Source organism: Nymphaea colorata, chromosome 3 (assembly GCF_008831285.2).
Source record: "Nymphaea colorata isolate Beijing-Zhang1983 chromosome 3, ASM883128v2, whole genome shotgun sequence".
NCBI lineage: Eukaryota > Viridiplantae > Streptophyta > Magnoliopsida > Nymphaeales > Nymphaeaceae > Nymphaea > Nymphaea colorata.
The window spans coordinates 17,249,409-17,489,286 of record NC_045140.1 but is presented as its reverse complement, the minus strand read 5'-3'; the positions used below and the strand labels follow the sequence as shown (position 1 = coordinate 17,489,286).

The 239,878-nt window shown below is 38.8% G+C and overlaps 23 protein-coding genes, 1 long non-coding RNA gene and 9 other non-coding genes across 52 annotated transcripts in view; 10 read left to right on the top strand and 23 right to left on the bottom strand.

The window, feature by feature from the left end:
- The first annotated feature begins 4,837 nt into the window (after positions 1 to 4,837).
- On the top strand, positions 4,838 to 10,259 carry LOC116250177 (protein C2-DOMAIN ABA-RELATED 11-like). Its single transcript, XM_031623647.1, has 4 exons — positions 4,838 to 4,984; positions 8,157 to 8,307; positions 8,454 to 8,549; positions 9,794 to 10,259. The coding sequence occupies exons 2-4, from the start codon at positions 8,197 to 8,199 to the stop codon at positions 10,118 to 10,120; spliced, it is 534 nt and encodes a 177-aa protein (XP_031479507.1). The 5' UTR covers positions 4,838 to 4,984; positions 8,157 to 8,196; the 3' UTR covers positions 10,121 to 10,259.
- Positions 10,260 to 11,914: 1,655 nt separating this feature from the next.
- On the top strand, positions 11,915 to 12,916 carry LOC116250176 (photosystem II repair protein PSB27-H1, chloroplastic). The gene has a single exon (XM_031623646.2). The coding sequence runs from the start codon at positions 12,189 to 12,191 to the stop codon at positions 12,732 to 12,734; it is 546 nt and encodes a 181-aa protein (XP_031479506.1). The 5' UTR covers positions 11,915 to 12,188; the 3' UTR covers positions 12,735 to 12,916.
- Positions 12,917 to 16,369: 3,453 nt separating this feature from the next.
- On the top strand, positions 16,370 to 25,007 carry LOC116251142 (poly(A)-specific ribonuclease PARN). 3 transcript variants are annotated; one of them, XM_031625231.2, is made up of 7 exons: positions 16,370 to 16,846; positions 17,293 to 17,423; positions 18,611 to 18,930; positions 23,179 to 23,292; positions 23,391 to 23,517; positions 23,612 to 23,882; positions 24,003 to 25,007. In XM_031625231.2, the coding sequence occupies exons 1-7, from the start codon at positions 16,455 to 16,457 to the stop codon at positions 24,808 to 24,810; spliced, it is 2,163 nt and encodes a 720-aa protein (XP_031481091.1). In that variant the 5' UTR covers positions 16,370 to 16,454; the 3' UTR covers positions 24,811 to 25,007. The 3 variants fall into 3 exon arrangements, with proteins under 3 accessions (XP_031481091.1, XP_031481092.1, XP_031481093.1); XM_031625232.2 differs by lacking the exon at positions 17,293 to 17,423 and having other exon boundaries at positions 16,714 to 16,846; XM_031625233.2 differs by lacking the exons at positions 16,370 to 16,846; positions 17,293 to 17,423 and having other exon boundaries at positions 18,789 to 18,930; positions 23,164 to 23,292.
- A 1,655-nt stretch (positions 25,008 to 26,662) lies between these two features.
- LOC116251555 (uncharacterized) lies at positions 26,663 to 28,971 on the bottom strand. The gene is made up of 2 exons (XR_004171706.1): positions 28,360 to 28,971; positions 26,663 to 26,972 (listed from the first exon to the last, which is right to left on the bottom strand). It is a non-coding gene; the product is annotated as an uncharacterized LOC116251555 (long non-coding RNA).
- On the bottom strand, positions 27,262 to 27,383 carry LOC116251756 (small nucleolar RNA SNORD14). Its single transcript, XR_004171814.1, has one exon. It is a non-coding gene; the product is annotated as a small nucleolar RNA SNORD14 (small nucleolar RNA).
- On the bottom strand, positions 27,577 to 27,698 carry LOC116251762 (small nucleolar RNA SNORD14). The gene has a single exon (XR_004171820.1). It is a non-coding gene; the product is annotated as a small nucleolar RNA SNORD14 (small nucleolar RNA).
- Positions 28,156 to 28,256, bottom strand: LOC116251797 (small nucleolar RNA snoR27). Its single transcript, XR_004171854.1, has one exon. It is a non-coding gene; the product is annotated as a small nucleolar RNA snoR27 (small nucleolar RNA).
- On the bottom strand, positions 28,432 to 28,524 carry LOC116251796 (small nucleolar RNA snoR26). Its single transcript, XR_004171853.1, has one exon. It is a non-coding gene; the product is annotated as a small nucleolar RNA snoR26 (small nucleolar RNA).
- Positions 28,972 to 29,487: 516 nt separating the features above from the next.
- LOC116251294 (early nodulin-like protein 2) lies at positions 29,488 to 31,038 on the bottom strand. The gene is made up of 2 exons (XM_031625464.2): positions 30,708 to 31,038; positions 29,488 to 29,998 (listed from the first exon to the last, which is right to left on the bottom strand). The coding sequence occupies exons 1-2, from the start codon at positions 30,913 to 30,915 to the stop codon at positions 29,625 to 29,627; spliced, it is 582 nt and encodes a 193-aa protein (XP_031481324.1). The 5' UTR covers positions 30,916 to 31,038; the 3' UTR covers positions 29,488 to 29,624.
- A 1,122-nt stretch (positions 31,039 to 32,160) lies between these two features.
- Positions 32,161 to 37,410, bottom strand: LOC116251364 (probable tRNA (guanine(26)-N(2))-dimethyltransferase 2). The gene is made up of 12 exons (XM_031625584.2): positions 36,922 to 37,410; positions 36,006 to 36,308; positions 35,767 to 35,854; positions 35,545 to 35,666; positions 35,225 to 35,364; positions 35,070 to 35,142; positions 34,901 to 34,989; positions 34,623 to 34,728; positions 33,854 to 34,066; positions 33,132 to 33,326; positions 32,918 to 32,995; positions 32,161 to 32,695 (listed from the first exon to the last, which is right to left on the bottom strand). Exons 1-12 carry the CDS (start codon positions 37,054 to 37,056, stop codon positions 32,432 to 32,434), a joined length of 1,806 nt encoding a protein of 601 aa, XP_031481444.1. The 5' UTR covers positions 37,057 to 37,410; the 3' UTR covers positions 32,161 to 32,431.
- Positions 37,411 to 41,039: 3,629 nt separating this feature from the next.
- LOC116250856 (probable acetyl-CoA acetyltransferase, cytosolic 2) lies at positions 41,040 to 50,743 on the top strand. 5 transcript variants are annotated; one of them, XM_031624822.2, is made up of 16 exons: positions 41,040 to 41,077; positions 41,162 to 41,308; positions 42,634 to 42,710; positions 42,808 to 42,906; positions 43,018 to 43,191; positions 43,347 to 43,452; positions 43,872 to 44,010; positions 44,453 to 44,530; positions 44,616 to 44,681; positions 44,870 to 44,952; positions 46,729 to 46,828; positions 46,922 to 47,032; positions 47,104 to 47,145; positions 48,132 to 48,218; positions 48,996 to 49,081; positions 50,314 to 50,743. In XM_031624822.2, exons 3-16 carry the CDS (start codon positions 42,671 to 42,673, stop codon positions 50,345 to 50,347), a joined length of 1,245 nt encoding a protein of 414 aa, XP_031480682.1. In that variant the 5' UTR covers positions 41,040 to 41,077; positions 41,162 to 41,308; positions 42,634 to 42,670; the 3' UTR covers positions 50,348 to 50,743. The 5 variants fall into 5 exon arrangements, with proteins under 5 accessions (XP_031480682.1, XP_031480685.1, XP_031480681.1 ...); XM_031624825.2 differs by lacking the exon at positions 41,040 to 41,077 and adding an exon at positions 42,442 to 42,548 and having other exon boundaries at positions 41,084 to 41,308; XM_031624823.2 differs by lacking the exon at positions 41,040 to 41,077 and adding an exon at positions 41,104 to 41,122 and having other exon boundaries at positions 41,223 to 41,308.
- Positions 50,744 to 54,445: 3,702 nt separating this feature from the next.
- LOC116250937 (E3 ubiquitin-protein ligase UPL1) lies at positions 54,446 to 81,751 on the top strand. Of its 3 annotated transcripts, none has more exons than XM_050076651.1 (16): positions 59,149 to 59,498; positions 62,948 to 63,043; positions 63,128 to 63,334; positions 67,360 to 75,423; positions 75,497 to 75,814; positions 76,240 to 76,420; positions 76,530 to 76,819; positions 77,097 to 77,386; positions 77,546 to 78,677; positions 78,825 to 78,971; positions 79,071 to 79,151; positions 79,692 to 79,917; positions 79,999 to 80,138; positions 80,819 to 80,925; positions 81,103 to 81,267; positions 81,358 to 81,751. In XM_050076651.1, exons 1-15 carry the CDS (start codon positions 59,466 to 59,468, stop codon positions 81,203 to 81,205), a joined length of 11,415 nt encoding a protein of 3,804 aa, XP_049932608.1. In that variant the 5' UTR covers positions 59,149 to 59,465; the 3' UTR covers positions 81,206 to 81,267; positions 81,358 to 81,751. The 3 variants fall into 3 exon arrangements, with proteins under 3 accessions (XP_049932609.1, XP_049932608.1, XP_049932607.1); XM_050076650.1 differs by having other exon boundaries at positions 76,240 to 76,441; XM_050076652.1 differs by lacking the exons at positions 59,149 to 59,498; positions 62,948 to 63,043; positions 63,128 to 63,334 and adding an exon at positions 54,446 to 54,506 and having other exon boundaries at positions 68,028 to 75,423; positions 76,240 to 76,441.
- Positions 81,752 to 84,470: 2,719 nt separating this feature from the next.
- On the top strand, positions 84,471 to 92,612 carry LOC116250589 (protein NOI4-like). The gene is made up of 3 exons (XM_031624330.2): positions 84,471 to 84,647; positions 91,660 to 91,851; positions 92,202 to 92,612. The coding sequence occupies exons 1-3, from the start codon at positions 84,642 to 84,644 to the stop codon at positions 92,244 to 92,246; spliced, it is 243 nt and encodes an 80-aa protein (XP_031480190.1). The 5' UTR covers positions 84,471 to 84,641; the 3' UTR covers positions 92,247 to 92,612.
- A 753-nt stretch (positions 92,613 to 93,365) lies between these two features.
- LOC116250352 (cellulose synthase-like protein E6) lies at positions 93,366 to 97,619 on the bottom strand. Its single transcript, XM_031623979.2, has 8 exons — positions 97,364 to 97,619; positions 96,967 to 97,282; positions 96,719 to 96,862; positions 96,483 to 96,614; positions 95,481 to 95,693; positions 94,636 to 94,860; positions 94,204 to 94,551; positions 93,366 to 93,908 (listed from the first exon to the last, which is right to left on the bottom strand). The coding sequence occupies exons 1-8, from the start codon at positions 97,576 to 97,578 to the stop codon at positions 93,366 to 93,368; spliced, it is 2,136 nt and encodes a 711-aa protein (XP_031479839.2). The 5' UTR covers positions 97,579 to 97,619.
- A 3,699-nt stretch (positions 97,620 to 101,318) lies between these two features.
- On the bottom strand, positions 101,319 to 105,887 carry LOC116249782 (cellulose synthase-like protein E6). Its single transcript, XM_031623046.2, has 8 exons — positions 105,589 to 105,887; positions 105,160 to 105,475; positions 104,893 to 105,036; positions 104,655 to 104,786; positions 103,697 to 103,906; positions 102,645 to 102,869; positions 102,230 to 102,577; positions 101,319 to 102,033 (listed from the first exon to the last, which is right to left on the bottom strand). The coding sequence occupies exons 1-8, from the start codon at positions 105,867 to 105,869 to the stop codon at positions 101,485 to 101,487; spliced, it is 2,205 nt and encodes a 734-aa protein (XP_031478906.1). The 5' UTR covers positions 105,870 to 105,887; the 3' UTR covers positions 101,319 to 101,484.
- A 2,723-nt stretch (positions 105,888 to 108,610) lies between these two features.
- On the bottom strand, positions 108,611 to 113,834 carry LOC116249781 (cellulose synthase-like protein E6). Of its 2 annotated transcripts, none has more exons than XM_031623044.1 (8): positions 113,518 to 113,834; positions 111,208 to 111,523; positions 110,967 to 111,110; positions 110,718 to 110,849; positions 110,306 to 110,608; positions 109,950 to 110,174; positions 109,519 to 109,866; positions 108,611 to 109,277 (listed from the first exon to the last, which is right to left on the bottom strand). In XM_031623044.1, exons 1-8 carry the CDS (start codon positions 113,787 to 113,789, stop codon positions 108,735 to 108,737), a joined length of 2,283 nt encoding a protein of 760 aa, XP_031478904.1. In that variant the 5' UTR covers positions 113,790 to 113,834; the 3' UTR covers positions 108,611 to 108,734. The 2 variants fall into 2 exon arrangements, with proteins under 2 accessions (XP_031478904.1, XP_031478905.1); XM_031623045.1 differs by having other exon boundaries at positions 110,396 to 110,608.
- A 2,573-nt stretch (positions 113,835 to 116,407) lies between these two features.
- Positions 116,408 to 120,361, bottom strand: LOC116249783 (uncharacterized). Of its 2 annotated transcripts, none has more exons than XM_031623047.2 (10): positions 120,221 to 120,361; positions 119,495 to 119,580; positions 119,147 to 119,379; positions 118,595 to 118,712; positions 118,442 to 118,522; positions 118,235 to 118,358; positions 117,534 to 118,141; positions 117,321 to 117,457; positions 117,033 to 117,122; positions 116,408 to 116,694 (listed from the first exon to the last, which is right to left on the bottom strand). In XM_031623047.2, the coding sequence occupies exons 2-10, from the start codon at positions 119,513 to 119,515 to the stop codon at positions 116,577 to 116,579; spliced, it is 1,530 nt and encodes a 509-aa protein (XP_031478907.1). In that variant the 5' UTR covers positions 119,516 to 119,580; positions 120,221 to 120,361; the 3' UTR covers positions 116,408 to 116,576. The 2 variants fall into 2 exon arrangements, with proteins under 2 accessions (XP_031478907.1, XP_031478908.1); XM_031623048.2 differs by having other exon boundaries at positions 119,147 to 119,376.
- Positions 120,362 to 121,429: 1,068 nt separating this feature from the next.
- LOC116250034 (uncharacterized) lies at positions 121,430 to 128,964 on the bottom strand. Of its 3 annotated transcripts, XM_050076692.1 has the most exons (6): positions 127,289 to 128,964; positions 126,775 to 127,129; positions 124,573 to 125,276; positions 122,955 to 123,027; positions 122,355 to 122,612; positions 121,430 to 121,926 (listed from the first exon to the last, which is right to left on the bottom strand). In XM_050076692.1, exons 2-5 carry the CDS (start codon positions 127,066 to 127,068, stop codon positions 122,412 to 122,414), a joined length of 1,272 nt encoding a protein of 423 aa, XP_049932649.1. In that variant the 5' UTR covers positions 127,069 to 127,129; positions 127,289 to 128,964; the 3' UTR covers positions 121,430 to 121,926; positions 122,355 to 122,411. The 3 variants fall into 3 exon arrangements, with proteins under 3 accessions (XP_049932649.1, XP_049932648.1, XP_031479222.1); XM_050076691.1 differs by lacking the exons at positions 126,775 to 127,129; positions 127,289 to 128,964 and adding an exon at positions 125,707 to 126,120; XM_031623362.2 differs by lacking the exons at positions 121,430 to 121,926; positions 122,955 to 123,027; positions 126,775 to 127,129; positions 127,289 to 128,964 and adding an exon at positions 125,707 to 126,120 and having other exon boundaries at positions 122,452 to 122,612.
- Positions 128,965 to 129,174: 210 nt separating this feature from the next.
- LOC116250033 (indole-3-glycerol phosphate synthase, chloroplastic-like) lies at positions 129,175 to 135,366 on the bottom strand. Its single transcript, XM_031623361.2, has 10 exons — positions 134,801 to 135,366; positions 133,856 to 134,110; positions 133,572 to 133,748; positions 132,717 to 132,791; positions 132,585 to 132,629; positions 132,339 to 132,503; positions 131,484 to 131,562; positions 130,331 to 130,413; positions 130,085 to 130,153; positions 129,175 to 129,352 (listed from the first exon to the last, which is right to left on the bottom strand). Exons 1-10 carry the CDS (start codon positions 134,957 to 134,959, stop codon positions 129,269 to 129,271), a joined length of 1,191 nt encoding a protein of 396 aa, XP_031479221.1. The 5' UTR covers positions 134,960 to 135,366; the 3' UTR covers positions 129,175 to 129,268.
- Positions 135,367 to 136,305: 939 nt separating this feature from the next.
- Positions 136,306 to 144,259, bottom strand: LOC116250035 (pseudouridine-5'-phosphate glycosidase). Of its 2 annotated transcripts, none has more exons than XM_031623363.2 (12): positions 143,962 to 144,259; positions 143,129 to 143,240; positions 142,480 to 142,590; positions 141,851 to 141,933; positions 141,269 to 141,328; positions 141,121 to 141,181; positions 140,646 to 140,752; positions 140,053 to 140,130; positions 138,200 to 138,245; positions 137,979 to 138,099; positions 137,071 to 137,156; positions 136,306 to 136,761 (listed from the first exon to the last, which is right to left on the bottom strand). In XM_031623363.2, the coding sequence occupies exons 1-12, from the start codon at positions 144,022 to 144,024 to the stop codon at positions 136,682 to 136,684; spliced, it is 1,008 nt and encodes a 335-aa protein (XP_031479223.1). In that variant the 5' UTR covers positions 144,025 to 144,259; the 3' UTR covers positions 136,306 to 136,681. The 2 variants fall into 2 exon arrangements, with proteins under 2 accessions (XP_031479223.1, XP_031479225.1); XM_031623365.2 differs by having other exon boundaries at positions 143,968 to 144,259.
- Positions 144,260 to 151,106: 6,847 nt separating this feature from the next.
- On the top strand, positions 151,107 to 155,773 carry LOC116250013 (WEB family protein At5g55860-like). 3 transcript variants are annotated; one of them, XM_031623334.1, is made up of 3 exons: positions 151,107 to 151,547; positions 153,318 to 153,521; positions 153,824 to 155,773. In XM_031623334.1, the coding sequence occupies exons 2-3, from the start codon at positions 153,351 to 153,353 to the stop codon at positions 155,624 to 155,626; spliced, it is 1,974 nt and encodes a 657-aa protein (XP_031479194.1). In that variant the 5' UTR covers positions 151,107 to 151,547; positions 153,318 to 153,350; the 3' UTR covers positions 155,627 to 155,773. The 3 variants fall into 3 exon arrangements, with proteins under 3 accessions (XP_031479194.1, XP_031479196.1, XP_031479195.1); XM_031623336.2 differs by lacking the exon at positions 151,107 to 151,547 and adding an exon at positions 152,431 to 152,661; XM_031623335.2 differs by lacking the exon at positions 151,107 to 151,547 and adding an exon at positions 152,691 to 152,970.
- Positions 155,774 to 157,227: 1,454 nt separating this feature from the next.
- Positions 157,228 to 157,349, bottom strand: LOC116251754 (small nucleolar RNA SNORD14). Its single transcript, XR_004171812.1, has one exon. It is a non-coding gene; the product is annotated as a small nucleolar RNA SNORD14 (small nucleolar RNA).
- A 196-nt stretch (positions 157,350 to 157,545) lies between these two features.
- LOC116251755 (small nucleolar RNA SNORD14) lies at positions 157,546 to 157,667 on the bottom strand. Its single transcript, XR_004171813.1, has one exon. It is a non-coding gene; the product is annotated as a small nucleolar RNA SNORD14 (small nucleolar RNA).
- Positions 157,668 to 157,781: 114 nt separating this feature from the next.
- Positions 157,782 to 157,903, bottom strand: LOC116251759 (small nucleolar RNA SNORD14). The gene has a single exon (XR_004171816.1). It is a non-coding gene; the product is annotated as a small nucleolar RNA SNORD14 (small nucleolar RNA).
- A 161-nt stretch (positions 157,904 to 158,064) lies between these two features.
- Positions 158,065 to 158,186, bottom strand: LOC116251761 (small nucleolar RNA SNORD14). Its single transcript, XR_004171818.1, has one exon. It is a non-coding gene; the product is annotated as a small nucleolar RNA SNORD14 (small nucleolar RNA).
- A 163-nt stretch (positions 158,187 to 158,349) lies between these two features.
- Positions 158,350 to 158,471, bottom strand: LOC116251760 (small nucleolar RNA SNORD14). Its single transcript, XR_004171817.1, has one exon. It is a non-coding gene; the product is annotated as a small nucleolar RNA SNORD14 (small nucleolar RNA).
- Positions 158,472 to 171,583: 13,112 nt separating this feature from the next.
- LOC116251485 (phosphatidylinositol/phosphatidylcholine transfer protein SFH11-like) lies at positions 171,584 to 179,608 on the bottom strand. The gene is made up of 11 exons (XM_031625792.2): positions 179,381 to 179,608; positions 179,160 to 179,188; positions 177,093 to 177,176; positions 176,874 to 176,927; positions 176,654 to 176,731; positions 176,018 to 176,071; positions 175,106 to 175,165; positions 174,859 to 174,954; positions 173,793 to 173,894; positions 173,546 to 173,626; positions 171,584 to 172,358 (listed from the first exon to the last, which is right to left on the bottom strand). The coding sequence occupies exons 1-11, from the start codon at positions 179,601 to 179,603 to the stop codon at positions 172,044 to 172,046; spliced, it is 1,176 nt and encodes a 391-aa protein (XP_031481652.1). The 5' UTR covers positions 179,604 to 179,608; the 3' UTR covers positions 171,584 to 172,043.
- A 13,105-nt stretch (positions 179,609 to 192,713) lies between these two features.
- LOC116251028 (U-box domain-containing protein 33-like) lies at positions 192,714 to 194,865 on the top strand. Its single transcript, XM_031625081.2, has 4 exons — positions 192,714 to 193,123; positions 193,652 to 193,770; positions 194,163 to 194,278; positions 194,614 to 194,865. The coding sequence occupies exons 1-4, from the start codon at positions 192,784 to 192,786 to the stop codon at positions 194,708 to 194,710; spliced, it is 672 nt and encodes a 223-aa protein (XP_031480941.1). The 5' UTR covers positions 192,714 to 192,783; the 3' UTR covers positions 194,711 to 194,865.
- A 2,287-nt stretch (positions 194,866 to 197,152) lies between these two features.
- Positions 197,153 to 201,423, top strand: LOC116251280 (U-box domain-containing protein 54-like). Of its 2 annotated transcripts, none has more exons than XM_031625447.2 (4): positions 197,153 to 197,543; positions 198,509 to 198,627; positions 200,338 to 200,453; positions 201,033 to 201,423. In XM_031625447.2, the coding sequence occupies exons 1-4, from the start codon at positions 197,204 to 197,206 to the stop codon at positions 201,286 to 201,288; spliced, it is 831 nt and encodes a 276-aa protein (XP_031481307.1). In that variant the 5' UTR covers positions 197,153 to 197,203; the 3' UTR covers positions 201,289 to 201,423. The 2 variants fall into 2 exon arrangements, with proteins under 2 accessions (XP_031481307.1, XP_031481306.1); XM_031625446.2 differs by having other exon boundaries at positions 201,030 to 201,423.
- Positions 201,424 to 203,929: 2,506 nt separating this feature from the next.
- Positions 203,930 to 208,470, bottom strand: LOC116250005 (serine/threonine-protein kinase D6PKL2-like). Of its 3 annotated transcripts, none has more exons than XM_031623323.2 (3): positions 208,256 to 208,470; positions 206,502 to 207,626; positions 203,930 to 205,165 (listed from the first exon to the last, which is right to left on the bottom strand). In XM_031623323.2, exons 2-3 carry the CDS (start codon positions 207,434 to 207,436, stop codon positions 204,295 to 204,297), a joined length of 1,806 nt encoding a protein of 601 aa, XP_031479183.1. In that variant the 5' UTR covers positions 207,437 to 207,626; positions 208,256 to 208,470; the 3' UTR covers positions 203,930 to 204,294. The 3 variants fall into 3 exon arrangements, with proteins under 3 accessions (XP_031479183.1, XP_031479182.1, XP_031479184.1); XM_031623322.2 differs by having other exon boundaries at positions 208,263 to 208,470; XM_031623324.2 differs by lacking the exon at positions 208,256 to 208,470 and adding an exon at positions 208,039 to 208,205.
- Positions 208,471 to 213,819: 5,349 nt separating this feature from the next.
- Positions 213,820 to 220,943, bottom strand: LOC116250007 (uncharacterized). The gene is made up of 9 exons (XM_031623325.2): positions 220,670 to 220,943; positions 219,932 to 220,117; positions 218,116 to 218,245; positions 217,928 to 218,008; positions 217,613 to 217,800; positions 216,490 to 216,585; positions 216,294 to 216,387; positions 214,518 to 214,724; positions 213,820 to 214,086 (listed from the first exon to the last, which is right to left on the bottom strand). Exons 1-9 carry the CDS (start codon positions 220,790 to 220,792, stop codon positions 213,983 to 213,985), a joined length of 1,209 nt encoding a protein of 402 aa, XP_031479185.1. The 5' UTR covers positions 220,793 to 220,943; the 3' UTR covers positions 213,820 to 213,982.
- A 1,580-nt stretch (positions 220,944 to 222,523) lies between these two features.
- LOC116250626 (GBF-interacting protein 1-like) lies at positions 222,524 to 230,691 on the bottom strand. 2 transcript variants are annotated; one of them, XM_031624393.2, is made up of 10 exons: positions 230,275 to 230,691; positions 228,843 to 228,886; positions 228,270 to 228,375; positions 227,965 to 228,097; positions 226,232 to 226,908; positions 225,536 to 225,923; positions 224,970 to 225,276; positions 224,696 to 224,860; positions 223,524 to 224,024; positions 222,524 to 223,327 (listed from the first exon to the last, which is right to left on the bottom strand). In XM_031624393.2, exons 1-10 carry the CDS (start codon positions 230,444 to 230,446, stop codon positions 223,037 to 223,039), a joined length of 2,784 nt encoding a protein of 927 aa, XP_031480253.1. In that variant the 5' UTR covers positions 230,447 to 230,691; the 3' UTR covers positions 222,524 to 223,036. The 2 variants fall into 2 exon arrangements, with proteins under 2 accessions (XP_031480253.1, XP_031480254.1); XM_031624394.2 differs by having other exon boundaries at positions 225,536 to 225,920.
- Positions 230,692 to 234,793: 4,102 nt separating this feature from the next.
- LOC116251443 (heterogeneous nuclear ribonucleoprotein 1) overlaps positions 234,794 to 239,878 on the top strand; it is a 6,239-nt gene continuing 1,154 nt past the window's right edge. The window contains exons 1-5 of the mRNA XM_031625725.2: positions 234,794 to 235,147; positions 235,962 to 236,002; positions 236,107 to 236,270; positions 239,594 to 239,693; positions 239,779 to 239,878. The exon at positions 239,779 to 239,878 is cut by the window's right edge and continues 70 nt beyond it. Coding sequence (XP_031481585.1) covers positions 235,074 to 235,147; positions 235,962 to 236,002; positions 236,107 to 236,270; positions 239,594 to 239,693; positions 239,779 to 239,878 — 479 coding nt within the window. The 5' untranslated portion in view covers positions 234,794 to 235,073. The remainder of the gene's footprint in view (positions 235,148 to 235,961; positions 236,003 to 236,106; positions 236,271 to 239,593; positions 239,694 to 239,778) is intronic.

Here is a 239,878-nt window from a genome sequence, read left to right as displayed (position 1 = left end):
TTATACGTGTATAATATGCATTTTTTGTGTTTTTGCACGTTTTAGTTTTATACACGTTCTTATCAAATAAAACGCGTATAATATGTATTTTTTGTGTTTTTTAAATGTGTTTTGCACGTTTTATACGACTGACTTGTTTTTCCCTCTAAATTTAATTCTAAAAATAAATTTCTAAAAACTTATTTTCGTTTCAATATTTTCAAGGCATCAACCGGAGAGGGCCTTAACAGTTCGTCACAATCACCTAACAGACCCTTGAGAGCCAAAGCCAGTGCGTTACTAATTCTTGGTTCACAACAACTATGGCTAGCCCCATTTTACCCATGACGACAAAATTGCGGCTTTGATTGTTTATGACTACGAATAGGACCTTTCTAGCTGGTTGGTCTTAGCTGCTGGTCTTATTTATATAAGTCGGTGTTTGAGTGTTGAAGTTCCTCTTCGTTTTTTCAAACACGAGGCTTTGGTTGGTACACAAAACTTGCGACTCTAGAATTCCAAAGCTTTAATGGAGGAAAGAAAATTTGCAGCCAATGAGCGCATAAGCTTGAAAGTGGGACTGCAACCAACCTTGCAAATTATTTGATTGGGACCCGTGGTAGCTAAGAAATTTAATCATGTGAATGAATTTAATCATGTGAAGCGACCAAAATGTAAATAAAAATCAATTATATGGGTCTTTAGGCAACTGCCTATATAAGACCAAAATAGATCTTCATATTGAATATCTGACGATACATTGCGAAAAAAAACTGATCCTTCTTTAACCAACCACATATTATCTAACCAAATCAAATTCTCTTTCGATACGTTCCTCAAAAAATCCGATTATTCTTCCCCAACTAACAAAGAGATCTTTGGTGGAATCGCCACATATGAAATTGAGCACAATTTTGCAAAGGAATATCCCACTTGTTTCTGGAGAAGAGATAGAAAACATGTTCAATTTCATTTGATGGAATAGTTGCCTCAGCTCCTTGTTGTTTGAGGAAACCCTCCACTTCAATTGATCTTTTTTCACGAAAAGCAAACATGAGATAATAATGTAACTCAGCCCATAAAATCCTTGTTGCTCGGTTAACCTTATAAAAGAAATTACAATGCACACTTGAGAGAGAATGCGGCACCAAACAACCCATATAAAAACCACCAAATAACACCTCCCAACCTAACTCCCCATGTTGTAAATGAGTAGCACTCACACGAATAGAATAAGAACATACCTTGTGCCTGATTTGTTAGACTATACCTTTTTTGGTGTGTGTGTGTGTGCGCGTGCGTGCTTGTATAAGAAAATAGAATATTGACGAGTTACCAAGCCGTTTAATTCGCACTGATTGATCCAACATGGTGGGTGGTTAGAAGGAAAATAAGAAGAAAAAAGTGATGGGTATTTTTGTTATCTAATATTTATTTGCACAATTTTTTTCTTGTTTTTCTCTTAACCATTCATATGGTTTTATATGGATGGTATTGGTTAGATGGCTTGGTGACTTTAGATAACCAAAGTATATATATAGACACACAAAATCATGGATCTCCTAATTATTGGATCATGACCATGAAATCATGTTACATTTACATCTACCTGGTCTCAATCCCAAGCGCAGGAAAACAACACAAGCCGCGGGCGAGAGAGAGGGAGAGAGAGTGTGTTTGTGTAATAAAATTTCAAATACAGTCGAAGAAAGCGGAGGTCCGCGAATTGCGGGAACCAATATGATCTTGATGTCACACGGTGACCCATCTCAACTTTCGTCAGGTGATGCTGTCTTGCTTTACATGCTGCCAGTATATTAATGTAAAGTGCATCACTTTAGTTCTGCTCGTCAACATCGACATGCAGACTTAATTGACAATGCACTACTTGTCACCCATCCATGCCCAACGCCACCACCACAAATTTTTTACTTTCTCTTCTCTTTACAGCGCATTGGAGAGCTGAGAAAGCCTAGTAGCCGATCTGCATGAATGTATTTTTTCACCTCTTCTGCTTTTTATGACTTATTTTTGAGGGTAACACTCAAAGACAAAGATCCCAAACAACAAAAATGAGAAAGTTGGGACTTGATATTCGTAGCTTAAAGTTGGGTCTTGGTTCATGGGCAGAGACGTGGGCCGACAGTTCAACCTCTGGATTCAGGTAGGGCCAAATTGAATTCAAATCTAAAAAATACATGGCGCAATTAAAAAAAATTATTTTTTTCAATGTAATATTTTTTTTTCATTGTCCAGGGTATATGGCCTAGGCCCTCCCCTCCCTCCGCCTCTGCTTGAGTTGGAGATTGGTTTATAGTTCTGAGTACTATGATGTCAACCTTTTATGTGGTAAAAATGAATCATTGATGTACTAGTTGAAGTGCACCAAAGAACACGTCCAAACACTAAAAGCAGGTCATATATTTTAGAAAAAAAAAAGTTAGATAAGAATTTCATGCTCTCTAGTTCACTTATTGCCACAAAAAAATATTGCCACATTATTTTAAACATACAAAAAATATAAAAATATGAAAAAATGAAAAAAAAATCAAAACATCACTTTTTTTATCTTTTTTAAATGAAGGTAGCGTGTTGTCCTCAAATTATACGGATAAAGATGCATATGATAACTTCAAATCTAAGCAAAAAGGACCCACATTGACAATCCCACAGAGATGATATCTACATAAAAATTCATGGCTCCATCGTGTGCAATCAGAACTCAATGTCTGAATTCAGGCTCACACCTTTTAGTATCTTATAATAAGAGAAAAGTTGAGTTTGGACACTGTAATCTCATGTCTCAAGGATCCCTTATCATATTAAATTCTCTCCACCGAAATTGAGGTTTATCCAATTAAATGCCTCATGTCAGAGCCAAATTCGGGTTTAGATCTGCATTCTTTTAATTTTCCATCAATAAAGATTCGAAGATAGCGATAATCAATCTATTTTAAAAAAAATGAATTAACATCCAAATAAAAATCTGATCATATTTGATTTAAAAGACGACATCTGATCTGATTTGGGTTCAGTTTTAAATAAATATCTAGTTGGACAACAACCATCAATATGGCCTGCTGTCTATATTCAATATTTATACATTTTGAAAATCCTTGAAGTCTGCTGTGAATTTAAAAGTTAGATTTGAATTAAATTTGGATTTCGAACTAAAAAAAAAATGAGACTTAAATTTTCCAGATTCACATTGGATCTGAATTCAAATCGTGATACATGGACATCTGACAAGGTAAAGAACACGTATTGAAGTCAAATCAGACGAAAAGGTATAATTCACTAATTGAATTTAAGTACCTGTCATGTTCATGCAAAGCTAAATCTCCAGCAGAGGGGCTAGCATGGGCCCTAGCTTCACTTAAAAAAAATTAAAAAAAATTATATATAAATTTTAGAAAATACTTATCCTATATAAAAATTTTGAAAAATGATATTTCGGCTCATGTCAAAATTTATAAGCTTTAATTCAGTCTTCATAACAAAAATTTTTACTCGGCCCTTGAACTCAATTGACATAAACATAATCAATATAGTTTTCGCTGCTAGATAAGTTTGTGTAATCTTTTTAATGTTGTAATTATTTTTTTAAGTATAAACAGAAAAACTCAATTCGCGAAGCATGAAGATTCCGATAGCGACGATACTTGAAGAAACAGGACCAAGCCGATCCGACCAGTCCGTATTCAATTGCAACCACTAAGAACGAAGGGTGTGGACTTCGAAAGATCACGAAACTTTGAAAGTCAAGGATATTCTTGGATTCCTATGACGGATTGACAGTCGATTCTAGCGCGTATGAGTCTCCTTGACTGGCAGTCGTCACGATATACATTGACTTGACTGGTGTAAGGGCAAACGCCCTTTCGAAGTGACTTTCACGAATTGGCAGAATCGGATCTTAAAAGATTCGGTCTCCCAATCGTGATTATCTCGGTTTCCTGCTTGGTCAATTGACTGGTCACGTTTGGAATTGATTACGTTTCTTCAAAAGAATCTCATGTCTTTAATGGTATGACATCGAGGAACATAATGTAGTTGGTTGAGTTGGCCGAAAAATCTATTTTTAGTTTGATTCTAGTGAACACTATAATGAGTGAGTGACGAGTTTGAAAGAAACTCGAACTTGGCTCGAGCTCGATTCGAGTTTGATTTCATTAGCTCGATCTTGGCTTACTTGAGTTCTTAAAACTCGAACTCAGTCCAATTAAGCTTGATTAAGCTCAAGCTGAAGATTGGCTTGAGCTGAGCCAATCATTTCATTAAAATATTAATTTATTTTTTTAGAAAGGGGCAACATATAGACTTAAACATGACACCTCCCATCACTTGTATACTCATTTGAATAATCTGTTTTTTTTTTTTATAATTTTATGAAATTATATTTTATATATTTTTTCTTGAGCTTAATCAAGTCGAGCCCACTTAACTCAAAGACTAGTTTAAGTTGTTGAGATTTCTTAACTCGAACTTGATTAGTTTATTAAAGGAATCAAGTTTATCTAGCGAGTTCGAGTTTAGCTCGAGTTAGCTCGACTCATTGAACAACCCTATGAATGGTATTAATTAACTATAGTGTTGCATCTCGTACCCAAGCAACTTCATGATAGAAAAACAAAAAGATGATCAATCTAGATCTCGACCGAGACACTTGTTGCACTCATTTTGGAAGGTTGGAATTCCGATTCGTCACTGAACGGGGAAACTCCGAATCGCTGGAGGACACATGCGTCATTGTTTCTTTTGTGAGGAGTAATCAGGTAAACCAACAGAACGTGCAAGAGGGGTTATGGTTCACCGTTTCGTGTCCACCGCCACGTGCCTGTTCATTACTGCGGGAAACCGGGAGCAGCCAGTGACCTCTCTCTGCGAGGTGGAAGCTGAACCCGCGCTTACAAAAATCGCGACGGTGGCCTCTCTCCAGCGGCAACTCGACAGCCGACAGGGCTCCGGTGAGGCGGACAGGCACAGCTGCTGACGGTCTCTTTAGGTAAGCGCTTTTACTTCCGTCCTCTCTTTTGTGCGTCGCCGAGGAAGCATGGGGATGATCGGCCGTGTTAGGGTTCTGCTTCCTCTTGGACATAGTCGTGTCGCTTTCGTGGCGTGGGACGGTGAATTACTCTTGGAATCGTAGTTTCCGACAGATCTCGGAGTAGGGATGGCGTATTTTGGTCCTTAAACGTGTCAAAGGCATAGGATTTCTGCTTGTGGAATGTTAAAGTGCTCCATGGCTGCTTGCTGCCTGTCCATGGAATTTCCTATTTTTTAATTCCAAACATCTGTATGTTAGGATGTAAGTACGATTTCTGAGGTTCTAATTGTTGCTTCTTGCTTCTGCAGATTCTTTTTTTTTTTTGTCTACTTTGAGTTTTTCGTTCTTAGCTAGGAGAGCCTAAGCGAGATTTCGTGGTTTTTTTAATTCCTATAAGAGAAAGAAAATTGGCGGTTTCTGTTAAGTTTCTGGCTTATTCACTAAAAGGAAGTAGATCTGGCTCGAGAACTAAGATTTTAGAGCTGCGGACCGCTGCATGTCTCTCTTTGGACTTGAATTTAAGGACTAATGGCGGTTTCCTTGCCTTTTTCTGTTGTTTTAATTTCTGTTTTCATTTGAAACGTATAGGTTGAAGAAGTTAAGTCTATGCAACTTTTCTTCCCTTTGGCTGAGAAAGAATTTGCACTTTCCTTTTTCTGATAATTGAAATTTGAGAATTTATCATCTTTTTCTGGTTTCTATCAAGAATCTTAGACCTGATTCTGGAAAAAAGTAAATTCTTGGTCTTAAGTCGAGAGCCAGCTTTTTGAGTTGCTACTTGTTGATTATTCTGGCGGATGGTGAATTTATTTCATAATTGCTTTTCTCCTTTCCACGTTTGTGTTTCTTCTTCTATTAACAGGAGATAATGACGTTTTCAATCTGCTAAGTGAGGAATTGGTGTCTTCTGTTTCTTTCAGCAGAAAGGCATCGACCCACTGGTGGTGGAAATTAGTTACTGATGTTCATAATTAGTGGCTTTTCCCTTGATATAGAAAGACTATCAGGTAGTTTTCTTGTTTGTTTTTGTCAAATGGAAGAGGCTAAGATGGTTGGTTCTGGTTGGGTTAGGGTTTATCATCAAGATATTCAGGGACTATTTGCAGTTTTCACCTGCATATTTTGTGTTCTTTGTCTGTTATGTGGATGAGAAATGGGTGACTATCACTCTATGTTTGATTGTAGTATCCATGAGTGGATAAGTTTTTTTTTTCCTTTTCCTCCATATTATGTGTGGCTGGGGAAGTATGTGCAGTCTTCTGTGTTTATGTTTTCTTATTTTCGTGTTTTTGTTGCATCTAACTGTAAACTGGAAATTGTGAAGCAAACTTGTTTTTTGAGATGGGAGGTCGTTGTGGTGTAGGTTGCTCTGATTGAATTGATGGTCAGAAGTTTATGTCGACTTATATTGATATATGGCCTCATTGCATGTGCTTCATTAAAATGGAAATCACATACAAGAAGCACATGGGTGTGGGACTGTGAACTCAGAAATGTCTCATCTTTTGAAATTTCTGTCCATTTTTTGTTACGAAGATGGTGCAGGCTGTATGGACCATATTTGGAGTCAGTCCCTCATAGTTATTTACCTCTATGTGCACATTTGTTTCTTCTGCATATTGTGGTTGCACTTATTGGACCAATCATTACACTGTTATGTGCACTCTTAGAGGTAACGTCAAAATGTTAGGGATGTCTGCGCCAAACAAAAATGACTGTAGAAAAGGGTGTTGTAGAAATTTTAGTATCTATAGTGAGCTTGTCATTGTGCCAGATCTAATTGTTTTCCATGCCTTCAGAAAATGCGAAAACGAGTTCATTCCTGATGTTGAGTATTTCACATTCTTCTCCATTCTATACGTGTGCCTAAGTATCATTTTCTTCTAAAGTGTGAGTGCACATGCATATATGTTGTTTTGTGCATATTGATGCTGGTTTTGATCCTAAGGCTGGTCAAGGATGGCTATATTGATGATACTTAGGGCTTGCTTGGGTAGATGCATGCAGTTTATTCATTATTGTCAATCTTTTAAGTACTCGATATGAAGCTTTTAAACCATTTACCTATCTTCCATTGCCAAAAAACTAAGAAATTCTGTTGATAAAACTTGCTATTCTGAGTTTTTGGAAATTTGAGACTTTTTTTCCTTGTAAAAGTTAATTTCTCTCTAGATATCTGATTCACTGCTAACCATGATATATGGATTATTAAAGTTGCATAAGATGTTGGATTAATACTAGGAGGGGCTATTGCCTATCATACATTAGCCGATAAAAAACAAGAACATGGACAAGATCAGGTCATTACTTCTTCTAAGGGCTGTGGCTTTAAATCTTGCTTTGAAGTGTTTTCCATGTTGTGATTTTTAGATTAGCATACCTGCCGCTTGGCACAAAGTTTTCAGCATAACTAAATAAACTTGCACATGTTTTTATATTTTTGAAAAGTATAGTTAAGCTTTGTCATTTGTTAAAAGCTTCAAGACTGCTTTGATGTTTATCAAGACCCCAATATGATAGTGAAAGATTTAGCAATAGATTTCTTCTTTTCCCTTTCAAACTTTATTATTTGTTATCTTTTAGTTGAACAGTTTAATATGCTGCTGGGATGATGACTACCTAAATATTGTCTAAACTTTAAAGTTTAAGAAGTAAAAAAATAACAAATAAATGAAAATTTGAGGGTATATGCAAGTTAATGACCTACTGATAATTCTGCATTCAGATTGACATGTTACCAGGAGTGCATTCAAGTTGTTTGAGGGTAGAATTGCAATGCTATACCTTAACAAAGGACAGCGTAGTTTCCAACCAATTTTGCAGCTTTCTTTTTCTTCTTCTTTTTTTTTTCCCTTTTTCGTTTGGTTATATGCAGTTGGTGTCTTTTGAAGATTTCAGAACGTTGTGTTCAGGTCCTAGTCATGTCAAAGGATTTAATGCCATTTTGAATGCTTTGTCTTTTCATTTGTTTGAACTTCTAGTCAGTTCTTCTCCATCGTACAAGCTCACATATGGACATTAAGGTGTTGATGCCCATTCTATCTTTGTCTACTGCTTAAATACTATGTTTTACAAGGGCATACTTATTTTCAATTTGAAATGTTTGCCTTATGACTTGATCCTAAAACAGGTCTATAGACAGTGACTGAGGAATACCCAGGATCAGCCCCATGGGGGAGACGATTGGCATTCTCAAAGTCATAGTCGTGCAAGGAAAAAGGCTGGTGATCAGAGATTTTACAAGCAGTGATCCTTATGTAATTCTGAAACTGGATAATCAGGTAAACTTTGTCATCTTCATCAGCTACTAAGTTTTTTTGTTCTCCTGAAATCAGTGTCATGATCTAATGCTATTTTTTGGAAGTATGATTTTTATTGGCATCTTATATGTGTTTTTCATTAATTGTGATTTCCGATATTGTTTCAGACTTTCAAGACAAAGGTCATAAACTCTTGCCTTAATCCAGTCTGGAATGAGGAATTCACTTTCTCTGTTACTGATTCCTTTGCAACCCTAAAATTGGTAAATGTTTCTCTCTTGATAGTTAGAGTTTTTGTCATTCTCTTTCTGTATTATCCAAATTGGGAGGTCATTCTTGTACTTCTACTTCTATGATCCTGCCATTAGTTGATGAATTTCAGTTCATATATTCATTGGCATTGTAGGTAAGGTTATTAATCTCACTTTCAGTCCTGAATTGGTTGCATATGGAAACAATTAAATTAATGTGGAAGGTGGTCATTGTCTTATTTATTTGTGAACTTTTAGGTTGCAGGAGGTCAGCGTTTAATACTTGTGTAATCTATTTACTGTCTGCCTAGCTGCTGTTTGACTATCTATAGAAAAAGAAAAGTTCTCTTTTTCTGTAATCTGGGATTTGTAGGCTGTTTAGGACGTTTAGGTTGTCCTTGGTTTTATACTAGTTGAAATTTTCTCTCCATTATTTGGAAGTCCTGTTTATTGTCAGTTGGATACTTAGCTGGTATTATTCTGATTAAACCTTTTCCATTTTCTGCGTATGATTCATTGTGAGCTTCATCCTCTCTCATTTCCTTGTAAATTTTTGTACGCCATCATTCTATTGTTTAAGTTACCCTGTCAGTCATGCTTAATGAGTTTATCCATCCTTGGTCATTCCTACACCAAGTATCTGCAAGGCCTACTCCAATATTTCCAAGCTTCCCTGTGAATCTTCATCCTCTGTCATTTGTGCATAAACTATTGGCACACCGCAATTTCATCACTTTCAAGTTGTTGTGGGCATCATATCTGCTGGTTTGCAGTTGGGAGACGCTGCCACTATTTTCAGTCAAAAACGCTGGATTGTTGCTTTTGTGTTGAAGTGAAAATCACGAAACAACCGATTTCTTGTGGTATTTTTCTATAACAGTCAAAGTCAAGTATTCAACAGTCAAAAAGCTTCTCAATTTGATGACCGGGAATACATACTTTTCCATTAGAAAAACACAATTCAGAGGTTTATTTTTATCAAAATGCCATGTAGTTCATATCTACATGGGCAAGGTTTGATCTGAAGATCAGATTTTTGCAAGATCTCAACTGCAGATGAGCGTCTGTTGTTGTTGCCAACATATGACATAGAATTTCCGTTCTGTTGAATGCATTTGTTTGTTCATTTATAATTAGGAAAGCAGAATTGTCGGATGAAGCACAATGAGCATGGCCTTGGTCCATAGAGGAGCTTAATCCTGTCTTGGTTCTGAGGTTGGTTGACTGTACCCATCATTATTGTGCTTGATGAACAGGAAGTAATGGACAAGGATCGGTTCAAGGCAGATGACAAGATGGGGCATGCGCACCTAGAATTACGTCCTATTATATCTGCGTCAAGGCTGTGTCGCGTCCTTCATAGCTCGGCTGGAGATGGAGAGACCAGGATGCGCAAAGTAGTCCCTGGGAAGGACAACTGTTTGGTGAGGGACAGTTTTGTGTGTTGTGTAGAGGGGGAAATTGTTCAGGATGTTTGGCTGAGGCTGTGTGATGTTGAGTCAGGAGAGCTGGAACTCAAATTGAAGTGGATTGATGTCAGCAGTCCTGCGAACCCATCCTTTCCACAAAGCGTCCAGCAATAGTGTATATTTGATGAAATTGCTTGGATATCTCTCTTCCCCCACTCTCCGTGGATGTGTATTATGTGGTTGTAGGTGGACGCAAGCTCGAAATGTTCTTTATTTTTTGCCTTCTATATGAAGTGGCCACTCTCCATATCAAGTCTGCTTCTTGGCAAGTGTGGGGGACGAGTCCTGATTATGTATCTCACCTCTTTGGTTTTTGTTAGGGATGGCGACAATCAGGTTTCGGAAGCTGGGTATTTTCCCTAAGAAGAAACATCGTTCGGACGCTGAAACTCAGTACTTTGCCATCCATTTTAGTGTGAAGACTCCGTCAATTTTTATCTGCACAAGTCGAAAATCCTTTCAATGCATTCCCTGGTTTTGAAGGTCTCCTATTATCCATTTGGCTGATCCCTGTCCTCCCCGTTTGCAGCCGACTTTTACGGTCATTGAGCTCTAGTGTGTCGGTGAATTTCAGCAAATGAATGATCAAATTTTCCATCGGAGCGTCATAAGGTGAAGAAAAACAGAAAAGAAATCAGCACGAGTGCAAAGCAAGTAACGTCTAGGGAGTAGAGCAATCCAACTTCTGAATTCACAGAGCTTAGGCAGTAAATGGCAGTTACATGTTTGAAGCTCACACTTTACATTTTCCTTCCTCATCGCACACCCCTTTTTTCACCTGGCGAAATTTAACTTGGCTGGAAGTTACAAAACCTCAAGGTATCGTGTTCACTGTTCGTTGCAAGAAATGAGGCAACTAATGGTAGTCTAGAAGGGAGACGACAATGGTATTCCATGACAGAGAAGTCCAATGAACCACATGCGCCATTTGGGAAATTGTGAGTTGTGACTTGTGAAAGTTTAAGCATTTGGTAAAATCTTCCTCGTCCTGCTTTTGCCATGGCTGTTAATGAAAGCAGCAGCCAGAAAAGGAGTTCATACACTTTCAAAAAGAAGCGTGGCCCTCTTTCCCTTTGTTGGCAGTTAGATGTGGTTTTGTGTCGTCATATATATATATATATATATATATATATATATATATATATATATATATATATATATATATATATATATATATATATATATATATATATATATATATATATATATATATATATATATATATATATATATATACATATATATATATATATATTACGAATGATTTTTTTTGAAATTTTTAACAGTTTTTGATAAATTTATCACTGCAAATGGACTCGGCAAGGTTCATTTGCTAGTATAGAGTGTACAGACGTTTTTAGTTAGAACATTTATAAGACTTTTTTGTGATGGTGGTACTCTAATTCTTGCAAGGACATACAAGTGCCATAGTTTGAGCAAACCAAGTGATGGTTCTTACTAAATCAATAATATGGGCACAACGGTAACTTTTTTAGGACATAAATAAAAAGTTAATAAAAGTTAAGGTCATTGTCGTTTTTCCTGAGAGGGCGATCTTGTTAGGTTTCTTTGCGAAATGTTTAATTTGTACCTTTTCTCTAAGCCAAATCCATCTGCCCGAGACATTTTGAGTCCATAGCACCAATATAGCATATGAAATATCATATGCTGGATGTAAAACACATTCCATCTGCAGGAGTTTGGATCTGTTGTTGGTTGGTGCAGCGGCGCTTGACCCAGCTCAGCATTCGGCCTCTCTCCAAGCCCTTCCGCATTGAACCAGGACTTTATAACTGGGCCAAGGGACTCAGCATGATTCTGGTCTGAGTCTGGATCCAGATCAGAAGCCCGTGCAGCGACTAACAAATATCTAAGATGCTGGCCCAAGAGTACCAAGGGAAGTGGATAAGCAGATAAGCCACGTAGAGCGAGAGCTTCATCCCCATTCGTCTTCCTCATCTGCAACCAAATCTCTCTCTCATTCTCACTCTCACTCTCTCTCTCTTTCTCTCTCTCTCTCTCTCTCTCTCTCTCTCTCTCTGTGACTGCCATTTCCGGTAGCCATACAAAGAAAAATCAAGGTGGGCGTCTCTCGTTCTCTTTCTTAAAGCGACACCGTGAGACATTCTCTCTCTGAAGGGATCCTTTCCTCTGCTACTCCCTCTTCCTTTCTGAGAGGACAATGTCGACCACCCAATCCCTCTTCACCCCGACCTCCCACCTGAAGCTCCTCCCACCGACCACAAGCGTCACCACCGCGTCGACCACAAGTGCTTCCCCCAACCACCTTCGCCCGACGCCCGCCTCCTCTTCCCGGTCCACCCGCCGAACCCTCCTGACGACAAGCACGGCGGCGGCAGCGGCGTCACTGCTGCTGGTGCTGCGGGAGCCGCCGCCGGCGCATGCGGCGTCGGACGATGAGTACAAGAAGGAGACGTCGGAGGTGATCGGGAAGCTGAGGACGACACTGGGGCTGGACAGGTCAGATCCGAACGTGGCGTCTGCGGTGGCGGAGCTGCGGGAGGCGTCCACCACGTGGGTGGCCAAGTACAGGAGGGAGAAGGAGCTCCTCGGGAGGTCGTCGTTCAGGGACATGTACTCGGCGCTGAACGCCGTCTCCGGCCACTACATCAGCTTCGGCCCCACTGCGCCCATTCCGGCCAAGCGCAAGGCCCGCATCCTCGAGGAGGTGGACAGCGCCGAGAAGGCCCTCCTCAGGGGCAGGTGATCAGCCGACGCGCCCTCTACGGAGACGATGCGCGGGTGGGTCTCGCCTGACCTGCGGGAAGCCTGCTGTCTCTTGTCCTTCTGTGGCCTTCCATGATCTTGGATTTTGGATCGAGTTGGAGAAAAAATAAATCAACACCTTTGTCTATCATCCCTTTTTAATTAAACAATCTACTTTCCTTACTTCGTGAGTTTGATATATTCTTTCTTTTACTTTTCTTTGGTATTGCAAATTTAGCTTTGACGGCTGCTTGTGGTACATTTTTTTATGTTTTGTTTAGGCGTTTATGAGGTTCAGAAGTTTTTGGATGGATATTATTGTTAGGGCAATTAAAATATGCCGGCTGTCTGATGTTGTCAGATGACCAAAACATGGTTCAGCAATGAATTTTTGGACGTTTTTTCATATTTTTTGAGGTAAACGGTGGATTTCGATTCTCCATGTTGCCATGTTGGTGGAGCATGAACACGGCTCATTTAAATTTTTATATTTAAACTTATACACTCTCGTCCAAAAGAAAAAAGAAAAAAGAAACACCTCAGTCCACTTTAATTATAACTAATCTTAGTTAAGGTACATTGTTTTTCCTTTTAAACACATATTTTCTGTAAGAAAAAAACCTTAAACAAGTTGTGAACATGAAAACATAGTTGTTACCTACCTCAATTATTTGAAAAAAAAAAAATGAAGACTCTGAACGAGTTTCAACCTTGTCATTAGGTCGCATTGTACTCAAGATCATAGAAAAAGCTTGAATTTTGGTTTTCTCTTTTCTTTTATTGAATCCGGCATTGAAACATATATATTTCATTCTCAAATCCAAGTTAACCTCATGAAATCTTGTTTCCAAGTAAATATAATTTGGATTTGTTACCAAGTTTTCTGTTTCCACTGCAAAGTAGGTCAAATAAATGGACCATTGGAAGACATTTGATGGGTAAAACACTATATTTTTAAAACACATGATTCATAAACACTATGTTTGATGATGAAAAAGAAGCCCAAGGCCCTCCCTTTCCCACATTTTGAAGGTTTCGGGTTGTGTTGGCTTCTGTAAGGAGTTAATACCCACAAAAATAGAAACAAATGATTGGCCTTCTGCCAGTCATTGGTCAACCAGCTATGCCAAACCCCTTAAGGCTTTTCATATTTTTAAAAATATGTTGTGATTATGCATCTCGTGATTCAATTCAACAATAAGATTCTAGACGCAATCCCAGTATGTCATGTAGAACAAAAACATGATGTTTTTGGAACGTGTTTGATGATGTATATTCTAACAATGCAACGTTCTTCCTCACCCAAAACTGCAGACCCTCCATACAGCGAAGCAACCAGTTCTTCCATTTCCTATTGTTTGGTCTAATTGGAAGATCAGATAATGGAATGGTTGACAAAATATTATTCAGCAACCATGTTTCACTATATAAGAACTCCTCCTACCCATGAAAACATCAGAATTGCAGTGCCAAACTTTGCTTTTAGTAGCTTTGGTCGATCTTCTCACCCCTTTATTGGATAGCTTGGTTATGAAACAAAGAAAGTTTCCATACTACAATGTTAAACAGAAAGACCAACATCTCTTAAATTCCTTACCCTGCAATTTTCTCCTGTGCCATCTCAAAAACTCTGAACAAGAATCTCTAGAAGGTGTTCTATACCCACCAAACCAGTTAGTAATACATGTCCAGATGTCATCAGAGAAGGAACATGTAAACAGAAGATGCCGTTGACTCTCAAGAGCCTTCCCAGATAAGCCATCTCATTAAGATCAAGCTTCCATTGGAATTCTATTAAAACTCCCAATAAAGGAGAACCCACACTCTGTTGAGATTGAATAAGAGTCCTAGAGCTTATTATACCATCTAGCCATAGTACCTCTGGTCCTCATTTTTTACCACAACTGAATTTGGGGAGACAACAGCCTAGACATTAGATTTCTATCTCAACCTATCCATGCCCTGAGACAGTTGAGATCTGCATTTGTTCTGAATGCCCACTAACTGACATTGAGATGTTGTTTGACAGCAGTAACATTCTGTTACTCTCCCATGAACCTGCTCTAGAAAATGGGTAGATTCATAGAACATTGTTACAAGTGTTCCATGAATCTGCTCCTGATTCATGGGATAGATTCATGGGGCAGTAACAATGTGTTACCAAACCAACCCCTGAAGGCCTAGATTATCTCTGCATTTAACAATGTCTTCACCAACAGATAACCCATGTCTGGTGCAACTAAATGGAGGTCATCCATCTTCTCCAACAACTGCATTAATCAAAGCATTCCTGAACCACGGGCCAACCAAAATCTTGCCAGACGACCATCTTTTACTTGCCAACTTATGTCATTTCAAACTCTGTTTCAACATCTTACAATATCTTTCCATAGAGGAAGCATATTGCTCCCAATTCGCAGTTCTACACTGCCTAGATACTCTTAATTGAAGGAAAATCATGGCAGCCTCAAGAAAATCTCAATTGACCTCTACCATACAACTTTGATCGATCGATCTTAATGCAAAGACTTGCTGCCCTACTCCTGAACATCTTGTAACATTTCACGTGCTACTGAATAACTATCATGATGGCTGCTTTCAGCAAGAAACGCTCCTTTGGTATCCTCATGCTTCTATTTAAGATCTCTTACATTCTGTAAACTATCACATTAGATATAAAACAAGAAATATGCTTTGAATCCCCTTTTTGGGGATGAAAATTTGGTAATTCCTACCAATTTTTTTTCATCATTTTGCCTTTCAAGAAGAAATCTCTGATTTTTTCGCCAACCTCTTCCTTCACCACTTCCCAATGCTGCTGATAAAACACATTGAGATTGAGAAACCCATTCGTGCTGTCAGAGGTAGCTGCCAAAACTGCCCATTAGTAGCAACACTAATGCAAGGCTGTTGTTTCAGTTGCATTGAGTTTAACTAAAATCCATTTCAAGTGCATCTAGATTACTACAGAGTTTACATTCCTATATGCAGCATTGGAAAAATTCCAAATTGCGAAGATTCCACATACTCCCCATTTCATCTTACTAACACCATATTTGAAGTAATAATAACTAAAATTCTCACACTCTTGAGGGCTGCTGTTGGATGTCTTTGTTGCAAGGTATGCCGATAAGTTATCAAGACTCAAATACAAGTTTGTCATCTAGCTTTTATTGAATATGTAATTGGATTTACATTTAAACTCAAATTCAGAGTTTTTATAAATGAATTAAAATCCAACCAACACAGGATTGATATTTATAATTTATGTCTAATTGAATCGCATCTTTATGAGATCCTAATCAGATATCATAATAATCAAATTTTGGATCATAGGCATAGGCTTGGCGAATCTGAATTTGATTCGTAACTAGTTTCATATTTCTTTACCAGATCCGATTAAATCAATTCCGAATCGGATTGTCATGCCTGACCATTAAGGTTTTCATTTTTAACTTATGAATGTTTAACTACACTAAAACAATTAGAAACCTGTTCGAGTTAGTTTACTGAAGAAATGAGGTCTTCATTGACTCGAATCCGCCGATAGATTTGTTGGTAGCGGGTTAGATCCACTATATTGGTACTTAATTGTGTTGGGTGCGTTGTTGGATGAGCAACCCGACCCGTTAGGACGCCGTGTAGCCCTGTAAGAATCCTCGTTCTCAAGTTCCCTCCACGCCGTCAAAAATTTGGCGGAGGGCGGCTCTGGGGAGGAACGATGCTGAGGAAATGGCCGACGGGGGTTAGGGTCTCCCTCCCCAAAGCCCTCACCCGAACCCTAAGCACCACTACGACGACCATCTCCTCCTCCTCCTCTTCCCCGTCGTCTTCTCCCTCACAGCCGGCTTTTGCTATGAAAAACGTTACCAGGAAGAACTTTGCATCAGCGCTCGAGACACTGCGGGCCACCCTGAGGGATGCCGACTTCGTGGCGCTGGACGTCGAGATGACAGGCGTTGTGAGCGCGCCGTGGCGGGAGTCTTTCGAGTTCGACCGCCCCGACGTTCGGTACCTCAAGGTCAAAGACTCCGCGGAGAAGTTCGCGGTGGTTCAGTTCGGAGTTTGTCCTTTTCGATGGGAAGATTCCAGCCAAACTCTCATTGCTTACCCGTAGGTTTTTCTCCTTTGGCAGCTTTTTTTTTTTTTTGCGTTTTGGGAATCCACTCTGCGAGAATTTTAGCTTCTGTGCATATTGGAGCCAAATCGTTGTTTGTCACCTTTCCTAGTTTCGTACCTCCCATATAATGACTGAATGCTACCTGAAGAGACTAACATATAGACATGACGGCCCATGTCTATGGAGAAATGAAATTTTATGTCTTGGACTTGATGGTCAACGACGTCATTCTTTCTTCTTCCCTTTTCACTTGCTCCATGCTTACAATTTTAGGGGCTCCTTGACACATTCACCTTCTTCAATCAAATTTAGATATACTTGTCCCTCCCACAGCATCCATATTCCTTTCAAGGGAGGTCAACAAACATTAGTTCTTATGTTTTTCTTGGACAGGTACTTGTTTGTTTTTAGGCTACACTAATATGTATTTCCTCTTCAGGCACAATTTTTATATATTTCCGCGGAAAGAGCTTTCTTTTGATTTGCCTTCGCACGAGTTCCTTTGCCAGACGACTTCGATAGGTTTCTTGGCAAAGCACCAATTTAATTTCAATACTTGCATACATGAAGGTAATATACAGTAAAAGAACTGTTGCAGTTTGGTATTTATATGTTCGTTTTTTGCCAACTGTAGATAAAATGCTAAACCAGATTAATATCTTCACCATGTTAACCATTGCTTGAGAACTGAACTGGCTATGTGGAAGACCATATTTTTTGAGCATTCGCAATTGTGACATAATATGAATGTTGCTTTCTTTTCATTTCAGTTTTAGGTATCAATTTATATGTGCAACATTTCTCTCTTTACAAGATTTGTATGAGGGTATGCATACATGTATATAACATTGTCTTCTAAGACTCGAGAAGCAGCTTAAGGACTCATATTGCCATCTTTCTAGCAAAAAAATAGGGGGCAGCCTTTTAGTTCCACGGCTAGGAGAGGAAAGAAGATGCGACCATTTCACGCAGTTCGGGGGCACTTGAGTCAGCTGCCAGTGCCCGGCGGCGTTATGTGGTGGTTGGTTTGTATTTGGAAGATTATACTCTAACAGCTTAATGAAAATGCACGAATTGGAGGACTTATCCTATTGAATATTTTTAATTGATAATGGAATCATTCTATAATTGGAAAAATAATATCATGGTTAAATTGATTTCATAGTACCAATCAGATTTTTAATTTTTATTAAATGAACCAGCGGTCAACACCTTTAGAGGTTTAGGCTAGGTATCTTCAACCATGTTTTGTTGAAGTGGTTTGGAACGTAGATTCAACTGTCTTAGTAGTTACTTATGTTGATTATGTTCTTCTGTGGAACGTGTTTTTTGTTAAAAAAAAATAGATCCTTTTGACAATGATCCTGATGCAGGCTATAATTTAATACAGTAATTGTAGCCTTATGGGTCAAGGCATCATCTTGCAACTTGTAAGCTGTCGAGAAAGAAGTATGGTAAACTAGTAGTGGAAAGAAAGTCGTAAACTTCAGGAAGCCCCCTCTTCTCGTCTTTCCTTTCCCTAATAATGACGTGTTCCAGTCACTTTCTGTGAGCCATTTTATAGAGGACTTTTGTTGCCAAAATTTCTATATGCTTGTCTTCATGACCTCAGTGCTGTAGACTGAAATTTGATCTTCAGTTTGAGTTTTGGTTTAGTATAAAATATAGGTGAAGTTTTATCTCTCCCCTGTTGCACAGTCTTCACAGTGTGTTTCACAAAAGTCCTTTTGAAATGGTTTAAATTTTTAACTGAACAGGAATATCATACATATCAAGAGAGCAAGAGATTGAAGTTGTGCAGTATTTTAGATCCAATGATGATCGTCAGTCTGTAGATTATTACAAAGAAGACAAGAATATGTGGCTAACAAGAACTGCAGATCTTCTTTTCACCGAGAGAATGAAGCTTAGATTTAGGGAATGGCGGGATGATTTGCTAGGTTCACAGGTGCAGTTGCACCAGTTTGAAGAAAAATCTGGTGACTGCTCGACACAAGTGCAAACTATTTTTTATAAGATGCGTCCATCACTCTTATTGACTGGCTTTACTTCTCATCAACTGAGGTTGATTCAACAGGTACATCTTCTCAATCTTGCTAATTGTCAGGCTACATGAATATGTTATATTGTGTGATTCCTGTTTAAATGCATTCTGAACATGATTGGTATGTCAAAATTTTTTAAAATATTGTGGAGATATTTCTGATCTAGTAGTTCATAATTTTTTTTATTAATTTTTTTGTGTTTCCATTTGTAAAAATCTCTATGAATTCTCGAGAAAAACCAAAATGGAAAAAAAGGGTCTTTGGTGAACCTTGATGAGAACTATATTGATTTCTCTTCAACTTTCAATGTATATGGTTTTTTTGTTCTTTCTAGTGACTATTGTGTATTCTGTCTTGTACTTAAATCCGAGGAAAACCCTTTTTACCTTCACCCGTGCTGAGTGTTAGCTACTGGGTCTTAGCCTCTTAGATGTCAGGTCAGGTCCATGGGACTGACCCGATAAGAACTATAAAAGAGGGTCAGTCGGTGTATTTGAGGATTATCCTGACAATAGGAAGATAGTTCCTCTGGGAGAACAGGACCTTAATTAGGGATTTGGGTTTGAGTGGGTGAGTTTTGAGGCTTATTGATGTGTTGTCTCTCTTGTACCCAACCTTATTAGCTGGACACTAACAACTAGTATCAAAGCGAGCGTTCACCGATTCCAGCCATAAATCAACAGGATGACACATTTGAAGATCATCTACGGGCCGCTTCATCCATCAAACGAAATTCCTAATGGCTATTTGCTACTGCAACTAGGGACGGGTCTAGGGCGTGCCTAGTGCCTAGTTTTGAATTGTGGATCCCTCATCAGCCTAAGGACTATGATGACTACATCGGCAACCTCACAAGTTTTGGGCTATGGCTTCGGTAGCAGTTCTTCCTCTTCTTGGGCAAAGAACATTATTAGAAAGTGTGCTGCCCAGAGGGAGTTACTGGATGTCCAGCATGGCCTTGAAAGGAGCCCTTATTATTAGAGTTGGCTGAAGAGTTCCACAGGTTGGACCATGGCCATTGGTGGTTCGGTGTAGTGCCAAGGAGCGTCGAAAGCCGACTGCAATTCCCTGGACCTTACTGGCCTAGGCAGGCCTGCTACCACCGCTTGAAAGTGGTAAGATCAGCACAACAACAATTAGATGTCTGAAGTTAGAGAGACCTTACACCTATTTGATGGAGGGAAATATGGGTGTATTAAGAATCGGGAGCAGGAGCGATACCCAAGAGAGGTAGATGCTGATGGGAAAGAAAATTCCTATGCCATCGACAAGGAGCACAACGGCTTCTCCCCTGCTGCCGAGCCGTACCGTGTGGGGACCTACGTTGGGAAGGAACTCACCAATGAAGAGGCGATGATCGCAGAATACCGGTTGATGAGATTGATGCTAGAGGAGTCTCTCGCCAAGAAGATAGCCAATGTTGCTGTTCCCAAAGAGCAGGGACCTCGTAATTCAAGCAAACTATGAATAGTAGAAAATGGGCAAAACCTAGAGATGCACCAGAGTTTGTAGTTGATGTGTATGAAGATGATGAAAATAAAGCCTATAATGAGAAGAATGATGATGGGTGTGAAGATGGTGAAAATAAAGCCTATAATGAGGAGAATGATGTTGAGGAGTTCATAGAAAGGGTTTCATTCCACCACCATTTCTGCCAAGCATGTCATTCCTTGCAAAGCTCAACACCAAGGGTGTGTAACCAACCTATCGCTAGCACATAGTGGTAGAGGGGATGGCACAGATTGGGGCAAGAGGCCATTGAGGCAGCTAGAGAAAACCCCCTTGGAATAAAACCATGGCAGCCCTTACCAAGTTGGATTTTGTGTTGAAGTCCACAAAAGTGGATCAGCTGTAAGCAACATAAGAAAATGAAAAGTATCGTCACTCATGTTGTTCACCATCCCCAACTCAGCAAGCATTATTGACCGTCGATGATGAAAGAGTTGGATAGGGAATCTCATTGAGGAGTTTAGTTCCTTACCAGTATTACCAGATGCTTCAAGGGTTGTGGGTTACTCGAGTAGGAAGACCCCATTTCTAAGGCAGGTCATACAGCCTCGCAGAGAGAGAGTTGCGAAGGATGTCCTATTTTGTGGCCGATGCCTACAGAGTTGAGACATGTCGCACTGACTAAACCTTTTTAGGTGCCTAGTTGCGAAACCAAAACAGAATTGGATGTAAAAGTTTGGGGTGCCTACTGCATTAAAATTGTGGCTAGAGGGTTTACAAACACGTCTAGAACCTGGGGTGCAAATATGACCGACATCTCCAATAATCTTGATGTAGTCGGCAAGCACATATGTTTATGTACAGATATCTTGATTGAATGGGAAGATGCAGTGGAAGGTCGCCAAAATTCTCTTCCTACTCAGTGGTTGTCTCTGCCACTAAGAAGAAGCAGTTGGAAAACATCGTCGCCTCAATCCCTGGAATTCGAGTATCTCCCATGTTCAAGGGTGGATACACCTAAGGAGCCGTACATGCCATTCGGTTCCTACACTTGGAATCATCTTGTGATTTTTTAGAATAATGGAGGCTCCTTAAAGGAGGAGTGTGGGTTTGCTCGTCTCTTTACCAACAATGAGGCTAGTGGCAGAACACTAATAGAGTTATCCTTAGTGAAGATGCTTCCAGAAGACAGCTCAATGACTTAATTAGGGGTCTATGAGTTGGCCAAGTGATGGTTCTGACATGTGCTTTAATTAGCGACATCCTTGACGATTGCCCTCAGTTACCCCAAAACAATTGTTGATTGGTGGAGGCGTCCTGGCCAGTGAATTTGTTTGGATGTGTTGGCAGCTGCTGAAATTGAGACGCACTTACTGGGATGCTGGGAGGAACAACACAAATTACTTGGAGATCATTCAGATGGTTATGTCACCATGGAAAAAGGCAAGCATGTGTTAGAAGTGCCAGAGGAGTTGCAGGGGTAAATTTCTAGAGAATGTCAGCTTCACTCCTCAAGGATGATTGCATGCTTTACTACGTTAGCTACTATCCCTAGGGTAGTACAACCTTGGAGCATCTCCGATGGCAGGATAAAAATCGATAAAAGTAGCAACAAGGTAATTGCCTCTGCAAGTGAATCTTCAAGCATCGATAATCATGGCAGCCGGATTATTGAACACTATGGTGGCACCAAAATCGCTTCTTATGTACAGAGAAGCTTGTTACAGCCACCAACATTAAAGGCAGGCCACACCACCTCCATGACTATAGGATATATTATCTTCCAGGGTAATGGGAAACCATTCCCATATTGACCATTTGTATTGAGAAATAGGCTTGTTCCTTGTCTGCACAAGATCGAGTGATAGACTGCTCAATGCTGATCATGGCAAGGATTTCCTTGGAGGCAGACCGAGGTGCGAAAGAGTATTTCAAGATTTCAGATCGAAGAACTGCACTCAAAGCCTTAAGGTTCTAGATATGGACAGGATGGAAGTCTCACGGTTGAATTGGCAATTCCTTTCCAAACTAGAGGAGGTTAAGGAACATGAGGTCGAAATGGCGGCAGCTCATATTGCAGAACACATTCTTGATTTTGTGGAGGTGTGAAACTACATCAAGACCGAGGCCTGCATTTTACTACGTATGATAATAAGAACAGGCCAGGTGGAGGGTGAGACTGAGAGTTGCAAGGGTCGAGTTGGACTCGCCACACCAGATCAAGCAATCACAACATATATAGTGGGGGAAACTACTTCACCGATGGTTCCTTCCCAAATTCTCACACCTTGAAGACAAGGTGCTTTTTAAGGGGGGAGTATTGTTAGTTACTGGGTCTTAGCCTCTTAGGTGTTGGGTCGGGTCGAGTCCATGGGACTGATCCGATAAGACCAATAAAAGAGGGTCAGTTGGTGTATTTGAGGATATCACGACAATAGGAAGATAGTTCCTCTGGGAGGACGGGACCTTGATCAGGGATTAGGGTTTGAGTGGGTGAGTTTTGGGGCTTATTGGTGTGCTGTCTCTCTTGTACCCAACCTTGTTAGCTGGACGCTTACACTGAACAAACCTGGTTGTGGATTAATAAGCTTAACATCTTTTGGATGGACGATAATGTCACCTTTTCTGGGGGCATTTGTTTTCTTTTATTTCTTAAAGCTTTCATGTTGCTATTCACTCTGTTTGCTGCCAATGCAAATTTTATCTTACATGTTTACCACTATTTGCACATATTTTTTGAAAGTTTAAATGTTCCTTATCAATGTTTTTTTGGGTCAGTAGTATTTACATCTGCAACTGTCATTTATTTCTGACAGATCACTCGAATATAGGTTATAAGAAGCAACTTTAAAGACCTTCTATATGTGCGGTGGAGTGGTAAAAGCTCTGATAGGAAAACCATAGTTATGTATACACATTCTGAGGACGACAAGGCGTTGCTTATGGTATGAAATTGAATGGAAACAGGCGGAAAAACCTGCTCTACTTTTGTTTCTCATGATAGAACTTTATTTATTTTTCATGGTTGACACTTTTCATGCAGGAAGAAATCAGCAAGGATTTGATCAGAGAAAGAGAATCAGAGCTTGAGGCTGCAGTTGGCTTTCGTCATGTTATTGACCTGCTCAGTGCAGAGAAAAAGTTGATTGTTGGCCACAATTGTTTATTAGGTTCTTGCTTGTTTGTTTTATTCACTCATTAGATGTACTATATTCTGTCCACCGTTCTTATAACCTAAAATATGACTTTTTTTATTGCATTTAGACTTTGCACATGTGTACCACAAGTTCATCGGTGCGCTTCCTCCAACAGTAGAAGAATTTGCCTCAGGCATCCATAAGTCCTTCCCCTGCATCATGGATACCAAGCACCTTCTCAGGGCCGAACTTACACTTCAGAGACTATTGAGGAAAAGTAGCACATCGTTATCTTCAGCATTTGCGCGCCTCTGTCCACAAATAGCTTTTGGTTCAAATGACTCACACTTGTCTTCAGATATTGGCATTAAAGTTGAAGTTCAAACGGATGAAACAAGGTCTGCAAGTCTGTTCTCCTGGTAGTGAAGCATCGGTCTTGTCTTCTGTCCTCTAGTCTTGTTTTTGATAGATTACGTTGAATAGTTTTACATGGTGATGAAAGCAAATTGGTTCTGCAGATCAGCTGGCTCGAACTCTGGAGCTAAGCATGAAGCTGGTTATGATGCATTTATGACGGGTTGCATTTTCGCTCAGGCCTGTAAGCATTTGGGCATCAAATTTAAAGCCCAGATGGTGATGGATTTGTTCGAACATCAGACTCTTCAAAAGCATGCCAACCTACTGTATCTGGGCTTGGACCGTCGAATCATGGTACATCTAGGTGATGGGAAAGTTATGAAGTTCTCTCATCCTGCTGTTAATCAGAGATATCCTACAATTATCTTTCCAAACATCATCCTCCTCTGGGGATTTCAGAAAGGTATGAAGCCCAGGGAGCTGAAGGATTCCATGATAAAGATTTTTGGTTCTACTGCCATAACTTCGGTCTTCTTTGTGGACAAATCAGCTGCGCTGATCCAGTTTAGCAATGGACAACTTGTCTCTGACTTCCTCGTCTTAAAAGATTCTCTAGAGAAGAGTGGTGATCTCCTGTCGGTTCTGCATCCATTGGCAAAATTGTTGGAAGGTGGTAAGACACGAGCAGCAAGATATGATGTATACAGAGAGATATGTAGCTCTTCGTCAGCCAGACTGCTGTTTGCAGAGCAGGCAGAGACATTGGGATTCACATGGAAGACGAAGTTAGAGATGGAGGATGCAGTAGGAACAGAAAAGCAGACAAACGGCATTGAGAAAACTGGAGAAGAACTTGAGCTGGTTTCAATTCAAGATAATGTAAAAAAGGATGCTGGCTTGTCCGGTGAGAAAGTTCTGGATGCATTGCTTGCTTCAAGTTCTTCACTCAGGAAGAAACTGAACTTCTGATATGCCGTTGGTTTTTCTTTCTGGGCAGTTATATCCATGATTATTTTTCTTTCCCTATGTAGGTTTAATTTTTCAATGCCCAGCCAATGTTGTAATTCAATATGATCGAGAAAGAAATCAAAGGCTTATGTTAATATTGCTATGTGCGGATCCGATAATTAATTGATTAATCATGAAGACCTTTACTCGGATAAGTATATATATCTACATCTCTCTGGATGCAAGCCCCGGAAGCTGTAAACTGAATTGGCAACGGAACGTGTATATAAATCTGCAAGCCACTGGTGCTTGCTTCTGCAATTTGAACGTTATGAACTGTTTTCAAGTGCTTGCCCAGGTAAATCTTGGAAGCCCGGGCAAGAGAGTTATCTTCATCTTTTATCACCCTTAAATAAACCAAGAGTGGCTGGCACATCAAACATGTCTTGGAAGGCTGGTTGCAGTGGAAAAAGCTGCACAAATTTGCTTAAACCATGTTTGAATCGGCTGATTCAGTTTTCATTCTGATGAGGGTCAGCAAGATCGTCCGTAAATCATCTGCAACAGGTGTTCTAATGAGATGGTCATCTCGGGTTCCATACAGTTTGACAATCCCAACAGTGATTTTAAGGAAACAATCAGGATGGTCTTTTGATAACAGCTGAGGGGAAGCACTCGCTTCTGACTTCTTTTTTCCAGCATGTAGGTGATAGGAACACACAGCTGGTACACGACGAAGGATTTGGAGGACAGTCATGCTCAGTCATCCAGCCGAAAGACGGGTTGGCCGAAAGAACTTTTGTGCCTCCGAACTTCATAAACGTCAGGCAGAAGCTGATGGCTGAAAGACATGAATTTGAGATCAGATTGAGGAAAAGAGGGGAGCGGGTGTCGGGTGTCGGACTTGAAAACTGCTGATTCTGATATCCTCGATAATCAAATGTGTCCTCAAGGTAGTGATAAAATTATGTACTTCTTAAAAATATACTTTCATGTTAATGTTTTGAAAATGTTCATCTTGGCCGTGGTAGAAATTTTGAGAAAAATGAATTAAATGAAAAATTTTCAAAAGTTTCGCTTCTAGCCTGTTTCATATTTTTTTCATAGAAAGTCTTTGCACATAGGTTCCTAAACTGTCTCGTTAAAAAAATTGGGGCTCCAACCCTGATTCCAGTTCTATTTAAATTGGCAAAGTGCTTGGTCCTACTTATTACATCATCACATAATGTCTGTTTGCATATATAAAAGCTAAAAGCGAAGACAAATTAATGAGAATAGCACGCTCAAGTATATTAGCACTTGATGATTTTCAAAAATCTTTAACATAGAATTATTTTAAAATACTCTATTGCATACTTCTGCTGTTATGCCTTCTTCAATAAGCATATTCTTTGGCGTTTGCAGGTTTGAGTGTTGAAGTTGACGATGAGGCATTGAAACAACTCGATTCCAACTAAAGTATTTATTCTGTTGAAAGTTAATCAAACCAATGCGGCCAGCTTCACATACACATACTAAAATGTCACCAAAATAAATACAGTTAAGTTTTCCCTGCAATCAATTAAAAAGTTAATGTTATTTTTTCTTAATTTTACAGAGATTTTCAAGGAAAGCATTATTTTAGCTTACTCATCTGATTGCTGAATTTAAACAGGTTAACAACTGAATAATCTTTTGAACGCCCTTTTGTTCTGGAATAAAAGATTTTGGTGTATTTTTTTCAACATCAGTGGGTCAAGTACAATCTTTAGACATACCTTAGAGAATACCTTATTTCCTTTTTTTATGAAGAGTTGAGGCCACGTTCATCTTCCTATCCTTTTTTACATGTAACTATGAAAGGGCCGGCCAGTTACGATAACCATTGTCAGTGTATTTCAAAAAAAGTAATTTCATTCAAGATATTGGATTTACAAAACAGTTTCCTGGGCGTACAAAAATCCTATAAGGTTCGCTATACATTGTTCAGCAACTTCTGTTTTTTTAGGGTTGATCATCCGATTACCCTAGTCGTGGCCTCATACAAGCAAAGCAAAAATCATACACATTACTTTTCTTTTCTCTCTCTATCTCCCCCTCTCTCTCTTCTTGCTGATGTCGGAGAACATATGCTATTCGATGCACGACAAATCTGGACTCCACTAGGGTTGAAGGGCTCACGCGTGCCATCCGCTGCTGGAAGCCTGGAAACCCAACAAGATAAACAGGGTAATATAGCCAGCCATAAGGGATGGCCTAGCCAACAACCAGGCCAAAATGGTCCAAATTGAAGACTTATGAACCCAGTGAGACAGGCAGACTCGATGTTAGATTTCAAAAAGACTAAAGCAGTGTGGTCAGCGGACTAAACAAAGACGACATGACAAACAAAAACAGACTTCCAAAATCCTCGGCAGATAAAAAAATTAAAACAGATTATCCCTGGCAGCTATAAAATACTAGAGAAGGATTACAGAAGGATGGCATATTGTTTGTCTCAGACATCCAAGGAAGAGTTAACAGCACTAGCTCTCAAGCCCCGCGAAGGCGAAAGCTCTTAGGCGGCCACTGCGAATGTTTTGAGAAACAAGCCTTTGGAGTTGTCATCATAGACATGAATTTCACCTAAAGATGTAACAAAGACTAGTACCAAAGATGATCAACCGTCTGCCGGAGATTTTGAGTGCCGAAAGGATGTTGAAATAGATACATACCAGTACACACAGTCCATGGAAAAGATTGAAGAGTCTCATAATTTTGAAATCGTTAAAACAAAAATAAAAGAATCACAAGTTACGTTTGCAACAAAGTCTCAGACATCCAAGGAAGAATTAGCAGCACTAGCTCTCAAGCCCGGCGAAGGCGAAAGCTCTTAGGCGGCCACTGCGAATGTTTTGAGAAACAAGCCTTTGGAATAGTCATCATAGAGAACAAACAAATACAATACAGTAAGAAAAACTAGCGGTCAGCCCAATTAGAACTTTAGTTTTTAAGCCAAAAATGAGAGCCCAGAACCCCATGGTTCTATTGACCATCTCTCTTTTTTATAAATACAACGACGCCTTAATATGACACGCCCCATCACCAAAACACAAGATCGAAACTTGCACTGAAATTGAAGTAAGAACAAAAAAAATCTACCCGAAGTTTTCCCGCTCGTCTAACGAGGGACAAAGACGGTTCTCCCTTCAACACGTTCGAAAAAAATTACAAAAAACAAACTGAAGTCAAAGGGTAATACTTGGAAAGATGCCAAACATAAATCAGGCCAACATTTTCAGTTTTTCATCCAGAACAAGCAAAATGAAAAAGAGAAAGGAACAAATTTGAAGGAACATAAACCAATTCCATGAGGAATATACAAAAAAACTCAGAAAGGAAGAAATTTCCTGATCTCAGATAGTCAGAGGAAGGCATCAAGCCAGTTTATTAAGGCAATTTCAGAAAGATAACGCAGTTTTTTATCTGAAAGGCATCATCGATCAGGATTCCCGTTTGAAGGATATACTCCAAAGTCCAATAAAAGTCCGCTCCAAAAAAAACAAAAACTGAAAAAAGGAGGTAGGGGCACAGAGAGACAGAGTAACTTACTATTTACTCTCTCTTCTCCACATAACAAGAAGGAGGCCGTAAAAGGACTACAGAAAGCAAAAGAAGCAGCAGAAGCATCTCAGTTTCAATTCTCCCCGTGGATTTTCTTCATGGGAAATCAAAGTGCAAGGATGACGTTTCATACATTCTCATCACCGATACAAGCTGCTGATAGATACGTATTGTTTCACAATCGATGATTAAACAACGATCTCCAGAAAACCCCGAAAAACAGATAAAAGGAAAACCAATGCGCAAGTACCAACCCAGGCAAGAGAAAGGAAACAGAGAAAGCAAAAGCAGAAACGTAGTCAATCAAACAACAGAATAAGTAGAGAACTGAGGGTTTTTATAATCAGCCAAGAAAGTTAATTCGATTCCGGAACAAGGGCATCCGCGATTCTGAGATTGCGACGACATTCAAAAAAAGGACAACCAAAAAACGGAAACCAGTAGCCCTATCTTTTGGCTTCAAAATACAGAATCAAAGCCAGAACACTAGGGGAGAGACGAGATGCCCCTCGTGGTGAACGAACACGAGAGAAACGGTGTCGTCCTTAGGTAGGGTTTCGGGCTTCCAAAGAAAGCTGCTTCAGCCAAAAAAACTAAAGACACAAAGTATTTAGGGTTTGGAAACGAGGCGAAGAGGCGTATATAACGGCAATGGAGGGTGCCATTTTTACCAAAATGGGCCAGATTGAGATTGATAATTACTCAAGTAGGCCCGCACTGTTTTGTAAGAGGAGTCGCTCCAGAGCCTTCCGGAACCCGGACCTCGTGAATGGATCGAGTTGAGACCGGTTCTAGGTAAATTTTATCGAGACCCGTATCTGAAAATATAAGCAGTCGCACCTAGGTTCGAGACGGCTAGTTCAGGGTTCCAAATGGCATCGCCGTCTTAATGAACCTGAGTCACTCCTAAGCTAAAGCATACAATTGATTGGGTGAGTAGTTGGTAGGTTGAAATTTTAATAATATTTTCCATTTACCAAGGTAAAAGCCGAAATAATTTCCTTAAACAAGAAAAATACGCATACAAACTAAGAAAAACGTTAAAGCAATATTCACTAAAATATAAATGCATAGAATGAATTGCAAATTACAAGTAATAAGCAATCTAGGTCCCAAGGACGGTAAGTAAAAGAACAACACAAGTAAAGTCTATGGAAATCTTTGGCATATGAATAATGAATAAGAGCCCAAAGATTTTCTTAATTATGAGGAAAAGGAAGCAAAGAGAAAGACATGGTGCAGCAGGCAGTCCCCTACGGGAGGAGGTGTCCAGGAACGAGGAACATGAAACCCAGCGCGACCACCAGGAGAAGACCGCTAGCGGTTACAGTGGCGGCGGAGTTGGGCTTGTCTTCGGGCGGCGGGTTGTGGGTGGCGGGCTCGTCGTCGCCACCGGGGCCGGTTGGCTCTGGGGCAGGGGCGGCGGGCTGGCCCATGACGCGGATGATGAGGCGCTGGCCGTTGCGGCAGTGGGAGTAGGTGCCGCTGATGAAGTAGAAGTAGCCGAAGCGGTCGAGCGTGAAGCTGGTGTTTCCGTCCTTGAACTTGTGGATGGGGAAGGAGTTGTTGCAGCGACTGTACTCTTGGCCGTTCACTACCAGCACCGAGTCGTTCTCGTACTTGAAATCTTTTCGCAGAGAGGGAGAGTGAGTGAGATAACATAATAAGAAATTGGCGTTTAAGTGACACACATGAAAGTTGCCATTTGTTTGAGAGAGACACAGCGAGAGAGATCCTCCCTGCCCCATCTAGTTCCTCAAAATCTTGAAAACTGACTATGAATCCAATCTGATTCACTTGTAAGACATTAAATCAATAAACGAAGGAATGAATTCAAATAAATAGTGAACTTCTGTACCATTTTCAGGTCTTATCTGTCCTTCACTTCAGCAATCACAATGACGTAAAAATGTCAATTTAAAATCCAAGTAGAACTTCTTATCTAATCTAAAAGACAGATAATCGAGTAAAAAATGGATTTTCTCCCACTAGAAAGAAAAGGATTAGACCCCATGTAAATCCTTCCCCTCAGCCTACTACTTCGATTTCAGAAGACAAAAAACACCACCAACAGCATTTACAAAACTCTGTTCTTTTCGTCAATAATGAACACAAGGTTCAACGGAAGACGTGTGAGGCAAACCACAAATAAGTCCCTCTCTCTTCATAGGTTAAACTCCCGATAGCAAAGGCCTGTTGAATGTTAAGAGCCTTCAAACTAGCCAACATCATGTCTTTCTAAAATTTCACGAGCAGAAGACCACAGAAAAGCAGAAAACAAATCAGAAGAACAGGAAGCAAGAATTGGAATGTGGGATCATAAGAACCGAACTTACAGAGGGAGTCGCCGATATGGAATCGGTTTTCGGAGGCCCATTCGTTGTACTTATCCGTGTCGTTGCCGGTGGGCTCCACCCACCCTCTGGGGCCACCCACCCGGAACTCCAGTCCATTGGCGGAGAGAGTGAGGACGCCCACCATGACGATGACGATGACGATGGAGCGCAGCAGAAGCCCAGCGACGGCCGGTGAAAAGGACGCCATTGTTCTTCCTCGGAGAGAGAGATTGGCTTGAAGAGAACAAACGAGTGCCAGGAAGCGGGAAGAAAGAAGAAGAGTGATGAAGCCAACCGCAGAGAGAAGAGAAGGGTAGAGCGCGACAACAAAGAGAAGGGAGGACGGTTACGATGGGCTTTTAGTTAGCGCACCTCTATTGTAGTTTGTATGAGAACGTGGGCCTCGTGGGGAAATAACTGAAATCTTTTTTATGAGACCAAAATGGACTTGGGTCGAGCCCCTGGAAGGAGGAGTGAACCGCAGAATAGCGCCTTCAACTGGAGGGCATTCTGGAGAAATATGATATGATGCAGACTTGTGCCCCTCGGTTTCCCTCTCTAACGAACCACGTCTTCTAAGCCAAGGGCCTGTTTGGATGTTACTCACAAGTCTGGTTTTTGAATGACCAGTGAAATTATCAAAATCTTCTTAATCGCGCCGGGAGATTTTGATTCTGATCCAATTCCGAATTCATTTTGACCAATATGACAAAGAAACGTAGATGCAATTACTTAGCTACAGATTAGAAATGCATTCAGATTCAAGCAAGGTCGAACATGATTAGATACAGATCGAATATAGCATTCAGATTCAGACAAACATGATTCGGAATATATACAGGTGTCTCTAGTTAGATGCGTGTGACAGCCACGCCTTTGTGTAAAATGGTGGAGAGCGATACCTATGTTGAAAAGAACACTATTGTCATTGCTGGTGCCGATACAATCTAAGACTCCTAAAGCAAAGGGAAGGCAAAGAAAGAGCCTTAATGCCATTTTTTCTAGCAGTGGGTTGTTAATCTCTCATTCATATAAAAAGGTCCAACATTATTATTAAAATAAGTGTCAGTTTTATCTAGATTTAGTTTTAGATATAGAGTTTGAATCTGAATCGAACCGTATGGGAACGATTAAATAGAACTATGGATTCAACCCAAAATATCCCTATTTTGGGTTCAAATGCTGAATATGAGAGAAATTGAGGAAGAGTTGAATTGATGGCGTCCAAGGCTTTAGAACGTAAGTGGAGATTCGGAGAACAATCAAAAAGACTTCCGTTTTTAACCTGAAAAAAATCAGACCCACGTGGTTCAACAAAGAAAAACCGAGATATTGTCGCTGTTGTGTGCTGGACGTGTTTAACTCATCTGGGAATTGGGATCACCTACTGAATAATACATTATAAAGTATCCACTTACGCGCAGAAGGTGTTCACGAATCACGGAAGTGTGTGGGAGAGAGAACGAGGCGGACTGCAAAAATGTATAGCGAACGAAGGCAAAATGTATTTTATACAAAATTCTTTTATAAGAATAAAAATAATGACTTTTTCTGGAAAATCAAAAATTAAGATTGAACTATAGAATAATATTATTACACATACTTGTCTATAGTTTCAAAAAAAGCATCACAATAATGCGATCAAAACTTCTTGGCATCTCCTCCGAAGGAAAAGGCTCTCTTGCGTGGTGCATGGCTGCTTGCAGTTCAGTCATACCAATTTGTCACGATTCTGAATCAGCGGCAGTGTCTAATTTCTGACGCTTTGCCTCAGGTTCATTTGCTTGATCACAAAGTTCATTCGTTTGATTGTCATGCCCATTGAGGCCGTTGACCTTTCCCGGCCCCAGCAGGGAGGCATGCTTGCTTGTTATCTGTCTTCCTGCCCTCGGCTTCGGGCCCCAGTGGTTTTCGGGGTTCGGGAGGAAGCGTGCAATCTTCTTTGCCTGTGCTTTGCTTAGCGAGGATTGTGCGCGAGCAAAGTTCGCCTGCAGCATTGCACAATGACATAGATAAGAATCACAATAAGCCCAACAGCTGCCACCGTTAAAATTATGGACAGTTAATGGAATGCACGATAAGTGATGGACGAGTCATATAATTTGCAGTGAAATGTTACACAAACAGATGTTGCCAACATGCCAGGCAAAGACATCCAAGTAAAAAGTAACGAATTTAACGAAGGTGGAAGATATAGATGGGAAAGACACCTGAATGGTTGGTTCCTTAGACAGAATGACACTCCCCGATTGGTCAGATGGCTGTGCTTTTACCGGGTGAAGCTTTACCTGCAAAAAAGGCAAAAATGAGATGAAGGTTTGCACCCCCACCCCCCACCCCCCCGGTCCCCCAACCCCAACACACACACACAAAAACACCTTTTAGACATACAGACACAAAGCAAATTGCTTATTAATTTATTACCCAACATCGCATGATATCCCAAATGACACTCATCGGTGCATCTGACTTCAGTCCCAATGGGTTAGCATGAGTTCCAGATATGCGGTACCCTGTGTTTATTACAGCAGAACGGAACATAACAGCTGAAGGAGAAGTACACTTGAGGGTGGCACACAGATTGTGTAGACTGACATACAGAGGTACATCAAGCAACTCCTGCAGACCACAACTTCAACAAAATCAACACAAACTAGGGGAAGAGGACAAACATAATTTAAATAAAAAAAAAAAAACAACGTCAGACAGCATTGTTTATGGTGGGATAAGAGAAGCAACGTTTTCCTCTAAAAACTGTCTATACCGTAACAGTATCTTCCATTTATCATTTGCATCCCTAACCAATGTCAACAAGACAACACCGGCCCTTTGCATTCTGAAAATACATCTGGAATTTAATGCACATATGACCTAATTGGGACTGTCAAATTCTGAGGTTCACAATCAGTTCCCCGATGGCCTGAAACCCAATCCACTAGTGTTTCTCAATCTAGTCAACATGGAGAAGTTGTTGTCTTGTCACATAAACATCGCCATATGATTTTGAAAATTGTTAAGACATCACCATGGAATGCCAAGAATTATGAACGAAAAAGAAGCATTTCAAACAAAATAAATCCCGACATGGTATTCAATGGAGCCAATAAAGTGGCAAAGAAAATCCTCCAGTTTGGAAGCATTAGTACCTCAGATACTGTGGTTAAAACAGCAGATATCCTTTCATATGCTGGGTATCGTTCCTTGGATGAAGTGATATTTGTTAAGATAGACGAAATCCATTCTTGCTCATGTATTGGAGCTGACCATATAGGCCCAGCCAAGTTGAACCTTTTCCCACAATCAGTGCACTCTTGAGGTACAACAGGACCATAACCTGGGGCATATTTGACACTGTTGTTCTTGGAAAGGGAAAAGAGGCATCAACAAGGTTACTTAGTCTCAATCCAAACAAAAGTGGGAATAGAAAAAAAATCAACTTTCATATAGATGTACTTTTTGAGCAAAATACACTAGACAAACCAAATCATAATCCAAGAACCATAAGGACTTGGAACTTAGAATTTCTACCAACTCAAGCAAAGCCTGTAAAATTTTCATCAACAAAATCTATTTTATAATTACATGAGCTAGAAATTCCCCAAGTAGCATATACAAAAGGCTGGAACACAAAAATAAAGCATCAATAACATCACAAGAAAAAAATCTTCATAAACAGTTCTAGGTCCTATGAATAAGACTAAGTTATAATAAGAAGATTAAGACTATGATATGTTGAACTTATTCAAAAATGAAACTGCAATAGCTTTAGCTAATGAGAAAGCACAAATATAAGAAAAATAATCAATATCATAGAAAGAGAAATAAACGAAACCAATGGTATGGACATGGTCAAACCCATGAAAACTTAAGCTTAACCCAAGAAATACTATAGGAAAACAAAGGATAGAAGGATACCTTACTAACAGTCCTAGCAAGTGGTTGCAGGTGGAATGAATCACATCCAACACACTGGTAGATGTATGATAGCTTAAGTGGAGTATTTTTCATTGCACTAGCAGAACTGCACAATGTAAACAAAAATGGATGAGCTGTAAGCTTCATGGCTCTAGCCTAAGAAATGGTGTCACTCATGAACAATATGTTGTGTCAAAAAAGGAATTATATAAAAACTAGTCAAACCACCAAACAAAAAACTATTGTCTAAAATGCTGTCAAAGGAATATATTACGCACGTGTATATGCGAACAAAAACCCGTACATAGAAATCCACTGACACTGAAAGAACAGGAACGATGTAACGCTTGTAGCGGTTTGCATGGCTCTGCATGTCAAGAGATGTCAATATGAAAACAATGAAATAAATATTAAAACATAAAATCCTCTCTGAAAACAATAGGCTACCTCTATACAAGCAAGGAGGATTCTCAAAGCCATCTCATGGCAATACTTTCCTCTTGAAGGGTATGAACCATATCTGCAGTATTAATTAGACAGCAAATTAGTTTGTGTGTAATTCGTAAACACATGCCTAAATTAATTAAGGCTGTTTGCTTTACTTGGAATAGCAGACCTCCCCATTGTTCCCACACAAAACTGCCATATCAGTAGCTGTGCACATTAGCATGCCACCATCCACAACTGACTGAACTGCTGAATCCAGGAACACCGAAGGTGACCCATATGGATCTAGATCAACCTAGAACCAGGCAGTAAACACAAAAAATCTTCAGTCCAAGGTTAGAAGGAAAAGCAATACGAAACTATAAAAAGAAAGAAGAGAGAGAGCGCACGCGTATGTGCTTCCAGTTTTTCCTTTTTCAACTGATGCACATTGATACTACAAGAAAATAAATAACAGAACAGCAAAGACAGTTACCACATCAAACTCCTTTTGGTGAGTGAGCATATAGACTCTAGCGTCAGCAAGCTGTGCCTCAACCTTTGAGCAAGCAAGAGAACCATTAAGCTTTATATTTCGCTTGCAAGCTTCAAAAGCCACTGCATCAGAAGAAAATTTAAAACCAGACTTCACTTAAGGTGACATTAATCAAGTAAATAATCAATCAATAATATCTTAGAAAAAGAAGAAGTAGAATACTTTTGTCATTATCAACAGCTATAACAGACCCTATTCCTTCAACTTCACGTGCATAACGCAATGCCCTTAGTCCAGAAGCAGCCAAAGCCTACAGTTCATTGACATGGCAAGGGCATTAATAATGAAAAACGAAGCAAGAAGGCAATATCAGGAGAAAAGCTGAAAAAAGGAGTAGATATGGTGATAAACCTGCCCAGGACAACAAGATTTTTACTAAGAAGACGGAAAATTTTCTTAACCTCGAGAATCTTGGGTGGCTTAACTTCCTTTGGATCTCCGTTAGGACCGTTACTAATAGAATTGGTTGTAACGGAACCATCGCCTGGTTCATCTTTTGATGAATCTGCAGCAACTTCATGTTCCTGGCCATTTGCTTCTTCATTACGATGTGAACCTTCACGCTCGGGCACCGGTTCGGACTTGGCAACTTCAGATACAGTCTGTCTAGCTTCGACCTTTTTGTTCCACTTTGCTGTCTGCTCTTCCTTTCGTTTAGATATGAATGTTCTAAGAACCGCTATTGACAAGTCCCTGTTAACTACCTGGTTATGGATGGTGTTCCCGGTCAATCTGATGAAGAATAAATTGTACCAAGAAGCATGAATATAAGAATGTTTTGATAGTTTTGCATCAGTTTCAATTGAGATCATGCATTCCCGAGCTTCCCAATTAGAATCCCTGATAACCTCAACTGAATCTCAGAGACCACTACTTGGGATTGTTAATGTTTGTTTATGGGAAGATTATACTATAGTTAATACACGGATCAGAGATCGAAGCCACTAAAAACAATAAAGAGGGGAAGAAAACGCATTAATCGATCTAGTAGGTAATCAATCTTTTGTAGGAAAAAGGAGTAATCCTACTTTTTCTAGACAGCACTAAAGCGAATGACATAAACAGAAGGGTTGAATTTTGCAGTGCAGAAAGCAAAAGCTGGGAATTGTTTGCGACCCACTAAGTCGGTACAATAAGCACATTCACAGGAAAGGATCAAACGCTCAATTTCCAACTACAAATCCACTTTTCCTATAAAAAGTGGACCATGCCAAGGGGGGCGTTCAAATGCACCCACAAAAAAATAAAAAAAATGTTCCATTTTTTACAATTTCCCCACTATCAGAATAGACGAAGCCCTTTTTCTCGAAAATTCACCTGTGTTTTGTTGTAGAACACATCGTTCCCGTGCATCAGAATCTCGGCCTCCCCTTCTTTAAGAATCCTATATTCGTTGGGATCGCTCGGGAGCGTCTTCGCGTTCGCGTTCTTCTTGACTCCTTCATCGCCCATCTTGGGCACGGAATCCAGGAAAGGAACCACACAGAAAGTTTAAACAAAAAAACCCTCTTCCCCTCACCTCCCACCACGTATTCCTCTCAAGCTCTCAAAACAACCGAAAAATAAATAAATAAACAAATAAATCCGACGGTTATCGATTCAACCTTCACGCTTCAATCGTTACCAAGCAGGCGATAAATCTCTCGCTCTCTCTCCAGCGAGAGAAAGATATCGGACTAGGGTTTAGGGTTCTTGTCTGGAAAAAGCAAGGAGATGGAGGGCGAAGGAAAGAAGTCAAGGTGCTGAAGGGTTTTTAGGGTTTTTCGTCGCCTGCTTGCTTGGATCCCTCCCTCCTCCCTGCTTTTGCACCAGAAAAATAATGTCCTGAAAGTTTGAAAAAAATAATAATAGAGGACGTTTTCATCTTTCAATCAGCGCCGTCGATCATGGCCGCCTTACTCTCCTTTTGTTTTAGACCGTCGGATCTTTAGAACCTAGCGGTTTTGAATCTCCTTTATGAAGGGAGAACAAGGGACTTTAGTCTGAAATCAGGGTCTCCTCACTCATCTACGTTGGTCGTTGGAGTCATCTTCCCACCTCACTCTCTCTCTCCCTAAAATCTCGCTATTTTTATTTTTTTAATAAGTAATATATTTTTCACCACTTCTTAAAACGACCCGCCATTATCTCTCCCACAACGACCTTCTTCCTGAATTTTATTTTCATGCAAATTATTATTTTAAATCAGAGCTACATTTTTCTAAAATTGAATTAGCTTAAACTTAAAACATGGGCAACAAAATTTTGCACAAACATGCTCGAGTTTTGACAAAATCGCAAAAACTTACTCAAATTCTGATTTTTTAATTGCACATACATATACATATATATATATATATATATATATATACACACACACGTATTAAAAAAATCAAGTTTATATATTTTGTAATAGAATGAAGATGCAACCTTTTATACAGAAGAGACCATTTCATAGTTCATTTACTATATGATGTGTACACACGCTACAGATTAATTATCAAATATTAATGACACCACACATAACTTTATGCAATGTTGTGCTCCCCCGCATTAAGCTTTTGTGGTTCCGTAAGTTTGATAGTGCATTAGATTCTCGGATGCCATAATTTGATGCATAGTTTAAAACCACAAAATCATTGATATTTGATAATTATACTTGAAAAAGGAGAATATTATAGATATATATATTCTTTATTTTTGTGATATTTATTTGTGCTCGTCTTTCACTTCCGAGCTGCTTCCAAGTATCAGCACCTTGACATCGGATCGATTTAAAATCCTGCACGTGTGTACATACAAACATATATATGCTTAATAATGTAGTTAAACTATGTACATTGTACCCCACACTTACATTTAATATTACATAAATAAAGATTAAATCGCAACTTAAAAATAATGAAAAGGAAAAAAATGTGTTTGAGTCAGGTCGGGACTCGTGTGTGTGTGGTTTTTGAGTTTGAAAAGAACCATTAACTTGAAAACTTAAATGGTGTCACTGGATTTTTAGAACCACCCAACCATCTAAACCAGAACCGTGTGATTAACACGGTGATTAAAAGAAAAACAAAAAAAATGATGAACATTTTCATCATCTATTATTATTTTATATTTTTTTTTCTTTCTCTCAACCATTCTGATGTACGACTCTGGTTAGATAGCTAAGTGATTGATAACCAAAGCTCAATCATTCTCATGGCACCTCTTTGTTTATTTATGAAAAGTTAGGCAAACATCTTTGAACCGCCCAAAAGTTCAGCACCTTCTTGTAAAATTTTCAAAATATTAATCACCCTTCAAGATATAACAAATTTGTCATCTTACTTTATTGGATCCTAACCTTGAAATGGATCGGACGGAGTCCGGCATGTGAATAGATCCATTCCCACCAAAGCTGGGTCCCACCAATGCAAGCCTTCAAATGGTAAAGGAAAAAAACTTTGATTGAGGGTCAAAACTTTTATCTAATTTCAACAACCGTATCATATTTGTTAAAATGTCTGTATAGTGCTGCAAGCTCAATGAACTTGTGTATCCTTAACTATCAGTGTTTCATGCCATGATTCGAATCATTCATGGAATTCGTCTTGGAAACATGATTATGGATCAAACCCTACCTCTTTTTTGTCTTTAATGAGTGTCTTTCAATCAATTTTTCACGCATCCTTGCTTGTTATTTATTGTGGCGGTTGTCTTTAAGTTTTGTTTGGATGAATGGAAAGGAAGAGAAATGTCAAAAACAATGTTTTTTTTTATGTGTAAATGAATGAAAAGAATATAATTTATTTTGTTTATGACAATGTCCCCACTACCCTTCATTTTAACTGCTTCCAAGATTTGAGGTGATTATATTGAATGATTATTTATACTTTTGGGCCGTCGTGTTTATTTTTTAGCTGTTCCCCTATTGAATTTATTGCAGCAGTGTTGTGATTTTTTTTTTTTTGTTCACTGAAAAATTTTGAAACCTATCTACTAATGCATACCATATTTAACTTTCACAATGCAAACTATGTCAGTTGCTGGTTTTATAAGGTCTGTAATATTATCATACGGGTCAATCTCATTTTCATCCAAAACTCTCCTTTTTTTTTGGATTGAAAATCCCTACCTTCCCCTCCTTTTCATTTCATTTTTTTCCTTTTTTTCTCCTCATATCTAAACACACATTTGCACGCGCTTTTTTTTTTCATCCCAACCAAACAAACTCATCTTTTTTTATATTAATTTCTTTTGCACCCCATTTCCTTGCATACAAACTGCCCCTTAGGGTGAGGCATCTCATTATTCTCTCTCAAACACATTCTAAAGGCTAGTTTTTCTGATGACTTGTCTTGAATTATCAGTCCAGTACAATCAGCTAACAAGCAAACTTGATCATATTAATGCATGATTTTTGGTGTCAGTATGGTTAATGACTAAAATATAATTAGTTCATATTATTTAAAAAAAATTAAAAATAAATAAAATTATGAAAATATATTTAACAAATTACTAAAATACCCTTCCTCAGTTTCTGCACACGGGCATGTAGAGGAAAACGTTAAGTAATGGTTCATTTTGGCTAGCACATGTACCGATATCAGAATTGTACACGACGACAACTTAAACTAAGCCCCGTAACAATTGTCATTGAATAGTTGGTGCCTTGGTGGTAAAGGCAGAATTTGCTTCCTTGCAGTTCAAAGAAAACATCACTTAGCTTTTCATGTTCCTCATCCATTGATACTTCCATCATCCACTACAAAAAAAAATACAGGTTTTACTAACACATAAAAGTTAAAACATACAGGCTTTACTGAAATCCTTCGGTCGCTTCGCCAGATAAATTGCATAAGGATCTAATATTATCGTGTTTTCTGTATAAAAAGGACTGACGCCCATGAGAATCGAATCAAGGTCTAGGTTTATGCTGGAGTGACGCTCTAGGAAATCGAACGAAAGCCTGGGCTTCTACCAGGTCAGTCTATAATAGTCACTCCCTTAAGACGTTTTTACTCATACCGGATTCGATTGAATCTGAATTTCAATATTTGTTGATCGTGTAGATCTGAATTGCTTGTAAATTTAGTTTTGGTTCTCAAATTTAGCTAAATCCGATTTTTGAATGCAATTTAACTTCTTTAAATCCCATTTTTTTCGTTACTATTATTTTGGAAACGACTTCTTCATATATATATATATATATATATATATATATATATGTTGTTTTCCAGATATTTCATAAAAATGACCTTGCTTTTTTAATTTGGTGTTAGACACAATTAAACTATTTTTCTTGACATTATTGTTAAACGTCATTCTTTTTGCATGTACTCTGAAAACATTTTCTTCCCGACCGCCTTAGTTTAGTTCTAGTAGCACAAAAGTAAGTCGTGTTTTTAAAACAAGGCCTGAAGCAAGACTGTGAATGGAAATTCCGAAAATTTCAGCTTGCTATTTAGCGTGTCTGTCGAAGGCCTGACGTGTTTGTTCCGTCTACGACTCTGCGGTAATGCCATCGCTCTGCTTCCCGCCTCCGCAGCTTATTCTCTCCGTATTTTTCCTCTGTTTCATGCATTTGTTATTTCTTCAGTAGGAGCTTGTTGTGGATCGATTTCCGAATCCGCGGGCGTTAATTCTTTTGATCCCGACAGAAACTCTGGGAATTTTGTGCTGTTTTTCTACTCGCTCCGCGGAGAATTCCGGTGGATTTCTGGTTTATCTGGAAGTGAGCAGCGTGGTAAATAACTTGACTCGTTACTTTGGTGTGTTTTTTTTTCTCATAACTTTTTCTTCTTCGGAGGACCTTTTTTGTTTATTTTCTCTTATTTTTTCATTTTTTGCTGGAATGACTCTTTCCTTTTTAATCCTTTAAAATGAACTCGGTGTATGTATTCCTTTCGCTCTCTTTTCAAATCTCAGCCTAGCATTAGTTACTTGGATTTCCAGTTGTCCTCGAAGTGAACAACGTCTCTGTTGCTTAATTCGTCAGGTTGAATTTAGTATCTATTATTTTCTCTTTCTTTTTTGTTTTCCAAGGAATAAATTTTCTCCGCAATAGAACATGGTGCAAGCAATGTATATATAAATTTTTCCTTAAAATCGCAGCCTCTAGTGTTGAGCTCCTATTCTTGCTATTTTTTGAAAAAAAAAAAAAAAATGTGTACAATGCTTCAAGTTCGTTTTTCTTCTCTCATCATGCAGAATATATGAATCAAATTAACTTAGCAGGACAATGAAAGAAGCATAATAATGCAAAACAATTATTTTTTCTCAGCATGCTAGCGGATAAAAAATCTTCTTACGAAACTATTATCTCTTGATTTGATTACTGCGAGTAACAGGTCTCTTCAGGTTTTTTCTTTTATTTTATTGAGAATTTGGAAAGTAAGTTCACTGAAGTTTTAGATCGTGAACCTGACCTAAACTTGGAGGATCATCAGTTCACAGTGATTGTCAAAACCTTTTTGCGGCATTTTCGATGAAAAAAAGGTGAATCAAGGAATTATTTGATTTGCTTTTGTTATCCAGCTCATACATCTTCAAGCTAGTGTCTGGTTCCACGTATCAAAGCTTACCCTGCTCTAGTTAAGCTAGTGTATTTTGAGTCCAATTAAAACTTGGTCATACGTCGTTCTATTTTAAAATTGTTCGACGTGAATGTCAAACTCAAAATGGTTCACCGAGATGACTCGCCTGCTTTCTATGAATTCTCAGAATTCTTCTGTGTGAGATGTTTTATTGTGCGTCATATATTTGTTTATGAAAGCTTTTCCTTTCATTCATCATTCATGGTCTTTATAATAGTAAATGTCAGAAAAGAAAAACACGCCCTTGTCTGTGATTGATAATCTGCATTTATTTGTTCCTCAGACGAGATCTTACTTCAACTTTCGTGTGGCCAAACGTAGGAAAAATATGCAAAGAATTACTCGATTATGAACTTGACGAAGTTTCTTCTGCATTAATCTCTCTCGCCAGTTTGGCTTCTTCATTTTCCACCTGAACTTCTCTCTCTCTCTATCCCTCTTGGTATTGTTTGATAACAAGTCATATATTTTTCAGATTCGAGGGTTTTTTTGTAGTCCTTGTTGGATTATTTATGGCTGCAGCTACTGCTTCAGAGGGAATAAAGCCTAGAGGTGCTAATTTTCTATTTCCTAAATGGTAGACTACGTCTAGTGAATCTTCGGTTTCTTTTCCCTTTCAGTCTGTTATTTTCCCATTTTTTCCAAACAGATGCATGCATTGTGGGAGCTGTTCGAACGCCAATTGGTGATCTAATGGGTTCTTTGTCATCCCTTTCTGCTACCAAACTTGGATCTATTGCAATCAAGGGTTAGTGGTGTCCAAGTAATCATTTTCGATTCCTCTTGAATTTTTTGCACGTTATTTCATGAAAGGGAAAAAACTAAAAAGACTGCATTGCATTTATGTGGAACTCTGCAGGTGCACTCAAAAGGGCAGGTTTACAGCCGTCAGAAGTGCAAGAGGTCTTCTTTGGCAATGTTTTGTCTGCCAACCTTGGTCAGGCGCCTGCTAGGCAAGCTGCACTCGGTGCAGGAATACCCAATTCTGTTGTTTGTACCACAATCAATAAAGTTTGCTCCTCGGGGTTAAAGGGTCAGTTTACTGATAGTCTTGGTGTAATTTTCGGCTGGAATGAAGAACACCTCTCTCTCTTTCTCTCTGTTGAATTCATTATTTACATCTTCAAATCTCTAGTCAGCGTCTTTTCTTAGTTCTGAAGCATTTACTGGATTATTTATTCCTTGCAGCAACAATTCTGGCAGCACAGAGCATTCAGTTGGGTATCAACGATGTTGTTGTCGCTGGTGGCATGGAAAGCATGTCAAATGCACCACATTATATTCGAGATTCAAGGCTAGTTTGTTGGTCGTTCTTTTTTCAAATAAGACCCAAAAAAGTGGTTGATGAGACGAGGAAATTTTGATTATTGCAGTCAGTTTAGGTTCTGTTATTGCTATTGGCTCCCCATATTTGTGAATCAGCTTCCTGAATATGTGGCCTGAAAATTTTTATCTGTTTTTCTATATTTTGATGGAATTACTTCAAATTGAAAAAGAAATGGTTTAACCATTGTTCAATGTAGATGTCCTGTGTAAGAGAATGAACAATGACAGTGACAAAAACTGCATTCAATGTTTGGATGGCCTTGCAGTTTGCCTTGTAGGTTATATTGTAGTTTTGCTGATATTGGACAGTCTTTTGTAAGATGGGACATGATTTTCTAATGATTGCAAGTGCAGAATAATGGAACTTAGATATCTTTTCTGAAACAGGAGGGGGCTTCGACTGTCACATGGAACAATAATTGATGGTTTACTCAAGGATGGTTTGTGGGATGTTTATAATGATTATGCAATGGGTATGTGTGGAGAGCTTTGTGCGGAGCAACATTCGATAACTAGAGAAGAACAGGTTCGCATTAATCTCTCTATGTGTTAGTTTAAACTTTAAAGGATAGCAGTTAACGAATACTCTGCTGATAACATCTTTGGCATTCCCAGCTCTGATTGGCACTTCACTAATGAAGCTTGAAGTAGTTTGGCATTTTATTATTGCATATTGCATAACATATCCAGATGTAGGTGTGCAGGCAATTCCATGATAAAATAATCCTGAGTTCACTTGATTGCTTGTGCCATGTTAGTCAAACCACCTCATGGACTCATTCAAAGCGTTGAACAGATCTATTTTGTATTGCTTGTTGATGGCTAAATAACATGGGCAGATTATGTATAAATTGCTTCATGAATTGAATCAATAGCATTTTCTTTTTTAGTGGGGTGGTAATCCTTGAAATATCAGCATGCGTTGTGAAGCTTACTGGTATAAGTCCACTCATTTCTTTTCTCTGTAGGATGCATATGCCATTCAAAGTTTTAAGAGGGGAATTGCTGCACAAAATGCTGGTGTACTAGCACTGGAAATAGTGCCCGTAAGGATCAACATCATGTACCAGTGAATGCTCAATATTCCCTGTCAAGTTAGCAGTCATTGTTAACTTAGCAGTTGTAATGCAGGTTGAAATACCTGGTGGACGGGGAAAATCATCAATATTTGTTGATAAAGATGACAGCCTAGGGAAGGTAAAATGAAACTCTCCACCTTAGCACCTACCTGTATGTGTTAATGCATTTCCCTGCAGTCTGTACTTTTTTCAAGTAGCTAATGTTGATAGAAGAGTTTTATACATGACTTGTTCAAATGATTACTGGAAATATTACCGTGTTAATTTTGCAGCTCTTCACTTATATGTTCTCTTTCTCTATGATAGTTTGATCCTGTAAAACTAAGGAAGCTCCGGTCAGCTTTTAAGGATGGAGGTTCTGTTACAGCTGGGAATGCATCAATAATTAGGTTTGCCTGGAAACTTTCAGCGACAATCTGGTTAAATGTGACATCTATTTGGTGTTGTTTCCTTAGGAAAAAAATAACTTAAAATTTACTTGAATGTTGATGCATCTTATTGGAACTGCATTTAATATCCTTCTGCTTATTGGTTGGCCAACAGACATAGCTTCTGTTAGTTCTTTTGCTATATGTCTTCTAGAATTGCTTTGTCATATTTTCATGGGGATCAATTATTTATCAGGCCACCAAGTTCAAATAAATGTTTTGTTATGTATACGTAACATCCTTAATTGATGGACTCTTTGTTCTAACTTTTAGCTGTCACTCTGTGAAGTTATGAATTTCTCCTTCATGATTGTGTGAGTTCACTTGGAATCTAGTGAAACTGTGAAACAGACCATTGTGATCTCATTGGAAGATGACATTAGAATTAATGGGGTCAATAACTTTCCAGCAGTGTGTTTTACCATTCCCACTAGTGGTTTTGCAGTAAGGGTGGTCCAGTTAGCAGCAATGAGCCAAATCTGTAGATTTTCCATCTTCAGATATGAGTTGTGAATTCTTGAACTAATAAAGCTGCTATGAATTTGTTCATCATGTTCTTATGACCAGATATTTCTTTCTAAATAATGAAAAGGTTGTGGCTTGTGACCATGAATCATTTTGTGCAATCAATTCTGGTATCAAAAGAGTACCATATTGCCGGAAAATGCATGTCATACATAAAGTTGACCTTGGGCTACCTTATTTATTACAGTCGCCAATCCAAGAACCTTTTAGTCATGTATAAGCTAAGTTTGTTCTATAGTGACAACCACCCTGTGTGACTGCACGGCATAGCCACAAATATCATGATATTCTTGAAAATGTCTCGTTATTAACAAAAGAAAAAAAGAAAACGATAAAAAACAGGAAAATATCGTGATATTGTGAAAAAACGTTGAAAACATAATTTTATCGTGATTTTAACGCGATTTTATCACGATTTTCCTGATTTTTCATTTAATTTTATTACTTTATCTTTTTCATCATTTTAACTAGATGCTTTGTATGTCTTTTTATTAATTTTTCATTTCTTGTAATTTTACCTAACATTTTGATTTTTTATTTTTTAAAAGAACTCCAAGTTCCAAAATTTCCTTAAAAAAACAACTTTGCCAAAAAACGCCCGATAAAAACCTGTGAAGTGTGAACGATATTTGTGGCTATGCCGCACACTTGCCACCCAGAAAATGTAAGAATAATCTATTAATCTCATTAATATTTTGTTTTTCTGCCAACCCAGCTTTCAATATTTTTATTTTATATGCCATAGATTAATTGTAACAAATATGAACGATTTTTTATAAGAAAAGAATTGCCTGTAAATGCTCCTCTTAGACGCATTAAGCATCTATGCATTGGTAATGCTCATTTTCTACTTGGCAGTTCTAGGTGATTATGCAATGAGATCTGATCCAGAATCTGGGCACTGGTGATGCTTTTAGCGGTCTTTATGTATTGTGCAGGACATCACGTTGAGTTTTACATTCCACAGCTTTATATTCCATCATTTCTCTGCATGATCATTTCCTTTCTTTACATCAAAAGATTATGGCTTTCAAGGAGTATAAATTGCCTACTACATGCATGTAAAACCTGGACTTCTCTCTGTTGAATATTTTTTTAGTTGGTCTGGGAATCATATGATCAACTCCAGCAGTATGCAATATTTTAATTTTGTTTTCGAGATTTTAATTAATGGAACATGTTTCTATATAAGAAGTGTCCTGTGTTATGCAGTGATGGAGCTGCTGCACTTATCATGGTGAGTGGAGAGAAAGCACTAAAACTAGGGGTTCCAATAATTGCAAGGATTAGGGGCTATGGAGAAGCAGCTCAGGTAGTTTATGGACATCATACTGCAATTCATATTGCAATTCCATATACCTTTGATTTATATCGGACAGTATGGAAACTAATATTGACCTCCCAGGCACCAGAATTATTTACAACTGCACCAGCTCTTGCAATACCAAAAGCCCTCTCAAATGCTGGCGTGGAGGCTTCACGTGTTGATTATTATGAAATAAATGAAGCTTTTTCTGTAAGTTATTGCACTTTTCTTTCACATACATGGACATTATTTTGTCGCATTCGTTACTCTCTTCTTTGCAGGTTGTGGCACTCGCAAACCAGAAGCTGCTTGGTCTGAATCCTGTAAGTCTTCCTCCGAGTCCATTGGATGTCATGCACATACACTAATTTTTTCTTTTCTTTTGGCCTTCAACTAGAGTTATTTTATGAACTTTGATTTTCTTTGCATCTTGGAAAAGTTAGGGAAGACTGATGTGTATATGTAGATTCTTTTTCTTCCGGACATGTCAACTGAAAAATGCAAGTCTTTGCATGCTTCATTTCGGTGAGATTTTATATCCCAAAAAAGTATGTTTAAATATGCAGCTTAGCTTTTAGGTGAGAAAAAAGCTATCTCCATGCTGAAACATGAAGTCCAGAAGCTGAATTTGATAACCTCTTAAATTCTCTATTGTGCTTCCAAATTGTTTGACTTTTTGTGTGGTTTTTGTATGTGCTCTATTTGCTGCATCTTTTAAAGTCGTTCAATCGGCTTCTTCGACAGCTTTCAATTTGCGGAAAGAAATTCTATTAAACATTTTAACTGTGGACTGAAAATCTATTTCCCTTCGGATTCTTGAAAGAAATGGGCCATGCTATTCCTTCGGAAGTTATCCAATTATTTATCCATTACAATTTATTGTTCTTCTTGTCTAGTGTTTTCCTTCTCTTCTTGCCTCAATAATGTCTATCCATACCATTTGCATCTGTGCTGGAATTAAAATCTCACCTTTTAGGGCAACAAGGAAACGTTTGAACTCTTCATTCGAGCAGCACAAGTTGTATGTGTGGAAATGTAGACAACTTCGATGTCAACTTTCATGCAGAAGTTCTGTTTCGCCCAGAAAACCTAATTCCTTTTTGCTTACTCAAAGCAAAGCACGTATGCATGCAAGATTGAGCTTGGCATTAGTTTGCATTTCAGTGCAAATGGAATAGTTGATTCACAAAATGCATATCTAACGCATCTTCATTTGGCGTGCACATTCCCCGCCACAAATTAATAATATTGCACCAGTTTTGGTCCAAGTATCTCTTGTTGTTGACAACTGCTATCTTCATCCTTGCAGGAGAAGGTTAATGTGCACGGAGGAGCTGTTTCATGGGGACATCCAATTGGTTGCAGTGGTGCACGTATTCTTGTCACTTTACTTGGAGTAATGTTTCTTATCCACTACAATGCTTCTCTCCCTTTCCAACATGACCAGCAACCCCTCCCCCTCCCTTCTCCCCTTGCAAACACATAGTGCAAAGAGGAATCAAACCAGAGAATGGCCTTTATTGGTCGCTGGTTTGACCAGCTATGCCAAACCCCTTGAGACCGAATGAAATGTAAGATACTAGGTAAAGCTTAGTCACAAAAAACATGTTTTTTTAATGCATAAAAATGTGGGCAATAATACCGTTTAAAATAAATAAAAAAAAACTACTGTTTTCTTGAAAAAAAAAACAAAACCAAAAATATGCCAGACTTTTTTTTTTGTGTTTTTTCCTCTTTTTTCCATTTTAAGCTTTTTTTTCCGTGTTTTTAATGTCAAACTGCTTGTTTTCATTTTCTAAATTTTATTTTTGCTTATTTAATTAATTTTCTATGTTCACGTTATTATTTCTTACTTATTCTATTTTTCTTAATTTTTAGAATTCTTAAATTTTAACAAAACCCTCTTTTCAGTAAATTTCAAGCTAGAAAAATAAGAAAATCTTGCCATTTAAAATGCTAGAACGTTTTTAATGACTATGATGTAAAGCATGTAAATTTCCTTATGGTCCATGTTCTTCCATTGTGATTTACGAACAACATATTTTGCATCAATCTTGCACCCAGAGATCTGGAAGTTGCACCGTAGAACAGACAAATGCCAGTGTGTTCTTTTATTGCTGATACATAGGATTCCTGACTGGGATCTATCGTCTCTTTTGTAATTACTATTTAGGTTCTGAGGCAGAAGGACGCAAAATTTGGAGTAGCGGCAATTTGCAATGGTGGCGGCGGAGCTTCGGCACTAGTTGTAGAGTACATGTAAGTTTGTTTCGCTTGGTAACACTTGCATTCGTGTCCTTCTCTCCTCATCGTGCAGCGATTTCAAAGTATCCGATTCTGTCCGGTTCTCGAATCTTTCCTTCCCTTCTTTTCATGAACTGGAAAATTTTCACTGCGTGAGCATGTTAGCTTGTTTGAAGCATAGCAGTCAATGCAGTTCAAGGTAATAACATTGAAAATTTTGTTTTCTGGAGTGAAATTTTGTTTTAGTCCATTCACAATGGCCTAGTTTTGCCAATTCACTAACAGCTGGTTGAGGTTCCACGTATTATTTTATCGAACATCATGACGTCTGGGTGCAGGCGTGCATCTAGTTTGCTCCAACTCTTCTGAGTGAATTTCTACTGTATGTGAAAAGCAATGATAAAAACTTTGGAAGAATTGTAGGCAACTTACTTGGGAAAAAAGGGATTTTTTTTTTCTTTAACGAGAACGAACGACCTTTCAGCTGGCCCCAATAGTTTTGGCATAGCTGGTTGGGCCAATCTGTAGCAGAAATGCGGCTGCCGATGATTCCCATGGCCGTCAAATTTCTGAGCCAAAGCAGGCATAGGCCCTAGGGTTGAGGTTACTAGCTTAGCTAGGGTCTAACTCTGCGAGACAAGTGATAAAGTCTCTGGACACTACACATTCTTCCATTCGGAAACAAGAATAACCTTTCAACTGAGGGAGCGGATGATTGTCATCTCCTGTTCTATTGTCTTCGCTTGGATGCCCCCGTGTTTGCGATGCCTTGGTCTCTAATCACTGGAAAATTCTCCTGATTCGTTTTGGCTATCTGGTATTCAATGTTTTTTTTAATAAAGTAAACTTGGAGGTTTCGAGCCAACCACCTTGTATGCGTATCCGTTTCTTGCTTGCCTTGAAATAATACAACTTGAACTGCAACTTGTATTACATATTGTGAGGATAATATGATAATAAATTTGTTCTGTAAATTTGGTTTGGTTCCAAAAAATTCTGAAGCTGCTTGACTTTAGTAAAAGTGCTTCTTTCTATTAAAAGGTGGTTTTCGTTCTCTATTCGTTCGTTATGTATTCAGTTTTTCTTATTTTTGCTGATAACGAAGAAAATGTTGAAAATCATGCGAATGAAAAAAATCAAGATGGAAATTGCGTCTTTTAGAAATTTTTCTAAATTGGACAACCGCTTTTGGTTTTTTTCTTTTGGCGTTATCAAGTCATTGTCTAACTGTCTTTGTGGTGTTGCAGGCATGGGGTGGCACTGAAGCGTGCATTGCTTTGATCTGCATCCTTTTCTCTGCATAGCCCAACTTTGTCTTTGTCATGGTGAAGCAATTGTCTGTGAAGTCAACGTTTTCTTTTCTGACGTGATAGCTTAGCGAGGACACCGGCGAAAGTTCCGGCCGCTCAAAAAGGATGTTCTCAAGTCCTTCACGTTGGTGATGGTCATTAGCGTCAAAGTAACTGGCTTGTATACACTTTTATGTATAAGCTCATAATGTTATGACCCAGCCATCCCCGTTCAGAAACATGCAAAATGACCCTTATTAAAAAATCTCCCTTTATTTTAGAAACAAGCTTATGATGTTATAATACCGCATCCCCTTCGGGAACGTGCACGGAGACCCCCCTGATGGAAAATTTAGCAATAATAACTTCCAAGAGATTGTGATAACCTTAAGATATCTTAGCATTGCTTATGAGCATTTTTATTTGTATTCGGATTTGAAATATCAGCGAAGTAATAGGAGAAATGTCAGATTCACGGGGTCATAATTTTTAGTAATTTTCTGATATTATTTTTCCTTATAGAAGCAATATTGCATGGTGAAAATGCAATGAAATTTAAATAAAAATTGAAAGCATCACCAAAAATATGTAAAATCGAAAAAAGAAAAAGTTGGATTGTTTTAGGAATTGAGTCAGTATTTATTAGCATCCTTATCTGTGTTTCTGTTACAAAATATAAAATTAATAATGAAAAGAAAACGTTTACTAATAAAGTATTAGTGAAAATGTGAGGAGCACTGACGCTCTTTTACTCCGAGCCTCTCTCGCTCTCTCTGGTTATAAGGAAGTTGTTGAAGGCAAAAGATTTCACTCATTTCCTTCCAAGGAAAAAAAGGATTCTTCCTCCTCCTTTTTATTGTGTTCGTCCGGGCGAGAGGAAGAACCACCCCCCATCTCTCTCTCTCTCTCATCTTACGATTCGTTCTGGCGAAGGAAAGAACTCTTCTTGACTACGTACTCTCCGTTTCCTTTAGTTTTCGATCGCCCGAGGGATTTCCGATCCGTCATCTGCCCAGAATAGGTTGTTTTTTGAGAGGCTTCTCGTTGTCTGGCCGGAAATCGGTCGGATGCGTAGTTGCGTTCGTGGGCGTGGCCGGTGATCCGAACGGGCCGGTAATTCAATATGAAGCTGAAACGGAGGAGGGTTCTTGAAGTGCTATGCCGAGAATCCCGAAAACCCTAAATTGTTAATGTTGGGTTTACGCATTTTTCTATCTTAGTGATTGACGTTGTTCATTTTCTTTCGCGGGCTTTGGACGTATTGACGATTGAAATTCGGTGCTCCTTCGATTATAATCGGTTGAGTTTTGGTTTATCCAGCTGATTATTGGGCCGGCAATCATCTATTTGGCGGATTGATGCGTTAGCTTATGCTATCACAGTGAAGAACCCCGGTACCACTACCTTTGTTATTGAGTTGCATGGGTCATCGATCATGCAGAAGGTGGTTAATGGTAACAAGTGTTGATCTCTGTGTGGGATTGTAATGATTTGGGCTTCCATGGTGGAGCCCGAAAAGTCCACCGTCGACTGCTCATGAAGGCATAAACTTGCTAAGGGATTATCTTTATGCATGTACAGCTATATTGAGTTGTTGACTATGCATGTATTTGTAGTTTAATATAAAGTTGGCATTATTATACATTTCCCAAGAGCTTTACCACTGCATGAAGCACCAAATCTGTGCCTTCTTGAGGAGTTATGCCCAACAGAACAGTCCAATATTGACTCCCGATCTATGTGCCTGTGTGAGTGACTCACTGAACTGAATTCACTGTTTTTTTTTCCTCAGCATGAGAACTAAACAGCATCAAATTAGATATTAGCCAAAGTGCTTATACTGTTCTTGAACCAGTTCTGCAGTGCCCTAGAAATTTGTTTCAGTACTTAACAAGAACTGCACATAATCAAATTAGATATTAGCCGAAGTGCTCATAGCCTTATACTGTTCTTGAACCAGTTCTCCAGTGCCCCTAGAAATTTGTTTCAGCACTTAACAAGAACTGCACATAAGTAAAAGCTGCAAGTTCTATTGCCTGCAAAAGATTTTGTCAGCTAACTTATTTTGTTCTCCTTCATGTGTACCTGCAGATCGCCAAATTTCTCTTGTTTATGGCAGTAACTCATAAAGCTTACACTGTCTCGAGATCATTGAATTCATTTAAATGCTATATCATTTTTGTATACATTGCTGCAGAATATTTTTGAATTTTTTTTCCATTCTAGCACATGATAAAAGAACCCTTGTACCTAGACCTTATGCTGTTGAAGGCATCATTGATACCCTTGAACTAAAGTGAACATACTGCATTGAATGCTATGAGTGTGTCAATATGATATATGTGGCCCCACCTAACTGCTGGTCTGCCTGTTCAACACTATCTTGGGAAGTCATGGAGAAATTATATCAGGTTGTAGACTAAGGTTATCTAGGTCTGAAATGCCAGAAAACCTTCTTTTGAGATAGTTCCTTTTCTAGTGGGTTATTTTTTTTGTTTCATTTTCTTTCTCTGATTTCATGATTTTTTTTGCTCTACTATTGCAGAGCTTTTGGCAGCTTTTTAGAGGTGCCTGGGGTGACTGTTTTCCTTTACATCAGGTGAATAATAGGCAATCTTATAGAGGTACAAGAGGAATCTTTTTTATGCACTTTTGTGCCATGTCTCAGCTGAATAATGCTTCATGAGATTCCTCAAGGAAATCTTTTATCATAATGCTTGCATCTGTTTTGGATAATACAAAACAAAAGTAGTGCAAATTCATATAGAAAACAAGCAGGGCAGACTGTGTTGTTGTTTACTTCCGAATTTGGAAGCTTGGCTGAATTTTTTGGCCTTATTAAAGGAGAACAAGAAATTATTAAGTGTATTGCGAGTTTGGATGGTGAAGAAATCATTGGTTAGTTATGTTTGCGCAGTTAATCGAAAAGAAACCTACCTTGCTAATTGAAGCTGGTCTTCTTGGTCACTTTGCTGCCAAGATGCTCTGAGTTGAATTGGTGAAGTAAGAACTGCTAGATATGTTGTCGCTGAAACTCTAATTTGTGGTCACACTGAAGTGTGGGTTTTAATGAGTATGAAGTATGAAGTATGGGTTTAAGCAAATGAAAAAATATGATAAATAATCTGAGTAAAAATGATGTTATGAGGTTTTAGATTTTCTCTTGAATAGCATTGAGATTGCAACTTTGGTGATCCCGTGTTTGTAGTGTTAGCAACTGGAAGTAGATATGCATGAACCATTTTCAAGCCAAGAATGTTTGTTTGAGCTTGACTGTAAACAATTTATGCTGGGACTTTTCCTGATCGCAGTGGTACCTGCTATCTTTATGGGGTGATGTAGTTTAATTCCTCATTCGTTTAAAACTAAGGTTATTTGGAGGTGGACAACATCATGTTATCGGCACATCCTCTTTTTTGCTGCTGTTTGGGAATTTACATGTATTGAGCTATCTTCTTATGGTTTCACTGTATCTCAATCGCAGCAACATCTTTCTTCTCTTTTCGCTTGCACGGATGCAGATATTGTGGAAGCCAGCTTGCAGACATTTGCTGCATTTTTAAAGAAAACAATTGGAAAGTGTTCTATCAGAGACCTACCGTGAATTCAAGACTTTTTGCATTCTCACAAGGATGGGGTAGTAAGGAAGAAGGCCTTGGGTTGATTGCATGTGCCACTGAGAATGGATTCGACTCTGTGGCTCACCAGTTAGGCTCTACTCTTCATTTTGAGTTTTATGAATCGAGTGGCTCACTTGATGAGACTGGTGGTAAAGAAGAGAGGAGAGAAGGTCTGCAGGTGATTCACTTGCCAGACATTGGCTCCCACCATGTGAGTGATCTGGATCTTCTAAACAAGCTAGTCATGGAATATAAAGTACCAACACGGTTACGATTTTCACTCTTGACGAGGTTGCGTTTTGCAAGGTCATTTGGTTCATTGGCTTCTCGTCAGCAGTACATCTGCATTCGTCTATATGCGTTTGTGGTGCTTGTTCAAGCTAGCAATGATGCTGATGACCTAACTGCATTCTTTAGCAATGAGCCTGAATTTGTTAATGAACTAGTCACTTTACTGAGTTATGAAGAGCTAGTTCCTGAAAAGATTCGTATTCTGGCTATTTTGTCTTTGGTGGCTCTTTGCTAGGACAGGTCTCTCCAGCCAACAGTTTTAAGTGTTGTGACATCTGGGGGGCATCGAGGAATCTTACCAAGTCTTACGCAAAAGGCTGTTGTTTCCATTACGACTGGGTCTTCAAAATGGTCTATTGTTTTTGCTGAAGCCCTCTTGTCTCGTGTCACTGTTTTGGTATCATCATCCTCAGGTTACTCTGCTCTACGTGAAGCTGGTTTTATGCCCACTCTTCTTCCTCTGCTTGATCAATCCTCAGCATTTACATTTAGTGAGCACAGCAGTTCATATTCTGGAGACATATATGTTCTACAGCAATCCTGCTGCGACACTATTCAGGGACTTAGGGGGCTTGGGTGACACGATTGCATGACTAAAAATAGGTGTCCTATGTGGAGAAGGGTTCAAAGAAAAATGAGGATGACCATGGCAGTAATATAAAATGTAAAGCTGTTGTTGACACTTCTAGTGACCTTGAAGTTCGGCCTCTTTACTCAGAGTCATTGGTGTCCTACCACCGCCGACTGCTCATGAAGGCATTACTTCGTGCAATATCCCTTGGCACTTATGCTCCTGGTAGCACTGCTCGCATTTATGGCTCAGAGGAGAGTTTACTACCAGAATGTTTGTGCATTATTTTCAGAAGAGCGAAAGATTTTGGTGGTGGTGTATTTTCTCTTGCTGCCACTGTCATGAGTGATCTCATTCACAAGGACCCCACCTATTTTTCTGTCCTGGATGCTGCTGATCTGCCTTGTGCTTTTCTGGATGCTATTATGGGTGGTGTACTTTGCTCTGCAGAAGCAATATCTTGCATCCTACAGTGTCTAGATGCCCTATGCCTAAATAACAATGGCCTTCAGGCTGTAAAGGATCGGAATGCTTTGAGATGTTTTGTGAAAATATTTACTTCAAGGATTTATTTGCGTGCCCTTTCTGGTGATACTCCAGGGTCCTTGTCTACAGGGTTGGATGAGTGGATGCGCCATGCATCTTCTCTTCGTGGTTCTGGGATGGATATGTTGATTGAGATATTACGTACAATATCAAAGATAGGATCAGGAAGTGAATCTACATTGCTTTCTTTGGAATCTGTGACCTCACCATCTCCAGTGCCAATGGAAACAGATGTAGAAGAGAGGGCATTGATTGCCTCCAATGATGGTGCACCATCCAAGATAGAAAATTCTGATCAAATAATTGAGGGATCTACTATGGTGCCTTAATTGGGTTCTGCGGATGCTGATGCTTTGAAGGATCTGGGGAAGATTTTCAAGGAAATACTTTGGCAACTTTCTTTGTTGAGTGATTCAAAAATGGATGAGAAGGAGGATGCTGAACAGGAAGGTGGGTCTGCGGATTCGTTGACATCAAATATTTCTGGCAGAGAAAATGATGAGGATCTTGTTTCGTTCGTCAGATATGTCAATCCTGTCTCAATCAGGAGCAGTTCTGCATCACGTTGGGGTGGATCAAGTCAAGTTGATGGCTCAGTGCATGGTGGATTGATGCATCACGTACTGCATGAGCTACTTCCATTGTCTTCTGACAAGACTTCTGGAACTATAGATGAATGGAAGTTCAAGCTCTCAGAAAAAGCTTCATGGTTTTTAGTTGTGCTGTGTGGTCGTTCTAGTGAAGGACGAAGGCGAGTGATAGCTGAACTTGTGAAAGCTTTGTCTGCATGCTCAAACTTGACCGAGTAGACACTCTTCAATTTACTCACATATCTGAATTATACTAAACTTGTATTTGCATTGATTTACCAACATACTGATGTCATCATAATCTTGCACTCTTTACTTTTCACATCAAAATAGTGGAAACATAGTTGTCCTGTCTCTGTGTTGCAGGAGGAACAGTGGAAAACAGGAAGCCTGAAGATGCCATGTTCATAAATGGTCTAGATATCATCATAATCTTGCACTCTTTACTTTTCACATCAAAATAGTGGAAACATAGTTGTCCTGTCTCTGTGTTGCAGGAGGAACAGTGGAAAACGGGAAGCCTGAAGATGCCATGTTCATAGCTGCACTCAAGTTTGTTCCTTATATTGAATAAAATTAGTATCATTATTAATGGTCTAGAGTATAGTGGAATACTTCGTTTTGCAATTTTCCCATTTTTATTCAACAATCAAATGGTGCATGAAAGTTCTATAGATATAACAAAAATAAAATGTTTTGTTAATCGAAAAGTTTTAGAATATTATGGACTTCCCAATGTAAAGCTCCCAAAAAAGTGGGTACGACATGGAATAAAAAATTAATTCAAACATGTTTTATAACTAATAATTAAACTTATCTAATGTTATTTTATATTTAACTCGGATCTCCAATTGGGTGGTCGATTCAGTAGTGCCACATGTCAATTTAACTAATTGTCATTTTTATGAGAGAGAGAGAGATGGGGAGTGGCTCTTCTTCTCGCCCGGACACACACAATAAAAAAGAGGAAGAAGAATCCTTTTTTTCCTTGGAAGGAAATGAGTGAAATCTTTTGCCTTCAACACTTCTTTATAACCAGAGAGAGCGAGAGAGGCTCAGAGTAAAAGAGCGTCAGTGCTCCTCACATATTCTCTAATACTTTATTAGTAAATGTTTTCTTTTCATTATCAAAATTAAATTTTGTAACAGAAACAGAGATAAGGATGCTAACAAATACTGACTCAATTCCTAAAACAATCCAACTTTTTCTTTTTTTAATTTTACATATTTTGGTGTTGCTTTCAAATTTTATTTAAATTTCATTGCATTTTCACCATGCAATATTGCTTCTATAAGGAAAAATAATATCAAAAAATTACTACAAATTATGACACAGTGAATCTGACATTTGTCCTATTACTTCGCTGATATTTCATTTCAATTAACATGTTTTGATTGGAATGATGTTAAGAAAAAATGTCATGTTTTCTTTATTGGAATCTTAGTCGATTGTGGACATTCGAATGTGAAGCTGCCCCCCTATTATTATTTATTACTTCTCCAGCAAGCAAAGCTTCTTCGTTTTTTTGGAAAAATACTGACGTGTATATACACTTAAGTTTTTGAATATTGCAATTCCCTGTTACTTTAATAACTGTTTGCCCAAAATAGCACCTGCACTCAAGTTTGTTCCTTATATTGAATAAAATTAGTATCATTATTAATGGTCAAGAGTACGGTTTGCAATTTTCCCATTTTTATTCAACAATCAAACGGTGCATGAAAGTTCTATAGATATAACAAAAATAAAATGTTTTGTTAATCGAAAAGTTTTAGGATATTATGGACTTCCCAGTGTAAAACTTGGTCCGATCCGATACATGCGTATTAGATCTGAGATACATGTGGTTTGGACCATAATCCATTAGATTAGAAGAGAAGGGAACCAAAGCAGAAAAGGGTTGTTTCAAAAGGGAAACACAAAGTCATTCAATCTATAAAAGGAACCAACCGATGCTAGTTTTTTGGTTCCTTCTTTTTGCTGGTTTTCCTTTCTAATGGCTAAAGTTAGGTCTGAGTCTTGTTACGAAAGTACTTTAGCTATCGATCTTATAGTAAAAGGCCACATTGCTTCCTCTTTAACTTGTGAAGCCACTGGTCACAAGTCTCATAATGGGGTGCTTTTCCTACTCCAGTTCAGGCAATGCATCTTTTAATGGACGAGGGCTGATTTATCAAAAAAAATTCACAATTTCACATTGGTATTTTAATAAATATCAGCTTTTGAGTTCACATTGGTATTTATAGATTGAATGACTTTGTGTTTCCCTTTCTGCTTTGGTTCCCTTCTCTTCTAATCTAATGGATTATGGTCCAAACCACATGTATCTCAGATCTAATACGCATGTATCGGATCGGACCAAGTTTTACACTGGGAAGTCCATAATATCCTAAAACTTTTCGATTAACAAAACATTTTTTTTTTTGTTATATCTATAGAACTTTCATGCACCATTTGATTGTTGAATAAAAATGGGAAAATTGCAAACCGAAGTATTCCACTATACTCTTGACCATTAATAATGATACTAATTTTATTCAATATAAGGAACAAACTTGAGTGCAGGTGCTATTTTGGGCAAACAGTTATTAAAGTAACAGGGAATTGCAATATTCAAAAACTTAAGCGTATATACACGTCAGTATTTTTCCAAAAAAACGAAGAAGCTTTGCTTGCTGGAGAAGTAATAAATAATAATACGGGGGGAGCTTCACATTCGAATGTCCACAATCGACTAAGATTCCAATAAAGAAAACACGACATTTTTATTAACATTATTCCAATCAAAACATGTTAATTGAAATGAAATATCAGCGAACTAATGGGAGAAATGTCAGATTCACTGTGTCATAATTTGTAGTAATTTTTTGATATTATTTTTCCTTATAGAAGCAATATTGCATGGTGAAAATGCAATGAAATTTAAATAAAATTTGAAAGCAACACCAAAATATGTAAAATTAAAAAAAGAAAAAGTTGGATTGTTTTAGGAATTGAGTCAGTATTTGTTAGCATCCTTATCTCTGTTTCTGTTACAAAATTTAATTTTGATAATGAAAAGAAAACATTTACTAATAAAGTATTAGAGAATATGTGAGGAGCACTGACGCTCTTTTACTCTGAGCCTCTCTCGCTCTCTCTGGTTATAAAGAAGTGTTGAAGGCAAAAGATTTCACTCATTTCCTTCCAAGGAAAAAAAGGATTCTTCTTCCTCTTTTTTATTTGTGTGTGTCCGGGCGAGAGGAAGAGCCACTCCCCATCTCTCTCTCTCTCTCTCATCTTACGGTTCGTTCTGGCGAAGGAAAGAACTCTTCTTGACTACGTCCTCTGCGTTTCCTTTAGTTTTCGATCGCCGGAGGGATTTCCGATCCGTCATCCGCCCAGAATAGGTTGTTTTTCGAGAGGCCTCTCGTTGTCTGGCCGGAAATCGGTCGGATGCGTAGTTGCGTTCGTGGGCGTGGCCGGTGATCCGAACGGGCCGGTAATTCAATATGAAGCTGAAACGGAGGAGGGTTCTTGAAGTGGTACGCCGAGAATCCCGAAAACCCTAAATTGTTAATGTTGGGTTTGCGCATTTTTCTATCTTAGCTATTGACGTTGTTCATTTTCTTTCGCGGGGTTTGGACCGATTGACGATTGAAATTCGGTGTTCCTTCGATTATAATCGGTTGAGTTTTGGTTTATCGAGCCGATTATTAGGGCGGCAATCATCTATTTGGCGGATTGATTCGTTTGCTTATGATATCACAGTGAAGAACCCCGGTACCACTACCTTTGTTATTGAGTTGCATGGGTCGTCGATCATGCAGAAGGTGGTTAATGGTAACAAGTGTTGATCTCTGTGTGGGAGTGTAATGATTTGGGCTTCCCTGGTGGAGCCCGAAAAGTCCACCGTCGCTATTCTTTTTGTCAATTACATTTTTCGGGGACGTTGCTCATCCAATCTTTCTGTCGATAACGAGGTGAAATATTAGTCTGTTTATTTCATATGTAAGCTACCATATTGGATCCTTTGGTAGAATATCTAATGGCTTTTATGATTTTTTTCTTTTACTAAAATTTAGTACTGCTCCTAAACCGGTTTGAACAATCGAATTTGCAAGTGGATCAAAGGCGCAGTAGAGCACAGCGCGATCAACTATTGCCTGTTATTATTGATAAAAGTACCAGTTGGGGATTGAGGGGATCATGGTGTTCTTACTTGAAAGTTGAAAACTGATGCTGTGGACGTGCATCGGCTAGCGGGCAATGTCCGTGCATTTTCATTCTTTACACTTGCCTTGGTCATTTGATTTGAAAGAATTATTACATTAAATATGAAAATGCAAATTCTCTGGGTGGAAGTTTATATAGAAATTCAATCCATAACTCGTTCCGAATACAAACTACCCTATTCTTTGTTGTTTTTATACTGCTTAATGAAAGGATAACAACATGGAAGGAGGTTTTGCATATGAAAATGCAAATTCTCTCGGTGGAAGTTTATATAGAAATTCAATCCATAACTCGTTCCGAATACAAACTACCCTATTCTTTGTTGTTTTTATACTGCTTAATGAAAGGATAACAACATGGAAGGAGGTTTTGCCAGGGGTTTGATCTCTTCTTGCTATTTGATGTCTCTCTGGTCTTCTTCTGTATTTGGATGATGTCATTATCTCATTGGTTGATGTAGAAGTAATTATATAAGGAAGGACCAGTTGCATGGTAGTTCCTAGACAATGTTTTCAAGTTTCTTTTGTATTGGACCTTTTGCAAATAGGGTTGTACCTTCACCTGCCAGCTGCAGTTATGTTTTCCTTGCTAGGCTGAAAACTATAGATGATGATGTAAGTAGTAGTTTAGAACTAGTTATCTGTACTATAGTAAAAAATGTCGTTTTCGGGTTTTAAGTGGTGAATTTTTCTCAGGTATAATACACGTAAAATATATGTGAAATTTTTAGAAAATTTAAAAAATCCTAAAATGAGTGAAAAATAAAATAAATGAGAAACCAATTAGACCATATAAAAAAATAAGTAGATAAGGTACAAATAAAAATTAGAAAATGGAAACAAGCAGTCTGACATTACAAAACATGAAAAATGCCTAAAATAAGAAAAAATGAAAAAACATGTGTTTTTGTGTTTTTTTTTGTTTTGTTTTGGTGTTAAAAAAAACAGTGCTTTTTGCCATTTTTTAGCTGACTTAATTTTCACGTTTTTACGCATTTTTTTTTGAAAAAAAGAACGTTTTTTTGTGACTGTGATTTGTACAGTTTAATGAGTTCAATTTTGGTGGTAGTTTCTTTGCTCTCATGCTCGATATTAACATCAGACATGATATGCTTCCTTCAGCTTTTTGCAATTGCACATTTCACTGGAAAAGTTACCATACGTTCCTCATCTTGTTAACCTCACCTTCTTGTCCTTGTGATGATAGCTTACTCTGGTTTATTTTGGCATTAAGATGCCCTTTTCTTGCTCCTTTTCTGTAAATCACAATCTTCTTAGTTGCCATGCTGGTTGCACTGAAACGAAAGGGATATTGTTGTTCTGTTTAGTATGGTAAACAATTTTTGCTATTGAGTTACTGGATTTGTTTGGATTAGCCTATGAGATGCTTGCATGTTGTAATATATTCTGCAATGCTGTTTTGATTTAAAGGATATGAAGGGAAGCTCTTGTTTTGACTAGGTAGTTCTAGCACAGAGATGTCTTGTTGTATGCATATCTATGAGCTTTAATTGCAGCCTCATGAAATTGTTACTCTTTCACTTTTCTGCTTCTTGTGAACAAAAGTTGTATGTAATACACACGCACACACATGTGGTGATATGAAGATAATATATTGCATTTTTCTCTAATATTTGTTAGAGTTTGGCTTGGCACATTCTTAATTGGCTAATCTTATCTCACCTGTTAATTTTGCTTATTGCGCCGGTGTAATTGTACTCAAAGAGGCCTTGAGAATGGCAACCATATTTGAGAAGTTGATGGACTCAGTTTGAGGAACATTTACAAATTGCAAAGAGTTACCACCACGATAATAATGTTATCATTTCTAATTCTGTGTCTCGATTGTGAATCCTGCATGCCCTCGTGATCACTTTTCCAAAAGTATAAATCCTTCAGAAAGTTTTGCTTTTTCCCCCATTAATAAGTTCAAGGAGGATGATGGTTTAACAAATATTGTCTATAACCCGGTCCATACCACCTGTTATTTAAATTTTAAAGTCTTTAGGTTTGATTAGAAACGCACACATGGTTTTTCCCCCCAACCCAATGTGAGCATGTTAAAGCTCATGTTCTCATAACCTGGCATAGGTGAATGACCACTGGCCTTGGTACCCGATTCTGATGATGTCCTGTTGAACAAGCTGCTTCTGACATTCACATTCTTTAGCAAGGCCCACAAAGCAGCTAGCCGACTATTGACTACAATAATTCTATGTTCTCTTCTGTTCTTGTATTTCTAATCCTAACATATGTGATCATCTATCCTATTTTGTCTAACATGTTGGGTCTGAAAGCAACTCTTAAGTCTTAACTGCTAGATGAACTAGTAGCTTGCACTTATCAGTTGTGTTCATTGGAGGAGATGATAGAAGAAGTTTATTTGGTGCTAGGCCTTCGTATTATTTGTAGCATTTATACTTACATGGTACATATTTATGTCCGTACGGTTTCTTTCTGGTTGTATATTTCTTAGAAATGCAACCTTCTTTTGTCCATTTTTGTCATTTAATTTATTGCTTGTTTTGGAAATATCATGTCACTGATGTGCTTTACAATTTTTTGGGGAGATTTCCTAGGAGTACAAACTTTCTAGCCCATTATGTTTTATCTCCCTGTGTTTTCCATTGCTCTAAATTGCTTCAACTTTGCTTGTTTAGAAAATTACATAAATATTTGGCAGAAGAAGATTTTTATATATGTAGATTTTTACTATTTACCAGTTTTGTCTAACATACATATAATTGTTTGCCATTCAGCCGCCTAAAATCAGAGCCTTTATCAATAATGTTATTTCTGTTCCCCTTGAGGATATTGAGCAGCCTTTGAGAGGATTTAATTGGGAGTTCGATAAGGTATGTATTTGGTATGCTACAGTCTTTATTCACATTCTGCTGTAGACTTTGACTTGATTTGTCTTATTTGTTAAAACCCTGCAGGGGGATTTTCACCACTGGGTCGACCTCTTCAATCATTTTGACTCGTTTTTTGAGAAGCATGTAAAAACAAGGAAAGATTTGCAGTTGGAGGATAATTTTATGGGTGAAGATCCTCCTTTTCCTAGGGAGGCAGTGCTTCAAATTCTTCATGTAGTAAGGATTGTATTGGAGAACTGCACGAATAAGCACTTCTACAGTTCTTATGAAGTATGTGAAACCTGGCCTGGTTTATGTTCTCTCTAATAAATAGTGTTTTATGAACTATTTTTTGTTGTTTGGTATGTCTACTGACTTTTAGTCCAGTATAATGCACTTTTAATTTTAACTGCTGTTTTCTGTTTAGTATGTTCTTTAGGTTATTTATTTGTCATTCTGTCATACACATAAAACTACCACATAAAATGTTTGCAATGAATTGAAAACCTTGCCTAAAGACCCTAAACCTTGCAGATTCGTCTGTTGCTTCTGGAGTTACCAGCTTAAGCATATTTGGAGGCTGAATTAAGCCTTAAATTGACACTTTTTTCCCCAGAGATGCCAACGCTCCCTCAGACACAACTCCTAAGGGTGTGGAAGTTATGCAATGGGGTTTCTAAACCTAAATTTAAAAAAGACCCTAAGTTCTAAAAAGAGGGGTTTAGAACTATGCATACCCCTTTTCTTTTCTGCTGGGTTTGTATTATATGATATGATCTGCTGTAATGCATACATTGTATGATACGAGGTTACATCTATTGTACAGTACCATTGATACACTTAAATGACATATTTGTAACTAGTTACAAAGCTTTTTGACCTTTTTCCATATTTATGCTACACACCTTATGATACAGTATGTTACATACAACACTGGTATAAGGAATGGAGCTATATGAAGTGTGAATTAAGATCATAGTGGTGTGATCGTGTGAGAGGATTTTGGTGACAGGGCTAGAATTCATAAAAGGTTTGTCATGTAATTGGGATAAACTTGCTAAGGGATTATCTTTATGCATGTACTATCTTGAGTTGTTGACTATGTATGTATTTGTAGTTTAATATAAAGTTGGCATTATTATACATTTTCCAAGAGCTTTACTACTGCATGAAGCACCAAATCTGTGCCTTCTTGATGAGTTATGCCCACAGAACAGTCCAATATTGACTCCCGATCTATGTGCTTGTGTGAGTGACTCACTGAACTGAATTCACTGTTTTGTTTTGTTTTTTTTTTTCCTCAGCATGAGAACTAAATAGCATCAAATTAGATATTAGCCAAAGTGCTTATTACTGTTATTGAACCAGTTCTCCAGTGCCCTAGAAATTTGTTTCAGTACTTAACAAGAACTGCACATAATCCTCTGTCACACGGGTACCGGTACCGGTGCGGTCAACACAACACCGGGTATGATCAACGTTCCTGGGGCCATTTCTGACCATTTTCGGACTCGGTCAACTTTGACCAAGTTCAAATTTGTCTGTTTTAAATTTTATCGTTTTTAACAATTTTCACGTTAAAATCTTCGAAACCCTATTTTCGTTTTGTGACTTTTGTCGACTACCCTTCTTCCTCTTCACACTTCATGGAAGACCCACGACGCTTCACCGAAGACCGACGAGGGCAGGCGGCGAACGGCAACGGCAGGCGGTGTACTCGAAAGCGAGATTGTGACTTTGTCCTCTTCTCAGCTTCTTCCTTTTTCCATCGCGACTGCATGATTCTCTTCTCAGCAGCGCACCGTCTTCTTCACCCTCTCCTCGGGCATGGAACAAAGACTCTCTCTTTCTCTCTCTCTCTCTCTCTGTGTGTGTGTGTGTGTGTGTGTGTGTGTTGCCTGCGATTATCCTTCTCTCTGTCTTACGCTCTGCCGCTCTTCGACACTTTTTGGAATGCCCAAATGGGTCACCCAAAATGGCACTGATTGGTTTTGCCCTATGTAGTTTCAGGTACCATCGGAACTTTTGGCTATTTTGCATCTGTTGAATCACGTAGCTGAGGAAGAATGGTAGTACTTGATATGGCTTAATGTTTCCGCTCTTTCGTTTGTCCTCTGTTTTCCTTTCTGAGTGAATTATGAAACAATATGAGAATTTGCGACATGCAGCGTAGACCCCGTCTAGCTCTGATTATCAGTCCATCTTACGTGCATTTGTTATTCTCATAAAATCTATACTTCTGTTTAATGCATTCTCAAGAAGTGTGAATAGAGAGGACATCTCCCTCCATTCGGAGTTGCAATTTGACGTCTCTTCATTTTCTCCCGATTCTTTGTTTGACTTCTTTCCCGATTCTTTCTTCACTTTTTTCTTCTTTTGTTTGATTGCTTGGTGATTCTTTTGTGACCCCGTCTAGCTCTGATTATCAGTCCATCTTAAATGCAGTTGTTATTCTCATAAAATCTATACTTCTGTTTAATGCATTCTTAAGAAGTGTGAATAGAGAGGACATCTCCCTCCATTCGGAGTTGCAATTTGACGTCTCTTCATTTTCTCCCGATTCTTTGTTTGACTTCTTTCCTGATTCTTTCTTCATTTTTTTCCTCTTTTGTTTGATTGCTTGGTGATTCTTAGTTCTTAATCCTTGTTCTATCTTCTATGCTGAATATATATGTGTGAATACTGAATGTGTTATTCTGTTTGAAATTTTTTGACATATATATATATATATATATATATATATGTATATATATATGCGTGTGTGTGTACGGCCGTACCCCCACACCCAAGTTTTTTAAAAAAATGGTCCGTACCCGCACCGGCACCCGCACCTGTACCTATGTGACATAGACATAATCAAATTAGATATTAGCCAAAGTGCTTATCCTGTTCTTGAACCAGTTCTCCAGTGCCCCTAGAAATTTGTTTCAGTACTTAACAAGAACTGCACATAATTAAAAGCTGCAAGTTCTATTGCCTGCAAAGATTTTGTCAGCTAACTTATTTGTTCTCTTCATTTTGGCAATTTTTTTCCTTTCTAGCACATGATAAAAGAAGGCTTGTACCTAGACCTTATGCTGTTGAGGGCATCATTGATACCCTTGAACTAAAGTGAACATACTTCGTTGAATGCTATGGCCTATGAGTGTGTCAAAATGATATATGTGGCTCCACCTAACTGCTGGTCTGCCTGTTCAACACTATCTTGGGAAGTCATGGAGAAATTATCTCAGGTTGTAGACTAAGGTTATCTAGGTCTGAAATGCCAGAAAACCTTCTTTTGAGATAGTTCCTTTTCTAGTGGGTTATTTTTTTTGGTTTCATTTTCTTTCTCTGATTTCATGATTTTTTTTTCTCTACTATTGCATAGCTTTTGCAGCTTTTTAGAGGTGCCTGGGGTGACTGTTTTCCTTTACATCAGGTGAATAATAGGCAATCTTCTAGAGGTACACGAGGAACCTTTTCTATGCACTTTTTTGCCATGTTTCAGCTGAATAATGCTTCATGAGATTCCCCAAGGAAATCTTTTATCATAATGCTTGCATCTGTTTAGGATAATACAAAACAAAAGAAAAGTAGTCAAATTCATATAGAAAACAAGCAGGGCTGACTGTGTTGCTAACCTTGTTTACTTCCGAATTTGGAAGCTCAGCTGAAATTTTTGGCCCTATTAAAGGAGAACAAGAAATTATTAAGTGTATTGCGAGTTTGGATGGTGAAGAAATCATTGGTTAGATAAGTTTGGGCAGTTAATGGAAAAGCAACCTACCTTGCTAATTGAAGCTGGTCTTCTTGATCACTTTGCTGCCAAGATGCTCTGAGTTGAATTGGTGAAGTAAGAACTGCTAGATATGTTGTCGCTGAAACTCTAGTTTGTGGTCACACTGAAGTGTGGGTTTTAATGAGTATGAACTATGAAGTATGGGTTTAAGCAAATGAAAAAATATGATAAATAATCTGAGTAAAAATGATGTTATGAGGTTTTAGATTTTCTCTTGAATAGCATTGAGATTGCAACTTTGGTGATCCCGTGTTTGTAGTGTTAGCAACTGGAAGTAGATATGCATGAACCATTTTCAAGCCAAGAATGTTTGTTTGAGCTTGACTGTAAACAATTTATGCTGGGACTTTTCCTGATCGCAGTGGTACCTGCTATCTTTATGGGGTGATGTAGTTTAATTCCTCATTCGTTTAAAACTAAGGTTATTTGGAGGTGGACAACATCATGTTATCGGCACATCCTCTTTTTTGCTGCTGTTTGGGAATTTACATGTATTGAGCTATCTTCTTATGGTTTCACTATATCTCAATCGCAGCAACATCTTTCTTCTCTTCTCGCTTGCACGGATGCAGATATTGTGGAAGCCAGCTTGCAGACATTTGCTGCATTTTTAAAGAAAACAATTGGAAAGTGTTCTATCAGAGACCCTACCTTGAATTCAAGACTTTTTGCATTCTCACAAGGATGGGGTAGTAAGGAAGAAGGCCTTGGGTTGATTGCATGTGCCACTGAGAATGGATTCGACTCTGTGGCTCACCAGTTAGGCTCTACTCTTCATTTTGAGTTTTATGAATCGAGTGGCTCACTTGATGAGACTGGTGGTAAAGAAGAGAGGAGAGAAGGTCTGCAGGTGATTCACTTGCCAGACATTGGCTCCCACCATGTGAGTGATCTGGATCTTCTAAACAAGCTAGTCATGGAATATAAAGTACCACCACGGTTACGATTTTCGCTCTTGACGAGATTGCGTTTTGCAAGGTCATTTGGTTCATTGGCTTCTCGTCAGCAGTACATCTGCATTCGTCTATATGCGTTTGTGGTGCTTGTTCAAGCTAGCAATGATGCTGATGACCTAACTGCATTCTTTAGCAATGAGCCTGAATTTGTTAATGAACTAGTCACTTTACTGAGTTATGAAGACCTAGTTCCTGAAAAAATTCGTATTCTGGCTATTTTGTCTTTGGTGGCTCTTTGCCAGGACAGGTCTCGCCAGCCAACAGTTTTAAGTGTTGTGACATCTGGGGGGCATCGAGGAATCTTACCAAGTCTTATGCAAAAGGCTGTTGATTCCATTACGACTGGGTCTTCAAAATGGTCTGTTGTTTTTGCCGAAGCCCTCTTGTCTCTTGTCACTGTTTTGGTATCATCATCCTCAGGTTGCTCTGCTCTACGTGAAGCTGGTTTTATACCCACTCTTCTTCCATTGCTTAAAGACATCAATCCTCAGCATTTACATTTAGTGAGCACAGCAGTTCATATTCTGGAGGCATTTATGGACTACAGCAATCCTGCTGCGACACTATTCAGGGACTTAGGGGGCTTGGGTGACACGATTGCACGGCTGAAAATAGAAGTGTCCTATGTGGAGAAGGGTTCAAAGAAAAATGAGGATGACCATGGCAGTAATATGAAAGGTAAAGCTGTTGTTGACACTTCTAGTGAGCTTGAAGTTCGGCCTCTTTACTCAGAGTCATTGGTGTCCTACCACCGCCGACTGCTTATGAAGGCATTACTTCGTGCAATATCCCTTGGCACTTATGCTCCTGGTAGCACTGCTCGTATTTATGGCTCAGAGGAGAGTTTACTACCAGAATGTCTGTGCATTATTTTCAGAAGAGCAAAAGATTTTGGTGGTGGTGTATTTTCTCTTGCTGCCACTGTCATGAGTGATCTCATTCACAAGGATCCCACCTATTTTTCTGTCCTAGATTCTGCTGATCTGCCTTGTGCTTTTCTGGATGCTATTATGGGTGGTGTACTTTGCTCTGCAGAAGCAATATCTTGCATCCCACAGTGTCTAGATGCCCTATGCCTAAATAACAATGGCCTTCAGGCTGTAAAGGATCGGAATGCTTTGAGATGTTTTGTGAAAATATTTACTTCAAGGATTTATTTGCGTGCCCTTTCTGGTGATACTCCAGGGTCCTTGTCTACAGGGTTGGATGAGTTGATGCGCCATGCATCTTCTCTTCGTGCGCCTGGGGTGGATATGTTGATTGAGATATTACATTCAATATCAAAGATAGGATCAGGAAGTGAATCTTCATTGCTTTCTGTGGAATCTGTGACCTCACCATCTCCAGTGCCAATGGAAACAGATGTAGAAGAGGGGGCATTGATTACCTCCAATGATGGTGCACCATCCAAGATAGAAAATTCTGATCAAATAGTTGAGGGATCTACTGAAGGTCCACTTGCAAACGTTGAGCCCTTCCTTGTTGAGTGCATAAGCAATGTTGCTCGCCTTCTAGAAAATGTTCTTCAAAATGCTGATACTTGCCGCATATTCATTGAGAAAAAAGGGATTGAAGCAGTTCTGCAATTATTCACGCTGCCATTACTTCCTCCTGGCAGTTTGAGTGGTCAAAGCATATCCGTTGCCTTCAAGAGCTTCTCACCGCAGCATTCTGCTGCACTTGCCCGAGCTGTTTGTGCATTTCTAAAGGAACATCTCAAGCTGATGAATGAATTATTGCTGTCTGTAGCTGGAACCCAACTTGTTGATGTGGAAGTAACAAAGCAAACAAAAGTTTTGAGATGTCTTTCTAGTTTGGAAGGTCTTCTGTCATTCTCCAATTTTTTATTGAAGGGTACAACTACTATGGTGTCTGAATTGGGTTCTGCAGATGCTGATGCTTTGAAGGATCTGGGGAAGATTTTCAAGGAAATACTTTGGCAACTTTCTTTGTTGAGTGATTCAAAAACGGATGAGAAGCAGGATGCTGAACAGGAAGGTGGATCTGCGGATTCTTTGACATCAAATATTTCTGGCAGAGAAAATGATGAGGATCTTGTTTCGTTTATCAGATATGTCAATCCTGTCTCAATCAGGAGCAGTTCTGCATCACGCTGGGGTGGAGAATCAGATTTCCTTTCTGTAATTCATCATGGGGAAGGTGTAAGCAGACATGGTAGAAGGCATCATGGAAATGAAGTTCTGAGCAGAGCCCGTGGGGGGAGAAATAGTCGTCATGCTGATGCTTCACACATTGATTCAGAAGGCTCTTCGAATGCACCAGAGACGTCTCACAATCCTGAAAGTAAAAGAAAAAGTCCTGATGCCTTGATTTCAGAAGTCCTAAATAAACTAGCTACTGCCATTCGCTCTTTTCATGCAACTTTGGTTAAGGGTTTCTCTGCTCCCAGTCGACGGAGAGCTGACCCTGGATCACTTAGTTCTGCTGCTAAGAATCTTGCAACTGCTCTTGCTAAAACCTTTCACGACAGTCTCAGCTACTCTGGATATCCTGGTTTAAGTGGTCTGGAAATGTCCCTGTCGGTGAAATGTAGATATCTTGGAAAGGTTGTGGATGACATGGCCGCTCTGACTTTTGATGGCAGGCGCCGATTATGTAATACGGCATTGATTAATAATTTTTATGTACATGGAACATTTAAGGAACTTCTGACCACTTTTGAAGCTACAAGTCAGTTGCTATGGACGTTGCCTTTCAGCATCCCTGGCCCCAGTGCTGTGCAAGAAAATGTTGTAGAGGGGAACAAACTCTCTCACAATTCTTGGTTGTTAGATACCTTGCAAAGTTATTGTCGTATGCTTGAATATTTTGTCAATTCTTCCTTACTATTGTCACCAGCATCTGCGTCTCAGTTGCTTGTTCAGCCTGTTGCTTCTGGGCTGTCAATTGGTCTCTTTGCTGTTCCTAGGGATCCAGAAGTTTTTGTCCGGATGTTGCAGTCTCAGGTTCTTGATGTGATTCTTCCTGTCTGGAATCATCCCATGTTTGCTCGTTGCAGTCCAAGTTTTATCACCTCTATTGTTTCTATAGTTACTCATGTATACTGTGGTGTGGGAGATATAAAGAAGGGCAGGAATGGTGTTACAGCAAGTGCAGGTCATCGTTTAATGGCCCCCCCTCCTGATGACTCGGCTATTGCTACAATAGTGGAGATGGGCTTCAGTCGGGCCAGGGCAGAAGAAGCATTAAGACGTGTTGAGACAAATAGTGTTGAGATGGCTATGGAATGGTTATTTAGCCATGCAGAGGAGCCATTGCAGGAGGATGATGAACTAGCGCGGGCTCTTGCATTGTCATTGGGCAACACATCAGATGTATCTAAGGAGGATAATGGCGATGTCATGAGAGATGTTCCAGCAGAAGAGAGAGGGGCTGAGCTTCCTCCTATTGATGATATTCTGTCTGCATCCATGAAAGTGTTTGAAAGCAGTGATTCTGTTGCCTTTCCATTGACCGACTTGCTTGTAACCCTTTGTAACCGGAATAAATGTGAAGATCGTCCAAGAGTGGTGTCATATCTGATTCGGAGTTTGAAGCTTTGTCCTATGGACTTCTCCAAGGAAACTGGTGCATTATCTGCAATTTCTCATATTTTAGCTCTACTTCTTAGCGAAGATAGTACTACTCGAGGAATTGCAGCAGAGAATGGTCTTATTCCAGTTGTGTTGGATATTTTGACGAACTTCAAGCATTGCAATGATTCAAGAGGAGATATTTTAATCCCGAAGTGTATAACTACCTTATTGCTTATCTTAGATAACATGTTGCAGTCGAAGCAAAAGGTTTCTTCAGAAAACCCTGGAAGATCTCAGTCAGGGTCAGTAGGTGATGGTTTTGGAGATGATGCTACTTTGTCACTTTCTACGTCCAGTAAGGAAGGGAAACCAGCCTGTGATGGTCAGGAGAAAGAAACAGCTGATGTTTTTGAAAAGATAATGGGAAAGTCTACTGGGTATCTTACTGCTGAGGAGAGTCAGAGACTACTTGTGATTATCTGTGAGTTCATAAAACAGCATGTGCCTGCTACTGTCATGCAGGCTGTTTTGCAACTATGTGCGCGTTTAACAAAATCACATGCAGTAGCAATGCAATTTCTTGAAAATGGAGGCTTAGGTGCTCTTTTCAGTCTTCCCAGGAGTTGTTTCTTTCCAGGGTATGACAGCATAGCATCTGCTATTATAAGGCATCTGCTGGAGGACCCCCAAACCCTTCAAACTGCTATGGAGATGGAAATACGGCAAACTTTGACAAGCATTAGCAGTCGGCATGGTGGTCGTGTTTCCACCAGGACATTTTTGACGTCCATGGCACCTGTTATTTCCAGAGATCCTGCTGTGTTTATGAGGGCTACTGCTGCAGTTTGTCAATTGGAATCTTCAGGAGCAAGAACATATGTTGTCCTGTTGAAGGAGAAAGACAAGGAGAAGAAGGAGGAGAAGGAGAAGAAGGAGGAAAAAGACCGGGTAAAGGCTGGTGGTGTTGAGAATGGAACTGGCAGTTCTTCAAATGAGGGTATACGAATGCCTGAATCCTACAGCAAGCTCCATGATGGGTCTGGGAAATTGTCAAAGGGGCACAAAAGGGTTCCTCATAGTCTTGCACAGGTTATTGATCAGCTTTTGGAAATTATAATGTGCTACCCCTTGCCAAGAAAACATGAGCACTGTTTGGGCTCCGAGGTGTCTATGGAGATTGATCCACCTGCAACTAAGGAAAAGGGTAAATCAAAGATTGATGATGTAAAGCTGGAGGGTGATCGTTCCTCTGAAAGATCTGCTGGCTTGGCAAAAGTGACTTTTGTCTTGAAGTTGATGAGTGAGATTCTTCTAATGTATGTTCACGTTGTGGGGGTTGTTTTGCGGAGGGATTCAGAAATTTGTCAACTGCGTGGATCAAGTCAAGTTGATGGTTCAGTGCATGGTGGATTGCTGCATCACGTACTGCATGAGCTACTTCCATTGTCTTCTGACAAGAATTCTGGAACTATAGATGAATGGAAGGACAAGCTCTCAGAAAAAGCTTCATGGTTTTTAGTTGTGCTGTGTGGTCGTTCTAGTGAAGGACGAAGGCGAGTGATAGCTGAACTTGTGAAAGCTTTGTCTGCATACTCAAACTTGGAAAGCAATTCTACAAAAAATGTATTGCTACCTAACAGAAAGCTCTTAGCTTTTGCTGATTTGGTGAATTCCATTTTGTCAAAGAACTCATCATCCAGTACTCTGCCCGGTCCTGGATGTTCACCAGATGTAGCAAAAACTATGATTGACTGTGGGATGGTACAATCATTAACTGGTATTCTTCAGGTACTTGACCTTGATCATCCTGATGCGGCAAAAGTAGTGAACCTGATTTTAAAAGCATTGGAAAATTTGACTAGGGCTGCAAATGCTAGTGACCAGCTGTTCAAAACTGATGGAATCAATAAGAAAAAGTCTTCAAGTACAGCTGAAAGGACTGAAGATCCAGCAGTTGTGCTTTCTAATGGTGAACCCATGGAGAACAATCAAACTGCAAATCCTCAGGAACAAGAGACAGATGTAGTTCAAGCTGAAGAGCCGCCTCGAGAAACCTCCACCAATTCAAGAGATCAAGCTGAAAATCAAAATCAACCTATGGAACAGGAGATGAGGATAGAAGTGGAGGTGACTGTGCATGCTCATCCTTCTTCAGATCGTGGTGTAGAGTTCATCAGGGGTGACATGGAAGATGGGCACCACACAGAAGATGTTGGAATGACTTTCCATGTGGAGCACAGGGCAGTTGACGACATGGGTGACGAGGATGATGAAGACATGGGTGATGATGGGGATGATGATGAGGAAGATGAGGATGAAGATGAAGATGAGGATGAAGATATAGCTGAGGAGGGTGGTGCTCGGATGTCTTTAGCTGATACTGATGTAGAAGATCGTGATGATAACGGTCTAGGGGATGACTATAATGATGATATCATGGATGAAGAAGAAGATGATTACCATGAGAATCGTGTCATAGAAGTTAGATGGCGAGAAGGTCTAGATGGGTTAGACCATTTACAGGTTTTGGGGCGCCCTGGCGCTTCAAGTGGTCTAATTGATGTTGCAGGTGAACCTTTTGAAAGGTTGAATGTGGATGATATCTTTGGTCTTCGTCGGTCTAGTGGTCTTGATCGAAGACGACAAGCTGGATCCAGACCTTTCCTTGAGAGGTCTGGTTTGGATCACATTAATGCTTTTCAACATCCTCTGCTTGTAAGGTCATCTCTTTCTGGTGATACAAATGTTTCAGTGTGGCCATCTTCTGGAGGTGCAAGGGACGTAGGGTCGGTTTCAGTTGGAAATATTGATGTTGCTCACTTTTATATGTTTGATGCTCCAGTTCTTCCAACTGAACATGCAGCAGCAAACTTTTTTGGTGACCGTTACATGGGAACTGGACCTTCATTATTTGACTTAGGTGTGGACCCTTTGCCATTTGTGGGAAGAAGAGGTCCAGGTGATGGTCGGTGGACAGATGATGGTCAGCCTCAAGCTGGCGGACAAGCTGCTGCTCTTGCTCAAGCAATTGAGGAGCAATTCATTTCTCAGCTTCGCAGCTTGGCACCAGCTGAAAGTCTTAACGTGGTAAAATCATCTGAGAATTCTGAATTGCAGGGTAAGCCAACTCCGGAGTTGCCTCCATTGAATCCTGTAAATCGTCCAGAAAATGAAGATGTTTCTGCAAATGAACAAGGTGGCGGTGGTCTGCATCAAGAAGTAGCAATTCCATCATTCAATCATGAGAGTTCGGCTGCTGCAGAGGATGCGTCTCTTGCACATTTATCCCATGGGACTTTGAATTCTGATATTGCTGCAAGTGAGCCACAAGAAAATTTGCCAGCCCAGGAACTGAATCTAATGCATCCTGATGTACCTGTTTCTAGTGCTACCGAAAGTGTGCAGATTATGACTGGAGATAGTGATTCTGGCAGTTTACCTGATCTAGTTCCTGATCTTTCACCAACTAATCTACCAACAGAAGTTCCTGCAGTCCAGGTCGAGGCAGGAGCTGAACCTAATGATCTAGTCTTTCACTTTGAAGGCAGCAATGAGCCTTCTAGTGTCGAAACAAATTCTAGTACTTATGCTTTGCTGGATTCTGGCTTAGAAGTTGGCGGTGGCAGTCTTGGTCAAGCTGTGTCTTTCCATGTTAGTGCTGATGTTGAGATGGATGGTGCAGACAACGTAGATAATCAAGCTCCTGGGCCTGCTTCTAGTAATGGAGTAGATGAACCATCATCTAGACAGAATGTGGAAGTAGCCACGCTGGATGGTAATCAAGTTGAACAAGGTAATACTAACAATGACACCTCAAGTACCAATACAATAGATCCAACCTTTTTGGAGGCTCTACCTGAGGATCTTCGAGCAGAGGTGCTGGCATCAAGGCAAGCTCAGTCTGTTCCCTCTGCAGCATATGTACCTCCACCGACAGAGGATATTGATCCTGAGTTTTTGGCCGCTCTTCCTCCTGATATCCAAGCAGAAGTTTTAGCACAGCAAAGAGCTCAAAGAGCTTTGCAGTCTCAGCAAGCAGAAGGACGAGCTGTAGACATGGATAATGCATCAATAATAGCTACGTTTCCTGCAGATTTGCGTGAAGAGGTCTGTAACCTTAACTATATTTGTTGCTCGTTTGTATAGCTATTTGGTTTTCTAATTTCTTTGCGCGGTTTAGGTACTATTGACTTCTTCAGATGCAGTTCTATCAGGACTTCCGTCTCCCTTGCTTGCTGAAGCTCAGATGCTAAGGGACAGAGCCATGAGCCATTATCAGGCACGTAGCCTTTTTGGCGGTAGTCATAGGCTTGGTGGGAGGAGGAACAGTATAGTGATTGACAGACATGCAGCAATGGATAGAGGTGTTGGCGTTACAATAGGTAGAAGGGCAGTTTCTGCTATTGCAAATAGCCTGAAGGTTAAAGAGGTTGAGGGGGCACCCCTTCTGGATGTTAGTGCATTAAGAGCATTAGTTCGCTTATTGAGGCTTGCTCAGGTAAGTTTTTTGTCAACTATATAAATTTTCAGAGCTTCTAAGGTGTCACTATTCCATGTTTGACGTTTTCCTATGCAAAAAGGTAGTTTGTTGATTAATTACTTTTCAAAGAGATTTTTTGCCTCAAATTTATTAGCTGAAAATTTGAGCAATGTAATCTCCTCCTTGCTGATGCTTGTCTAGTCGGTAGAATTGTTGGTTCAAAGTTAACAGGTAAATTGACTTTTCTATTATCATGATTTTCATATCAGTTGTTAAGTTGCACTCCTTGCCTTGTTAGTCTAATATTCTAAAATAATCTTTTCTTTTTTTGGTGCTCAGTTTCTGTACTATATATTCCACATAAATCGGGGCAAGGGATCTCATTTTTGTTTTTGCTTTTGCAATGGTTGGTTAACATGAGCTTTTTGGTTTTGCATGATCAGCCTTTGGGCAAAGGTCTTCTCCAGAGACTCTTGCTGAACCTATGTGCACATAGTGTTACACGTGCTGCTCTTGTTTGCCTCTTGATTGATATGATCAAACCTGAAGCACATGATGTTGCTGGAACATCAAACACAATGACTTCCCAGAGGCTGTATGGTTGTCAGTGGAATGTGGTTTATGGTAGGCCACAATTATCAGATGGTACTCTTCTTTACTTGGAGATTAGTTGTCTATATTTTGGAGTTTATGTGCAGTGTGTGCATAACCATCTCCATTTATTGTGTCGCAGGCCTTCCACCTCTTGTATCACGCAGAATTCTTGAAATACTTACATATTTGGCAACAAACCATTTGGCTGTCGCAAATATTCTTTTATACCTGGATCAGCCTTTGAAGCTGGTGTTGTTGTCTCATAGCCTAGTCGATTCTAGGAAGGAGAAAGGAAAGGGCAAACTTTCAGAGGGGTCAACATTTAATGGACTTTCAGAAGCTTCTCAGAAAGGCGAAATTCCACTCATATTGTTTTTGAAGTTACTGAGACAACAATTATTCTTGCGTAGTAATGCTCATTTGGAACAGGTACAGGAACCTTTTTTCCTTCTTGCTGGAGAAATTCTGTTCTTTCTTGTTAGTCATAACCTGTTATTATGGGCTAATATTCCAATCGTAGTTGCACCTATAAGGATTCAAGTTGGCTATGTGATTAGGCTGATAGCCAAATCCACCAGAACTTCTTGATCTTGGCATTGGCATTTGTGGAATCTTTTTCTGCCAGGACCAAGATTTACATGTAGTCCTCAAGAAATGGTTGATACGGATGCTTCTACTGTTAACTGAGGTGCTTATTTTTCTGTAGGTTATGAGTCTTCTACATGTGGTGGTCAACAATGCTGCCTTGAAAATTGATTCTGAGCTTCCTTGCAATCAAGCTGCAACATCCAGCTCACAGGTTTTAGATAATGAGACATCTGATATTCAGAAAGAAGCTTCCACATCTGAACAAAACACTAATCATGAATCTAGTAAAAAGCCGGAAGCTGAAGTCTCAACTTCTGCTACCAAGCAAGCTGTTAATCCACGTGAAATTCTCCTGCAGCTTCCTGAAACAGAATTGCGCAATTTGTGCAGTCTTCTTGCCCATGAGGGGTAAGTTTTGCAAGTCAGGGTGTTCTATTGCTTGTTCTGGCAGCTCAAGGGTTTCAGCAGATGAGATGCTTCAAATGAATGGGTTGTTTAACTTTTGTTTAATTTATTAATTTTGTTTCTTCTTGTTTAATGATGAGTTAAACTCAATGATGTCATTAGGTTATCAGATAAAGTTTATTCACTCGCTGCTGAGGTCCTGAAGAAATTGGCATCTGTAGCTGGTCCTCACCGCAAGTTTTTTATTTCAGAGCTAGCAAGTTTGGCTCATGGTCTGAGTAGCTCTGCTGTCAGTGAGCTCTTAACTCTCCAGAGCACTCACATGCTGGGCTTGAGTGCAGGCTCTATGGCTGGGGCAGCTATTCTGCGGGTTTTGCAAGCACTTAGCACATTGACATTAGTCAGTTCTGATGGGAAAAATGGTGAAGAGAATGAAGGAGAGCAGGATGACCAGACTACCCTGTTAGAGTTAAATCAGGCACTTCAGCAGTTGTGGCAAGAGTTGAGTGTGTGCATTAGCAAGACCGAATCAAAATTAGGACAGAGCTCTTCATTGTCTCCTCTCTCAAGTACTGATGCTGGAGACCATGTTGGAGGGGCATCTGCTCTATCACCACCTCTTCCACCTGGGACCCAGAGGCTGCTACCATTTATAGAAGCTTTCTTTGTTTTGTGTGAGAAGCTACAGTCTAATAGCGCCATCATACAGCAAGATGTCAACAATGTGACTGCCAGGGAAGTAAAAGAGTCTGCAGGTTCATCAGTAGCACCTCCAACGAAATGTGGTGGAGCTACTCAGAAGCGGCATGATGGAACTATAACATTTGCAAGATTTGCTGACAAGCATCGGAGGCTTCTAAATGCATTTATAAGACAAAACCCAGGATTGCTGGAGAAGTCGCTGTCTTTGATACTTAAGGCACCAAAACTTATTGATTTTGATAATAAAAGAGCATATTTCCGGTCAAGAATTAGACAGCAGCATGAGCAGCACCCTTCTGCTCCTTTGAGGATAAGTGTTCGGAGGGCATATGTACTGGAAGACTCCTATAACCAGTTGCGATTACGGCCTAGTCAAGACCTCAAAGGTCGGCTGACTGTTCAGTTTCAAGGGGAAGAAGGAATTGATGCTGGTGGTCTGACAAGAGAATGGTATCAGTTACTTTCCAGGGTTATATTTGACAAGGGAGCATTGCTGTTTACTACTGTTGGAAATAATGCTACATTTCAACCTAATCCAAATTCTGTTTATCAACCTGAGCATCTATCGTATTTCAAATTTGTGGGCCGTGTGGTAATTTCTACTTCTCTTTGGTGTGATTTGAATTCTCTCTCTCCCCCTCTCCACTCCAACCCCCTGCCCCCCAAAAAAAAAAGGTTTTCTATTAGTTCTTTTATCCTTTACATTTGAATTCCTTCTTTCTCCTTTGAATGTATACAGGTTGCAAAAGCATTATTTGATGGTCAACTTCTTGATGTTTACTTCACTCGGTCCTTCTACAAGCATATTCTCGGGGTCAAAGTGACTTACCATGACATAGAGGCTGTTGACCCTGATTATTACAAGAATCTGAAGTGGATGTTGGAGGTCAATAACATGTTTTTCGCATTCTTATGCCTTTATTGTTAAGTTGTAGCCTCATTCTTAGTTTTTTTTTCCTGACCTTTTGTTTTATACATTGAACAGAATGATGTGAGTGACATCCCAGACCTGACATTTAGTATTGATGCTGATGAGGAGAAGCATATACTGTATGAGAAAACTGAGGTACTAGTGTGACTTCTGAATATATACCTCTGCGTTACATCCTTCAGTGACTATGTCATTAGGATCTCCAAGCTTGAATTCTTTTGTTATCCTGTTTTCCTTTAACCATTTGATCAGTACTCATTGTTTCATCACATAAGTACTGATTATATAATTTTAGAATCACATAGATTATCTCCCAAGGATGTTTCCCTATATATCATAAAAAGCTCAAAAGAAAATTAGAACCTAGAAATGATTTTGTTATGCTTAAAATTGTTTGTTGTTTCTGTAATAGTCTATTGCACATCTATTGGTCTATTTTAAAATTTAAAATTGTCAAGACTCAAGAGTACTCTTAAATTGTTTATAACCTTCTTTTGTTGTGAATCTGACACTAGCTATGTGATTTTTTTTTTCTGTTGCCTGTTTCTCCGTTGACCTGTATTTTGTGGTAAATGTTACTTTTTAGATGAATAATCAATTTTACTTCCTGGTATTTTTCGGACAGTATGAAGTTTTTTGAGCATGCATTAATTATGGCCATTTTTTCCCCTCCAGGTTACTGATCACGAGCTTATACCTGGTGGGAGAAATATACGAGTCACAGAAGAAACAAAGCATGAATATGTAGATCTTGTGGCAGAACATCACTTGAATACTGCCATCCGCCCACAGATAAATTCTTTCCTTGAAGGTTTCAATGAGTTGGTTCCAAGAGATCTTATTTCAATATTTAACGACAAAGAGCTTGAGCTTCTGATTAGTGGCCTTCCTGAAATTGACCGTAAGTTTTTGGAGCATAATCCACTGAATTTACATGTAAAGTCCGTTAACTCTCTCTCTGTCTCTGTCTCTCTCTCTCCAGTTGACGATCTGAAGGCAAATACTGAGTACACTGGCTACACTGCTGCCTCTAGTGTCATCCAATGGTTTTGGGAGGTAGTGAAAACATTTAGCAAGGAAGATATGGCTAGGTTACTTCAGTTTGTCACTGGCACTTCTAAGGTAATCTCTTTTGTAAACCTTACACTCTAGTTTCTCTTCTGAATTTATTCTGAAGAGAAAAATAGTAGATTAGTTTATGGAAGTGAAAGGAAAAAATTGAAAAAATCGAAAAGTAATGGGCACCTAGGTTGTTTGGAGATAGGTTTGTGGTAATGATTATAATGACATGTTTCCTTTATTAGGTCAAATCTCTTGGAAATTCTTGGACGAAGCCTGGCTTGATTGCTTGATTTTGCAAAGTCTTAGTCTCTTTTTCTACAGAGTAAATTGTATTCAGAAACTTTGTTAAACGATTCTGCTTGTGCAGACTACTCGGTAGTTTGAATAAACCAACCTGGGTATTGGATAACAGGTGTAAAAATGTGGAATTTTGACTCGCAGCAACATGCTGATGAAAAATAGAAAATGTGCGGAAATGGTTTAACATGGGGGATGTGGAGTACCCTAGAACACGTGTGGAATAGGCTGTTAAATGTGAAACAGATGCCCTATATATATTTAGCTATGGACAACATTAGGGTCCATACCTAACCTTTTTGTCAGGTTCTTGTTTCAGAGTGGGCTGAATTTTAAATTTAAATTTTTCTTTTTTAAATTTTGTGGGTTTACGGATTCAAGGGATTATGCATTTGAATCATACCTCTATCTGTGAAAGTCTCACTGTTTGCTTCAATTTTTAGGTTCCTTTGGAGGGTTTTAGAGCCCTGCAAGGCATATCTGGCCCTCAACGTTTTCAGATCCACAAGGCATATGGTGCACCAGAAAGATTGCCTTCCGCTCATACGTGGTTAGTATCATGGCCTGTATATTCCTACTATAAGTTAATGATAAAAGGTAGTATAGCTGCAATTATGGTTTTGTCAAAGTTGCTGGATGCTTGAGATTCAGTTAATCCCTTTGTGATGATGGTCTGCTTTCGTCTTACAGTGGATTTGTTTTTATTTATTGTGGTCCAACTCTGTAGTTTCAACCAGTTAGACCTGCCGGAATATTCGTCAAAGGAGCAGCTCCAAGATCGATTGCTGCTTGCTATCCACGAAGCTAGTGAAGGGTTTGGCTTTGGTTGAACACAGGCTGAAGGTGATCGACCCACACTGAATTCAACCCTGTTCCAGTTGCTTAAAGTGAGGTGGGTAGTCAGCATCTCAGGCTTCTTGGCTCTTCATCGTTCTGGTCTCCTTTGCTGGTTTGATTTGAGCAGTTGAACCTTGTGGTGCAGTTGCTAAGGCAAACGTGTCGGTGATTTTGTCATGAGGTAGGCTTGTGCGAACAACATTGAACACGATGGCAGAACGTGCTGGGCGCAAACTGATCTCTCTGGACTTGGCTTTCATTTCGGGATGTAGAGCTCTTCATATCTTGCAAATTTTGGTCATCAAGATCCGGAGATTATATCAGTTCCCATTTTTGCAATTGGGCATGTATATATTAAAATGTCTAAAATGCCGTGTTCCTGTTTTTTTTTTTTTTTCGTTAAATTGTTTTTGCTTTTTTGGTTTTCATTTCCTCCCCTTCTCCTGGCCTGAAAGATAGACTGCCTGGTCCTTGTCAGGGTGTGAATTTGTGAGTATTGGAACTGGTGAATAAATAAGTGGGTTAGTCTCTCTTCTGTATCTTTTCTGTGTATACTCGTGTATGTCTGCAGTGTTAGGCGTGTGCACACTGTTTCTTGGCATCTAAGCGATGATCAAGTTCTTATTTCCGGAGGCCATGGATTCGCATCTGACTACCTGTAAATGTCCGTGGTATACGTATACTGGCTGCCGAAATAAGCATTTTATGCCTACTGTTTTGGGCATATATGGTTAAATTTGTTGAAAAACAATTGATTTTATATAATATATGAAGTTTAAACCGACGGGGTTCATGCTGACTTGGTATCTAGAGTGAAGTGGTACGCATGCGCCTGTTGAATCGATGCTACCATTATTTTGGACAACTCATATTAACGACCACGAAATCAGGGGATTCCCGAAAACCAGTGACGCGAGAGGTGCACGAATGTTACGAACTTGGTCGCGGTGCCAATCGCGGATTTTGGATTGGGGCATTGAGGTAATATTGGGTATGGGCCAAGGGTGTTCGTTTGGTGGAGACATGCGGGACATTCCCCCTTGACTGCTCGGCTGTCATAATGACGTGTCCCTTTCTTTTTGGAAGTGCGGGTGGTCCCACAACGGCACTGCAGCCGAGCCGAGCCGAGCCGAGCCGAGCCGAAATCTCTTGGCGCCTGCACGGGATTTTCGTCTGAGCCCCCTCTTTTCCTTGTGATTTCAAAACGGCGGGCTCCGTTCATGGAGACTCAGTTGAATTACGTCACGTCAAACACGAGAAACTTTGTCTTTTTTGCTTTCTTTCAACGGAAAAGATATTTAATAATCGTAATTCATATTTTAACTCTTCGTTAGAAGGCAGACACGGCCAAAGGTGGTCTTTTAATTCTTTCTCGAGGCGCTCCTCAAGTCTTCAGACAGAAAGAAAATAAAAGTTTCCAGTTTTCCTAATTTTTAAACTATTTTAATCATGAAATGCAGTTAATTTTTTAGAAGTTTTTGAATAAACTGTAGTTTGTGTTCTGAAACTCCCCACAAAGATTTTCAGTTGGTAAGTCAAGCATGGGTCATGTGGGTGGCGGTGCTGGTGGTCAACGCAAACAAACAAAATTAGATAAGTTTAAAAAAGAGGCTGTCGAATATCTGTGTAACGTCGGTAGTTTTTGTTTTTGTTTTTTGAATTTTATTTTAAAAAGTTAAGGTAGAAGACATCTGCCCAACGCTACCGTTTGCAGAATAACTAAATACTAAACCACATAAAGTCAAAAAATAATAAAAATTAGGAAACGGGTCCTCTTCCTCCAATGGAACCCCTCCTGCTTGTTTTTTATGAAAAAATGTGCATCGTCTACATTTCTTACCTTCTCATTTTACTTGGGAAACCACTTTGAGATACTTGGAACATAAAACCTTCAACTCCATTATCTTGCCTCTAACATGATTGGTGCTTAATATAAAATAATAGAAGTGAGTGCCAGCCACGGGTTAGTGTTGGCGAGAACCCCACTTTAATTGTCTGTAGCTACGGACGAATTGGTGTTGGCGAGAGCTCAACTTTAAATAACTCTCCTCTTGATGATATCGAAACAACTATTTTATAATAAAAATTAAATATATCCCTTTAGATATCTCATAGAAATTAATGTTTACGCTTAGTATTTTTCCTTTATTCCTTTTACATTGGGCTTCTTCTGTATAAGTTGAACCCTGGGAAGACAGCTCCTAATACTAAATTACACGACTGTACTCGCGCGTACGAGTGATTGTACTGCAAGATTTTTAACGTTAAATAAAGGAAAAACGAAATACAAAATTTAAAGGACGCTATGAAATAAAATAAATACAAGTCATACATATATGCACATACATATTAAATATAAAATAAATGGCAAATAATGCAACTCAAAATGTACCAAACATATTAAATATAAAATAAATGGCAAATAAGGCGAGAAAAAATGTACGTTTGGTGGAGTTTAGTACATATCACAAATGGCCCTAAGGAAATCGTTTATGAACAATCAGGGCCTCATTTTTCTAAAACTTCATGCCGACGCCCTCAATTCGATCAACGGACGGGTTTTCTTTGGAAATTACCACCAGCTAACTTTAGGGAAATTCTTACTTAGAACAAAGGTTTTGCTCCTAATCCTGAAAAAGGCTTACCCTTAAATAGATAGATTGTCATATTGGAACATGCCAGGCGTCTTGTATGATGACGACAAACTTGGGAATGTGTTTGAAGAAATTAATTCAGTTAATGAAATAATATTTCGCAGGTCTCCAACTTTTTTCAATCAAATTACTGTAAGTTAATAGAAAGCTATTTTTCATAAGTCAAACTATAAGATCAGTGTCCCTCATGTATTATCTCGCAAAAGGTAGATTTGCTTGTCAAATCGGCCTCATGCGTTATTGGCTACCTGAATAATTGTGCCATAGCTTTGAGGAAGAATTAAATTATTCTTGAGAAATTAAAGAAAATAACTGCTTGTTTTAAACCCAAAAAAGAAAAAAAATAAAAAGGACTTCCATTTCCCTTGTTCAACCAAAGTCTGAAGGAGGTTCCAAGACTAAGCCGTAGTTCAGCACTTACCGAAAATCTGATACTCCATTTAGAATTTTATTAGAATGTAGGTTCCATTTGTAATTAACTAAAGAACAGACCCTCGTGAAACGAAATGGTCCCCTCTTATTTTTAGCCACTTCGGGTTAGTGCTGGCTGAGTCACCCGCCAAGACGAGGAGTATATAAATACTCCCCCATCTTTTTCTCCATTCTGTTTCTCTCTCTCTGTCTGTCTGTCTCTCTCATTCTCTCTCCCTCTCTCTTTCTCTCTCTGTGGTCCGTTCCGTTCGTTTCGTCGGGTGAGAAGAAGAGGCGGCCGTTCCGATCATCCTCTCCCTCCCTCTCTCTCTCTCTCTTTCTCTCTGTCTCTCTCAGGGGATTCATGACGGTAAGTATTGTTTCTAGTTTTTCGGCAAACAATTTCAATCATATTTTATGGTTTGGATTTTCTTTTTTCATGGATGGAGTCTGCCATCCATGAGAACAGGCGGAATCGGTCGAAACCTCGGTGGATTTTTGCCCTTTGTTGGCTTTATTTTTTCTTTAGGTCGTAGTTCTGCTCTTATACGATCTTTTTAATTTAGTGAAAGAGAGTGGTATCGTGTGGTTGCTATTTGCCTTTGACGCTTATTGTAGTTTTGAGATGCAATGATTTCGATCCATATATTTCTCCTGATCGCTATTGAATAATATGGAAAGGGAAATTTTATTATTGGCGTTCTCTGTCTTCCGGTTTTGTTGGGGCGATAAGCTTCTTAGTTATCTTCTTGTATTCTTGGTAAGTTTGAAAGCAAGGGGTTGCAGTTCAGTTCTCACTTTTTGTTCCGGGAAATGCTATTTGTTATTGTTTGTTTTTCCATCTGATCCTAAATCCTCAGTTTGGGCTTCTCTAAGTCAGTTTTTTCCCTTTTATGAATACTAGTTCCGTTTGGACGAATTCTTTATTTCCTTTTCTAAGTTGTCCCACCTTATAGACATAAACACGCAATCTGTAGTTTTTGCAAAATCATTGATAGCTTAGAGTAATAGCTTTGTAGCAGTTATTGTCCTTCTTGTTTTTAGTTTTTGATGTTTCCCTCATCTGAATGCAGTGTTATTGCTTTTTTTTTTTTGCTGAAAATTTTAGCTGTGCCGCATTTGATCCTTTAATGTGTTGGGACCCTTTTCTGAGAAACATCAATTCTACTGGAATTGTATCTGGTTGCGTAACTGTACATGTCACGTAATCCATACATACTTGTGTTGACACTTGACAATTCATATTACGAATTCTTCACTCTCTTAAATGATCAGTAGGCCGGTGGACAACTTTATTAGGTCCCGACCATTTCGGCTAGGAAGGGCAAGTAGAAAAAAAACGTGTTAGATAAATTTTCTTGTCTTCTTCTTCTTCTACTTTTACTTCTCCTTATCCGTTCCTTTTTCTTTTTTTGCTCTTCTTTTTCTTTTCCTTCCTGCTTTGTCTTCTTCCTCTTCATTTTTTTTTCCTTTCATTTACTGTTGTCGCCCCATGTAGCCCCCCTTAGATGCTGCCCAGGCCTTTTTGACTGCTAAGCAGACAGATTATTAGGCCTCTTATCCTAGGAGTTGCATTTTGTCTTCTTCTATCAAGTTCTAGCCATACTTGTGAAATGCTAATGAACATGATCAATCCATTCTTCCCTCTGTTTGTGGTTTGGTGCATTTTGTTTCTTGGAAATCTCACATTAAAAAAGAAACAATATTCTTCGGTTCTAGCGATACTTGTGACATGCTAGTGGACATAGTCATCCATTCTCTCTTTTATTTGCACTTTATTTCATTTTATTTCTTGGAAATCTCACGTTGCTAGAACTCTTGCTACACTATTGCCAATGGTCAGGGATTCACAGACATGGAGAATTAAGTTTGTTTGTGTTAATTGGTTGTTGCCACTTTTACATCATCCGACTGCCTGCCTTTTCGCTTTTCTATATTTATAACTAAAGTATGTATTTTCTCTTCTGCAAATAATGATTCCCCTTTCAGGTGCTACTTATGCAATATTCACAGATCTGGTGCTCCTGATCTGGTTTCCAGCCATGCCCTTGGTCACTATGGTCAATAGTCCTAATTTGTGCTTGTTTCAAATCGATCGATATCGAATATCCTGCAGGGTCACAATAACTTTTGCTATATGACTCACTTCGAATTGGGTGTCAAGCAACTCCATTCAAAAGCATAATGAATTAATGATCTGTCTAATCCTATTTCAGGGTGGTCATGTGGTCTCTTTATTGTCATGAACCTGGAATCTTAAGGTGGAGAAATTATGTCCAACATGTTTTAGTTTCAATGGTTATCTGTTCATTTGGTTGATATTGTTTTTCTAGACACTTCAAATGTGTTGAATATCTATTTCTTTTCATCCACAACTTTGGAAAGTATTGTACTTTTCAATAGTTAAGCTGGGATTAGGCAGACCACAGATGCCTACCCTTATATCAAAGTGATTGAATTTTATGGCTTACAAAAATCCATGGTGATGTCTCCAACCCGAAGGCTTATCTCTCCAGCACAAATAAATGGACATTTTGGCTAGTTTAGCAAGGTTAACTGCTGTGCAATTATATTTATGCTGTATGTACATACCTGACCTGGAAGCATCTCAGCCTGAAACCTTGGAGTTGATTCAATGGAATTTGTCTAATACTAGCTCCCATCCAGCTCCTTTTTTAGCAGATTCAATTTACTATCATCAGGGATCATGTTTCTAACTTCCGAACCTTTGCATTCACCCTCTTTAATGGAACCTTCCTCAGATAAATACCGTGCTGTAAGGTACCAACCCAGATGGTCCCTGACAGTGAATCCCTGACCTCCACCTCTGCACATGCAACTGCCTAGACTGATCTTTAACCATCCCCTCTCAGGGGGCTGCCATAAGTCTGGTTATTTTGAGGCAAATGCTAACGGGTTCCATACATTTCTGATGCATTTGACATTAATCTCTCTAACAGAGGTCAAGGTACATTTTGCTTTGATATACGGGAGTATTGTACATTATTGTGACAGATTCCAGTGCAAATTTCCAAGTGCTCTACACCACAGATTGGAAAGGACAACCACCCATTATACAAGCATCAGAAGAGAATCTATGGCTCCCCTATTTCATGAGCTGTTCTCTTAGCCTTCAAGTTGAAATGCTTTCCTGATGAAACCTAATCCTCCTACAGATCAAGCTTACTTGGAAATCTTACATGATGCAAAGAGACATTAAGAATTTTCCTTTTCATTGTTGCCTAAGTCGATTGATTAGCCAGGGCACATCCCCGGTTCTTCATTCTGTCCTGAGTGAGCAGTTTATGCTCTATATGAAAAAGTAGCAACACCATCTCTCTTCATGAAATTTGTTCCAAATCCATTTATAACCTTTCCATCTATTGCTTTCCTCTCTGATCAGATTCCAACCTGATTTGGTGCTCAAATGAGAATTAGAAATCATATCTTGTGATGTTAATGGGTTTGATCCCAAGGGTGCCTTTTTGATAATTGAGATGTTTTTTCAGGTGTTCTTAATTACTCTGTATCCATTTGCAAGAGGGGAATTGATCTGGAATCAGCACTTCCTTCACCGGAATAAACCTAAGGCTCTCTCGTACATGATAAACTTTTTGGTATTTTAAGGGAGGAAGGAAAATCAGGGCCTATCTAACTGCAAATGTCAAACCAGGCCTATACTTTGGTACCATGTCCCAGCTTCCATCTATTGCCTGTAGCAACCACCTTAGACCCATCTTGACTGCTTTTCATCTATAAGAATCTCTTAGACGAGGCTCCAATAACACAAGGAAACCTTCTTAAGAATCTAAGTCACATAGGTACTTCAATAAGGTCCACGTACCCTTATCGTTGTTCCCGTACCCAAAGTGGGTACTTGGCACAGTTGGGTTCTTTTTGGCTTGAATTTGATCCAAACTACTGAATTTTACTTGATTTATTTTTTTTAATCTAGCTTTCATTCTGTTTTTAGGGTTATTGTTCATTAATATGTAATGTTTTATTTATATCACTTGTTTATGTAAATGTTGCTTTTATTTTGATTTTTTTTTGTGTTATTTTGCATATATGCATATATGTATGTTACAATAACCCCGTACCCACATTTTTTAAAATTGCAGTGTCCATACCCGTATCTCGTGCCTGAGCAGTACCCATAGCCATGTGACTTAGCTTAAGATATTTATGTCTCAATATGTCATGAGTTCCAGCTGTTCACTCTTTCGTTCTGATATCAATGGCCAAACATCTTGCAAAAGAACTTCTATTCATAGCCCTGAAATGCCTCAAACTTGTCCATTTTCTGAGATGGCTTTGTAAACTGACTCTCAGTTCGGAGAATGCTTCTTTGATCGGGAAAATGATGTTAGAACATTCTCCAAAATCAAAGTTATTTTCCAAGGAAGATAGAAGCAGGTCATCCGATAAATAGGAAATGAGCTGAGCACTGTGTTAAGTAAAGTCAGCCAACCAGCCATCAATAACAAATTATTAGTCAAACTATTTTATCTTTTGAGTTTATCAATGAATTGAATCCAGTGCTTAGCTTGGAGATGTCTGGTGAAGAGGGGTAGTCCCAAGCAGTTACTTGGTAGATGACTTTTCTTCCACCCCATCTTCCTACACATTATTCTAATTCTATCGCTAGGCAAATTAGTAGCAACAAAATGGGATTTGGTATTGTTGTTGTTTAATCCTAATTCGTGAAGAAAGTGATTAAAAATATCGAAAATCATCTATTGAATACCCTCTGTCATGTAGAAAAAGAATATCATCATCAATAAAAAAGCATGACTCCATTTAAACCCATGAGCAATTGCTATCATCTTGTTCTCAGGATTATACTCCTTGCTTTATGTGACCAGAATGAAGAGATAAGGAGATAAGAGGGTTTTGCTGTCTTAGTACTTGAAGTCTTGACCAGAAGTAAACGTTGAAGGTAAACTGTTAATAATTGCAAAACAGAAGGCAGATGAAACTCATCTGATCACCAAATTAAGCCATCTAGGGGCATCATCAAAATTGAGAAGAATGCCTTTTTAAAAAAAATTCAATCCACGTTGGTCTGAGATTCTTTTTAATGTAAATCGTAAGCATATAATTGTTGTCATCTTGACACTTCTACAGAGTCAAAGGTGTGTCTACTTTTGGACACCTAAACTGACACCAGCATGAAATGGAACCATAATTATTGGAAACATGTTTCTTTTGAACATAATGTTGTCATCCCTTGCCAGACTTCAAATGGTTTGCCAGTAATGGGAGTTGCTGGACGTGGACCTTGGAAGCATGACTTTGATGAGATCTCTCTCTCTCTTGTTGAACGGTTGTTTCCTGATTCTGTTTCTTTTAACTTGAGGACTCTCCTGTAGCAACTAAATGATGCACCATAATGGTTGATGTATGCCACATCTTAGATTCTCCCTAAGCAGATAATAATGTCTAATTTAACAGTTTACTAACTCATGGGTCTAATTATAAAGTCGACACAAGTTGGTAGTGGAATTTGTGTTCGGTTCATCAGTAATGGTATTTCCTAATACATAGTGCTTCAGTTGGGGTAAACTGCACCAGTTTTATAAGAATATATTTGTGTGTATTTGCACATATGCCTCTAGCATATGTGTTTGTATGAATGGGTAGCCTTATATTTTAGCTTATAGTTCTTATTTTCATACTTATGTGCAACTACAGGTTATAATCTTATCATTCGTACAGGTGCCATATAAGCTCTCTTTCAAGTTTAGATATATAACTCTACAGGCTGCGGATATTTTATATCTGGGTTTAGGAGAAGTCTAGTTAGAAGACTGTTCAATAATCAGGCATTTTACCTCAATTTTTGGAAAATGTTTTCGCATGGAACTTAAATTTTTTGAAATATGTTAAATCCTACGAAAAACAATCTATAAATGGCTCGAAACTGATTTTTTTAACCCAAATTTTGTGAACTTTTTTAAATAAATACATGGACAAAATTTTGAATCGGTACCATTCCCTCTTCATGCTCGAGTGACTATCCTCAGTGATATGCCCCCATGTTTAGACTTTACATGAAATGTATGCTAAAAATAAAAAAGATGTGGGGAAAAAGGAACAATATGACCTGATAACCTACAGAAGCTCCTCAGAAGTCTCCATGCGCCTCTGCACCACACCATACATGCTCAGATGCGTAGTTTGTTGCTGATGACTGCATTGTTAATTGCAACACAAAAGTACACTACTATCTGCTCATTTGGCTTGTAGAAGTCTTTCAACTTCTCAATGTCCTACACTTACAACTTTCATGTTTTTGCACAAAAAGACTAAAACTCATGACTGTTGAATAACAACAATGAAATGTGAAAAACGAAATTAGAAAGAGTTTCTAGTCCTAACCTACTATCGTATAATAATGATATAATATTCAGCTCTATTCCACTTTTGGGAACTCGAAGAAGCATGATGCAAGCCCTTAGGATTCCTTACAGCCACAGGTTGGCTTGGCAGATTATCCTCAGGTCCCCTAGCTATCCTGCTAACTAACCCACTTAGGATTCTTGATTGTTGTGTTGCACTTTGCCAAAACATTAAAAATTGACAGTCATAGTTTCTCTAGTACTTGGAAAGGCTTCTCCTCCATGGATGAAGATGATGATGGCTCATGAGGGGCAACAGGTGGATAGGCAGGTACATCCTGTTGAAAATTTTGCACGATAAACTCCTTCTTGGGTATGCAAGCAAGTTTAGGAGCATTCTTCCTGTTTGGACTAGGCTTTTCATGGAATTATGAGATACAAAAGTAGAAATTTTTTTCTGCTATTTAGATGTGAACTGAAGGTTGGAAGCGAAATGAAATAAGAACTTTGTAACTTCACCAAAAAAATGAATATGAAAGTTTCTAAGAACCTCTCACAGTGGTGCTACATGAGGGGCACAAACTTTACAGATCAATCATTTCTTGGTAACATGCTGATAAAACAGAGCATTCTAGCCTTCAATAAACAAAAGGGATTCTAGTGACTAAGAGAGGTACTTGTGGCACTGCTGTACCAATTGCCATCACTGCATGCATATCCCTTTCTAGATGATCCCTCAACTTGCTTCTCGCTCATGCCATCTTAGACACAGTTAGATGATGTGGTTCGTTTCCTATGCTTTTTACTTTTCATATTTACCTGATCTGGTACCCACGCCGGTGAACTATTATAAGTAAACGTAAATGTCATTATATCTCTTTTATTTAGCAACAATTATATGGTGGCACATTCATATTAGTGATGCACACACACACACACACACACACGGAGGGGGAGAGGGAGGTGCTCGTCTACCATCTGTTTTCTTTCCTTAAAACTGTTATTATATTTCCTGAAAAGGTTCTGCTGCTTATCAATCAGGACAAAGGCAGACCATTGCCCAAATTTGGGGAATGGGACGTGAATGACCCTGCATCAGCTGAGGGGTTTACTGTTATCTTCAACAAGGCGAGAGATGAGAAGAAGACAGGAGGAAATGCACGTCCAAACAACTCTCCCATGAAGGATGATGTTGCCTTCAAACCAGGGACTTATACTAGCAAGCCCAACTCGGTAGGTTTTAAGTGAACCCTTAACATGTGATAATCGTGTTCATGAATGTGAACTCTCTCTCTCTCTCTCTCTCTTTCTCACATCCCCCCTATATATGTTGTCTTGGTCATATGCTCACGAACATTTAATTTGGGAGCATGCATGACCAAACCTATTAGAGATAACCTGTAGATTATGATATGTGGATGATTTATTATTCGTACACTACTATTTGTTGGTTGTTGACATGGTATAGGAGCCTGTCAGAAGTGGACTGTTATTTCAGGTCAAATTTGCCTGATATTCCAATGATTTTATAGCCAAACGTAGTTATTCTACATGTGATTAAAATTTTCTTGTTGTCCATGCAGAAAAAATGGTTTTGCTGCATGCAGCCCACATCTGGTGAGTCCTGAAAGGTGTAGACTTGAATGTAAAGCAGTCAAGGGCTCTGGCGTGTAGATGGATTGTGAACTTCTGTGTCAAGTATGAAGGGGAAAAAATGAAGCCTTGTCCAATGCTATGTCTTATGAATGCTTTAGTGTGATGGATTCTCTCTCTCTCCTTTTTTTTTTTTTTTTAACGAGGGAGTTTGGGGAAGATGAATGGATAAAAGATTTCTATTTTTGGTATATATATATATAAATATAAATATATGTGAAGAGAATATACTCTAGGATGAACAGGCCCAACATATTTTCCTTCACTTCCTCAGGCCCCTCGTTTTTGTGGTTCATGTCTATATGACCTCTGGTGATTGAAATAGCGTCTTTTTTTCCCCATTGTATTGATTTCCGGAGACTCTGTCTCTCTCTCTCTTCGTTACCATGTTTCGAGGAGTCTGCAGAACATATTTTGATCTCTCCTTCGAAGTACTTTCCGGTTAACACTGAATAGCCGATCATTGGTAATGCTGGCGCACCCGTTTGTGCAAATAAAAAGACGTTGCGGATCTTAAATGATTTGTGACTAGTAATCGCTTTGGATTGATTCCGCGCACTTACTGTTTTACCTCGTCGTCACCAGCATCATTGCAGGCTGTCACTTAAGAATGGCTAGATGGGAGCTGTTTGAATCTTGCTTTTCCGAGTCAACTTCATAGATAAGCGAAGAAGCTACTATTGAGATTCGAGGCTCAGCTGCGCTGATCTATTTGCTATCCCTACAATTACCCGCTGATCTATTTGCTATCCCTACAATTACCCTCTCAACACTGCAAAATTCTGAGGTAAAAACCCTTAAAAATTCTATCAGAACAAGCATGGCGGGGCTTTGGCTGCAGAACAGAATGTGGTTTAAACCTATGACCGTCACTACTGAACTTGCCTTCTTGCGCTAATGCCTTGAGCTTCATGTGAATGGTCGTTTTTCGTTTGCCATATTGCTCAACAAAAAATTATAAACCAGTGGAAATACATGAAAATTTCTTATTAAACTTTCCTCATGCAAGAGGGGAGTTCTGCCAAGCATTTGAATTTTTATCTTGTCTTTGATCTGAAGAGAGAATCTGAAATGACTTCTGCGTAACTTCACTCCTAGCGGAGCGCTAAGAACGATATAGCCAATGTTAACGCGACTGAGATAAAGGCAACTGATGTTGGTAACCTCCCTTTGTCCGTACGGAGGAATGCTGCTTCGTAGATGGGGAGGCTGAGGAGCACTATGAATCCACACAAAGTTGCTTGGAAAAACAAGGCATCCAGAACTTTGATTCCGTTCACAACCACTTTAAAAACTAGGGCTGTCAAACACACTAGATTGTGGACTGCAACTGTCGTCATCACTATGAACATGGGAGACGCAATTCCAAACTCCATGATTTCGTTCTCATATCGAGCAGTTGCATCCGCATCAACAACCTTTGATGTTACTGTGAATTTCATCTCTCCCATGCCTACAAGCTTCAACATCGAGTCAAGGAATGCAAAGAAGTAGGAAGTTACTCTTCTGATCATCCACATCCGTTGTCCGTTCCACCATATCTTAAATGTGCCTCCCAAAAGCAGAACCTCCACCAGATTGTACACATAAGTACTTATGCTTACATACAGAAAAGGTATGGACCAGGGAGCAGATATCTGGGTCGACAAATTTTTAAGCATTAGTATATGTCGTGTTCTCGAGGATATGGACATAGATGTCAACTCTAAATATATATCCAAAAGTGCACACATATTTCCAGAACAGTGGTGAGAAAGAGCGACTGTACATGAGTCCGTGTGGCCTTTTAATATTACACTTCATGTTATATATAAAAAACCACATCAATGGAATGTCTATTAAGAATCTCCTGCAACTGTGAATTCTTTGAAAGGAGAGTCCATATAAGCCGATACTTAATTTAAGAGAGAGAGAGAGAGAGAGGTTTTTTACCTTAGGAAACAAGGAAATGTCATGTAGGAGGCAGAGTGAGGGTGCAAACGCATAATATAGCGCTGGCAAGGAATTGGGAGCCCAGAGGGCGTAGATGCTATAGCACATCTGAAGGCCAAGGCTTATCTTCCCCTTCCCATATACAAAAGGGCAGTATCTGGAGAGGAAAATTTGAAAGGTTCCTTCACACCACCTTTTTCTTTGAATTAAGGTGTCATTCAAGGTAGCCGGGGCGACCCCTATGAAAGCAGCCCTTTTTGGATTGAAATTAACAGATCTCCACCCCCTGCACTGTATTGCAAGCCCAGTGATCACATCCTCTACAGGAGACCCATATATCAATCCCATCTGCACAAAACCCAAGTTTTGTTATCTATATATATATATATATATATATATATATAGGCGAGAGAGAGAGAGAGAGAGAGAGACCTCTGTTCCCCACATAGTGTTCTCTTCACTGGCACAACTAGCAACAAATTTTCCTCTTTCTTCCAATATGTCAAGATTTTCCAAAGGCTTCCTCCATATTCTCCCGTTCAGATCTCCTTTGAAATCATCACTATATTTTCTTCCCATGAGAATCTCTCTCCTGTGGAAGCATCCACTTCCAACATATGCTGTTCCCTCAAATCGATCAAATCCATGTGCATTTACCTGCAAAATCCACATGTCGCTGCATTATCGAAACTATTCCATGTGCCAACATGATCTCTACCCTGCTTGTTATTGGTTCTGCGCAGCACCTTCAAATTGAAGAAGGTTAGACTTCGATACCTACAAGCGTTCTTGGCAAAATCGGAGTCTGTCTACCCTCAGCTCAACAATTACTAGAAATATGACAAGAAAATGGTCAAGGCGCTTGTCCTGGTATGTTACTCGAAAGTGCCACAGTTGATTTATAGAAGTTTCAGTGATATTTAGGATTCAGTTGAGCGTTTATAAATATTTTCATCGATCGATGTATTCGAAGAAGTTCTTTTCGAAAGTCGAACAACTTAAAATAGGAATGTTTTGTAAAAAAGATAAAACAAAGAACGAATAATTAAAAAGTATTATGACGAATACGTTCATGTCCGGATCATGTGCACAGCTAACGCAACGGACAAAATGCAGGACGAAAGATCATTATAAAAAAAATGGGGGGGAAAAGCAGAAAATTAACTCGAAATATCAACAAAAGAAGAGATTAGGTGCCATTTGATCTTGATGCCACCCACGCCTCTACTACCAAGATATGCAATAGAGCGTTCACAAGAAGTTAAATAGTTTCTTACCCCATTGTAGATTAGTATGGAAGTATCATAAATATCATTCTTGGTGACATTGTTGAAGCGCTGAGGGAATTGAACAAATGCTACTTGGCGTCCCGTCTTTTCATCCATGAAGAAGCACAATGCATCCCTTACTGATTGTGAATCATTTGAATACATGTCACAGTCCACATTGAGTATTATGGGAGCACTGCTTATCTCTGATGATACCCTTAACTGCACCATTTAAATCAAAATGAGGAAAAGGAGGAAGACATCGATGATGAAACGATCCAACTTCTAAATTTAAGGCAAGTACTAATTCTGTTCATGGAAAGACAAGTTTTTTTCAGACCCTAATTCAAAGTAAAAAGCTTTACACAGTCCCCCACCTTGTGTAACACTTCAATAGTTTAATCCAGTATTTAAGATTATAAAGAATATAGGGAGACTTATAGAAATGGTTATTATGTGATTGGTTGTCATGGTTCTTGACCTTTTTGAAAGCTCGACCTAAAACCGGATCTATCAAACCAGGGGCCCAAGCTTGGTGTAGTAGTAGTGGTCGGGGTCGTTACACTTTGTTCACAAGACAACGATGATCACAACTAGGGCAGGGAAACAAATCAAGCCAGCGAGCCCACCCAGCTTGGCTTGCCAATTATTTTGTTTAAGCTTACAAAGATGAACTTGGCATGTTCAGTACTCTAAGGTTGAGGCCGTGCAATTCATGTGCAGATTGACGAGCTAGCTTGGGTTCAGCTTGTACACGTTTAAATCTATGGGTTCATCAGCTTAAGCACATCTAGGTTCACCATGAAATGAGCCAAGCTTGAATACATACATGCATCCAAAAAATTTGTCCCTTTTGCTACTCAGATCACAAGCTAACTTCAGCTAAGCTGCCTTAATTGGAATCCTGGCTAATTTTCTACGTTAGGGGAAGCTGAACCGAGCTTTAGGATACCAAGCCTCTATTCAGAAAAGAGGTCGGCACACAATTGACGATGGCCTTGGATTACTGACAAGTGCATTCATGGCTCCAGCCTTGAAATTATGAGCGTAGCCAGGCCTCTTCTCCCGAGCCAAATACACCAGGGTTGGCAATGGCCACCCATTATTGTCTACTGCCTTTGAGTCTCCACCACCAATCAGTATCTGAAAATAATCGAAAGAAAAACAGGGGACGATAGGATCAAGCGTTCAGTATTATTAATAATGGTGCAGCAAAATATGTTTCTTCGTTTAATCTTCCCTTTTACCTTGAGAATCGCTGGATGATCCCGTGAGTTTGTGGCTGGATTCCAGTCAGAGAAAAGTCTTTGGTGTTCTTCACGAATCTCTGGTGGAACTCTGCCTAGACTGACTGCACCTTCAATACGATTCGCCATGCCATCGTACAAGCTCTGAAACATGTGACGACAATCACGAGAAGAACGTATAAGGACAACTAAGACCAGAATTACTCATGGTTCTTTATTGAGAGAGAGAGAGAGAGAGAGAGAGAGGCCTTCATGGTCGACCACTCCTGCGAAGAGGTGAGGGGCGGATCGGGATTGGTGGAGAAGAATGCAGCCGGTGACCTGGGCTCGATCTTAAACTTCCGGCAGAAGGGCAGCCAGTGCTTGGAATAGGCGGAAGCTTCCAGGAGAGCGTACAACGTCAAGTCGGAGCCGCCGTCGTCAGAAAGATATACGCTAAGCTTCTCCGGCGGGTAGTCGTAGGCCATGAGAGACAGCACCGTGCCGATGACGAGCAACGGTGGCTCCTTCCATGGATCTGCAGTGCACACGAACGCGTCCACCCCGGGCAGTTCCTCTTCGAACCTGTTCGCAGCCACCAAGCAAAGCCTGAGCTCGTTAAGAGAACTGTGGTCAAGTTATTTTGGAGGTGAAGGGCAAACTTGCCTGAGTGAGAGTCGATCCTTGAAGGTGGATCGGTAGATGGGATCCCACCGGACGGCCTGATTGATGATCCAATATAGAACAAACCACAGCTCCGAGAGTGTCATGGCTGCCCACAGAAGCTTTAGGCTCAAGGTGTCATGGGGAATGTTGGTCACCCTGTAGAAGAGGACGGCCACCATCCCCGCAAGGTTGATGCCAGCCAACAGTCTGTACATGCTTCTTCCTCTTCCTCTTCTGCTGCTGTGCAGAGGAACCTCCTTTCTCCCCATCTCTCCCTCTCTGATCTCTCTGATTTTCCATTCTCTGCTATTACTTATAAAAAAAAGAGTAGCTACAGATGATCAGTGCTTGCTTTCTGGTCTACTATTCTGTATAAAAATTAACTACAAATGATCGTTGCGTTGGTTTCTGGCTCATCGCGTAGGTGAGAAGCTCACATGATTTATTGAATAATTTTCTTCAAATTTCAAAGGCATTAAGATGCACTACCCACTTTATATCCACTACGTAGGAAACTTATAAGTTTTCCTATTTATAAGATATATTATTAAACAGTGGTTTCGACCTTGATTAATTATTAGCCTTTCAACTACATTCTAATTTCCAATTTAGGTCTCCTAATCTATCCACTTGTGAAACTTTATATATATATATAAGCTTTAGTTACACGTTAAGAGATGTGAGTCATTATGTCTAAAGTGTTTCCTCATCAAGCTAACCATCCGGTGAGTGGGATTTTTATAAGCGTGAGAAATTTGGGTGGTAACGTTTTAAATTTTGTAATCATTGAAACAAACTTTAAATTTTATGAAAGAATTATGTACTCCAAGAAGCTCAGCTTATTGTTGTTGTTCATATGGATGGTACAGATCTGTTCCTTTTTTTTAATTTGTTTTGTTTTTAAAATCACTTTAGAATATTCTAATTTCATCTTTTGATTTAGAAAAACAAAATAAATACGATACAAGCCAATACGCTGTATACTAATTAAACTAATACGGAGCTGACGTTGCATACTTTCCAAGTTGCAAAGCAAAAAAAAATACTACAAGGACCATGGAATGACGTTTCATAAATTGAAAAAGAACACAAAATTGAATCATTTTCTTGTCATGCTCCGCCGTAATATTCTCTTTTGATCCCCACTCCTATGACGACTGCCAAATACGGAACCGATATACTATCCAAGGAGGTAGTTAATTTCCCAGATGCTTTAGTAGTACCTTTTTTAATAACTATATCGTCTAACAGTATTATTTTTCTTGCAACTTATATGTAAATGATGTAGCAGATGATTAATATCATTAAAACATAACCAGAAATTAACTTGTTACTAGCGCTGCATGGTATGAGAACCATCAAAGGTCATCGGTGCGTGTCCTTGAGATTTGCGTTCCGCTCTAGATGACCAAAAAATGGAATGGTTTCGTCTTTCCCCGTTGATCTTCTTTATGTCCAATATATATCTTTATGAAAAACCTTCAAATTTTGCATAGTTGGCAAACCCATGACTCAGACTTGTTGAAGATTAGGGCACCAACCTGGGTTAGGTCATAAATTTTTAAAGTATTTTTTTAATAACTAAATGAAGAAGGAAGGTCTGTTGAGACTTCGTGTCTGATCTTTTTCCTCAACTGAAATTGAATTACATGTAATATGAGCATTACTTGCAAAGATTGTGATATTTCATAATTCAAAAAATGATAAAACTTTAATATTTTGCAACACATGATAAAAACGAACATGTAATTATTTGGTGAAGGGCGCCGCCTGTTGCCACCATTTCTCTTCCTCCTGTGTCCCAAGGATTTTCATCAAAAGGTCGCAATGTTATTGATACCGAATATGAATCATTGTCACAATCCTTATGTGCTTTGTTCATCATAGAATTTTGGATTGGCCCCGATGTCTTATTTTAGACATTCTAAACATAAAAACATAGAAGTATTTTCATTTGTTTAAACAGTGGCATTCATGCCTGGATGATAACTCAAGATTGGCATTTGTTAAAGCCTTAATATTCTTTGAAGAGGCTCTTATTGAAGTGTTCGTTTGCAGAATTTTAACATTTGCTGGTCATAATCGAGAAACTACCAGTTGCACTATTTGTGTGGTGAGTGCTCAACAATTTAATCTGTTTCAAAGCCGCTCGGAGTTCATGCTGCCTTTAGATGTCTAACAGAATGCACTACTCCGTTCCGGCCGTGCTGTGATGACAAATAAAGCGGTTGGAATGCCTAAGAAGTGTTGTCCTCCGCGTCCAGCATTTGACAGGCCATGCTGGAACAGAACACCCTGTTCTTCCTATCTATGCTAGGCAATGAACAAAACACCTCATTATTTCCTCATACCTATGATTGGCAATGAATCTCGAAAAATTTCACCTTGTTTTAGTAAAGAAGGATGGAATATAATTTCTGAAAGGATCATCTTAGAGACTTAAAAAAACCACTCTCTCAAACTGTCCATCCATGCGTTTCTAGCAAAGATTCCATGTTTTTGAGAGCGATAAAATTTCCTTTCGCGCCATGGAATACGGACTGTTCCCTTCTTTGAATTGAAACTGAGGCATTTAGGCAATCCCCTTTTTAATTGGTAGCATCTGTCTCATTTTTTTCAGAAATCTCCCTCTCTCTCTCTCTCTCTCTGTGTGTGTGTGTGTGTGCGTGTGTGTGAGTGAAATCTCTGGCACTGTGTGTGCGTGTGCGTGTGTGTGTGAGTGAAATCTCTGGCACCCTTATCTTCTTTACAGGAAGGCTGCTAAACTAGAAGAAGACTGAGATGGCGGGTTCTCCTCAACAGGTCTACAACTAGGCCTTTGCTCTGGCTCGTGTTGTGTATTTTGAGCTCGAGCTCCCTTTAAAGGTCCAGCAAGATTTTGATAAGTTGAAACATGCCCATTTACGAGCACCTCAGTTTGCCTGCTAGGCCTGATATTTCCAAGAAGTCAAAGATTAAAAGGGTACACCTCTGCTTATACAGGATTTTTCAGGGTTTTATCTGACTAATTACAGGTCTGTTGGACAGTCATTACCCAGGATTGTTCCTGCATTGCTATGCTACAAAAGGATTTTCAATTGCCAGCAAAAGAGGTGTGGCTGATTATCATGCTTCTGTTTTTAATTTGTTTTCTGCACATATCATTTTCTGGTTAAGTGGAGGATCATATTTATAAAGGAAAAGTCGGTCCTTGCTACCGCATTTTAGTTTCAGTGTTGTTGAATGTTGCCATACCTTACACATTCCTTGCCTTCCTACACTCGAAACAGCCACTCACGAGAGATTGTAAAACCTATTTCATAATCCAGAGTGGGCTTGGATTATTCTGATTATTTTGGCTTAGTTTTTGGAGCAGTCATAACGAGTGTCTTATCTTATGAAATGCTTCACATTAGCTATTGTTTGCTTAAAAATTCAGCAGAATTTGTTTCTAGCAGGTTATATAAATCAAGCTTTAATAATCTTGAACTTCTTGTCTGCAGCAATGCGTTCATCCTGGTCAAAATCACGATGGGTACGATGGCTTCAAGTGCAAACCAACAGCTGAATCAGGGAAGGAGAGAGCTTCTTAACAGCAATCAGACGCTCAACTTTGTATCTAAACCAGATAGTATCTGCTTTCAAGGTTATCTCTTCAACGATCAATGTGTAGCATTAAAAATTTCTTTGCTCTTTCCCCAGTTGGTATAAGCTCAAAAAACTTGCTTAAGGATCAGCAGAAGAGCTTCCTAATCATGAGTTTAACACCCGTGGCAGAGCGAGAATTTTTGGCTGAGAAACACTGGAGTCACCAGCCCAGGTCTGATGTTGTCGTGCCTTGTATAATTTTTGATTCATTATAACATAATTTTGAACTCTTCTAATGAAAACATAATTTTGAACTCTTCTATTGAAACTTTTGATGCCCACATAATTTTGAACTCTTCTAATGAAACATAATTTTGAACACTTCTGATGACCAGCATATAAGACTTGCTTCAAAGCCGCAACCCTTGGTTCAGCATGAGTATGATCATGTGTGGCTCCAACTAGTTGAAACACACGGATCACAAAATCATACACGCTTTAAAGGAAAATGAGAAAGAAGCATGAAAATGACCTGCCTGCTCACCTCACTGAGTTCACTCATAAAGAACTGCCAAGAATGATATCGCCAATGTTAAAATGACCGCGATAAAAGCAACTGCTGTTGGTATCTTCCCTTTGTCCTTACGGATGAATGCTGCTTCATATATGGGGAGGCTGAGTAGCACCATGGATCCGCACAAAGTTGCTTGGAAAAACAGGGGATCCAGAACTTCAATTCCGTTCACAACCACTTTAAAAACTAGTGCTGCCAAGCACACTAAATTATGGACTGAAACTGTTGTGAGCAATATGAACATGGGTGATGCAATTCCAAACTCCATGATTTCGTTCTCATATCGAGCTGTTGCATCCGCATCCACAACCTTCGATGTTATTGTGAATTTCATCTGCCCCATGCCTATAAGCTTCAACATTGAGTCAAGGAATGCAAAGAAGTAGGATGTTACTCTTCTAATCATCCACATTCGTTGTCCGTTCCACCAGAACTTAAATGTGCCTCCTAAGCACAGAAACTCCACCAGACTGTATCCATATGTGCTTATGATGACATATACAAAAGGTATGGACCAGAGAGTAGATATCTGGATCAACAAATTGCCACACATTAGTATATGCAATATGTCTTGTTTGTCAGTATGATATGACCTTTAATATTCTTCTACTTCATGTCATGTACAAAAACCACATCAATGGGATGTCATATGGAAAAAGTTCCTGCAACTCATTTCTTTGAAAGAGTCCAGATGAGCCGATACTTAGAGAGAGGGAGAGAGGTACCTTAGGAAACAGAGAAACGTTATTTAGGAGGCAAAGTGAAGGTGCAATTGCATAACACAACGCTGGCAAGGAACTGGGAGCCCAGAGGCCATAGATGCTGTAGCACATCTGAAGGCCGAGGCTTATCTTCCCCTTCCCATATACAAAAGTGCAGTATCTGGAGAGGAAAATTTGAAAGTTTCCTTCAGCCCACCTTTCTCTTTGAATTAAGGTGTCATTCAAGGTAGCCGGGGCGACCCCTATGAAAGCAGCCCTTTTCGGATTGAAATAAACAGATCTCCACCCTCTGCACTGTATTGCAAGCCCAGTGATGACATCCTCCACAGGACAACCATATTTCAATCCCACCTGCACAAAACCCAAGTTTTGTTGGACAAAGAGATCGAGCGAGAGAGAGAGAGAGAGAGAGAGAAACCTCTGTTCCCCACATAGTGTTCTCTTCACTGGCACAACTAGTAAGAAATTTTCCTCTTTCTTCCAATACATCAGCACTCTCCAAAGACTTCTTCCATGTCCTTCCATTAAGATCTCCTTTGAAATCATCACTGTACTTTCTTCCGGTGAGACAATCTCTCCTATGGAAGCATGCGCTCCCGATATACATCATTCCCTCAAATCCATCAAATCCATATGAATTTACCTGCAAAATGCACATATTGCAGCATTAACATGACTCCTGCCCTCCTCGTTAGGGTTCTGCGGAGGACCCTCAAGTTGAAGAACATTAGACTTCGACACCCACAGTGTTCCAGTTGGCATAATCCTGAGGATTCTGCCTTCCCACAATTCAACAATTACAAGAATATGATAACAACTATAAAATTCGCTACGGCGGGTGTCCTGCCACCTCATTCCAGAGAGAACACAGTTGATATGGAAGACAGGAAAGCACCCATTTGATTTCTCAAAAGTTTCAGTGCTACTTTAGCTGGTAGACAACAATGACCGAGTCGCTCAGGCATTAGGATTCAATTGAATGGGTCAAAGGATATTCTACATTGGTGCATTTCAAGATGATTTCTTTGGTAAGTCCAACAACAGAAAGGGGAAATTCTATGCAAAAAAGTAAAACAAAAAACTAAAACAAGTATTCTGGCGGGATACAATCATGTTACGTTCATGTGCAGAACTAATGCACATAGAAAATGGAGGACAAAATATACTATCAGAAAATTGGGAACAACGAAAAGAAACTAAATCAAAATACAACCGATTAATTATGTGTCATTTCTTCTCATTCACGAATCCCTTATGGGGTGTTTGATTACAAACACCCCCTTATGGACGGCAGCAAAAAACATCTTGGATGCCACCCAAGTCTCACCAGGGAGATGCAATACAGTATTCATAATCGTATCCATTGATACATACACCACCCAACCATCGTGAGTATTCCCAGTTAATATAACTTGAAAATCGTAATTGAGTTGCTTTTATATATCAATGGCAAGTTAAAGAATTTCTTACCTCATTGTAGGAAAGTAAAGAAGCATCATAAAGATCATTCTTGGTGACGTTGAACTTCTGAGGGAATTGAACAAATGCAGTTCGGCTTCCCGTCCTTTCGTCCATGAAGAAGCACAATGCATCTCTTACGGATTGTGAATCATTGGAATACATGTCACAGTCCACATTGAGTATTATGGGAGCATTGCTGATCTCTGATGATACCCTTAACTGCGTAAATCAGTAAAAGAATCTAAATCAAAACGGTAACTATTAGGGTTATGAAACAAGTCAAGCTACTCGTCGTTCAGCTCGCTCGGTTCGGTCCACAAAGATGCTGTTTGAGCTTAAAGAAAAATGAACATGCCATGCTCGGTCTAGGTGCATTTTGCATGAAACCAAGCTAGCTTGGGTTCTGCTTGTTTAACTCTATGCCTGAATCAGCTTAAGCACGGGTAACTTCACTCGCAAACTGAACCAAGCTTGAATATTGTTCCTTCGGTTACTCGGATCACAGGTTTAGTTGACCTAAGTTGCCAGGGAAAACCTGACTAATTTTTTTTAACTAAGTTGTCATAACAATCCTGACTTTATTTTCTATGTAGGGTCATGAAACTGAACCATGTTTAAGTAGGGTTAGGCATCGGACTAGCTTGCAGCTTGTGCCCATGGCTGTGGCATCATTCCGGTGCAGCCAGCCAGCACAACCAGGTAATAATATATATATATATATATATATATGCTTGACTCAGAAAATAATTATGCTGGCTCAAGGCCATATTTCACGGTCCGGCCTGACTCCTCATGAATCGAGTACTTAAGGATTTGTTTGGCATAAGAAAATATTGTGATTGTCTAATTGAATTTATCACAAGATAGATTCATGAGACACTCACAAATGTTGTTTCTACGGACAACAAACTACTCCCCGATTCCGAAGATACCAAGCCTTTATTGAATAATGGGTTGGATTACTTGCGAGTGCATTCATAGCTCCAGCCTTGAAATGATGGGGATAGGTGGGCCTCTTCTCACGGGCCATGTACACAAGAGTCGGCAATGGGCACCGGTCAACGTCTACTGCCTTTGAGTCTCCACCACCAATTAGTATCTGAAATTAAAAAAGAAAAAAAGCAAACAAAATAAATTGCGGTGACGATTAATGGTGCTGCAAAATAAGTTGTTGCGTTTAATCCGGTAGCCATCTTCCTGTCTACCTTGAGAATGGAAGGATGATCTCGTGAGTTTGTTGTTGGATTCCAGTCAGAGAAAAGTCTTTGGTGTTCTTCACGAATCTCTGGTGGAACTCTGCCTAGACTGACAGCACTTTCAATACGATTCGCCATGTCTTCGTACAAGCTCTGAAACATGTAGCAACAATCATGGAATGTATAAGAACCAGCTACCAATAAGAGTAGAGCTAATCATGGTTCTTTATTAAGATCGAGAGATCGAGAGAGAGATCGAGGGAGAGAGAGAGAGACCTTCATGGTCGATAACTCCTGTGAAAAGGTGAGGGGCGGAACAGCTTCGGCGGAGAAGAATGCGGCCGGCGACCTGGGCTCGATCTTAAACTTCCGGCAGAAGGGCAGCCAGTGCTTGGAGAAAAAAGAGGCTTCAAGGAGAGCATACAACGTCAAGTCGGAGCCGCCGTCGTCAGAAAGATATACGCTGAGCTTCTCCGGCGGGTAGTCGTACGCCATAAGAGACAGCACTGTGCCGATGACGAGCAACGGTGGCTCCTTCCATGGATCTGCAGTGCACACGAACGCGTCCACCCCTGGCAGCTCCTCTTCGAACCTGCTTTGAACCACGAAAAAGTTTAAACTGTGACTTCGCCGCAAAAGTCTGCGACAAGTGAAGCCGCCTGATGGTGGTCAAGTTAATTCGGAGGAGGTGAAGAGCAAACTTGCCGGAGCGAGAGTCGATCCTTGAAGGTGGATCGGTAGATGGGATCCCACCGGACGGCCTGATTCATGATCCAATATAGAACAAACCACAGCTCCGAGAGTGTCATGGCTGCCCACAGAAGCCTTAGGCTCAGGCTCTCATGGGGGATGTTGGTTACCCTGTAGAAGAGGACGGCCACCATCCCCGCAAGGTTGATGCCTGCCAACAGTCTGTACATGCCTCTTCCTCTTCTTCTTCCTCTTCTGCTGCTGTGCAGAGGAATCTCCTCTCTCCTTTCCCCCATCTCTCTCTCTTGCTCTGTTTTTTCATTGTCTACTGTTCTTTATGTATAAAAAGGGTGTTGCTTTCTGGCTCTTCGCATGGCGAGAAGCTCACAGGATTTGCCAAGTTATTGACTCCAAAGTTTGGAATTTACTAGACTACGACTTTGTAACAAAGCTTATAATTTTCTGGCTACAATGATCCGACATGGGCGGGCGGCTGACATCTCAATTCCTCCTGTCCTGTCCACCCAAGTTAGTACAGCACCAAGTTTCTATTTTTCCCTACGTGAGATGTTTTTCAATTAATAGTTTTCACCTTTTCAGTTTTTCGAATTCATGGTTTCCATTTTGAATTTCTCAAATGCACCAGCTTTATGTGCTTCAATTTTTTCATCCACATAATCCGCGGTCGCATGCAGTTAGAGGAAAAAAGGAAAAAAAAGAGGAAAAGGGTAAACCTTAAACGCAAAATGAGTGAGTTTTTTTTAGAGACTGTCAGTAGTAATAAATTGTTAGCACATTGTTATTGTCCTGTAAATCTTTTATGAAATCCTTTAACATGGGACGCTTTCATATATTAATTGGGAGGGAAAAAAAAAGAAAAAGATTTAGTAGACCTTAAAAGTAAAATGGGTGAGTGGCTAGTAATAAATTGCTAATGTCCTGTAAATCTTTCATAAAATCCTTTAACATAGTACGCTTTCATATATTCATTGGACAATAGGAAACTATTTTTGGTATCAAACAACCTCTAGAAGAGATTTTTATGCCACAAAGAATAAGGTTTTCTATAAGCTCAACAAAATTTTGGTGGTTAACTCTTTAATTCTCTAATCCAAAGCAAATTTTGAAATTTTATAAAGGATTTGTCTAATCAAATTAATTCAAATAATTTGAGTCGTCTCCCTAAATGGGGAAGTAGATTGAAGTTTAAGTGTTGAGTAATCTAAGTTGATGAATGTACAATAAATTCACACAAGATCTCGATTTGGCATTGTCTGGACAGTGAGAAGTCGATTCATCATATCAGCTTTGCTAAGAAGAAGACTCGACCGTTAATTTTTTGCACTTATAGATAGTGCTTGTTCTGTCATTCTTATTCAGTTTTGACAGTCGGGTTGAATCGGACTTGTCCTGTGCAAGGAAGTCTTTTCTGTTGACAGGGTGCCCTTTTGGGCCACATGTCATGTAACTTAATTGTCAATTTAATAGTATGATAGTTTTAACCTTTTTTATGGGTGTCATTTCTCAATTAAAGTTTCTAAATTTTGACAGCACTTTTTTAATTTTTATATAAGACAAATGAAATTTTCATGTAAATTTTTAAATTTTTTTAAGGGTGCCAGGGCCCTACAGCCCCATCCTTGGCTCCGCCTCTGGGTGCGATCCTTCGGAGTTATGCCGGCCAGATTTTTCTTTTCTTTGTGGCCTCAACATTCGAGTATGCTTGTAATCTTGGTTTACACTTTCATTGGGTCACTAGAAAGAATGTATTAATATCTGCACAATGCATACGCCTGTATATATAACCAGTTTCAGTTCCAGTTTTACCTGTTGATTTCACGTTATTGATACGGGTGATTTATTTTCCTTTTTCTTTTTTAGTTTTGAAATTAATATAAAGTGTCCATCTTGTTTTAATTAAAGAAATTAGAAAAATACAAGCCAATACCCTGCGCCCTTGATCAAACTGATAAAGTATTCACATTGCCTGTTCATACTTTCACTTTCTACCAAACAGGCACAAGGAGGAGATGGGGTTGCCGAGGAAAAGGTCTAAAATGCCCCTTTCATGACCATTTACAAATTAAAAAAAATTAAGATAATGATATAAAAAGCGCAGTCGATGAAAGGATAAAATGGGAAAACTGGGAAAAAGGAAAGCCCTTTCGATGACCCCACCAAAATTCCCCACTCCAAAGCACGTAAACAGCGTGGCTTCCGAAGATTGGTGAAGTGTTTAGGCTCCTCGGGACAAGGAGTGCCGGTTTCGTCTTCAAGGAATTAAATTTGTTCTCATTTTCCGTGTTATCTTTTTGTTTGTTGCCAATCCATGTGGCTCGATACAGCGACAGTTCGAGGTATGGAGTTAAAATCTTTTGACCATTTTGGGCTAAGTCAATTATGGTGTCTGATATATATATATAGCAGCTGCTGTTGAGTTTTCTTTCGCTGATAACTCAAGTTTTGCTGTAGAAAAAACCTTATCCAGTGAGAGTTTTCTCCCTCTATCTATCTATCTATTAGCTGGAATGCCTTAAAAATTTTCTCCTTCGCCTGAACAGAGACCCTTTCCTTCTAACAGCCGTTGTCTCTAGCAATCAATTGACGTCCTTAAGAACTTCTCAAGTTCCATAAGCGAAGGATTCCTCACGATTCCTAACCTTATCGCGAAATGGGTATGGAGGATGGAATTGGTAAAATTGCACCTTGATTAAGCGAAGAATCACGGGATATACTTTTAGGATGCACCCTTTTTGGAGGAGCACTTAGAAAGGCACATTTTCAAATGCTTCTCCTGTCTAATCTAGCAAAGACTCCATCTCCATGTTTTTGCGATTGTTACAATTATCTCGTGCCATGGAATATGGATCGTTTACTTGTTTGAATTGCAAATGAGACATTTCTGCGATGCCCTTCTGAATTGGATACAAGACGTGAGAGACATGTGACTTAAATGAAGAAACAGTCTCTCCAAAGAAAACGTCCTTTTCAGGGTACCTTGTTGCAGGTAAATGAGATATTCGAGAATCATCACATGTAAGATAACATAAAGCCCTCCTTGTATTATTAAATGAAATACATTTGCTTTGTATGGGAAAAGGAAATCAAGGAAATCTTATACATAAAAATCAAGTGTTCATCAACCATGCTGCAGTTCACTGTCAGCGTGCAGCTAAGAATGATATCATCAAGGCTAATGTTACAGAGATGGAAGTAACTGATGTAGGAATCCGTCCCTTGTCTCTACGAAGGAATGCTGCTTCATAAATGGGGAGGCTGATGAGCACCAAGAAGCCACATAATGCAGCTTGAACAAACAGGTCATCCAAAACTCCAATTCCTTTCTCCACCACCCTGAAAACCATTACTACCCAGCACACCAAGTGATGTATAGCAAGTGTTGTGGGCAATATGAACATGGGCGACGCAGTTCCGAACTCCATGATTTCGTTCCTGTATCGGGTTTCTGATTCCGCATCTGCAACTTTGGATGTTATTGTGAATTTCATCTCCCCCATGCCTACAAGCTTCAAGATGAAGTCGAGGAATGCAAAGAAGTAGGATGTCACCCTTCTCATCATCCACATTCGTTGTGCATTCCACCACATCTTAAATGTACCTCCCACACATAAAATTTCCACCAGACTGTACCCATAAGAACTTATGCAAACATATACAAAAGGTATAAGCCAAAGACTGGAGATCTGCATTAAGAAAATGTCAAGCAAGATCAGTTCTACCAACGTTTATCACTATATAATTAACTCATCACAGAACATAAATTGCAGTCTTTCTGAACAGACCAACAGTCTACATTGCAAATTAATAAAATGATCTGAATCTATACATATACATATAGGATGCCACCATGTCATGAACATGAACATAGATTTCCTCTGTTAGAAAGAGAGAGAAAGAGAGAGAGAGAGAGAGCGAGAGTCATACCTTGGGGAACATGGGAATTCCATAGAGGAGGCAAAGTGATGGCGCAATAGCATAACATAAAGTGGGAAAGCAATTGGGGACCCACAAGCAATAGATGCAATAACACATCTGAAGACCAAGGCTTATTTTTTTAGGGCCGCAGAGGAAAGGTGAGTATCTAGATATTAAGATCTGAAAATCTCCTCCAGACCACCTCGTTTGTTGAACTAATACATCATTTAGGGTAGTGGCAGCAAGCCCCAAGAAAGCAGCTCTCTTTGGGCTGAAATAAACAGACTTCCACCCTCTACATTGTATTGAAAGCCCAGTTATGACATCCTCCACTGGACACCCATATTTCAATCCCACCTGCACAAACCCCACCTTTTGATTTAGATATAGAGAGACAGAGAGAGGGAATGAGGAGGAGAGAGAGAGAGAGAGAAAGGGACCTCAGTTCCCCATAGAGTGTTCTCTTCAAAATAACAAGCAGCAAGTTTCCTGCTTCTCTCTTCCAATTCTTCAACCATTCCCACAGGCTTGCTCCACATCCTCCCATTCAGATCTCCCTTGAAGTCTTCGCTATATTCCCTTCCAGTAAGACTCTCTCTTCTATGGAAGCAACCACTCCCAATATACAATGGCCCCTCGAATCGATCAAGTCCATAAAATTCAACCTGGAAAGTTTTCGCAGTGATCAGCGAAGAAGCTCTTTCTGCATTGCAGTATCGGGTAAAATAAAAAGAAAAAAACTAAAAAAAAATAAAAAAAGTGAACTTTTTAAGAGATCACAAGTGAATTCACCTACAGTGCAGATTGAAATTGAAAAGGGGTCGGATCCAGGACGACTGAATATATTGAAAATACAGGAAAAGTGAATGACTTGGGCATTAGTCACCTCGGTGAAGAGTAATAACGACGCATCATAGATGTCATTCTTGGTGATGTTGTCGAAACGCTGAGGGAATTGAACGAATGCAGTTCGGCTTCCCGTCTTTTCGTCCATGAAGAAGCACAATGCATCTCTTACAGATTGTGAATCGTTAGAGTACATGTCGCAGTCCACATTGAGTATTATGGGAGCATTACTCACCTCGGCCGATACCCTTAGCTGCTCATTACATGCAAGCCAAAGAAAGCGAGAATTATTTTTAGGAATGAGAATGAGGATGTATGAATACATATGACATATATTTAGGAGAAAAATGTGAATAAATTACCAGGGCGTTCATAGCTCCAGCCTTGAAATGATGAGGGTAGCCAGGCCTCTTTTCACGGGCCAAGTATACAAGAGTTGGCAATGGGCACCCATCGACGTCTACTGCCTTTGAGTCTCCACCACCAATTAGTATCTGAAATTAATCAAAGAAAAGCGAGGATATGATCGAGTTTTCAGAATTATAAACAATGTGCAGCCAAAAAAAGTGTTTCTTGCGTTTTAGTCCTGCTGCCAAAATCTTCCCGTCTACCTTGAGTATTGCTGGATGATCGCGTGAGTTTGTGCCTGAATTCCACTCAGAGAAAAGCCTTTGGTGTTCTTCACGAATCTCTGGTGGAACTCTGCCTAAACTGACTGCACTTTCAATACGATGCGCCATCTCTTCGTACAAGCTCTGAACCATGTAACGCAATCACGAGAATGAGAACAACAACCAATAAGCATAGAATTTATTATGGCTCTCATTGAGAGAGAGAGAGAGAGAGAGAGACCTTCATGGTCGACCATTCCTGCGAAGAGGTGAGGGGCGGATCAGGATTGGTGGAGAAGAATGAGGCCGGCGACCTGGGCTCGATCTTAAACTTCCGGCAAAAGGGCAGCCAGTGCTTGGAAAAGGCAGAGGCTTCAAGGAGGGCATACAACGTCAAGTCGGAGCCGCCATCGTCCGAAAGATATACGCTGAGCTTCTCCGGTGGGTAGTCGTAGGCCATGAGAGACAGCACTGTGCCTATGACGAGCAACGGTGGCTCCTTCCATGGATCTGCAGTGCACACGAAGGCGTCCACCCCCGGCAGCTCCCTTTCAAACCTGTTCACTTGATCAAAACCATTAATTATGTACGCATCTAGTTGCAATTTCATTTGGATTTTCTCATTGAACGAAACGGCTGAATTCGAATTCCAATCAAATATTATATTATATCCAAACGATTGAGTTCCCAACTAAAGTCACTTTTGTAATAAACTTGATAGAGCTTAAAATTCATCAATTATACTTTATTTGAGTTGGAACTAAATGCCAGATTACACCTAAAAAATTTCGACTTCCCCAGTACTAGTAGGCTTACTTTTGCAGTCCGTTTGGTGAAGCAAAAATTCTTCGGACGTTATTCTTGTGACTCTTAAAAAGCAATCAAGAGATATAGAACGGAAAATACTAAAAAAAAAAATTGCCCAGGTTGAAACGGGACGATTTCCAAGGAGGTGGCAGGTTCCAAACCGTCCTCTTGTCGTTTCTTATATTTTTTATATTTTTTTTGCGGTGCATACCTGTTGGCACAGATCTATAAAGTAAATCTTCACATTATTTCAACAATCTGATGTCCCACAGCATTGCCCTTTTACAGAAAAAAGAATAAAGAATTAAGATTTTTGGTGAGAGTGGGGAGACCACCGTCCGCAAAGAGCCGAAGCTCTCACCAACTTTTGGTCCATGGAAAACACAGAGTACGTTTTTGTTGTCTCAAGATGATTGCTTACTCCTAGCAATATTCAATCAAAATGATTGGTTTCTTGCTGTATCGTTAGTATTGAAAGTTCTTGTTAAGCTCACGTTGAAATTGGGGCCAAACTAGTTTTCTTTGGGGGTTGGGAACTGGAAAATGCGCTGAACTGAGTCAATGAAATTCTTTCACTCGACCACCCAAATTGCAATTAAGAAAAAAAGTCAAATAAATAGAACTAAAACCTTAATCCCATTCTTTGAAACGTTGAGTGCCTTTCTATGAAATTTTCAGTGAACAAGGCCCGACCACCAAGATCTAGTGAAGCTCGACGAAGAAAAATTTTAAAAAAGAGAGGCGGTCGCCGGACTTTAATCACTTTATCATTTACAGAGCGGTCGAGCAAGAAGACGAATAACTAAGAAACGACAAAACAAAATGCCTTTTCAGAATTTACTCCTGTTGTACCAACTGGTACAAAATGCCATTTTAGGATTTACTCCTTTTTTCTAAACAAGTGCTTGTTTAACGTGGATCCTGTGCTATTTCCTGTGAAGCACCAACTGGCCCAACAAAGGGGCAATGAGGATTCATAACTCTGTTTTTTTATTTTTGTTTACCAAAAGTTTTGACGTTTCTGCGATAGAAACTAGAAAAAACAGTTCTCCCCTCGTGTTCATGTGCGACATTGTAGACACTACTAAATTTGGTCGAAAGACGAAGATTGATTTTTTTTTTCTTTTTTCTATCGAGTTACATGCATGCCGAAGGAAATTGTACCAATTAAAATCATGTCATCTGGTTTTATGATGTTTATCCTGCAATACGAGAAATCAAGTTGACGTGATTGATCTAATGTTTTCTGCAAAACTTGTAATATAATCCTGAGCCTCAGCGGAGAAATGAGATCCCATTTCCTGTGATCCTGATTTTGATTTTGATTCTCCATTGGCTTACAACAGTAGATTACCACGTGCAGAAGTTTATTACAGCGAAATAGAATTATGAAATTCCTCAGATGTAGTTCAATAATCTTATAGTCAAGGTAGCCCATGAAAGAAAGGACGCATACAAAGAAAGCTATTTGCGATCAAAGACAGGAGTCACAGGACCAACCAAGCAACGCACTCTTACCAGGTGTCCAGCAGTTTGATGGACCTAAAAATCGATCGCCCTAACTAGGTGGATAGATGAAACTGTTACTGTTAAAAGGAAGAAAAGCAATTAAATGCAGAAGATGTTCAAACTAAACAGAGATTTTGGTCAGGAACAAATTTGATTCAGAAAACAAAAAGAAAACTGTAGAAGACAGCACTTGTTACTTGACCAGAGTGAAGGACACGGAAAAGCAAAAGGGTACCTGTTGGAGAGCCGATCTTTGGAGGTGGATCGATAGATGGGATCCCAGCGGGCAGACTGAGTAACAAGCCAATAGAAACCAAACCAGAGCTCAGAGAGGGACATGGCTGCCCAAACTAGAAGCCTTAAAGAGGGGCCTTCACGGGGGATGTTGGTGGCTCTGTAGTAGAGGATGCCCATAATCCCTGCAAGATTTGAGGCCACAAACAACTTGTACATGGTTCTGCCTCTTGCTCCTATGCTGCTGTGCAGACTCATCTCCTCCCTCCCCATTCTATCTCTCTCTCTCTCTCACCTCTTCCTCTTCGGTCCTACTTAACCTTCAATAAAAACAATGGATACGGTTGTCTATATAAAAGAAGGACGCAACGCGGACCCAGGCTCCTGACATGCCTGCTTCTAAGCAGACACTTTGGAAAAGTTTGTGGCTTCTTCCTCTTTGTTTTGCTGCGTAAATCCGTCGCTTATTCATTTATTCCCAAATTTCTATAATTGCTTGCAGAGTCTTAGGATTGCAACTTCTTTCTGTAGCAGCTGAATTTTCAAATAATGCAGAATCAATATCAAGATTGTCTGATGTTGGCTGGCTAAGATGATGATGGCAACGGAAAAGTCGCTTCTTTTTTCCGGTCCTTTTCCTTGCCACGTCTGGTGCGTGCGTCTTTTTTACCCCTCTAACATGATGAATGCCGTCTAACTTTTCATGCTTCTTGGTTTGCCGTCAGAGAGAAGTTCCAACTTCAATGAGGAAATCGAAAAAGGGTCGTATGTCATTGCTTTTCTCATCAAACAAAATTGCTGCACATTATTTTGGACTTTCACCCTTGCGATTCTTTTATAAAAAAAAAAGAATTCACTTGCATGCCACTTGTTACTATGTAAACGAGTAAATAGACAAATAAAAACAAAAAAAAAATCTCTCTTCTTATAAGCTCTCTTTTACCTTTGTCAAAAGGTCAGTTTTTAGTATACGATATCCATTTGACCTGACCAAAAACTTATGAAAGTTCACCATTTTGTTAGAATCATTAGATTTTTAGTGCCTTTTTCTTTAAATTAAAAAATTTAAAGGAATTCATATTTTCAAAACTTATTTCACAATAACCCTGGACAAGTAAATCCCCTAATATTTTTCCACTCTTTCAGAAAATGTTGGTCATGTATGTGTGTGTGCGCCTCTCTCTCTCTCTCTCTCTCTCTCTCTCTATCTATATATATATATATAGGACTATAAAAGAGAACATGCTAACGGGAGATGTAAGGAGAATTGTGGGTTAGGTTGTCAATTGTCTGGGTTGCTAAAATTGTAATTGTCAACATGTACTTTCTGATAAGGCCAGAATGGATGGAATAGTGAATTTGACTCAGCTGCATTCAAGAGTTTTTCAACATTTTCTACCGTGGGATCCACCAAGAGCTTTGGACTTAAGATCATAAGCTGGAATCTTGGATTAGTGTTCAAATCAAATATCTTTTTCCTTATAGTGTTGCTTCCCTTGGCTTGCGAGAATAGAAAAAAAGCTAGTCGCGTTGAATACTAAAAGCTAGAAAAGAAAACCGATAAGCAAGCACAAGGAATACTGAAACATTGAAATTATAGAATTCAAAGGTGAGACTCAATCACCGAGCCTTAACGAGGATATCACATTAGAAAGCTCAACCAATGGAAATGGCCAAGTTAAAAATTGGCAACGGGGTCTTCAGCCATTTCTAACTAGGATTCACATTTTCCTCCCACTCCCTCTCTTTCTCTCTTATTAATGCCAATGGTACCTTTTGATGATCCACGTGTTACAGATTTTTTGGCTTTTTTATTTTATAATTTAGATGTCTCGTTATTTAACACTTCTTTCATTAGGTTCTTTACTCTTTTTCATGTCAAAAGATATGATTAATTTCATGTCTTGTTCTCAATATGATTACTTTTCTCTATCTTCTTTGTAGGACAAGCTTTCGATGTTCGCTTCTTTCAGAGGATGAGCGATCGATTTTCTTGGCACTTTATTCTATCCAATGGCATCAGTATCACTGTTACAAGCCAGAAGGAAGGATCCTGGCCCGTCCAAATACCAGCTGACACTGGACCGGGATTGGCCAAGAAGCGAGGATTCAGCTTATATAAATTGGGCATTTAATAACCTAACATTCAAAAACAAAGTTGTTCATACAAGTAAAAGAAGGTAATTCAAAAGAGAGTCGATACAATGGACAAAAAAACAACTTTTTCGTTTCCTTAAAAAATATAACGCAAATATACCTTGAAGAACAGCCACCCTCAACTCAAATCAACACTCCTCATAATAGCACCCTCCAGAATCAAACATAGGACATGTTTAATACCCAACACACAACCCAAAAGCAGTTCCCGCTACTACCATATATATATATAATAATAATAATAATAATAATGCAGATGCCAATCGATCAACCGCTGAACAACCAAGCACGATCTTAGCTCTACAGGTTAATACTCTTCCACCCCAGAACAGAATTTTCTTTGGCTCAGAAATTTTGTTTGGCGAGGAAGGCACAGGTCGACCACCGCACTTGATGCCAACAAACGTCCGCGAGACGTTTCTGAGGAACTTTCCTGCTCTGTAAGGTGCGTTTTATGGCTCTTCCAAAGTTTTGAGAGCTGTGAGCTCTCCATTTTTTCTTCCAGAAAATTTTAAGCTGCACTACAGCATGAGATCTTTTCTCAAGAAATATTTCATGCTATCAAATGCCCAACTAGTAGCACTTCCATAGGAGCTCCATTTCTCGATGTAGCCCATGCTTTCCAGAAATGAACGCGACGGAGAACTGCTTATAAACGGGGATCTCCTCCCAATGTAGTAGGACGTGCCAATCTTATGATCGATTAATGGGGGACGAGGAGAAAGAAGACAAGATGCACCATCAACGCTTTCTTTATTCACGGATCAACCCGACGTTACACATACATAAATGACCCAAAAAATATGTGCAATTAGAATGAAGATAACTCTAACTACAGCATGTCACTCTCCTCCCAAGCTAAATTCTAGGAAAATAAGATTGTTAACTTCCTTGTTTTCAGCGCTACCTTTGACTATGCTTAAGCTTCTGCCTCTTTGCCTCTTTCCTCTGCCGTTCTCTCCTCTCTTCCTCTTCAATGAGGGCAAGTTCCCTCTCGTCCTCCTCTTTTGCAATCCTTGCACTATAGAAGCAAAAGACGAAGAGTGATCAATCAATCTGATAGATTGGTCCATGCAAACAAATTGCGGATTCAGCAGACAGCTAAACATGTCCTCAAAACTTATGGTTTATTTAAAGATTACAACAGCCTACCTCCGGCCTTCGCAGATGCCTGAACAAATCAAAATTACGAAGAACTACCACTAACATGCCTGAACAAATCAAAATTAAGAAAAACTGCCACTAACATGAAGTTCTACTCGGATACTTCATGTTTGCTTCAAAACGTTCAACTGACATGCTTACTGGAGGACAAAGAAGTTCGATGAAAAGTAAAGGGAAGATCAAGCAAATCATTACCTTCTCCTTTCCTCTGCTTCAATGCGGTCAAAACCTACTTCCATGTCGCTATCATCCTCATCAACCCCACCGTACCTACGAGGATCATACCTACAAGTGACAATAACATGGTAAGAAACCATAAAAACACGCGGTAAAGCATCTCGTTGGAGAAGCAAATTCCTGAACAACATAATGGCAGACATTCAGACTTGGACAGACAAACCAGCCAAATTCCAGGATATGCACACCCGCTCACAAAAGCAACTTCATTTAATTATTTGGCCAAAATAACACAAAAACACTCACCTAAACATTTGCCTGATCATACTGCGGTAATCCCCCCCATCACCATCTTCTTCATCAGAGTATTCATCTGCACGCCTCTTCTTTGTCTTGTTGCTGCTCATAGGCCGTGATGGAAGTGGCTTTGAGAGCTTACCATTCTGAAGTAAAAAAATTGGAGTCAACAGTAAAGCAAAAGAGGAGAATCTGTTTAAGAGAGCGAGAAAGAAAGAGAACCTGTTGTTTTATAGCAGTTGGACGTTGAGTTGCCACCTTAGCAGACATCGATGATGTGGGCAGTAAAGATGTCATTTTAGCAGTTGTTTTTTCAGCTCTCTGGGGCTGCCTCTCCTGCTCCACATGCCGCCTTTGGACAGATATCTGCTGCTTAGGCAAGGATGTTTTTGGTGCACTACCAGAAGGATTACTTTGGATCGTAGCATGAGCAGACTTCTTTCTGTCCAATATAGCACCCTGTGACCTCTGATCTGATACCTTGGTAACCATAGGCCGGCCAGGCCCATTCCCTGCAGTAGTGGCTGGAAGCTTTCTGGGTTCACCATTCCTTACATTACCAGCAGGGAGCTTTCTGCTTTCAGCATTCTGCCCGTTACTGGTATGAGAAAATTTCCGTTCACCATTCCTTGCATTACCAGTGGGCAGCATCATGTGCCCACCAGACGACTTGAGTTTGCTTGTTGAAGCACCTTTTTCTGCACCGATTGTGGGCAGAGATCTACCAGCTGAAACTGTTTGCTTTCTATCATGCGCAGCATGCAGCAGGTTGGCAGGCTTCTTGCTCTCTGATGGCTTCCGATTTGCAGCGACTTGGCTTGGCCGAACATCTTAGACATCAGAGCGACCTACATAAGTCCTTCCTGTGAAAACATAAGAAAGCAGAAAACAAAGATAGTCGACATAAGGGCACCATGACACACCAGAAGTTGGAACAGGTTTCTTTTGAACAGCAGGCTCCTTTGCTGGTGCAGGAAATTCTGCATCCCCTGACAACAGGAATGAATAATCTCTTGCTTCTTTAAGTTTCTCGATTTTAGTCTTGATCTGCAAGTGCCATGAAGTTTTCAAGGTACACATCACTTCTTGTAGGGTACTTAAAGATTAAAGAATAGTGGCAATCATCATACCTGATCAACAGGCCTACGTGGCTGCTTACTCTGAGTGGACTTCGTATTTGCACTTGGAATGTGCCGGGCATTCTTGTTTTGCTGTAAGCATTAATAAGTGGGTCAAAAGAACAAAAAATCTGGAAATTAATTATCATACTCATGTGCTCATACCTGTGAAGAAGCCTTTGGTCCACTGGCCGAAATGAGATGCAAATCTAACATTGCACGGCTTTCTTCAATCACCCTTTTTGCAACAACTGGCTGAGAAGGTCCAAAAAAGGAACCAAAACTGCAATGATAATATTCAGCAATTTCAAATTTGAAACTTGAAAAGGCATAGCTACTACAGTATCCTGTTAATTTGAAAAGGACTAGCAACAAACAGAACCGAGATATAGCTGGAAAGCATTATTTGCCACATGATTTCGTCTTCGTAGACGGGTAATCACTAACCAGAAGATTTAGGTCAATCATAGACCCACAAACTAAGCATTTACAACAGATCCTGACTAAGAACTAATAAGGCACATAAAAGAACAACGGCCGTTGTGACTCCATGCAAAAGAACCAGCCAACAAAAAACATGCAATGGTCAGGCACCAAAATAAGTGCCAAGGAAACTACTAAATAGAAGGACCATGATCAAATTCTACACGAAAGCATCTTAGTTTCCAAAAAAATGTGGAAAATCAGATGCAAAAGGAGGAAAGACATGTGCAGTACCTATCTCGAGCAGGTGTTTTCTCTTTAGTGGAGGCCACAACCAAGCCATTCTTCTTCATTTTCTGCCTTTCAATTTCCTTCAGTTTTTGCCTCCTTTCTAGATATTCTAGCTGATCTTTGGTGAGCTGGGGTTCTTCCTCTTCATGATCCTCTCCTTCATATTCAGCTTCTTCTTCTCCGTCCTCTTCATACTGTTCATCTTCCTCATATTCATCCAAATCTCTATCCCTCTGCTACATGCCAAATTCGTCAAAATGGAATCATTGTCTGCCATAATATGTTGTGTACAACCAAAACGAAACAAAGAAAAGGGTTAGGGTTGATATGTCAAACTCTAAATCTGCTTACATATATATCAGATCCTCTCATCGTTTTATAACCACAGAATCTTCTGAACTGATCTTAGATCATGTGCAGCGTAAAAAACCTGGTCCCTGTACATGACAAATCAAGTAGAATGTTAGAAACAACTAAGTAATGGAAAACCAGGTGTCCACTCATTTGAGAAGAACATTTGCTAGTGCAACAGGTTTTTACCTGTGCTCTAGCATGAACTGTTCATATTAGACGCAGGATTCATAACATAATATCGCTCAAAATTAAACAACAAAAAGGGTTGACAACTGGTAGTTTAACGTATACAAAAAAAAAAAAAAAAGCATATCCGCAGAAATTCCCAAATCCAATCCCTAGATGTCACCTGAGAACCCTAAAGACCGTTAGGTAAAAAAAAATTAGCAAACAGGAGAAAAATTAGAGCCATGAAAAAGTGGGGAAAAGAAATAAGACGCCAGAATATAATCATTTCCTCTAAAAACTCCCCAACACAAACCCTAGATTCCCACCGAATAGCGCAAAACTTGCGTTATAGAACAATTAGCGAGCAGAACAAAACCACGAAGTTCTACGAATACACAAAAAACACCTCATTACAAGCAGCCTCACATAAATTCCCAAACATAAGCTCTAGATGCCCAAAAAACCCTAAATTCCACGACACGAGACGATTATCAAGAAGAAAAAAGAAGAAGAAACGGACAAGGGAAAGCGAAAGTGGGAAAGAACGGGGATTACCGGAAACGCACTTCGCCAGAGCCAGCCGTCGCCGGGGGGGTGTTGAACGCTACGCGAGAACCCGCGGAACGCAACAGCAATGGCTTGAGAGAGCAAGAGAGAGAAGACAGCGAGAGAGCCCGAGAAGGGCCAGAGAAGGACGACGAAGATTTATAGGTTTCAACGGGTCGGATCTGCATCGAGGTCAAGATGACTCCGGATCCGAACGAGAGGCGGGCGATGGCCGAATGGTAGATGCTGTCGAAAGTGTGAGAGAGAGCGAGAGAAAGCCTTTCTTGAGCCTCTACAAAGCTCCGATAGTCTTTCATTCATGTAAAGATAATCATATTTCCCCAGCTCCTTAGGAAGATAAATTTTCCATAAAAAAATGCTTTCATTTGGCATTTGCAGCCACGTTTGGAAAACTATGAAGATTTTTAAGGGCCATTATTTTTTGTGCATAAAGAGAAGATGCGCTAGGAAGACGGCGTTTTTTTTTTTTTCTTTATTTTTACTTTTCAAAAATTATGACCAAAAGGGCACTTGCGTTTGAGAATTAACATGAAACTTTGGGTGGCTGTTTGATTAAGTTTAAAAGTTTGAGCGGCCATTTGTGAATCGGAAATGAACAGCTTTTCGTCATTGTTGCCTATTTCTAACTAAAAGAACTGACATTAGGGGATGCCCAACGAGTTGGGGTTGATCACCAACCGAGTTCAGATCAGCCTTATTGGGTCCAGGAAAGGAAATTAGATCTAGATAGTAATGACTTCGAGAGTAAAATGTGGTTTTGTCGCTTTTGTGATCCAAGCTGAAATCCGTCTCGATTCCGGCAAGGATCTGACCCGATGTTATGTGGATCCATTTTGGAAGTTCAAGTCCGAGCTTGGGTCTGAACGTGAACACCCTATTGGGTCAGGTCAGGTTGAATAAATGTTAAATCCGAACCAATAGCCGATGGGTTCTCATCCTTGACGAGGGAAAGCCCAATTCCAAGGACTAATTATAATACCCGCTTTTTACTGGATCCTTCCTCGAACGCACAACCCCAACAAATTAAAAGGAGGTGAAGCTACTGAGAACTTTCATGAAAACGGCCTCAGTTACTTACTCTTAATCAGATGTACCTTGTCAAATAGTTCACTATAATATAAAGATAAAGATCATGCATGCCCAACTAGAAACTACTTTACATCAAGACCACCAAGAAAACATGCAAGGGGTTCAAGGATAATAAGGGCACGAGATGTAAGAACCTACCTACTCAAATGAACCCGTTCAAGATTTGACAGGTATCCGAAATTACCCTCAAATATGAGCACCAGCCTTGTAGCGAAAGAATAAAAAGGAAAATCATTGGAAAATTTTCAGTAGGCAGGTCACAACTGTGACAAGGGCATCTGAGAAACCAAGACTTGAGTGTTGGAGTGTTCTTATATCAGTTGGCTGCATCAGAGGAGTGGGTTCAAGCAAAGTTCATTGTATCTATCTACATATTTTTTGTATACCATCAGGTATTCAACGCCCGCAGCTGTTGGTTCCAAGCCTCTTCCAAAAATTGCCGGGACGAGTAGTGTCGCCTTCGTTCAACTCTCTGTCTATGTTATGAACTACATGTACAAGCCAAAATGGAGCTGAAGTGCTGCAGAAGACCAACCAGAAAAAAGCAGGAGTACCATCTATGCAAGCTCAACTTGGACACAAAAACGCACGTGATTAAGTGTTCACTGCAAGACATCCAGGAAGTACAAAGCAGGTAAGAAACAACAGAAGCAACAGACAAAGTGGCTTAAAAATATAGATACAAACGTGCATTGTTGCTGAACTCTGAATTCTTCTGGCAGAAAATATATGAATTCTATGGAGTCGTGGACCATGACAAAAACATAGGATCCTTAAAAATTTATGCATGCACATTCCTTCCCACCTCAACACACAATGTCAAAGTCAGTTTTGCATCTTGGAGGACATAACCTTATCTAAGAGACCTCTTCAGATTAGTGATTCCATAAACAATCGAACATTTGAAATAAATATGCAGTTTGGCCTTCTGTTGTGGCCTTTTGAGGTCTCAAGAAGCTTCTAGAAACTGCATGTGTGCCAATGAAGCATGCAAATATGCAAATTGTTCAATCAAGTACACCAAAGATAATACCTGTACATGTCCATAGCCAATAAAAGACTGGTGCTGATTTTGTATAATACTTTCCCTTCATATTAAACCTCTACGGGTTGAAATACTGCACAAGCGCTCCTGTAAATTCTTATAAAGATCTTCAAATTGATGCTGAAACTCAATCCAAAGCTGCTTTTGTTGCAAACCCACTGCATATTCAGAAGTTCCTTCATGTACTATCTTTAAATTTTCAGGAAGATATCTCCTTTGTTGCTCAGTGTTTATCTCCTGAAAGCACTACATTAACAGAAGTGAATCAATGGTACTGGACTGTTTTCTCGTTGCCCTTACTAAAAGGGGAAAAGGGGTAGCACCCTTTCACAACTCAAGAGACCAAAATTTGAACATCCAAGAAACAATAATAACTACAGTTTGCATCAGCATTTTTTTACTGGGATAAGGAACAAGAAATTCTCAAGATCATTTATTACAAAAAGGTGTGTTCAAATTCTTAACAAAAATCTAAGTACAACTGCTATCGTCGAAGGACATGTCAACTATAACAGAAAGCATCAAAGTTAAGACTCAAGAGCATGAAACAAATTTCAGTCACCATACAGGCAGCAAACAAGATCTCACCGTCAAATTTAGCCCTAGGGAACCATAGATCATATCCAATGTACCAGAACCATGCTCTGCTATTAACCATGGTCTGCAAAAGGAATCAACACAATGATGCTTATGAACGGGGATCTTGTAAGAGGTTCAAAATGATAATTCATTTAGAAAAATGCAAATATTAACAACAATACTAAACAAGCTAATCGTTAACCAACAAACTACAAGACTCAGAAAAGCTTAATTATGCGGAGGGACGAGAATTCTTGTTCAAGAAATATGACCCTCAATTATCAAATCAACCTACGATGTCACACTGAATTTCTCTGATCTCATTAATTACATTGCACTATGAAGCAGCACGAGAAGAGCCATGACCAAGGAGATGAAAGTTTGTCAACTAATGCAGAAATCCCACACTGGCCCCAAATATTTGTCATTTCATGTTGTCAGTCCTCCATATCTTACATAAACCTCTAAGAATATCTTCTTGAAACACCCCATTACTCATCACTAAGAAAATCTCTTCTCCTGATGCATCTTTCTTTACTCCAACCCATGCAACAAAAGCAAAAGATTTTTTCACCACTATTTTCCAAAAGGATTCCACATTTCCCAATTTATACTATTTTCTCCTTCTTAAAGGCCCTTTCACATACGCAGGCAGCATTACTAAGCATCTCTAATTGACATCAGAAAAGCACGGTCTATTTGTTAGGAAGGCTTCCTTGGTCTTAATCAAATCCACTCAAGTTTCAGATGCCGTCATATCCAATAGCGAATCCACTAGGAATTTCCCATTCAAGTTTATGGAGAAAAGAGATGAAGGTTTGTCAACTGAGCATATCAAGGGCCAATTTGATCAGCTAGATATTCTCATCCTTAACCTTCAGCACAATAGAACAAAAATTGGTCATTTCAAGACATGAAAAACATAACAGCATGAATCACATGTCCAAAGAAGGCATTTCAAGCCACATGTAGTCGGTAGCTGACCATCCAAGGCACTAATCATGAAATACTTCCAACACATTAAGTAGTTGGTCCTTGTGTTCAATCATCAATGCATTCCCTTTGAATATCAAAAGAGATCAAATACCATTGCTGGAAAACATAATTCTGGAAATTGATAATGCTGACAAAAAAAAATAGTGAACAAGTTTCAAGTGTTGAACAAATTAATCACTTATACAACTTGTCAATATACGTGAACAAGCATGGGCTCGGAGTCATGAACTTCAGTTCCTTTCTGTCATTAACACATTCTCTGAATTCTCTTACCTTTAAGACCAAGCAAGCGCTACTTCTCTTTCCAAAATGGACTTATTTCAAGTTTTTCTTAATTACACATCAAGTGTCAACTAAACAAATCCAATATTGTCCAATTTAAGCTTCATTGCATCAAACATCTATGATTGGAGAATGCAACATTAGGATACTAAATTTCGTGCCTCAAAAATATGCATGTGCCATGGATTAAAGAAACTTCTTTACATAGCTTGTCCACAAATTTGCATTACTGTCCAGACTCTAAAACTGATGTTCCCTGGTGATATTTTGAAAAAATGTTAATGAATATAACCATATATATAACTTATGGACTAAACAAGGAAACAAATATCCTCCTACGGGAAATTACCTGCCAGTAGAAGACGTGATAAGTTGACATGGGTCCTCCAGAAAGCTTGATAGCTTCCCAAGATTTTCTTCGCCTTCTAGAAAGACAATTCCTCTAGAACAATATTCAGTTGACAGCTTGGGTCCGAAGAACACATTGCACAGGATAGACGTATGATGATAAATGAAATTCACTATATCTGCTGGTGACAATTCTGGGTCCAAATTGTTGATTATGAAATAATGCCACTTAGTCGCTATTTCAGGTCTACCGACTATATTTTCTGCTTCACTTCCAACATTAACACCCCCCACTATCTCCTGTGAACCCCGACAGCTGCTACCATCTTTTCTAGTCAAAGTGATGCCACTATCCTTACAACTTGTTGAATGACGAAACTTTGAACTGGAAAGTGAAAGGCTCTTACAAACCAACTCTTGGCCAACTACAGCAGGAAGAGATGCATGTGAACCAACACTGCCACCAGAAAACCCAACTCCAGAGCTGGCATGTGACTGCAACCTTTGGTTGATCTTCTTTCTAGAAATATTCACAAAGGCATCCAACAGCGGATGAATTTGAGCATTGCCATGCCGTAACAGGCAAATATTTGCAATTTCGGTACAAGTTGTGGAACCAGCATTAGGACCATGTAGCCAAAGTAACACAAACTTGCATAGGCATTCTTCTTCTCCGTCAACAACCTTGTGTTCAGCAGGAAATACCTGCATAAAAAAGCACCAACTAAGATCCGCACAAAACATTAGCGAGACATTCATTCTCTAGTTGATCAACAAGTAGCAGAAACAACGAATGCTATTTCCACCACGACTGTACAGAGATCCCATCCCTATCAAGAATTCATACTTAAAATGAGCCATCACCAAGAATATTGTGAACCATAGCGACATAATTCTCCTTTGTCTTCTTCCCAGTAACCGTCTAAGTTCTAACCGACAGGGATTCATTACACTTAAAACTCTCAAAGATAAGAACAACGAAACCATCCAGTCCAAGATTCAGTATCTTCTAAATCATCAATCTTCTTTTCCATTGATTCACAGTCCAAGATCCCCAGAAACAGGAAAGAGGAACATAAACCACCAACAATTAGCCAAAAAGCGTAACCCTGGTACCCCCACTCTCTGTACCTACCGCCTCAATGACAGCATCGTAGAATCGAACGTCGTCCTCTCCAACTCTGTGCGCGGCGCACACGCTCACCCCCTCGAAGGCTTTTCGGCACTGTCCGTCCTGAAGCTGCTCGGACGTCAGCCGGAACGTCTCCAGGAATGCGTCCAGTTCTCCGGAGTCCTGAAACGAACCGGCCGCCCGCTCGACCGTTTCGTTCGGGAACTCGACGTAGCTCACAATGAGCGACTCCCCGTCCAGGCGCAGACGAACAGAATACCAGGCGTCATCCTCCGGGGATTGGTACTCGATCGCCGGCGCGATCTCACCGGCGAACTCCACGGAATACGGCGTTCCCTTTCGTTCTCCGACGGCCATCTCGCCAGAGCGCGGGAACCGCCGCTGGCTCGGGACAATCGGTGGTTACCGGGTGATGGACGCGGGATCCTCCTTTCATTTTGCCGTGATTCGAAAATGCCACCCCCTTTTTGAATACGAACAACACTGCCACGGTCCCACACCCAACAAGATACGCTTATTCGCGAGAACCAAACGCTGAGGGGCACTTGCGTCATTTCCACAATGACGGCGGACAGTCAGTTAAAAGCAGAGACATTTTCTTCTCCGACACCGGAATTTCCGTATAATTCTAGCGAAGGGACACAACTTTTTTAAATAACTGCCGCTTCTTTTGTCAAATAAAAGATTGAAACAAAGTTCCCCGCAAAACAAAGAGAATACCAAGTAAACCTCGCCGTTTTCAATTCTCAAGAATTTCACTTTCACGAAAGGCATGGCCTTTACACGAAAAGAGATTAAACACTAGCTTCAGCTTCATTCCCCAAATGTTAAAATATTTTAAGAATTTTTTCATTGGTTGATTAGACAGAACAAATATCTCCAAAATAGACATTGCAAAGAAGAAGTTTCTGGAGGAAAGATGTTTACTGAACAAACAACAGTATATTGCAGCTCGTGATTCGTGAATGAATTGTTCATTAGAAGCTTCTCCTTGTGCGGAAGCTAGAGACCATAACACGAAACAAAGAGAACAGAGAAAAGTCTGTAAGAAAAACACTGCAAGCTCTTCACCTCAAGAACTTTAGCATCATAGAACCTGAGGTCGCCCTCTGTGGAGGAGAGCGAACCGCAGACCATCATCCCCTCGCGGACTCTGTGGCACTCCCCATCCTGCAACTGACTGGAGTTTCTCCTGAACTTCTTCCGGAACAACTCCACATCGGCATCATCCCGGAACATCGAGGAAGTGAACCTCTCGCGCACAGGGGGCTCCAGGTTGCAGAACTCGACGGTGAGCACCTCCCCCTGCATGTGCAGCTCCACGTCGTACCACGCGTCGTCCCATGCTCTGTAGTCGACCGTCATGGCGTCTTCAGCCGAAAGCTCGCCGGAAACGTCTCCCTCTTTCGCTTTTCAGACCGCCATTCTGAGAAGAGAACGAGGATGACTTGCTTTAGTATGTTGTATAAGGTCATACAAGTACAACGACGACGACGACGACGACACATTGTTCATCACAGCGTGATGGCATTGCTAACATCTGGGAACGAAACGACGTATTATTTTAATGGAGGACGCGATGTACCTCAACACGAGAGAATGTATCCTTCCATTTCAAGCGGAAAGAGAACCACCATCTTGTTCTCTGAGATAGAATCCAAGAAGGGGGTGCAGAAAAATGGTCATCAGAATGTGTTTGAGCTAAGGACGAGGGATGCCATGGAGACCCTACAGGCAAAACCCTCGCACTCCCGCCATGAAACCCTAGAGAGGGAGAGAGTCAGAGAGAGGAGCCCCACTTTCTTCCCTCTCTTTTCTCAAAATGGCAAATGTCGTTTCACCCTATTATTGCGTATTTCTTGTTCTGGTTTATTTATATTCATTAAATGAAACCAATTAGTAATATTTAAATCTAGTGCCTATGTTTTAACCTCTATTCCGAAAACAGGCACACGTTTGTGAGTCAACTTCTTAGAGAAAGTTAGCAGCAATCGATGTAAAATAGCTACTCTGAAAACTTACCGGTCCTAGAATATCTCCTTCAAAGTCGATCAGGGTTTATATTCAGGTCTAATAACATTGAGTATCTATATATAATAGCCTTCTATAAGATCATGTTCATTGACTTTATGAATCTAACGCTGGTCTCATCCACCCGACTGTACTTCATTCTATGCTTTTTAGTAGCTTTCTTCAACTTAAAAATATTTAGGCCCACCACCCAATAAGGTGGTGATTTGAATTGTGTTTGCTTCCGTTTCCAAATAGTGTGTAACTTCTCAATTGGAAGGTAGAGTCTAATTTTGTGGTCGAATAAGCTGCATCAGATCAGTTCATTTAAGCTCAACTGATTTACAGAAATGAGCAGAGATTAAACAAAGGTGGAGCGAGCAGGTTTGGCGGAAGTGCGAACGCAAGATTCTAGTACAAAGAGAGAGACCAATGAATTTTTAGTGCCTTTTTTTTCCAAGAGGATGCCTCATTTACATCCATCTTCATTGCAAAGTAGTCCATCTTAGAGATTTTTTTAGGACAACCGGTCTTTCCTTTCTGCTACGTCTTGAAGAAAAGGGTCTATGAGGGTCAACAATGAAAAAAAAAAGTCTTGTAGCTCCTCATGGGAAAACCATTTGATAACCCTTTATTATTAGTATGAATGGATGTGTCTGTAGCTACTTGGGTGCGAGTATCAGTTTCTTTTCTTCTTTCTTCACAGATGAGAGCAACGCCATGGACTCGTTTTGGGGACAAAACCGCCTTGAAATGTAACTCTTGCTGGTTAGTTTTTTCTAAAAGTACGGAAGACAATCTCTCTCTCTCTCTCTCTCTCTCTCTCTCTCTCTCACCAAATAAGAAAAGTATAGATGTATGAAAAGATTAGGAAAATAACTTAACTACAAGTAAATATTTCAAATTTCAACAATTTTCATCCAACCGCCTATTTCTCGTGATGCATACAGTAGTTAAAGCAGCCAGAGTTAAGATATTCCAATATGAGCCAGACTTTTTCATTCCTTCAAGAATTAAGGGTGTTCATGTGTATCATAGAAGTACAGGGAACTTCTAGCTACATACAGGTCTTCGCTCATAGCTTCACTTGGATATAAGCCACAATAACACTGACCGATGTTCTTAAACACTACTCACGTCAAGGCCTCAGCTAAGGTGCAAGGTTTTAAACACTTAAAAAAAAAAAAAATCGAAAGCACTATTTCCCATCTGAAAAACACCAACTTAAGAACTGTATACGATAGTAAACATTAAACGTGCGGCCCATGCTAAGAGATTCATGAAAGTTGAAACGAAACCTCTATTTGAAATTAGATGCTTGACCGAAGAGTAAAACTATCCACCCAAATGACATGACCTCTAATTGGTTGTTTCCAGAACAGGAACTGACTGTATCGTACTCATTTTAGGACAATTGATTGCAAATTTAACCATAAAACTGGATATTTTGGTTCTAGGACATAAGCCAACAGAATTTTATTGATTTGTCATTGATCTATTTCATGATGCAACTAAGGACCTGTTATAATGGATAACCATAAGACCATAACCAAGATCAAAGAGAGATATCTTTGCCAAAGAGGCCTGTAATTCCTTTGGTTGGATCAGCCTGCTTCACGATTGATTCCCCAACCAGAACCTGCAAGTGCAGAATACATGTTATTTTCACTATTCCACTATTTATGCAGTTAATCACAGCCACGCAGAGTATGCAATCAACTGAAATTGGACATGGCATCTCTTGAACATAGGTAGATGCAGATAGGTGCAAAGGTGAAAATGCTCTTAAGAATATGAGCACTTATTGGGCTAAATATGCAAACCACGTCCAACTTGTCCAGCAGTTGGATTCCTCTGTTCCCGTATCCAAAGTAGTATTACTTAGGTTGCTAAGTGCTGTTCAGAAACAAGGCACTCATGCTTTTGCTAAGCCTCGATGAGGAAAAAAATTAAAATGTCAGGTTAAATCTGCTTCTTTCATACTTGTGTCTGACATGGTCTAGATGAAAGACCCACCAAAGATAAGCATTCTTATGGACTTCGGGAAGGTCCATTACAGTAAGTCTTGAAACCTAGAAATTCACTGCAATCTACATGGCTAATCCAATCAAACAATACCCACCAAAGATAAGCATTCTTATGGACTTCGGGAAAGTCCATTACAGTAAGTCATGAAACCTAGAAATTCAGTGCAGTCTACATGGCTAATCAAATCAAAAGGTCTTGATTTAGCCAAGTCCGTTAGCTGTTGTTCATAACTATTATAGGAGAAACAAGCTAACCGCCTCTAATATTGTAGCTCTCTTAGCTTAAAGCAGCTTTTTTTCCAGAAATTGGTCAAGAAATATGGGCTAAAAAAATTCAGAGATACCGCTTTTACTCCAGCATTCTGCACATATGCAATATCATCAGGGGTAAACAGCCCAGACTCCCCAACAACCTGCAGGATGAGCAGAGAACACATCAACAAGTTGGCCTCATTTCTTCATAAACCAATTTTTCTGTCATATCCATGAAAGATTATTGCAAGGCATATACATAGCACATGTATATCATGTACATGTACGTGAATAAACCAGCCAAATTTAACTAAACAAAATGGAGTGGAGGAACTGACAATTATATCCCTCTTGCGAATGACTTCACCACGTTCTCCCTCTAGGAGCCTCCTTGTATTACTGATATCAACGTCAAAGGTTTCTGCTCAGAAAGGAATAAGATGGATGGTCCCGATAAGCTAGAATTTCTTTAGAAAGTCGCATAACCAAAGGCATATAGCAGCCCACAACAGTCAAAGGATATAAAAGTGTGCATAAGTATTCTAATGAAATTATGAAACGATTGAGTTTGCTATCACCAACAGTAATATCACATAGCAATGGAGGATTAACATTTTAGTGGCTAAAATGACTAAAAGCTGAAGGGGAAATGCACAAAGACGCTATAGATCATGTAAATACCAGCTTCAACCCAAACTCAGTCACAAAATGCTATTATGACACTCTGCTCCTCCAATGTAGTAAAACATCGACTTTCCCTAATAGAGGGCTTCAGGACCATCAGCAGAGAGGACACAATAACATATCCTAGCGCCATGTAAAGGACGTCACAATATCCTGGTGAGATCATTAGTTTGCAGTGGAAGTCCCAAGGAAGTCACGACCACAGGTGAAATCACTCTGATAGGAAGAAAGATATCCACTTCCAGAAGTTTAAGCTCTGGCCATGGTACTAAAATAAGTCACGTGCAATGAACTGAAGGCCAAGATTAACCATTATAGGTCTTATATACAACACTTTGATCAGGCCCTTTAAGCTTCCATCCAAAACTTAGCAGTTGCATTGCTGGATCTCCCCTTGAGGCAAATTGATCAATTTTCTAGTTTTGATCAACATCAGGAAGGACAATAGGTCACAGTATGTACAATTGTGCATCACAAACTCTAGTCATTACTGAATCACTGATTAACATAATGTATTGTTGATTTCTTACAGTCCCATCAGAAGTTCAAGGAATTATAAAATACAAAGCTAATTATGCAAGGATGACTCTGAATTTTGACACTAAGATATAAATCAAAGCTTCACCTATGCATCCCTTTCAGAATTTTAGGCTTATTCACATTCAGAGTCATTTAGATTTTTCTTTTCCAAATTACATCAACTTTTAATATTTAAAAAATGTGTTTCTTGAAGGATCCTGAACACCGCTGACATTTGAACCACACATGCAGCTTATTTTTCTTTTAAGAAGAAGTAGATGCAAATACCAAGATCCCGATTATTGATTCCAACGAGTTTGATCCCATCTATTCCTAAGACACGGTCCATTTCCCTTTCATCATGCACCTAAAGAAAAAGAAAAGCAAGATGTTAGAAAATGGCTGACAAAGCAAAGGCATATATAATATTGAACCATAGTCATCACAACAATGAATTAAAATATAACGGACATAAATGAGCAACAATTTAGCAAAGAACTTTTCCAACTAATAAAACAAAAATATGCAGCAATAAACAAAAAAACAAGGTGAAAGACAAAAGGATTATGCCCGTAACCATAAGTAGGCACCTATATCTACAAGCATTTAGTCTGGAAATAAGGTTTTTAATAAACTAAAGAAAGTCACCAACAAAGTCAGACAAAACTAGTTAACTATCACACAAAACTCAACCCTAGCAAAAGAAAACAACAGAATTGGCTGTTTTCATGAACCTATTGATTGCAAGTCAACTTAGTTTCAATCACAGCCAATTCCTGAAAAACCAAACACTACAGAGCATCCTAAACAAATGTGCCCTTTTATAAGGAACTCAATCTAAATAAGTGTTGTATGTATCATACGATACGGGGCCATATCGTACGATATGTATCGTCGCGTTTCAAAAATGCAATATGATACACCACCTATATTTTATAGTTATGATACAGGCACTGTATCGTACGATACAGTTACAATACATTAATTTTTACTATTTTTTTTCTATTTTTTCTGATTAATTTTTTTTTAATACGATACAATTACGATACGTTACGATATTTTACGATAATGCGTATCTTAAAGCCAGACCGATACAACTTACGATACACTTTTTACAACATTGATCTACATAATTATACAAACCTCAACTAATGCCACCATGCCAAGTAGCCTGCATATCTTAGCCATATATTTGATGTCCAGATCATGCAACACAGCTGCAATCAAGAGAACAGCATCTGCGCCTTTTGCTCGAGCATTATAAATTTGCCAAGCATCGATAATAAATTCTTTGCAGAGGAGGGGGCACTGGCAGTTCTTGATTAGGTTAGTATGCAGAAATTGAGGCACAGATAAAATTCAACAAGAAGAAAGGAACACAATACAGACCTTTATACCAGCATTGCGCACGGCCTCGAGATTATTAAAGCTTCCCTTCAGAAAGAGCAATCAATATCAGTCAATGCTCAACAACTTACTAAATAATAGTATTCACAGCACAATAGTTTTCAACACATTTACCTGGAAATACTTCTCATCTGTCAGGACACTGAGACATGCTGCACCACCTGCTTCATAGGCCTGGGCTATTTGAACCTGTAAAAAAATTCACCATTAATAGATCAAGGAAATGAGCATTATTCCACATGGGAACAGTATCTACCTCGCAAGGAGATGAATTTCAAACAACATGACATCATAGACTAACTGTTGAGCATTCAGCATCCTACATGTGATCTCAACACAGGAATCTCCTATAATTTTGTACAATCAATGCAGAAGCCGTGAATGCACTGATGCTGCTGACATCCAGCCAATTTAGAATTCAACTAGAAAAATTCTGAAAAGCGAAAATGGAAAACTAAAAAGTAATGCAACAAGACAAATAAATAGATTTCTAGCTAACGACCCAAGCAATTCAAGAAGGAATTAACCCAGCATGAACAGCCAAATTCAGAAAAGGCACCTGAAATTAATTGGTCTACCATATGCCCACGCAACAGAACATGAGAATATCAACAAATTAATTTTAATGGATACGCTGCAAAAAATGGTGAAATTCCAAATCACTAAATTGAATTTCGTCTCGACTTATGATTCCCAGGATTGAGGTATTTGTGCCTGTTCCTGAAGTGAGGCCCAATAGTGTAAAGGTGGACCATACAAAATTCAGTCAACCAGGGTTTCATTTTCAAAATATCTTCCTCCTGGATTTAGCTGGAGCAAGTGTAGTTTTCGAAGATCAAATTATCTGTACCAGTTGACAACACGATATCTAGTAACCCAAAATGATAAAGCGATTTATAGGAACTGTTTCAAAATCATGTTATAATAGAGGCACTTCAAAAGATCGTACGAAAAATATTATAAATTTACCGGGTTAAAATCCTCTCGAAGCACTCCCCTGCTTGGAGATGCCTTCTTTACTTCAGCTATCAAAGCTGGCAATCCTGTCCGCAGATAGGATGCCCTGAGAGCTCCTACAAAATCTCTAGCAGGTGGCGCATTCTCCAGTGCTTTTCTTAAAGTGTCCAAAGGTAAGCTTTCCTTTAACTGGAAGAAATATTATGAAATGGTAAATATAATTCAGCAGCACATAATCAAAAATTCACCTGAAAATAAAAAAATTCACCTGGAAATTACAGAATTAAAATATATACCAGTGAAACTTCTGTGTCCTTGTGCCAGATAATTTCCTCCAGAATGTTCCTAGGAGCGGTTCCTTCGATGTGCAAATGAAACTGAGAAGGACCCACATCATGCGATAGAGGACCGTTCGGCCGACGTCTTCTTATTTTGATGCCCTGGTTAGTATACACATTACCTTGCTCGCAACTCTCACGCCACTCTTTTAGTTCTGCAGGGGTCAATTCAAGGACAGTAGCTGGTGAGAGAGTTGCATGCTCTTCCTTAGACTGCAAAATTCATGGCAAGAAGACAAGAAATGAAACAAAACAATTATCAGAGAGAATAACTAATAACACGAACCCATTTAACTTCTACAAAACTCTTTATATTGTAAGTATTACAACTAAACAAGCAAGGACCCATCACTAAGATGAAGCTTCAAAATGCAAAACCTAAACCCACGCAAAACTAATCTAAGTTGCCTTAATCAATCCGAAATAAGAGATGAGGTTGGCGTCGTGGATGAGACAACAGTATGAAGGGCATTTGGAAGCAAAAGAAGAGAAGGAGAATATGAACAGGAAAAGTGTACTAAAAATCAAAATCGATATGTGAAAGAACAAGTTTTCGAAAGCAAAAGAGAAAAGGTAATTGCAAAAATTCAAAGTTAAGCGGCCGAAAAATACAGATGGATGCCTAAAGTCTCGAAAAATATTCCATAGATAAAATAAGCTACCTAGAAAGCTTCCATAACCACCAGATGCATCAAACTAGTTGTCACATAAATAACCAATCCTACCAGGAAAAAGGTAAAAGATAAGTTAGCAAGAAGTGTTCCCACTTTGAAGGGAAGCCCACCAAGAACGTGAAAAATCACCTACCTAACCTACCTGAACAAATTCTAGACAACAAAAGAATAACCAAACACTCAAAAAGCAATATGTGACCGACGAAATCATTACTTTTCTTCTTCTCACCTGTTGAGCCCGCACATGCGAGAGAGACAACTTCCTGAAATGGGTTCCTGTCAGACCTCCAAAGCGAAACCTCGTCTGCTCGACGAAGTCAGTAGATTTAAGGAATGACCCCATGCGGAGGTGGACACCAGTTCCAGGCTTCACGGCTATCCCCTCCATTCCTCCGCTTCAAAAGTCCGCCTTACCTTGCACCGATCCTTAACTCGCGAAAAGGAAAAAAAAAAACGATCTCTCTCTCTCTCTCTCTCTCTCTCTCTCTCTCTCTCTCTCTCTCTCTCTCTCGCTGTGTGTGTGTGTGTGTGTGTGTGTGTGGACTGTGGAGGCAGAGAACCCCGATATAGAACTTTCCACCTTGGCACCTTGTGGCAGAGGCTGACGTTGTGTAAATGTCTGAGAGAGAGACCCAATTGGTGGGGCATTAAATAGCCCTGCGATTACGGTGGCAAGTGAGGCACGTTGAATTCGGGAACTCGATCTTCTGCCATGCTGAGACTTTGAGACCGCCATTGCCCCTTTTGCCTCTGACTCCAACTCCGCCATGGCGACATGATGCCGTTGCCGAAACGACACACGAGCATAATTTTCCTCAAATTTCTAGTGTGAGCAGGTTATTTTTCATTGGCGAAGTGTTTGAACAACTTCTAAGTAGACGGATTGAAACTCATTATGAAGCATTTTTTTTTCCAGCATAAAACTTCTCCCACTTTTCTATAGAAACGCTTATTACTGCACTATGTTTATAATGATATAACAAATTTTCACTTGAAATAGCAACTAATGGAATCACATTTTCACGTTATGCAGGCAATATCTTTCCTGTAGCTTTTACGAAATGCCGACTTCGTTGCGCTTTATTAACTATAAACTTTGCCAGCAACTGGAACTCCTCATCTAATTGTCGATTTTACGTTGTAATTTACACAATTAAGTGGTAACCGGCTAAGCCAACCACCTATGCCGAACTGTGCGGGGCGAGCAACAAAGTCTCTCCAGCAGGGTGCAGTTTCATCGTGTGAAAAAAGAAGACACAGTAGTAACCTGCAATTTATGTCACGCAAATAGAGAGACGTGACATGTAAAACTGAAGACAGAAGTGATAAAGTTGAAAGCAATATAGCACGTCCTTGAGACAAACAATGAACTCACGATAAGCTAGCTGGAACCAAACACGGAATTCAAGCGGCAGACGTGAAAACGAGCTGCCAGTCTATCTCAAGCAAGATTGTACAAGTGAATTTACAAAAGATGCGAACAAGAAATTACAGTTCATGAAGAACACTGGAACCCCAGGCACTTTACGCCAGATGTAACTTCATATAGCCAGTATTCAGATGGTCAGCCATCGTCTCGGAAAATTACTTGACTGACAACATATAAGTCAACCAGCAGATTTTAACAATCAATTCAGAATGGTTCCTATATTACTTGGTCTTAATATTTAAAAGTCCATATCTATGTACATGTACCATAAGCTTGCCAATCCTTCCACAAGTAAACATGCAAACTGGATACAAACAGCCGTCTAACATTGAATCTTCTCGGTTATGTTTTTCTTATAAATCTAATTGCACATAACATGTGCACATATTCAAAATCAAATAATCAACGGCGGGACATGGTGTATAAGTTCAAAATTTAGAAAATAAAAAAAAATCAAAGAATCAAAATTGATCATAATCCGCAATTTTATCAGACTCATGGGAAGGACACGAGAAATAGTGTGGAGCAGGGATCTTCGCGCTTCTACTACCCAGCAGGACAAAATTGCATTGAGCAACTACGTACGCAAGCTACACATGACATGAATAAAATCAAGCAGCTGTTTGCTCAGTTTGCAATGCCTTCATTTATACCATGAATAAGCAACATAGACCCTGTTTCTTAACTCTCTTTCCTCAAACTTGCAAGAGCAACAGCAATCTCCGCACCAACACGAGCATTGTTTTTCACAAGTGCAATATCTGAAAATTCTGGTCAAAGAAGCACAAGAAGAAATAATGAGGGGGAAAGGTAGAGGCTAAATGATTAGCTCCTGTCTGGTTAGTGTTCACTCATTCTTAATATTAATATCCCAATTGAACCTGATCAGTAGAGATGCAAGTAGCAATTATTTGCTAGTTCCAAAACTATGGTTGCTGGTAACCATGGGATAGCAAATAAGGTAATGCAAGGAAGCTGTAAATGAAGCCAAATGATTGATGGCCCTTTTGCTCATCCAACTTCAAAAGCATATTGGTTACCAATAAATGGAACAGTGTCATAAAGGATACTTGCAGCCAGTGAAGCTCCACCGGTGAGTTCATTTACTCGAAAAAGTAGAAAGGGTGTCGCTGCATTGCCAACAATGTTCTTGTCCCTGCAAATAATAATTTCAAAAGGAAGAAACCACTTTTAGAACCTACCTATGTCAAAAGACTGATTCCAAGCACGCTTGGTCACAGTATGGAGTTTGATGTGCGATTACAAAGGTAATTTGGCTACATGTAGCAAATCCAAAGTATTTTTGACATATCCACACATAACTACAATCCCCAATAACTTAAACTAATTAAGCTGAACAGTTCTGACAGAGACACTCTGTGACAAGTGAAAAATAAAGCTCACCGAGTAAAACGTCGCACTCAAAGGATTTTCAACTAGATTTTTATATTGGATGCAATTCAAGGGTCTCCGCATAGAAGAACATAAAAAAGTATCGTATGGAACAGCAAAATTTGGAAAATAAAAACAAATAACAGAAAATTTCAATAATGGAATCAAATTGACCATGAAACAACATTTTATTTGTGTGTTTTGAAAGTAATTGGGTACCTTTTCTTCTTTTTCTTTTGAGGTACACTATAATGAGTCATCTAAATTAAAATGAGATAGCTGTTAATCAGTTCATTTCATGATAGGTTCAACTGAAAAGGAAAAGCAATGATCAAGTTGAATGATGTCAAAATTGATCAAGTGAGGGATTTCAAATCTTTTTAGTTTTTTCCTATTATCTACTTTTCCTGATTCAGTTGTACATGAAAAAATAGTTTAAGGTGAATCTATGACAAAATTTCCAATATATACTTTGAGAAATCTTACAGGATGACACATTAAAGAGAAGAAAGGATTATCTTTGCAAGCTGTGGCATCAAATTCAGCAGACACAGTTGGATGAGGGGTAACCCAAACACAACAATACCTAGCTTCATCAAGCGCTCTCTTTATTGCCAACTCTATCAAAGTGCCTGAAGCTGCATGAGCTTCTGGAATGGGAACCCCAATCAGAATGCCAGAGCCCATGCCAAGTTTCATGTTTTCATCTGCAGCCAATATTTCAAAGTCAACAAGAAAAACCATAACAGAATAAAGAAAGAGATATGGACAGGAAAGTTGCAAAATCACGGGTTGTTGAGCACCAACCTATGAGTCTTGCACAAGCCTCAGGTGTATCCACACGAAAAGGTGCCTACAAATTCAAAGAAAAGACACATTTCAGGGTTAGACAAGGATGCAGGTGTAGGATACGCAGGACAAAGTAAAATCATACTTGGCATTTTTGGTCTATATAAGTTATATGTGTTTGTAAGCTTAAAATCTTATTATTGCTATATATATATGTGTATATATGTATAAATGGTCTCCATAGGTGTTCTCACCGATGTGGCACAGGTTCAGGGCAACCACAGAAGCACAAACCTACACCATGTCGTCAGAATATATTAAAAAAAAATGTCCTATTGGTTCGCACAATTTGCTCTTGTAAATCATGAAAGCATATTTTGTTCATCCCTAAACAAGGACTCTTAACAAGGTCGTTTTATGCACATGGTAAACTACATCTGGTAATGAGACAAAAAGAAGAAAACCAAATGAAGACACAAGCAGGTTAGTTCAACGCATAGTCAAGGAAACACTAATGGACCCTCTTGCCAGATTCCATGTGGTACACATTACTCTAGGAGTTTCTCAGAAACATTTTTCACATTATAAATTTTGTTTTTCTCAGGAATAACTCAGAAGTTAATAAAATTAAAAATTATATAAATAATAATAGAAATTTTTGTTTTCTAGTAATTTTGTCATGAAGACATTAAAAAAACATCCAATGTAGTTTATGTAATTCTAAAGAAAAACAAACACGGGAAAACATATGCTGACAATACATATGAACAAAAGGATTTTAAACGGGGAAAATATCATGATATTTAATTTTTGTCAACATTCTGAAAATGTTGCACTATTTTCCCGATAAAAATTCTACTTCTTTTTGGTGATAAACATGTGATATTTTCAATTTGCCAATATGTGTGACTACGGTTTAAATCGGTCTCTGTCTAGCCGGTAAGTACCGTAACCCCTCAAGCTCAAGCCTTGTTGAAGACTTTGCGCGTTTGGACATTGAAAGCCAAAGCGAAGCCGCATCTGACCCCCACATATTTGTCTGAGTCTTTAACTAAATGGGCATCTCCTATAGAGAAATGCATGAAGGAGAAACACAGGGTAATCACCACAAGAAATAGCATGCTCATGGTTAGCATTCTTCAGATTCTTGCACCAATTACAAATTTACCAAAATCGGTACGAGTCTGGAGTTTGGCAATTACTGAACTAAATGTATTTTATTGTTAACCCTGAGCACAGTACTGAAACCTATGGACATGTTCATGATTGGGATTAGCTAGCATTCCAGAACACAATAGTTTGTCATCTTCACATGGTTCACTCATCAATTAAAAGATCCAATTTTCCCAATCTAATGTAGAATATGTGAATGCCTCCATGAAGGACAAGACAAACATTATCCATAAACTAAAAGAGTCGCTTGTGGATTCACATATGAACATTTATAAAAAAAAAATTCTAAATTCAAGACTACCTTGAAACGTCCCCATTTAGTAACTAAACTAATTGAGTCAAAAAGGCTAAAACAGCCTAAAGTGGCCATTTAGATAAATTAAAAATAATCATAGGCAGCATATCGACATAGAGTCATTCAGAATCAGGCATGGATCTCAAGGGATAAATAACAATTTCAAATTCTCTGATAGAATAATGATAAACTGTACATGGTTACGCTATGAGCACTTTGACCGATGGCCACTGAGACATCATATCACGGCATTCAGTGACACCAAATGGGCAGTTATCGTGTTCAATAAATTTTTCACCTACTTATGTTTCAAAGTGTTCTGTCTTCTCGCTCAAGAAAGAGTCTGAATAAGTGAAAAGGAAAAGAAAAGGAACAGAATGTAATCAGATCTAAGGATTACAACCTGACAGCCACTTGATCCAACAAAAAATGCAGGAAACTCTTGGGTGTTGTATGCAGCAACAGTAACACCTTGTGTTTCCTACATTTACAAGAAGAAAGTCTCAGTATAATTTAAGAAGGTAAAAAGTCAGATCATAGACATGTATATGGTTTGTACTTTGTACATGTGTGTGTATGCCTGTCTTTCTCTTACATGTAATAAACAATAAATTTGCAAGAATAATGTACCCTCAAGTTCTAAAATGCACATACTTTCCCAAAAGATATTATGGATTTTGAAATGCTAAAAAGCAGACATATTGTTGTCAATTGTTCTGAACCAAGTTAAGCACAACTAAACAGTTAGACCTAATATGTGGTGGCAGATCCATTCAAGCTAGCTGTATCATATAGATATCACAGTTCACCATAACAGTCTTCCCCACACTCACAAACATGAATTCATGGATGTTCATATGTGCGTACATGTAGCCAAGCATGCTATACCCAGTAAAGCTAGAAACAAACTGTAAAACTATATAGACCTCGAAATGAGGGTCGTGCAATTACTCATATCCACATCTATCCATTAGAATAAGTTAATGCTGTACATACCAAGTACTCAAGAGTCCTCGGGATGTCAAGAATTGATTTAACCCCAGCAGAGACAACTGCGACTGAAGTTCTTCCAAGCTCAGTTAGGTCCGACGAAATGTCCAACGCTACATGGATAATTAACAATACCATGAGTTTTGACATACCATCAACCTTAAAGATTCTCAAACAAGAAACCTCCAGCTTAATTACTTTGTCAGAAGGATAGCCAACCTTAGGAAAAGAAAGTCTGTCTTTCAAACACAAGATATCAAATTGGTAAATGCTAACTACCACCGAAAATGTGCCAATGACAGGAACAACAATATGACGTTGGTGTATCTCGTGCCAAAGGCTCCAGCAAAAAAGTGCAAGATCCATAATCAAATTTACTGAGATGTAATATTCCAAATCATGAATCCATTATTTTTCCATGTGACAAAATTTTGTATCTGTGGTAACATACATACACACACAGTGGGAGAGAGAGACTTACTATTTTCTCCATGCCTGTGTACACCTCCAATGCCTCCAGTGACAAAAACAGGGATGCCAACCTTTGGAGAAACTTGAACAAGTTTATAATACGAAATGTGCACAATTACAAGGTATACATGCAAAAGTCATAAGTTGTTAGTCATTACCTTTGCAGCAAAAAACATGGTTGCGGAAACAGTTGTTGCCCCATTACCTCCTGTTGCAACCTAGCAACCAAATACATAGCCAGGACAACAAAAATGTGAGTTAAGTAAGAAGGAAAGAACTGCTTCCTACTGATGCCTCTTATGAACTGTGAGGTTAAATATTACAGGCATTACATATTAGGCCCTGGCTGCAACTGCAGGAAAGTTATGAAAAGATTGAAAAAATCCATCATTTTCAAAGCAAGTACATCATACAAATCCCATTCACATAGCAGAAGCACTATTCTCCAAGCACATAAACCTCATTCGCTCCATCCCTTGTCATCAGTCATCACCTGATGATAAGCTGCACACTTCTGCGATTACAAGTCCTAGATCCAGTTGTGACACTATTTTTACAACTGTATGGAGTGAAAATATGGCTTTTGAATAACTGAAAACGAGAGCTCAAGAGTGACAAGTTACTTGGAATGCTTTGGTTCTAGCTACTAAAACTCAACCCATCAATGCCACTAAAGCGGCCAAAAGACAAAAAGAAAAGATGCATCTCAAACAGAAACAGGAAACTAGGATCCCACTTACAATATAAGGGATGTCCCTGCGAGCAGTTTTGCGAACTTTAGTGCCAAGCCTTGCAAGTAGCTCCAACTCTTCACGGCTTAAACCTAACAAGTGGAAAATGCATCAACAACCAGTGGTGATGACAACAAAACTAAAACAAATAATCAAGATATTAAGATATTTTATTTTTAATAGATCAAGTCCTGATCTGCTTCTGCTTGTACACTCTCTACTACATTTTTCGCTTCTTCAATAGAGAAATTGTGGTATACTCCTTAATATTTTCGTACAACAAATTGGGAGCGTAAATAAAATCAGAACAATGTAACAATATTTTAACAAAAAACGAGATTACTCAAAGGAATAGATTCAAAATTAAGTTCAGGACAACAAGAACTTGAAACTGAAAAGAATGTGAAAGTAAAAACCATAAAATTTCCAAATTGATTGTTTCTCGGGAATAAATAAAAACATATCCTCGGCCAAATATAGTATTAATTTAGTTCAGAACATACAAAAACCTGCGTAGTAAAATTTTATGTTTTTGATGACAGAAACCTAAAAGCAAATCATAACAAGGATAATGATTTAGAAATACTTTAAATCACCCAGTAGTACAACTGCTTATAAATTGGAATTTCAGAGAAGACCTATGCAAGGAACACCATTGAGTATGGCTATTGTTGCAGGAACAGCACCATTGTCCATGACAACTTTTTCAACCTCTAGTGCAGTCTCCAAATTCTGTGGGTATGGCATCCCTGCATCAATGAGATAGCAAGAAATGAGCCAATGAAAAAATGAACTATTCAATTATGAATGCTATGCACGAACTTCACGCATAGTTTTTGCACCGTGAAGACTTTGTCAAGTCTCTTTTTCCCAAGTTCTGAAATGAATGCTCAGGCTTCCAAAGGACAATGGCATTCTGAGCATGTAGAATAACAAGGATTTCTTTCCACAACAATAACTAAAGTAACAGAAAGTGAATATTCATGAAAATCTAAACGATTACGTAGCCCAAGAATACAAGGATGTCAACAAGCTTTTGTATGCTATCAGTGTACACGCAAAGCTCTGCGTCCTACCATGCAAGTGAACGTGACCATTCATTCCCAAACACTTGCAATGGAGATGCAACAGGACGAAGTTAGCCAAAGAAAATTCAGACTTAATTGTTGCCCACTAGAAATTGTGAAGACCAAACATGACTGGGCATGTAGGGAAGATTGCCAGCAGAAAGCTATTCCTCAAAGGAGAACCCAAATTAAGCGTATTCGATAACTCTATACTAAGTACCATGAGAAATTATTGTAGACTCCAAGGCAACAACTGGAAGACCCCGTGAGATGGCATCAGAAACTTTTGGTGCTATCTTTAACTTCACGCCTCCTGTGTTAAAGTCCACAACCTGTGAAAGGGAGACAAGAGAGAGTCATTCGCTATAATCACAAGATCCAATGTATTGTTGCTCCAGAAACTGTTTACCTCTGAACAAAGAAACACAACTCATCCATCATTGCTTATTTAATAAGGAACATGCTTATGATCAAACTGATATAATTGAAAGCACCATTCTCTAAATACATTTTCAAACATAAGCTGTTCCAAATATATACATTGCAGAAGTCAGGTTACCAGTTTGGATTGAGCAAAAATTACATTCAGCTGATATTTTCAGAGGTATCAGGAAAACGTTCTCTCTCTCTCTCTCTCTCTCTCTCTCTCTCTCAGAGGTTAACGAGTTTCTGTTAAACCTTACGCTAAAGTCGACGGCAGCGAAAGTTTAGGAAGTTTAATTCCCGGTATTTCCTTTGATATTCGGTCTACTCGGGGAAAAACCGCGACCCACATATCCGGAAATACAAATATCTCGAAAGATCGGACACACTTCGACAATCACTGAATTCATGATCCTCCTTATCACATCGCAAGATTACCCCAACATATTCCCGACACATCAGAGGACTGACGGGGGGACTCGTCACGTCCCAAAATGTCCTCCACCCAGTCTCTACCTTCTATTGATCAACTTTAATATAGCAAAAAGAGAAACAGAAAAGAAAAAGAAAGGCGTTGAGATTATGAGCGAGGGAAACAGGAAGACAGAGAAGGAGAAGGAAGGCGGAAACCGCTACTCTCTGGTGCTGGAAATGGCCGGTGATGGTGGCGATCCTCCAGACGGAGGAATCCATTTTCCCAATTGTCGGATTGACTTCAGGTTTCGGAAGAGTTCACGGCCTACGACTCGTGACTTGCGAAAAAGATCGAAATCGGAAACGACACTTCTCTCGCGGGAAATATTTTCTCCCCGAAGATTCCCGCGCACGGGTTTGAGCGCTGGGCAAGAGTTTTCTCGATGGCCTTCTTGCGTCTTGGGGTTTACGGAAATTGCATCAATCGGGCTAATTCTTGTCCGATTACGTTTGGAATGAAAGGAAAGTAATGGAAAATAAAAAGAAATAACCAATGTTAAAAGAAGGAAATGAGGTGGTGTTTGATCGCTTCGGATCTTAGATAAAAGGCTGATTGATTTGAGAGATCCAACGTTTCAAAATCAGACTATAAATTCTTGATAAAATTCTTCTTCGTTCTCATAAGAAAAATTCGATGATTAACATTTAAAGCCTGCCGCTAAAAGTACTCTGAAAGTATAAACTGTCATTATACCAAAAACCATGATTAGTGCCTTACGACCAAAAACTTTAACGATTTTTTTTTATTTTTTATTCATCCAATAGTTTTTAATTTATATATATATAATAATAACTAGAAACATTGAACTGTTAAAAAAATATTAAACATTTTTATTATTTAGTATTAGTTTACACCCTTTTTTTGACATAGCTACCAAACGCTTATATATTTAGATGGGATGAGAATCAGTGAGCCGTTGAGTTTGAGGATATTAAATGATAAACAAAATTGAAACAAAGTTGTATTTTCAAGACATACTTGAAAAGATGACAGGCAATTTATATTAAGGAAAACTGTTTTGTTTCCTCCTAATGAGAGGTCCTTTTATATATTGAAAGTAGAACTTTGTTTCTATTTCTTTAGTTTAATCTTCACCATCCAATATCTATAACATCGATGGCTCATATGATTTTCATCCAATATCATAATCATATAGTGTGTATATATATAGAAATACATATACCTTTTTACTATGCTTTTTTTTTTAAAAAAAAAAACAAAGATGAAAACTTATTGAATATAACTTTGTCTTTATACTTGGCAGCCCGATCATTGGCAGTATCTTATCAACAGAACGCACTTTTACAAGGAAGGAGCATCTTCTATTCTATATTCATATATTTATTTGCAACCGATCTATTCCTCTTCTTTTTTTTTTTTTCGTTTTCCTTTTGCTTTATAACATTTGCAGTATTCGATCTTGGCATAAGACGAAACGGTGCTTTGGTGTTATCTCTTTCTACACGACAATGATGGAACCAGGCAGGTCTCTGTCAGCTGCAGCAATATTCAAAGCAAATGAAGATGGAAAATCTATGGGCAACATCTTCTACCCTCATTTTTTTTACTCTCTGTTTGATATTTCCGTGCCTCATTTCTTTAGTCATTTTCTGCATGTCTCTTATTGCATCTTTCTTCATTGTTTATTATTTTTTGTGACCTGACAAATTGTTTTTTTACGACACGAGGGGTGCGCATCCGTTCACGGGTGGCGTATGAGAATTCTACTCATACTATTTATTGCGTTTAAATTACATGAAAAAATCTTCCAAAAAATTATAGCCCTGAAGAACGTTGTTTTCAAATGAAAACAATCTAAAGAGAATACGAGAACAAAAAAAAAAACACTTGTTCTGAGAATATCTTAAGTCGATAATAGCGATTGCTTCATCTTTTGCATCATTGATGCTTTATTCCTAACTTGTTTGGTGTGGGCATGTATATATGCTGACATTTTTCCAATATTTTCTAAAAAAAATATTCATTAGTTATTTGCTGACATATAATATATATATATATATATATATATATGTATGTATTCATTTGGTTTGGAATATAATTAGAAATCAGCAATACATTGCAAATATCATTTCTCTTTCTCTCTTGTGGGGTAACCTTCTAGGAAAGAAAATGAAAGAAGCCATCTCTGAGCAAGCATCTTTGATAGGTTGAACGATTAAGAAAGTCTAAAGTTTAATGGAAAGGTGATTATGACACCCACAATGGACCACCCTGCAGGATGATAACTAATGATCTGTCACACCTTCATACGACTTCAGTTTTTATTTTTAAAGCAAATACCCTTTATATATTTCATAAAATCAACAAAAAGATTTTGACTTTTAACCATACTCTGAAAAGGTGAGAAAAACATTTTTATCCCCTCTTTTAACACAATTTCAGACCTTTTTCTCTCTTTTTTTTTTTTGGGAAAACTGCCAAAGAAAAGACTTAGTTCCGCATTAAAACAAACTGCCGAAGGAAAAGTAGAGAAACTTATTGTTCTCCCATAACATGGCTAGTGGCTGAACTACATGGTGGGTCTATGTTAAAATTTTGATATATTTGATATTATATATATATATGTAAGTGTTTGTAAACGAATTAAATATATTGAATTAGTCCTCCTTCTAACCAAAACTAAACTAGCAATAAATTTCCTTTATGGCAATTTAAAGCTATTTTGTAAAAAATTAAAACTTGGGTATAATATTGTCACATGGTTAATGAGATAATGAGACATAATGGAATAGTATTAGTTTGGTGAGTGCAACCAATTATGTATTAGCTGACATTTTTGGCTTCTTTTTTTCATATTCCTCCTTGTGGATGTATTTAACATGGAATTTTGTGTTATTTTGTTTCAAACTAAATGTCTTAAATGTTTCTAAAATATTTTTGAAACCATGCTCTTACAAAAATAAGAATGCAGAATATATTTTTAAAACCATATTTCGGAAAACTACAAAAAAATATAGAAAAATGATAATTCATATGGATAAGGCTTCACATTTTTCTAGATACCCGAAAAAGAGGCCCACAAAAAAGCGGCAACCGCGTGCACAATCATAACTCACAGATAAATGATCAGACCAACAAACACGGTATGGAAAACCTCGCTGTTTTCTTATCTAAAGAAACAACTTGGAAGTGTGTGATTAAGACGCATCGTTACAAAGACAAATCCAAGCGTTGTGTTTCGATTATTTTATACTTCCACATGGGACCAAAGAATACACTTTAAAATATTATAAGCCATAAATAAAATACTTCCATGATCATGTAATTCTTTTGCCCTCAGACATCCAAAATTGAACCCAATTTTTCAATTTTCTTTTCATTTAATTTATTAGGAGAAAAATATTTGTGGTTAAGAGACTTTCCCGTTCACCAAAAGCATAAAACCCTCAAAGTCATTCCCAAGCCTTCATGGTTTTGGCCGCATTGACTTTCGCTAAACCAGTGATTGTCGGCCCACCAGCCATTGACCGGACCACATGCACCTACCCTTCTGGGCCAGCTAAGTTTCTTGTATGTCCTAAACTCTCATAAAGTGATCCGTCTTTTTTTTTTTTTTCCAAACAAGACTTAGTGGCAGCCACGTTTGACTTCATATATATATATATAATATAACTTAATTTATTAAGTATCGGTACCCTTTAAATGTAAGACTTCTTGTATTAATGTCCCCTAAGAACAGAGTTCTGGCGCCGGGGCTTTCACCTGGTCAAAGTAGGTCTCGGACGTAGGCTTATAGAGGGAATTTGATGAAAAAAATATATATTATGGTTTTGAAGCATGTGTGCCTGAAAGTATATATTGTAAAGAACACTATACTTTTCTTTCACGGAACTTGGTGTGATTATTGTTATTATTTCTAAGTCCAACGATCAAACACTGGATATAAATAGGCGTACCCTGGTTTTCAAAACATTAATATAATATCTTTATTCTAAAAACCTGCATCTCGAAAATCAAAATTTTATTTTAACGTTTACTTGAATGAAATTAACTTGCAACATAAAAACCCAATGTGATGCCCTCACTTTTATATGGTTTTTGCTTGCTTTGGGACTTTGGTTGATATGCGGTATATCTTTACCATTTACAACATAGAGAAAATAACACATTAAAATGTGACAGCGACTACGGAATTGAAAGTCAAGAGCTACAGTGTGCTCTGCAGGGTTCGGCGAAGAAGCCCAGGGTTGACTGGGACCAGGTTTCGCATATAGTTCTTGATCCAACCTGGACAGGGGTTTTGAGCCCCACTGCGAGCCCAGGCCCTTTGACTCGTTCCATTTTTTACCAAGACGAAGTCGGAGGGTCCTTGGCATGGAGCCGAGGGAGATAAAAAATTCAATTCCGTCTCAGGAATTTTTTGGAGCGAAAAAATAATCTCACCAGGGAATGTCATTTGCGTCATTTCGGCAAAAGTGGAATACAAAATTTAATCCGATCCCTGAATTTTGTTTTTTTCTGCCGCTTTATTATTCTCTCGACAAGACAAAATCACCTAGCGTCAGAACGATATGACAATTACGCCCTCATTAACTGACAGGTTTTTCAAGTCTGCCACAGCCTGGGGAACACTTTCCGAGCCCCTGGAATTTCATTTCATGCCCATACGGAAACAGATTTAAACTATAATCACAAAAAACATGTTTTTATAGATTTAAAGTCAGTCGAACAAAATCTAAAAAAAAAAACTCCACTTAACAAAAACTTCAAAAGTAAACAAATTCTTTTTTTTTTTGTTTAATATCAAAAGCAGGTCCATTATCATAAAGAGACAAATAAAATTAGGTGAAAGTTTCATCTCCTAGGCTCGAACCAACAAGGTAGTTGGACCAAAATTTTTTCAAACACATAAATTCTCATTCCATCCATCACTTTCCAAACATGCCTAAAACCATGGAGTCCGCTAGAATTAATTTATGGTTCACTTCCTAAACAAAAAAAAAAAATCAGAGAAAAAACTATCATTGATTTCTCAAGTTAAAGAATGATAGTTTTTTTTTTTTAGTGAGAAACTCTTTTGAGCTCTAGTCCACAAACTTGAAAATGAAGTCTATGTTTCTAGAGTAACTTTCTTTTCTCATTTACTCCTTGTAAGAGCAGTAGCAGTTACTAGAAAAGCAAGTCCACCGCATGCTTTTTTTACCGAACACTTTAAAAAGGTCATCACAGTATTGGAAAAAGGCACTTTAACCATCCACGACATGTCTATTGACAGTGACCTAACCGCAGTCATTTGTCCAAACTTGCTCTTCGATCATGGTTGTTGTTGGTTTGAAATGAACATGATTCCAAGAAGCATTGTTTCGAACCAATGGACTCCTCAAACACCAGCATAAGCTTGTTTGTTTATTTAAATATTTATACTTCTCGATTATTTAATTATTTACATATCGGTTAAGACTTATTGTATTAGTGCCCCTCAACCAGAAATTTGTGCATTTGTTATCGCTAACTAACTTTAAATTAAAAGTGGCATATGGTGATGAAACTTGGTGCCTGGAAATACGAAGTAGTTTGCCCATTTTGTATGGTCACCAAGATTATAATTCTAAATGGAAGCCTACCATGTGTTCAGGTGAGTGAGAAGTTCATCCCATTCATCGAAACAAGATCCCATGCATTCAAGGTCTTGAGATGCGTCGATATCAACGATTGCAATAATACACCCTTCAACTTGGATGTCGCGTCCTACCACTTTAAAACACATGAACACAACATCCACGAAAATCAAATTAGAAACTTGCCTCTATATAGACCCCTAGCCCGACCAACTATGTCATGTGTTGGAGCCTGTGGGTGGCATAACAAAAAACTTTTAGCTAAAAAATATAATACTTCAAATTTTAAACCTTGAAGGATAGAGATGTATAACAAGCAAGCTCGAGCCTGGTTCGAGTCACATATTTCTTGGCTTCAGCTTCAGGTCAAACTTGATTAAGCTTGTGCCACTTGATCCATACATTTTTTTTTACTTTCTTTAAATGAAAATAAAACACACAAAAGGTATTAAAATTTTTCAAAATTACTAACATGTCCTTAAAGAACAACAAACCATGAAGACACATGCTTAGGCAAGCTCATGTAACTCAAAACTCCAGCTCAACTTGCTTATTAAATGAGTAAAGCATACATACCTATTTAAGGAGCATCAATTTGCCAATAGAAAAATGACTGTAAGGAATTAATATGTGCTTCCTTCAACATGTCAATAAAAAGATTACTATGGGTTGGTTGAGCTAAGGACAAGGCTGACACCCCTCTCTAAGGTCCCCTTTGATGCACAGTGATTTTACTTTTCATGTTCAAATTAAACACAAGGAAAATTACTTGTCGAATTCGATGGATCAGGATAATTTTACTTTGGAAAAAACTCGAACTCTTGGGGTCGACTTTTTCCTATGATAATTTGACTGTTCAAAAAATTTTACCCTGCCATCAAATTGAACCTAAATAAGTGTCCAGTTAAGTAAAATTCTCCTAATAGCCCAGCTCTAGAGCAACTGGCATGAAGGCTTTTTTTATAGACTACGTACGAAGCCTTACAGGGACAGTATTATAGGAAGGTTCCAACAACAAAATGATGGAGTTGGAGACTTTGATTTCCTTTTTGTAATTCAAATTTGTATCTAATGGTGGAGCCGCATGTGATGAAGGTGTCCCAATGAAATATTTGGATTCAAAATTGGCAAATATCAGCCCTTAAACCCCATCGCATTAACATCTTGTTTTCTTTTACTTTTCTTTCTCGAACGGTTTCCTGCTTACACTAAAATGCATTAAAATCTTCACAACTCAAATTTAGAAACTTTTAGAAAAATGATAAACGCTTTAATAGGACACATTTTGATAAGTTCTCGATTGAAAAATACTGGATGTGATAAAATTTGTAAAATTGTTTGTTCACATTTAAAAAAGAACAAAAACTCTCCGGTTTTAAACATGTTCGGGTCTGAGATCCAGTGCGGCCTGTTGTCCATTTAACTTTATGTCTTTATCACTTGAAGCTCGTGTTGAATCTGGATGTCCGATTAAACCGAAGATGAAAGATCCGAACCACATACGTGTAAATTCACAATCATTAGTGCATGCATTGGTGAAATCATGTACAATGGCACAACCGTAAGACTTCCACAAGTTTCGGGCAAATAACAAAATCCGGGCCGTTCAGGGCCGTCTCCTCTTAGAGATGGGACATTTTTGGACGGTGGAAAAAAAGAAAAAAAAGAAAAGCAACGAGGACCGAGAGAAAAAAAAAACACATAAAGAACCCTAAAGTCGCTTGCCACTCTTTGAATCTCTCTCTCTCTCTCGGGACACATTCCGCCGGTCGAGGACGGAAAACCGCAGTCTGGAAACCGCTGACGGGCGGCCGGAATCCCACCTGAGAAACCTTTTCGCTCCAGAGCCTCCAGGAACCACGTGCTCGAAGCGGTTTCTCCGGAAGCTTGGCTGGAAGGCTCTTCGAGTTGCGGGTTAGAGTGGGAACGAGGTGATCGAGCTGGTCTTTGGCTGGTCGCTGGCGGAGGAGCGGTCGGGTGGCGTGTACCGTGCGAGACTCGCCCGATCGTCTCATTCTCGCCGTTTTAGGCACCTTCTTTTACCGTCTCCGGGTGTTTTGGGCGGTTGACATGGACGATGATCAGCACGGATGAGCCCTGGGTAAAAGGTCGAGTTTTGAGGAAGTGAAAAGGCTTTTCCCGTCCGATTTTCAATTTTTGAGGTAAGGGGTGAATTTTGGCGTTCTCTTGATTTTTTTGGATATTCGATCATTAACTTCCTTTGTTCTTCATCATTCTGAAATATCTCAGCTGTAGTAAATGTAAGATTTTTGCATCTTCGTTGCTTTTTCTTTCCTGTTTCGTAGCGAAAAATATCAATTTCTTGCATGTTCATTTCGCGGATTTTCCGGCCGTTTCGGGGACGCTCTTAATGTTAAGGCGTCTTATCGTCCAACCAGTCGTTTGACTAAGGTCAAATCTGCCGGCATCCCGCTTAGCTTCGTCTTCTTCCTCGCCCTTCCTGGTTTCTCAAAGACCGTGGCGTCTCTGTCACGTTTGTCATCCTCCCAGGCCCTCTTGGTGCTGGTAGGCTTGACCTTTTGACGACACAGAAGGTTGAAGCGCAAATGATTTGTTGATGTCTCGTTTGAGTCCTGCCCGGAAGATCGGTAGCGAGCTTCCGATGTCTCAATTGGGAGTCGTCTACTTGTGTTAACTGTTAGGTGCCAACTTAACCTTTAGTTGGTAGCATCTTCGTGCCGTTTCCCATGATGCTCCTATGTTTGAGAAAAAATGGAAATTGAGAACTTATCTCATTTTATTTCATTTCTTACAGGGCTATGCCAAGGTAAAACTTTCCGTCCCTGACCATATGTCAGTGGCCGGCGGGCCACCACTTGGTTAAACCTTTGACGGTTTCCCTCTCCTCACAAACGAGTACACCCGGAGTGTCGTTCGAACTGGTGACGTATCTCTACTGAGATTTACCAGATGAACAAGAGCCCTGGGCTTGTGGGCAACAGCCATAGCTGGGAAGTTCCACTATGGGGACAAAGAGGCTCATAACTTGGCTTAAGTTTGTGGACAAGTAGGTTTAGCCGATTATAACTTTCCTTGAGATTGTACAGGCAAGCAGTTTTCGTGGACGACAAATATGTGTATATTATTCAGTTCCCGCACGATTCCGTTCATGACGAACAAAGAATGCAAACAAGTTGAACTATAAACAGTACCGGGACGTCCTTCAGCAATCTGTGAGCAAGCAGATGCAGTAGGTCGAAGTTGGCTACCTACTTCCAGAGGAAATGGGACAGCTGACATCAGATAATCAAATATGTATGTGAAAAGTGAAAACTAATAAAGGAAGAACTTCGGTTCCAGTTTTCTGGGAGGTTGGCACTAGGAACTCAATATACTCCTCGATATTGAGCGAGGAGTGTCTGCTGTGGATGTAGGCTTACTTTTGTATGTAATAGTTCTTGCTTTTTACATTCATAGCATGCTTCTGGCGGCATAAACCTTTTAGTTTTTGCTATCAGGGCCTGCCATCGATCGAAATGCTTGATGGATTATGGACCAGGAAGGAATAATTGGTCTGTTTACTGAAGAGCATTCCTTTGGTGGGGATAGGCGGTTTCTTTTTAGGTTGGAACAGAGAATACTGTTGCCTTACTTTTATTCTGTAACTCCAACATTATGAACTGTTTTGAGTGCTCGCTACATAAGTCTTGGAAATCTGACAAGACATTCCTGGTACTTATGTTGATAAACTACGTTAGCGAATTTCTTAGAAAAAGTGTAGAGTAAGGTAGACCCTTGTGAGCTTAATTAGCTTGCTATTTTATCCGCAGTAAACTTTTTTTTTTTCTTGCTGAAGGTAATTAATTCTTCTCTCTCCTTCTGAGACGTCCCCATTCTTATTATTCTGTTTTAGTCCCCATCCTTCTTCTTGCTCCTCTTGTCTCGTTTCTAACCTATGATTATGCTTGCAGAATATAGTTGCTTTTTAAAGCCATAAGGCGAGGATGGTTGTTAAAGCACGTCAAGGTGCTAACGATTCTGCCAAAGCAGAGGTTGGCGAGATCGACACCAGTGCCCCTTTTGAATCCGTTAAAGCTGCTGTCACCTTGTTTGGTGAAGGAGCACTTCCTGCAGAGAAGCTCACCGAAAAGAAACTCAAACCACCTCATCTCGAGGTATGTCTCGATTAAAATATCTCGTATATTTTATGTAATTACATAGATCAATCATTTGACAATCCTAATTATGGAATTAGCTCCACAGTTTTCAGTAAGATGTTGAAACCGCAAGGTTTGCATGCAAAAGTTTTTAAATTTATTTATTTTTTCAAATGATAACCAACCATGAGAAGAAGTGTTAGTTTAAGCAAGAAAGCAGTTCAACTTATGAACTTAAAGTAACATTATGTTCATTAATAACCTCGTTCTTGCCTCAAAAGCCACTGGTAGTTATGAACTTTTTGTTGAATTTTGAGCAGAAAAGAGTTTCAAAGGAGAAGCAGCTTCACTTGGCACAGAAGGAACTGAACAAATATAAAGAACAGCTACAGAGTGCGGAAACCACAAAGGCCCAGGCCCTTGATGAACTAGAGAAGGCAAGGAAAGCTATCAGCGATCTGACTGGCAAGCTAAATTGCATAAATGAGTCCAAAGAATCTGCTACCAAGGCAACCGAAGCATGTAGGCTTCAAGCCAAAGAACTTGAAGCTGCAAATTCTGGACATCCTTTGAGCAATGGAACTTCAACACAAGCTGCCTTGGAGGACGCACGAGAACGGTATTCAAGTGTAATTGCTGAGCTAGATGGAGCTAAGCAGGAGCTGAGAAGAATGCGGCAAGAATTTTCTGCATCAATGGATGCCAGGGCTTGTGCTATTCAGCAGGCAATGGACGCAGCTCAAGCCATTCAAACCAATACAGATCTCGCCCATGCACTCACGAAGGAGATTACTGCTGCTAATGATTCGCTTGCCCGTGTCAAGCATGCCCATTTGCAAGCCGTGGAGGAACATACTAATATCATGAAATCTGCCGAGGAATGCTCATCTGATCCAGCCATTGAACAAAAGCATAAGAAACTCGAAGCATTGCAGAAGGAGCTTCTATCTGAAACTGCAGATGACCTTGAAGCCAAATTGACTGCAAAAATGGCTGAAGTAGGAATGCTGCAGAAGCAGCTCGCTTCAGTCAAAGCTTCTCAATTAGATTCTTTGGCAAACATCACCGCCGATCTAACTGAAGCAAAGGGAGTCCTCTACAAAGTTGCAGAAGAAGAACAAGCTCAGAGAAATTTGCTGGAATCATTGAAGGCAGAACTCGAGAATGTCAGAAAGGAGCACAAAGAGTTGGAGGCAAAAGAGGCAGAAGCTGAAAATATTGCTGCAGAACTACACCTCAAGCTTCAAAGTGCTCGGGCCGAGCTTGATGCAGCACTTTCTTCTGAAGCCAAAGGAAAGGGTGCTTCTGATGAACTTTTGTCAACCCTTGAGCAGCTATCTTTGGAGACCAAAGAGGCGAAGGCAGAGGCAGATCAAATGAGGCTAGAAGCTGAAGACCTGAAAGTGGAGGCAGAGAGTATGAGATTGGCACTTGAGGAAGCAGAGAAGCGGCTGAGGGTTGCCTTGAGGGAGGCGGAAGAAGCCAAAGCAGCTGAAGCGAGTGCACTTGATCAGATCAACCTATTGTCTGAGAAGACAAAGGCTGCCCGCGCGTCAACGTCAGAGCACGGAGCTAACATCACAATATCGAAGGAGGAATATGACTCTTTGAACGGGAAGGTAAACGATGCGGACAGTCTGGCTGGGATGAAAGTTGCTGCAGCCTTGGCACAAGTGGAAGCCGTGAAAGCTAGTGAGAAGGAGGCATTGCAGAAGCTGGAATCGATCAGGAAGGAAATGGAAGACACCGAGGTGGCAACAAATGAAGCTATCAGAAGAGCGCAGATGGCAGACGCTGCAAGGAAAGCGGTTGAAGGGGAGCTGAAGAGGTGGCGAGAACGTGAACAGAAGAAGTGGGCTGCTGCAGAATTGCCCCCTCAGGCGCCAGTGATCCAAAATAAGCCAGACGATGTGAGCAAGGTTTTGGCTGCGGCGCCAGCTCCAGGGGCCACCGCGAAAGTTCGCTGGTCTGAAAAAACAGTGAGCAGCAATAACCGGAAAATAGAGCGGTCGTCGACCTTGAAAAAGATAACGCTCTCAAGCTTCAGCGGTATTTTCCACAAGAAGAAAACTCAGGCGGAAGTTGGGATGCCATCCTATCTTCCTGGTGAGAAGGTCATGTAAGCTGACGTTGCACATATGTCCGGCAATAATTTGTGTTTCTTTTTTGTGTTCATATGCATTTTGGTGGTGAGCTATTTACATGCACGTTTGCTGCTTTTGGGTGTGTATAATCTTGAAAAGTTGAATGTAGCATATTTTGAATGTGTATACAGAACACTCTTACATCTGGCCAACCGGTCTCGTCGTTGTTTCCAACTAATACACGCAAGACAAGAGGGTCTGTGCAATGCACCGGCTAAGGAAACAGAAAGGGTCAGATGAGAGTTTTTCCAATAGATACAATATTCATCCACCACCCGCAGATTTTAGCTGCGGCCAATGTTATGGGAACGACTTTAGTAGAATTTGAACCAACTAGTTCCCAGATGATTTCTGTAGAACTTGAACGATCAACTCGTTCCCAAATGATAAGTAAATTTGGGTCAAACCATTGCTTGAATCGGCTGATTCGGGTTCGATTGTATCGGAAATTAACAGGATCGGCTGACATCATAAAACTACATAAAAAGCTTCTAACATCTTTATGGCAGAAATGATTCTCAACCGGTACCAAAATAGTACCGAAGTGAAAAAGCATAGTAACGGGTGAACATATTGGTCATTTTTCGAGCGAAAGGGCATCTTGTAAGGCCAATTGCCAGAGAGAAACATAACATGAATATATTCCAAAATTTCCATTCCACAAATTTTACAGATGTTACAAAAAAGCTGATACATTGTCTCCCAAAGGCAAATGTAGCGGACTTCCAGCCTCCCCTGCGAACGACGCAACAGATGAAGAAGACGACTAGGAACAGCTGAGGCGGGAATAATGTAGCGGCCGTGTCGTCCACCCTAAGAACGATGATGCAACGGATGGCCCAAGACAACCTGGAAAAGGCTGAGGCGACAGAGGTAGAACTCACATGTACACTCTTTTTCTCGGCAAGCAGGTAGTAGCAACACATAGCCCAGGACAGGAAAATGACATCATCAATCACAAGCAGCCTTGCTTAGACAGCCAGCAGAGCAACAAAGACTCAAAAAAAAAAAAAAGTTACCTGAACGAAGATGGATCGCCTGAACATCATAGAGGACCATTGAAAATATAAAACCAATCTTGAAACAAAGGAACAAACAGCTGCTGCTTTAAGAGTCTAAGACGTAGCCAAGTATCAACTGATATAACACTCATTTTTTTTGTTCAAAGGGTAAGACTACGTTTTTCCCCATAAAAGCTAATAAAAAACTCTGCTTTTTTTAGTTATGTCAGGTAGAAGCAGACTCCAATATGCTCAACTCAGGCTTTGAGCGCTTACTCGATGCCTAAGCGACAGAATGCCAAATCCAAGACGAACTGTCCTGGAGAAACAAGGAACAACCAGGCTATCAAAAGAAATGACATACTTATACAAAGACGAATTTGGGGACCTAGGAACCCAGTAAATGAAATCCAGGCAGACCCATATTAAACTACAACAGAGTGGCAGTCTGGACTACGGAATAAACAAACCAAAACAGAGTTCCAATTTTCAGTACGTAACATGAATTTGAATTTGAACTAGACAAACACTGGAAGCTATATTAGGGAAGGATTGCGCAAGTTTAAACGGCAAACTACTTGTCTCAGACATCCAAGGAAGAATTAGCAGCACAAGCTCTCAAGCCTGGCGAAGGCGAAAGCTCTTAGACGGCCACTGCGAATGTTTTGAGAAACAAGCCTTTGGAGTTGTCATCATAGACAATACAAATGCAACACAGGAGAATCTGGTTATCGACCCAATTTCATGTTTTCTGACCTACACCTAATGCAAGAATCACGCCGCGGTCCAAACATGGTAAATACAAATCGTTAATTAAAAAAAAAACAAAAAAAAAATATTAACAGCAGCAAGACAATGGAAAGGTTCATTCATTGATCTAGAAACAAATATCAATCAAGTCTCAGACATCCAAGGAAGAGTTAGCAGCACTAGCTCTCAAGCCTGGCGAAGGCGAAAGCTCTTAGGCGGCCACTGCGAATGTTTTGAGAAACAAGCCTTTAGAGTTGTCATCATAGACCTGGGAATTTCACCTCCTAGCTAATGCAAGCGTCACAAGGTCAAAAACACAAACAGCATACCAAGAGCAGTAAGACACAAGAAACGTTATCTGATCTACAAACTGATGTTATTCATGTCTCAGACATCCAAGGAAGAGTTAGCAGCACTAGCTCTCAAGCCCGGCGAAGGCGAAAGCTCTTAGGCGGCCACTGCGAATGTTTTGAGAAACAAGCCTTTGGAATTGTCATCATAGATAGATGAATTTGACATCAAATGACAAGACCAGTACCAAAGATGACCAACCGCCACCCGAAGAACTTAAATACAAAAAGGATGTTTAAATAAAAAATTGAAGAACCTTCATAATTTGAAATAATTAAACCATAAGTGGAAGATTCAGAAGTTAATTTTACTACAAGTCTCAGACATCCAAGGAAGAATTAACAGCACCAGCTCTCAAGCCCGGCGAAGGCGAAAGCTCTTAGGCGGCCACTGCGAATGTTTTGAGAAACAAGCCTTTGGAATTGTCATCACAGATAGATGAATTTGACATCAGATGTGACAAGACTAGTACCAAAGATGACCAACCGCCAACCGAAGACCTTAAATACAAAAAGGATGTTTAAATAAAAAATTGAAGAACCTTCATAATTTGAAACAATTAAACCATAAGTGGAAGAATCAGAAGTTAATTTTACTACAAGTCTCAGACATCCAAGGAAGAATTAACAGCACCAGCTCTCAAGCCCGGCGAAGGCGAAAGCTCTAAGGCGGCCACTGCGAATGTTTTGAGAAACAAGCCTTTGGAGTTGTCATCATCGACCCAAAGAAAACCGCATCAGATGAAAGACGCGCAATGCCAACAAAGGAAAAAAAAAGATTCAGCATCTCCTTCCAATTAGCAACCAATTCTCGAATCTTGGCTAAACTTCCTAGATACATGAGAAGCATAAGTTTCTGGACACATACAATATAAAGCATAAAAACAAGACACTGGACTAGGACAATCATATCTATGTGTTTGGCGGAGGAAACACACACACACACACACACACACACACACAGAGAGAGAGAGAGAGAGAGAGAGAGAGATGTGGACTGCAATGCACGCCCTCATCTCCGACGGAGAAAACGACCGGAAAAGGGTAAGAAAACCGGAAAAGGGAAATGGAAACAAACAAATGGGGAGACGAAGGCGTTCACGAAGACGCCTCCTCATCTCTCTCTGTGACATTGCCGGCTGCAAAACCCTAACCTCCACAACACCAAGAGGAGACGTTAGAAAAAGAGGCTGCGCAGCCTAGACGAGAAACAAAAACCCACAAGAGAAGCGTGGGGAACGGAAAAACAAGAAAACCCAACAACGCTACAACCCTCGCGGCCTCGCCCGCTCTGAAAAGGGACTCGTGACGCCTATATATACGAGAGGAGCGGCGGAGTCGGGGGTTTTAGGGTTGAACCTTCTCGAGACTCCACTCGACTCGGTTAGGGTTTCCCGAGTCTATATTCTGAATCGGCTTTCATCTTCAATCCGCGTTGATACGAACCGGGTCAAGTACTGGACCCGGGTTCTGGACTTCATGGGCCGCTGCTCGGCACATGTGTTCGGTCTTGATAAATGGTTTGGATTTGAATTGAACGCAGGTTCGAATTTGAATCCAACCAGTCATTGATAGTTAAGCAAGATCCACTTGAATAATCAAATTTGAGCCGGAATCCATATTAAGTTTGCTAATGAGCAATAAAGATTTTTCAAGCCAAACCTGAACTGCAATTCTTCGGTTTCTATGTTCATATTGCGCAAACTAATTAATTAACAATAAACCGTGTTCAAGCCAAACCTGAAATGCAATCCTTTGGATTCTAAGTTGATATTAAGCCGACTAATTAGCAATAACTCCTTCCAAGCCAAACTTGAAATGCAATAACTCCGTTTCAAAACCATAATGTTTACTAAAAAATTGCGTACGTATTCATCTGCATGTATACAAAACTATATATAATATGTCACTACCAAATTACGTGAAGGAAATAAGAAAGTAGTGAACATTGGACAAGTACTTGTGAATAGTTTTGATTAAATTTTTTAGAACACCACTTCTGCTTTTCACTTACTCTAAAAGTTCTGACAATTTGGAAACTATATTTCAGTTGAAAGTATTGAACCACGATTTCATGCATGATCAAACACGATTTCATGCATGATCAAACACGATTTCATGCATGATCAAACACGATTTCATGCATGATCAAATTCAATACTTAAAAAAGCCAATGCAATAACTTGTCGACGATACAAGATCATAAGCTTGAATCCTTGGAGAATTTAAAGAAGATCCATAAATTCACATATTGACAGGCATTTCTTGATCTCAATTGCCTACAGATTCGTTCACAAAGAGATGGGGAATGGGACGATTCCAGCACTCGCCCTATATGCTAAAAGGTTAACGTACGTAGCCACAAGTTCTGCACAATGAGCAACTCAACAGAGACTCAGGCTTGGTGAGGTCTGCTCAGTGCTTCCAATCCCTCCATAATGGCAGCAGCAGTGACAGCCCTTGGAGGCGGCGGCCGCGGGTTCCGGAGACAATCGATCAACCTGCAGACTATGTCGAAAACTGGCCGGAATCGCAACATGATGATGCCAAACTGCCCGATCACACCGCCGGTACAGGCTACTATTGCAAGTGGCTCCATGAAAACAATGAGAGACAGAAAGAAATAGAGTTATCGTATGAAGCAGGCCAGATTGATGTGTGTGTGTCTGTATACATATATATATATATAAAGGCCGTTTGTTCTAAAATTAGTTTGGAGTTGACAGTTTGCTGAAACATGAGATGAAGAACATATTCCCCCTTTTGGGGAGATTAGTTTTGATGGTCTGATCGGTTATTTACCTAACGCTGTTGTTATTCTGTTCGCGACATAACTTCTCGTTGCACAATTGGAATGCAAAAACTGCATACGAGCTCCTAACAATGACTTATCCAAGAATCTAAGTTCCCCACTAGAAAATAGATGGAAAAGTTCTTCACACTTTCTTTCTTCACCATCTCTAGTGCTTTCATGATTCCTTTGTTGTTTTTTGTCAACTTGAATTTTCACATGCATCAATACAAAAGAAAAGCTTTTTGAAACCCTTGTACGTATGAACTTCTCTTTTTCAATTTTATTGATATCGATTTCATTATCCAATTTGGTAGCAGGCGGGTTCAGTGTATCAGCTGAATCGAATCGCATCATAGTCATTTTATAAGTACTACCATTGACTCGGATGGTACATTCATAAAAAAGTTGTTGGACCAATTTGATTTGGATCGGTAGATTCAAACTGATTTTACTACATTTTTTTCCAACAAGAAAAAGTTCTGCAGAGTGCATGCCTTGTTTTCATCCTCTTCTTCCTCGTTTGCAAGCTGGGGCAAGACAGATCCCTGTTCGCTGTAAGGCAAGCATTATTGCTACAAGGTCATGGTCTTCAAGATTCCCCAAACTAAGCAAGATCTGGATATCTGAAAACCAAGGAAAGGAGCTTCCGAAATCAAGAGAAATGTTCAAACGTGATATCATGTTTCAGAAACAGTTTTTCTTGGAAATGAGTTTCAAAGTAGTAATCACGACACAAAACATCTACAAGTGAAGGTAATTGGCAAGAGAAAACTCTCTTGTTTTGCTCGCGACAGTAACTAATCTAATTCCTTCCCCTAAAGATTAAAATACCGGGTCGACAAGCCATGTTCATTCAGAGAACATGATTCTTTTTCTCCATTCGTCTTCAATTCATTTTTTTCCCACAGTTCCTCACATTGAAGACGATGTTGTGGGAGCTTCTGAAATGGGCTATGTATTTGGCACTATATGATCCAATTAAATCCTCCGTTCAAGGAATTCTCTGATTCTTGAAAAGCCTATTTATAGAACCATGGAGAGAGGACTTAGAAATGGGGGAAAAATTGTAGGCCATGACGAAGCCAGAGGTGCCACGCCGAGCTCCCCGACACGATCTCAACTCTTGGTCGGTCTAATTAACCATAGCGGCAGAAGAAGGGACAGCCGTTGGAGGCGGCGGCTGTGGGTGCCGGAGACAATCGAAAAGTTGGCAAATTAAGCCGAGAACTGGCCGGAATCGCAACATGATGATTCCAAACTGTCCGATGAAAATACTGGTGCATCTGGGAGATGAGTTTCTGAAGTAGGTGAGATACAGTGGCACATGCAATGCTACTATTTAGAAGAAGAAAGGCACTTTGAACCGAAAACAGTTTGAGGAAGCGATGTGTTTAAAGGATTAAAACAACTTTATTATCGAGAAGTGTGGGGAGTAGAGATGCACACCACAAGAAAAAATTGGAGACAGAAAAAACGATAGAGAGGGAAAATGAGCTCAGACCATCGCTTTTTGATCGTCAATTGATCGGTTAATTGTGGTGAAACTCAACCCACAAGCCACTTCATCACAGATCGTTGGTAGGCAACTAACCTCTCATTAATAAAGGCTCATGGATATCTTTAAATGATCGATACAGGACTATCTTGGTTTGGCCAAGGCACCCAAACGGAGTCGGTTCACTCTTGGTTAGACCCGGCAGCGGGTTAAGATCCGGCTCTGCGGGCTTCGGCTTGTCCGAATACCATGTTAAATCTGTTCCACGGATGTAAATTGGTTCGGATTCAGATATTTTTGTGCCCGACCTTATGCAATAAATGGATCTAAGTAGGTTACAATCTACAAGATCTTGACAGCGGAAAACCAAGGAAAGGAGTTTTCCATTTCATAAGAAAGCTTCTTCAAACATTAATATCAGGTTTGAAGAACACAGTTTTCTTGAAAATGAATTTCCAGATATAGACATGTTGAGTTGATAAGCAAGAAAAAGGCCCTCTTTTAGATTTACTTACTTTCATGTCAAGTTAATTTAGATATTGTTATTAAAAAAAATGAGTCTCGGACTTCAGATTTGGTAGTACCCGGCCCGATGCTAACTTTTAGATTTAGTTACTTATGTTAAGCTAATTTTGATATTGGTCAATAAAAAGCGGGTAGGGGAGGTGATTTACACCATTATGTAACCAATTGATTACCTTGTAACCGAGGTCCGGGTACCAGCAAACCAACGAAAGGAGTTTCACATGTCATGAGAAAGCTTCAAACGTGATATCATGTGTGTGAAAAAGTCTTTTAGGAAATGAGTTTCCAAATAGAAATCTAAGACACCAAACATATATATAAGTTGAGTTAAGTAAGCAAGACAAAACCATCTTTTCCCTCGGAGTAAGTAATTAAATGCCTTTCCCTGGAAACTTAAGCTGCATTTGATAGCCATAAGATCCGAGGCTGCACAAAAATGTATAATTTAAGAGATCCTCCATCTATATACCGCAGATATCAATAGCTTGGATTTTAAATGCATGTTACAAGTTACTCTGAGGCTGCATAAAAATGTGTAATTTGAGAGATCCACCATCCAAACATACCGCACGTATCAATAGCTTGGACTTTAAATGCATGTTACAAGCTAAAAACTATTGATTTAAGGTCAATGGGGAGAATTAGATTCATGGTGAAACAAAAAATAACAAAAGTATGTTGAAGAAAAAGAAGGGGAAAAACTATTAAAAATGAAGTTGCAGAGGAGAAAACATAACAAAAGGAGAGAGAAGATAAAACATAAAAAGGAGAATAAGTATGCTAAAGAAAAAGAAGGGAAAAACTATTAAAAAAGAAGTTTTAGAGGAGAAAACATAACAAGACGGGAGAGAAGAGAAAACAAAACATAAAAAGGATAAATCAAATGAGCTCAGAAGAACTGTCTACACTCGTCACCAAATCTGACAACCGTGGAAGGAACAACTCCCCACAGACCACTTCCTCACCGCTCATTTTAGGGCTTGCTAGTCGCGTTTTATAAACACTAAAGATATCTTTAAAATAATCGATACAGGACTATTCCTTAAAGATGTCCGGTTTTAACTTAGCCAAATGTATTATCGTTTCATCAGATTGTGTGACATCTTGTTCCTAGCATCTAAAGATGTTAAGGCATTCAGAATTCAAATTCGATTCCAATGCGAACAAAAAAAAAATCTATACCATATCCAAATATGATTTCTAAATTCATAATCTGAATCCGTGCTTCATTTCTGCATATGAATCTGAATCCAACTTTTTATATAGACAGCCAAATCCGAACCGCATTACGATATATTAAAAACCAACTTTCAAAATATATGGATATTGTACACAAAGATCTTTATTTGAAACTGAATCCAGATTAAAATCCAAAACCCGACATCAATATGATGCCATTTCTTAAATCTCAATTCAAGTGGCTCAAATTTATGGGTCGTACCTGCTATCTACCTGTGGATCCATTTCCTGCAAAATCAGATCTAACGCAACTTAGGCCCGTTCCATTGCAATCTGTTGTAATTAGAAGCCAAAAACTGAAATCCATCTCTTCGGTTTCTATGTTCAAAATAAGCCTACTAATTAGCATTAAACTGTTTTCAACCCGACTGTTCTGTTATTATGTCATATTAAGCCTATTAATTAGCAGTAAACTGTTTTCAAGCCACACTTGAAATGCAACTGCCCTGTTTCTACGCTCATCTTAAGCCTACTAATTAACACTAAACTGTTCCTAGAGATATTTACATTGCTGTCTGTCCTCTAAGCGAAGGAAGCTTTGCAATTGCAAGTTCCTTGTGCAATCACTCACAAAGCGAAGAAAACTAGCCATTGAACATTGAAAAGTTAAATTAAGTTTGTTTGAAAATTATAACACACATACTCATCTGCATGTGTATATGTTTGAATAAGTGTATCGCATTTATATGTGCGTGCAATTTGTCGATAGCATATTATGTATGATGGAAGGAAAGAAGAGAAGCAATTGGAAAGAATCTCCACCTTTGCACAAAGTACTTGTGAATAATTTTCTCATAATACAAAACCACATGCTTAGATTCTTGAGTTATGCCACAGGGAATAAGCGACCTGAACGTTGAGGAAGAACACAGAAAGGTTCATGCTTGATGTGGTCTGCCTAGTGCTTGGAGGCCGTCCACTATGGCGGCAGCAGTGACAGCCCTTGGAGGCGGCGGCCGCGGGTTGCGAAGGCAGTCGATAAGTCGGCATACTCCGTCAAAAATTGGCCGGAATCGCAGCATGATGATCACGAACTGCCCAATGACGCCGCCGGTGCATGCTACTATAGCAAGTGGCTCCATGATCGAGAGAGAGATTGTGATGGAAATGAAAGCAGCAGGGAGACGCATAAATAGTGGCAGTGTTTGGGGAGGAAGGGGAATTTAGTTGCGCGAGTAACGTGCTGAAGCCATGAGATCAAGAACGTTTTCCTTATTGTTGTTCATGTCAATCTTGGCACTGGACCTACGTCCAACCAGATATGGTGCCCACACCTATAGGTGGGCACGGGGTATCAACGGATACCCGATAATGATTAAATATTATTTTTATTTTTTTAATAATACAAATTTTATTACTAAAAATATATTTTATATTTAAAAATTTATTTTATATTTTAATTTTTTTTATTGTAACCGGATCGAGTCGAGTCGAGCTTGGGCTTGGGTTTCGGGCATCGGGCCCATGCCTAGACCATGCTCTTATTGGTGTCCGATACAGGAATAATTTCTTTTTTTTGGGTTTCATCCACCAAACCAAACTGAGCCGGCTTAGTGGTTCACTCATGGCTGGACCCAGCAGTGGGTTAAGGTCCAGCACCTAGGGCTTGTTCAGCGTCGTTTTAAACCTGTTCTAAGAGATGTAAGCGATTTGGGATTTATATATTCGTGTCCAGATTTGATGAGATACATGGTACAGCGTATCAAGATTTAGGTGGGTTGAACAGGCCTGTTGGATTTTGGTGCAAAAGGGATCCAGATATATATTACCGGTTACAAGATTGGGCTTTCCTTAAAGACCTGGCTAACCCAATCTTGTAACCTTCTCATTGCTGGTCTTCATTAATTAAAGATAAGCGCGAGTGAAGCCAGTCGTTTCAGTTTCCGAACCAAATTAGTCGGCGAGTGGTATTGGTTTCACGTTTGCCAAAGGAAAATTGAATTGAATGATGATTCTAGTTTTTTAGTCACTCAACCTTATAATATAGCCATCTGATTCAACATGTTCAACGGTTATAAGAAAAAAAAAAGTGTTGAGTATTTTTGTCTCCGCTTATTAATGTGCATCATTTTCTCTCTATTTTTCTCTCAACCATCTATCCACTACAGATGAATAATCCTGACCAAATGGCTGGGTGATTCTAGATTGTCAGAATTATCATATATATATATATATATATATTGAATCCAATCTAGTGTCATTTCTTAAATCTGAATCTGATGTGATTAATTAAGTGGATGTTAAATTTGTTCTACATCCCACGTTTTGAAGCAGTTTTGTCGGATCTTAACCCTAATAAGGTTTTTAGTTTATGTGTGATACCTGGTCCCACTCTGAGGATCCATTTCCGACTGAATAAGATCCAGTTAAAGATGACTCAGGCCCTTATGGCGATTTAGCAGCCCTAACAAATTGTTATTGTTCCATAAACTTGTCAAGTTCTAAAAAATTGAAGTAGATTCATAAAATAATTTAACATAAATTGTCATGAAGCTGCCTGAATTTTTGAGACAGGCTTGTGAACAATAAAATTTTGTTAGGGCCCTTGATTTTCATCCCAAACTAGAGTAATTACAATACAAACTCGAAACGCAAGTGTTTGATCGGGTTCGGCGTCTGTCTACTAATAAGCAATAAACTGTTTTCAAGCCAAATAAACTTGAAATGCAACTGCTTGGTTTTATTAAGTCAATTAATTAGAAATAATCTGGTTTTAAGCTTATTTTGAAATGGAACTGTTTCGGTTTCTATACATACTCATGTAAGCATATTAATTAGCAAGAAGCTGTTTTCTCTGTATTAAAAGACTTGGAAATTGCAATCACTCTATTATTTGTAATTTACTGAACAAAGTATACATGCAGTTACGGGAAATCTCGATTTTTCAACTAATCAGCAATACTCTGTTTTAAGCTTATTGCACATGTGTAAGCGTGTTGCATTTATATGAATATAAAGCATGCATGTGCATTGCAGAATATGACAATATCATATTATATGAATGAACCAAAGAAGAAAAGTAGTGAAAGCTAGCAGGAAAACAAATATCCATCTTTGCACAAATACTTGTGAATAATTTTATCATAATAGAAAGCGACATGCTTAGATTCTTGAAGTTATATTACAAAGTTTTGAAAGCTATGAAAGCTGCCTTTTTCTCTCACAAAAGATTACTTGCAAAGTTGGTAACAAGAGAAAATTAGGAGATATGAAGCAATTCTAGTCCTTGAGGAAGGAGACAGAAAGGTTCATGCTTGATGTGGTCTGCTTAGTGCTTGGATATCCTCCACAATGGTGGCAGCGGTGACAGCCCTCGGAGGCAGCGGCTGTGGATTGCGGAGGCAGTCGATAAGTTGGCATACTCAGTAGCGGAGCTACTTGTTGGTTGGGGTATTGCGGAGGCAGTCATAAGTCGGCATACTCAGTAGCGGAGTTACTTGTTGGTTCGGGTGGGCCACTGCTCACGCCAGTCCATCAAAAATTTCATTATATTGGGTAAAACTTTACATTATTATGACCCAAATTTTATGCAATGCCCACCAATGTCTTGGCTCCCTGCTGGGCATACTATGTCAAAAACTGGTAGGAGTCGCATCATTATGATGGCAAACAGGCCGATGACGCCTCCGGTGCATGCTACTAGAGAGAGAGAGAGAGAGAGAGAGAGAGAGAGAGAGAGAGAGAATGATGCAGATGGAAGAAACTCAAACCTGCTATTGTTTTTTTGTAAAGACAAAATTGAAAATGAAAAAAAAGTAAAAAAAAACAATGGAAGACAATCCTTTTAATATATCATCAAAATGACCTCCGCTCCTTTACTGTGCATGGTGCGGCCGGAACAGGTTTCTCTCGGAGAAACTGGGTGATACATATAGTGGCAATGTTTGGGGAGGAAGGTGGTTTGAGCTTAATTAAGTTGAGAGATTAACGTGCCAAAACCAGGAGATCAAGAACGGTACCAGTTTCTAATTCATACCGATTTTGGCATTGTTTGGTTAATGTTTGTTTGCTGTCATCAGGGGTACGAGTATTTCATGAAAAATAATTCATGCAAATTTAAGCTTCAACAACTGTTAGTTGAAATCTCACGTTCCGGATACATCAGATTAACCACCATGTACTTTTCATGTAGAAATGCCGAAATTGATGATTGATCAACATTACCCAAAAAAATTGCAAATTCAGAAATCATACTTTCTGCATTGAATAACTAATTTGTCACCTATATATGCCACATATACTCACAAAATATAGAAGAAATAAAGATCCTTGCATATTGTTACGACATCAACAGTGCATAATGTGCAGACGAAAAATGAAGATAGATTGGTTTACGTTTAGTCAGGAAAGATAGCAGTTATTGCCAAACAATTTGATCTTCCCAATTTTCTCTCGTCTCCATTCTACCTTTGTTAATAATGAGTTGAGTTGGATGAAGTGAGGAATTTATTTGTTCTCTCTCTCTTTTCCTTCACATAAATTAGAATTACAATTTCGAAATTTTAACAGGGGCCAACGTGAAACAGAAGCACAAGTTTATAGAATAATAATGATGAGGAATTTGGTGATAATACATCACCGCTTGAACCCTAGAAGAATCTAAAGAAGATTTATAAACTCACAGTTTCGACTGGCCTTTCTTAAAGGGCCGGTTGCCTATAGATTCATTGACAAAGAGATGGTGAATGGGACAATGTCCAATAATACTATAAAAGAAGTACACATAGCCAAAGATGCGACAATGTGCTCTCAATAAAGTCTCAGGCTTGGTGAGGAGTGCCCAGTGCTTCTAATCCCTCTATAATGGCAGCAGCAGTGACAGCCCTCGCAGGCAGCGGGCTCGGGTTTCTGAGACAATCAATCAGCCTGCAAACTACGTCGAAAACTGGCCGGAATCGCAACATGATGATACCAAACTGCCCAATCACACCTCCAGTACAAGCTACAATTGCAAGTGGCTCCATGATAACAATGAAACAGAAGGAAAAGGAAGAAAGATGGTGATTCTGTGGAGGAAGCCAAACCGATGAAGATATATATATATATCTATTTGGAAGGAAGGCAGTTTTTGCTGAAATTAGTTTGGAGTCATTAGTTTGCTAAAAGCATGAGATGAACAACAGATTCCCGATTTCTAGAACAATTAGTTTCAATGGTTAATGTCCATTTTCGATTGTTTAACTAACCTTGTTGCTATATTGCTGGTGTGAGAACTTTTCGTTGCAAGATTGGAATGAAAAAAAATGAATGCTTAGGAAAAGTGGCGGCCATAATACTTTAAAGTCTCTCTGTTTCCCATCTCATGGTCCCAAAATTTAGCAAGACTTCTCCGTGAATCTAAATTGTCCATTCAAAGGATTGCCACCATCCATGAAGGTGGAAAAAATGTTCACCAAGTTTTCTGCTTCACCGTCTCAATGCGAAAGAAGAAGCATCTCAAACCTTTTATCTGCATGAACTTGTTTCGCTTTTCTGATCCAATTTTATTGTTTCGCTTTGTTAATCGGATTTGGCAGTAGGCAGGTTCAAGGAATCGGCGAATCGAATAGGAGCAGAATCGAACGGTGCATGAAACTTAACATTGTTGCATGAATTTGGTTTGAATCGGCGAATTCAAACTAAATGTACCAACATAATTTTTCTTTCTTCCATATATATAATAAGGGTCACCACTTCGTACTGCATTTATGCCCATTCCATTCGTGGCTTTTTTCTTTCTTTTCCGTGTTTGGAAGCTGGGATAAATCGATTCCTTACCAATTATTGAACGAACCTGGTTATATGTTTGTACTGGTCCAGTGTAGTTAGTGATTAAAATACCTTGAATTTTTTTATAAAGACAGAAAATAAAAATGAAAAAAGTAAAAAAAATATAAAAAAACATTTTTTTAATTACCAAAATGGCCTCGATGCACTTCACCAATTATAAGACGGTCATGGAAAAAGAGGGAAATAAACTGATGAAATAAAATGATGGAGAAGAGAATGGGGATGAAAAAGAGAGAGTTAAGGTAACCAACATGTTTTTTTTTATTTCCGTCCCAATGTTTTTAATTTTGAAGGGATTTGATTTATGTTGATCTTTTCTTTTATTTTTAATTTCCGTCCCACACCTTTTCGTTCAACAACCAGAAGTATGAAAACAGACTCGAAAAAAATGAGAAAATGGTGGTGAGAGGAAAAAATGCCCTTAAAAAATGAGGTTTCAGGGTGGAATGGTTTTCGGAAACATTAAAAAGAAAGAAAATGAGAAAAAAAACATAGATTTCAAAGTGCCATTTTTAAGCAACAACAATATTAAAAAATGTTAGTTGTGAAAACAAAAAAACACCAAAAAAGGATAAAAAAGTTGGATCTAGGTGGAGAGAGAGAGGGAACCGTAGAGAGAGAAAGAGAGAGCAATTCTTTCATTTCCCTTCCAATCTCTTTAATTTTAAAAAAATTAAAAATATATTAGCTTCTCTTTTGTTTCACTCCCTCTCCTTTTCTTTCTTTATATTCTAACATGATTTTTCCTTTTTCAAAATGAGAAAATGGTGGGGAGAGGAAGGAAAAAAAACTGTGGATAACATCGACTCCGTAAACCATTAATGGAAAAATGGAAAAAGATGAGCTCAGAAGAATTGTCTACGCTCGTCATGAAATCTGACAAGACGGATGGATTCAACCCCGCAGACCACCTCCTCACAGCTCAACATTAGTTTCACAAACCACTTCTTATAAAACATAAATTTAAAAACATATTTTCGATACAGGACTATTTTGGTTTATGTTTTATTCGATGGACCCAGCAGCGGGTTTCGGCTGGTTGGGTACCATTTTAAACCTGTTCCAGATATTTAAATGAGTTCGGACATGGACATTTCTATGCTGGAATTTATGAGATAAACCATACAGAGAATCGAGATTTAGGTCTCTGACAAGAGTTCAACCTGTGGGATTTTTAGTGGGTTATGCGTTGCTTTAGTGGATCCACTACCGGAATAGAGTGAAGTACTCTCTGGTGCTAAACTTCATCAAATAGGCCTTCGACTCGGATCAGTCATTCGATGTTTGAACCAATCTAGTCCGCGAGTCCTGCCATTGTCGTGTTTGCACAATGGAATAGTGAACAGCTGTTTCCTAGAAATAAAGAGAGGCAGGACAAACGTTAATATAAGTGTTATTAGTTAATATATTTATCATATATCAAGGTGAAGAAACTTATTGAAATGTCTTGTTGTAATCGATCGTAGAATTTGATTTCGAAAGCTGAATAAACTTCATTTCGTTGGGGAGGACCTCTGCTACTCCTACGAAGGTTTAGGACTGAGTTTTTCTTTAGTTCTTAATGAGAGTATATGTAGAGAGAGAACTTGTGCAAAGAACTAGTTTGGTCTCAGCTGAATCTTAGATTTTTTTAAAATCAAGCAAGCAAACTCACATGTGAAAGGCAAGCTTAATATGACAAAAAAGAAGAGCAAACAAAACGAGGAACCTTTTTAAATTCTAACACTCTGCCAAATAATGTATTCTAGTTTGAGAGAGAGAGAGAGAGAGAGAGAGAGGAGAACGGGAAACTTTCATTCGCTTCAGGATGTTAGCACGGGTAAAGGGGTAAGTTATATCTTGAAACGAGCGTCAGCCCAAGGAAATCTGATAGCACACAAGGCCTTCAGATTTTAAGAAAAATCAAGGACTCGAAAAGAAGTAACCTGCTGAAGACGTCGTGAAGGGAAAAAAATCACAGGCAGTTCCTTGAAAGAAGAAATAGTAGCCGAATCGTTCCTCAGCATAAATTCATGGACGGTACAAGATATTTTTCTTCATTCTTCGATTGCACAGAAAGGTTTTCCTTACATGCTTCATATGGTCATATTAAAGACGCCATTGTTGGAAGGACAAAAACAGTCTACATAAACATCCTTCTGAAATGGGACAAAAACCCATCACTACATGTACTGCACTAATAGTATAATTCTTCAGTCCCCTCCATGCGTCAATTCATGGATTGTCCAATTTTTCTGGAGGTTCTTCACACTGAGAAACAAGCTTAAAAGCAAATTAGGATTTTCTAACAGAATTCTCCGTAGGTTGAAGGCTACACCAAATAAAGCTGCGGACGTAAAACAACTCACAACCGCCACTGGGGTTTGGTGTCCCCAAAACTCAAAGAGCTCACTCGGCAGCACTTTCTCTGTTAATGGTCGCATAAGTTAGTGGGTCACTCCTCTCTCCTGTACGTACCTCTATTCCAACGGTCTCACTCGCCATTGATCTTAAGAGATCCTGCATTACAATGTGAATTTTGACCTTCAAGTCTGTGCAATTCTGACTCAATAGTTTCGGCAATCATTGATCCTTCAGGGTCAGGCTCAGGGAAACGCACATGGAAAGAACCTTGAGGTGCGGGCATGGTGAGTTGTGAACCTAACGACTGCTGCTTGATATAGCTGTACATTTGTTGGTGGAAGGAGTGGTCCAAGGAGAAACAGTCATCTACCTCGGCATTGTAATGCCTTGATGAACCCGATCCTTCTCTTCTACAGAAATGAGGGAGGGATGCGTAGTCCATTATCTACAAAACAACCACAAATATACAGGATGTTGAGCTAATTTTCGTTGTTTAATTGCTCCAAAGATTGGCCAGCACTTGTATAACTCTATTTAGTAAATTATGGAGATAACTCGATGGAAGACAAATCTGAATACAAAGCCAACAGAATTTGCTTGGCGTGAGACCGCTGATGCATAACTAGAAATCACAAGGCTTTCTATGTAACGTAATCGATAATTGATAGATATTTTGCTGCTATGACATCAAGGCAAGGGTATTTCTCAAATAATACTAGAAAACAAGATAAGTAAAAGGATGCTGATATATAACAATGAACAATAAAACAGGTGACTATGTCAGAATGGGCAAGGAGTTGCATCACAAGATCGCTGGTCACTAGAAACAGGTACGCACTAAACGATGATATACCTCTTTCCATGCTCCAGAGAACAACTTTAAATGTTCAATGAGGTCAACAAGGAACTATCAATTTAGCGTAAACAAAAACTTGTCTTGCCGAGTGACCAAGTTAATCATTTATGAACACATTATAATGCAAAGAGATGAGTCAAACTGGAATTCTGAGACATGTCACAATGATAAAAGAAAAAAATCCATCCGTTTTTATTGGAGATGATAACCAAACTTTTTGATTCTGTAACTATACACATTTAGGGAGGTTTGAGTTTAAGCATATCTATGAAAGGAAGTACGTTCCAAAATCAACATGTGAACACAATCATGTGCAGAAACACGAACATTCAACCCCATGAAACAAAGATAAAGCAATCGATAAACCTTGTAAAAGGCCCAGCAACTAGCAGAATCGTCACAGGAACTGGACTTCCCCACTTTGACAAGAATGTGAAACAGGAAGTTGGAAAATCTCTAAAATAATACTTAGCATCTGGACCAGCGGAAGAGTCATTGTGGGCAGTGGGCTTGTGCAGGCAGTTGCTCAATGTGGACCCATATATTTGGTTTATTACCTATTAATGCCCCTCGATATTTTACTATACATTTGAAGGGTCCAAGAATTTTTGAACGGTCTAAAATTAAGTTATTATGTAGTAGTGCCACTCCACAAAAAAAATTCTGGCTATGCCACTGATATAAACCCTCTCTAAAGAGTAAAAAGAAAAACCATAAATGTCTGTTATTGGGTAGTTTTGCCTATGGAACTTTTTAAAAAATCTATAGAGCCTTACCTTCAAAAGTTCGTCTCTACCACAGCCTTGCAAAACCTGTATCTTTTTCCGGGTCCTCTCTTGTAAAAGCGGCTTCACTACCTATACAACAAAGAAAATGGACAAGAAAAAATTAGCGATGCTAAGACTGACCAGTATCTCCAAGAGCAAGTTTGCTTACATGCACCACTATTACAAGAGAGGTCAGAAAAAACTATTCAGCAAAAAGATCGAATAAACGAAAATGTTTAAGAGAAAAACACACCACCTTCCAACATGCTGAGAATATGTATGGAGCATTAACAATGTAGTAGGTATCCGTCTTCTCTGGATAGTTCAGATCATCAATGGTAGATATGATTGTCAACAGCTGCATTGCATGGGACACGTTTTGTTAATTTACAAAGGATAGTTGACTAAAGATCTTACAAATTCATAAGCTCATAAAAAATAGCAGACTAAATAAATTTGGTGCAGGCATCCATAAAATTGCAATTTTGTTAAAAATCTTCAAGAATGTGCAGCCACTTGCTTCGCATATATTTTTTCTGCCTCTGTTTGGCTCAAGTAATAATAAATGCAAGGAAAAAGCAGTCCTATGTGAAGATAGAGATCAATTGAACTTATGGAAGAGAAAGAGAAAGCATTATATGTCCCAAACGTGGAACCCAGAAAAAACATCTATAACAAATAAAGGACATTTTTACCTTTTCCAAATTATAATGTTCTACTTGCTGCAATAAGATCAACAAGAAAAATTTCTCTCTTTTAGGTTCTTGAACACTTACATGTGTGTGGGTGTGTCTGTATTTCACTTTCATGCTCCTGAATTCCATACATATGTAAGTACACACATAAATTTGTTGTGTATGTGTCTTTAGGTTCAATCTTTTAGAGGATTGATGGCGCAAAATTAAATATTATGGGCTTTTTTGATAGAACATGGAGAAAAGGAAAAGATACATCACGATCCACACTAACCAAATTTGAACCTAGGCTGAATCATAATCCAACTATATCTATTACATGTCTAGGAGATTCTTCCAAAAGCTGCGACCCAAAACTGTGCTGACAGCTGAAGATAAATTATGCAGGTGAATTTGCATAAGTAATCAAGTACTCTGCAGTAAAATTGAAGGCCCCTAAAAGCAGGAGTGATCTATTACATCAACCATATTTTTTATGTAAGTCAAGATGCAATTAAAATGAAAAACAAGACATTTGTGGGAACAGTAACCTCACAAATAGAAAAAATAATAATAATAAAGAAAAACTCGAGAGCTCATAAAAAGAGAGTTTTCACTCTTCAGAACCTTAAACAGTTAAAAGAAGACCTTTAGTTGATTTAGTGCTGAAAGCTTCAGTCCTGTCATATCCAATATTTTCAAGCAGGTACTTATATGCTTGCCATTGTTCTTTGAGGCAGTGGGCTGAAAACAAAGAATGAGAACAGACAGAAAACTTCAGGTACAAGAAACAAAAACAAATTGGTAACCATTTTTTCTCTTGACAATTTAGTAGGTATAACTGCATCAGAGAAACATATAAAAGAATTAGTATGTACATCAACAATAAACTCACCAGAATGACACGATCTCTGTATTCATTTATTTGGATATGTGACTGCACATAGTAGTGAACCTACAGAGAGGAAAAGCAAAGAACACTGAAGTCCAAATTGAATACAAAAAACGTGAGTGTGGAGCAAAATAGTCTTAGAATGGTAACTGCTGAAAAATGGTACCTACATAACAGGCCTGCATGAGTAACATTGTATTCTTTGTTATTTTCATGGTACAGAAAAGCAAGTTTTTCCAAACTGAAGTGCATAATCTGAAGGAGAAGTCTTATTCAGGATGTCTAAGTCTTATTCTGGATGTCTTTTTGTTTTCTCTCCATAATTCAATTTTCTGTTGGCTGGACTAAACAATATCCTTCCTTTTAAATATCTGACTAACTGCTAACTTGGTTTGTTGACATCTGCAAGCATCGCTCATGCCTGATGATCCATGTCTCGTGTACTATTATCTAAAACAAGCATTACATGTCTATAGGCTGAGGAAAACAGTAATGTACATCTATAATCTTAGTCCCGATGCTTAAGTCTCCTAATTACAACTGTGCTAAAAATTGATCAGTGTAAGAAGTTAAAAATATTAACATTCAGTCTATGCAAACATAAATCATCAACCGTAATGTATTGGACTTCCATGAACAGCTTATACGGCTCTTTCCAAGTAAAGCTAATAAATAAGAATGTCAGACTCAGCAATTACATAAATGCACTTCCTACATCCTCAACCATATGATGCTTTGCAGTTTGCATTATTTAGGTCCTATGATCATATACATACTTAAGAGCATAAATATTTGAGGCAAACCAAGTGAAATGAGATATCACGTGAATTGCTGTTCAAATAGGAAAATGGCATCTAGAATTTGGTACATGTGCTGACATAAGCAAAGGACAATGTAGGAAACTCAGGCACTTACAGATGCTTTATCAAATGTACTGAGACCAACACCAATTGCAAAGACAGGAAGACCCTGTAAAAGAAAAACTGCAATTTATTATGTCTTACAGCTCTCATACCAACAAGTGACAAACGTACTGCAACTGCAAAAGAATGGTAGATCCTGATATCTTTCATTTATAAAGAGTAAAGACATGGTAACAAAGATTTTAGAAGGCTGACATTAGCTTTGATTTCAGCGAACAATTTCTTGTCCTTCGGGAAATAGTTGCCTTCAATAAAGAACAATCTCAAGGTAGGACTTTTGGACTGTTAATATCTACGCAGCCTCTGAAAAAAGGAGATGCACCATTGCATTTAGCTGATGCTTCTGCTTATCTAATAGTATAATTAAAACATTTTAACCTTAGCTAAAGCATAAGCTTGAAACTTATGGAACTTAAGGAGAAATTGTTGGAAAGAAAGCCAAACTGAGATCTTTGGAAGGTTACAATTAACTGAGACTTGTTAGAAGTGCAAGCAGATATCCTCTAGTTCCAAGGAAAGTTGCCAATAAATGCTCTTTCTAGATCCAAAAACACAAGAACAAAGCTAGAACCAAGCTTTAAGCACAAAAGAGGGGCATCTTAAGAAAGTAAAAATGCTAAGTACCAACCTCTTTCGAGTATCCAGACAATCCTATGAGCTGTGAATCGCGAACTGCTCCATACAGTTCTTTTGGAACAATAGGTTTCTGAGGACAAAGCAAAGCAGAAAAGCAAATCATGAGAACATGTATTCACGGAGGGAAAAGAAAAAACATCCAACTGATAAACTGGAGTATCGTGGAGCTACCCATGTTAGAAAACTTTTGAGGAAGCATATGAGAAACTCACAGTTAATATACTGTCAATCTCATTCTGTATTCTCCAGTTCAAGCAATCCATCAACTACAATAGTAACCAGAGTTCCATAAATGAGATTAAATTTCATCACTTTTCCCAATGAAAGAAGCTAAAAAAATTCCCCCTTAATAGAAGGAAAGCAAGTGTTATGCTTCTCTTGAAATGAAAGAAGTCACTGATCTAATTTGAGAAGAAGAAATGCAAGCTAACCATTTTATGCGCTTTTGAAACATTCCCATCCCTGGCCTTCAGAAATCTTACTAATGTATCAACTCGGTTCCCCAGATGCACGTTCTGAAAAAACAGTAAGCTCAGTTAGCTTGCATATATATGATCTTCAGTCTAAACAGCTTAAATTGGATAGGAGGAAATTATATAAATTTTTGACCGTGGAAGAAGAGAAGAAAACGACACAAAGTCAAAACTAGGAAGTTTATCATGTGCCCTGTAACTAATGAAAATAGCTAACATCAGGGGCATCAGGCATGAAAATGAAACTGCTGGAAATAAACCTTGCAAATACAAAATGACAAAAAGTTTGCATGATAAGGTGGTGGAGATACAACTGAAGACTGGACAGTATCATATTCAAAATTCTAACTTCCTACCTACACCAACAGTCATCAAAAGAGTGTAAGGGTTACCAAATGCAGCCCACAAGCAACACGTTTTTAAGTGCAGCAAATTGATCATAGATTGCAATTAGATGTCCAAGAATCCAAGGGGATTGGAGAATCGATCTTTACATTTTTTTTTCCCTCAAGGAAAGATCAGGTGGTCATCATCACTGAACAATTAAGCATGTTCCAGAAGATGGCCACTCTGTTAGAGTTTATTTTTAGTATTAGAAAGGAACATCAAAACCATCAGTGACAAGGTGAAACCTAATTTACTTACATGCAATTGGTTTGTGTGGCACATTCATTGCTTCACATTTAGGGCAAATAAAAAAAAGTTTCTGAGACACAATACTCAAACTTCAAGAGCAAATTTAAGTACTAAGCTTAAATTTTTACCATTATATAGGAAGACAGAAGCACAATGCTGCATCAAGATGCTGCAGCTGACAGTGCTTCTTGATGAAAAAAAGCTAATTACAAGGTCAATAGAATGCCAGGGTTTTGTCCAAACTGTAGGTCCAACCGTTCAAGAAATTGTCACTTTTCAACATTTTGAAGAATCCCAAAATAGAATAGGTTCCGGTTCCTTACTCAAGCAGAGACCAAGACCCTGTCGGGTATAGCAACTACTCAGTTAAGGCACAAAAAAGGTTGGGACTTGTGCAATAATTGTGACCAAGGATCTCACAAGGAAGCTGATACTGAAAGCAACCAAAAAAGACTGAAGATAGCAACAACATTGATGAACCAAAAAATATGAAAACATGAGCAATTGTGCATCAGACATTCTCGGTTGAAGACCAAAGGGATGCAAAGAAGAAACTTTTTGGAAGCGCACCAAAATCTAAGGCAATATAATGGATTAATCTAGATTGCAGGATGAACGCAATTAAAGCATCTGCTATCTCATAATCCAAAAACTCGTAGACGAACCTTTGACCACCCCCACTGTATCAGATGAAGTAACTACTACCTTCTACAGCCTCAAAAAAGAAGAACAAGATACAACTAAGATAAATTTTACTCTTGTTATTAGAAGAGAAGAAGGAAACACTCCTCGAGTAAAAGCTGATGTTAATTTCACGAAGGAAAGAAAAGGAGGATTGAGGAAAGCGCATTTTTTAGTTTCCGATGAGAAAAAAAGAAAACTAATTTGAAACTGCAAGACTGAAGAATCTGCTATTGTCATTTGACAATAAAAAAGGAGACAAAGGAAAACATCAGTGCGAAGTATCCCAGAGAAGAATAAGATACAAAGGAAAATGAAAGCCGAACTAGAAAAGCAAAACACTCCTTAAAACGTAAGCGAAGAATGACCAACGCGAAGCGGTGACAGGAAGAACTCGGAGAGCGAGCCGTGAATTGTAAAGAAGGGCCCGCTAGAATAAGAATGAGCATCAGTTACAAACACAAATCTCACAGAACAAGCTATCTCACAGAATGTACAACACAATAACGTCGGGAACTCGAATGATCGAATTAGACACAAGAACAAGCTACAAACCAAGAAATATCGGAGTTCTAAATGCCGATTCCACCAGCTTTTAAAAAATAAGAGATCTGGACAACTAGGCAAAACCACAAGATCTGACAAATCCACACGAAAAGTACGATAAAAAGCCAGACAAATCAAACAAATTCAGGCGCGATCACTCACCGCGAACGTCTTGTTCAGTGACTCGTCCACTGTACGAATTTCCGGTAAAAAATGGAGAGCCAGAAGGCCAGCATTCCGAATCCAAGACAGGAGGAAGATGCAACGAAGCAAAACATGCGGTTAGAGTTTAGCGAGAACGAGAAAACAAGCCAAGAGGCGGAATTTTGAGGGGGAAAAAAGGAGAAAGAGAAGGGCATAGAGAGCAGAGTGAAGAAAATCGCCTTGATCGATGAGAGACTCGAATTGCCGGATCGAATCCGCGGAGATATTCACCATTTTTTCGTATTGAATCCGCACAACAGAAGAATTATCGTCTCTCCCTTCTCGGAGGAGGAAATGTACGTCTGTGTGTGTGCGAGAGAGAGAGAGAGAGAGAGAGAGAGAGAGAGGAGAGGAGAGGCAGGCTCGGAGGAAGCCAGAAGTGTTTCCTTCTTTTCCCCCCATCTCTCTCCCTCCTTTTATTTCCCTTTTTATTCCGTTACCCAATCCCTGTATAAGATTGCTGCTTAATTTTTTTCACAAAGGTCCTAACATGATTCAAAAGGACATTTCGAGACCTTATTTTTCTTTCTAATTGCCAACAGAAGAACTACTCTCTGATCACCGAGCGAGTTACATGTTTGCTCGTAACCACAAGAGCGGAGGGCGAAAGTCTACGATTCTCCACGTGAGAAAACGTTTCATAGGAAAATCCTTCAAACTAGATGTCATTTTGTATGCTGGGAAAACGATAACCCGGTAGAAAATATCAAGTTTGTCCACAGCTAGAAGCCATCGCCCTATTGCTGAGAAAACTCCAACTGGCATTAATGGGCATAACCTTTCTTACTTGGACTTTTTTGGATTTTTTTTTTTTTGAAATTATGTTCGAGGCAAAAAAGGGAAATGGCTGAACGAATTCAGTTTTATATAAAGTCACTGTTGGTAGAAACCAGACCCACAAGTCAGGGACAAAAACTAGATTCTTTAAATATGATATTTAAAATGTTTTTTCTTTAATCTAACCATACCAATATAATCATGTTATGCAAAATATATATTAAGTTGATCGTTTTTTAGGTTTTATTAGTGTTTTTATAATAAGCAAAAAAGAATGTCTTCCATGAGATGATCATTTTGATAACAAAAAGTAAAAACAATTTGATTCAAAACATGTTTCATATCAAAATAGCTTTTATAAATATATTAAGATGTTTATATTTTATTTAAAATAACTTTTGGTTTCTACCAATTCCTTATATATATATATAAAACAAATTTCTCCCACTATTTAGCCATATCAGGTAGTGTGATGTGAAAGGCAAGTGGGAAAACTCAATGCAAACATTCTCTCTCTCTCTCTCTCTCTCTCTATATATATATATATATATATATATATATATATAAATATATATGAGCATTAGGGTTGAAGTTGTGATTGAGAGAGTTTGGTAAACTATGATAGGAAAAGAAATCAGAGGCAATACAAAGATTGGAGTTTAATGAAAACTGAAGCACTTTAATTATGGCCGCGATTGTCGGCCATGACAAGAACAAAGGCCTTAAAGTCTTTCAAGAGGGCCCTGGTATAGATCTTGCTTGCTTCTTCCGTGGCCTCAATCATCGCCGACGACTTATCTGCTAATTTATTTGTAAAAAGCAAGCATAGCAATATTTATTATTATTATTATTTTGACAAGATAACTCGGTCTATCTCTCATGCAAGTATGAAAAATCATATAATTTTGTTTTCATGCGAATGTTTTTGTGCTTATATATAACTTTTCAGGGACTATGGTCGTTCTGTTTAACTTTTCATGAGAAAGTATTAGGTCTAAAGTCCAAGATGCATTTGTTTTGCCAGCTTCACACATGTTTTGGCCTTTAATTAACTTTCTAGCTCCTAGCCAACTGGATGATAGTTTTTTTTTTTTTTTCAAAGAAAGGTTGATGACAGACTGATTTTATAGCAAAATTTTAAGTTATATATTTATATTATGTTTTTATCAATTTTGAATAATGGTGTGGATTTGAATCTAGTTTAAAATCCGGGACTATTTGACTTTATAATAGGTAAGGCGGCGTTTGTTTCCCATGGATGGTGGATCCGAAATCTCCCTTCATCATAAATTATCTTTTTCCATGTTTTCGAAAAAAGGTAGACATGGAGTTGAGTACCCGGTCCGCGCCTGGGTGTAGGCCCAAGCTCTGGATGTTGGGCCAGGCACGTCCCAGACAGTGTAATAATTTATTTAAAATATTATTTTTAACATATATTATTTTTAAAATTAATTATATTTATATGTTATCTTATATTTTTATATCTTATAATATTATTTTTATGTATATTTTATTATTCGAGCCGGGTCAGGTTCGGTCTAGACTGTGGACATGGGCTGCAAACTGGCTCGAGCCCGACTCTTTATCGATGAATCTTAGATCCCCGGTGATCCTAAACCATAGATCATGTGAACTCCTTCCAGTTGGTAAATACAAGACCTATATAAACTATGGGACTTCTGTCTGGTGCATAAATTAAATTTATTAAAATGTATAAACCCTTTTGCACCTTATTTAAATGTAGGATTTAAAAGCCACGATTTTAATATCCTGTTTATGCTTCAAATGGATGGATCTCAGGTTAGAGATGACGGGATTTTGATTGAGTTATAAATATCAAGATAAAGGTTTGCAGATTCATGGTGCAATTATTGCAATTAGTAAAAAAGACATCAAATTTTCGTTAAAATCAATTTGTATCCTTTGGGTTGGCAGGCTGATGAGAGATCGGTTATCAATGTATTCACGGTTCGATGTAACGTAGGACCTTATAAGCACTGGTCAGGTGTCTGAAATAACGCTAAAATCATGGACCAAATTAAAGGATCTTTTTTTTTTTGTCTTTTAAATTATAAATCTTCCCCGTTTCTCTCATGTCCGAAAATAACTTTTAATTTTTTTTATTACCAAACATAGCCCCACTTTTACGTCGACGAGAGCAGGAGAGGACTCGGCGGCCGGCCGGACGTGACGCTTGACTGGTCGGTGCGTGACGTCATCAGCTGCTTCGGGTATCCGGGAGAGGGCGTCATCCCGAATAAAGGACGTATGAAGATCCGGGTTGACCGACCCGAACCCGAAATCAGGTCATGCAGCCAGCGTGCGTGGTCACGCCCGCAGTCGCCGTCACAGATTTTAACTAAAAAAAAAAAGAGTCTCAGCCAAGGAATATTTCGTATATTCTTCTAAATATTCGTCATCTCATTTTTTTTTCAAAAATATACTGAAATTAGAAAGGCTTTTTTTTTTCTCTTTTAGGGGCAGTAAATTTGCAAAAATACTTTTGAAAAATTTCATAAGAAAAAATATAAATGAAACCATACCATGCTATTAATGTTGCGAAACACGCCCTTAGTGGGTGTAGGACTATAATATAAGAATGATATGAGAACCATTGCTAGCAACTCTCAAAAGCTGTTATTAGAACATTAACAAATTGTTCTGTTGATCTAACCTAAAAATTAAATTGAGACAGATTTATGAAACTATATGAAACTATATGTAACAGTGTCAGATGAATCTGCCACAAATTTTAATGCAGATTCATAAAACAGTTCGTAACTTTTCGTGGCAATGACGATAGTAACAAATTATTTCATGAATATGCTTTGAAGATTGGAGCAAATTAAAAAAAACAATATGAATATGAAACGATTAGCTACCCCTAAGGACTATTAAACAATATGTGAATGCCACATTAAAACCAATTTTAGAGACTTCCATGTACATAAAGAGTTATTTCAACGCATCAATATCAATTAAATGCCAATATTTGTGATTATGGTGGCACACCCACCCAAAGCAGTGGAACTTATACTGTATCTAGACTATGTGCTCCACCTAGCGGAAGTGCTTACAGAACCAAAGCTCCTTTTAACAAAAGAGAAGTTTTATGGAATCAAGACTCTCAGTGGAAGATAAAATATGCAAGGAATGTTCCTCTTTTTGGCCCTACATAATCAGATCCGAGCCCTCAACCCAAACACGATTCACCATCTATGGTTAGGTTGATACCCGTGCGTATCGGCTTCTCTCTGCAACGAGATTGAAGCCGATTCAGGCCAGGTTGAACCAGCATCGGCTCGCTTAGCTCCGTATCGCCCAATATTTCAATAAACTAACAATAAACAATTATTTTTCTTTTATTTAGAAAATGACAAATAAGGTCCGATACGAGGGAATTCATGCATATTAGCTGATACAGCGTATCATTTCGGTTATCGGAAGGAGAACCGGGAACTTAGTTGTATGCTACTGGTGCCATTTTCCATTTTAGTTTGTCACGGAAAAGGTTGTCGGTTGTAGGCGGGGACTTTTTATCCATGGTTTTTCAAATAGGTATAAAGGAGGTTAAGGATAGTGAGTGTGTATCCGGAAGTGGAATCGGAACAATCTGTCAAACCTGTTTACGGCAGCTTTCAATGTCAAGAATAAGATAGCAAATCAAACACCACCATGTTTCTTTTTTAAATTCTTAAATAACTTTAAAAAGTATTGTTACCAACTTCACCAGTTTGGGCCATCCAAATGCCTGTTGGCCTATATATCAGGATTAGGGGTAGAGTTAGAGAATTTTTGCCGTAAGAGTTAAATTATAATTTCAAAATTTTAATTAGGGTTGAAATATAAATTTTTAAAATTTTTATATAGGTTAAACTAAAATTTTTGAAAACTAGATCTAATTAAATTTAAAATTTGTATGGTAAAACACTTGTTGAGAATAGGTCACCGACCTTTATTTTAAAAAATACTATTAAATACGTGGATATAAGCGAAAATGCAAAGTAATTTTTCAAAAATAGAAAATGAGATTTGAAGGAGGCTATCAAACACGTAAGTCCTAAATATTGCAACCTTTTCAGATTGGATTGGTAGTATTCTAGTGTGACAGTGATTTTTCAGCAAGTAAAAGATGCAAAGAGAAAGAGCGATAATTGACTACGCGCTAAATAAAGGAAAGCAACAAAAAGTAATAAAGACGGAAAAGAAAAAGTAGAAGGTTTAGTTGAAACAAAAGGGGAAAATGAACGAAAGAATGTAATATGTTAGTTCAAATGAGAAACGATATGAAGTGGACAAGGTCTTGACTCTTGACCACTTGGCCAAAGGGAAACCTTTTTTTTTTTTATATATATCTGATGACCTTCAAAATCCGATAATTTTGTTCACTGACATGGCGTATCGGTTGAATATATCTGTAAACATGTGTCGGTTTGTATAGGCTTACTTTTTATTTTTGAGAATAAGATAGATTAAATTAATTTAAAAATAACAATAAAAAATTAAACCCGTATTGGCTTTATATTATATGAACAAGGTAAAGCGACACTAATAAAGCTATAAATTTTTTTTTGTGGAGACATTCATTTAATATGTTTAATTTCATTAAAACACTTATAAGTATAACAATCAAATATATCAAAACATTAACATATATATTAAACTAATTTTGTGAGACTGGCAGTTCCACATAAAGTGCACTCAAAGCGATATTAATGACAGTGCCCATCTTTTATTAAAATATCAACATAATAACAATAATAGCAAATGATTGGGAGAAAAGAGAAATGTGTGATGAAAGTAACGCACCAACCAAGCTTTTCTTCTCGTTACACTCGCACACAACACGACCTAACTTTTCCTTGATTTTAACGCAAAATAATTTCAAAACCTCTTTATGTATTTAGAGGGAACCCCCTAATGTTTGTGAAATTACAAGCAATTACTTGTGTTAATAAAACAATTCACGAACTACAGTCCTTATTTACACAAAACCATTTTACCTCCGATAAAAAGGACAATTAAAATGTCACCAGATACATATTTTAAGAAGTCTCTCTCTCTCTCTCTCGTCTCTTGTTCATTCCTAAGCAAGCCTCTTTACACCTTCTTTCCTTCTTCTTTGATGTAGGAAGTTCTACCAGAGTCTTTTGATTGTTCAAACTTGAAAGGAATGAGCATGACATATCTTGATGTGCAGCTAATTTTTGATTTATTGAACTTGAAGGCATCCTGCCCTACCTATTCAGGCTCCACATCAGACACCGATGCAGCCGTTGATCGTGGCCTTTGGTTCTTACTAGAACGATAAGATACTCCTCCTGATCACCCAGAAAATGTTTCTAAAAACAAAGGAAAGCTTGCTTGTAGCAATTGAGAGTAGTTGCATATGCTTAAAAGAGCATGTGTTTGGCTTCACCTAATTTCTCTTTTCGATGTGATCGCCTTGCTTACTAAGCCTTCCGGGGCAGCACTCATTTGGGATACTTCTCTTCTAAACTACGTCACCGGTTTTCCGTTTTTATTTTTAGTATTTATCACAATTTTTTTGACAATAAAAGGATGGGGGCCTTCCCCTTAAAGGTTTGGGGCGGAAAGGGACCCAAACGGGTCCCATTGCACTACAATACACAAGAAAAAGGATGCTTAAAAAGGAAATGCTTTAGGTGTAAAACCCTCTAGGCCATATCTTTATGCCTCCAAGATTCTGACTTGAGTTAATAGTATGACGTTCAATTCAAAGTGTTTGATCCATTGGATCACATTCAAGGTATTCAAAGTGTTTGATCCATTGGATCACATTCAAGGTAAGTTGCATTAACCAGTTCAAATCACATTCTTAAAGAAATTCAAAATTCTCACCTTCCTCATTGGAGGTCAATCTCACTTTTGACAGCACTAGTTTTGCATAATCTTGTGGGTCCCACCATTTTTTAAAAAGTGCAATTACGAGTTAGCCACACTAATTTTTCTTAAAACTTCATGTATCTTTTGACTAGGGGTGAAGCTAGAAATTTTTTATGAGAGAGGTTGAACTAAAGTTTTTTAAATTTTGATAGGAGTTAAAATATCAATTTTCAAAATTTTTATATAAAATAATTGAAATGCATCCCCCTAGCTCCGCCTCTGCTTTTAACCTCTTAATTATTGGGATGGACTCAGGGGCGGAGACGTGCCAGGGCGTGGTAGGGGCCATGCTCCTGCCCCTCCTCAAAATTTTATTTTTTAAAAAATTTACATGTAAATTAAAAATATCATTTATCATACATAAAAATTTTGAAAAATGATATTTTGGCTCCTATCAAAATTTTGAAACAATAATTTGGGTTTCCTCACCAAAAATTTCTAACTCCGCCCCTATTATAATGACTTTTTTATAAACTTTGATATGTCATATCCCATTGATAAATGTAGTTTCTTTCAACTTTTTCTTGTTTTTTAAACCATGAAGAATCTAAATCTTTGTCACCACATAATTGCTTGTGCCCAAGAGTGACAAAGAGATGTCATGAGATCAGGTGTTGACAAAGGAGAGGATACCGCGTGATGACGACCTCCATGAAAAGCAATGGCCTCACATATATTCTCAAGAAAGGTAGATGGTGATGTTATAATGCTTGCTTCCACTTGCACCTTATTGGATATAAAGATGTGCTCTTCCATTAACTTATTGCACCTAGCTAGAAGATTTGGTTAAAAGTTTTGATACTTTTTTATATTGCCTTTTCTTTTCCCCCTCTAGGACAAATAAAGTGGTCTCAATCAGGCCATGAGGATTTTGACACCTGCGTTTTAGATATAGCGCTTTCAATTATCGTGACACTTGTCGAAGCGAGCGAGGTCGTCCACAACTTGTGACACTTGTCGGAGCAGGGGATGGGGTTGGAGATTGCATGGTGAAAGACTAGTGTGCCTATTGATTTCATGTCAAAGATCGTAGTTCTTGGATCACTTGCTTCTTTCAAAGGGACAAATTGTATAGTACTTCTGCATAGGGACGTCAATATATCTTATTTGAATTGGATACCAGGAGGAGCCGATTCCAAAAAATTAGATATGAAAAAAAAAAAACTTCATACCCGGTTAAGAAATCTAATCGGATTCAGATTTAATAAATGACATCTGATCAGATTCGAATTCGCATATACATAAATATCTGATCATATTCTGATCCGATTCATTTTTAGACACATCATGTATTCAATGCTATTAAATTTTGAAAATTGAAAAAATCATGTTCAAAATTCGAATTTGGATATGACTTTTTTTTATTGGAATTCGAATCCGAATTAGAATATGTAAATCTCCAAAAAAATGGATATGAATAAGGATATATTTGATCCGAATCTGATATGTTGACATCACTACTTTTAGGGCAGATTGGAAAAAAAATGGTGAAACTTGAGAATTTGAGGAGAAAAGTATGATCTATTTCTCATCTCATCAAACAGAAGAGAAATTTTCCCCATTCCGAAAATTCGGATTTTCAAACCCCCAAAAAAAAAAGAAAAAAAAAGAAGGAAAATCTCTGCCATGGTGATTGAAATAGATCCCAAGTATTCTCTTCTTTTTCTTTCCAGTCAGATACTTTTATGTACATAAACAAATTTCTCACCCAAAATTTCTCTCGCATGGCTTTGCTTTGCCCTTCTTAATGGCCTTTAAAATGGAAGCACACTGGTTGAAAATTAACCGAGACGCAAACACCAGACCCCTTAGAATTGATGGTTAAACAACATTTTTTTGTAATCTATCCTTGTAAACATGATCTTAAGAAGCTTTTTATATGAAGCATATGGTGCATTAATCACTTTTTCAAATATAATTCTATGTTTCTGTAATAATAAAAAACTGAACGGCTCTTAATAGCATAAAAAATCAATAGATTTCCACTAAAAACAACATGAATGAAGAGGTTTTTTACATTATAATAAACATATTCTAATGTTAATATTTTGTTTTAAATATTCTTTCACAAGAATATAAGAGGTGCGGTTTTTGTTTCTGAACTATATACGTTGTCTGATATATACCAACTTATCTTACAAATTATGCTACTTTCTGCTATTTAATAAAATGGCAAATTTAAAAATAACAACAACAAATTAACACAAAATAAAATAAAAGTCAAGCTGATCCAACTTTCAATCTGCCCAGGGGATCTAAGACATACCCGAATCAAACTTGGATCTAAGATGGATTAAATATCAACTAATATAAATCCAAACATAATCAAAACGAAGAAAACAAGAACTGAAAATGAACTAGATCTTAGATAAATAGAAGAAATGTGCTCAACGATTCGAGATCTGACAAATAGTCCAACTGCCCCAATATTGAGATCCAGGAACTGATCAGAGTATTCTCCAAATCATCTAGTGGGCAGAGAACAAGTAACTTTTCACCTAACATTCAGATTTGTGTTGAGATAATAATGTAGAGAAATATCTCACAATTGTTAAAATCCAACTACACTTTTTTTTTCCTGATCTACAGTGAGAAATTCGATTCGAATTGAGTCCAGCTCTTCTGATTCCTTCTCAAAGCAATTCTGCGTGGCCATTTTGCGGGCTTCCACTAATGGATCTTCTTCCGGGAACCCACTAAATCATGTTCTACCATATCTGAACCCCTCTTCCAAGTGCTCCACAAAGCAAACTAGTTGCATCCCAAGAGAGAAAAATGATTGGACAACTTTCACTACGTACGTAAATCCGTAGTAAAGGTAAAAGAAGGGAGATGTTTTGTATTTAATAAAAACATGTCCTTTATAGTCATTTCACATCATTTTTATTTTTATTTTTATCTTACCAAAAACTTACAAGGGTACTTTTGTCATTAACCATATTGTATATTGTATGTATGGGCAGGGGTAGAAAGGAAAAAAAAACATTGAAAAAAATAAAATTTTTTAATTGTGTCATGTATTTTTAGAATTTGAATTCAGTTGGCCCTAACTGGACAGAGGTTGACTGTCGGCCCACCCCTGAAGAAAATCTTGGCTCTGCCCCTGCCTTTGCGTAAACCTGTGGTGGAGTGGAGCTCGTTATGCGCACACTCCTCTCCATGCACACACAGATGTGTAATGATCAAAATACCTTTTATAAAGTGAAAAAAAATTGAAAATAACAAAAAGAAGATTTTTGTTATTTTCAGACATCGGGCCGACCAGATGCCCACCCTTATCTACCAATATAGATTTAAAAATCAATAGTTTCTACCCATTGATAAAAGCTTTTAGTGACTGGCAGTACCAACACCCATTCCTGAAAACCTTTATTACGAGGGAGCAACATTTGGGTCCACCCAAATGTCACACTTACACCAAACTCATGTCGATGCCTCATAGGCACCAAACCCAACTAAGCGAAACAAATTTTTCTGGCTCCGACAACACTGGTGAAATGTCACACTTACACCAAACTCATGTCGATGCCTCATATAGGCACCAAACCCAACTAAGCGAAACAAATTTTTCAGGCTCCGACACTGGTGACTAGCTCCGAAGCATGAGTTACGTGTGTCAATGAGACGTTGGCAACGCGGACAGAACATAGTGTGCGGTCCGAGTATCGTTCCAATTATTTTACAACTTTTTCGGTGCAAGACGGCTGGATTAAAGAATTTTTCTTTCATACAAAAGGAATACGAATTCTGCGCAAGTGTGAAAATACATCTCGAGACAAAGTTTTGCAACTCGATAGTGAAGAATAAAATCGGTGAAGATTCGGTCGCATGTCCCTAAACCGGTGAACCCACCTCTTGCCTCCCAATGCTTTGTCCCGTGCTCAATCACTTGATATTCTCAACCATGAAGTATCCCCAGCGTGATTTTCCCATATCTACCATGAAAAATTTTTCATTAGGGGCTGTTTGATGCGCCACTCCCCAATGGGAATAAAATTTGGAAATGGGGTCGCATCAAATGACGGCTCATTTTCTCAGTATCAAAGTGCAATTCCAAGACCTGAATAATTCGGGTAGGGACGTCAACACATCAAACTTGAATCAGATGTATTTTTAATTATAACTGCATTTTCAGATGTTCACATATTCATATTCGAATTTCCTTTCAAATATAACAAACAAAAAATTGTACATCCATGTTGGAAGCTGAAATTTGATTCCACAATCCGAATTCCACAACCTGATTTTTAGATTAACATTTGATTTTGAATCGGAATTTTAGTTATTTTAAACTAAATCCAACCTGCTTTCAAAAGGTAAAGGCTTTGGAGATAGAACATTTATTTGAAATTAAATCTGACTTGAACCAATATGATCAAATGTTTATGTATTTCCGAATTGATTCAATCGGATGTCATTTCTTAAATCTAAATCACACCTGATTTCTAATTGGACATCATGTTTTTTTATATCCTTTTTTTTTTTAATAGATATTGATCTAAAGCAGATATATTGACATCCCTATCAATAGACACTTAAGAAATTAACAAGGGATTTCACAATTTAAAAAAAAAAAAATCAAAGTTAGATTTGAAATGCTAAAATTTATAAGTAGGCGCCTGCATTTAGGCAAATAATAAATCACTGCTCAATTGTTTAGAAAAACTCTCAAAGAGATATTTTCTTATAGAAAATCATTAATTGTTTTACGTATAATTGTAAAAGTATATCTCTTAAAGGCAAGAACATCATCCATTGGCTTTTTCATGTAAGAAATGCTTTCCATGTTATGCCGCTAACATGGGAAGACATGTTCCTCGGTTTCCCCAGAGTAAGGAAAATTAGCTTCAACCTTTGCCCTTATAAAAGAGGGTGTCTTCCATTTAAGTAGTAGTGGCATTTTGGTCATTTGAAACTCATAACATATGGTTGCTTCTTAGGGACAATAACATATATCTGGTCATTAAACGCTTGTGTCGTCAAGAGTGATTGAGACATTTTACCATCGCAGGTAAAAGCACGTAACAAACAATCCGCTTCAATCAATGAAGAAGACTCTTTAAGGATCTCCTTCAAAGACGTAGAGCTGTTTTTTATTTGCACAAAAGTTTAAGTGCTTTATTGTAATTTTTCAAGTAAATTTCCATATACTTGGAAAAGTAAGTGATTATCCAAGAAATATAGAATTTCTCATTATAAGATTTTGTTGGTGGTATCTAAGTGGAAAGCATATTCTTTGGATCCTCCAGAATCTAAACGTTCAATTTCCTTCGATATTATTTGAAATTTTTTAGAGAATATTCTTCGGCATATGACCGTGCAAAATAATTTGGAGGTAGTTTTGAAAATTAATGGAATCCGATTGCGAGCACGAAATTAATATGTAGGCCCACAAAAGGAGCACCGGACAATCATTTGCCTGTGGATCCAAGGTGCAATCCAAACTTCACTTTCAGTTGGATCCACACAGGTACAGATCCAGATCATATTTGGATCCAAGAAAAGATAACGACACGCAGCTTGTTTGGTTTGGTGCTCGGAACAAGCAAAATTTTTGTGCACGTCCATGTGGTTTAGGCGGATCCAAACCAGCATAACCGAACGAGGAACCAAATCCAAAAAGGGGCAACCGGCGACCGATACATGGTTCTAGGGACCATAATAATACGGGTCGGATCCAAGTTGCAAATTGCGAAGAAACCGACCCATTTTCTCCTTTTTTTTTTTTTGTCTCACCTCACGCAAGTATGTCGGCGAGAATTGTTATTCTCCGGTTAATCATTTGCTCAATGATTTTCAGATCTACGCCAAACCACTTCTCATGCAAATGTGGCCGGACATGCCAAGTTTACATGTTTTAAAAAATAAAAATTTCAAAATTACAAGTGAAAATAAGATTTTGGTGCATAAAATAAAAGTAGTCACGTATTTTTACTCTTTTTCTTTAACCATCGTTAGATGTGGCCGTCCTGCTTAAAACTACGAAAATCAATATAAATTAAGTTTCAAAAGTTCCGATATCTAAGATGTGAGCTTTTATGATATCTAAGATATGCACTCTAAAGATCTTATTTTCAAATGAACTTATAACGTTATGGTTATCACGTCCATATGATTCACTTAACCACGAGAAAATGAGTTATGTAAAAAACTAGTAGTGACTGGTTTCTTCAAAATGCCGATCAAGTAATTCACACCTATATATATATATATATAAGTTAATGCTGCCGGATGCGTTGGATGACTAAACTTTAAGAAATCATGATAAAAGGATCATAAATCATTGCCAACTCTGTGATAAACTTAATGATTATTTTTAACGAATAAATCTTAAATTTTAACATCATTGTCCACTATGTAATTCATTCTTTCAATATAAAACCATTTGTAAGTGTTGTGATATTACTTTCGAAAAATCTAACCATGTGAATGGGTTTTAATTCTCTAAAATACAAAATTTAAAACATGAATTTTGAATAGAGAACGACTTTTCGTTTCTTTTGGATGTTTCGTAGTTGATTGTATTCTTTCTCAAATTCGAGGTGATACGAAATCTTTTCCTAGTTGGATGACATTAACAAACAATGTACTACTTTTTCTAACGCATAAATAGGATTTTCTTGGTTAAAAAAAAAAAACTGAAAAGGCAATTAATTGACTTTTTAATTTTAATAAAGTATGGCTTAAGCATCACAATAATATGATTTTTTTTTTCATTATCATGGATATTTATATCTTTGTTGTTAATTTTCTGGTAAACATGTTCGCCGTAGAAATATTAAGTAGAGTGGATGACACTCAAGTGTCTTACATATAAGAGAGACGTGGAAGAAACATACTCTCTCTATCTCTAGATCTCTTACCAAAATTCTTTTCAGAGCTCTGATATCAAGCGAAAATGAAGGAATCTCCAGTGGCAGAAGTCGGTGAAGAAGAGTCCGGCGAAACGAGCGGATCACCGGAGAAGCTAGCCGGCGCCAACCAGGAGGAGGAGACCGTCCCTTCCCACTTATTGTGGTTTCCGGCATGCCCAGAGATAGTGGAAGAACCTGAGATCACCATACCGGCGGCGGCGGCGGCGGCTGACCGGGATGAGTCGAACGACGTCTATGTGGCAGTCGGGACAAAGGAATCGAGCCTTGACGTTCTCCGGTGGGCCTTGAGGGAAGCCGTCGTCCCAGGAAGCTGCGTCTATCTCGTCCATGTCTACTCCCCTGTTACCTTCATTCCTACACCTCGTAAGTCACTTTCTCTGTCTTCATGTATATAATTCATACAACTCCAGAGTAACAGTTCTCAATAAATACTCCCTCATTGTCTTTACATGTATAATTCATATGCACAATTCCAAAGCAACAATTCTCAATAACTATTCCCATTAAGTTTCAGGATCTCCGCACCGCTTTTTTCTTCACACCAACTTTTCTTCTCTTCTTTTTCAGTTTCCTTTTTTTTTTCATCACAGTCCATTTTAGTTACGATCGATCATTGTTCGAATAATTGGTGCCTGGCCCACATTCATAATTTCATAAGCCTTAAGAAATAAGCAGTCCAAATTTCATAAAATGTGAAACCAGAATCAGATTTTTAAAACTGTGATTTGGCAGACGTTCAGAAAGAACTAAATTGTTGATTGATTCCAAATTTCAATTGCACTTTACTTATATATAGTAATGCGCATATATATGATGCATATTTGCATAAGATATTTGATAAAATCAAACTAGTATGGTTCTGTCTAACCTGACCATGTGGGCCACATATAGTTGGAATGATGAGCAGGGATCTCATGGCACCAGAAATTGTAGAGGACTTCATAAACGAGGAGCAGATTAAAAGATCAACATTGATGCAGAAATATTTGAAGCTGTGCCATGGCAGTCAGGTACATTTCACTAGTCTATTTTCATTTCTATTTATATCAACAAGGTTTCTTTTACTTATTAGGTAGTTTAAATATGTTAAATGTGAAGGTTGTTGGATTGCTAAAAATTAAAAATCTATCGCCATCTGATGAGAAACACTAGCTATAGTTTATGGTCCATTATTGGTTATTGGTTCTTTGAGTAATGGTTTATAGTGCTTTCAACAATAGATTTTAATTTTAAGCCATCTGGGTATTTTATATATATGTATATATAAAACTTTCCTGGGTAAATTTTATAAACATAACTATGAAAAATCACACAAATTTCTCTTTATTTGACATGTGAAATTAGAATAAAATTTACTGTTCATCGATGTGGAGAGTTTAAAAATTTTTGGCCCCACTTTTAGGTGCAGGTAGATACGGTGATCGTAGAAAGTGACATGGTTGCCAACGCTATTGTGGATGTCATCGATTTCTGCATTGTGAGGAAGTTGGTTATGGGGACGACGAAATGGCAGGCTAGGTAAATATCAATCGCATGCTTTTAAAACACAGATTTCATGAACGCCATGTTCTTATTCTGAGAAATATGTTGTGATTATAAATGTTGTTTTTGATCTAACAATCAAAAGGCTTGATGCGGTATCGCACTACATTAAATTTTTGAAATAAAAACACACACCTGCTATTCATATATATACATTACTATACTGTTATTAGTGGAGAAAAGATCAAAATATAGTGAGTTCGGTGGATAAACAATATTAATCCTCCTAATGTCTCATAAATTTGCCTCAATCATTGAATATATTCAAAAAAACACTCACAGTTGTTTGCTATGGACTTGGTGTAATGCAGAAAAGGAGCTGGTGGTAAGGCAGGGTACGTGCAAAGGCACGCTCCACCGTACTGTAAGGTGAAGATTATTTGCGACGGAAAGGAAGCCCATTTCTGACGCTCAAATCCAGCGGTCCGAAATCACGATAGACATGGAGACGATCAGCTTGACCGCACATCTCGCTCAGAAACGATGAAAATGTGAAGTGCTGATGCCCTGATGGCGTTGGAATGTACCGTCAAGTGTGCATTAATATAACGTTAATTAATTAATATTATTGTTCTTCACGTCCATTTTGAAATTTCAATTGAAGGGGAAAGAGAACAATGTAAAAAGCTGGTAATTGGGGTTGAATTACTTAGATTTGGAAGGGAAGTACGTTAATGTACTATAAAAGGGGTTGGTCTTATGTGCAAGTTGAAGTACGTGGAAATCTCGCCATTTGGTACTCATGCAAATCTGGATCCTGAAAACAAGAAGAAGGAAGAGAGAGAAGGGGGTTCGATTCTTGCTTTGCTCAAGCGGGGCGAATAATACTCCCGATCACCCGAATTAATAAATTTAAGTTAGAATCAGATTAACATTTCTGTAATCAGATTAAGCAACGTCATGTTGGTGTTTCTTTTACATAAAGGTACATTTCATTCTTATATGATGTTGTGAATCCATATTATGCTATACTATAGTATGTTAGAAAGAGTCTGTCCAATATAATGAGCATTTGATGATCAATATCACAAGTGCATTCATCTTTTTGTGTATTAGTTTGTATAAGTAGGCCGACCAAACTTTTTTCCCTTTTCGAAGACAAGGATTCTTCAAGATGCAACAAGCATTAGCACCCTTTCTAGGCTACACAACGACTCGAGCCAACTCCGACTTGATTCGAACTCACTTGTAAAAACTAGACATGAGTTCAGTTCAAGCTCGAGTTAAATTTATGTTCGAAATGTTAAACGACTCGGGTTTAAGTTGGAAGAACTCGACTTGGGGCTCGCTATCAAGTGTCGTGAATAGAGAATTTCTAATGCATTGCTCATCAGTATTCCATGCCTGAACTTCAAATAATGTTGAAGAACGTTGGACACAGCCTGTGAACAATGTGTTCCAAGCGTTCATTTTTTGACGTTTACATCCATTTCCATGGAACAGAACTGCGGCAATATTCAGCACTAAGGCATCATAACAAACGTACTTCATGTCTCAAGAACACAATGTTTTTTTTTTTTTTTTTTCAGGGAACTTGATATGATTGTGTCCAATATTTGTTGGTCGAATTTAATTATGACATCTATTATCACCATATTTCCTAAAACAATAGCATACAGGAATCTAAGACCACAATGTTTTCTTTACCGAATTTCCTCCAAAAATCACAATTTTAAACATATATTTTTCATATTTTAAAATGGATTTGAACTTTAATTGGCTTTTCAAAACAAAGAATTGTCCTCAACGGAATTCAAGTTCCTCGATCTAGAAAAACTTTGGTGTTTTTTAATCCGAGAAATAATATTATCTGGATCACCTGGAATCTGAATGATGTTTTATTATACATTTCGTCTGAATGATGTTTTATTATACATTTCGTCAACGTCGTTAAATTCGTGCTCCGTAAATATTTTAATTTTATATCACATTTCCTCGGAATATTCTTAAGTATATCTCCTTACAACCATGTTTGTTTTCTTTGTTTGAATAATAAAATAGAACAAGTTGAACGGCATCACGAACACCAAATGTACATCACTCGTAGAACAAGGGAAACGTCAATTTCTCGATCGCGTGCTGCTGGCTCCAGCCATTACCCGTGGCCGTGGGGGAGCAAGTGAATGGATCTGGATCGTGGTCCATACACATAAATCCAGATCCAAAGGGTTAGTCCCAATCATATGTACAATTTTAATTTCTCTCGTATTTTTTGTATGAAGATGATGTTGGTACCCATATAGATAGATGACTAAAAGAATGTGTAACCGGAACTGAAACAAGGATCCAGATCCAAATATGGATGCTGACTTTCAAGGTAGCACGCCTTACATTTGCTGGAAGGAATATTGACAAAGCCAGTTATCTGCAAACCAAGAAATCGAATGAGAGAATTTTCTAAGAGAAGAAAGCATCATACCACATAACATTTTAAGAATTTTCTTGTTTGTAATTAAATTTAATATTTTTTTAAGAAATGTTTTTATTTCTTCTACCAATTCCTAGAAAAAAGAAGAAGCCAAAATTGGTTTTTGTTTCATTTGGGAAATTTATGCCCTTATCCATTCATTTAAATTGTTTTAAAATTTAAAAAAAGAATTAAATCCAACAATATGACTCAATATAGTATTCAATAAAAAAGACAGTGTTATTTTCAAAACAAATAATATGTTTTCAAAACATATATTTCCAAAAGTAAGTCTCGTTGAGCAGGCTCGATCAGGTTCACTTTAGTAAATTCACTTCTTAGAGTTTTTTCGTTCTTTTTTTTTCTCGGCCGACCGCGCTGCTATTTAACACAGGCCACCTCTCTCTCTCTCTCTCTCTCTCTCTCCGCCTTGTCCGTCCGGTAGAAACTCCTCTCCGAACAAAATTCCGGCGAGAAGTTCCGTTTCAACAGAAATGCTGGATTCTTCGATTGAGGATGCCGGTGAAGCGGGGTCTCGAGAGGCGGAAATTTGCTCGCCGGAAAGACTGCATGCCATCAGCGGAATTGACACCTGTACTACTTCCCGATTCTGGCTTCCCACTACCGGTTGCACCTCAGAGATAGTGGAAGAGGAAGCGCCTGAGGTCACGCCGCCGGCTTACAGGGACGAGTCGAACGACGTCTACGTGGCGGTCGGGAGGAAGAACTCAAGCCTCGACGCCCTCCAGTGGGCCTTGACGGAGATCGTGATCCCGGGAACCTCCGTCTTTCTCGTCCATATCTTTCCCCCAGTTACAGTGATTCCCACGCCCTGTGAGTTTCTCTCTCTCCGTAACTACGATCGGTTTCTTCCCGGAAAAAAAAACAAAAGAGGATCGGAACCGCTATTGCTTTGCAAATTCATGCCCTATGATTTGATCACTTACTGGAGAAGAAATTCCATTATCGTTTTTACCGTCCTCAGCTTCCGACTCGGTTACGGAACTCTTGATTCCCTTCACCTTAAGGCTTCTAACTTCGAAGTCAACCTGCCTTTGGAGAATTGTTTCTTGTTAAAAAAATTGGGTGCTTTAATAAACTGATTCTATATAAAGTAAATCGCGATTAAGCTTCCGCCGCAGCTCTGTGACATCTAGTTTTCGAATTCACTCCAACATTTTTAATAATCAATGTTGTTAAGATCGGTATGAGCTCGAAATCTAAATTTTGAGATGGGTTTACTAATTCATAAACTCTCTTACCTTCAAAAGCACACAAATATGAAATAAATTGGTATAATAAAGCTTCTTTTAAATGGTGAAGCATAGCATTCGATTTCTTCTTCTCTTGGCAGCCATTTTTCTTATCATCAGTTTTTAATGTCCTTAAATCCACTGGTTCATGGGTAAGCTGATGATCGACAAGGCTGTGCATTTTCAACTTCTTTTAAGATGAGCAGATTCATTTACTGGGTACGTAACCATATCCGAGTGTCAATTATTCAATCAGAAGCATGTTTTTGGCAAAAATATTCAGAAGCCCGTGAATCTTCGGAGTCGGTGGCAGCCATGGAAGAGTATTTCAAAATGAGAGTAGACAGATTATATGATTATATATGCGAACGTCGATGCAGATGCTTTGAGAATACCAAGATCTTACTCGATGTCCCCACTGTGAGACGTTTCAAGTCAAAGATCCTTGGAACCCTAAACTCGGCAAATTAAAATGCAAGATCTTGCATTACTTTTACCTTCCAGTTATCTTTTAATTTTTGCCTACATGTGTATGTTGCCTCACAGTGGGAAACATTAGCCGAAACCACGTGGCGCCTGCACAGGTGGAGGCCTTCATGAAGGAGGAGGAGAACAAGAGGGAAGCATTGATCCGCAAATATATAAATCTCTGCAATATGTATGAGGTACGTGCACTGCCTTGGTATGTAAGCATTAGTACGATTCATCCCAATTTAGGGAGATACCGAGACCGAAACTTTGTTAAGCTTAGAGCATATTTGGATCATATCACAAATAGAGTTTTGAAGCTTTAAACGGCAATGGATCATATCACAAATAAAGTTTTGAAGCTTGGCAAGGTTTTTCTCGAGCATAATATGATGAGCTTGAAAAAATGAGAAAAATATGGTAAATTTTTAAAATAAAAAAAAAAAACTAAAAATGAGAAAAAAATAAAATATGTGAGAAAGTAATAATACAAACATAGATAAGTAGATTTGCAACAAATAAAAATGAAAAATGAAAAATGAAAAAAGTGAAAAAAATGTGTTATAAACTCATTTTTTCGTTTTTAACGTTTTTTCAAGAAAATGCATTTTTTTAGTTTTAAACAGTAATTTAATTTATCATGTTTTTTTCACATTTTTTTTCGAAAAAAACACGTTTTTGTGACTATCACTTTGGATGTAGAGGGAAAAAAAGGAGACTAATGGATAGAAGAAGAAAAAAAAGGAAACGAGAGATTAATGACAAAGAAAGGAAAGAAATTGTGAAAATCATCATTGTTTATGAAAGAAGAAAAAATAAATAATTTAAGTTAATTTACAATAATATTCCAAAAAAATCTAAAACTTGATTATGTATCTCTCTTTCCCCTTTCTCTCCACAATCAACAAGTACATTTCTCTCTCTGTTTCTCTTTCTCGACATTCAGCAAAGTTGGTTGATATGAGGCTAAATTTAGTTATTTATCGGCTTGTATCAACCAGTCTAGCTTATTTTTTTTTTTTCTTTTCCTTTAGGCAGAGAAATTGCACCTGGGATAAAAATATCAGCTGCTTTCATAAGTAAAATGGTTGTAAACATTTGACGCCTTCACTTATAAATTTAAAGTACTTTAAATGGCCGATACATCCTGAGAAACGCCAACGTGTATATATTAGGGAGCCATTTCCTTTTCTCTCATCCCCTTTCCTTTCCTTCACATCCAAACACAAATTTTCATTCTCCTTTTCTTCTCTTCTACTTTAATCAGTCATCCAGACGCAACATACACTATAATTTTCATTCATCCCTCTCTCTTTCCCCCCATCCAAGCAGGGTGTTCGTTTTGAAGTTGAAAGAAGTTAATTTTTTGAAGCTAGTCTAAAACAGATAGGATTGTGCAAGGACTGAAAGTTCAGTAATCTGAAAATACTTCCGAAAAATTTTAGTTCATAAACTTGTGCATACATCAAAAATAACAACCACCATCTGGGTTCTTGATCATGAAAGTTACATCCATATACCTTTTGTTAAACAAATTAACTTTAGACGTTTGTTTTTTCTTTTTTTTGTATTTGTCTGTGGTTTTCTCTCCATACTTCCAACGAACCATGCAGAAGATAGTTGCCAATCAAACAAGCGTGCCTTTTGAGTTCAAATCTATTGCCTTTGCTTCTGAAACAATATAAAATTCAAACTTCAGCTTATTACAATGTCCAACGCGTCTATTCCTTCTAGGGACCCTGCAGCTTAACCAAACTCGTGTTGTTTATAGCGCGCTGTCAGGCCAAACTTGAAGCCGGCCGCCTTATTACCATGCAGCCTTACTGGGAGGGAATGTGCACTTTGAGAGTTGAACTTTTGATGTTCTCTGGAGTTCTTATGACCATTACATGTATGCTGATTTGTAGGTGAGAGCAGAGACTGTGGTTGTAGAGAGTGACATGGTTGCTGAAACCATTGTGCAACTCCTTGAAATTGGCATGATCAAAAGGCTGGTCATGGGGACAAGAAGGTCGCGCCTTAGGTAAAGCTAGAATATCTTTACATGGATTCCAGATCGAACGCATAGTAATTTTATTGCATGAATTGTTTCTGAAAAAATCTTTGCTTTTCAATTTGGGATTAAAGTGTTGTATTTTTCATGGCCCCAACTTGAAAAGGAACTATTTGAACACTTTATCCACTGGTTGTGTACATATAAGAGGCCGTTTAGTAACAGCAATGTTACTGTCTCATGAATCTGCCTTAAAAAACAAAATAGATTCATGAAACACTTGTTACAACATTCCGTGAATCTGCACCAATTTTGGGGTCAGATTGACAATAATAGTATGACAGTAACAGTATCTGTTGTTGCCAAACAGCCCTTAAAAGACAGATTAATAGCTTAAGTTTTTTAAGTTTTGTGGCTTTTCACACAATTTTGTGAACTCAAAACAAGGTAAACCTCTCTAGGTTGTCCTTTTTCTACTTTTTCTTTTTCAAAAATATTTCATCTGGTTCTCTCATCCGGCTTTGTGGATGCGAAAGATAGATTTGAATATTTTAGTCAATTCATGTTATTATCGACTGCTCTCTCTCTCTCTCTTTTCTCTTATAGAAGGAAGGGAAATGGGAAGGCAGAGTATGTGCAGAAGAATGCTCCAAATGATTGCCAAATAAGGATCATATGCGATGGAAAAGAAGTTGTTGCTAATGCTGATCAAACACCAATATCTCCAGTTACCCCCTCTGCTCCTCCTCTTCCTCCTACTACTACTACCACTACCAGTAAAGATGGAGATGATGAAGATGAGCCTCAAGATGAGAAAAGCAACAAACAGTCAGAATACTGCAAGTGCTTTCCCAGTTTGATCTAGTTTATGTCTTCGCATAAAGAGCCTTAGGCCCTTATCAGGTGGTAACAGGTCAAGAGTTTAATACCCAGAATTTTTTTTTTTGTTGGCGTAATCTGAGTCAGGCCATTCAGCCTAAAAAAGAAAACAGAAAGAGAGGTTTTTTATGCTTAATTGTGTATTCATCCCGCCACACTGTTCAGATTTGTTCAATTTGCTATTCATTTGTCAATGAAAGTACAGGTTTCTAAACTTTGAGCCTCCAGAAAATACCGTGGCCGTTCACTTGATGTCTGTCCATGCACGTCCTTGCGTGCTTCTTAGTGCTTTAAGCTGGTTTATATAAATTGTTGTGAAATACACGAATATGTAGAAATAAAAAAAATCATTATTTATATGTACATATGTGCGTCCCATTTTTCTTGCCCTTCTCGTGCCTTTGGCTTTCAAGCACGCACTGCAGTTGCTGCATTTCTACAAATCCAATAGCATTCATGCGTGCAAATTGGTAAAATTTATACGACTCTTGAAAGGATCATGCTGTATTTTTTAAGGTTTTAGAAATTAGCGTTTGAACTTTGTTGACTCCTAAAAATCTTTCAATTTTTGGAGATTTTTTATTTTTAATATATATTTGACTCTTGTTTTTAGAGTCACCAACATCTAATTAGAGCTGTTCTATCCATCATGATGGAATGTTAGAGAAAAATAAACAGAAATAACTTATAGGCATTTCCATCATACTTTGAATAACTATAGTCATCATTCATTCACACACCCTTTGAGGAAAGTAAAACAGCTAAAACCCTCCCTTTTTTCATCTACCCAAGGTTCAAGACTGCTTGACAACCTAGACAGACATATACACGACCAGCTATACTACCTCCCTTAGAAACACCCCCTCTTTGTCTGCTCCCCCGTTCAATCTCTCGAGGAGCAGGCGGTGGGTCTCATAATGGCCATAACCCACTTTGCCTGTTTAGTAGCCTTTTGCAACAGGAACTGCGTTTGACTGGCCGTAACACAACGATCAGACGCTGAGACATGCACGGAAAATTTGTTGGCAGTGTTTGAAAACGTTCTTAGGCCCCACGCTGATGCAAGATCTGCCAGAAGACCTAAAAGCAAGGCGGATCGGTACCAAATCTCGGCAACCGCCCGAGGAACCAACCTACCTCTGGTGGGCACCACGCCCAAGCTTCGTGATTACGAACTCCAGTAATTGAAGGCATTGAGAGGAACAATGGAGATAGGGTGTGGTGTAAATGCTTTCACTGTTTCAGAACGTCATAGCAAAGAAAGGAGGAGGAGGTGCGGCATCATCCTGATGCGAGGCTGCCGATCGACGGGTGAAAAACCCAACTGCTCCGTCTTTACGGCTGTTTCTTTTGACTTCACCATTTTCCTCCGTTTAAAATATTTTCCTCCCATTAAAATTGCTTATGTTGATGGGTTGTGGACGAACTGAAAGAAATGAGTCCAGGTTGTTTACTTTGTTTCTAGCACATTTGCAGTAGAACCTGTCAGTGAGTGGTTTGATGACAAGATCATAAGGTCAGAAACATCCCCAGAAATCTGTTGGTCATTAGTTGCCGGTAGATGAGCATGCTGGTCTTTCCTTGTTGCAGCCGTTCTCGCGGCGGGGGCACCGTTGAATCGGGGAAACTGAAGATGGCATCCGTGTGCTGATCGAACTCGAGTTCTGGAGATGTTATTCCATGACCCCATACATTAATCTTGTCTGATCATACCAACTTATTGAAAATTGTACAGATCAAATTGGGATGCAGAAGTTGTAAATACGTTGGGATTTACCGAACCGTAAAGGAAATGAAGGAAACACAAGGATCTAAGTTTCCTAATTCGTAGATTACTTTGCTTGGGACAAAAGCATTTGTGAAGTTGCGGAGAAAACAAATCAGCCAGAATAGTAGTTTTGGATTCTTCCATAGAAGAAAACAACTGACGAATCATTCTTTCAGAATGATTGGGATTCCTCACCAAAAACTTTCGAGCTTCGAGAGTTGCGGCACACGAAAAGAAAACTTCTCAAATCCTTTGCTGTTAAGTTTCCCATGGGTTCCCACTTGTTCTTTACCAGTTCCTCCCAAGTGCCATCTCCAAAGCAAACTCATAATATGAGTAACTTTGAACAAATAAACCGACAAGTCACATAAGTTGGACCACTTAATGCAGATGTGGATGGATGGGAGTCCCCTCAGTGACCACAGACGTAAAGATATAAACTTTCTAAGAGGTATCAGTGGGCCAATAGGCTAAATTATGATGGACCAATTAAGGACCACGACAGTCAACTTTCTAATAACCACCAAATCTAGAGAGAGAGATCTCATAGATAAATATGTCCTCTGTTCCAAGTTTGAGTCTATGTGAGTTCCTGGAGGCCCCAAAAACTGAGTTCCACTTGTTCCCCGCAAGTCCTCATCGTCTCCTCGCCAATCAGCCGGATGATGACTGGTAAAGCAGAAGATACAGAAGACTTAAGGGTATGGTGGGATCTCTGCTGGAAGCTACCAAGAGGTTGAGGGGGACGCTTTGCATGTGGGAAGGTAAGCGTGGGCATGGTGTCTAAAGACGAAAATAGGCAAGTGCAGCCAAGCCTTCAATCCAGAGGGGGGTTCCTCCTATGTAATGAATAAAAGAAGAAGAACAAGAATATGTATGCATAATTTATCACAGTTTGTTAATGCCTAGTCAGACTTACTCTTAGATACAAGAGTTTAACAAAACATATAACTGGTAAACATTATATAAGCAATTCCAAGCAAAGAAGAAAACTTAACCCTTGAATCAACATTAGCGACAAAATTATACAGAAGAAACCAGATCTCTAGTTAAAATAATAAAAGCTTCCAACAACTTCAAGATGTTATACATATATATATATATATATATATATATATGAAAGCCACCTTGAATCAGATTTTCTGACCACCTTGCAGATTTAGCCAGAACTACTACAGAGAGGATTCAGATCATAGTACAGCACTTCCTTGGCGATGAATACATTTAAAAGAAATCAAATTCTAAATAATTTCCAGCGGACTTCTCATTATTAGCATCACTTACAACCTTCTTCTCGCTTGTGGATGCAGCTGCCAATGGAACTGGTTCGATTTCTACTGGCTTTGGAACTTCTGGAGGGCTTGCACAACGTATTAGAGCCCAATTCACACCTTCGAAGAACGGGTGCTGCTTGATCTCTGTTGCCCCACGCTTGTAGGCCAAGCGGTGCTGGGGCTCTTTCACAAGAAGTCCTCTGATGAGGTCCCTTGCTGCAAAACTGACTACTGGATACTCTGGAAATTTCAGTGGTTGCCCAACGACATTGAAGAGGGTGGCTCTGTTTCCAGATCCTTTGAAGGGAGTCTTGCCAAAGAGGAGTTCATAAAGGAAAATTCCAAGTGTCCACCAATCAACGGCACTACCATGTCCTTCACCTTTGATGATCTCTGGGGCCAGATACTCATGCGTCCCAACAAACGACATAGATCGGGCATTTGTAGGCTCAGCTATGAGCTCTGGAAGTGGACTAACCTGATTACCAATCTCATTTTTTGACTTCTTCTCCTTCTTTGAACGGCTCTTGAAGAGGCGAGGTGAGAAGCATGTTGGTTGGACACAGGCAGGCTGGATGCAAGAGGGTTCAATACATGCCGGCTGGACACAGTAAACAGGGTTTTTCCTCAACGGGTCTGTTTCTATAGATGACGACCTGACAAGCGTAGGATTCACAGCACAGCGTAGAGAAAGGTCAAAGTCAGAAAGCATAATATGCCCATCCTCCCTTACAAGGACATTTTCAGGTTTGAGGTCTCGATAAACAATTCCAAGCATGTGCAGATACTCCACAGACAAGAGGACCTCTGCCACATAAAACCTGCAAGGTGGTGTGATCAGAAAACATGCACGACAAACCTCGAGCAAATGGACAAACATCTAAGCAACACAAAAGATCACGATAACCAAACAAAATGTTGCAAAAGCATGGAAAAATCAGCAGACAAACATATATACCTAACACCTAGCTGTTACATATTTTCACAAAGGTTTGATCCTTCTGTCTTCACTGAAGCCATCATAATAATAGAAGAATTTGAACACCGAAAATTACATGCAAGATATATCCATAAATGGAAAAGCAGAATCCATAAGTCCAACCAACTTGCCAAAACCTTTGGAAAAACCTCTCTTCTCAATATTACTAACTGGTTCAAGTGCATAAGAAATTTAGACTCCTGTTAAGCATCAATTATATAAAAATACATCAATGGACATGCAGCAGAAACAGGTGTTATACCACAAAGCTTTGCTAGAGCATGGCCTGATCTCTTTCCATCATAAAGAGTAGGTAGGATAATCATACAAATAGTATCCCAGCCCATGGAACTTTTAGAGACCATTTTATGCACCTAGAAATTATGGTGTATAAAGCTAAGCAATCTAACCACGAAACTGTTACGTATCACCATGCACTGTAGCTGACACATCCAACAGAAAACTCTGGGTATAGTTCTTGCGCTGGCCAGTCTGTCCAATCCATTTTATAGCAGCTAACCCCTTCTGAAAAAAACCTTTTACCCTTTACCCTCTGAAGTTAAACATGGGAAGAAGGGATCAACAACTAGCTAATAAAACAACATCAAGATGCATAACTCTAAGAGCTTGAACTATCAGTACAATAGCATGATCCTTTTTTGGTCAAACTTTTCAAGATTACCGAACACGACCATCCCCTGCCTTGAATTGATCGGCCCCCTTTCAGCGTTATAGACATCTTCTTACAAGATTGTGGCAATGCACATATATATTTCTGATTAATACCATTAAAAAAATCCATGACCTTGAGGTCATAAAAACCCAATTATGGAGATAACCTTAAAGGCTTATCAACAGTTATCAAAATGAAATTGGGACACAAAAACAAACCAAAAAAACATGAAATCACAAGTGTGAACTCCTCATATTGCCCTAGCAGCAACAAACAGTCGCCATTAAATCCCACTATTTCCTCCTCTCAAAGGTTTCAAGTCCTTCCAGAATAATGTGTTGCCTAGATAGGAAAGGAAACAATAGCATCTTTTTGCCAATGGAACTTGTATGTGTTACAAATTGATGATAAGTAACGGCTAAATTTATAGATGAAGTGCAGTAGCAACACATCATAAAATTGAAATCAGATCTATAGGAAAAATAAAAAAGGACCAGAATCATACTTGGCAGCTTGCTCAGAAAAATGTTTGCCAGGCTGCCTCTGACGAAGGGTGTGCAGGTCTCCTCCTGGACAAAACTCCATTACCAAGCATGAAAACTTCTCGGTCTCAAAATGTGTATAGAGTGTAGGAAGAAATGGATGGTCAAGCAATTGAAGGATCTCGCGCTCTGTCTGAGCCCTTAGCAGCTTCTTCCGACTTGCTAAGGAGCACTTGTCCATAACTTTCATAGCAAAATAGCTCTTTGTCCCACTCAATTCTGACAGATAAACACTACCAATATCACCACATCCCAACCTCTTCAGTAACCTGAAATGGTTCAACCCCAAAAGACCATCTTTTGACCGCACAAACTGGATGGCTTCCCATCGAGAATCATTTGCCTTATGCGGCTTGCTCATGCTGCTACTAAAGCTACTACAAGTGCTCTCATCACTAACATCAGTACTGGTGCTACCTCTGCACATGCTGCTCTTTCCACTCTCAACATATTCCACTTGACCACTGACCTTGGCACTCTCGCTGGCCTTGGCAACACTGCTGGTCCCATCACTACACTTAGCAGATGCTGAACTATCTTTCACGCCATCGATTAACTGATCATCTTTCACATCACCATTCTGGCTTAAGCTTCTGGTTTCTTTATCACCATTGTGCTCCAAAGATTCTCTTTTCTGGTCTAGGTGAAGCTTCTGTACCGCATCTACTAGTTCTGATCCGCTAAGTATGGGGTGCCCATTTGGAAGGGTCGTCGAATCGATTGAACTTGGTTGTTCCAGACCTGCAGCAGCTACACTCATGGCCTCTGAGGAGATGGGTTTCAGAATGCACTTTTCTTCACCTGGCTTAGAGTTGGGCGGAATATCTCCAAAGCCGTTGGCTACAATCTGCTTCCCATCAGGTTGTTGTGCTACCTTAGGTGTAGGTGATTTTTTCATTGAGACTAACTCTGTCTTGCTTTATACTGAAGCGGCAGGTCAAATTACAATCTCCCCAAAGAACTCAAACGAGACAATCGGTTCATCATTTGCGGATCCCAAAGCGATTACATGCAACCACCTCCAATATAATCCCCTAAAATTTTCTCCTTTGAAGCAACCATTGTCTCAAATGACTTGATGACCTCCTCTGCAAGCATACATATAGGGAAGTATTTAGAAGAAAGTGCTGGGATTCGCGCCTGAACAAGTTTTCTAGGCCTCAAACCAATTGAAACTAGAATATAGTCCTAATTTTTTGACGCAAGCATAAAAACAAGAGTTACAGCAACAGAAACCACAATATTACAACGACAAAAAACACCTCCAGCTAGGGGAATTTGATGCCAATATATCAGGAATTCCAGATCCAAGCACCTAGACAATCAAAAAACAAACAAAGCCCAAAAAGAAGAAAAAGAAAGTAACGCCTCGAACCAGCTCAGAAAAAGTGAGATCCCGACAAGGAAAAAGAACAGATAGAAACCACATGAAAGGTCAAGGGATGGAATCCATTTCGTCAAAATTCCTAAGAGACACAACCACGGGAAACGAAGACGCACCAAGATCAAGAAACAAGATTTTTGCGCCCCAAGAAAGAGAGGAGAAAGGGCCTCTGATTTCCTCTGTTCAGGCCCTGAACCGTGCTAACATTAACTCTTTCCCAATTCAGCCAACAAACCATTTTAATGCACATAAACCCTCTCCCTTCAAGAGGTACAGAAAAGAACTAACAACCAAAAACAGCATAGTTCGGGAAGGTGGGCGAGAGAGAGATACCTCATACCTGGAAAACCGAAGGTAATGAAACTTTAGTCTGCAAACAACCAAAAAAGAGGAAAAGATGAAAGACTCCCCAAGTGGTTTCCTAAAGACAGAAGGAGAAATGGAGGCTGATGATTAAAAAAGCGGACGCCATGAGAGGAGAACTGAGAGAGTGAGAGAGAGAGAGATGGATTGTGTTCGCACACAAAAGTAATTGGCATTTTTTATCATTACAGATTTTTATATGTAACAAGTTTTTATGTCACAGCAGGGTCCAAGGTCTGTACTGCATGGTCTTCGCTGTCCTTGCATATTTTTGAGCAGTGACACCATCTCATTTGTTTCTGAATTGACGGAGATGCCCCTTAAGATTTGACTCTTGGCTTAATCATGTTGGGTTGTTGCAGTCTTTAGAATGATCAAGAAATCCAACTCTCAAAATCACAAGCTCTGCCTTTCCTGATTTAAAATGATAAAAGAAAACTTTGGGATTGAAATCGAAGACGGGAGATCTTCCTGACCAGCTTCATATCTTAGACAGGAATAGAAATGAGAAGAAAGAATAAGCAAAAGAACAGCAACATCATATATCTGCTCAATGCAGTAACTTTATATCTTAAACAGTATTATCCCTTGTAATCTCCCATTAAACCTAATAATCAACACTCCCCTCAGCCCATCTTTTAAAAATGTGTGCTACCAACCTTCCAATAACATCCCATCTTTCACTTTGAGCATCAAATTGAAGCTTTTTACCAAAATTAATGTCAGTAGACCATGGGGAGTGGCCTAAGTTTGTACTTTGACAGAGCTTCGAAGCCCGTTTCTGTAACTTCACATTTGCCGGAAATGTCATCCTCGTTTAGGTGTGATTGGGAAAAAGGTGAAAGGAGTCAGAGGGAAGAAGAGAGTAAAAGTATTTTTCACATGGAATAATTTCGTCATTTATCTTGTCCCCATTCCAAGCCGTCAGAATCAACAGATGGCCCCTCCCCTGTCTGCTCTGCACAAACTGACCACACATTATACTGCTATGAAATTCCCCTTCTACCCTTTGACCATCTAGAAATTACACGTGCAAAAGCTTGGTCGCTTTCCATTTCTTTCATCTTTCCTAACCCAAGAAACCGTTTTGGGATAATCTGGGATTATCTGGAAACCCCACCATTCGTTTGAGCAGGCAATGAATCACTGGATTTTGTTTACTTGTTTGGGAATGGAGAGCACCAAGATGGGAAATTGAATTAATCCCATTGTTCCGTGAACTTTTTCTTTCACATTCTTTTCAGATAACGTGACTTTATTCTGTTGCGTCTAAAAGCACTGATCAAATCAGTCAAAACATGCATGGAATACTTGGGTATATATACATACGAAACTAAATTAAGATTGGTTCTTGCAGACCTGTTGGGCAGGAATTATTTGCTTGGAATCAATCCCTGAAACGTTCTTGGCATCCCAAACAAGAAAATTTTAGGATACCAATAAATTTTGAAATATTTATACTTCTCAGCACCATGTAGGGAACTATTGATTATATATGTATATATCCTATCTCGGATTATGAGGAACTAATGTCTGCACCTACTCTTGATTTTAAAAGCAATTTGAGTTGAGCCCCATATTGTCCATATTCTTGCAAGTGTATGGATTGGACTTAGATAGATCTTGGCAAAAGCTGTAGGGGCACCAATTTAAATTTGGTCACTCAAGCACCAACTTGTACACAATCCACAATTCAATGCAAACTGATGGTACCCCCATTTATTAAGGGGGCAAAAACTGGGAAGAACATAAATACATTTTGTTCTCATATTCTGCACTCCAAGTGGGAGCAAATCCAGAACTTCTTGGATTCTTGAATTTCTCGATTTTTTTAAAGACAGGGGAAGCCGATGAGTTATTGGATTCCAGAATATGCCACATCAATAGTCCAAGAAATGTAGGGTTTTCTTTGGAGGGGCATCAAGAACACAAATAAAGTGGGCAAGACGTCATTTATGAGAAAAAGGATGAGCTTATCCAAGCATTGTTGTAAACCAAACCCTTTGTGCCCGGTGAGGAGGGGACAAAAAGGACCCACCAGCACAAACAGGGGCAAATTCGTCGATTCCGAAGTCAAAGACCAGGATCGTCCAGTTGTCCTCCATTCGCATATAATAATCTAATTCATGGATTTGCTCCACACCACGAAAACCGGAGCCTTGCGGCATCCGTTTTGGACTACATGGCAAAATTACTTAAATACCCTCTCATGAGATAATGACCTTGCGGTCCCTCACCGAGAGAAAGTTGTCACTTGTGTCCTCAAAGATTACTAAATAGCCCTTCATCGGGGGTAGCTAAGTAGTGCAACCCGACGAGGATCCACTTCTGGCCGTACCGTAACCGGGTCGAACCCTAATGGATCGGATCATTTGGATCCAAACAAAAGGGCGTCGTGTTTGTGATAAAGAGGAGCGTGGACGTGGACCCAGTAAATCCCACTAACCAATTTTGGGGGAAAAAAATCCTTGACATTTGTCTTGAATTTCTACCCTCCTCCAAGGCTAGAAAAGAGTATACATAATCGTTATCCCAAGGATCCAAACACTAGTCGTAGAGCCAGAAATTTAATGTTTAAATTTAAATTTCAAGCTTTATGAGGCATTCATATATAAAAACTGAAAATTAATGAAGTTTTTATGTAAAAAAGTAAAATAAATTTTCTTAACTGGTGTGGGCAATTCCAGCTTCAACCTAGCTCCGCCACTGTACGACACAAACACAAGCTGAATTTGGGAAATGAAAAAGAGTTCCTAGATATACCATCCTATTCTATTCTAAGAAAATACTTCTCAGATTCCAGAATTATTTTTCTAGGGCCATCAAACGCCTCCTTATGAAAATTTTGACATGTCAATAGCAAGCATCGTAAATATCTCTTGCTTTAATTAAATAGAAACGTTATAAACACATTACATCGTAAATATTTTTTTTACTATATGTTCTTACTCTACTATTTATATTTCTGGTATTTTCCAAAAAAAAAAAGTTGCTTATTGGTAGTAAGATTTTTCCACTCCCCCACCCACCAAGAAATCATAACAATAATAATTAAAGAAAAGGAGAAGAGAATCCAGAAATTGATCGGATCCATTATGGAGGTCCTTGTCACATTCAAGTCTGGACCCAACCCATCAAGGACCTAGAGTGGTCCAGATCCCAAAGCAGGCTGTCAAGTGGATCAAACCTTCCGGACCTGCCCAACCCGAACCAAATTACGGGTCCAAATCTCAGTCTCTGCAGAAAGTCTAAGGGGATATCCAGGACCAGATAAGCGCGATATCTTCCACTATCGTTTTCCCTGGAAGTGGACCTTTCAGCTGGACCCCCACAAGAAAACCCGATTCTTAGTTGACAGTACTGGGAGATGGACCTACCAAACTGGTCCGTATCAGTATCACTCTTGAACTCACAGTGTCCTCGTCTAGTTTGAAAACCATGAATCCAGACCCGAATCCAGTCCAAGATTCAGTTAAAACCGAACTGCCCATATCTTAACTATATCAGATCTATCTGTACAAATTATAAGTTTCAAATAGTGTATTATCTCATGAATGAGTTCGTTTTAGAAGCAGCATGAGCAGAAAATGTAAGGTTACCTTGAAGATGTGATTTGACAGATGAGCTTACCTGCGTTTGATTGCCACATAAGTCATCCATGAGAGTGAATGATTTTCACTTGATTAATCAGCCTTTTTGGCCCTTGATCACGTTGAAGTTGAAGCTCACCAAATGACAAAAAGAATAATTTTATGTTCATAGAACACATGTTCCAAGAAACGCCATGTTGTTCTTTCAAGCAACATTATTCGATCATGCACAAAATTTGATTTTTGAATTTAAGAGACAACACCCGCAAGTACTTGCCTCATGTTTCTCGGAACAGAAAAAACATGTGTTCTAAAAGCGCAAAGTTGTTCTTAGCAAACAGATTGAAATGATCTTTTTCACTCGAATTGAAGGATGTTCTGTCCATTAAGCACCGCCCTCGTGAACTCATGTATGTGCCTTCAGTTCTGCCCAGTCTTCATTCAGGAAGAATCCATGTTCATGGCTTATCTAGCCCACCCTTTCTCGACTTCGAGCTAAATTCTGGCCCAGCTTGGTTATCTAGACTACACTCATAAGAGCCTGAGCTCGTACTCGAGCTCAGCTCAACTTGATATCGGAATCAGAAACTCCTTGTTTGTGTGTGTGTACTTGTTCAAATGGTAATTTCTTACATGTATTGCTTCTTCTGGCCCATGGCACTAATTTTCTGATACATGATCATGTTCATCAAGCAATCAGAAGTGGCATGCATAACAAATTGGACCCCGTCGGACCAGATCCACATCTCGTTCAATGGCTTAGACGAACAAGGACAGGTTGGATCGATTCGAGTTTCGCGGTCCACTACCTTATGGTATCCACAGAAAGGCTGTTGCTTTTTCCTAATCATGGATGCTGCAAATCCAGAACAAGAATCCAACTTTTCATCTTTTTCAAGCATGGAGGACCATGATCAGTAACTTGAGGCAATTCGGTGTAAAGCTGAGGAGCATTGCTGGGTAAAATTGTAATGACTAGAGCTTTCCAGCATGCCTCAGATGCAACTAGTGCCGGTTAGAAAAGCAAAGACTAGCAAACTAGGAGAACAAGCAGAGTGGTTTTGGTTTCAGGATTTGGTCCTTACAGCAAAATACCATGTTGGCATATGCATCCCTGTAAACCATACGTACAAAGTTTTTGTAAGCCATATAGACCAGTTTTTTAATCATCTGATCCTATCACAGAACTTAATAAGAATTCGAAACTAAATAGTTCAAAATTCGAAGAACTAAATTCAAAGATCACACATGCTTGATCTTGGTGAGATCTCAACGCCCCTTACACCCACTAGGTCACACCTGAGAAAGCCTACACGGAAAAGATTCATCTACAACTAGAGACGAGCTTTAATGGCCTCACCAAATCATAAGATAGAGCACTCCAGATCATAAATTCCGCAAGGAAAGATGTCGTGTTTCTATTGACTAGATAAGGAAGAGTCAAATTTCCACCAACATCGATTGAAATTTATACCAGCAAACTTACGCCATTGAAACCAACCAAAATAAGGTCATATGCAGGGCATGTCAGGTCCTTTGTCACGGGCAGACGCCATATTCACCACGTTCCCCGCTTAGAACAGGGCAATGTTGAAGGATAACTAACGCATGTAATCGTCGTCAAATCTTTTAATGGTATTTTAGCTAAAAATATTCCCCAATAGTGTATCAAAATTTGAATAAGAATATTTCGTAACAGTCTAGCTCAGATACTACCTTGGGAAGAACATGTTATGTCAATGAATTCAAAAATCAAATGTCCACGCACCAAGGTGACCTAACTTGTACTTGGGTCCGACCAAAGCACCAGAAAGCCTTAAATGCAACAGATAAATGATGGTGGTTACAGGCACGCATTTTATAAAATGGATAGGTCCTCCATAGAGCTTCAATACGTTCCGGAAAGAATTGCCTCTCTAACAAAAAACAGAAGAGAACAAAATATAAAAAGGAATATAATCTACTCCAAATAAAATATGGAGCGTATCGGATAATGTTAACTTCGTATATGTATACACAGGAAGAAGAACCCGTTAGGAACATCAACAGCAAGGAAGATCTTCCCCGTGATCATCCTACAACATTTTCATGCATGTTTGCCATCAACTCAAGAAAGTTCGATAATGATCTGCTCGCACTTCTCCTCTAGAATTTTGACAGCTTCAGTGAGAAGCACTTCTGGAGGCAATGCACCAGTTGACTCGATTGTGACTGCAAAGAAAAGGGAAATGTGAACCATTATTTCCTTTCTATCACCCATGCCAACATACCTTCAGGAGGACACTACTGCAGAAATTAGTGCAATAGACTTCTCATTATTATGATCGGACAATTGCGACCAGATTACAGGATTGACTACCAAGTTGGATTTATTACCAAAAAAAAAAAACAAAATTGTACAGTAAAAAACCAATCCTGACACAGCTAATGCAAAGATTCATCTCCCATCTGCTTGCAAGGGATGAAAACTGGGATGCATCGACATGCATTCTTTCATTTGACATGCATTCTTCAAGAAATTTGGCCAAAGCACACCAAAGGCCAGTGGCAAATTGAACCAAGCCTTCTGACAAGGTTGATTCAAGACTCAAGCAATGACAAAGACAATGAGAGAGCAAGAATGGTAGGTCGATAGCACATACAGATAAAATGATCTTTGATGCGATGTAACTGCACAACTTGGCTCCAATCAAATGCAGAGTCTGTTTCTTCCTCTTTGTCCTCAGCATCAGATTCCTCTTTTTTCTCATCATCTTCGTTGCCTGCAGATGCCGTCCTTTCTTCCTTCCGGATGCACTCTCGGCACAGGGTGCAAGCACGAGAATTGGTCACAACTGCCTTTTTATTACCTGGTCATTTTTCACACCACAGCATGTGATACTGATTAATAAACATTGGCATATAGTAAATTCATCAGACACCAATTTATAGGATGTCAAATAATGAAAAAACGAGTGCTTGTCAAACACCATGCTGCCTTTGAGAAAATATGTATCCCGTCCGACCAGTGGGACAAAGGTCTAGGCTACATCCCTCTTATCTTCCTATAACGTGGTTCCTAAAAAACAAAAAAAGGTACAACATACACCATAACGAACAACAGCAGGAACAACAGCAGAATTGAAGGTAACACCATAACGAATTGCAATCTATGGCCTTTGCCCAAGATTCATCAAACTTCTACAAACAACAGTCAGGCTAGACTTGTAAGGGACAACATACAGGCCAAGCAGAGGCCAAAACCAGGTCGCCTCGTATCTGCATGGCCTTGTTTATTAGCTCAAAAGAGAACCTGAAAAAACACTGTGATACAGTAGATAGACAAAGGCACACTTGAAGCTGAATATTATAAATTTTGCACAAGACTGACAACATTCTTGACATAAGGGAAACAATAGCCAACAGCTGTGACCTCAATACTCTGTCTCAGTTAAGGTAAACACGATCACCTACTGACAGGAAACGAATCTGATGTCTTTCAATCATATGTTGTCTAAATAATTTTCTTTAATAGCCCAAACCATGAAGTCAACTATACCCTATAACTACCTTCTGAGGTGGTCATATTAGGAATAAATACCCCACTCAAATGATGGTGAGAATGTTGTCTAAAACATATATATATATATATACATATATATGGCAGTGGTAGACAAATTTTTGTTGCACCTATAATTTCCTTTTATTCACATGGAGACTAGTCGTATCTAAAAGTCATATTGTGCACTGTTCCAGACTTTTCTCGAAAAGTAAGAAACAGCACCCATCATAAACACAAGATAATTAAATTCTGAAAGCATTCATGCATCTGGCTTAACTATTGATCAATTAGTTAAGCAAAGGCTCTAATAAAAAAACAGAAACAAGATTTGTGCTCCAAATGGTTCATTCATTAAAGTATTTACACATCCCACCTAACCATTGCATAATTAGACAAGCAAGGTCTCTCATAGAAAAGAACAAGATTTGTGCTCCAAATGGTTCCTCCACCATTTCTTCATTTTTCCCCTAAACATACCAAACAAGATTATCAGCCATTTTTGCATGCTCTCGCAACGTATGTTGTCCGCAATCTCTGTCTCCTTTATGCAGCTCATTCTTTGAGATAATCATATATCTAAATTAATGTTCACAAGATAATGAATGCAGTTTTTACCTTGAGCCAATCTTTCTGGATGGGAAATTATCTACCCTCTGTCTGTGCTTGCATGTATATATGTCTCTGTGTGTGTGTATGTGTGTGTGTGTGTGTGTGAGAGAGAGAGAGAGAGAGCTAAAGCTTAACCATAAAAGCTATTAGAGAGGACATTCCATCAAAGTAAATATGTGAACAAATTATATGGAGCCATGAATCAACTTCGAAGTTCAAAATCATTGAAAATAAAGTACACAAGCAATTGATTAACAGCTCAACTCACCTCCACCCAAGTCTTCAATATCAAAGACCTTGACAGGGCACTTTGCCACAAGCTGCTCAGCTTTATCGCCAACAACATCTTTTAGCAATACAACCTTGCAAAGATGCCAGAGATCCATGTGTCAAACGTGATTTTAGTCTCTTAAAGAGATAAAAATATACATAGTCTGAGATAAATTTGAAGGATAATGTTTTACCTCAGGAAGCATTCTATACCAAGCTGTAGCCACTGGGGACCACTTGGCATGAGTTTTCCCAATCCCTTTGACAGCATGAGCTTCAAGTTCAATAATCTGAAAGCAGATATAGGTGCATCAGGTACAGAGTCCCAAAATAAGCATTTACAAACTCTTCGAGGGCTATCTTCACTCTCAAATAATTGTTGAGAGAACAAAGAGAGGTACTTTGACATTCATTTTCAGGAGCAGCAGCATCAAATTAGGGGTGCAAGTGAACTTTTGAATGATAGCAAAGAACAGTTAACAGCCACCAAAGGCTTATTCTTGGTACTATCATTATCAGTAAGGAGCACACTATGCTTGTCTACTCAATAAGAGAAAACATTTTGTATATGTGGACATATCTATGATCTACAAGCAGCATTTTGCTGCTATGAGTATCAATCAAGTCCAGATGGATGTAGATAAGACAAAGGAGCAATCAAGTTTTTTTTTAAGGGGCCGTTTGGTATCAGTAATGCACTGTTTTTGTCCTATGAATTTGACCAAAAGAAGAGCAGGTTCATGGAACACTTGTTACAATCTTCCATGAATATACCTCATTTTTAGGGGCAGATTCTTGGGACAGTAACAGTGTGGTATTGTTGAAAAACGGCTCCTAAGGATAGCATACAACCAAAACAAGCAAATAATAACACTTCATATTTTAGTCTTTTCAGGGTTCATGCCCAATGAGTCTGCTATGAAATGTCAGTGAACCAAATCCAGCGCTGACTTTGTGGGACCAGCCCAAATAGTTAATCAGGTCTGATTTTCATCGCTAATTGCAGACCGTACCAGACATGATACATGTCGGAATTTGGTTACACTTAAATACTGATGTTCCTAATCTGTATGTGTTGCTTTCACAAATAAATCAGCAATGCCCAAGAAGCTAAAAGAAGTTGCTTAGCTCAGAACTGAGAATCTGGATCCAATTCATACTTTCTGGTGTTCTACATCTTTCTATGTCAACAATACATCAACCACAAAAAAATCCAACAGAGCAACTCTTTGCCCGCTATAATGCATTTAAAGTATGAAGGGAATCCCCTTAACCACTACTAATGGAATCTGCAGAACTATAAGGAGGCTATAGTACCTGGCCAGGACCAAGCTTGGCAATGATGATGTCAGGATCTTGAACAGTGACTGCATTATTTGAAAACTCTGGCAATGACCTTTGGTCACAACTAAATGCAGTATAAGTTTTTGGCTTTGAAGATGAATCTGATGGCTCCTTTAGAAATTCACTCCCATTGGACAACCATTGAAGTTGATCAGATTTCACTGTAGCAGCAGTGGAACGAATGAAATCATGAGATTCCGATTTCACACCATAGATTGTTACTAGAAAGAACTGTTAAAGAGTATAAGGACTAAAAAATAACCACTTCCAATTACACAAGAACCACACCTGTCAACCGAGGACCACCTCTTTTACATTCTACGTGCAACTTGAAAACAATTGTGTTCTTCTCATTAGCAACATCATTTTCTGCCAAGAAAGAATAAATTTTTTCAATGAATGCAAGATTGAAATTCATGTTTGCATGTCAACACATAGACAAAATCCAATAAAACATGACAGTCCAAAGAGAATACCTGACAAACACTCGAACAAACGTGGGTCTACTTTAACCGGTATCAAACCTAATCTATGTGCTAGCACTTCATCTTGAATAACTGACGTGTTATTTGCAATAAAGACCTTTTCAATAGCCATAGTTGGAACCTAGTATCAAACAAAGATGTATGAGAACTTAGGAACCAAAAAGAACATTCGTCCATGATTGTATCCGCACAAATAATGACTCATCCATGATCTATATCAATTATCCATGAATATAATATAAAGACACATGAAAGCTTACTGCATTTGGAATAGAAAAACATGAGATCAAACAACATTGCCACCAAACAAATGAACCTAAAAATTACATCATCAATTAATTACATAGTTTAGACTCTAGAATTGTAAATTGACTAGGGGACCTAGATTAAATGACATTGAGATACAGATCCTGAGATCCATAATGTTAAACAACCAACCCAACTTGGCTTTCTTAATTACCTGGGTGAGACAACTGCCAAATCTGCCACTTACAGTTCAAATATAAATTTCTCGCATGCCTTGGTGGAATTAGATGGCCGATTATGTAGCAACTAGCAAGAATAAAAAGTAACTCAAATTTCCAATGCATTTTGTAGTTAATTATGAAGTTCCTAAAGCTTTTAACGGCTCTGGATAGATCAATAGGCATCAATCCAACCATCAAAACATGTTTTCTGTAAAACAATACATGCATATCCAAATGAATCTTTATGAAGCTGAGCAGTTGAGTTTATAGATAACATATCAAGAGAATCTCCGAAAGGATCTAAATCAACCTACAGCAAGATCAAGGCCTTCCAAGTTCCAAGTATAAGCACAACCCTTCCCATGCATTAAATCACTGACTTTTGATAAACAAGCACATAGCCTTAACATCATGCCTCCAAATCCAGGCCAAATAATCCAAGCTGATTAAAGGCAGCCACTTCTATTAAAGACTACTAAATTAATAACGCAATCTGCTTCAGGCACAAACCTCAGACTGGGTCAGACATATGGCAGGCAAGTCTGCTCATTGGAGTACACAATTATAAGTTACAACATAAAGAACTAAATTCTCTACAGAATGACTCAGTTTACACATTGTTGGTTTAGAACCTGAACCACCAATGTCTACCCCTTGGAAAAAGGATGATTTTGTTTTTCAGATTTTGATGTATTCTCCCTCAATAACTCACAACAGCCTCACCTTTGAAGTTTGAAGACACACATGAACAATCCATTGGTGTTGGATGTTTTAGCTTTCTTTCTGCTTAACAGCACGCACGAGATGGGATGACAGAGCCAACTTCTATGATTTTTACATGTTGAAAGATCAACCCACCTATAGCTGCCATCACTCAGTTAAGTACAAAACTCAGTACTGAAATTCTTCTGTCAATTTAACCTTTAAAAAACACAAATTGGTAAAAGACTATTTTTCATCTCCCTTCATCTAAAAGATGGATATAATTATATCAATAGGTCGCAAAAGATGGCTGAGACAGGTGGGTAATGGTCTATTATTATAATCAACCTCCACCCTTTATACAATCAATGAAACGATTAATATCAGTCTTGATGATGCTCAATGGATGTTGCTGACCTCTGCTTGTGCAAGGCAGATCAAAAACAAAGATGCAAAGCAAAATGTAAACTAATAAAGGCTTCAGTTTGTCAAGGAACTAACTTCTCGAAACAGGCAATCTGATAAAAAAACCATAAAAAACACAAGCTGATGCAGTTTCTAACCAGCATACAATCTAACGAAGCATCTCAAACAGAACCCAATAAATGTATAACTGCCGTTTCAGATAAACATGATACCTCTGCAAGAAGGATCCTTCTGAAGGCGTTAGCAAGTGATGCATCAATTCCGACCATATCAAATTCAATCATCTCCTCCGTAAGTTTAATTATCTCCACCTTAAAATTTTTACAAAAGCTTTCAACTCCCCGACCGTTATCGATACCCATCGCGGCATATGCTCCAGAATACTGAACGCTCTCTGTCTTCAGCAGGTAAACATAATAGAAACACAATAAAATTTACAGGTGACAAAAAAGAACGTTTGACTATGTAAAGAAATTACGAATCTAAAATCAGTATAATATTCAATAACTATTTAAACCGGACGAGAAGAGAAATAAGATTTGGAAATAAATCATCATAGAACAATTATATCTAAAAGACCAAAACGAGCGAAATTATCTAACATCGACCAAGATGTCAATAAGCTAGAGTCAGCAAAAGAGCTACAAGATTAGAGAGGGGTAGAGAAAGAGAGAGAAGTTGCAAATTCGCATCATTGGCCACAAAAAACAAAATGAAAGCTAGATGGTAGAAAGGAAACGAATCAACAGAACAAGACCCTATCTAGAGAATCGATTGAAAAAGTATCAATAAAACAACTGAAAAAAAAAAAGGATAAATTGAAAACAAGAAGCCAAAACGCTCTAACTCTCCGCAAAATTCAGAAAAAAAGAAAAAAAAAAATCACCAAACTAACAGACCACGAATTCCAGAAAACCTCGAAGACAGAGAGAGCGAGAGAGAGTCCTTACGTGAGATGGAGCATCGGATGCACAGAGGACGCGGGTCCTCTGGAGCTGGAGGTGCTCCGGAAGCTGCCCCATTGGGACGTCCGGCATGTCCAGAGCCGAGACCCTGGCCGTCTTCTTCCCCATTCTCTCCGCCCCCCTTAAACCCTACTCTCTCTCACTCTCCGATTAAAACCCAGCTTGGTTTGAAAGTCCGCTTCCAGACCTCAAGCACGAACGAAGGTCCAGGGCCTGGAGCGAAAAGTAATGAAAGGGAGGGAAAGGGAGGCTAGTGGCAGGTCGGATCCGGGTTGAGAAGACAATATTCTGAATGGATTGTCTATATTCGTTCAGGAGCAGTTCGGGTTATGATAATGACCCATGAATCTTTTGACGCTCCGTGGGCAGGGATGTAGATCTGGATTTGAATACAAGGTGATGCCATTAGATCCAAATACTGGTGCGAACCCATTTAATGGATACGAACCTGGATCCACAGCGCATGTGATACCACTGGATTCAACATATTCAGAGTGGTTTCCCTGCAGAATCCAATCTATGTCTTCGAACCGAAGAAGTGCAACCCAGGGATCAATCATGCCTTATCAACCAAATGTGAAGTTCAAGCTTGACTATCAGATTTCCTTCTCCCTTTCCCTCCAAGTCTAACTTGGGGCATGTAATGGACCAAAATTCAGCCGCTCAAAGCCACCATCATGTCCAAGTTTACCATACAAAGACATTATTTTTTGGCCTTTTCCTTAGTCGGATGTAAAAGTTTACTAAGTTCTTTAATTCGTATATCTTTAAAGCATTGAAAGGCTTACAAATATATGAAGTGCCTAGTTAATCAAGTTAAGGAACACGCTTTTGTGACCCAGTATTAGTAGTCTATGGAGGTGCAGAAAAAGTGTGGTCGACATCCATCACATACTTACATTTGTATAAGCTCTCCGGGTTAAGACATAAATGCATCAAAGAAGTTAAAAATATTAAAGAGATGTTCACGTTGCAGAAAGAACTTCTTAACTTGAATTTGACAGATACTAAAATTTGGAGATTTTACAGAAAATGCATCGATAGGACTTTACTTGAAATTAGAAAATAAGCTCGCAAGTATGTACACGCTGGAGACTCAGAAACCATAGAAAGAAGCAGACTTATTCGCTCTCCCTTTTTAGAGAAATGCGGATTGAAGCATAATTGAATCTCAAGTCCACGAATTTAGGATCAAAACTCCCAATCCAGCCTTAAATCCTTATTTTATTTACATATAATGTGAATTTAAAGCCTAAGTTATTGAGATCCTCAATTTGTTTAAAATAAATATCTTCCAAATTACACATTTTGATGCAGCCACGAATCTTAACAAAAGCAACCTACGTTACATGCGGCATAAAGAGACAAAACAGCTCCATATTCTGACCATCCACTGGAGATCAATGGCCACAGGTAAAGTCAAGACGCCATTACATCAATGGCTGCAGGAAAATCAAGAAGCCATTTATGCATCAGATGGAAGAGGATCTCTCTCCCTCTAACGGACATTACCCACTTTAAATCTATAGTTGCAATCCTTGTGCGCCTGTGTGTGTACGGAAGGGGATGGGGAGAGAGAGAGAGAGTTCTCGGCCTTCCCCAAGAGTGAATGAACACTAATAATCTCTGCAAGAAAACCCTAATTGAAACATACCATCTCTACTTCCGCTGGCCTTCCTAGCCATAACAAGAACTGTGCAAAGACGAAAACCTTCGATACTTTTATTATTTGATAAATCAAGGGCAAACCGCCAAATTATTGGCCGTTATGACAACTACAGAAAAAAAATTCCCCGTTCCCACAGAAAATTACAACTATCAACGAAGAAGGAAGCCAAATAAAAAGGAACTTAGAGAGATGGTGATTCCCTTATACCAATTACAACAAGTTTAATACATCTGCTATAGGAAAAATTTACTCTACAGAGGTAAGTCAGTGGAAAATAATGAAAACCCCACCATTTCATACTTACCTTCCAGCCCTAAAACCTCAAACAAAATTCAAGGAAACGAGAGGGAAAAGCGGAAGAACGACGCTAAACTTTTACCACCCACAATAATTCAAAACTTAAACTCACCAGGGAAACCAGAAAAGGGACAAAGGAAAAGGAGGATCTACACGTACCCTCCACCGACTAACTTAAATGGTTAATAATGAGTCAATGATGAATTCCTTCCAACCAAGCAACTTGACATTTTCTTCAATACTTAGGCAGGCGGAAACAGGGACCTGGTTCCATATTCCATCTTGGCCTCCTTGTGTATATATGTACATTCACAGATCTCAGGCCGATGATCCATGCAAGTTTTCTCATTCTGCTTTAAGAAATTCTGGTGTCAATTTATTAATTTTCAATAAGTATTGCCCCAATTTATCTGTTGTGATTGCTGATAGACTCCAGCTTGTGGCCCAGCAACTTCTACGGCAGGGCCAATGGTCTGCGACTGCTGCAAGAGAGGATGCACTGTAGCTGCTGCCATGGTCTGTGCTGGGTGAAAAATCCCTGCAAATGCACCATGGCCTCCTTGGGTAGGACCAAATGTCACATGCTGCCCTTGAGGAGGCAAGTTGTAGAACAAGCTAGCCTGCAAACTTGAAACATCCCGGCCAGGAGCAGGAACCCAGACACCGGAGCCCTCACTCTGTAATCCAAAAACGGATACTTCAGCATGACTAGTTCAGAGGAAGCTCAGAAAAAGGAAGAAACATGCAAAAACTTGTCCATGAAAGTGAAAGAGAAACTGACAACACAACATGAAAGTAAGCTAGAGAGAAACACAGAAATGATAGGAATAGAGCAAGCAATGAAGTTTTAAGTAAAAGTTATGTTTAGCATACCTGCTGCCCAGCAATGTAGACATTGTTTTCTTTGAACTGTGACCCACCAATGTCCTCATTCCCGCTAGAGTTTCCTGTAGTCACAGGAGGACTGGAACTATATCCAGCCGGAGCTGAGCTATAATTTCCATATCCAGCTGGCATTCCTACATTGGTTGCATTACCAAGGTTCGTTCCAGGCTTGTATTGAGAGAGAGAATACTTGACTGGAGTTGCGGCTGCAGCAGCAGGTGGTGGGAACATCAGACCAGCTGGAGGTTGCTGAGGGAAAGCAGTATTACTTAGAAAATGATGAAGAGATGGTGGTGGAACGTAGACTGGAGGGAAATATTGGTTGTAATGAAGATAGTTAGGAGGATAATGTGATATATGCATGCCAGCAGGTTGCCTAAATACAGGCACAGGTTGCTGGTTTACAGCAATAGAACTCTGCATGACTCCAGCAGTTTGGGCTCCAAGAGGCGAGGAAGCAGTGCTTGATAGAACAAGAGAGTTTCCACTCTGCCATCAGCCCCACCCCAAAAAAAAAAAGACAAAAGATATCAATTACTCTACTAGTAAAATAATATGAACAAGAACAAGAAAACATGCACCCTGCCTCAAAAATGCACACACAAAGCAAGTGAAAAATTTGCTGCAGAAACAAACAATAACCAATAAGCAAAAGCCAGGGTTGAGAGCAACACATATTTCTATCATGTCAGAAGTATCAAGTTGCTTTCATGATAGGGATGAGGAAATCGTGAATTTCTCAAAAAAAATACCTATAACTGTTTCAGAAAATAACGATAACAACATGCATAGCTGAAAAATCAAACTGAGAATAGTCACACATAAAGCATTGTAAGGTGTAACAGAGGCATTATACCACCTTCCGAAGACATAGATTTCTACCTAACCATGCAGCACAACATTATCAGAGTCTACAAGATAGACCAAAGGATACGTAACAATGAAGTTGATTCACCAAAATATTTTGGCAATTAGCATTATAAGATCTTTAAGAAACCTCTAGTGGAAACAAGAAAACGTCCAGCACTGACCAAGTCCGATGGATAGATATCATTACAGAAACAAGGAAATTATTATGACTTGGAAGTAGGAATTAGCATGAATGTACAATGATAAAAGTAATGAGAAAAACAGAAGCTAGTAAGTCAGAATTCAACAACCTCTGCCAGAGATGGGCCTGACTGAGCAGACAATACAGCAATGTTTCCATTGTATTTTGTAGATGAACCAGGGACAAGAAATTGAGCAACGCGAGCATCACCATCAGTGCCAGGCCGGTAGAATGGAGCATAGTAGCTTGTTGACGGATCAAATGGTTGCTGAACCTAAACAACAGAATGAGACATGGAAAAATAATTAGGAAGACAAACTTGAATGCAAATATATGCAAACACACACACACAGTAAATTGGACATAAAGATTAAAAGGCTTACAACAAAACTTGGAATGCGAGAGACATCACAGCCCTGAGGTTCACTGCTTTCAAGTGGAGGAAACTGGCCGGACATTATCGGTGGAATCAAACCAAAGGTGGAATAGTTAGGAGCAGCTTGTACAGCAGAGTACTGTGGACCACCTGATGCAGGACCAGCATCCGTCTTGGTTTGATCAGATTCCAAATCTTCCCCAACATTTGTTGAAACGTTGGCATCACTGGGTGCTAAATCGTCTGTTCCATGAGGGGTTGACTGTGGAACATCAAGATACTCTGCCTGATTGCTTAAGTTGGCATTAGGAACGCTGCAGCATTCAAACATTCAGCAAAGTTTAGAAAAAAAAAAAAAAAGGCATTCTCAAGGCAAAACAACAAGCAGCCCCAGTTCAGGTCCTTTAAGCACGGAAACCACATAGAAACCACCAAGCAAAACATCTGATCAACATAAACTTGATTTCACAATTAGAACACAGCATTTCTTTCTGAAACACACTAAATCAGAAGCTCTCCAACTGCTGTTTGTCTATGGATTAAGTGAACAACAACATAAGAGATGTTTCATACCTTGATGAAGGCTCCTCAGAACTTTCATCTACCACTTGGGACGATTCAGACAGAGGAGTAGAGCTTTTCCCACCATCCAGATCACTTGATACACCACCAACCTCAAAGCTAGCACCAAAGCTTCCAAAACTCAACGCAGATCTTTCAGACTCAGGAACTTGAAGGTGATTTGGAATAATGACATGCTGACCATCTGAGAAGTGAATCTCTTCTAACTTCTTTTGAATTGTTGAAGTAGCTTCTTCTGACACAACTGATCGTGAAGGCAATGACTGGAAATTCACTTCATTTGTGCTTGTCATACCAGTAGACAAGCTCCGGTTTCCTGTTAGTGAAGCAGAACTCGGAACAGTGGGCTTTGGCTTCCACTCCTTGCTAGGTCCAACTGCTGGATTAGAGAAAGGTTTGTTCCATTAGTCATACTCAAAGATGAAGCCTACACATAGCCACCTTGCATAGTAGGTTCTTGGACAACTCCTCAAGTGACAACAGAAATAAAGTTTTTAACCACAAAAGGCAGTCATAATTGTGCAGGTTGTAAAATATGCATGCCACCAGGATAATTCACAACCATAAAACAGAAGCAAATTTCATGCAAGGATAGGAGTTTTGAAAAGTGTCACAGGAAAATCACATCATTAATTTAGGGGCGGAAGAAACAACCCCAAAAAGAATCAACAGTATACCATATATCACCTTTCTGTGGACCAACAGCTGGTTGTGACCGCGAACTATAATTGGATGAAGGCCTACTAACAACCAAACCAGATGGAGTGGATGTTGCAGTAGACTCAGATTCTTGGAGTTGGCTTCTTTCCATTGCTTGAGGTTTACTCATTACCAGCGCACATGAGGAGCTTTCAGTCCCTAACATGGCCTTATCACTGACAGATGGTGATTGCTCCAAATTAGTTGCATCATTGGAAATATTTTTATTGACGTTTAGCTGGTCCGGCAAGTTTGGTGCAGCCAACTTCACCTCTGAAGGAACTGTAGTAATTGCCTCATGATTTGGCCGATGACTTCCAATTTCACGCCTAATAGCACCAACTGCACCTGCGACTCGTGGACCATGGGATGGATTTATCACAGGATCAGATGATGACGAATAAACGCCTGACAAACACGAAGGTGCCTGACTTGATATTTGACCAGGATTTGCTGCCATTTGTCCACTCTGAGCAGAAATAATAGAACCAGTGCTTCTTTCCACTTCAGATAATGGAGTTTCCAGGCTTCCTTCTATCATGTTACGGTCAACCAAATCTTCTCTAGCAAGAGAATCCTTTATCTCAGATACTGGGGCTGCATGGACATGAACTGTATTATCCTGGATCGTGCTTCCTGAACCATTAGGCATTGCTGATATTGGGCTGCGAATGATAAGCAATCAATAAGTATCTCCAAGCCCAAAAAAAAAAACTGGATTACAGAACGCTGGTTGAAGCTTTACTAGCCGTGGTCAAAAAACAATTCTCTGTTTGTTAGGAGAAGTGGAACGTTAATGCTCTTCAGATGTTATGGCATCTCAGAGACACATAAACCAGCTAATAAGGAAAGCATAAAGCAGTACGCATAAACAAAGTTCTCAAACAGAAACATGCTACATATCTTGCATTCTTTCCAAGAAATTCATATTTGACCCTGCAAGCAGAGGCACAACTTTGCCCAAGGATATAAATCAAAGACAGATAACAGGCAAAAATAAAGCAATACGTGAAATATAGTAGCAAGCCTGCCCATAAGAAACAGAGGAAAGAGATATTTTATATTTAGCAATATGCCACCAAAGGGGAGCACATTCCTCATTTGCTTCAATTTCACCATGTTGCCCCACCTCATAAATTAGGCAGAAACCAAGCCGTCCTGTGTAAAAATTCTGACCATCAACCACCATCATGACACACGCAATGTGGGTCTGTCACAGAGTCCACAAAATATGCCATATCAGTGAATCCAGACAAACTGGTGCCTTGCCCATTGGCATCATCCAATGAAGTAGGCCAAAAAATAGATCCTTTAGGCTCCATATCAACAACAGAATACTCCTCTCTCCTCCCCCTTCCCCCAACCTACTCTAGAAAAGGAAGGTAGACAAACCATGAATTACCTTGTATGGCCATATGACTACAGGATGCATGTGCATTCTTAACAAGTCTAGAAAAAGACATGCTTATCCTAGAGTGAAACTCCACCTACAATACCTGAACTATCCCAGGGATAGAGTACCTGTAATTAAAGTATATTGACAACAGATATTGCAAGGACAACTGCAAGAACATGTTTGACAGAATGCTAGTTTTAGAACAAGACCAGTGTCTTTGTCAGAGGAACAATAAAGCCACGGGACTTATATTTGGAACCACAAATAGCTCAAGTGTACAAACATGCATGTCCAAATGTGCATGAAGAATTATTTTTATAGCTACCTTGACAGAGGACTCTTCTGCTTATTCTCAGAAATCTGTGTCTTGCATGAAGAAGATAATATTGGAGCTTCTTTCTCAGGTGCTTGGTCAATCCCATTTTCCTTTGCAGCAACAGTTTTTCCACCACCAGCATCTGCCCAGAGGGAAAAGGCTGCAAAGTTACTTTCAAAAGATTTGAACAAAATCTTGCTCAAACCATTAAACAAAAGATCAAAATAGTATATCCTGTCTCGTTCCAGTTGAATAACAAGACTGACTACCGCCTGATACTGTATCTTTGCATTAACTTAGCAAAGAAAACATACCATGTGAGATATAACGAGAAGACACATTCCCTCTTCCACCCCTCCCACCTCGGCCTTGCATACCAGCTCTCCACCTATGATCCCCAGCCTCTTTGTTGATTGTGTTCTATAAAACCATTGACATTAATATGGTATCAGAATTAAGAAAATGAGGAACCAGACCTCTTATAACTGTTTGCATAACTGAAGAAAAAATATCACCTACTACCAGATCTGAAGGTAAAAAAACACATAATGAGTAATTTCTCTGAATATCATAAAAACCCACAATAAAATGGCATTCCTATCAGGATAAAATAGTAGGAAGGTCCATCCTTTCTTCAACAAATTAGCAGAGTAGCTACGACAACGAAAACGACATCATATTTTGTTTGTTATTCATACCGACACTTGAGATGTTTTATCGAGCTTTCGCCCATGGATTCTACCTAATTTAAACAGGCTTCTCTTTGTATTAAGGTGCATGGTCGATAAATACTTCTTAAGTCAGAGAGACAAATTGTAGACATGTACGTCAGCGCCCGTTCCCTGAGAAGTATAAGCAATTATAAAATAAAGTAGATAATGAACTACCTCTTTTCTCTTGTCACGCTTCCTTTTCACCTCATGGAAAGTATCTGCAAAGCCACAAAAGTAACTCTTAATTAACCTTCAACAGCATAGGCTACCAAGCTATTGGCATGAAGACATGCATAAATGAAATAAGTAAACAGATGAACACTGCCCAAAGCTAAGGGTTCACTAAGTATCTTCACTCTACAAGGAGGAGCTCGTGTGGTTGTGGGGACTGAAAATCAAACCCATGTAGCACATAAAGGCTATCAAACTATGGGTTGCGAATGACTATCAAGCTCCTACCAGCCTGTGCAACTGTTGTCATTAGCTATTCCCCTTGTTACCAGAACAAAGCAATAAATCTAGATGCTAATGTTCAAAACAATGCTAAAAAAATCATTACCTCATCTCTTAAACTTTTGCTGCTAACAACAATCTGATCCAATTAGCAAGCACTTATATTGGCTCCGAATCACAAAACAGAGGCAAGCCTAACGTGTCATTTCTAATATCTAGGGATGACCTGAAAGTCTAAAGTAAGTATGTGCTCAGGCCTCCTTTTGTCGTCTATGAACACTGTTTTCGTGCTTTTCCCAGGTGCAACAAGTCAGTCAAGCGTGTCGGTCGTATCCTCAAGCTGAACAATGACACGAACAAGGAAAAAGGAAAAACCAAAGCCTGCTCAAAGAAAGCAAGATCTGACACAACAAGTAACGGCACAATTAAAAGAACAGAGGCACAACTGCTGCCCCAAATTCACGAAAAAAGCTTTTCAAACACTCGACAGTCACACGAGTTAACATATGCATGGACTGTTAACAGCTAAAAATTATTACATAGGCAGGAGCAAGAAAAGCCACCAATTACACAGCTAACGAGCATAAAATTGAACAAATCTCGAGTTTTTTAAAGTCAACATGCCCCGTCGGAACTGAAACCAGAATTCGACCCAAGCAACACCAACAGATAGGAAGACACGGTAAGAATATGAGAAGAGGTTTGATCATTGCCATACACACGCGTACTGATGCCACCACCATGCTCAATCAGATCCAATGACCAAAACAACAACTCCCCAAATCAAAATAATATTCCACCAGCAGACGTTATGCCCTCCTCCTAAAATCACACGTCACAGTAGTTCCGACCAAGAATAAGGCCAACGCCGCGTTCTAATCCACATAGAGGGCACAATCACGCAACAAAAGATTCCTTACACAGCCAGGAATAAAGAAGAGGAAAAAAAAACAGCCATCGCAACCCAATCCCCATCACGACCCACCTGAGATTTCCCTCTGAAACAAACAACCCTCTCCCCAAAACTTGAGTCTGGCTTCAAATCGCTTCGCCCCAGCAAAGACCAAAATCAAAAACAACATACTCACGCAAAAGGGGAGGCAGAAAAGGGGGTTAACTCTGCCAAAATATTTTGTGGGACAGGAAGAACTACCTTGAAATAGGAGCTTCTGAGCGGTCTCATTGGGATCCATAGAACACTCCTTAAGCATTGCGTATATCTCATCGTCGGAATGATTGCCCGCGATCTCCTTGATGTTCTGGATGGTCTTCCGAACGCTCGCGGGAACCGAGCTGGAGGCCCCAACCCTAAATCCGCCGCTCATGTTTTAGAGTGAGAAAGAGGGAGGGAGGCAAGAGAATGAAAGGAAGGGAGATGGAGAGAGGGGGGGAGGGGAGGGCTGCTTCGAAGTAAAGGGAAAGAGAAATGAAAAAAAGCAATGATATTAAAAAAAAAAAAAAAATGTGCGGGGTTAGGGGCCTGGCAGAGAGAGAGAGAGAGAGAGAAAGGAGAGTCGAGGGGGAGAGAAAGGGTTTTGAACACTTAGAAAGTTAGAGAGAGAGGAGAGAACATTTTTTGCTGGGAAATCTAGAGAGGGAATGGGAAGAGAAGCCCGCAATATCTTTTTACATGCGTCGTTAGGGGCTTTGAGTAAAATTCAAAGAATTACATGCAAAAGGAAAGAAAGCAAAACACTTTCCACTGTACAGGCTCGCGAGAAACCGAAAGTTTACTCAAAATGCCTCGGTTATTTGCTCGTGATAAAATTTCAGTTCATTAACATTATTGCGCCTCTCAAAAAGTTCACTGTTCATTGTTGAGCCTTTCCATCAACGGTTTGTTAACTATATAATTTAAGAAGTGATGAGTAAATGGTGCTTCTCCAAAGCATGATGGGCGTACCAAACATGATATTATAAAATTATATTTTCTCCAAACAAGAGTTGAAGCTCCCTTTCCTTTTTACCCGCACGTTCAGAGTTTGGATACTATACTTCAACTTGCATATAGAATGATCGAGCTAAGAACTTGTCGCACACACCTTCCATCCACCCGTTTGAACTATGCTTTAAAGTGGTTTATTCTTGCTGTTTAAGAAAGGGACATATGATTTGATATATATGTGCTTCCGAGCATCTAAGAAAATGTTAGGAATATAAATCGAAAGTTTTGGTTTCACATTCATGTGAATGATTCATGATGTGTATGCGAAGTTTCAAATGGTATCTACTTTTAATGTGATGGTGTGAGCTCCTGCGTCATTTTATCAGTCTACCATTTTTTTTTCCATCCTCTCGAAGATGAACCTTAAAAATGAGATGCAAATCACGAAAGTTTCGTGGGTTTTTCTTGTTTAGTTCAAATTGACGTTCAAAAGAGCAAACAAATCGAACTGAAAACTTCACGTGGAAATGTAAGTTTAGGCTTTTTCGGAAGTACGAAAAGGAAAAGAATTGTGAGATTGAGAGCAGTCCTTTCGGCAAAATGTACAAACGAATCGTCCTTATTTACTAGTCATTTCATCAGTTATTAAATGTTCAAAATTAATTACAAGAAACCATCCAACGAATAGGCAATTAACAAATGGCCACCAACTTGTGTACTTCATCAAGTATTAGTTAAACTTTTCAAGTTAATTCTCGAACAACAGTTTCTTTTAAATAAAATGTTAAATGAATTGTTAATTTACACAAATGCCAATCAGTCATAAATTCGTCCAAATAATTAAAAATGACACTGTTGCTGTTATATAATGAGGGACGACGGTGTCAGTGATTGCTATAGAGCGAGTCAATAGGGTCAACATAGGGTCAAGGTAATTGTTTCAAACCTCGCCCTGAATCCTAGCTGTTTGGCAAGGGTTTAAGAGTTGGCTTACGACTTGACCCCGCTATTTAGCAATGATTGATATTGTCGATCATAGCATTGCTATACAGTGGCGGAACCAAGATTTTTTAAAACCTGTAGCACCTAAGCACTGCCTATAATTTTAGAGTCATAACAATGTAATCCAGCAAGGAGCTGTGACTTTTTTTGTTGGTTTTAATAAATACTTTCGGTTAAATATCATTTTTTCAGTTTAACTTTCTATGTTAAAGTTTCCAATTGGGGGAAGTAAAATTTGATAATTAACCCATAAAATTAAGGGATTATTTAGTGAAATTTAAGAGTTGGGCAGTGATTTATTAGTTGTTTGTTTCTTGAATAGCATTTCATAATCTTTCAAATGTTTTACTATAGTAAAATCATTTTACAATATATATATGTATATATATTGAAAAATATATTGCACAAGAAGGAAAAGGTTAAAATATATTCACTTACCTCTCTTGCATAAGTTGACATAAATTTTTTCCAATATATTATATTTTATAATTTGCACAGAGTTAGCAATTGTTTTTTATTACTTTTATCATATAGTAGTCACAGGTAATTGAAGTATAACAAATTACACTCAAACTCCAATAACTTTTTTTGTTGATATACATGAAATTGTATAGGCACGAAAACAGGCCAATGAAGTACTTTTCATATTTCATTAATTAAAACACGTTATATTGATATTTGTCTTTTAATTGTTCGAGAATTATAATACATCCACATAGTCTTTCTTGTGAGGTCAATACTCTGTTGTTTTTTTTTTTTATCACATTGAGCGACGATAGATAGCCAAATATTCATATGAATAGATTCATTAAATAGGCAGCTTAAGGCAAACAATTGTTACCATTAATAGCAATTAGCAACTAATTATATTCATCCACACGGTATATATGCATCATCCTACTTATTTTATTGATGCATATATTTTATTTTATTTACTTTTATGATACACATAACTTTAAACATCCTTATTTTAAAATATATTATTGTTATATACATAAATAAGTTGTCTCATAAAACAAAAAAACAAAAAAAACATGCACGTGTATACATGCAAAATTAAGAAAAAAAACGATGAGAGTGTAAAACCGTTTTTGTATCGAATAGATTGACAAATATGAAACCTTTTCTTTTTTTAAAAAAAAAAGTTAGAATCAATTGCATGTAAAATATGGAAGCTTCAAACTCTTTGGAAAATAACTATATGTATATTTTGTGTTAACAAATTATTCTTCTAAATGATTTGTTAATTTTTCATTTTTAGAAAGGTAAAAGTTTATATATAAATCTGGATACATGATCAAAGGTTAAAAAAAAAAAAGAGAAAAATTGTAATGTAGACTTTTTAAACTCTCACATAAAATGATTATTCTGTCACAATCTGAAAACCAAAGCTCTCTTTCTCAATGCATGGTAAGAAGGCAAATTAAATAAAAATTTATTTCATGACAACTAAACTTTGCTGTGTACATAATAATTGCTAGTTTTTATATTTATTGCAACCATTTTTCCAATATAAAGTTTCTACAGCAGACTCTTACGATAACAAAAAGTCCAAATGACCAAAGCACATTATATAATAGCAAGAAATCACCGACATTTTTGCCAACCTCCATGTACCTCATGTGCAACATAAAAAGTGCAAACTATGATGACTCCAAAATCATATTTTTTCAAACATAGATATATGTGAGTTAGGTATCCAAATATTACTATAGGCATATATTATCATACTCATAACCACTAACATTATACTAATATTTCCATATATTGCATATATGTAGATACATAATTATGGTCGACTTATAATTTGTATATGAGTAAGCAACTGTTTTGGTATGTCATAGATAGTCTAACACTCATATATAAATGTCATAAATATTAGCATTACATAAATGTGAAGACAATATTGACAACATACAATGTCAAAATGCTTAGGTTAATTCACAACTTTTATAAATGTTTATTATAAACATTTTGTTTTCACACATCGTACACTAACGCAGAACACAACCTATACTCATATGTGCATAAACTGAGATAATATCTTGTATAATGCATGTACAGCTAACTTAGAATATTGTCATAATAGCAATAACAACCAGCAGCATCACTCAACATGCTTGTTCATTAAAGCATGTAAATCTGACTGTCATTGTAAAGCCAACATGATTTTTCTATTGTCAATCAATACTAGAAACAACTTGTCCATACAGATGAATCATACAACACACATACAACATTTCCACATATTAATTTTGACTGCTAAATGAAATTGTAATCTCATGATTCATTTTGAAGGCACTCGTTTCATACGAAGTTTTTAACAAAAAATCTATAGCAGCCCTTTAATACCAATGTTTGTAATAAAAAAAGTACAACATATAAAAGTATATTTTCTGAACCCGTTTACATCAATGTACGAGGACAATTAAAGCTACAAATATTTATTATTCATTGCATGCTTTCATTCAATTGGAAAACGCTGCTTTGTTTATGCTTAAAGTTTTATAATATTCATTACATTTAAGTTAAAAAGGTACAAATCTGGTGAATTTAGTAACCTACAATATATAGGTTGACTTATGTTAAGAAAATTAGCACGACCATATATTTAAAGCTTTTGAACAATAAAATTTATTATTATCAAACTACAATGGAAAAAGACTTTACTGATTTATAAAACGCAGATATAAATAAAAGAAAAAAATTGCAGCATTTCTGTAACGCGTATGCACTTCTATAAAACTTGGTCACCATGCCATGCAGAGCTCTTTTAAAAGTGGAAGTGCAGAGGTTGGCCGGTGTGACCCAAACTAGACCAAGTGCAAGCATTCCGAAGAGAAAGCCACAGCCCGAGCCTCTGCATCTGGGCCTCACATAGCAAGTAGGCACTTTGCTTCTTCTCTCTGTCTCTCTCTCAAAACCCTAGTTTCTCCAGTCGGCCAATTTCCCGGCCCTAATTCGTCGTACCCTTCGCGCGCGCTCTCCCTCTCAGCCGGGAGGTTCGTTGTTTCCGAGAAGAAGAAGTGGAACAGGGGAAGAGAAAGCTGGGGAAGGTCAAGGCCATGGGATCGAAATCGAAGGGTTCCGCTTCAAGTGAAAGCGCCGATGCTCCATCCGGCGAGGGTGGCAGCCCAGGGTACGCCCCCATATCGCCCTTTCGCATCATTTTGTCTTGCGATTTTCTTTTGTTTTCCCTTTTGCTAGTTGTATTCGTTGTTTTCTACATGATTTCTTCGTATCCATGCCTTTATTCGTATAAAATTATAAAATCTCGCTTATTATTCGTTCTGATTGGATAGTCTTCTCACACACTCTCTCTCCATCCTTCCCTCCGCTCGTCTTTGCAATTTATGGTTGCTTCCATTCGTTTCCTCCTAAGTACGTGATCTTGTGGACTCCCATCTGTGTGGTCTTTGCGTTTCCCTTCTTTCTGGTCGTCTGCACGTTAAATACGAGATATTCTATTTCCCTTAGCTGTTTCCGATTACATTTCTGACTCAAAATATCACTGTATTGAGTGTTCGCGAATTAAGTCTTCATGTTCTTCTTTCGGGATAAATGCAATGTTTAACGTGTTTGTTCTCGTGCGTTCTTTCTCTCTTGGTCCATGTCCCCATTCTTTAGGTGCTTATTTGTATATTCAATTGTCTGCCTTGTTTCCTGCCCCAACCTCAAGTTGCTTGATTATGGTGAATTCAATTTCGATCTGGCAGTTTTCCTTCTTATCTGTTTCAATGCGTTCTGTGTTGTTCATTGATCGAGTCAGACACCTGTTTTTTGTTTCATCTGGTCTCCTCTTGTTCTTGCTAATAGCGAACCAATCGCAGTCTGCTTTTATGTGTATTTATGTGTACGTGGTGATTTTAATGTGTTTTACCTGTATGATAATGTGGACATATTTTCACCTGCCTGACAATTTTCTTTTTCCTGTTTTGCTCTCGGATAACCAGAAAGATATTCGTTGGAGGCTTAGCGAAGGATGTTACCTTAGGTGGGTGTATTCTCATCACTGATTTAATTGCTCTTGCCTTAATCCAATATTTGGTTTTGCTTGTTTATTTTCTAAATTTCAGTATTCATTTGTGGTTAATGCAGCGGTGTTTTCTAAGTACTTTGGGAAATATGGAGAGATCACAGATTCTGTCATAATGAGAGATAAATATTCTGGACATCCAAGAGGTTTCGGTTTTGTTACTTATGCAGACCCTTCAGTTGTCGACAGAGTCATACAAGAAACTCACATCCTTAATGGGAAACAAGTAAGTGTCATCCCTTTGTTTCTTTCATTTCGAAATTTAAAAAACGTTAGTGCTGTTATCCTCAATCTCTTGGTGTTGAGATATATATTGCATATCCATACATAGAATTAGGAATACATGTTACCATTGCGATGCTCATCCTTGATATTTTGCTGAAACATTTTGTCTTTGGGTTTCTTTACATGAGAATTTTTTTTACCAAAACATGCTATCATTGCCATGCTCATCTTTGATATTTTTCTGAAACATCTTGTCTTTGGTTTTCTTTGCATGAGATTTTTTTTATCTTTTTTGTCTTAAAGGAATGCAGGGGAAGGAGCTTCTCGGTATTCGAGGCCTTGTTAATGTTGAAATTAATTAAATTATTCATGCTTGTGTTCTGTAACCATAGATTTATCTAATTGCTAACCTTTTTAGGATTTAACTGTTTAGTTTTCACCTTATTTAAGGGACTTTTGTCACTCTCATATTCTTCTGTGACCATATCAAATGGTGTCTTTTCTGTAATAAACCTTAAGTTAGTGTTTGAGCCTCAAAATTTATCCCCATATAAAAACATAATGATTTGACTTGTAGATTTTTGCTGGCATGTTAGTCTAACCGGATCCTGAGGTCAGGTATCCCAAGTGGCTCATTGGTGGGCCATGCCATACTACCAATTTTTCTACTTCTCTTTGTTTTCCTTTATATTTATCCTAAAATTTGGTCTCTGCCTTCTTAGCCTTATTCTTCCTTCATTTTCTTTGTTTCTATTTCTCCTTGATCTGGCTTATACATGCATGCTATTCTGAGCCAGTAATGATATCAGATGAATAAACTCTCTTCTGGGATCAACTCATTTACATGAAAAGCCAGCTTGAGGTTAGCTGATGGCTCAAATTCAAATGAGCAAATCTTGAGCCTAGCTTGTGCATATGGTACATGAGCACAGTATGAGCTGGATTGTGCAAATAATGCACATGATTATAGCAATGATAAACACTGTTTTCATGCTTTTGCCTCTTTATTAATATGAAGAATCTTCTGTTTCTTAACAAGGCATGCACAAATAAACATTTAGCCAAACAGGGCTGTCCAACAGGTACTTGATTCATTAATTAGCACTGGGTTCATGATTGTTGTATGTCAAGCAAATGAGGTTGAATGAAAGAACAATATAGCCATCTTGACAAACAGCTTATAGCTGCATGAGTTGGCACAGTTGCAGTTGATATATCCTACATGCATGGCTAGGTGCGTATGTGACCTAGGTAGAAGCTTAGTCTATGTGATCATCTAGGTAGATTGCAAGTGCCTGAGTGGTAGGCATACTTGGTCATTCTTTAGTTTTTCTTCCTCTATATGATCTGACTCGAAATATGTTAAATGGTTTAGGAAGACGTTCATTCAAAGGAGCTCTACTTTAATTGGTAGAGATTGCCTAAAGATATATATTTTTCCTGAACTTAGTTTATAACTGCTTCAGGTGGATAGCTAAGACTGCAAAATATGCTTATATATATGCAAACAACTTACACTCTCTCTCATCTGATAGGCATCTCTTCCAACTGCTTGCATACTTCTTGGGGTTGTTCGGTTTAGGTTGTTTCTCTTTCTCTCTTTGTGATTCAAGCTTCCCCATGGTGGGGGAGGGCACATTACCCCCCTCTTCTCTCATGCTAATCCAAATGGAAGACTCTCTCTCTCTCTCTTTCTCTGGGTATGTCACTGTCATCTCCCAAAGTTTTGGTTTTAGAATTTTTAATTGAACTGAGCTCGAGGAGCTGCAGCAAGTCGAGCTTGGGTTGAGTTCAAGTTATGGCATATATGCTGAGTTGAGTCAAGTTGGCCAAGCTTGAGCTCATTCTGGTTCAAACTGACAAGGAGCAAAAGAAGTGGTACTAGGGCACCAAATCAATCTCTATTGTCTGGGAAGCCAGAATGATAATGTCTTATAAACATGAGGCTATCTTTAAGAAGCTAATTGTAATTTTGTTTTTCTAATTGAGATTTGTTTTTTTCTAGTTTTCCAGTGATCAGGTGATTGTATCAGCTGATATTGTATCTCTGTTTTCCTTGCAAATGCTAGTGCTGACCTGATTCTCTCTTTCTCTCTCTCTCTCTTTTTCTCATTGGTACAAACTACAGGGGCACAGTGTATCTCTAAAGAACACATTGGATATAGGTCGACAAAATAAACATTAGATTCACAGATATATATTTAAAATTGGGTACCAGTATGTGTGCATGCGGCATAAGTTTTTTTTTTCTTTTGCCTGTGCTATTCATTGTTGCTTTTTTGTTTTCAGCATCTTAATACTTATCCTAAAAAGTTGTCATGCTCGTGCGTCATGGTTTACTAAGTTAATGATACATTGGTGGTATCAGCATTGGAGGTCGATCAATTTAGTAAATGATACAGAGAATCTGGCAGTGTTGGCCATATTGGAGTATTAAACCTTTTTGTGCTTGTATCAAACTAGACCAACTTAAACTAGTTAAGAGAACGTGGAAATAAGAGATAGCAAGATTTGTATCAGTAAAGATGCATTATGATATGTATCTTCTGATTCAGGTCAATGTTTGCTGATAATGATGATGGACATACAAGGGTGCTACAGCACCCATTTCTGGTGATGGACCACAATAATTCTGTTATAGCGTTTCTTTTTGTCCATGATGCTTGTGGTGTTGAAGTATTGTGACAAAAACATGCACGGGTATTATACGGCGAGAAAAAAGACGGGTATGATACGACAAAGTTGTGTATCTCGGGAATAAAACGGGAAAATCTTGGCAAATTTTTTAAAAATTTAAAATATTTAATAAATCCTAAAAATTATAAAAAATCATAAAAAATATGAAAAAACGCAAAAAAAGGGTATAATATGCGTTTTATACGCGTTTTTTATTTTCTGACGTTTTTTTTAAATACGGGAATAAAACGGGTATTATTAAGTATATGACTGACTGTGTTTTGCCGTATTATACACGTCTTTTTCCAATAAGACGCGTTTTTTGTCAGTGTGTTGAACAATAGTGCCTGTTCTTATACAAGTTAGGAGTTGGAAAAGGGGAAATTGGACATGTTGTAAAAAATGTGTATGAGTTGGTTGTTTGTATTCAAGTCTGACATTTTTTGTTTCACGAACTTAGGAGTGTAAGTTGAGACATATTTTGTAAATATAGACACACATGATTATCTAACCAGATTCACAGGAAATGAGTTAGTGGATTATGTATTTTTGTGTTGTTATTCACTTTTCATTGTTTGTAAAGAAGAACAGATAAGAGATGGTGGCACGTTTGATTCTCCTTTGTAATAACTTATGCATGCTTTGCAGGTTGAGATTAAGAGAACAATCCCAAAAGGAGCCATACCATCCAAAGATTTCAGGACAAAAAAAATTTTTGTAGGAGGAATACCTCCAACAGTTACAGAAGGTAGCTGCGCACATCAAGTACAATTTTATTCCATTGTCTTATTACCGTTTTCTTCATGCTTACTGTTTCTTTGCTCTATCTCTAGATGAATTCAAGAATTTCTTCGGGAAATATGGGAAAGTGGTGGATCACCAAATCATACGTGACCATACAACCAATCGCTCTCGGGGTTTTGGCTTTATAGT

Excerpts from the sequence above, each read along its gene's own strand:
- LOC116250007 (XM_031623325.2), bottom strand. The coding sequence starts at position 220,792 with ATGGGGAAGAAGACGGCCAGGGTCTCGGCTCTGGACATGCCGGACGTC. Across the intron at positions 218,009-218,115 it reads TTTGTTCGAGTGTTTGTCAG|AAAATGATGTTGCTAATGAG; the intron begins GTATTCTCTTTG and ends CTTTCTTGGCAG. Across the intron at positions 214,087-214,517 it reads CATCAAAGATCATTTTATCT|TCACAATCGAGTCAACTGGT; the intron begins GTATGTGCTATC and ends TTTTCTTTGCAG.
- LOC116250013 (XM_031623334.1), top strand. The coding sequence starts at position 153,351 with ATGGTTGTTAAAGCACGTCAAGGTGCTAACGATTCTGCCAAAGCAGAG. Across the intron at positions 153,522-153,823 it reads TCAAACCACCTCATCTCGAG|AAAAGAGTTTCAAAGGAGAA; the intron begins GTATGTCTCGAT and ends AATTTTGAGCAG.
- LOC116250176 (XM_031623646.2), top strand. The coding sequence starts at position 12,189 with ATGTCGACCACCCAATCCCTCTTCACCCCGACCTCCCACCTGAAGCTC.
- LOC116251028 (XM_031625081.2), top strand. The coding sequence starts at position 192,784 with ATGAAGGAATCTCCAGTGGCAGAAGTCGGTGAAGAAGAGTCCGGCGAA. Across the intron at positions 193,771-194,162 it reads AGCTGTGCCATGGCAGTCAG|GTGCAGGTAGATACGGTGAT; the intron begins GTACATTTCACT and ends CCCCACTTTTAG. Across the intron at positions 194,279-194,613 it reads ACGACGAAATGGCAGGCTAG|AAAAGGAGCTGGTGGTAAGG; the intron begins GTAAATATCAAT and ends GGTGTAATGCAG.
- LOC116250005 (XM_031623323.2), bottom strand. The coding sequence starts at position 207,436 with ATGAAAAAATCACCTACACCTAAGGTAGCACAACAACCTGATGGGAAG. Across the intron at positions 205,166-206,501 it reads TTTTCTGAGCAAGCTGCCAA|GTTTTATGTGGCAGAGGTCC; the intron begins GTATGATTCTGG and ends ACCACCTTGCAG.
- LOC116249783 (XM_031623047.2), bottom strand. The coding sequence starts at position 119,515 with ATGAGAGGATCTGATATATAT. Across the intron at positions 119,380-119,494 it reads TGAGAGGATCTGATATATAT|CAGAGGGATAGAGATTTGGA; the intron begins GTAAGCAGATTT and ends TTTGGCATGTAG. Across the intron at positions 118,359-118,441 it reads CACGTAGGCCTGTTGATCAG|ATCAAGACTAAAATCGAGAA; the intron begins GTATGATGATTG and ends TGGCACTTGCAG.
- LOC116251294 (XM_031625464.2), bottom strand. The coding sequence starts at position 30,915 with ATGGCGTCCTTTTCACCGGCCGTCGCTGGGCTTCTGCTGCGCTCCATC. Across the intron at positions 29,999-30,707 it reads CCATATCGGCGACTCCCTCT|ATTTCAAGTACGAGAACGAC; the intron begins GTAAGTTCGGTT and ends CTCTGCGAAAAG.
- LOC116249782 (XM_031623046.2), bottom strand. The coding sequence starts at position 105,869 with ATGGGGGAAAGGAGAGAGGAGATTCCTCTGCACAGCAGCAGAAGAGGA. Across the intron at positions 105,476-105,588 it reads AAGGATCGACTCTCGCTCCG|GTTCGAAGAGGAGCTGCCAG; the intron begins GCAAGTTTGCTC and ends GGTTCAAAGCAG. Across the intron at positions 105,037-105,159 it reads AGGAGTTATCGACCATGAAG|AGCTTGTACGAAGACATGGC; the intron begins GTCTCTCTCTCT and ends TACATGTTTCAG.
- LOC116251280 (XM_031625446.2), top strand. The coding sequence starts at position 197,204 with ATGCTGGATTCTTCGATTGAGGATGCCGGTGAAGCGGGGTCTCGAGAG. Across the intron at positions 198,628-200,337 it reads ATCTCTGCAATATGTATGAG|GTGAGAGCAGAGACTGTGGT; the intron begins GTACGTGCACTG and ends GCTGATTTGTAG. Across the intron at positions 200,454-201,029 it reads ACAAGAAGGTCGCGCCTTAG|AAGGAAGGGAAATGGGAAGG; the intron begins GTAAAGCTAGAA and ends TTTCTCTTATAG.
- LOC116251142 (XM_031625231.2), top strand. The coding sequence starts at position 16,455 with ATGCTGAGGAAATGGCCGACGGGGGTTAGGGTCTCCCTCCCCAAAGCC. Across the intron at positions 18,931-23,178 it reads AACTGAGGTTGATTCAACAG|GTTATAAGAAGCAACTTTAA; the intron begins GTACATCTTCTC and ends ACTCGAATATAG. Across the intron at positions 23,518-23,611 it reads TGGCCACAATTGTTTATTAG|ACTTTGCACATGTGTACCAC; the intron begins GTTCTTGCTTGT and ends TATTGCATTTAG.
- LOC116250035 (XM_031623363.2), bottom strand. The coding sequence starts at position 144,024 with ATGGATTCCTCCGTCTGGAGGATCGCCACCATCACCGGCCATTTCCAG. Across the intron at positions 143,241-143,961 it reads TCCAGCACCAGAGAGTAGCG|GTTGTGGACTTTAACACAGG; the intron begins GTTTCCGCCTTC and ends TCCCTTTCACAG. Across the intron at positions 138,100-138,199 it reads GGCTTGTGCAAGACTCATAG|ATGAAAACATGAAACTTGGC; the intron begins GTTGGTGCTCAA and ends TATTGGCTGCAG.
- LOC116251485 (XM_031625792.2), bottom strand. The coding sequence starts at position 179,603 with ATGGGGGGAAAAGAAGGAAACACTTCTGGCTTCCTCCGAGCCTGCCTC. Across the intron at positions 177,177-179,159 it reads CACTGAACAAGACGTTCGCG|AACGTGCATCTGGGGAACCG; the intron begins GTGAGTGATCGC and ends CTGTTTTTTCAG. Across the intron at positions 172,359-173,545 it reads GTAGAGACGAACTTTTGAAG|ATAATGGACTACGCATCCCT; the intron begins GTAAGGCTCTAT and ends GTTGTTTTGTAG.
- LOC116250352 (XM_031623979.2), bottom strand. The coding sequence starts at position 97,578 with ATGTACAGACTGTTGGCTGGCATCAACCTTGCGGGGATGGTGGCCGTC. Across the intron at positions 97,283-97,363 it reads AAGGATCGACTCTCACTCAG|GTTCGAAGAGGAACTGCCCG; the intron begins GCAAGTTTGCCC and ends GGCTGCGAACAG. Across the intron at positions 93,909-94,203 it reads ACATTTCCTTGTTTCCTAAG|ATATCTGCTCCCTGGTCCAT; the intron begins GTAAAAAACCTC and ends TTGTCGACCCAG.
- LOC116251364 (XM_031625584.2), bottom strand. The coding sequence starts at position 37,056 with ATGGGCGATGAAGGAGTCAAGAAGAACGCGAACGCGAAGACGCTCCCG. Across the intron at positions 35,855-36,005 it reads AGCCACCCAAGATTCTCGAG|GCTTTGGCTGCTTCTGGACT; the intron begins GTTAAGAAAATT and ends AATGAACTGTAG. Across the intron at positions 33,327-33,853 it reads TTTTAACCACAGTATCTGAG|GAGTTGCTTGATGTACCTCT; the intron begins GTACTAATGCTT and ends TGTGGTCTGCAG.
- LOC116250937 (XM_050076650.1), top strand. The coding sequence starts at position 59,466 with ATGAAGCTGAAACGGAGGAGGGTTCTTGAAGTG. Across the intron at positions 59,499-62,947 it reads GGAGGAGGGTTCTTGAAGTG|CCGCCTAAAATCAGAGCCTT; the intron begins GTACGCCGAGAA and ends TTTGCCATTCAG. Across the intron at positions 76,442-76,529 it reads TAGGCCACAATTATCAGATG|GCCTTCCACCTCTTGTATCA; the intron begins GTACTCTTCTTT and ends ATTGTGTCGCAG.
- LOC116250856 (XM_031624822.2), top strand. The coding sequence starts at position 42,671 with ATGGCTGCAGCTACTGCTTCAGAGGGAATAAAGCCTAGAG. Across the intron at positions 44,011-44,452 it reads CGATAACTAGAGAAGAACAG|GATGCATATGCCATTCAAAG; the intron begins GTTCGCATTAAT and ends TTTTCTCTGTAG. Across the intron at positions 49,082-50,313 it reads GCACTAGTTGTAGAGTACAT|GCATGGGGTGGCACTGAAGC; the intron begins GTAAGTTTGTTT and ends GTGGTGTTGCAG.
- LOC116250589 (XM_031624330.2), top strand. Across the intron at positions 91,852-92,201 it reads ATACTAGCAAGCCCAACTCG|AAAAAATGGTTTTGCTGCAT; the intron begins GTAGGTTTTAAG and ends TTGTCCATGCAG.
- LOC116249781 (XM_031623044.1), bottom strand. The coding sequence starts at position 113,789 with ATGGGGAGGGAGGAGATGAGTCTGCACAGCAGCATAGGAGCAAGAGGC. Across the intron at positions 111,524-113,517 it reads AAAGATCGGCTCTCCAACAG|GTTTGAAAGGGAGCTGCCGG; the intron begins GTACCCTTTTGC and ends TCAAGTGAACAG. Across the intron at positions 111,111-111,207 it reads AGGAATGGTCGACCATGAAG|AGCTTGTACGAAGAGATGGC; the intron begins GTCTCTCTCTCT and ends TACATGGTTCAG.
- LOC116250033 (XM_031623361.2), bottom strand. The coding sequence starts at position 134,959 with ATGGAGGGGATAGCCGTGAAGCCTGGAACTGGTGTCCACCTCCGCATG. Across the intron at positions 132,792-133,571 it reads TTCGAGAGGATTTTAACCCG|GTTCAAATAGCCCAGGCCTA; the intron begins GTAAATTTATAA and ends ATTTTTTTACAG. Across the intron at positions 131,563-132,338 it reads GCATGGTGGCATTAGTTGAG|GTGCATGATGAAAGGGAAAT; the intron begins GTTTGTATAATT and ends CTTTTTCTTTAG.
- LOC116250177 (XM_031623647.1), top strand. The coding sequence starts at position 8,197 with ATGGGGGAGACGATTGGCATTCTCAAAGTCATAGTCGTGCAAGGAAAA. Across the intron at positions 8,308-8,453 it reads TTCTGAAACTGGATAATCAG|ACTTTCAAGACAAAGGTCAT; the intron begins GTAAACTTTGTC and ends ATATTGTTTCAG. Across the intron at positions 8,550-9,793 it reads CCTTTGCAACCCTAAAATTG|GAAGTAATGGACAAGGATCG; the intron begins GTAAATGTTTCT and ends CTTGATGAACAG.
- LOC116250626 (XM_031624393.2), bottom strand. The coding sequence starts at position 230,446 with ATGAGCGGCGGATTTAGGGTTGGGGCCTCCAGCTCGGTTCCCGCGAGC. Across the intron at positions 228,376-228,842 it reads AGCGTGACAAGAGAAAAGAG|AACACAATCAACAAAGAGGC; the intron begins GTAGTTCATTAT and ends ATGGTTTTATAG. Across the intron at positions 225,277-225,535 it reads TCTGAGGAGCCTTCATCAAG|CGTTCCTAATGCCAACTTAA; the intron begins GTATGAAACATC and ends TGAATGCTGCAG.
- LOC116250034 (XM_050076691.1), bottom strand. The coding sequence starts at position 126,060 with ATGGCCGTCGGAGAACGAAAGGGAACGCCGTATTCCGTGGAGTTCGCC. Across the intron at positions 125,277-125,706 it reads ACGATGCTGTCATTGAGGCG|GTATTTCCTGCTGAACACAA; the intron begins GTAGGTACAGAG and ends TTTTTTATGCAG. Across the intron at positions 122,613-122,954 it reads CCCTAGGGCTAAATTTGACG|TGCTTTCAGGAGATAAACAC; the intron begins GTGAGATCTTGT and ends CTGTTAATGTAG.